The sequence below is a fragment of the Podarcis tiliguerta genome (assembly GCF_965153285.1).
Source record: "Podarcis tiliguerta genome assembly, chromosome: 10".
NCBI classification, from domain to species: domain Eukaryota; kingdom Metazoa; phylum Chordata; class Lepidosauria; order Squamata; family Lacertidae; genus Podarcis; species Podarcis tiliguerta.
Window position 1 is genome coordinate 26,121,822 of NC_139543.1, and position 242,135 is coordinate 26,363,956.

Here is a 242,135-nt window from a genome sequence, read left to right on the forward strand (position 1 = left end):
TACCTCGTTAATCTTGATCTGTCGAAGTTCTTCTTCGGCTGCGGTCAGAGGGGCAGGTGAGGACTGAGTTACCAAGTACTTTCGGTAACCGTTCAGTGAAACATCCTCCTGCGAACACAGAAAAACCCAGCCGTTTCCCCCAAGTTTCCAAATTCTCCTTTGAAGCTTCCCAACTTGGGATCTTCTGACCATAATAACAGCTTTATGACAGTGCTATGTGGGCCTTTTGGCTCCTGTGTTAAGAATGTGGGATAAACCTGCTGGATTAGACCAAGGACCCATTGAGTGCAACAGTTACTCCCTTACCTTTCTCGCCCTAATCTGGCCACAGTGATCCATGCGACGGTCACCTCCACGCCTGATTATTGTAACTTGCTCTACATGGGGCTGCCCTTGAAGCTGACCCAGAAACTCCAGTGGGTGTAGAATGCTGCAGCGAGACTCCTTATTGGGTCCTTGCCGCAGGACCACATTCATCCAGTGCTTTACCAACTGCACTGGCTCCCGGTGGAGTACAGGGTCAGGTTTAAGGTGCTGGTTTTGATCTTTAAAGCCCTATACGACCTAGGACCCTCGTACCTACAGGACCACCTCTCCTGGTATGCCCCTAGGACGACCTTAAGGTCCATAAAAAATAACACTTTGGAGGTCCCGAGCCTCAAGGAGGTTAGATTGGTCTCAACTAGGGCCAGGGCCTTTTCAGCACTGGCCCCGACTGGGTGGAACGCTCTATCACAAGAGACCAGGGCCCTGCGGGATTTGACATCTTTCCACAGGGCCTGCAAGACGGAGCTGTTCTGCCTGGCCTTCGGCTTGGACTCACTCTGACCCCTTATATGGGATTTGTTATATAAATTTTCCCTTGGCTTTTTTGCTGGCCCATTTAGGACCAGCATGGATAGCTGGCTCGGGTGAATATCTGATGTTTCCTCCTTTTATGGTCTTGATTTATGGGCTACTACTAAAATAAGGCTGCATTTTAAGATGTATTTTAAGTCGTATTTTAATTAACTGGTTTTTTTATATTACGTTTTATTGTAATTTATATTTGGTGTTAGCCTCCCTGAGCCCAGCCCTGGCCGGGGAGGGCGGTGTATAAAATATTATTATTATTTTTATTATTTTTATCATTATTATTATTATTATTATTATTATTATTATCATTATCATGTTTTCACAGTGGGCAACCAGATGCCTGCAGGAAGCTTAAAGGCTGGACCTGAGTGGAACAGCATTTTGCCCACTGGCGGTTTCTAGAAACTGGCATTCTGACACATAATGAATCTGACCATGGAGGCAGAACATAGTCATCATGGTTATTGATAACTTTGATCTCCATGAATTTATCTAATGCTCTTTTAAAGCTTTCCTGTGGTGAACATAGGAGTGGCACTGCTACGGAGTAGTCCCAACACAACAGACTATTTTCCTGATGTCCTTGCACGCAGCACAGACATCTGTAAGGAGGAGGCTTTGGTGTGACCAGCTAGAGATGCAAAGACCCCTTCCTGATGGATGTCCATGCTGCACACACTGATAGCTCAGTTGGTTAGAGCATAGTGCTGATAACGCCAAGGTTGCAGGTTCAATCCCAGTATGGGGCAGCTGCATATTCCTGCATTGCAGTGGGTTGGACTGGATGATCCTCAGGGTCGCTTCCAATGCTACAATTCTATGATCTATGTCAGGAGGGCGCATGATGATGAGAGCAGAGTTCTGCAGCACAGCCCTGCTGCTTACTCCCTTGTTAAACCAACAAGGGGTCTGTAACGCCTGCACAGGACTTAGTGGACTTCAGTTGCCACATAGAAATGGAAGAGATGTTGCTTCCAAGGTGTCGCTCAGAAGCAAATCCCTCTGCAGAATACGCACCTTGTTGGTTCCAAACACTTCGTCTTTAATATGCCCACCTCCGAATTCTTTCTTCAGGGTTGCCCGGGTAGCTGCATACAACATTTTCTGACGAACCTGCCAAGAGAAGATTGAGTTTTTGCCTTGGAAGCCAGATAAATGGATGTTACAGACAAAAGTGACTCCTCAAAGGCCTAAAACCACTGGGCCTTGCTTTCTGCTATGACAAGCTACAGCCACAGCTCAGAGGTGCTGTGCATGTAGAAGGTTTCAGGTTCAATCCCCGGCATCTCCAGGTATAGCTGGGACTGCTCCACCTGAAACCCTGGAGAACTACTGCCTGCCAGCGCACTGCAGACACTGCTAAGCTGGCTCTGGGTACAACCCAGTGAACCTTCACCAACAAGCTCAGTTCACCATTTGTGACCGAAGTACTGGCCATCTTACTGCTCGTAAAAGCTCTATGAGCACCGAACCCTGTATCACTGGAGGAACCAAACAGTAGATGTTACCAGCTTCATCCCCTAAATGTATTTGTTGTGCTTTAAGATCTCATTCCTTCAACCACTAGCCCAATACAGCAGCCCCACATAGTGGCATAGAAGAAGTCATGGTAATAATAATAATAATAATAATAATAATAATAATAATAATAATGTATTATTTATACCCCGCCCATCTGGCTGGGCTTCCCCAGCCACTCTGGGCAGCTTCCAACAAAATATTAAAATACAGTGGTACCTCTGGTTACGTACTTAATTCGTTCCAGAGGTCCGTTCTTAACCTGAAACTGTTCTTAACCTGAAGCACCACTTTAGCAAATGGGGCCTCCCGCTGCCGCCGCGCCGCCACTGCGCGATTTCTGTTCTCATCCTGAAGCAAACTTCTTAACCTGAGGTACTATTTCTGGGTTAGCGGAGTCTGTAACCTGAAGTGTATGTAACCTGAAGCGTATGTAACCAGAGGTACCACTGTACAGTAATGCATCAAACATTTAAAGCTTCCCTAAACAGGGCTGCCTTCAGATGTCTTCTAAAAGTCTGGTAGTTGTTGTTCTCTTTGACATTTGGTGGGAGGGCGTTCCACAGGGCGGGTGCCACTACCGAGAAGGCCCTCTGCCTGGTTCCCTGTAGCTTGGTACCGGGATGTTATTCCACTGCAAGAGTTGTGGCTGCTACAATCACGTTCAAGGGATCAACTGTGTCCTCCAACCTAATTGGTTGTCTCTTAACCAGGACTCGTAAGTCTGGCTTCATCCATATGGTTAAAGTATTTCCATACTGCCCACAGCCATGTGAGAGAGCACTATGGGGCTACGTGGGTGTGTAGGGGAAGGAGAGGCTCAAACACTTGTGAGAGGAAATAACTGTTACAGATGTTGCCAGACTACAACTCCCATCATCTCTAACCATTTATCATACTGGCTGGGGCTGATGGGAGATGGAAGTCTAACAATATCTGGAGGGGCACACATTGCCCAGCTCTGTATTAATATAATATAGTCATACTTTGGAAGTTGAACAGAATCTGTTCCGGAAGTCCATTCAACTTCAATGTTTGAAAACCAAATTGCAGCTTCTGATTGGCTGCAGGAAGTTCCTGCAGCCAATCAGAAGCTGCGGAAGCCCCGTCAGACATTCGACTTCCAAAAATAGTTCACAAACCGGAACAGTCACTTCCAGGTTTGCGACGTTCAGGAGCCGATTTGTTTGCAAACCAAGGTACAGCTGTACAGAGTTTGGTCAACGTTGCTGGATGACCTTTGATACCAGTTGGGTTTTTTACCGGTAAGTTGCCCATCCCTGGATTAAAAGGAAATCAATAGTTAGCTTAAAAACAAAACAAAAAACCAGTCAATCATGGCTTGGAAGTTCAACTTGTGTTTAAAAGTCACTTGATATTTCATTCCATTACTTACAGGAGAATGGTCTGGTGACCATGCAATAAAGATCCACTCATATCCTTGGGCATTTTGAGAATCTAATCTATAAAGAATATAACATGGCTGCTTTTCTTCAAGGAGTGGGAGAACAAAGGAGTCGTAATCCGCTTCCCAGGATCCAACAGCTTGTCTTGCTGATCCCACAGTCAGCTGTTCTGTGAAGACAAAGTTGGTACATGGCAGGCAAAAACTGATACTGTACTTTGTTTTGAAATCTGCTGAATGTACACTAAGTCAATGCTTAAGTACAAGAGGGTAAAGAAGTCGTACAAAGAGTAATTCACTTATTAACAGAATGGTAGGAAGGCAGAAATTTAATCTTTTCATAAAAAATTACTAGGGCTCGTTTTGCTCTGGAACGTTAGGTGTCTAAAGACAGAAGGCCAAGATTGTATATTTCTCTAATACGTATGAATATTCATCATTTTTTAAAAAAGGGATATTTGAAATGCAATTTTGCATTTAGAAATTGAGAACTGATACAACGGATTGAAGAAGAAATCGAGCATTTATCCTTGGAGATATATTATAAAACTTTTAAAAATAATTATAATAATCATAATCATGGAAGCACTTTAAATTCTGAACCAGGGTTACCCTTCAAAGAAACAAACTTCAGATTGACAGCTGAGGAAAACACAGACCTATAAGGTCTCAATAATATTTTAAATTGCATTTTAACCTGTATTTTAAATTGCTTGTTTTTTCCCCCTCTTATGTTTTTACTGTAATTTTACTGGTGTTAGCTGCCCTGAGCCCGGCTCTGGCCGGGGAGGGTGGGGTATAAATGAAATTTCTTATTATTATTATTAATATGGCTATAGATTATTTATTATGTGGTATTGACCTGAGCAGCTCTGCAGAATTTCAGGTAGGGTTCTTTCCCAACCCTGGACCTGGAGATATTGGGGGGGGGGGGCTGAACCTCAGATCTTCTTCATGCAGAGCAGATGACTACCACTAAGCTACAGACCCTCCTCTTTCAGGTAAGAGGAGTAAGTGGTCCTTAATTAAGGTGGTCCTTAATTTCAGTGGATCTACTCTGAGTAGAACTTGCACTGGATACAACCCAAAACAACCAGTATACCAGGAGACATTGGCCAATGCTGGTTTTTCTTGACTCTGATGGGAAGATCCTACCAGAAAACAATGAATCTTACATGAACCATTGTAAAAAAGTACTCTAAGCCTGCCATCCCATGCTCACTTACTTTGGAGTAAGCCGTACTGAACTCAGGGGGAAGGGAATTGCTTCCGAGTAGGCACGTATAGGTTTACACTGTTAATTATGCTTAGGATTTTATTTAACCGCAAAATTAATATTAAGGTGGCGAACATTTAAGCAAATCTTATTAACAAGCAGTCCTTGGTTCAAGAAATGGTATATTCAAGATGGGAAGCAATGCTTCTTTGTAAATGAAAACCGAAGGTTAGGAAAGCAACCACTTACCATTTTCGATAACTATTTTCAAAAACCTATATTGTCCGTTTCTGGCTCTAGCAAAGGTTTCTTGGACTTCGCCGCTAGCTGCAAAAATACAAAAGGAAAGAAGATTGACCCCATTCACTTTGTACAAAGTGGTACAATAGAGCACAGCTGAACATTATGAAATGTTAAAGTAAGGTCATCATCTATATTCCTCTTTTTTGGCAAACGTTTGAAAGGAAATGCTCTCAGCTGTTCTATGTACCTTTACTGGCATCAGCAGAAGAGTGGGTTATTATAAATATTGACTTTTTTCTCGAGATATGTAAACCTCTTAGGAGATCTCTTGAAGTATAAAGTGGTATACAAATCAAAGAAATGTGGACTTCATTAGGTGTACATCAAGATAGTGATGCAGGCAAGGAATTGTGCCACCTAAATTCCTTTTGGTGTTACTAAATTTCTTTTGCTGCCATGCAACAAAGTTACATTGTTTCATATGATGTTACTCTCAGCCTAAAGCTTTAACCACAATTTCTGATGTGTTTGGACCTTTTTCTGGCGTATTTTTTTTTTAGCGTATTGGCTGTGGACACTGGTAAATCTACAATTCACAGCAGATTGGTGACAGATGAATGCTTTCTATCAAACAGACAAATCAACAAAGGTCACAAGGGGACCTGCACAAATATGAGCAATTTTTACCGATATCCCCAGGATGGTTTTGTGACAGATCCCTGCAAGTAAACTAACTTTCCTGATGAAAAGCTCCATGTAATTAAAAGGTTGCATTTATTTTTAACACCAAGTGGTTTAACCAATAAAATACATTGTTCATTTTTTAAAATAAGCATCCTTTTGATCAACAAACTAAGTGGTATCTGCCTTAAAGTGTTCATCTGAACTTCAAACATTATACTTACAGTACAATCCTTTGCATGCTTACTCAGAAGTAAACCCCACTATCTTCAGTGCAGATTATTCTCTAGTGTGCTGTGGATTGTGTCCAAGTAAGGAAGCACAGAATTGCAGCTGACGAACACTATCTTAACCATGTCTATTCAGAAGTAAATTCCCAGGTAAATAGGGTTAGGATTACAGTCTCAGTTTCTGATGCCACAACCCATCACTTCAAATTTCCTAGGGGTTTTTAAATGTGTGTGTGTGTGTGTGTGTATAATGTGCTTTTAACTGCCCAGCTATGACAATCAATAGATGAGTCATGCATAGCAACGTAAAAACATTTTCCTACAGGAACTAACATACAAAAAGAGTCACGTGAATGTTACTGAGCTACAACTGCTGTAAATTGATCTTTTGCCTCCTTAGGCTAAGGAAAGCAAAAGCACTGAATTGTGTCAGCTCCACAAAGCCACTTTGGGCAGGGATAAGTCCTCCCCTTTTGAATGTTTTGAAGAACATTCTAGGAAGCGAAAGAGTTTTTTCAGAAGACCCATTAAAAACCATGCCTAATCCTAATCACGCAGCCCAAATGACACATCTTAATCTGAACACTGATACACAATAGCCTTTCAAAAGATGCAACTAGTCTCTTTTGCACGTTTATACGGCAGTAATTTCCCCCGGCACTATTTAATTTTCCTATCTAAAAAAGGAGCAAAGCTTAACTGGCAAAGCTTCTCTCCACACTGCAGCAAGACAATACACAGCAATTAATAACCAGCAGTTGCTGATTTTTTCTGCCTGTGCATCCAAACTCCACCTCACCCAGCTATGCTTTGATCTCACCACCACCACCTGGGAACTCCCTGATCCTGTTAGGAATTACGGGATTTCAAGGGGATTTGCATCAGGCTCCTCTTTGGGGGAAGTTAAGTCCCACAGTGGGTTTTCCTTCCAGTTTGACGCATGCATATACTGTACGCTGGACCAGGCTGTGATATATTCCTATACTGTATATGGTATTCTGGAGCGCAAAGCAAGCAGGAGAGAGTTGAAGAACTTTGCAGCACCGTCGCTCCTCGCTTTGCAGCACAGGCTATTGCAACGCCAGTCGCCAAGTCTGCGGGCAGGTGCAGGTCGAAGGAGGCCAGCGGCAGCCTGCTCCGCCCCCTCCGGCTTTAACGGGAAGAGGACATCTGCTCACGTCGCCCGCGCGCCCTCGCCCCAGCATCGCCCCGGGGGCAACTGAGCACGCTGCACTGGGCAAAAACTCCGCTTTGCAGAATAGCTTTTGTGTGTGTGTGTGTGTGTGTGTGTGTGTGTGTGTGTTGACTTGTGATTTTCTAGCTCAAGAGGCCGCCTTAGATTTGGATCAAACTATCAGACTCAGTCGCCCGGACCTTGGACTTGAGTCCGCAGCAAACAAACAATTAAAACAAAACAAAACTAAGGTGAATCAGGGATGCCAACTTAAATCTGATAAATTGGGTGGGCTGCGTAATGCATCACAAGACGCGGCGCATTTGAATGGCAATGCCCATCCACTTATGGGGGGGCAGCCCCTTCAAATATTTTATGGGGGGGCAAAGCAACACCAGCCCCAGGAGTTGCTCCCATGCGGTGAGTATCTTAAAAGAGGGAACGTGTGCATGCACAAGCCGGGGTTCAAATTTGACCGTCTGAAATCCACACCCACTGACTTGGACCCTCTTCCCCTAGTGGGTGGGTGGAGGGTGAATCACGGCTGTGGCTCAGGGTCGCGGGTTCGAATCCCACGTTGGGTAGGATTCCCGCAGTGCTGGGGGTTGGGCTAGATGACCCTCGGGCCCTCTTGCCGAACTACAATTCTGGAGACGGTGAAAGGCATTCTGCGCGCGCTCAGAGGCTAAGCCGCCGCCGCCGCCCTTCCCCTTTCGGAACCGGCTTTAGGATGCCATGAAGTTGAGGGTGGAAAGGGAGAACCGGCTCCTTCCAAGTTACTTTTGCATTCAGACGCCGGAAGTTTGGCCCGATCTCCGTGCAGGGCAGAGAGAGAGAGAGGGAGAGGCGGGGAGCCATTCATTGGGAAGGATCCAGCGGCAAGGGAGGGGCGCCGGGGGAAGCCGCGGGTGCTGCTGCCCGAGAAGGGGGTCGGTACCTTGGATGCCGGTCTGGTGGGACATGACGCCGAGCAGCCGCCGCCGGGAACCGCCGCCTCTCGGGCCGGGGGCAAAAGCAAGAGGCGGCGCCGGGGAAAGAGAGCCAGCAGACCGGCCCGGGACGCGCACGTGACGCGCCGCCGCCACTCAGCGCCCAGCTCGCCTGGGCCCCGACGGAGGCTCCTTCCGGCGAGGCGGCAGCGCCGGGACTCGGGCTGGAGGCGCCGGGGAAGCGGCGGAGGCGCCGCCGCCGCCATGTGCTCTTCCTGCGCCCCGGAGCGGCTGGAATGGAAACCGGCAGCCCCCGGTCCCTGTGCAAGTTGCACCGCCAGCTGACGTATAGAAACCCACGTCGGATGTCTAGATTTTGGCGGATTTCCCTAAAAGTAGCTCGAAAACTTTAGATTTTGCATTAAAAAGCTCCACAACTTTGCCCCCCCCCCCCAATTCACTTTTTGAATAATGGCAACCCTAGCTCCTCCAACTTTTCTCCGATGAAAATAGGCACGTTCTTTTCCATAATAATCATCACCAGTGGGGGTTTTGCTGTTTGAAAAAGGTGGAGAAACTCACCACGAAGTTTGTTTGTTGCGGACTAGTCACAGTGCCGCCAACCCCCCCCCCCCCAACTAAATGTAAAATGTGATTAATAAACTCAAGCAGACAATCACCATCATTTTATTTGTATGCCGCCTTTCCACAGTTAAAAACCATGCTCAAGGCGGCTTACAATATGACAAGGTTTCAAAAAAATACACAACCAAATGGAAAACAATTTCCACATAAAATCTAAAACTAAGAATACAGCATTAATATCACAGTTTAAAACGACATAGTTAAAAAAAGCATTTTTTTCAAGGAGCCCTCTCTGCCCAGCAGCAGCGGCGGCAGCAGTCCTTTATGGAGTCTGTCAGCCCTGCCCTAGGCCAGGTAGTGAGTGGCAGGACTGGGGCACAGGGGAGTCCTCCTGGGTTAGGAATGACCACGACTTTATTGATTACAGATATAGGGGATTTTTTTGGCTCAAGCATTGGGTGTATATCCATTCCAGCCCCCCATGACAAAAAACTTATTATTATTTTAAAAAGAGTTCCTGCTACAACAACAACAACAACAACAACTAATAAGAATAAGAATAAATTATAATTTTACTCTGTCCATCTGACTGGGTTGCCTCAGCCACTCTGGGCAGCTTTCAACATATATACAACATAATAAAATATTACACATTCAGAAACTGCCCTACACAGGGCTGCCTTCAGGTGTCTTCTAATGGTTGCACAGTTACTTATCTCCTTGGTTCAGGCGTCACATAACTCCATATCCTCCAACATTCCTCTGATGAAAATGGACGTCCTAAGGGAAAGTGGGACATTCCAGGATCAAATCAGAACTGAGATGACTTCTGTAAATCCGGGATTGTCCCTGGAAAATAGGGACACTTGGAGGGTCTGCTTTTGTACAGGAGGCTAGTTTCTCCACAGCAGTGGTCCTCAAGCTTTTTTCTCTGGGCCACACTGTAAAAATAAAAATTTGCTTGCTCCACACTGAATTTTTTTATTGGTGAGAAATGCATTGGGAAACAAAAAGAAACAACTCCAAACAGTGCTTGATTTATAACATAGAACAAGATGACTTTATAATATGATCACGGGGCATCCAGAAAGTAAAACAATGCAACTACATAAGAAGTTGAATGATTCCCAAAATATAATAATAAACAAGCCTCTTACATATGTACCTTAAGTATGTACTGTATATACAAACTCAGTGAGAGTCGTGAGCTTGCTTTTGCCAGGTACTCTCATTTATATTAACTCTAAATTGAGACAGACAGATTAGATTGAAAAGAGCTATCCATATTCTGCAAATTAAAAAAATAATAATTATGCTGTACTACACTGAAATGTTAAGATGCTTCTTTGATTGTCCTGCCACACTTGCCACCCTCTTCTGCCACACAAGTGTGGTGCACCCATACCCTTTGAGAACCCACTCCACAGGCTTACTCGCCCTTCTTCTGCATCCAGACATGCAAGAGGATTGGTTGAGGGCACATTTCAGGCTGACAAAAATGTTCAAGGACATAGGAAGGGGTTAATAGATCCAGCCAGCAGCCCATCTAGTCTAGCATCCTGCTTTTGCAGTGGCCAGGCAGGAGATTCCAACTAAAGGACTAAACAGAGTACTACAGGACCATACTTGGCTGAGGTTCCCCACCCTTGCACTACAGATTTACTCAGAAATAAGCCCTGTTGAATCAATGGGAATTACCCCCTGGTATTTTCTTGGGAGAACAGCAATGACAAACCTAGACAGCATCTTAAAAAGCAGAGACATCACCTTGCCAACAAAGGTCCGTATAGTTAAAGCTATGGTTTTCCCAGTAGTGATGTATGGAAGTGAGAGCTGGACCACAAAGAAGGCTGATCGCCGAAGAATTGATGCTTTTGAATTATGGTGCTGGAGGAGAGTCTTGAGAGTCCCATGGACTGCATGAAGATCAAATCTATCCATTCTTAAGGAAATCAGCCCTGAGTGCTCACTGGAAGGACAGATGGTGAAGCTGAGGCTCCAATACTTTGGCCACCTCATGAGAAGAAAAGACTCCCTGGAAAAGACCCTGATGTTGGGAAAGATGGAGGGCACAAGGAGAAGGGGACGACAGAGGACGAGATGGATGGATAGTGTTCTCGAAGCTACCAGCATGAGTTTGACCAAACTGCGGGAAGCAGTGGAAGACAGGAGTGCCTGGCGTGCTCTGGTCCATGGGGTCACAAAGAGTCAGACACGACTAAATGACTAAACAACAACAAAGTGTTTGGTATAGGATTGCAGCCTTGATTTGAAAAGGGGCTTTTTGTTTTTGCCAGTCCACTATAGTTTTAAGTCACTTACTAGGAGTAAGACACATTTATTTCAACATGATTCGAAATGCTCTCCTACTGGCTTTTCTTTGTTGTTGTTTCTCATGTCAAATTTGTGTTCTTTTATTCATTTGCATGCAGAACGGCCTGTTTGCCTTGTGGCGCATTGTTGGCTGGTTGCATTGGAAATGAGCAGGCAAATGAACTCCTGAGCATGTGGCTGAGGACATTAGGTCCTGCTCAGCCTCCCAGGACACTCTGTAGCTGACCTTCAGGTGGCCATCCATTGAACAAAACTTTAAAGGGAGATTGCAATGCGAATCCACTGAATTCCAATACATCACGAGGTTCAGTACTGCCACTTGTAACTTGAATTGGCATAATCCGGTTTTATCGTACCCCCAGAGCAATCCAAATCTACCTTGTATGATGAGTGTGTGGAATTGGATTGAGGTGTCCCTCTGCCTAGCTGTGCTAGCTAAACTGACTTCTTCCTGGCACAGAGCATCCTCTTCTGACTTCTGAAGGGATGCCCACTGGCAACAGCTGGCAGAAGACCCTGAAACAGGACATTTTGGAGGCAGGGAGCGCCTAAGCTGATCCAGAATCTGGTCTGGCTCCAGCCATGGTGCATTGTAAAGCCTCACTGGTCCTACCAGTCAGTGACCAAGACATTATCTCCTACATGTTCAGCTTACCAGTGTCAGAATGGGTGTGAACAGTCACTGTTAATAAAGCAATAATCTGCGCCTGTACTTCTTTGCATTGCCTTTCCTTCTGACCTTATTGTATGCAATCCCCACCCCAAACCATGTATATATGCACCTGCAACTCAGGATCACACCTCAGGCACCGGATGAAGTGCCCACGAAAGCTGAGCTATAAGAAATAGATTTGTCTTTAAGGTACCAGGCTACTCTTTGTTGATTTTGCTGCAAGAGGCTAACACAGCTACCTCTCTGGAAATTAAAGCTCACCATTAAAACATCCCCATTTATATTTGGTGCCTAGGAGCCATCAAGCTACAAAGTGGAAAAAGGTAGTTTCACAGAAAAGATGCCCCGCTACTAAGAAAGCTATTTAGTCACCTGTCTCACCCGTAAAGTTATGGAGAGGGGTGCAGATGCAGAATAATAATTTAGTAACTAAACTGGTTGATGTAAGAGTAGGTGGCATTCCACCTAATCAGAGTTTGTTTTGAGGTGGTGGTTTGGAAAATCCACTGCACTACCTATTTCCTGACGGAACTCCACAATGCTGCTCTGTTGAAAATGGAAAATCAGGGCCTAAGGCATGTTCTGACTTGTCCATTGATTTCAAGAAGTCTATTCTGTGTACGCCTTGGTTGGATGCCATCCCACAGTCCTTCAGTAGGACTACTCAGCTGTGACAGTGTTTGCTCATCTGTTCAAGTGCCAGCAGAATCAACTTTGTTGCCCGAGGCAGTAGTATTCCAGGTGATGTGTCTGTCTTAGGCTTGTAAAGGTTGAGTATCACATCTTTATTAACCTTGTTTTCATGATTATAGGGGTCAGCCCAACAGCTTTGCTCTTTCAGCTCTGGATCCCGGAAGCACGCAGCTAATCCATAAAACCACATCTTTATTACAGTGACTGAGATGCCTAGGCAAAACCACATGTATACAAAGGTTTTGCCCAATAGAAGAGAGCAGCGGCTGCCTAAATGTCTCAGAAGGAGTTCTATATCCCATGTGGAAGCACATAAAAGGACCGGCCTCCGGTAATCAGCTCCTGCCTAATCTCTAGAGGGATCTGCAATGGGGGATGCCCAATGACAACTTCAGGAAATGGTCAGGCTTATGTGGAGATACCTAGGTTAAGATGGGCAGGACCTAAGCTGCTTACAGGGTTTTATAGGTCAACACAACCATGAAATTGTATCCAGAAACAAACCGGAAACCAGTGAGGACAATTAAGCCCCCTTATAAAATGCTCAATATAATTAGTCCTAGCTAATAATAATAATAATAATAATAATAATAATAATAATAATAATTTATAACCTGCCCATCTGGCTGGGTTTCTCCAGCCACTCTGGGTAGCTTCCATCAAAAGATTAAAATACAATAATTCATCAAATACTAAAAACTTCCCTAAACAGGGCTGCCTTCAGATGTCTTCTAAAAATCAAATAGTTGTTTATTTCTTTTACATCTGATGGGAGGGTGTTCCACAGGGCGGGTGCCACTACCGAGAAGGCCTTCTGCCTGGTTCCCTGTAACTTCACTTCTCACAATGAGGGAACCACCAGAAGGCCCTCGGAGCTGGACCTCAGTGTCCAGGCTGAACAATGGGAGTGGAGATGCTGCTACAGGTATACTGGGCAAGGAAGTCTTGCTGCTATGTTTTGAACAAAATGAAGACCTTTCAGAGGCAGGCTAACATCACAGTAACAAGGCATGGATCACTGTAGCAGCAGCATCTTTTGCCAGGAGTGGACTAACCAGAGTTGGTGAAAGGTGTTTCTGGTCACAGATGCTGTTTTGCCATCACTTTCCAGGCCATGTCTAACAGCACCTCCAAGTTGTGAAGCTGATCTTTGAGGCAGGGGATGGGGAACCCGATTGGGTTGGCTGGAACCTGGGTTCCCCTCTCTAAAGGGCACCACCCACCTGTCAATCATTTTGATGCTCCATCGGGAACTCTGCAGTTCAGCCAATCCCAGCAGGCTTGCTCTTGTTGCCGGTGAACTGAATGTTGGTGACCACAAGCCTCCCTTGCCCAGGGAGAATTGTGTGAACACTTTAAGGCTCACAGTTGTGCATGGGGAACTGCATCCCCACCTGCCCCACACCTGAGATATGATGTCAAGTGGTGAGGCAGGTGGTCATGATTTAGGGGATACAACCTCACAGGCAAATTGGACCATGACAGGACAAATTAAACTTCTGGGTCAGAGGTTCCCCATGCCTGCTTAAGGGGATACAGCAGCTGAATACCAACTTCTCTGTAAGCTGGCATTAGCGTCTTTATATTGTTTGGGCTGAGTTATTAGCCCAGTCTAGCTCATTACTGACTCAGGACACCTGTCAAGGGCATCCACCTGCAAATTTGGATTAGATGAAAAGGAGAAGGCTGGGTGTCCTCAGCATGCTGATGGTATATTTTCTGGATCTCTTATCAGTTGGGCTTTGGTGAGGATAAATGAAATGTCAAAGGTAACCTGTCATCACTTTTAAGGTGATCTAAATGTGATGTTTTTATATGCCTCTTGTCTTTGTCCAATGGAGTCCATAGGTGCTGGAGGAGACTCTTGAGAGTCCCATGGACTGCAAGAAGATCAAACCTATCCATTCTTAAATCAGCCCTGAGTGCTCACTGGAAGGACAGATCCTGAAGCTGAGACTCCAATACTTTGGCCACCTCATGAGAAGAGAAGACTCCCTGGAAAAGACCCAGATGTTGGGAAAGATGGAGGGCAGAAGGAGAAGGGGACGACAGAGGACGAGATGGTCAGATTGTGTTCTTGAAGCCACAAACATGAGTTTGACCAAACTGCGAGAGGCAATGGAAGACAGGAGTGCCTGGCGTGCTCTGGTCCATGGGGTCACGAAGAGTCAGACACGACTAAACAACAACAAATGTGATGTTTACCTGTATTTGTCAGGCTTCAGGGAATCCGATCCGTCCCACGGTGGCAGCCAAGAAGCAGATAAACAAGAAGAATGCTCACCAAGTAATTTATTCAATATTCACAGAGAGAGATGAAGGAATGCAGTTGCTCTGAGTAAAGTCCCACCCCCTCCATCTCTTCTAGTCACCCCTGAACCAGCTACTCTAAGCTTTCTGCCTCTGAGCTCCCTCTTCTACTACTCTCAATGCTCGCCTGGTCCTGGGAGGGGGTGATGGTGGTGGTCAGGAATGCTTTCCAAAGACACTGAGTCTGCCAGCTATCTCTCCCCTGGTACTTCTTCCTGCTGTTCCTCTCCCAATATTTCCCAGCTTCTCCCCTCTGCAGCCTCTGAACTGTGACCTTCTGCAAACCACTGTTCTAAATCTATACTGTTCTCCTGTTCTCAGGAAGGTTGAGACGAAGGGGGGGGGGCAGCGGTCCTCACCATTCCTCCTCAGTACAGCCTCTGACAGCATTTCACATTAAAAAACCCTACACAGATTTTTAATAGATTTTAATGCAAGGATATATATATATATATATATATATATATATATATATATATATAACCTTGGCTAGCATTGACTGATAAAGTGGGTTACTTTGCTACTCCAGAAAACTGTGGCTTGTGAAGTGAATACATATCATGGACTTTTCCTTTCTGAATAGAACACTATGTCCTAAAGCTATTGTGCAGCAATTCCCTTTTCTCTTCTCTGTCCTGTAAATGACACCATAGTGGTTCAGTTGAATTGACAAATTTAGAAGCTGGCGATAAAGCCAGGATGCAGGAATGAATAGAAGACTCTGCTCATGGTGTTAAATTACAACGTTATTCAAGGCTGGGCGGAGAGCTGGTGCAGAACTCAGCGGCCAGGTTTCTCACCTGAGTTTGAGCATATAACACCAATCCTGACCCAACTGCACTGACTGCCAATTAGTATCTGGGCCCAATTCAGTGTGGAAAGTCTAAGCTGTAGTTTATTCTAGAACTGAAAACAAAATTCTGAGCTCAGTGTACGCCTTTTGCAACAGCCTCTATTCCGTGGAGATCAGCGTTCTAGTAAGAGCCGGCCCTACTGTTAGACAGATTGAGGCAGCTTTCTCTGACGGCAGATGCTGGAGCTACAGGGAGCAGCAGCAAGGTGAGATGAGGACACACTGGCATGTGCCACACAGTCTGCCTTGCATTCTTTAATAAGCTGTCCTGCTGCCTTTATGTACTGGAAGATGCTGCCTCATCAGCCATGTTAAATTAAGTAGGATATTGATTTGACAGTCCATTCATCTTCTGTACATGGAATGGGAAAAGGTGCCATTTTGTCCTTTGCCATAGGCAGCAAAATATCTTCTGCCAGCCATGTTTCTTGTGAAAACCATCAGTCCCGGAAGTCCTGTCATAGCCAAGGTAGTTGATGCCTGCCTATAGTTGTTATACAGTAGTACTTCAGGTTAAGTACTTAATTCATTCTGGAGGTCCGTTCTTAACCTGAAACTGTTCTTAACCTGAAACACCACTATAGCTAATGGGGCCTCCTGCTGCTGCGCCGCCGCTGAGCGATTTCTGTTCTCATCCTGAAGCAAAGTTCTTAACCCAAGGTACTATTTCTGGGTTAGTGAAGTCTGTAACCTGAAGCGTATGTAACCTGAAGCATATGTAACCCGAGGTACCACTGTATATGTAAACATTTTACCAGAGTATTGTCAGATTAGAAGAAACTGTTCTTTCTGGTAGAGATTTGGTATTTTGCTTAGCAAGCAATAACTTGGGTCTCCATTGGAGTCCTCAAAAACTTTCTTTTTTAATAATAAAAAAGAGCATGATTTCAGTGAAGCTTCCTAAAGCCCCAATCCTAACCCTGTTTACTCAGAAGTCCTACTGAATTCAATTAGACTTAGTTCTACGAAAGTAGGTAGGGTTGCAGTAAAAGTTACATAAATAGAAATTGAGATGGTTCGGCTGGCACACATAGCAAGAAGTATAGTCACTGAAAACAAGCAAACATAAAATATGTACCTCAAAGGGCAGATGCATTTTGTAGTGCCAGAGAACTCTTTTCCTTGAAGGCAAAGTCAAGAAACCAATTACTGTGTCTTTATGGGACAAGCATAAGGAACCATTTCCATTATACAAACAATTGTATGGTATTATGGCGTATTGTATGGTACGCCATAAACAAAGGTGTGATGCGCGAGTTTGTCCTAGTGGCGTGTCTCACAGGCTTGTTGCAAAGGCCATCCATTCCAAGATAAGAAATGCAAATCAGTTTGCATCTTCAAAAGTCAATACAAAGAACCTACAGGAAAAAGGGTTACTAGAGATGTTGCTGAAATTTCAGATTATATGCTTCGCTACATGAACCTATCCACTTCTATTACAAATTAGGAACATAGGAAGCGGTTAGTTGGTACGTATATTTATTTTGGTCAAGGACCAGTAGAGAAGGTAGAAAGAAAACAGAATGCATAAAACACAATATAATAAACACATTAAATATGAAATTTAAAACAATGTAGAACATAAAACAGTAAGAAACATGAAATGATATGCTTAAATGAAGAAGAGTGGTGCAAGGTGTTAATAATTTTAAAATTAAGGCAAGATCCTGAGCCAACTCCTCAAGGCCGAGGTCCCCCCCCAAAAAAAATATTTTAGGGGGGCAGGCCCATCCAGAGTGTATGTATAGTGGCACTGCCATTGAAATAGTGTGTGTGTGTTGCATATTGTGATCGATTTTGCCAGGCAGGGCTTATCTGGGCAATATTTTATTCAAGTTGGAACCCTTGTTGCAGATAAAAATACTGGCAGGATTATTGTAATAACCTGCAGTTACGTTAAGAGTATATATTTAAAGGAGACTAAAAAATAATGTCAATTTGGATATGCAGAAGAGATTAAAAATAAATTTAAGGAACCGCAGAAGGAAGTCAAGTTTTAAAATGTGAGAATGACTGTAAAATCAATGAAATGTCTAGATCTGAAAAATATAAATATTTCTTTTTTAAACAAGTTGGCACCCTTGTCAACTGAGAGGAGGAGGAGAAAGCTGATACTGTTGCGGACCCACAGGTCAGATGCTCACTCAGAGCAGTTCCACTGCTACAGCTGTCCTACCCTGCAGGGTTTATGCTACCCCAGGAACCTTCCACGTGGGAAGAGCTGGAGGAGATGCCAGACGCAGAAGCCCATCTCTGGGCTTCTGGGCTCTGGGTGACTTACAGCCAGCTCCGGCGTGCGACGAGCGGGAGGCGGGCGACCTTGGGAGGGGAGCAGAGCAGCCTCTCTCCTCCTCCGGCCGGGCCTCTCGTGCGCCCTCGTTCCCTCGGCGCGCCCAGCTCTCCAAATCCGAGATGCCCCCGGCGGATGCGCGCTAGTTTCTTCCAGCGAGGCCTGGAAAGGGAAGGCGAGAAAGAGAGGAGGGAGAGAGGCGAGGGAGCCCGGATTGCAGCCGCAGCCGGCCTTGTCGCAGCGAGCCACGGATCCGGCGTCCGCGGGCTCCTCCTGGCCAAGCGATCCTTTGGAGACGTCCTCCGGGAAAGCCCGCTAAGGGCAGCGGCCCGAGGGGCGGCCCCAGGGCGTGGGCTGCCGGCGGGCTGCGCTCCCCCGCGTCCGCCCGCGGGATATTTATAGCCGGCCGAGGAGGCGACTGTCTCGCGTGGCGCCGGAGCCGCGCAGGGAAGGAGAAAGGCCGGTCGTGGAGGGCAGCGTGCCTGCGCCGGACGCGGTGAGTCAAGTGCGCGCTGCCTCCGCGGGCGCCCGCCCCTTCCCCACCCTCCCACTCCGCGATCGCGCGTGTTAAAAGGGAGCCGGGGGGGGGGGAGAGAGCCGCGGCTCGGCCCTGCTCGGAGCGGCATTGGGCTCAGACGGGAGCCCCACACTTTCCCACGCGAGAGGGGCCGGGGCTTAAGACTGCGAGGGAGCCCGGGGCGAAAAGGTTTGGGGTTATGTAGCCGTGGGAAAGGCACTCTGCACGTGCTCGCTCCGAGGGTCCGGCGCTGAAGATCGGAGTGAGCCTTAGGGGTGGCTTTTTATTATTATTTGCGGGGTGGGTTATCGTCAAGAAGGTGATACCGCAGAAGGTAATTGTCGCTGGTATATTTTTATCCCACCTCTTGTGTGAGAATGGTGTTTGTGCGTGTGTGGAGTGGGGGGGGGGGGTGTTGCTGCACTTTTTCTAAAAATATGCGTTTGGTAGGAGAGCGGACACCCCCCCTCAACCCTGTGACTGGAAGTAGTATTCCTGGAATAAATTCAAAAGAAACCTACGTTCCGGTGCTTGCGTGTTGATGAGTCCCTCGCCATTGGCTTTGAACGTCCACTTTACAGTGCAGCCCGCCCCCTACATCTGGGGTTGCTCGCTTCCGTGTTCCGTGCTCTAGCCCCTTAGCAGGTTTGTTTTTAAAGCCCCATCGTTGAGAGGCTTCTCTGTCTCGCGCAATGTTTCTTTTCCAAAATGCATCCCTAGCCCTGAAAACACTTATCCCTAATCCCTGATGCCTGTGATGGACGGGTCCTCTGTTATTAGCCTTGCATGACCCAGAACTGAGAACAGGCTTGGGGGCAAGTTCTTGTTGCAATCAAGCCCTGTTTTTCCTTTACCCCTTTAAAGTGCGAATAGGTATATGGTTAATATACTGCTCGGACTTGTGTCAGGTCCATTAGCTCTGCCTCCTCTTCTGTTTAACGTGCCTTTTCTGGTGTGTCCTATTGTAAAACCCTGGCGTATAAACCTGGCTTAATGCTGACTAAGAAACACAGTTGGTTTGCATTTGCTTATTTTTGTAGTGTTGTAGAAACAGGAATAGAGATGATGTCTCATAGTGGCAAACGAAATGGCTCCCAGTTCAAATCTAACAATACTTGACATCTGATCTTCCTTTCAGTCCCTCGTTTGAAACATGGGGATATCATTGTCCTACTTTACAGTCCGGCTGTATGTATTGCTGGTATGAGGTATATGAAATCAACTATATGAAGGATAAAGTGTGCTATATATCAGGGGCGGCTAATATATGGCCTTCTAGATATTGCTGGATGGGCATCAGTCAGCATGCCCAATGGTTAGGGATGATGGGAGCAGTAATCCAACATCTGTAGAGATGAAATTCTTCCACCGCTGGGCTGCATAGTTATCTTTCTCCTCACTAGTGCTTTGAGATCTAAAACCCCACAAAAGTATCTTGAGACTGTATTTGTTAAAAAGTTCTTTTAGAGATCAAAATGATGGTTTTAAAATTATGGCTTTCTTGTTTTGATCTTAGTCCCATGAGTTTACTTCCCTTGCTCATATACACACTGAATAAACTCATTTATTGCCCTCACAGTAACTTTTTTCACAACATCTAGGTGGCTTTCTGAATTATTTAGATAAGATTTGGTTATATAGTTGCCTGAAACATCACCAATTGCCCATGTTAAAAACCACTAGTGTTGTTTAAATGATGCCAAGTACTGGATCCAGTGATTTATAAAGAGTGCTGTTTGCTTTCACACTTGTCACCAAACAAATGTTGCAATTATCTCTGGCATTTCTTAAATCTTGCTTTTCTAGTTCCTGTGACTTTGACACAATTGCATTGTTGCCAGTTACATTCTTTAAGAAAGATCTATGGGTCTATTTACTGGAACACCGTTCTGGAAAAACACACAATAGATGCTTTGTTATCTTTATCAATGCAAAATGAAGCTGCAGAATGAACTGGCTGTGTGTTTTTTGATGGAACAAACAGTATGCTCAGTTTTAAATTCCTTTACTGAAGTTCAGATTTCGCAGACCTTTATTTTTAAATCAGAATCCTAAAGAACAGTACAGTGGAATGCATGTCTGTGGAATGTATTCTTTGCAATCAGTTTAGGTTTGGATACAATAAATTGATTGGTACACTTCAGCATTGAAGTGTATGAAAGCCTCCATAGTTTGGCTGCAGAGATCGTCCTCTTGCTAACATTGAGCCACAGTTTCTGTTAAGCAATCTGTCAGACCATTGATCCTGTCAACTGTCTACTACAGAGAGAAGGGCTCTCTGGATATTGTTTGATTCCAGTTCTCATCAGGCAATGGGGGTGAAGGAAGTAGCCATCCACTAACATCTAATGGGCCGTGACTTTGGCTTACCCCATGCATACAACTCATGACAGTTGTATATTCATGTTGTGTATATATTTTTGTATTTATATCGCTGTTGTTTTTGTATTTTATTTGAATTGTGAATTTAAATTGCAAATGGCCTGTGTGCCCATTTACAACCCAGAGGAGCTATTGTGGGCCCCACAACCACCCAGCAACCGAGTACACACAGATGAATGTAAAATGAGACTGCAGGATCCGGCCAATGGCCTATTGAATCCAGCACCTTGCTCTCACAGTGGCCGACCTGATCCTCCAGGGGGAAACCTGCAAGCAGGATTTGAGCCCAAGAGCACTCTTGCCCTCCTGTGGTTTCCAGCAACTGGTATTCAGAAGCATTACTGCCTCTAGCCATGGAGGAAGAGCATAGCACACCACGACCTTTGATCTTGGCAACAGCAGGATGATTTTTTTCAAGCCACATTTCAGTGGCTGGGAGGGACAGAGAGACCCCAGGAGTGCCAAGAAAGCCCTCTGAAGGCACTGATGCTGCCCTGGCGGATGCCCCCTTAAGCTGTCTGACGTGATGCATGAACAGTACTAGACGGGAGGAACAGAAATTATATATTGCTGCATGTGTAGCTGTCGTGCATGGTGCTCAGTGTATATCTTTATTTTTTAAAAAAACCACACCATCCCTTTCCACTCTAAAGCGGAACTAAAGGCAGCTAACAACCTTAGGAGAAGTGTAGGGATTGTTAAAGCAATGCACAGCACAGTCCTATACCTGCCTAAGGGTGCAAACCAACAGGGGTTAGGGCTGGATTGGGTAGAGGCATCCCTCCATCCATCCCTGCTGGTCTTTACTTGCAAAGTGAAACCCCTCTTGGGCTTGCCGATTGGAAGGTTGGCAGTTTGAATCCCCACAACGGAGTGAGCTCCTGTTGCTCTGTCCCAGCTCCTGCCAACCCAGCAGTTCGAAAGCATGCCAGTGCAAGTAGATAAATAGGTACTGTTGTGGCGGGAAGGTAAATGGCATTTCTATGCATTCTGATTTCCATCAGGGTGTTCCGTTGTGCCAGTAGCGGTTTAGTCCTACTGGCCACATGACCTGGAAAGCTGTTTGTGGACAAATGCCAGCTCCCTCAGCCTGAAAGTGAGATGAGTGCCGCAACTCCATAGTTGCCTTTGACTGGACTTAACCTTCCAGGGGTCCTTTACCTTTACCTTGCAGAGCTCCACAATGTGCAGCCAGAGGAAAGCCCTGAAATTCTGGGGTGTTCCAGGGTGTTCTGTTGTTCCAAACAGTCGCCCCATAGTTACAAGGAGGTCCCAGCTTCCTCTGTCTTGATGGGCCACTTCTGTGTAGACAGTGCTCTCTGAGTGGCAAAAGTCAGACTGCATACACACACACGCACGACACATTCCGTTAAACTTTCTTGAAAACTGAGCTTGCCCCTTTCTTTTAATTTGGGATGGAGCTGTTGCTCTGTCTTTGCATTTTCTTTTATGAGTTGCTTTTTGATGGTTTTATGGTCTGTTATTATTTTATGGTAAGCTGTTATGAGGGCCCTTGTGGCTTAAAAGCCACCTATAAATTTAAATGTGTGCCTTTTCTAAGGAGGAAAAGCCTCCTTGGCATAAGGCATATCCTTTATCCCAATTCAAGCATTATACCCATGAGTAAATAAAAGAAAGGAGAAGGGGGAGCTGGAAGCTTGCTCAGCTCACAGAGGCTGTGTACACACATAACATCTGAAATACACAAGTGGTTTGTACCCAGGGTTTCGCATTGGTACACACCCATCATGCGATGACATCATTTAAAGCTGCAGCTATGTTTTCAAACCAGTGCACAGCAATGTTCTCTATTCCCCTGTAACTAGTGCTATTTTTCTAGAAAAAGAGGTGCCAGAGCTCGCCATGAGCACCTCCCTCTTTCTCTTAGAATGGCAGTGGTGCACACCTAAGAGTTGCCAGAAAGTACCTGAGAGGTGCTAGAACTCAGTTCTGATGATTTCCAGCTGAAAAACAGCCCTGCCTGTAAGCCTTGGGTCAGCTTTCAGGGTTGGATTCAGTGCCGTGAATATTCTTCTTATATTACTTTCTGGCTCAAGCCCCCATCCAGGAAAGCTGAGACTCCAGTTTGGATGTCTGAGGAGCAGCCTTCCCACAAAATGCCCCCTACTCCTAAGCTACATGCAAGCAGTGTTATTTCTTCAACTAAGAACAATGGATCAAGAAGAGGTTAACAATAGAGGGAGAAGTACACAAATGGGTGGGAACCTCCATGTACTCAGCTGCAGATTGCCCCCCACCCTGTCAACTTGTGGAGGGCATGTGGGACAGTGATTTGGGGAGTGGACAAAGAACTAGCACTCTGATTCCCATGATCTCCACTCAGATATTTCTTGTAATTCATTCTTAACATCATCTTTTAAATTCTTAGCCAACAATTTGGTTTTATTCTTGTTGATTTTGAGACCCACTACTTCTCCAAAATTATTTATTTCATCGAGTCCCTTTGAGGTCGATTCTATTGGATCTTCTTCTGATATCATCACATCATCTCAAAATACCTTTAGTTTGTATTCTCTTTGTCCCACTTTTATTCCTTTAATTTGTTGATTAGTTCTTATTCTTTGTGCCAATACTTCTAAAACTACTATGAACAATAAGAGTGATAGCTGGCAGCCTTGTCTTGTTCCCTTGGTTATTTTACAATTTTCCGTCAATAAATTACTCACCATCAGTTTTGTTGATTGATCTGTATATAACACCTTCACTCCCCTTATACAAGTGTCCCCACATCCCATTACTTTAAGCATAAAATTCCAGGAGACGTTATCAAATGCTTTCTCAGCATCCAAAAACATTGTAAATTCTGCTCACTTGTGAGTATAACCTTTAATAGGGCTGTCCAGAATGGTTCTATCTGGAGTATTCCTAATATTGTCACCTTAGCTCCTGGCATTCATTTAAAGTGAATGTTACTAAGGAATGCAGATGCCAACAGTCTTAAGGTCTATCTCAGTTGAGTCATTCATTTACTGGTATACTGTGCAGCTATTAAGAGAAGTCCAAGGTGATTTGCAGGAAAACCTGTTCTTAGACTATAGTGAGATGCTTGCTTCTAGGTAAGTCTGCAACATGCAATTGAGGATAGCTTTTTAAACCACTCAATTACAGGGATTAGTCAGGAGATATATAGATAGGTTGGATCTTATCACCTTCAACTTGCACACCTTTGAATCCAACCCATTATTTTTAATACAAGTAACTATAAATCCTGTTGATGATTAGCGCTCCATCTATGACACATGCATCAATTAAAATCAATAGGGTGGGGACCCTATGGTCACCATTTTACACATTAGTATGGTTGGATGTGTTTTCAAGTTTCCTTCTGTCTGTCTGCACCAGTGGATGGAGAGGGGGCATGGATGACTTCATGTATGTCCTATGTTTTCAAATTGAATCAAAGCTGTTTTAGGGAAGACACAGCATTTCTCAAGAAACTACAGGATAGGTGTGGGTTGTGGCTAACACTGTGTGTTCACAGCTTCACAAACCTGTGGTGGGAGCACACTGGATGCGAAGCACACAGGAGGGTGTGCACGGCTGAGGTGTTGCCGGACTTCATCAGACCAAATCAGTAAGGCCAGAGGTTAAGGATGATGAGGGTTGTTGTATCTTTGGAGGGCCACAGGTTCTAAAACCAAAGGAAGTCTGCTGTTTGCTTCAGACCCATTGCTTTTATTCATATGCAAATTTAATTGACAAATGCATCAGTTAATTAAAATATTTGTGATTCACTGTATTCAATTACGCTCACTCCCAGCCTAAATAAACACCCTGGAGCAAGTTATGTGATCTCAGCAGGACTTTGTTCTGAGTAGACATGCAAGATGTCTTGACTTGGGTGAAAATCCTGCTTCTGTGTGCTCATCGGAACTTTTCTATTAGTTGAATATTGAAGCATTTGCATGCATGAGGCTTACAATGCCTTGGAGCCTCTCCCACCCTATTTATGTAAACATGGGCCCCAAATCCAGAGTAGGTTAGTTGTGTTTAAGTCCCATTGAAATCAATAGAACTGGTTAGTTGTGACTCATTTTACGACCCATTGATTCCAGTGGAACTATAGTCCTGCTGACTTCCTTTGGACTTCCACCATTAATCCAGAAAAGACGTGAAAGAGCTAGAATAACAGAATTGTGGAGTTGGAAGATTTCATCTAGTCCAGCCCTCTGCAATGAAATGAGAATGAAAATTCTGGCTTCTGTGCATTCCATATCCATCTTCCCTATCAATTGAAGCAAAAGCTGCTCTTTGCCTAAATCAGTGTTTCCCAAACTTGGGTCTGTTTTTGGACTACAAATCCCATCATCCCTGATCACTGGTCCTGCTAGCTAGGGATGATGGGAAACAGCTGGAGACCCAAGTTTGGGAAGCTGCTGGCCTAAGTGAATGAAAGTGCCTTTAGTTAAGGGGTTCCATTCACTCTTGTCAGCATTCGCCACTGTGCCCCCACTGGAGTTGGTGAACAGGGTCACACAAACAGGCAGCCAGTCCCAGAGCCTGTTTAAAGAGGATAGAAGCTGGGGTGGCAGGGGGAAGTGATGTATAGTGGGAAGGGTCATAGCTCTGTGGTAGAGCATCTGTTTTGCATGCGGAAGGTCTTGGGTTCAATCTCTGGTATTTCCAGGTAGGGCTGGAAAAGACTTCCTGTCTGAAACCTTGCATGGTCACTGCCAGCCAGTGTTGAACGAATTGGCCTAGATGGGCCAATAGTCTGACTTCTAACGTTCTGTTATAGCCCTTGTAAGACTATAACATAGTGCAACATCCAGTAACACAATAGAACAAATGCCTTTTTTGCTTTTTGCATGCAGGGGCTGAAGGTCTGAGGATGGCCAAAGACTTCCGCTACTACTTCCAGCATCCGTGGTCCCGCTTGATAGTGGCCTACCTGGTGATCTTCTGTAACTTCTTGATATTTGCCGAGGATCCGGTCTCTCACAGCCAAACCGAAGCAAATGTCATTGTCGTGGGGAACTGCTTTTCTTTTGTAGCCAACAAATACCCCGAGGGAGGAGGCTGGAGGTTTTTAAAAGTGTTCCTGTGGCTGCTTGCCATCCTTACCGGACTGATAGTTGGCAAGTTCTTCTTCCATCAACGCTTGTTTGGTAAGTTCCACGATGTGCTAAAAGCCTGTGTTTTCTCTCTCCCTCTCTGTGAGATGTTCCCGTTTTACACCTTTCAGGTTGAAAAGGCAGCAAAGCAAAGTGAAAGATGATGGCTGAATAGGATGTGTTGCGCAGCAGTGATGAGTCAGTCAGATCATCAATCTTGATGACTATAAGCAAAATAATCTTTCAAAGAGTGAAGGCACATCTGTTTGGTCTAATGAAGAGGGCATTAACTTTCCTCACCAAAGACATGCTTCAGGGCACTTTCCTCACTGTCTTGATGTATTTGTGAAACACAGCCTGGATATTATGATAAGAGCATGGCTTTGTTTAATGTGCTTTTTTGCATTTGTTGTAAGCATGCATTCTGTACCTGGGAGCCTTTGTTGTCCATTCCGTCCAATCCATGGAGTTGTGATCTGACCTAGATTTTCCAGATAGGACTGACTCTTTGCGGTGAGATCATTCTTATGAGGATGACTTAAGAGCTGGGGTAGAGCATGAGACTCTTAATCTCAGGGTTGTGGGTTGGAGCCCCACATTGGGCAAAAAGGGGGTTGGACTAGTTGACCCTCGTGGTCCCTTCCAACTCTATGATTTTGCAATTCTATGACTTGTTCTCAGGAATACAATCTAAGCCAGTGTTACACAACAACCATTATGTTATTCCAATAAGCATTAATTAAAACATTAAAAAATGAAGACTCAGGGGAGATGGCTAATGAAACCACAAGTGTGATTAGCAATGATGATGATGATGATGATGATGATAATAATAATAATAATAATAATAATAATAATAATAATAATAATAATTTATTTGTACCCCACCCATCTGGCTGGGCTTCCCCAGCCACTCTGGGCGGCTTCCAACAAAATATTAAAATACAGTAATGCATCAAACATTAAAAGCTTCCCTAAACAGGGCTGCCTTCAGATGTCTTCTAAAAGTCTGGTAGTTGACATCTGGTGGGAGGGCGTTCCACAGGGCGGGTGCCACTACCGAGAAGGCCCTCTGCCTGGTTCCCTGTAGGTTTCAACCAGATTACATTTGCTTCATGTAGACGTCTGGACAAAATGTCCCTGGAAAAAGTTGAAACCACCCCGCTTCCTTTTGTTGGGATACTGCCAGGGAGATAAAGTCCATCTTGACTCCACGTCGTCTCCGGACATCCATCAATCTCCCGTAGACACGCAGTATCAGCAATTAGCGACAGGAGCTCCAGAAATAGCTTTCCACACCCTAGAGCTCTTGCACACTCTATCAGCAGAGTTCACACAGCAAAAGTTGCACCCAGGAGAGCATTATATTGAAGTTTATTCAGCGTTGATCAGAACAAAGAAAAGCCATGACTGCCTGCTAGAGTTTCCGGCAGTGAGAGGAAAACGAAAGCAAAAGACACAACAGAAACATCCTGTGAGACAGGAAATACGCAGGCTGTGACACAAACATCCTGCTCCCTTTTAAGGTGGAACGGAAATATCCCAACATCCTCCCCCTTTCCGTGTAACCTGTAGTACCTGTGGTTCAACCCAATTGCAACCTCTGTACATAAACCTTAAGTTGTTCTCTGTTAACAACCTTCAACAACAGATCAGCAGGAATTTCATTTCCTGCCATGTAGGACACCCGAATAAGTCCTTTCTGAATACACTCTCATGCACAATGTAACTTAATCTGCAATTAATTAAATTAAATTACCTGCTCGGTCCCTCTCCACCTGCAGAGAAAGATAGTTGGATACCTCACCAAGATCCTTCATGTCAAAGTGCTCCTTCAGCTGAGCTAGGGTGCTTTGGTACAAAGCCTGATTCTTCCAGAACATCAGAAGATCATCAACAAAACATAAACAATACAGTTTGTTTTGCCCCTCCTCCTTGACAAACACACACGGATCAGCCTTGCCCTGGTGAAAACCTAGAGAAAGCAACGTCTCTGTGAGTTTTGTGTTCCAACACCTGGCACTCTGCTTGAGACCATACAAGGATTTCCGCAGTTTACAGACCATTCCCTTCTGTATCTGCATTCCATCAGGTGGAAGCATATACAGCTCCTCCCCCAAAATGCCGTACAAAAAAGCTGTATTAATGTCATGATGGGAAACATGCAGCTTCTCCTCTGCAGCAATCTTGAGCATCAGTCGAATGCTCTCATATTTGACGGTGGGTGAGTAGGTCTCGTGGTAATCCTGCCCTGGTACCTGTGAAAAACCTCTGGCAACCAATCTGGCTTTGTGTCTGACAACCTTGCCATTCTGGTCTGTCTTGGCCTTAAAGACCCATTTGCTGCCAACCAGTCTCATTCCTGGGACTACCGGTACCAATTCCCAAGTTTGGTTCCTGTTCAAGGAATCAACTTCAGCCTTCATGGCATCAAGCCAAGGCTCAGCATCTTTAGAGGTTAACTCCTGAACCTCTTTGAAGCTTGAAGGTTCCCACACCTTCTCTGAGCTACTAAGAACAGCAGTTGCTGACTTAGCAAACTCATCAGCAAATCTCTTTGGAGGTCTGCCCTTCGTCGCCCTTTCAGATCTGCGTACTAGACGCAAGTCTTCTGGACTCATCTCCTCCTTCTTGGGAGAAAAACGACCAATGGTGAACAGTGGTTCTTCCAGTTCATTGTCAGACGCATCAGATGGTCTGACTGAGGCCTTTGCGCTCTTGTAGTCTGCTGTGTCATCACTGTCACTGACACCAGCAGCAGCGCCGCCCACTGAACTGGAATCCGAACTCTGATCATCATCATCATCATCATCATCATCATCAGCTTCCTCAGCTTCCTTAGCATCATCTGCTTTTTTCACATCACCTTCATCCTCCTCTGGGTAACTCTGGAAAATTCCCACATTTTCCCCCCACTTAGGATTGTACTCAACACTCCTTGTGAACTTAATGGACTTAGAGTCAGTCATCCATACCCTGTATGCTCCTTTTTCGTACCCCATGAACAAACCATGTGCCCCACGCTTCCCAAGCTTGTTGCTCTGTGGGGTGTGTACCCACATGTCAGAACCAAAGATTCTCATGTGCTTGACATTTGTTTTTTTACCAAACATTTTCTCATAGGGAGTGCAACCAATAGGTGATGACAGTCTGCGATTAAACGTGTAAACATACGTCGACAGAGACTCCCCCCAAAATTTCTCAGGGAGATTGGCATCATGCAACAAGGTTTTCATGCCTTGAAGCAATGTTTGCTTTGCTTGCTCACAAACCTCCCATGGGGATCCAGGACTTGAGAGGCTATGCTGAATTCCCTTCTCAGTCAGGAAAGCTTCAAACTGCTGAGAAGTGAATTGCCCGCCTCGATCAGTAAACAAACAGCCGATACGTTTACTGTGAACATTCTCCAACCAAGCACAGAATGCCTTGAACCTAGGAAACGCTTGCGATTTCTGCTCAAGCATAAACACATGAATGTACCTGGAAAAAGAATCAATTAGAACCATGAAGTACCTTGCTCCACCCAAAGAGGGCGCAAGTGGACCAACCAGGTCTGCGTAGACTAGCTGGTAGGGTTTGGAAGCCTGCCTGCTAGACTCCTTGCCTTTTGGAGCAACCTTCACCTTGTTCTCTGCACAAGATACACATTTCATGTGAAACCTACAGGGTTTAATGTTCAAACCCTCAACCAGTCCCGGCATCTTGGCCAGCGCCTGCCAAGACATGTGACAAAATCTTCTGTGTGCTTCATGAACACAACCTGCATGAAGAACCTTGTTAGTTTGTGCAACACAACAAGAATCAACATTAGACACAGCAACAGCATTGTAATCATAAGTTATACAGAACAAGCCATCCATAAACTTAGCATGCAAAATGTCCTCTTTGCCTTTCCTGATGACACAGCCGCTCCTCTTGAAGGAAACCTGAAAACCACACCCAATCAGCTGTGGGACACTGAGCAAATTGTTCACGGCACCTGGAACATAAAGTACATTTTTGATGGTCGTGTGCAGACTTGCAAGTTTCACAGTCCCTTCTCCTGCGATCCGCAACGTCCTTCCGTCAGCCAGGTGGACCTCACCATCTTGAGGTTTGAAGGAGATAAAGAGATGCTTATCTTTCGTGAGATGGCAGGTAGCAGCAGAATCAACAATAAATCGGGACTTGGCCTTTGGAGCAGCTTTTCTGGCAAGCAAAACCTTGTTTTCCAGCGGCGTGGGCTTAAACTGCTTGCCCCCCTGCTCCTGGCCAAGAGACTTGCCTTTAGCCTTTGGTGAGGCTGTGCCAGCAAACAAAGCCTTGTTTTCCACTGGCGTGGGCTCTTCACCCCCCTTCTGCTTCTGGCCATCTGCAGGCACCTGTCTCTGTTTACCTCTGGCCTTCCGGCCTCTGCAAAGGCAATGACCTTGGTTCCCACGAGAAACAGAGCTCTCATCTGCCGAGTCCTTGGCTCCCCCTGGAGGCTGGAATGCTGCTTGGGATGACATCACAGTCAGCTCCCCCTGCAGCTTGCAACCGGTGCCCACGGCATCCCTGCATTCACTTGCATTCCGGGAAACAGCCAGGACCTCCGATGCAGTCAAACTCTGGGCTGGGTTGACTGGTAGATGGGCCAGCTTCAAAGCATTCCACATCCCACGAGCACTGGTGTTGCCAGCTAGTGTGGCAATTTCCTCTAGAGAGACGGACAAGACTATTATGTCAATGGCCCTTGAATCTTGGGTCTTCCATCTCTCTGTCAGAGGAACTGGAGGGGCCTCACTCACAGTATGCCACACTCCAAACTCTCACACCACTCTGCCCAGGCCTGATAATTTCGCCCATTTAGCTTTGGGCACTCAGCAGCTTCAGAAGCATCTTGAGAAGCTTGAAAAGACTCCATCCCAGCTTTTCACTTTAGCCGAGCCCCTTTTCAACTTCAGAGGCTTCTTATCTTGGCTGCCCATAAATCACGAAGCCTTTGGCTTGACTCCCAGGCCAATTAAGCCAGCCGGACATCAAAGGCACTTTGCCGCGGCAACAAAAAGCCTTATTTGCTTTCGCTTTTCCCCACATACCTCAGCAGTATGTCGCAGTCTTACTCTCCTGTAAGTGCTGTTTATCTGGGCCCGAAACCTGTTGTTGGGATACTGCCAGGGAGATAAAGTCCATCTTGACTCCACGTCGTCTCCGGACATCCATCAATCTCCCGTAGCCACGCAGTATCAGCAATTAGCGACAGGAGCTCCAGAAATAGCTTTCCACACCCTAGAGCTCTTGCACACTCTATCAGCAGAGTTCACACAGCAAAAGTTGCACCCAGGAGAGCATTATATTGAAGTTTATTCAGCGCTGATCAGAACAAAGAAAAGCCATGACTGCCTGCTAGAGTTTCCGGCAGTGAGAGGAAAACGAAAGCAAAAGACACAACAGAAACATCCTGTGAGACAGGAAATACGCAGGCTGTGACACAAACATCCTGCTCCCTTTTAAGGTGGAACGGAAATATCCCAACACCTTTCACCATCAGAAAAACTCTGCTCTGAGATCAGGAAGCTTGCTTGGCAGTCTGGGAAGGCCCAGGTTCAAATCTCTTACCTTCACTCAAATATAAAGCCCACTGCCTGACTTTGGTCTGGTCACCCTGTCTCAACCTATCTTAAATATTTGAATTGTTGTGAGAATAAAATGTGGGGATGACATGGGACTGTATATGGTACCTTGATCTCTGTATGTATGTCTGTCAGATGGGCACCCCATTGGATTATTTACTGTGTGGCACCAAAACATATGTTCACCTTAGCAAGTGGTGATGCATAACATCCTATCTTGTGGTGACAAAGACTTCTACTTTTAATAGGTGATTGGGCATTGGTGTATGGCAAAAGTTTGTTCATCACTTGAGAGACTGGCTTATGGCAGACTTTGCCAATCTGGTACCCTCCAAACGTTTTAGATGAGCATTGTTGTGGCTGATGGGAGTTGTAGTCCAAAACATCTGGAGAGTATCAGGTTGTTCAAGGCTGGCTTATGGAGTAGTTTATATGCAGAACATCATAAGGTGTCCTTGACAATAATAATCTCTTTCAGTCCACAAATGTGCCTAAATCAGAGTGTCAGCATCTGACATTCCTGTTGTGTGACACAGGGTGTGGTCTTTTTTCAAGTTCATCTGATTCCCCTTCAACCCAGATATCCAACACACATGTGTATCCTTTGTGAAATCAGTGGGAGCAGCCCCTGAATTGGCTTCCAGGTTCTCTGTACAGTGGTACCTCGGGTTACATATGCTTCAGGTTACAGACGCTTCAGGTTACAGCCTCCATTAACCCAGAAATAGTACCTCGGGTTAAGAACTTTGCTTCAGGATGAGAACAGAAATTGTGCTGCGGCAGCAGCAGGAGGCCCCATTAGCTAAAGTGGTGCTTCAGGTTAAGAACAGTTTCAGGTTAAGAACAGACCTCCGGAACGATTTAAGTACTTAACCCGAGGTACCACTGTATATACATTGGCAAAAGAGGATTTCGGCCGTGCTAACTCTCGTAATCTTTAGCAAACAAACATGGGTCAAATCCTGCTTTTAATATTTTAAAGGTAAGGGGCACAGAAATGCCTCTCAGATTACACGTGTATCCGAGTGCATAGCTTGTGTTCGTGACCTATTCCTAGGCAAAGCTGAAGTCAGATCTGGTTCAGGTGGTGAATCAGTCTATATTTATATTCTGCTCAGTCTGATTTCCCAGACCCCACAGCTATTCGGTTTCATTGTTGACATCAAGAGGGAGAGGTCACCTGAAGCAACTGGTGGTTGCACAGAGGGAAGCACATTCCACAGAGCAGGGGCAACAGAAAAAAAAAATTCCCATTTCTGGGCCAGATTTGGGGTGCTGGTAGGGGAAAGAGAGGAAGGGGAAGTTCAATTTTGTAAGTGGAAGTTTTGTGCAAATGGGAGAACGGTGTTGGATAGAACTCCTCATTCTGCCTGTGGGACTCAAGCTGTATCTGCATATTTTACTCCCTTGTTACCCTCCCCTTGTCTTACTCATTGTGCAAATTAGATTGGAATTTCCTTGGGGGTGGAAACCTATCTTTCTTTGCTTATATTCTTTTGTAAAGTGACACATACCCACTTGAAATATCTAGTAATAGGTTTTTTTTTGATATTTTGTTGGGTGGCATATTGTAATTATAATTATTATGGAATATGGAAAATAAATATTATATTTATTTACTTTTCCATAGCTCTCTTTACAATTGAAACAAAACATCTATAATTTCAGATTTTCTATTGCTCAGTCTTCTGGTTCATGGGGATTCTCTAGTGCCAGAAATTTATGAGAGAGAGAGCCACAGCCTTGCAAATGCTGACTTAACACCATTTTTGCTGAAGCACTATCAAATCCCTGGGAAGATGTAAACATGCGTAAAGGTGGAAAAAAGCTTAAGTAAGCTTTTCCTCACCTTTGCTGACTAATTTGCCTTAATGTACTACTGTGTGTGTGTGTGTGTGTGTGTGTGTAGAGACACACCTGAGCCAAAAAAGATTTCTGTTGCACTTTTTAATATATTTAAAACTACTAATATCCCATCAGTAAATAGAATGTTTTTAGATTCAGAAGGTGACCAAGCTAACCGGAATCACCATGAAACATAATTTGGCCTCTGGAATAGGGGGGGGAAAGCCTTGGGTCAAAGAGGCAGCTGGTGAGCAGCAGACTTTTAAGACTTGAAAGTAAATAACTTTTGTTTAAGGCTTTTAGTAGAAATTCTCATTGACACAGGAACTGGTGGGATTTCCATTCGCTGAGCTTATTTTCCCACCTGTTTATGAAACTGTGCCATTGGCTGCACTGAGACAAGGCAGGTCTAAAATGCTGTACACATTTTTGCAAGCAGTTTCCCTGGATGCAATGCATGCTAGTGTGTTATTTTCACTAAGGTGGAATCTACACGTATATAAAAAAAGCTGTGAAAATGCTTAATTTTTAAATATATATATATTGAATTTGTCATTAGCCCACCATCGCCATCTAGTGTCACATTTATATTTGCAGCTGTATCCTAATATATTCCTTTTTATGCACACTTGGGCCTAACATATGCATTTTTGTATGAACTTGGAGAAGTGTATTATGAAACTTGGAGAAGTGTGAATTTCAAAGGAAGGCTGAGTTTTGGTTCTCATGATACCATGAAAAGTGCAAATTCAATAAGTTCGCTTTTAGCTGTTAACTGAATTGATTTTCTCCCCCATCGCTATCCGAGGGCACCACATTGGTCAGCCCTGCTCTGGTGTTATAAAGGCTGCCAGTTTGCAATAAAGCCTTGATCACGTTGATCAGATGCTGAAGAAAGAGAAGGAGGCAAGATTGCAACCGTAATCATTAAAGTATACAAATGCAGAGCTATTACAGATATTCTATCTGAGAGTAGAGGTCGAGGTATTGGAATCAAAATTGGAAGTTGCTCAAGAATCGATTCTAACCATTAACAATCAGGGCTTAAGAAAACTCTGCAGTACGACTTCCATCCAGCAACTTCTTAAAAAGAGTCATTAAAAAAGGATGCACATATTTAAGTCTGCTCTTTTTCTTTGCCACATTGCCAAGGGGAGAGTCAGATGTGTTCAGCAGTGCCTTGAAAGCAAATTTAAAAATTAAAAATGTAACTTTGAGGAGAGTGACCCCTTTGTTTTAAGAGAAGATACAGAACATTGGGAGAGATGTTCTTTTCTTCATGAATGCCATCAAGTGAGTTATGTATGAACTCACTTTACATTTGATACTTTTTTAAAAGAAAAAGCAACAGATGGATACATCAGGTTTTCATGTTCTATAAATCACCTTGAACTTAAAATGTATCTGTCAATTTTGGTTTTCTCATTTTCCCCCAGCCTTAAGGTCAGTTCACCACATTTGTGCATTAGTTAAAAAATAAAATAAAATAAGGTTCCCATGAAAATTAATCAGCATTTTAGCATGCTTTTCTCCTGAATTTCACTTTTTTCTTATCTGGCTTCCCAATTACTTTTTTATTTTATAAACGGGTATTGTGCCTGCAACTAAATTGTGTTACCCCCAGGTGAAATGTGGCGTTTATTTGAAAGGCATTATGAGACTGCATAATAAGAGCTTGGGAAATAAATGTCAGAGAATATTGAATGTAATAGATGCCTTGCTAGGTAGGCAGAGGGCAATTAAGCCAAGACAGCAAAGCTCTGGACGCTGACAGTACTTTCTTGCAGCTGACCGCAGAGCAGATCGAAGCAGGATGAATTGATGCCCCCAACAGTGTTGATAGCAACCCCTTTTTCTGTTTGCCTCCCCTCCGCCCCCAGCCCCCAAGAAACAACTAGGCATAAAAAGCAATGGAGCCAATTGATGGGTGTTTTCAAGGCTTGTTTCTGCATGGGGACAAGAAATGCTTTTTTTCAAATCTAATTACTCTCTGTGTGTGAGATATATAGATAGATAGAGAAATAAAGTGTGTGTGTGTGTGTGTGTGTGTGTGTGTGTTAGATGTGAAAATAGATGTGTATGAATTCATGTGTCTGTATATTTATTTGCGTGTATGTGTGTGTATGTATAAGAGAAATGTCCAGGGAAGTTTTTTTATGTTTAATACTCTATTTTGTTTTTATATGTATCGGAAGCCACCCAGAGTGGTGGGTACAGATTGTCAGGGTACAAATAATACATGGGTAGGCCAACTAAGGCCCGGGGCCCAGATCTGGCCCAATTGCTTTCTAAATCTGGCCCGTGTATGGTCCAGGAATCAACGTGCTTTTACATGAGTAGAATGTGTCCTTTTATTTAAAATGTATCTCTGGGTTATTTGTGGGGCATATGAATTCGTTCATTTTCTCTCTCCAAAATATAGTCTGGCCCCCCACATGGTCTGAGGGACAGTTGACCGGCCGCCTGCTGAAAAAGTTTGCTGACCCCTGAAATAATAAAATTGTTGTAGTTGTTGTTGCTATCAGCACAATTTTTCTAGAAAAAGAGATGCTGGAACTTACTATGAATGGATCCCTTGTTCTCTTGGAATGGGAATGGTACCCACCTAAGAGGTACCGGAACTGAGTTCCAGCAAGTTCTGGCTGAAAAAAAAAAAAAAAAGCCCTGACTATTGTTGTTGTTGTTGTTGTTGTTGTTGTTGTTGTCGTCGTTACACAAGCCCTTTTTTGCATTTGCCCTGTCTACCACTGAGTCTCAGACTGGAATAAAATCCCCACCTTTGTCTGGAGTAAAACTGGTCCAGAATTTAATGTCAGTGAAAAACTTGTGGTTTTAGCTTGTAGTCCTATACAAACCTATCTACCCGAGAGTAAGCCCATTGAATACAATGGAACTTGGTACCAAGAAACCATGTATAGGATCTCTCTGCCGATGTGCCTTCAATAGTTCAAAATTAGTAGCATGTTATATTGTTCCTTTTGGCTCTAAATTCAACTGTTTCCTAATAATAGCAATCATTTCTGAAGAATGCATGTGACTGGAGGCTTTAAATAGTGGCCTAATCATAAATACCTGAATTGACAATCAGCGGCTGCATGTGGATTCAGGCTCATCAGTTTCCAGCTGTGGTTTATAGCCAGTTTATTGAAAGTTGCCTTGTAAATAAAACTTGGCACCATGGACCACTAATGATGCACATGTAGGCATCTAAAAATAGAGAAGTAAGCAGCCCTTCCATAAGTTCCTTTGATGCTTTCCCATTTTTGTTAACAACAGAATAATGTAGACATGCTGATACTTCCTTTACTGAGTCCAGGATTTTTTTGGCAGGTCCATATTGCATATTTTGCCAACTGGGAAAGATTTCTGTGTTTTCCATTCACATGGAGATGGGCAGCTCCGTTAAACATTTTGAACTGTCTTACAAGAGAAAAAGCCCTGCCACAAAATTAAATCTTGACTCCAACAGTCCCATTGATAGCAGTGTGGTAGAAGTGTCAACTCGTAAAATCTGGCTTAGCACTTGCAGACAGCCAGTCAGAATTGCAACCAAAATAGATTCTTAGTTCCAAACCTGGAGAAGGGCCCCCCATTACATTTTGAGCTTCAGGGCCCCCAAAATGTAGGTCTACCACTGGCTGAAGGGATGGGTTTAGCTGGGTTTGTTCTAGAAAGCTCCTGTGGTACCAAATGCTTGAACAGGATTCCTATGAAAACTGAATCCTCGTAGACCTCTTCGATTCCATCAGCTTCCTCTCTTCCAGGTTCACATTAATTATCATCATCATCATCATTTTATTATTTATACCCCACCCATCTGGCTGGGCTCCCAACAGAATTAAAAGCACAAGAAAACATAGAACATTAAAAACTTCCCTAAACAGGGCTGCCTTCAGGTGTCTTCTAAAAGTCAATTGTTTATTTCCTTGACATCTGATGGGAGGGCGTTCCACAGGGTGGGTGCCACCACCAAGAAGGCCCTCTGCCTGGTAAATAAGGATGTGTGTGTGGAGGAGGTGTCAAATGACATGTTACATGGGAAATCCATAATTAGATCACCCGGTGACATTTTCTTCATCTTCCACAAGCAGCAGAGCAGGATCCTGATTTAATTTAGGGCTGCGATACGGGGGAGGAAGCAGCCTAATCATTTCCCCTATTTCCAGGGCCCTGATCTAAATCAAGTGGATAGCTTGTTGGTTAGAGTTTGGACACTTCTGTCCATGACTTGAGTCCAAATTGTCCCTCGCAAGTATTGCTGCTAACACTGCTTCTGTTACTTTGGGAAAAACTCAAGTTGCAGATTGATGGAACTTAATTGGACCCTTAAAGAAGGCAGTTAACAGAACTGCCCACCAGAGGTCACTGAATACACAGTGTGAATCCAATGCAGCCCTCACTTGAGGGGTTTTGTTTTTCTAACTTGGAAATAATCTCTGAACGTTGAAATAATAAACGTCTAAAAAACAGTCCCTAGGTGGGCCTTGATTCTCTTGCCTCTCCTAAAGAGTTGGAATTGAATTTCATGGAGAAAAAATAGGCGAAAAGGAGTCTTTTCACCTAAATGTGAAAATGGTCAGGACTTCAGTTGTGGATCATATTGTAAAAGTTTGCAGTCATCTGTGGGAGTAAGTCCCATTATTTCTGAGTCAATATGTGGCTGGATTGTACTATAAGATTGTTGAGAGATACAGTTCCCTGAGTCACTTAGATTTATGTTTCTTATACTCTGCTCTTTATCCTGCCTTCTCAAGGTGGGTTACATGCAACTTAAAATAGTGAGGAAGTCACATGGTGCATCGCAGCACTAAGCCTGCAGTTAGAGCATCAGACACGGGTGGTGCGGTGGTTTAAACCACTGAGCCTCTTAGACTTGCTGATCGGAAGGTCAGTGGTTTGAATCCCCGCAACGGAATGAGCTCTTGTTGCTCTGTCTCAGATCCTGCCAACCTAGCAGTTCGAAAGCACACCAGTGCATATAGATAAATAGGTACCACTGCGGCGGGAAGGTAAACGGCGTTTCCGTGCACGGTGTTCCATTGCACCAGAAGCGGTTTAGTCATCCTGGCCACACGACCCGGAAAGCTGTCTGTGGACAAACGCCGGCTCCCTCAGCCTGAAAGCGAGATGAGTGCTGCAACCCCATAGTTGCCTTTGACTGGACTTAATCATCCAGGGGTCCTTTAGCCCCCCCCCCACTTTTAGAGCATCAGACGGCAAGCAAAACCAACAGCAAAACTGTACCAGAAGTGATATTCTGAATTCATTTCCCACCTGTAAATGCCTGTGCAAAAAGATGCACCGTGGCCTCCTGGTGAGATGCATACAGGCCAGACACACCTTGAAGCGTTCCACAAGTGGGTGGTGGGCACCACAGAAAAGACCATCTCCTTCACTGCTGCCCCTCGAACCTTGAAGAGCAATGGATCTTCCAAAAGGGCCTCCCTTGCAGCTCATAACAGCCAGCCATAACAGTCAGCTATTTAATAATAATAATAATAATAATAATAATAATAATAATAATAATAATTTATACCCCACCCATCTGGCTGAGTTTCCTCAGCCACTCTGGGCGTCTTCCAATCAAGTGTTAAAAACAATACAGCATTCAATATTAAAAACTTTCCTAAACAGTGCTGCCTTCAGTTGTCTTTTAAAACTAAAATAGTTGTTTATTGCCTTGACATCTGCTGGGAGGGTGTTCCACAGGGCAGGCGCCACTACCAAGAAGGCCCTCTGTCTGGTTCCCTGTAACCTTACTTCTCGCAATGAGGGAACCGCCAGAAGGCCCTCGCGCTGGACCTCAGTGTCCAGGCTGAACGATGGGGGTGGAGACGCTCCTTCAGGTATACAGGAGCGAGGCCATTTAGGGCTTTAAAGGTCAGCACCAACACTTTGAATTGTGCTCAGAAACGTACTGGGAGCCAAAGAAGATCTTTCAGGACCGGTGTTATATGGTCTTGGCGGCCACTCCCAGTCACCAGTCTAGCTGCCGCATTCTGGATTAATTGCAGTTTCCAGGTCACCTTCAAAGGTAGCCCCACGTAGAGCGCATTGCAGTAGTCCAAGCGGAAGATAGCTAGAGCATGCACCACTCTGGGACTCAAGCCATTAAGGGTTCTATGTGTCAGTGTGCATGCCGTATCTACCATGCATAACCTAAATCTTTTTGTTTAAGCTCTTTCTCCTCCAGAATACATCGGGACCTTCAACCCTCCTCTCCTCTGAAATTAAAATGGCATTCCTTGCTAATGGTCAGGCTGTGTGCGGAACTGCAGTCCTATGGCAACATTCTCTGTTTTGCTTCCTGAGATTGCTGTGGTGCTGCCAGAGATTCCTTTCTCTTCCCATATTCCGCCCACCCCGTGTTTCTGTGCCAGCCTTTTTTCTTCTGCAGGAAGCCATAAGGATCAGGCATGTGTTAAAACTGCACTACACATCTAGTTTGGGTTGTTGGCAGTTGTCAAATTAAAGGGAAACAGCTTGGCTACCCTTTGATGTAAAAGAGGATTTGTGACATTCTGTTTAGATATTTTGCAAGCTCTCAGCTGTTGCTTAATTTTTTTTAAGAATGAGGGGTGTGGGCAAACCAGAATGTGAAAATATTTTTTTAATGCATGTATGAAATAAGGATGCCCAAAATCTGGTTGCGAACCTGTTTTTAAGTGAAGTAGAAATTGCAATGTTATGGAATAGCATTGGTATTATAACTCCTGTTATGAGTGCTTGGCTGGTGACAGATTTGGGTCCCATAAAGACATCTCAGTGCTTCACTTTCATGTTCAGATTGCAGGAGAAGAAAGTGAAGAAATAATGTCGCCTTTGCAAAAACTTGGGATTTCCCTCCCCACAAAATCACCAAGGGGAATGAATCTTTGGCGCCTCTTTCCATGAATTCAAAGGAAGGAGAAGCATCAGGAGAGGGAAGAAGTCACAGCTCAGAGGCATAGGGTCTGCTTTTCCTGCAGAAGGTCCCAAGTTTAGTCTGTCTGAAATCTACAGGTACATAAAAAGTCAATCCTTTATTAGGCATAGCAAACCACACATTATCAAACAAACACCGTATACAAATTGTGCAAAATACGAATTCAGCATAACAAGGTTTGTCCCAGTCAGATCTTTAACACCAGAGAAGATCAATTTGCATAAATAATAAGATATAACACTACCACATCACCGATCAATTAAGAACCACTAAATCTCTTTATAATGGCCCAGTCTTTCTACATGGGCATCACTCAAAAATTCAGCCGCTATTAAAGTAATTTGATCATTCCTGTCCGAGGCCAGGTCCTGAACCGTTGGTGGCATGGAATTGAGCCTGTTAAGTTGTAAGGCCTCTAATGTCTTCTGGCATAAATGCCAAAATCACAATAAAAGAAAATATGCTCCAAAGTATCAGGTTCCTGTTTACTACATTTGCAGAGATGCTCTGCTTCTGGGAGAGCTAAATATCTTCCTCTTACTATCATCTACAGATACATCTGGGAAGGACTTCCTGTCTGAAACCCTGGAGAGTCTCTGCCAGATTTCTCTCCCCAAACACAAGATATCTTTCTGGACAGATGTGTGCCCACAACATGACATAGTAGTTAAAGTGTCAGACTAGAACCTGGGAGACAGCCATGAAGCTCACTGGGTGACTTTTGCCAGTCACTGCCTCTCAGCTTCACCAACCTCACAGGGTTGTTGTGGAGATTGAGTGAGGAGGAGGAGCTCCTTGGAGAAAACTGTGGGATATAAATAAAACAAATAACAACAGCGACTGAGGGAGGGATACTTGGTTCCATAGTCATTATTGTTTGAAGGTGATTGTTAGCATAAAGACACCGTATTCCATATAATATTTAGATTTTTCTTTTCTTTAAAAAATTGTGGTTGATTACTGGGTTTTGCAAAGTTCAGGCTGTAATAAAAACATTCTAAAACAAATACCGGCAAAAAGTTATTGAAGTGATTCAGTTGCCTGGCACACCCCAAAGGAAGCACTGTGGAATTAATGTCCGCCTCTTTGACTTCCTCTGAAAAATGCTAATAGATTCTGGATTAAAATGGTTGATTTGATTGAAAGGTTTATGTTGCCTATATAAACAATTCCAGTTGCTTTCCCTAAACTAAAATGGCAGCACATTCATTCGGAAGTAAATCTCCTTGGGTTGCATTCAGCGCTTTGCGAGCTGCGTCCCTTCTTCCCATGCAGCAGGAGGTTCCCTTTCCTTGCTGCTCCCCATATGTGTAGGATTGCTCTACAAATTAATTTAATGCATGGTATGTGGGTCTCCTTGGGACGCGGGTGGTGCTGTGGGTAAAACCTCAGTGCCTAGGGCTTGCCGATCGCATGGTCAGCGGTTCGAATCCCCGCGGCGGGGTGAGCTCCCGTCGTCCTGCCCACCTAGCAGTTCGAAAGCACCTTTAAGTGCAAGTAGATAAATAGGTACCGCTTTATAGCGGGAAGGTAAATGGCGTTTCCGTGTGCTGCGCTGGTGCCGGCTCGCCAGATGCGGCTTTGTCACGCTGGCCACGTGACCCGGAAGTGTCTCTGGACAGCGCTGGCTCCCGGCCTCTTAAGTGAGATGGGCGCACAACCCTAGAGTCGGACACGACTGGCCCGTACGGGCAGGGGTACCTATGTGGGTCTCCTTGGCATCACTCCGAAAAAGAACTCGGTATTAGTTAATTAGAGCATTTTAGCTAATAGTGAGATCCAGAAACATTTAACTAGCGCCTGCCAACTTTGTAAGACAATCCTGGCGATCTCTACAGTTGCCATATTCTGCAAAGTCATGCGAACAATGGCAGGAGCTGTGGAACACATCTCTTATTTGGAGACTGTGTTGACACTGCCTCTCGACGACATCCGCTAATTGTTCTTTTCTTGCAGGGAAATGGGAAGGAGCTCGTTTCACACTATTTGGATGTGTCAAATCAAACAGAAATGAGTAATATTATAATGAAGCACTTAAAAAGCCCCCTGTTTGCAGATTAAAATATGGCTAGGTAAATATGAACAGATGTCGGGTGCCTTTGGTTTACAGGGAAACAAGTTAATCAGGGTGACATCAGAAATAGTTGTGTGCCGCTGAGTAAATGTACATTTTTAACTCCTCCAAATATTGTCTGTGGGGTTGCGAGAGAGGCCACAGTTTGCCAGTTATCTTTGGATATCATCCTGTCTGACCATGTAGCTGCTCACTCAAGTGCCTCATGTTAGCTGGGAAATCATTAGGCTTTTGTTTGTGGATGAATGAGTCTTTACCATTGTTAGGGTTTTGATCTTGTTTTATATATATATATATAGAGAGAGAGAGAGAGAGAGAGTTTTAAACTATCTTATGTATAAATCACTATGAAACGGTGGTTAAGAAGATGATTAATTGTAATATTATTAATAATGAATAATAGTAATTCTTCTGAAACAGGCATGGACATTGCTGATGTAAACGAAGGTAGCCATTTGTGGGCCACATAGCAGTGATTAGGAAGATCTGTTTATATCTATCTATCATCTATCTCTCTATCTCTCTATCTATCTATCTATCATCTATCTATCATCTATCTATCTATCTATCATCTATCTATCTATCTATCTATCTATCTATCTATCTATCTATCATCTATATCTATCTATATCTATCTATCATCTATCTATCTATCATCTATCTATCATCTATCTATCTATCTATCTATCTATCTATCTATCTCTCTATCTATCATCTATCTCTATCTATCTATCATCTATATCTATCATCATCTATCATCTATCTTATCTATCTATCTATCTATCTATCATCTATCATCATCTATCTATCTATCATCTATCATCTATCTATCTCTATCTATCTATCTATCTATCATCTATCTATCTATCTATCATCAAGCTATCTATCTATATCATCTATCTCTCTATCTCTCTATCATCTATCTATCTCTATCTATCATCTATTTGGTGTTTTTGTGCCCTCTTTCTTTGGTACAGAGTGGCTTCACATAACGAATCATTAAAACAAACATCTGAAATAAACATGACCAAACAAGTTGCTTATTTTTCAAATGTTAATTTATTAAACAAAGGTAGCCATTTGCGGGCTACAAAGCAGTGATCAGGAAGATCTATCATCTATCTATCTATCTATCTATCTATCTATCTATCTATCATCATGTATTTGGTGTTTTGTGCCCCCCCCTTTCTTGGGTACAGAGTGGTTTCACATAACAAATCATTAAAACAAACATCTGAAATAAACATGACCATAAAACCACTATATCACACACACACACACACACACACACACACACACACACACACAGCACAGAAGTTAAAAGAGCTAAAGGGGGAAACTGATGAGAACTGATATTTATATATGTCAACTGTGGGGGCGGACCAGAATCCTCTGGGAAGGAGTTCCATACTTGGGGACACCACTGGGAATGCCCTGTCTCATGTCAACCACCATCTTCTGATGATGACGGGATCAGGGTACCTCCTACTGATGGTAACAAACTGGGTTGGCTGGTAATGGGGGAAAATCTCCACCAGGCAGGTCCCAAGTAGGGATAAGGGAGAAATTTGATTCAGTCAATGTCGAAAGGTGAACCTACAGAACCATGCTTTCTGAAACAAAGCATAAACTGAAACAGAGCCACCCTTCACTATTTACACTTCTTGCAATTCTTCGGCTGTGTACTGAATACAAAAATGCATATAGAAGGGTAAATATGGGCATATAAATACACTCATCAGTGAAAATAACATACAGAAATGCATTATTTTGGGGGAAATGACTTTGCAAAAATGTGCACATTACACAAAAATGCATATACTAAAATACTGATACATTTTCATGAACACTTAATAAAATCTTTTGCAAATGGATGCAGAAATATGGATAACTGAATTTAAGATTAGGACAATGAGAAACCAAAATGGGCATATTTATATGCTAATAGCATGCTGACAGCTGACTTTTGTTTTGACTTGGAGAGTCCTAAGTATCTGTGGTGCACAACCATATTGTAATAACACTGACTGCTCACTAGCTCTTCAAGTCTGATGCCTTTTGTAAAGATCTGTGATCTCTCTTCTCTTTAAATTATCCATTCTCTTTCATTTAAGATGTCAAAGTCATCTCAAGTCAAAGTCACCAAAGCAAGGTTTTTCTGTAGTTAGCTTGGTCCCCCCCGCCCCAGAAAATACATGTTAAAAACACCTCTCTTTGCTGAGTAAGTATCTAAAAATAGTCTAAACAACAGTGGCTGTGTTTGCACAGTAGAGTGAATATGGTTCTAGAAAAGCAGTGACCTTTTTGTTATTTCTTTTTTTTTTTTTAAAAAGTGAACCATGGAGTAGCTATGTAAATCCTGTGTTAGCTAAACTGTAAAAATATAAAGCCATTTTATCAACAAGATCACTAGCTATTTATGAAAGTAATTACTGATCTGAAATGTGTGACTCATTAGCAAAGGCCGGGATCTATAGAGCCACATGGGGGACTTTTGCACGTGCAGTGAAGCTCAAGCTTGCTTTCTGAAAATGGCGGCATATTCTACCTTTTAAAGGTTGCTTTGAAGCCCAGAAGAACTTTGGGATGTTCTCTGGTGCTCCTCAAGGAACTGGCTCACAATGCACAAAAGCACCCACCTAGTTAAATCAACGAAATCAGCTTCAGAAAAATACCGGTCCAGCTTCATAAGTCAAGATATGAACAAGACTCATGCAGTTGCTTCACTCTTCCCTTCACAAGAGCCAAGGAGTCTCAAGTTAAGCATAGCTCCCTGCTGTGTCAGGTTGATGTCCTCCAGAGAACTGGTTGATGTCCTCCAAACAAGTGAGCATATGAAACCATGGTTGGTTTCATATCCAGGCTTCTTTATAAGTTGCTCGCCATAGTTTCCTGGTTTAGACATAACAAGAAACCATACTAACTGCGATTTTGCTTGTTTACATGAGGGAAACAGCCAAGAGGCTGTGTTGAGGTGGAGATGAGGTTCATTAATCTCTTGGCTTATTTAGCTGAGATACTGTTGTCCAAGCATGGCCAGTGCATCCAAAATAAAGACATTCTGTGTGCATGTGATAAATCTGAGGAACACTGGAAGTTGAGACAGACCATTGGTCCTTCTAGCTCTCCAGAGTTTCAGGCAGGAGTCTTCCCAGCCCTGCCTGGAGATACCAGGGGTTGAACTTTGGAACTTCTTCACGCCAAGCAAATGTTCTCCCACTGAATTGTGGCTGTGAATCATTTGCAAGTGATGACTTCCCTTTCCCAGTTTTCCCATTGACTGAGATACAAAATACTTTGGGCACACAGAGCTACACATGAGCAGGGAAAAGAAAGTAATAACTGCATGAATGGAACAGCTCCTCCCACCAAATATGGAAATAAATAGGGTAGTGGATGGACTTGGTGGGAAGCTCCTGAATACTCATAAAACGCACTGGATTAAGAATATTCTGTCGTCTTTAATATGAACCTGTCTGCTCACTCTAGATCACCAAGCAGAGTTCTGCTTCTGGTTTCTAAGCTATTGAAGCCTAGCTGTCAGTTGGATAGAGCGTAACATCCAGTCTATCCAAATGTTTTCTGAAGAAGAATTATCAAGCTAGCTCTCCACTGGCTGTTATAGGATCTGTAAAGATTTGATGGCTCTATAGGGCATTTGAAGCTCGTTAGGAGATCTTGGGTTTGATCTGTTTCTTCCTGGTGCTTCTAATGTTCTTTCTTTCTTTCTTTCTTTCTTTCTTTCTTTCTTTCTTTCTGTTTTACTTAGCTACTTAATGACATTTTTATTGTGGAGTTGGTAGCGACAGTGTGTTTATATTGCGAACCATCTTAAGAGGCCCTTAAAGTGTGGGATTTAAAGTTTTAACATTTAGTGGCAACATACATAATAATAAATTATTATTTGTCGGCGGATGGGGATATAAACACATTACATATAAGATCTTACATATAAGATCTGTATGTATTCCTTAACAGCCTGTACAACATTCCATTGTACAACATGGAGTCCACTGTGCTGGGGACACCTATGCTAAAATTTACCTTGATGCTGTTTGTATTCCTGTAGTGTTGTCATCACCAAAGATCTTTAGCAAATAAATTAGACTCATTCTGGGGTAAAACAAGAATCTTCATCCATTTTTGTATTTTAATTGCCCATTGCTCTTTATAGGTGAGCTAAATTCAAGGCTTTGCTAAATTCTATCAGGGATTTTATGTTTGAGGCACTGTACCATAAAACAGGAATTAAATTTACCTGCTTACCAGCTGTTGAATATAGGGACAGATGGAGCCCTAGAAACATTGCACTAGCCGCATGGGAGTTGCTTTCATCTGCACGGCTGGGATGACATTTGGCCAGGAGCCAATCATGCAGGTCTTTCCCAAACAGCTCCCAGCAGAGTGTCAGGTCCATGTTTGGAGCCTATGGGATCAGCCCTTGTCTGCACAATCGGGACATTTAACCATTCATCAAGGCCAGTGAATCCCAACCCCGCCCCCCATGGACCACTTGAAAATTGCTGTGGCCCTAACAGAACCCTTAATGACTTGCTGCTGCTTGTTGTAGCAATTGTTTTGCACTGTGCTAAACACTGTATGATTTATTTGTTTATTTTTTGTATTTGTATTTCTTATTTTTTATTGCCATTTGAATTCCATAGACTTCTATAAAATTCAAAGTGGAAGTGTTATTCAAAGACATGCCATGAATGGTGCTCAGACCACAGTTTGGGTGCCTAGACATCTGGAAGGCAATCAGGCCAGAGGGGATACCCCATGACTTAGGTAATGCTTAAGAAGCCCCAATGGAGAAAACTTCCTGCACATAAGCAATGGTTAAATCTGGAAATACCAGGCCGTGGCTTTTAAGACTTGAAGGGCTGTCATTCCCTTTCAATATGGAATGGTAAATGTGAACTCATTATATTACTGAGATCTGTTTCATTAGTGAATATCTGTCACACATCCTTCTCTGATGATATCGGTGAGATTCCAACGTATGGCTTGATCCAAGATCAATCCAGTGAAAGTGGTTGGGATGGAACTTTTCTGCAGTGTGTGAGCAGCTATCGAGCTGCGTAGAACCCTTAGCCCAGTTCACTTAAGGCATAGCCCTTTCCAGACATTACAATTTGGGGAAAATAAACACACGAGGAGGCAGGGGAGAGGAATCCACTTGCCCCAAGCCTTTCAGGTTGTGAAGGAAGCAGCAGTCTCCTTCTGAAGAGTCACTCTACATTCTAGAACACTGGTTTTCCAGGGTTCCAAAATGTGTGTGTAACCTCCATGAGTGCAGAAGGTTCCCAGCTTCAGATGTTACCATCTATGAGCTGGAAGGGCAATGGGATTGAAGCTGGAGGAACCTGGAGCCAGTATGCTCATCCCTACCACCTGTCCTTATGGGTTTACTTTACTCTAACGGTAATGCTCGAAGAAAGACTCAATGACCTTGAAAAGCTTGCTGATATGCCAGCAGAGCTTGATTTAACAAAAGGTGCCACTTGTCTCAAAACTATTATCAGAGCAGAGGTTGAAAATGACGAAGCATCTAACCTATCCAAGTGCAGCTGCAGCATCCTCAATTTTATGTGATCGACAGCAATGACATCTGTGTTTAGGAGAACACTGCATGCTTTTGAACTTATCTTGGAATTTCTTGCTTGCAAGCACGAAAATGATGGGGTTTAGGGAGCTGCTCAAAACACAGATGACTTCGGTGAACTTATAAATGACAACTATCAGGTGTATATTGTCAGAGTTGAGCTGGTAATTCATTCTGTAAATTATCACTGCCGTCATGGTGGCATGATAAGGAATGAAGGCCACCGCAAAAACAACCATTGCAGCTAAAACCAATATCAAGGACTTTCCAATTCGGTGTCTTCCCTGTTGGCGGTTTTTCATCTTCTGTAATGCTTTCACAGTCAACGTGTAGCATGTAAAGATGACTATGACTGGAATAAGGAATCCAAAGAGAACTCTGAAAATGGTAAAAGGCACCGCAAAGTGCAGAGGGTCTCCCACTTTATCCAGGCAAGCGGCAGATTCCCTTTTCCTCTGGACCATGAATGTGTAGTAAAAATCAGGAATGGACTCTATGAAAATGAGGACCCATATGGCGATGGTGCAATACGTAGCTCTGCTTTTATCCCACCACTTTAAGGAACGAATTGGGTGGACGGCACCTAGAAATCGGTCAAAACTGATCAGTGTGAGAAAATAGATGCTTCCATAGACGTTAATGTTGAAGAACGTTCGTTTCACCTGGCAGAATATCTGGGTAGAATATGCTGTGTGATTAAGCAGAAGGTAGTAGGCTGAAAAGGGAATCAGGAAAATCCAGGTGAAGTCGCACAGTGCCAAATTGAATAAAAATACAGTACTACTGGTCCACGATTTCACAGTGTATATATAATAGAGCAGCGTGAACGTGTTCCCAAGAAATCCTATTAGCACAAGTAAGAAGCAAAGTATAAACACAAAGTAGCAGTACCACTCCAGCCTGCTGAAGCTGCTGCAGAAGAAGGTAATGCAAGTAGTATTTGACATCCTTCCATGGATTTTACCTGAAAACAAAAGAAAAAGTCAAGGTGTTGCTTCAAAACACTTAAAAGGATCTCGGTGAGCGTATGGGACTTCAGTGGTAAATAAATTCTCTGTGGCCCACTCACTTGGCACTGGCTTGGACCAAATGATAGTATGGTACAATAAAATTGGAAAGTGGGCATTTCTGCACAGCAGAAGATTCATGCACATTTTGTGCAGTGTCTGTGTAGCCAGCGTGGTGTAGTGGTTAAGAGCAGTGCACTTGTAATTTGGTGAACTGGGTTTGCTTCCCCGCTCCTCCACATGCAGCTGCTGGGTGACCTTGGGCCAGTCACACTTCTCTGAAGTCTCTCAGCCCCACTCACCTCACAGAGTGTTTGTTGTGGGGGAGGAAGGGAAAGGAGAATGTTAGCCTCTTTGAGACTTCTTAGGGTAGTAATAAAGCGGGATATCAGATCCAAACTCTTCTGTATGACATTGCCTTCACCCAAATGCCATCCCCCTATTGTTTTCCCATGTAATTTGGATTTACTGTTTCAGTGGAAAAATATGGCAAATAAGGATGCTTCTTGATGGTCCTTTCCCTTCTCTTATTTGCCATATTTTTTTTGCATGCAGAAGGTCCCAGGTTATCCCTGGCATTGGAGAGACCACAGACTGAGAGAGTTGCTGCCAGCTAGCGGAGTTACTCTGAGATAGATAGACCTTTGGTCTAACTTGATATAAGACAGCTTCCTAGCCTTGCCATGACTTTTCTTTAGCCAATTGGTACCTTGGTTCTCAAACTTAATCCATTCCAGGAGTCCGTTCGACTCCTGAAACCGCTCAAAAATCAAGGCGTGGCTTCTAATTGGCTGCAGGAGCTTCCTGCACTCAAGCGGAAGCCGCGTCTGATGTTCAGCTTCTGAAAAACATTCACAAAGCGGAACACTTACTTCTGGGTTTGCGGCATTTGGGAGCCGATTTGTTCGACAACTAAGCTGCATGAGAACCGAGATACCACTGTATGTAAAGCTTTCTTCTCACGGTGAATAGCAAGTCCATTTGGGGATTGTGGGGATGGATTCTGATCAGGACTGTGGTGGTGGGGTTCCAAAGGGTTAAACCCCCTCATCATGGTCCCAATCCAGCTCCCCTTCCCCTGCTCCATCCTACAAAGCAAGGCCCCACGATGAGAATAATGCCACATTTAATTTGTCATTGAGTCTCTCCAGGCAATGTTTGCAAAACGCCTATTCCACAAAACCCTAGTTTTCTGTACCTAAGACTGCTATTTTATGTGTTCTTAGACTGCTCATTTCCACAATCCTGCTGTTCCTGTTTGGAGGATACCTTGCATTCCAGCAGGGTAATGCAACTCATTTTGTAGTTATAAGTATCTATTGGTAATTACTTCTTACTGCTTAATCTCTGGACTACTGTAAAGACTCCCGTAATTACAAGCACAAAATGATAAGGAGACATTATCCAGGCTAAGATGATAATATTTAATTACTTCCTGCTAAACAAAGGTACTATGAAGGCAACAATCCCATAATGTGCGTTAATGCTGCTTTCTGTGTCTAAAATTACCAAATGAAACCAAATGAGGACCAAGTGAAACATAAGAATGTATGGGGCGGGTATATTAGCTTCATCATGTGTGAATGGGTCATGGATCTATGTGCTGTTGACAGATGTGAAGACTGCCCATTATTTATTTTTCTAATCAATTTATATTCCACCATTCCTTTGGCATCAATGACAAGCATCCTACAAACAATTAAATTGTCTCAGTCCAGAGTTGGCACAGCTATTAGGCAGGATGAGGCCATCACCCCCGCTGGGTGCCCCACCACTGTCAGAGAAGCAGTGCTGATTTTGTGTGTTGCTGGAATCACAAGCCTGCAAGAGCTCGTGTGATTTCTTGCACGATCTCACCTGAAATCAGCCTTGATGCCAGCACATTGAAAATGCATGCACTACGGTAAAGTGTGTAAACAATGCATATATCAGTGACTACAGCACACACCAGTGTGTTACATTAGGGAAAAGTGCTTTGCAAATGTGTGCATGAACATAAATTTATTGTGGAATGCTGATGAATTTTCATGTAGACTTGAAAAAAAAAATCCACAAATTGATGTGGATGTAGACAGTTGGAAAAATGAGAGACTGAGAGAAACTGAAACTGTCACATTCACCCATTCCTAGTCATGTATATCCTATATTATGGGATACAATGCAAACAATGGTTCATAATTATAGCCTTTCACGCTTTGCAGCATTAGGCATTAGTAAAAACAGAAACAGATATTGGTCTTTAATGGAACAGTAGCTAATATGACATCCAGTACTGAAAATTAATGCTTTACCTTTTGGTTATTAATTGTGAAGCAAATTCCTCTTTTATGCTCAATTAACACTCCAGTAAAGTGTAATGAGCTATGCCAATAGAAATTTAACGTTTCATTTTAATTCTTAATGCAGTCAAGGTAAAATGAATTGTCAAGATCTGTATTTATTAGAATTAAAGAAGAACTGCTTGAAAATCATTTCAGAATAAGAATTCGTGGAATATTCAGCTGCAGGCTCTGTATTCCATGGTTATGTATAACTTAAAACTCAAGTTAGTTCTTACATTTCTTTCTCGAGACAGACAGATGCCAAGAACAACACTAAATGCTGTATCCCATTCAAACAAATACTTGAAAATAGGTCTTTTACTATTTTCTTACCTGGTTTAAAAATGGTTGCATTCTCCATTGTGCAGGGCTGGGAGTCCCAAGTCATCTCGGAATTTCCCCATTAATCTCCAGTTTTGTCAGAATCCCATTAACATCTATGTTCTCATCTGTGTTTGTTAATAATCCACATATTGTGTATAATGGAAATGGAAACATACGGGCCACTTCTTTCAGCCTCTAGACTCCTCCCCTTCGCAGAGAAAGGCTAAGTCACACTTTTCTGCTTGCCCACACTTTTACAATGATACCGCATATTATCTCGGGAAAACAATTTGCCGCCTGTGTTTTCACTGCTTATCATAAAAATACGCCGCACAAAATCCAAACCGATCAGGTTTTGTTTTGTGTAGATGCTTTTAAGGAATCCTAGGAAACCAATCCAAAGTACACAACAGCAGCTAGCTAGCTAGCTAGCTACCTTTGTGGATCTTTTTGCTCACAGCACTGGCACCTCCGTTTGCCATTGTAGTGCACAGGTTAGTGTGTTGGACTGGGGCCTCAGGGAGCAGGGTTCAAATCTCCACTAAGCCATACAACTCACTGGGTGACCTTGGGCCAGTTGCTGTCGGTCAACCTAACCTACCTCACTAGGTTGTTGTGAGGTTATAATGGGGAGGGGCAGAACCATGCATGCCACCTTGAGGTCCTTGGAAGAAGAAGAAGAAGAAGAAGAAGAAGAAGAAGAAGAAGAAGAAGAAGAAGAAGAAGGAGGAGGAGGAGGAGGAGGAGAGTTTGGATTTGATATCCCGCTTTATCACTACCTGAAGGAATCTCAAAGCGGCTAACATTCTCCTTTCCCTTCCTCCCCCACAACAAACACTGTGAGGTGAGTGGGGCTGAGAGACTTCAGAGAAGTGTGACTGCCCCAAGGTCACCCAGCGGCTGCATGTGGAGGAGTGGGGAAGCGAACCCGGTTCACCAGATTACGAGTCTACCACTCTTAACCACTACACCACACTGGCTCGCTAGAGGAAAGCCAGAGTTCAATGTAACAAGGAAGGGAGGATCTTCCCTTTGTTGGTGGCCCATTTTGAGAAGGACGTAGTAGTCTTAGTGAATAGGTGGTATATAAATGATTTAAATAAACAAAAACAATAGTCTTCCCAAGCTGACAAATGTTTGCCATCAAATCCCATGACCGTTGCTTGTCCAGGCTTCCCCTCTTTAGCCTGCTGGTGTGGTTATTGGTGTGCAGGTGGCATCACTCGGACAGTCCTATCTTAAGGAAGAGCTGCTGGTGGCCGGCCTTTATTTTAAGAACATAAAAAGAGCCTACTGGACCAGGACAGTGGCCCTTTCAGTCCAGCATCCTGTTCTCACAGTGGCCAACCAGATGTTCCCGCATTCAGGAGGGCTTGTCTTATGTTCTTATGAAGAATTTGTTTCCATCACAAAGTGGCATTGCAAAGGTTTACTCGTTCCAACTTCTCTTGTGGTCGCTTTTAGTATTTAATCTCTGTGGTTTCACATTTTAAAAAATGGTAAAAGGTAAAGGACCTCTGGATGGTTAAGTCCAGTCAAAGGCGACTATGGGATTGTGGCGCTCATCTCACTTTCAGGCCAAGGGAGCCGGCGTTTGTCCACAGACAGCTTTCTGGGTCATGTGGCCAGCATGACTAAACCGCTTCTGGCACAACAGAACACCGTGACAGAAACCAGAGAACACGGAAGCGCTGTTTACCTTCCCGCCACAGTGGTACCTGTTTATCTACTTGCACTGGCATGCTTTCAAACTGCTAGGTTGGCAGGAACTGGGACAGAGCAACAGGAGCTCACTCCATTGTGGAGATTCGAACCACCGACCTTCTGATTGGCAAGCTCAAGAGGCTCAGTGGTTTAGACCACAGCACCACCCATGTTCCTGATTGATATTCATATAATTGCCATATTCACATAAGCGGTCTCATCCTTTGAAATACTAACTTTTTGGATTTTAACTCACCATGCTCAATTGTACACATGTAGCAGAATACTGGGAATTGTGACGTAGCAAGAATGGATTTTGTACCACTTTCAACAGCAGGCTTTGAGTGTGCATGTCATTTTTTAAAAAATGGTCCCTTCCTTTTTAAAAACAAAGAAACAAATAAACAGCTTCCATCTAGACAATTAGCACAGCAGACTGTAATAGAAATTCTCTTCCTGGTGTGTTAGCTTGCTACTTGCAGGGAGGTGTTGCTTCTGTATATGAGAAGGTTTTCAAAAAGGGCGTCTCAACCTGCTGTCTGACATGGCACAACCCAGCTTGCTGTCCCAGGACCCTTCCACCTCATTGGACTGCCACACATGTCAATCTGGCCTTAGTCCTACTAAAATCAATTAAAATTCAAGTACCACAGGTCATGGTTTGAACCACCTGCTTTTTTGTGTTAACCAATTAGCTTCCTGAAATAGAAGCATTTCAACGAAAGCCATTAGCATAAGCTGCTTTGTAGCCCCTTTAAGTATTTTTCATTGTGAGAAATGATTCTATTTTAGATGCTCGTTCTCCCTGACTTGCCTCCTGAAGCCTCGCTCATGGCACTTAGCCATCACTTATACATTGCCTCATTAGGAAGAAGTGGTATGTTAACATTTCAGCATTAAATAATGTCAGCACTCAGCCTACTTTCCCCCCTTTTTTTTGGTTAACGCTGCTCTCTAAGTAGGGTAATCACATTGCAGGAAGAGACTTCTACCATGGCCATATCTGAAACCAAAAGGGCTAGAATTTATCTCAGACCTGGGCTGGGGCTTGGGGAGAAATTGTTAAGATGGGTATACAGTATAACCGTAGCTCTAACTCAGTAAAAGAAGCCTTTAGCTTTTTCACAGAGAATAAAATATGCTGTAGATATCCAGTTAGGATGGAGATTAATGACTTTATTCTTAGCATACCACCAAGCTAAATGCTGTCAGAAGGTCTAATTACTCTTCTGTATGGCTGAGTTGCCACAATAAACATTCTTTTGTTGTGTTTCCCATCCAATACATTCTCCGCTAACAGGACTCTTAAAGCCAGTTCAAACTGAGTTGAAGTAGTTCTCTTGGGTTGCAGTTCTAAACTTGCTCGCACAGGAGTAAGCGCCATATCATTCAATGTGGCTTACCTCTGAATAGGTACGGATGAGATTGCACTGTTGCAAGTCTGGGGGTGGGGCAAGGTGGGCGGCCAATGGCATTTTATCTCTCTCATTTGACCAACTTGAATCAACCCAGGGCCTATATGCTAGCGAGACTGAATGTGCTACCCTGAGCAACACAACAGAGGAGAGTCCAGGAAAGGCACTTCCGAGCTTGGGAGGAGGTGGGGTTGTGGGCCCACCCCCTCCCAATCCTGCGGGGGCTGGCCTAGCCAATCGGCAGGCTGGGGAGGCATGGCCTACCCCATTTAAGGCCAGGCACGCCCGGGGACTGCCCTCTTTGCCCTGTTCCAGCTGGAACTTCATCGGTATTGGCGGTTAGGCATTGGCAGGGGTAATTGTTATGCAAATGAAGGGGGGAAGGAAATGCCATCACCTTTCCCCAATGAAAAAGGGTAGTCCGGCAAAGGACTCCGGGGGGTGTTGCCTTGTCCGAAACCTAGGGAGGTGAGGGCCTCTGGCACGCCCCCGAGCGGTGACAGCCGTGGGATCCTAGTTGGCGTACTTCAACAGGACTCCCACGGCTTGTGGATAACCCTTCCCGGTCTCCATGCCGGGTGGTCGATAGGATAGGAGCCAATGCCTAAGGCCAATACCTTCTAATTCCTGTAATCAATAAAGTTGTGGCCTTTTACGCCCATTAACCTTAAATAATGTGTCTGGTGTTTTCATTTCACATCGGGGGGGGGGGGGATTTGCCATGCAAATATTACTTGTAGAGAGACTATGCCCTTGTGGACAGAGACAAATAGAATCCATCACACATGTTATTTTGCACTGTCCCTGGTATCAGATAATACAATCCAAGTTTATTAATCAGTTATCAGTTGGTTGTTAGCAGGGAGTGGCATTCAGGCGAATGGTAGCCTTCCTTATGCTTACTCACGATGGAGAAAGCAATCAGGTTTCTGCAACACGCACAGAGGATTCCTAAATGTTATACAACACTAATCTAAGTGTTAAAAAGGTAAAGGTAAAGGGACCCCTGACCATTAGGTCCAGTCATGACCGACTCTGGGGTTGCGGTGCTTATCTCGCTTTATTGGCCAAGGGAGCTGGCGTACAGCTTCCAGGTCATGTGGCCAGCATGACTAAGCTGCTTCTGGCGAACCAGAGCAGTGCACGGAAATGCCGTTTACCTTCCCGGAGCGGTACCTGTTTATCTACTTGTACTTTGATGTGCTATCAAACTGCTAGGTGGGCAGAAGCTGGGACAGAGCAACGGGAGCTCACCCCATCACGGGGATTCGAACTGCCGGCCTTCTGATCGGCAAGTCCTAGGCTCTGTGGTTTAACCCACAGCGCCACTTGCATCCCAAATCTAAGCGTTAGATGCAGGTTTTTGTTTAGCTGGTGATATATAATGATGCTGAAAACCAGATACTGTATTGCCCAGCCCTAGTCATGGGGGGGATGGCAGAGCTGAAGGACACACCCCAGCCAAGCGAAAACACTCAAAGTAGGGCCAGAAGCAGGTGTGACTAGGGAGGGCTTGTGCCCTGAGGGGAGACGTGGAAGGGCCACTTTCAGCCCCCAACCCAGTGGCGTAGCGTGGGTTGTCAGCACCCGGGGCAAGGCAAGTAATTTGCGCCCCCTAACCCAGGGCAAGGCAAGTAATTTGCGCCCCCCCGCTGCACTGTCCCTCCCCCAGATAGTCCCTCGCTCTCTCTCCGCTCCACACCGCACCGCACCGCACGCCTGGCACCCTCCCCTCCACAGTGGGCGGCGACACGGCGGCTCGGATCGGATTCGCACAGCCAGCACTGCAGTGAGAGTGAGTGAGTGAGCCAGGCAGGGGCAGAGAGCTGCGAGTGCGAGCGCCCCCCCCGATGTTGCGCCCGGTGCGGCCGGCCCCCCTGCACCCCCCAAGCTATGCCACTGCCCCAACCCCAGGCCATATCCAGTAAACTTGCACATTTACTGAAATACCCATGAGCACATGTATACTAGCTTGAGGAACTTTGGCCAAGGGAGCAGCAGAACCTTGGAATCCAAATTATTCCTTTGGGAGTCAGCAGTCCAAATTATCCAAGCAACCCAGAAGCTGCCTCACCCACACCCCCCACACCCACTTGTTCTTCCTAGTATCAACAGGCCCAACAAGAAAATACTATGATGTGGGAAGGAGTGTGTGCCAGGCCACAGCAGGAGCTTTGGAGTCAACGTTCTGCGTGTCTCGTTCTGTGGGAGCCACAAGCCAATTCTTTCATTCACACAGAATCAACAAAAACTGCACCGTTCCAAAAACACTTTGCAGTCAAATGTATGCATGAATGTGACACGAGTTTTCAAAGCCACATCACAACCGCCGGGAAGGGGTATCTCTGTTTACCGTGTAAACAGATGCCTTACAATGGAGCCGCCGACCATATTATTCGTCAAACCTGTGCATTTGCATGTTTATTGGAGTTTGATTCAATCATTGAACGTCCTAGGCAAATATAGACCTGCCACCTGTGTTTTCTCCCTCCCGTATTAGAGCAGTGGAAAACCTGTTGGGCGAACATTTGTTTTAACATGTTTCTAACCATCTTCTCATTGCAGGCCAATTACTCCGACTGAAAATGTTCCGAGAGGACCACGGGTCTTGGATGACAATGTTCTTCAGCACCATCCTCTTCCTCTTTATTTTTTCTCACATATACAATCTGTGTCTCCTTATGGCAGGTTACATGAGGTAAGCTGTGTTTCCCTAAACCATATCCTCTTAATTAGCTCTTTTGGGTGCCGTAACAGATTGGTCACTGCGTAGCTGACAGAGAGCCTATGGTCCTCCAAATGTTCTGGGACTCCAACTCCCACCAGTCCCAGCCAGCATGACCAATAGTTAGGGATTATGGGAGCTGCAGTCCAGAAAACATACTGGGTGTGACAGGTCTGCATTGCGGAGTGAATCAGAGTCATTCCTATCCTTGAATATGGCACAAATATTTTCATACCTGAAAATTGCAACTTGAGTGGTGAATACAACTTGAGTTCCTGGAGGTGTGTATGTGGTTGTTGTTGTTGTTTTAATGCTCATCAGTTTCTGGCATATGGCTAGAAAAGAAGTGAAGGACACGGGCCTGCTGATTTCAGGCTATCATGTCTTTTAAATTTTACTAGGGGGTGGCACCCACCTGCATTCCCCCACCTCCTGCTCCACATTTTCTCCCTCTTTCTATGTTTCACAAACACACACATAACCTGCATCACAACCCTCCCAGACACTGCAATTGGGGGACACCAGGGCAGTAAAGGGCTACCCAGGGCAGCCCCAGAAGACACCTCACTTGGGGTCACCTCAAACATAGCAGTGCCTCTGTGCAGGTGACCTATTTTATTCCATGAGCCCACCAGTCAAGTATGGCAGCTCATCAGGAACTTGTTACATTCCCTTGTTTTTGCTTATTAGCTGGGACAATGAAATGGGGAGCAGTGGGGGAAGGAGTAAACGGAACGTGTCAAGAAAATGGCATGGATTTTGTTGAGGTTACTTCTGGTCAAACATGGTGTGTGCTGCTTTTGGGGAAGCTGTCTTTCCTTTTTCCTAGTGCTCTTTTCTGAAGGGGGATTATATTTAAAGCATCCCTGCTGCTGAATGGGGGAGATTTCCCCCTTCAAAAGCACAGAAACAAGCCAATAAACCAAACCAAACATGGTGTTTTATAAACAATGGAAGGAAACACACATTTTTTTGAGGATTCGAAATACCAGAGAAGCCATTATATGCAGTGGCGCACAGGAGGGACCAGGGGCTGGGTGTGAAGAGTGCACAAAAGCTGCCACACCAGCCAAACCCTTGCCACTGGGTGGGCATGGGGCACAGAGGGTTCATGGGCCACACTGTGCTGCGTACCTGTGCAGGGGGGAGCCAATCTGGCCTTGGCAGACAGGCAGGGTGGGGATCCCGATGGGGTCGTGTACCCTCAAAACCATGTGCCTGGGGCTACAGCCCTGCTAGCTCTCCCCACGCTAAGGCCCTGGTTATATGTTAGCATCTCAACAGACTCTCTCTAAGGACACATCACCCTGGCTGAAACTTAGCAGGTCTTGGCTTTCTCACTGTCTGCCACAAGTGAGGGCTGTCTGCCACAAGGGGGCTGGCTGCCTAAGTGCCTCTGTCCCCATCGTTCTGCCAGGACACTGAGGTCAAGCTCCGAGGGACTTCTGGCGGTTTCCTCACTGCAAGAAGTGGGGTTACAGGGAACCAGGCAGAGGGCCTTCTCGGTAGTGGAACACCCTCCCATCATATGTCAAGGAAATAACCAACTCTCTGACTTTTAGAAGACATCTGAAGGCAGCCCTGTTTAGGGAAGATTTTAATGTTTGATGTTTTATCCTGTTTTCAATATTCTGTTGGGAGCCGCCCAGAGTGGCTGGGGAAACCCAGCCAGATGGGTGGGAAACAAACAAACAAATGTGCAGGGCTCACAAGGTGGTCCCTATGACACATACCCTTTGGTGCTCACCAATACCCCTTGCCCCTTCTGGATTTTAATTTTAAAAACCCCAGAGTTTTACAAAACTCTTTGCTTCTCTGATTGGGAAGCATTGCCTGTTTCCCCCCCTTTTTTTGTGGTGTGGTGGAGTGGTGTAGCCTGTTTTTTGTTTAAATAATAATAATAATAATAATAATAATAATAATAATAATAATAATAATTTATTTATACCCCACCCTCCCCAGCCAAGACGCCTAACAACCAATAATAAAAACAAGTTGATTAAAATACAATTTAAAAAACAACATTAAAATACAACATTAAAACATCAGGATGCAGCCTCTTCATAGGAGGAGAAAGGAAAAAGAAAGAGGGGGAGGGAATCCAAAACCTTTCTGCCTTGCAAAACACTGGGATGAAATCCAAACTGCCTTCTAAAATCAGCTCACAAAATCCTTTCCCACATCATATGGGTGTGTTATCATTCACCAGCATATTTCTGGGAAGAACCACAAGAGGGCAGCAAAAGGCTTTCAAAATCAGAAGAGCGGACGTATATTTTGGGACTTCAAAAGGGTTCAACATTTAGAAAGCTGTGAATGGTGATCAGTGTTGCTTACCATTCATAGAGGCGCGTACTGTGAAGAGTCAGAAATCCAGTAATACGATCCTATAGAGAACTTCTCCCAAATTATAATGTTCTTTGTGGTTTCCTATATTTTTTATCTTTATTTTTTTTTAAAGAATTTAATTAGAATGGAGTTACTCTTGAAGTATTACGGTATTCAAGACAGGCTGGTAATGTGGCTTGTTATTTCAGTTATGGTTCTGAGTCATTGCTTTTCTTCTTCTTCTAAAAAAGTATCACTAATTGCCTCTATGTGGTGGGGTTGGGCCAGAATTCATCATGTCTGCCAGAAAAGAAAGGAGATGGTTATAGGTCTAGCTGAAAAGAACTGGGTGACATCTCACCCCTTCTAAGCTCACTTTGAGCAATAAGCTGTTAGCCACCCAGAAAACACGGGGTGGGGGATATATCAATCCCAGAGGATATTTAGGGAAGCTTTTAATGTTTGATGTATTACTGTATTTTAATATTTGGTTGGAAGCTGCCCAGAGTGGCTGGGGAAGCCCAGCCAGATGGGCTGGGTATAAATAATAAATTATTATTATTATTATTATTATTATTATTATTATTATGCTCTGTAGCAGACCTTAGCTAACAATGAAAAGTTTCAAAGAGTAAAGTCATCCAACTGGAATCCATTAGCACATTTAGAACCCATTAACATATTTGCCAGGGGGAAATTTATTTATACTGTTGATCTTGCCACGTCGGTCGGTTCATTACCAGCAGCTACTGGTTGCCAGCCTGCTTGGATCATATCCGTCAGATCGAATCGGAAATTTGCACTTGGAAATTGTAATGTGATGAATCTCTGTTTGCCTCCTGTGCTGCTTCATGTTTTGGGCTCTCTTTATTAAAAGAACACACATCTCGAATATTTCTTCTACTCTTTCTACCCCTACCCCCTCTCTTGTGTGTGTATTTGATAAAAGCCTGTTAAAGCTTATAAAGGTAAAGGGACCCCTGACCATTAGGTCCAGTTGTGACCGACTCTGGGGTTGCGGCGCTCATCTTGCTTTATTGGCCGAGGGAGCTGGCGTACAGCTTCTGGGTTATGTGGCCAGCATGACTAAGCCACTTCTGGCGAACCAGAGCAGCGCACGGAAACACCGTTTACCTTCCCACTGCAGCAGTACGTGCTTTTGAACTGTTAGGTTGGCAGGAGCAGGGACTGAGCAACAGGAGCTCACCCCATCGCAGGGATTTGAACCGCCAACCTTCTGATAGGCAAGTCCTAGGCTCTGTGGTTTAACGCACAGCGCCACCCATATACAGTGGTGCCTCGCAAGACGAAATTAATTCGTTCTGCGAGTTTTTTCGTTCTACGAGTTTTTTCGTCTTGCGAAGCACCAATGTGTATTGACGGTTTCCCATAGGAATGCATTGGCGGTTTTAAAAAAAAAGGCGCAAGACGTTTTGTCTTGTGAAGCAAGCCCATAGGGAAATCCGTCTTGCGAAGCAACTCAGAAAACGAAAAACTCTTTCGTCTTGCGAGTTTTTCGTCTTCCGAGGCATTCGTCTTGCGAGGGACCACTGTATAAAGCTTATACACCATGATAAATTTCTTAGGAGGAGTCGCTAACCAAGTGCTCCCTCTCCAGAACAAAACCCACTGAAATTAGTGGACCTTAGTTAGGCATGCTTATTGACTTCACTGGCTCTGCTTTAAGTCGGACTAACATTGGGCACATATTTTAAGATGCCCCAAGGCTCTGTTTTGGTTCCTTCCCTTCCTTTTGGGGTTATGCAGAAAGGAGCAAACCATTAAGGAAATTATGACTCTAGAGCAGTAGTACCCAGTTAGCTAAGGATTGTAGACCCGTTGTTTTTCAAAAGCCAAGCCACGGACACCTACTTTTGAAAATTTTGAGATCTCTGTGGTAGTATTTTTTTATGTGAATGGTGCCATGGACCACCTGGGGTCTTTGGACCGCCAATTGGAAAACATCGCTCTAGAGGAGGAGCAGGGAATCAAGACTCACCATTACCAGTAAAAGAAAACGGGGTGTCCAGGCCACTTCATAGGCCTCTGCCTCAAATTTACATCAAGGCGTTGCCTGTGGTTACCATGGCAACACCTCACGTTTCTTTTAGAATGTACTTGGATTGTATGGACAGCATTTTCAAGGTTTTGCTCCTTTTTATGAAAGCAATAATACAACATTCCCCACAGGTGATTTTTTCACCCCTTTTCCTGAGGAAATTTACAGTTTCTCAAACTCGAGAGCCTATAGATGATACACTGCAGCTGCCTGAAAGCGTTTACACTCTCATTCAGTCAAGCTTTCCTTTGTGCAGAGAGAGACCAGAGAAACTGATTCCCTCGCATGTCAGAGCCCAGCTGAAGCCAGCAGATGATGCCACCTAGTCCTGTTGCTTTAGCCATTGTTCTATGCAGCACGCAAGATAAGAGCAGGCAAATCTAATTGTATATACACATTTTTAAAAAATCAATAAGATTCTTAATTAACTACAAAAATCCCTTGCAACCTTGAGGTCCCCCCTCAAAAATAATATGATATTCAAGATTGCCGAAAGAGAAATAATGTGAAGCTTTCATAATGTGACTATGCTCAAATTGGATATTCAAGGTTGAAATTATTGTTCTTATTTTAAAATTGTAGCAAGAGGTTTCAGCCAAGATTAACTGGGTTATTATGAACATCTCCCCATTTTTATTGATTTGTTTGTTTTACTTACCACATTTAGACATCGATTAATGATTCGGGTTTCTAAGCAGTGTACATAAAAACAGGCTGCAGAAAATGAGGCAATAGAACCATCAAAAGTTATCACAGACTGACCACTTCCTGAAAATGTCTGCTGGAACAAGTCTTAGTGCAAGTCTCATACACTTGAAGTTCAGCAAGAAGATGCCTGTCTAATATCAGCTGTGAGGGAGACCAACAGGTTACAAACTGTGCATCTGAACCATGGGGAACGACCAACAGATCTCAGTGACAGGGCCTCAATATATATTGGACCCATGTTGGTAAGGCCTTGCAGATCAATGAAGGATCTTGAATCTGACTCAATAATATAGGGACAATTTTTAAGCATCAAAGTTATGTGGTGCTGGTAGTCTGTCTGGCCACAGTATTTTGCCCTAGCTGAAGCTTCCAGAACAGACGCAAGGGTAGCCCCATGTGGCGTACATTGCAGAAATCAAGTCTTGAGGTTAGAAATGCATGAATCACCATCGCCAGACTATCCTTGTCCTTGGGGATTTTACCCCATTTTCCTTATGTGGATCTGCACATACTAGTTAACTCTGAGTCCAGTGATCTGATTTAACTGGGCGTTGACATTTATTTATATATGTCTGTCTGTCTATCTATCCCACCTCTTCCCCAGAACTCAAGGCAGCTCACATAAATTAAAACAAATGCACATAAAACACACATAGCTTACACACACACAAAGCTACAGTTAAAAAACCAGTTAAACTACCCGAAGGAGCGTCTCCACCCCCATTGTTCTGCCCAGACACTGAGGTCCAGTGCCGAGGGCCTTCTGGCGGTTCCCTCACTGTGAGAAGCCAAGTTGCAGGGAACCAGGCAGAGGGCCTTCTCGGTAGTGGCACCCGCCATGTGGGACGCCCTCCTGCCAGATGTCAAAGAGAAAAACAACTATCAGACTTTTAGAAGACACCTGAAGGCAGCCCTGTTTAGGGAAGCTTTTAATGTTTAATAGGTTATTGTATTTTAATATTCTGTTGGAAGCGGCCCAGAGTGGCTGGGGAAACCCAGTCAGGTGGGCAGAGTATAAATAAATTATTATTATTATTATATCTACAGAATTACAATAATGTGAAAAAACCATATATGTTAAAATGCAGTGAGTAGTGTTAAGATATGCCATCCTGTGCAGTCAATGAAATGCAGTCAATAATGCAATGGGTATAGAATATGTCAAAACACTTGTGAGGAACAAGCTAGCTGTGTCCTGAAAGTTGGGAAATGTGTCTCTGGAAAGCTGAGAGAAAGGGGAAGAGAACAGACTGGGTTTGGATACATTTGATTTTGGTGATGGCTTCTAAATGTCTTGTGCCCTTAGGAGCAACCCATATGCAAAAAGTTTCTCTTAATGTACAGTTCTGGGTCCTTGTGACAGAGGCACCTAGAGAACTATTCTTTTCCTCCTGCTCCCAGGCTGCATGTGACAACAAGCTGGGCCATGCTACAGATTTCAAAATGGCGCCTAATTAGCAGAGCCACTGGCTGGACAGACAAATGGCTGTCAGGTATATATTCTGAGGTGGCAAATTCACACTATCCAGGTATATTTGTGACAGCTCCCCCCCCCCATACACACATACATACATGCACACACACATGTGCACATGTGTTCAAATTTTAATACACATTCCTAATGTTTGATACTCGTTAGGTATAAAAATATTGCACAGATTCTTTGCTAAGGTTGCAGAACAGATGCTTTATCCATGACAGACAAAAAAAAAGGAGGTTATAGAAATAGATGGGGCAAATGAATAGGAAGCAGGAGCTGCTGTCGATGCTCTTGGGAACTAGCAAATGTCACCTTGACCATTGTTCTAGCTGATTGCTGCTATAGCCTCTGCCCCATTGCCGCAAGTGGAAGCAAAAACGAAAATTACAGTGTTGGAACCTATTAAAATTGAAGTAACCTAGTGGGAGGGGGGAAGGAGAATTATGTGGTCCATTTGAAAATATTTTTATCAGACTAGAGGAAGGAAGGGAGAGAGGGAGGGAGGAACAATGGCATTGGGTAAATCATTGTAATGCTGCCTTTACTTCCTTTGTGCTGCTTAAATGGGAATAAATTAGAACAAAATTTTCAGCTGTTGGAAAGTTTTTAGCAGCCTGAATAAGTGCTATATTGATTGATAAGTGGTGGTGGACTCCAGTGAGGGTTTTAGCAGTAAAAATGCTCATGAAGCATTGGTACCTAATTATCCGCAGTAATGGAGAAGCTGCTCTTAAATTTGTTGTGAAATAGATGGAGTAGGGTTTCGGGGCTGCATCCGCATTGCCTTTTTAGAGATGTCTGGTGATAGGGCTAGGCTGCCCAACTTGTGGCTTGCCAAGTCAAATTATGTAAGATCTGTTAAGAGGTGGGAAGAGCTCCCGTGTTTTTTCTTGCTGCCTGCCACAGTGGGAAGCTGTCAAGCATCTGATACACCCACAATACATGACTGGCAGTCAGGGGTTCAGTTTGATGGGTCACATGTCAGTGTCTTGTGAGCATTTGCACCAGGGCTGCTCATGTGGCTGAGCACCCCTGCTCAAATTCGTGTCACCATGATTACAGTGGTACCTCTGGTTGTGAACGGGATCCGTTCCGGTGACCCATTCGCAACATGAAAGGAATGCAATCCGCAGTGGCGCGTCTGCGCACGCGCGGGTTGCGATTTGTTGCTTCTGCGCATGTGCGTGACGTCATTTTGCGCTCATGCGTGAGCGGCGAAACCTGGAAGTAACCCTTTCTGGTACTTCCAGGTCACCGCAGGATGCAACCTGAAAAAATGTAACATGAAGCAAAGTAACACGAGGTATGACTGTACTCTCTGGGCCTGATTTTGCTGCCCCTTTCCCTTTCCTTGTGGCAACCCCCCCAACCCCCCCCCCCCGTTGCTAAATGACACAAGGAGCATAAATGTTCCCTAGAGGGGAAAATACACACAGATATAGGCATCGCCCTGCTATATCAAGCAAATGGCCCATTGAGTCCGCCATCTTGTTTTCACAGTTAGCACTCCTGCACATCCAACTCCACCACCCTCTTGGAGTTTTTCTAACTAGGAAAGAGATGGGACCATGCACTGAGAAGTGTGGGGTAAGATTTCCCGATGCAGAGTTGTAAAACCTCGCCACAACCAGATCAGAATGAAATGTTCAATAAACAAGTTGTCTGGAGGTAGCCACAGCTGCTGCGATCCGAAAGTGGCTTGTGCTGAAGTAACAGGGGTGGCAAAGTCCTGCGATTAGACGTGACACAAGCTTGTCATGTTAAGCTTCCTTTCCATGACAGTCCCTTTATGAAGAGATTTACTGTGTCAGAAATGCATGTCTGATCTGTTTCATTTTTTGTATGCACGGAATTAAGGTATTCCGTTTTTGGTCAAGAAGGCGCATTGCACCGAAGCATAGCTTGCACCGCACAGAGCTGGCAGAAAGTGAACCAGATGATGAATACTGGGCTGTGTGTGTGTGTGTGTGTGTGACATAAGAACTCATTTGTGTAGCCATTTTCTGATTTTCCAGATGCTTCCCGAAGAAACCTCTTCAGCAAAGGGCTCAATTAGAAAGAGAGGGGGACGTTGTTGCAGCTTCCATCTCTCTTTAATTCAGAGATATTAATGGACTACAACTCCCATTAACCTTGACCATTGGCCATGTCTGCTGGGCCGAATGGGAGTTGTAGTCTAACAACATCTGGAGGATACCATGTGGGCAACCCCTATGTCAGGGCTAATGCAGCTGCTGAACCTTCTGCATGTACTCAGAAGCACTACCACTGAACAATGGCCCTTCCCCTATGTCAGGGTTTCCCAAACTTGGATCTCCAGCAATTTTTGAAGTACAACTCCCATTGTCCCTAGCTAGCGGGACCAGTGGTCAGGGATGATGGGAACTGTAGTCCAAAACCAGCTGGGGAACCCCAAGTTTGGGAAACCCTGCCCTATACCATGCTTAGTGGAAAGGTGTTCTGCCACACAATTTTTCCCGAAACAACAACAACAAACCTATGGTTATGTGAAACATACTCAATAAACACCCAAGACATAACCGGCTGTACTTTTGAATGAATAAGGTATACTATTCATTGTATCAAATTGTAGATTTCAACAGAAGTCTCATAAAGTTTGATGGAAAAAGCAGAAAACCCAGTGGATCAGTTTATGCATAAGGTCCATACATGTATAAGTATCTATTCCACCTGTCTGTTGCAACCACTACAATGCTATAAGATCCACTATCCTGTAATATTACATATGAGCCTGTTCTACTGATGAAGCCTAGGATGGTGAAACAAGGCTAATATTCTGCAAATCCTTGTATTAGACTATTTGAAAGGATTCTGTGGAACTGTGACAACCCTTCATGTGGATTATTGGACTCTATGAACAGACAGGTGGAATAGATACTTATAGATGTATGACTAGAGAATAACTGATCCACTGGGTCTTCTGCTTTTTTCATTGAACTTTCATAGAATCATAGAGTTGGAAGAGACCACAAGGGCCACCGAGTCCAACCCCCTGCCAAGCAGGAAACACCATCAGAGCACTCCTGACATATGGTTGTCAAGCCTCTGCTTAAAGACCTCCAAAGAAGGAGTCTCCACCACACTCCTTGGCAGCAAATTCCACTGTCGAACAGCTCTTACTGTCAGGAAGTTCTTCCTAATGTTTAGGTGGAATCTTCTTTCTTGTAGTTTGGATCCATTGCTCCGTGTCCGCTTTATGAGACTTCTGTTGAAATCTACAATTTGATACAATGAATACTATACCTTATTTACTCAAAAGTACAGCCGGTAACATCTTGTGTGTTTATACACTTTTTCCCTTCTGAAAATTAGCACCCTAAAGGCAGTCAAGGCACAATGTATGTGGCTTCCTTAAAGCCTTTGTCCTTTCTGCATAGCCAGCTCGGTGTCAACAAGAACTTTATTCAGCAAAGTTCCAATGCACAGGGCAAGGGGCGGGGATGCGTGGCTGGTGGAGCAGTGGTAGCTGCAACATTGCAACCCTGGCACCACAAAAGCTGTGCATGCTAGTGTCGTCCTGCCATAGCCGCCACTCTATAGCACCCTCAGCCATTTTACTTGCTGGCCCCATTAATTTGCCACACAGCTGCTCTTAGGATCAGGCCATTAGTTCCACCGACATCAGTGAGTTGAGCTTAATTAGGCACTCGCTTACATTTAATCTTGTAGTCATTAATTCTTATTATCCATGCACTTACTTCCTAAATGCTTTGGCTGGGATCCAAAGAGCTCTTTTAGGTGGGCCCAAGGGTCTGGGCATGCCCAGTGGGATATTTTGGCTTTTGTCGTTGAACAGTTAAATGCCCTTATTTGTCTGCATTTGCTTGTATAGTTTTTATCCTGCACCTTCAGCAATCCTATTAGGTTTCTAGAAGGGCTAGCAAATCCAGGAAAGATGGCAAAAATAAATGAGCCCTCTTCAGGTGTCACGAGTCAGGAGAACATAAGAAAAATTTGCTGCATCAGACCTGTCGAGCCCAGCCCAGTAGCCCCTCTAGAGACCACTGAGATGCCTGTGGGAAACTTGCAACCAGGATTCAAGCATAGGGGGTATCACGTTCACTCAAAAGTGTGTCCCAATGAGATGAGTCTGATTTGCTTCTGATGAGAGCCCAGTTCAGTCACTGATCTCCTATGCAATTAGAAGGCATTTATTATTTTATTTATTTATTTATTAAACGTATATACCACCATTCATGCAAGGGTCACAGGGCGGTTCACAATATAAAAACACAAAAATACACGGCATAGTAACAAACAAAAGCAATACTCCCCAGGCCAAGTTTAAAAAGGCTGTAGATTGTTTTATTTAGGGTTTCCGTATTCCCAAAAGTGAAAATCTGGACAGTTGTGGGTCTTTTTGGTCAAAAACATCTCCCCGAAAACATTCATTTGGGGGCTTTTCTTAGATTTCTTTTTTGATTTTTTAAAAAATAAAAACAGCCCAACTTGCCATACGTTGGGATTTTCCTGGACATTTTGCCGATTCAGCACAAATCCGCCCAGATGCCATTTTCCTGAGCAATTTGGGGACGTATCTGGGAAAACCCGGACATATAGCAGTCCTATTTAATTAGCCAAAGGCCTGGGAGAAGTGGAAGGTTCTTGCTTGGCACCTAAAGATATGTAATGAAGGCACCCAGCAAGCCAGTTTAGGTGTGTGTTTCTGTTGCTGATGAGAAAAAGCAATAGGAAACTAATAATCAAGTGAAAACTGTGAATTCAAGTTAGACAAATTTGATTCAGTTCACATTTAAAGGCGAATCTACCTAAATTGCAATTTCTGAAACAACCTGAGAACCAAAACACAGCCATCCATCAAGATTTGCAGAGCAGTTCTCCAGCCAAGTACAGTGGTACCTCGGGTTAAGTACTTAATTTGTTCCGGAGGTCCGTACTTAACCTGAAACTGTTCTCAACCTGAAGCACCACTTTAGCTAATGACGCCTCCTGCTGCTGCCGCTCCACTGGAGCACAATTTCTGTTCTTATCCTGAAGCAAAGTTCTTAACCTGAAGCACTATTTCTGGGTTAGCGGAGTCTGTAACCTGAAGCGTATGTAACCCGAGGTACCACTGTAATGTGGACAACCCCAAAGAGGCATCTGTTTGGGTTAAAGCATGAAGTATATATATATATTGGTGAAAATGACTTAGAAAAGTGCAATGTATTTAGGTAAATTACATGCAATTCACACTAAATTGCTAGCGAATTTTTATGAGGACCGTGTCTGTGTGTGCGCGTGGAAACTAATGTGAAAATGTGAAGAAGCAAGACTGGAAAAATGAAAAACCGAGAGAAGCCAGAATTGACAGGTTGACCCCTCCCTATTGGTCAGCCATCTCCATATAAATCTGCTTATCTTTCTATATTATTAGATTGCCTTCTGTTGGCTTTGTATTGGGAACTACAAAAAGAAGGAGCTGTTGGGAAGAAATATTGGGTTGACTTTATATGACACATAAAAAGGTAAAGGTACCCCTGCCCGTATGGGCCAGTCTTGACAGACTCTAGGGTTGTGCGCCCATCTCACTCAAGAGGCCGGGGGCCAGCACTGTCCGGAGACACTTCCGGATCACGTGGCCAGCGTGACATCGCTGCTCTGGCGAGCCAGAGCCGCACACGGAAATGCCATTTGCCTTCCCGCTAGTAAGCAGTCCCTATTTATCTACTTGCACCCAGGAGTGCTTTCGAACTGCTAGGTTGGCAGGCGCTGGGACCGAACAACGGGAGCGCACCCTGCCGCGGGAATTTGAACCACTGACCTTTCGATCGGCAAGCCCTAGGCACTGAGGCTTTTACCCACAGCGCCACCCGCGTCCCTTATATGACACATACATGGAGGCTATTGGGAAGGTCTGCATTACTATAGGTTAAATAATTTTTTTCTGTGTTCTTTTGGTCGCTTCACAGCTTGATTTCCATAAAAGAATTTACATGAGAACTGAATATTCTGAAATCAGGCTGGAGACTGCTAGAGGGCACTGTGGCCAAGCATTTTGGAGTCTCTTATTTAACACTCCCATTCTGGCCAGAATTTTTCAGCAAGTTGGAATCAGCCCTAGTGTGAAACTGTATTTGTTAAGTTTGAACCATCTGATCTTTTGTTACCATGGGGGTGGGGGTGGATAATGATGAGGAAGCCAAAAATTTAACTAGCCTTTTCTCTCTCTCTCTGTCTCTTTCTCTCTCTCTATGAAAAGGAGATTCAAAAATCATACATGGAACGCTATTTTTCTACCTACCCAAAGAAGCCTCTGCAACAAATGAATATTTAGTTCTGCTATCTGCAAGTGCTCGATGCTCCCATCCATTAATCATATTTGTCTAATTATTTTTCCATATATAATAAATAATTGATCAGAAACAACGGCACCCATATGGTTTGAGCAGGCGTTTTGGAAATGTTAAGTGTGGGAAACAGATGGGATTTCTTGATTGCATCTGCCAAAAAGTTGAAGGCAGTTTCTCAGGACAACCAAAGGGTGTGAAATCTAAACATTTTTCAGCTTTCTATCCCAGTGCCTCGTGACTTGTAGACATTTATGCATTTTTTAAAGAGATGATTTCTGAGAAATATAGATGAGCTGTCAACAGTTAGGGGTTGGGAGATTGGTTCTTCCATGGCTTTTGAGAGTCTCTCTGGTTCCCTTGAAAGTAAACAATGTGTTAAAAGGGTTTTAAATAATTGTACGTGAACAGTTAAGAATGAAAGAATCTCATGGTGGAGTATCTAAACCTTCCAGCTGATTGGCAGTCCATACTCTTCACTTTTCCAATCTATCTGAAAGAGGAAGTGGGAGAGAATGTCACATTCCTCCTTCAAGTCTTTGCACTTTTCAAGGGAGAAAATGATAACCACACTTGCCACCCTGTGACCAAAGGGAAAATGGGTGGGGGAGGTGAATGAAAGACTTGCTGGGTACCCACAGAAGCCCTCAAGGGTCCTGTTATACCTATGGATATCATGTTGACAACCCCTGTCATATATTATGTAAACGTATGTGAAATATATGGGGTGAGATCCAACATAGAGAGAGTGGTTTTCTGCTCATGCAGCAGGGCTTCCACTTTCTTCCCTTCTTCCTGCAGCTCCCTGCATGCCCCCCCCATCTGTTTTGGAGGCTTGGGAGACAGATTTTAGGGGCACACAGAGAACCGAAGGCAGGAGAGGGGAAACCCAAAGTCCCGTTGTGCAAGTGGACTTCCACTGCAAATGGGGGCGGGCATCGTTGAGTGTCACCCCTAGGCCCTAATCAAAATGTCAAAAAAGTTTTGTTTACAGCAATGCCCCATGCATTCTCCATCATTTTCCTGCTAGTTAGGTAATCCGGGAGAAGTGTTTGGCTTGATGTATCATGGAAGAAAGCCATGCAAATAGAAATGGGGGGTTGGGGATTGGGGAGAGGACCCATCTATAATACATTTACCATTTACCTGACCAGTGAAAGCCCTTGTACAGCGGAGGCATGATCCCTCACACACATAACATCATCTGATGTGACATGAAGCTCTAATACAGTGCTACCTCAGGTTAAGTAGGGGTTTGGACTCGATGGCCCTTGTGGTCTATTCCAACTCTATGATTCTATGATAAGTACTTAATTCATTCCGGAGCTCCGTTCTTAACCTGAAACTGTTCTTAACCTGAAGCACCACTTTAGCTAATGGGGCCTCCTGCTGCCGCTGCACCACCGCTGCATGATTTCTGTTCTCATCCTGAAGCAAAGTTCTTAACCCGAGGTACTATTTCTGGGTTAGCGGAGTCTGTAACCTGAAGCATATGTAACCTGAAGCATATGTAACCCGAGGCACCACTGTATATATTAGTGTATAAAATGGTGGATTAAGTGGAGAAAGAACATTTTTTTCTCCCTATCTCATAACACTAGACTTGGGGCCAGCCAATGCAGCTGAACTCTGCAAGATTTAAGACTGACAAAAGAATGTACAGTGGTACCTCGGGTTAAGAACTTAATTTGTTCCAGAGGTCTGTTCTTAACCTGAAGATCACTTTAGCTAATGGGACCTCCCGCTGCCACCACTGCATGATTTCTGTTCTCATCCTGAAGCAAAGTTCTTAACACGAGGTACTATTTCTGGGTTAGCGGAGTCTGTAACCTGAAGCATCTGTAACCCGAGGTACCGCTGTAAACATAAAACGGGCCTCTTTTAATGGCAAGATTTACATCTGATGTGTCTAAATGCTTTTATCTGCCTAAATCGTGTGCTAATTACTAATTAGTCACTGTTATTTAATTAGGCCATCTATTTGGCGAATCCTTCATTAATCACACTCAATTTGGTGGTTGCCGGCTGTTGGTGAAGATTGTGCAGCTCAGCTGGGAACATCGGCCCGCTGCGTTCTGCAGCTGTACCCTGGGTCCAACAGCTCTGCCTGCCATTTGTCTCTATGCAGGATTGTAGCAATCTCATTAATGGTTATCAATTTGGTGATGGACCAAACTCCCGAGCAGGAGGGAGATAAAATGCTTTCTGTGTTAAGCAGGTGGGGATTTGCCTGCCCAGCATACTCCAGGGACGTTGCTTTGATGTACTTATTTTCTAACCTAATTGAAAAAACGCGCACAGGCTTTTCGAATCACCGCAAAAGCATTTGCTGTAAAGCGACTGTGTGTGCAAGGTTTGCACACGGTCATTGTTGGATTCTCATTGCCTGCCATTTTCGGGCCTTTTTTCCAGTTAGGAATCTGTAAGGTACATTTTTAAAGACCGTTAATTGGAAACCCATCGCAGGGCTTTAAAACGAATTGCCATTTTCAAAGCTTTTTCAGCTTCCTGGTTTTTTTTTTAGAGATTTGTTACCCGCTCAACCTCCAGTGCTTTTAATTAAAGCAGTCGATTTTATCAGTTAAGTTCTCCTTAGCTTTCAAGGAGACTTAACAGTACAATAAGTATATTAAACAAGGCATTACAAAACTTTAGTGAGTAGCAGAGCCCTGTTCATCGACCCTTGATTCAGCTCACCTAATTGCACACCCCTTTGATGTGAGTACAGGCTTATTCCCATTGTCCATTTATGCTCCTTTGCACTATACAGTTCTAGACATCTGAGTCAGCCTATCATACAACAGATTCTAATTTTAACTCTTTTTTAAATCTTGCCTTCTTTCATTCTAGGGATGGACAAATCAGTTTTCTTCTTTCCGGTCAGAGCAACTTCTGAATGTGCTCAACACAAAATCTGTTCTGTTCTCTTTCTGCATTAATCTGTGATTATAACCCTCCCATCAAAAATCAAATCAAATTTGTGGGTTTTTTAAAATAAAAAATATTATTTTTAAACACATTGCCTCTTAAAAATAAACTCTCCAAATCTTTTTTTTTTTCAAAATGCACATTTCTGAATGCAATCCATTTTTTCCATTTAGATTTTTATTGCATTTCAAAAGCATTTACATAGAAACATAGAATAGAATCATAGAATCATACAGTTGGAAGAGACCACAAGGGCCATTGAGTCCAACCCCCTGCCAAGCAGGAAACACCATCAGAGCACTCCTGACATATGGTTGTCAAGCCTCTGCTTAAAGACCTCCAAAGAAGGAGACTCCACCACACTCCTTGGCAGCAAATTCCACTGTCGAACAGCTCTTACTGTCAGGAAGTTCTTCCTAATGTTTAGGTGGAATCTTCTTTCTTGTTAACTTCAACTTTGATGTTAATTCCCGGTGACATTTTGACTTCCCACCCTTACTTCTATGGTGTTTTTGTCCCCCCCCCCTTATTCCTGCTGCATTATACATCATACATTTATCCAATGTGCATTTATTATGCATTTATTATCTATGCATTTATTATCTATGCATTTTTAATCATTTTGTCTCCGCTGCTCAATCTTCAAATTCTGCTTGCGATTCCATTTGACTGTGATGTTTTCTCAAATGGTCCAAAATGGGTCTCCACTCTTCAATAAAAAGTTCATCACTTTGATCTCTTATTGTTGCTGTCAGATTTACCATTTCTGCATACTCCATTAATTTTAATATCCATTCTTCTTTGGTTGCAATTTCTCTTCCTTTCCATTTCTGCGCATATAGAATTCTAGCCCAAAACTGTTCCGGATGCTTTTTGTAAATAAATGCAAAAATGGCTATGTTCTAACCTGTATGTTAGTTAGGCCAGATCTCCACTATGCATTTAAAGCAATATCATATCACTTTAAAGAGTCATGGCTTCCCCCAAAGAATCATGGGAACTGTAGTTTGTTATGGGTACTAAGAGTTGTTAGGGGCCCCCAGTCCCCTCATGGAGCTACAACGTCCCTCTTCTTGTGGAACTCTGGGAAGCTCTGTGAGGGGAATTACAAATTAAAGTTCCCAGGATCCTTTAGGGGGAACCCACGAGTGTTTAAAGTGGTCTAATACTGCATCAGTGACTATTGTGTGTTTGGACCCAGAAACTTCCCCCCTAAACCTCCCCCCTAAATTCACACTTGACTCAAATTTTTGGTTTGGTTTTTGGCAGAATTTAGGCCGCAACTTTATTGATTACAGAAAGTGACTGGTTGCATAGGCTCTGGTTCGACTAGCTCCCTGCACCGTTGCAGGTAGCACTGACCCAGGGCAACAGCATAGGTCAGCCAAAGGTGAACACCTGGATAAGCGGAAAGCCAGGAACGGGCTAACTCTGCCACCCAAATGTCCCCCTGGACACAGGCACAGGTACAACCCCCTCTCAGGCGTTGACTGAACCATCGAGTCCCTGGATTCCTTTAACGGAATACCCTTCACATAAGGATGGTGAGAGCGGTCTCCCATCCCTATCACCTGAACCAGAGCCTAGCCGCAACCTTACAAGTTGTGACGATTTGCTACATGGCAGGCGAAACCCAAATGGCAACAGCCAAGTGGGAAAAATTCCTGCCATGCCCCTGTCCCAACGACAGACGACACACAACAGCACAGCAAGGTCAAGCGCAACAAGCCCTAAAAGTAGGGAGAAGTGGGCGGATGTTCCGAATGTACGTGCCAAAAGAGGAAGCTCTGGGTCACTTGCATGGGCATAAATAGGTCCCTCGAACCATTTGGACTGCATCCCATTGGCCAGATTGTACCCAGCTTCAAGGGACCTACCAATAGGGTGTTGTGGCTGACCAAATGTACCCACCCACAACACAGGGTGTCAGTTGTCCAGGTCTCACCACAATGCATGCCCTCTTTAAGGGAGGACCCAATCTAGCAACAATGGCTGTTCTTGGGCTGCATGGTGAGAAGCAGCAATTCTTCTGAATACCAGTTGTTAGAAACCACAAGAGGGGAGAGTGCTCTTGAATTTGGTTGCCGCTTGCAGGTTTCCCTCAGGCATCCGGTTGGTCACTGTGAGAACAGGATTCTGGACTAAATGGGCCATTGGGCTGATCCAGCCGGCACTTCTTATGCATTAGTCTTTCGTCTGAGAGGTGTAAATCAGATCAGTTCATACTGGAATTCTCAAAGATTGAATTCCTCAGACCTACCAACTTCATTCTCTTGGGAGAGTTGTTTGAGTACTTTTTTAGTCATTGTGTTATACATCAAATTTGTGCTATACCTGCTTGGCAGCCAAGGAATCTACGGAGTGTACCGAACATTAAACATTTTAAACAGAAAATGGTGTATTAATAGGGGTAAATGCAATTTTCTATAATCTCGGAGGTCTGTGGAGAATAGAGTTTCATTTATTATTCAAGGAAGACTGATGTAACGCTGTAGAAGTTCTGCTCTGCACCAGTCTTTTGTAGCATGCTGAAGCTAAGTGCATCATGTACATTTCTAATGGAACCTGACAGCTACTTCTATTTTCATCAGTTGATAATCCCTTATGTACAAAAGTCAAACTTGATTCCCATAATAATATTGACACTCTACTGCAGATTTGGCTGTTTGTTAACAGCAGGGACGCAGAAGTAACTCTCTATTCCATTTGTTCATATGCTTTCAACAACAACCACAACCACAACAAGAGGTACTGATGCTGATGGACTCTAATGAGACGCATTATAACTGAGAATAGTATTGGACCCCAATCTGCCCCCTCATCTGCTGTAAACTATGCTAGCAATAGTAAACCAACCACCTGGGAATAAATTAGTAGCAAACCTGATCTGCAAATAAATGTTTTAGTCTGGAGTGCTCCTTGTTCAGGATTTCAGCCATTCTGTCCCCTCCTCAGTTTCCCAGTTCTCCACCCTCTAAAGGTCAGCATTCTGTGACCATTCACCATGCTTGGTCATCAATGGGGAAGGGAGGTTTCATTCCCCCCCCCCAAAACAAACAACAAAAAAGTGATCTTCTGCAATCTCGTGATCTTCTGCAATCTGAGCCAGTGTGCTGTAGTGGTTAAGAGTGGTAGACTTGTAATCTGGTTAACTAGGTTTGCTTCCCCACTCCTCCACATGCAGCTGTTGGGTGACCTTGGGCCAGTCACACTTCTCTGAAGTCTCTCAGCCTCACTCACCTTACGGAGTGTTTGTTGTGGGGGAGGAAGGGAAAGGAGATTGTTAGCCGCTTTGAGACTCCTTAGGGTAGTGATAAAGCAGGATATCAAATCCAAACTCCTCCTTCTCCTCCTCCTCCTCCTCCTCTTCTTCTCCTTCTTTCCCCCAACCCTACTGAGACATTTCTCTTGTGATTGGGGATGGTGTTGTTTTGCCTACACAAAGACCAACGCTTGGTGAGATGTGGTCGCTGTTCCTAGGCATGATGTGCCTTATAGGTATTGCTTGTATGAACATTACGTATATTAAATTGGCCTAAAGCCATTGAAAGGGCTATTCATCTTCCATTGGAAAGCTGCTAAGAATTTAAAGATGAATAAGAAAAAAAGGGGTAGAAGGTTTTGCTACGGGTTGGATATTGAAGAGGAAGAACAGGTTGAGGTATGCTCAATAGAATCATAGAACTGTAGAATTGAAAGGGACTCCAAGTGTCATCAAGTCCATCCTCCTGAAATGCAGGAATCCCAACATGCAGTCCCCCCATCCAGCTTGAAACCATACGGGACCCTGCTTAGCTTTGGAATGTGCTAGCACGTGAACCCATCATAGCCCAGTGAATATTCTGCCGGAGGTTTATAGTAAATGCTATAGGCATCTCATTATTTTGTTCATAGCAAATAAATTTATTTGGGGGAGTTGGTATATTTTTTGTATGTCTTAATTTGTGTACTTTCAAATTATATTATTGCGTTTTGAAATGGTGTGAGCTGCTCTGGGATTTCTAAGGGCTGGGCATGAATCCCTCAAACAAATGTTACCATCATAAATTCAACAAGGACTGTAGGTTTCCTCCCGGAAGCTACTTAGTGTAATTAAGCACCCTGCTGGCTAAGTCCCAAGGCCCATCTAGTCCAACATCCTATTTTCACAGCAGCCAAACAAACTGACATCTGTCAAAGTTCCTTGTTGCAGTTGGCTGTTGGGCACCAGAGAACTGCTCCGCTCTAGAGGCACCAAGCACAGGGCTTGCATTTTTGCTTTCTAGTCACCTGGCAAACAACTGGCTGCTGGCCATTCGGGAAATGCTGCTCAATGTGCTTTGCAAGCCCCTGTGTTCAGTACCTCCTAAGCATCGATTATTGTGCAGCAGCTCCAAATCACCCAACAGCCAAGCTGGTTTGTCAGGCGCTTGGGAACTTCTGCACAAGGGTCAAAGGCAGAATACAGTTTAACTACTGTGAATTTTCTCGCACATGCCACATTTGCATGTAGTTTTCCTTCCCAAACTGAATGTGTTATTCTCCTCTATATATAGCTTGTTTGGAATGTCGCACCATGTCATTGTGTTCCATTGTGTGGGTGCACAGTTCCGTCCTTTTCTTTTTGCCGGCATGATGGTAGATGACAGGAACCTACAGCATGTGTGAAGCAATACCTTGTAACAGGCTGCAGATCCATTTCAGAACTGGCAGTGCACTCATTAAAATTACAGATGACAAATAGCTAGAATAAATTGCTGCCAAGCATTTATCTATGGCACTTATATGTGTTTTGTCTCGAGGCACCCATAGGCAAGCCACTGTAAATTGTCCATAACTATCAAAGTGATGCTGTTTTATGGGCATCCATTAGATGACTGGTTTGCTACCATCGTCTATCTACTCATCATAATGGTGGCATTACAGGGTCATGAATAGAATGAGGATGTGAGTACCTTGCTTTTCTTCAAGTGACTTTGTAGATTCCCAGTCACGGGACTCTGAACCATGAGAACATTTCAAAACCCTTCTCAGCAATCGGTATACCCTGTGCCCTTTCAAATTTCCATGATGATTGTATTACCCATATACATCAATTGTGCCACTATATGAATAAGGCAACAGAGATCTGTCCACCACCCCAATTTTTGAGAATGGGGAAAGTCTTAGTGTATATGGAAGTGTCTATACATGCAAGAAGTCTCTGGATGGAGCTTACACCTCTGTATTATGCCCAGTTAGAAGTAAAATACTGGGAACTTAAGGTTTAATAGAGGAGCCGGACTACCCCTGAGCTTCTCTGACCAACCTTGGCTGATCTTACCAAGCTAGTTAAAAAAACGATCTGTTAACCCAGGCTTTTTATGAAATTGGATGGAGAGCTTGTAGCCTGCCCATGCTGGCCTTATTTATAGCTGTGTATAAAGTGTAGTTTAAGGTAATTTGGTTTTGTTGATATTGACTTCATTGTGTGTTGCCAACTGTATCCAACTAAGTTCTGCTCTGAGTAGACCCATTCATGTTAATGGACATGACTAACTTCAGACCATTGCCATCGGTGGATCTACTCTGTTTTCTCCCGCTCTGGAGGGTAGGACTCGAACCAATGGCTTCAAGTTGCAAGAAAGGAGATTCTGACTAAACATTTGGAAAAAACTTTCTGACAGTAAGAGCTGTTCAGCAGTGGAACAGACTCCCACGAGATGTGGTGGACTCTCCTTCCTTAAGCAGAGGTTGGATGGCCATCTGTCATGGATGCTTTAGCTGAGATTCCTGCATCGCAGGGGTTGGACTGGATGGTCCTTGGTGTCCCCTCCAACTCTAAGATTCTATGATTCCATGAATGGAGTTGGAGACACCCCTATATGCTTTTTACAGGAGGGCTGTATAGTCTTGAAAGGTAGTATCCAAATAAATTAAACCAGAAGGGCTATAATTCAGTGGCAAAGCATCTGCTTTTCATATACAAAGTCCCAGATTCAACTCCCAGCATCTCCAGCTAGGACTGGGACATACAGATGCTTCAGGTTGTGTTTTTTCAGGTTACGGACCACCGAAACCCAGAAGTACCAGAACAGGTTCCTTCCGGGTTTCGGCGGTCACACATGCACAGAAGCGCTAAATCGTGCTTTGCACTTGCACAGAAGCACCGAATCACAACCCACGCATGTGCAGACGTGAAGCTGCAGGTTGCGAACGCTGCGGGTTGCGAACATGCATCCTGCACGGATCACGTTCGCAACCCGAACATCCACTGTACTTCAGCATGAAACCCTGAAAAGCCACTGCCAAGTCAGTAGAGGCAATACTGAACTGGATGGACCTGATTTAACATGAGGCAATGTTCTTATGTAGCCAGATTTCCTTTTATATAACCCTTCCTCCTGTCCTGTTCCTGCCTCGCAGCCCTGCTGCAGTCACATGCGGAGGGAGGGGGCTTACACCAAAAAGACACTGCCCAAATATTAGCTCCATTGGGGGGTGGGTGGGGGGGATTTGCACAGCTTCATTTCTCCCAGGACCCAATAGATGCCCTGAGCTGTGTCCTGTTGGTTTAGCTCAATACCCCAGTGCCTGAAAACCCAGCCTCTGGGGACTTTTTTTCCACAGCTTTGTCTGAACTGTGATTAGCATCTGACTTGAATGAAAAACAAAGGGAAAGTTTGGGGTATTCACATGATTTGCTTAGCAGTTTGACGAATGGTTCTTTCCGCCACCCAACATGTACATTTCAACGTGGTAATGGAAACTCATTGAAACTTGTCCCGGCTCTAGTAAAACTAATAATTTTTAAAAACCAAGCAGGCTTTAGTTAATCAAAGTCCATTATGCTGTTTATATGTAGTTTCCTCTTCACAAAGAGGCATGATGAGAATTTAATTTGTAATCCTCGGATAATGTAGTAGGTGGTTGCTGTCAGTTAATTGAGAGCAATTAGCTCATTTCATAGCGTGCAGGCACAAAGAGGTGAGAGCAGGAATTTTAAGTGTTACCCAACTGGGGTTTTTTATTGTTGATTGATTCAGTCAGGCTATGAATATTTCAGGACCATCCACCTCCCAGGAGTTAGGGCTCATGCCTCCAGCACAAGGCATAATGGGAAGGCAAACTCATAGCTGTCAATGTTTCCCTTTTTTTAACGGAAATTCCCTTATTCCGAATAGGATTCCTTGCTAGAAAAGGGAAAAGTTGACAGCTATGCAAACTTAAGGAACTTCAGGTCCAAAAATCCTCTCGTGCAAGATTGCTGAACTGGATGCAAATTGTGCAGAGGAATTTGAAAGCACTGTTAGATGCTATTGGGTTGTCAGGGATATGATGGGGTAAAGCAGCCCTATCTTGGAGAAGGGGGTCAGGGGCGGAGGAAGGGGGGTGCGGTGGGTGTGGGCCTCCCTGGGTGTCACCACTGCAGGAGTGCCAGTGCCAGGCGGCACTCACCGCGGGGCCTGCAGCGCGCCCCAGCCACACGTCTCTCCTGGGAGAGATGTGGTAGCTTGGGCACGCACAGGCTCTGCGCTGCCCAAACGGTCCACCTGCTGCCCCCTCCCCAGCTGTAGGTGCACCCTGCCCCTATGGGTGGCTCCCCCCCTTCACCCCGCCCCATGGACAGCTTGCTCTGTTCCTGGGCATTCCGCCCCAGGCACCTGAGCGGCTTCCTCTGCCACTGAAGGGGGCATATTTTGTGATTAAATCCAGTTCTTCTGTATGCTGCTGCCAGGTCAGAGGTCTTACGTTCTGTGTGGATTATTGCTCAGACAGTGTGGTGTAGTGGTTAAGAGCGGTAGACTCGTAATCTGGTGAACCGGGTTCATGTCTCCGCTCCTCCACATGCAGCTACTGGGTGACCTTGGGCTAGTCACACTTCTCTGAAGTCTCTCAGCCTCACTCACCTCACAGAGTGTTTGTTGTGGGGGAGGAAGGGAAAGGAGAACGTTAGCCACTTTGAGACTCCTTCGGGTAGTGAGAAAGCGGGATATCAAATCCAAACTCCTCCTCTTCTCAGCGACTCTGGGGCAAATCCAGGGTACCAACTCTTCTGACAGCATGGAAGTGTAATCTGCAGTCGTGGATGGAGTTGTGGGAGTTGTGGGACAGCACGGGCGCATTTGCTCCCCATCAACCTCGCCCCTCCTAATAAGCCCTTCCCACCATGCTGCCCTCTACTAGTAACCTGGATCAAAAGAACCTAGATTCTGCAAACTGAACAAATATCAACTGAACACACACACAAGCAAAGCCCACTAGCCGGCCCCCTTGCATCACAGTTTTAGTTTGCCTAGCCTGGCATTTCCCGTACTCAACATTTTATGAATCCCAGACTTTTTTTCTGTCAATTTCATTTTTAATTATCTCCCCTTCATCATTTTTTAAAAGTATCTGTTTTGCAGTAAGTGAAAAAATGGAGTTTATCTCACCGATAAGTCAGTGAAGCTCTGTAAATCTGCCTGAAGGAAGAGGATCCCTGGTGAATTTCAGCAGTTTTGGAGATGCTGTTCTTTTCAGTGAAGGATTGTCTAGAAACATTTGATGGGTAGAAATGAAAGTTCCATTCCGTTCTTGTATCTTGAAGTCAAAGAAAATGAAGAATGCATTACTTCAGAGGCACTGGGCTATCTGTAATTGCCCTTGTTGTGTGCAAAGGATACCTCCAGCTAACGAATTTTAATAAAATCTTTTGTAGGGTATTTTATTTTTTTATGTGGCTATTTCAGTGTCTTAAACTGTGATTCATTGGGCACCTGTTTTTGGGTTGTGCATATGGAGAGAATTGGGAGAAACTGCTGCTCCTAAATAGGACTCTATCTAAGGCTGACTGTTGCTGAAGCAACACCAGAGTTCGGCTCTCCCATAATATTCAGCCTGTGCCTTGCAGATGACAGTTTAGTCTTGCCTTGCCATAGGGTGAGCTCAATCAATTAGAAAGTCGCTTCTGCCTTCTGTTTTGGCTGTTGGAAGTGTTTTGGAGTAGTCGGCAAACCTTTAATTCTGTGTATCAGAGTTGTGTTTTTAAACAGTAGACATCAATTGGAAGCCCAAGGAATCCTCTTTCCCACATGCCCATAGGAATAATTCTAAAGCTGCATTTCAGGGGTGTGGGATAGAAACAATTGCATTCTGTCTAACTACCTGTGGGCACAAAATCCTGATCATCTCCTATTTCCAGACAACAGGTGGAAGAGCTTTGCATGCACAAAAGCTGGGTTTAAGAGAGCCATGTTATCGTTTCCATCTGTCCTAGCCGCATCCCAAGTTTTCTAGGTAAGATTCATGCCACAATTTCTGAATCAAGGGTGGTGAAGTTTCTCAGGCAGAGGTCCGCTTCCCCTTCTGGGCAGTCTTCTGAGAACCACATGTCAGTGGTGTGTGGGACCAGTGTCAAAAGTGGGAGTAGCAATGAATGTAAATTTTACCATTGTATAGTAGGTTAAACCAGACGAGGGTCTAAAAATCTCGACTTCCCCCGCATGTGAAGAGAGGCTCTGGCAGATTGAGCAGACAAGACCAATAGTGAGTCCAACGGTGAAGAAGGCTGTTATTCCACATGCTGAAGAAGAAAGTGAGGGGCAGATGGGGTTCATTAGCCTGGGAAAGTAGCCCATCTAGAAGAAGGAAAGCTCTGATCCTAAACCTTCGCTGCCCTGTGGGATATCTTCAGGAGAAGAAGAAAAGCATAAGGAGTCAACCTGACACAAATCCAGAGTAGAGTCCCTAAGACGGAGTGGATGGCTCCTTGAACATCTTCTGGCAACTCCTGCTGCCAACATGGTGCCAAACATATTGCTCTGCTTTCCTTTGGACCACATCAGCTAGTCTTGCCATGTGGGCAGCCTGGGACCTCCATACAGTGCCCAGGATTACACCCTAGTGACATCACTTTGGTGCTGGTAAAGCAGCAGTTTGACTTCACCCCTGGAGGCACACTACATTTTCTCTTGAGAAAACAGCAAAAAACAAAAAAAATAGGCTAGTTTCTACACACCCTCCCCCTCCCCCTGCTCCATCCTCCATCTGGACAAGCAAGAGGTATTGGCAGAGCTCAAAGGCACGTTCAAACCAAGTGGGAATGCTTGGGACAGGAGCCAGAGCCAATGAGGAGTCTGGCGAGAGTTCTGAGGGCCAAGCATAGAGGCCTAGGAGGCCACATTCAGTCTCTGGGAGCAAAGGTTCCCCATCCCTGATCTGAATCCTCATATCAGACCAGTATAAAACTGATGGTGTTAGCTGGCTTTCTTTATGACTGCCTGTTAAATGTGACAACTGCCATAGGAGGCTTCAAAAAGTAGTGATCATGATCACCTACCAATGTCAACATGGGGGACCCATCTTGCTTAAATTGGCTCCAGGGCTATCCTTTATTTCTAGCCTAGCTTATGGAGCTGTTTAGCAGGTTCCAGTATCAGCGAAGCATCTGACAAATCCATTCTTCCATTCTCCTTTTAGTTGGTGAAAGAGATGGAATGTTGAGTTTGTATTTGGGGGGTCCAGAGTCAACGCAGAGCCGAGTGATGGTTCTCACGGGAGTTGCCTTGGGCAAACCACTCACAGGCTGCCTAACAGATCTCTCCGGGTTGCTGTGAGGATAAATGAGCTAAAACATTACACAGCACAACAAAGTACTGTAGAAATAATAGTAAGATTTTCCAGACAGATCGTCATTTGCTCCTTTATCACCTTGAGCTTAGAGGAAGGGATTGTAAATGCAACTCTTCGCTGAGTTTGTCGCTCGATCTATTTCTTATAAGAGCATTTATTATTCCAGCTAGGTAAGAAGCAAGGAAATATTACGCTGCGTTGCCATTTCTTTTTAACAACGGGGGGGGGGGGAGAGATTTTGTCCATCTGTATCTGTCATCACTTAAAAGGATGCTTTGAAAGCCAACAGGCCAACATGTGAACTCGAGACTGTGTTATTGTGGAGTCATGAACTAAAAAAAACTCCCCCCCTCTCTGCTTGTCTCTTTGCATGATAGTCTAGTAGAAATTCAGTCTTGCTACCTGCTGTTTGAGGCAGCTGGAGATGGGCAGAACTTGATGGGTGAGTGACCTGTATAGCAGTGCTGCAAATTCATTGGGCCTCTGCAAAACTCAAGGGCATAATTTCCACAGCCATTGTTATGCTGCTCCAGCTGCTGTGACCTTGCTGAACAAGGAAATGCTTCAAAGCGGTGTTGTGTCAAGGCCCAGTGCGTTCCTGCTCTTGCAGATGATTGGCTCAGGCATTTGAGATGACCAATTTGCTGAAAAACCCATGGCCTTGGTGAGGATTTTCAACAACATTTGTACTCCACACAATGTAGCATCATGAATTAAGAGAAGGGAAGGAAATACATAGGGACTGGCAACGAAGGACACATATTCACCCACAACACTTCAGATTCCTTAGTGCTACTCTTTACTTCTAGAGAAGAGAGGCTTTTTTTTTTCAGGCGTGAGGGGTGGGTTGGAAATCAATGTTCCATTTGCTACCGTAGATTTTATACGTGCACTTCAGACTAAGGAAAACAAAAAACACTTTGGGGGCTGCAGGAAAAAGTTAAAGGTAATGAACCCCTGGACGGTTGAGTCCAGTCAAAGGCGACTATGGGGTTGTGGCACTCATCTCACTTCAGGCCAAGGGAGCTGGCGTTTGTCCACAGACAGCTTTCCAGGTCATGTGGCCAGCATGACTAAACTGCTTCTGGTGCAACGGAACACCGTGACAGAACCCAGAGTGCACGGAAACGCCTTTTACCTTCCCGTCGCAGTGGTATCTATTTATCTAATCTCACTGGTGTGCTTTTGAACTGCTAGGTTGGCAGAAGCTGGGACAGAGCAACGGGAACTCACCCCATCGTGCAGATTCGAACTGCCAACCTTCCGATCGGCAACCCCAAGAGGCTCAGTGGTTTAGACCAAAGCACCACCCACTGCAGTGCTATCCTATGCCCTCTTTCCTGGAAGTAAGACCCACAGAACAGTATGCAATTTACTGCTGAGTAAGCATGCACTGTAACACACCATGTTTATCCTCCAGATAGTTAATTAGCTAAAGAACAACTTTTAATAATTTCCTTTGGAAATTTAATCAGTCTTTGCCCTAAAGGGCAGGGAGCATGGTAAAAATAAAAGAAAACACCCCTAAGTATTAGAAACATATGTTTAAAGATGAACACTTGATTAAATGTAATCTGTGATCAACCACTAAACTCCAGCTTGTGTTTAAGCACTAGGCTTTAACCTTACTTGACTAGGAATTGCATATAGGTTGAGTGAGCAGCCTTGGGATTTATTTGCTTTGTTGCCCCTCTGCACCCAGCAAAGAAATTCCACAGATTTCTGAAAGAGGCGCGGAGCTCTCCATGCCTTCTCCGTCAGCCACCAACAGTAAACATTTTGCAGGCTAGCGACTTACCGTATTTTTTGCCCTATAGGGTGCACCGGCCCATAGGGCGCACCTAGTTTTTTTTTGGGGGGGGGAATAAAGAAAAAAAATTATTTCCCTGAGCTTACCCTGGCCCCAGCCCACAGAACAGGCTGCTGTCCACAAGCCTTGGGAGCCAGCGGGAAGTCGCACCGGGCTCCCAAGGCTTGCGGAGAGCTGCCCGAAGCCCGGGGCGAGCTCTGCTGCACTCCCTGGGTTTTGGGCTGTAGGCTGCTGTCCGCAAGCCTTGGGAGCCCAGCGGGAAGTCACGCCGGGCTCCCAAGGCTTGCGGAGAGCTTCCTGAAGCCTGGAGAGTGAGAGGGGCCGGTGCGCACCGACCGCTCTCACTCTCCAGGCTTCAGCGAAAGCCTGCATTCGCCCCATAGGACGCACACACATTTCCCCTTCATTTTTGGAGGGGGAAAAGTGCGTCCTATAGGGCAAAAAATATGGTATATGGGCTTATTTGCAAGGCTGCACTAAGATTTTCAAACAACATTCCATAAATTGGTGTCCCAGAATTTCAGTTTTGAGGTTCTACCTAGGTGATTCCACCTTTTCCTTTCTGGACTGAGTGCACTTTGAATGCTAGAAGGGAAGCAGAATGCCACACTACCCCCCAGCCAGCAGGGTGTCACAACATGAGGAGGCAGAAATCACGGTCCCTTTGCTACTTCAGAGTTACAAATGTTTCATCTTCACATCCCGTGTAAGGCAAACCGTGGAAAGTCCAGTTGAGTAAAACTGGAGATATGTGAGTGACTCACTCTCAGTAGCATTTGCAGTTCTCAAATGCAAAAAACCAGAAACAAAGGAAATGTAATCTCAAGATGCCGATATTATTTTCATAATGTTTCAAGGCCTTCTTCGGTGGCTGTAAAAACAAAGGTAAAGTGATACCTCGGGTAACAGTCGTTTCAGGCTACAGACTCTGCGAACCCAGAAATAGTACCTCGGGTTAAGAACTTCACTTCAAGATGAGAACAGAAATTGTGTGGCGGCGGCACAGCAACAGCAGGAGGCTCCGTTAGCTAAAGTAGTACCTCAGGTTAAGAGCAGTTTCAGGTTAAGAACAGACCTCCAGAACAAATTAAGTTCTTAACCTGAGATACCACTGTAATCTCCTGCCAACCTAGCAGTTTGAAAGCATGTCAAAGTGCAAGTAGATAAATAGGTACCACTCCGGCAGGAAGGTAAACGGTGTTTCCGTGCGCTGCTCTGGTTCGCCAGAAGCGGCTTATTCCTGCTGGCCACATGACCTGGAAGCTGTACACCGGCTCCCTCGCCCAATAAAGCAAGATGAGCACCGCAACCCCAGAGTCGGCCACGACTGGACCTAATGGTCAGGGGTCCCTTTACCTTTACCACTGTAATATGTTACATGAATATTCACCTTTTTTAAAATAATAATAATAATAACAAGAATAATGTTATACAAACAAGCATACCAAGTTTTCTTGTGTCATTTGTATATCACAAAAATAGCATAATAAATGTGGGGAAATATCTACATGTTTCATTAGTAGTGGTCAATGTATAAGTTCTTGGTTTAAGAACTTGTTTAAACAATTAGGAAGAAGAAGAAAAGAAAAAAGAAAGGAAAGGGGGGAAAGGGGGGAGTGCAGAGGTGGAGCTAGCTGATCTGGCACCCGGAGCGGGGCCATGGGACGGGCGAGCATCCCAGGAGGCTCCACCTGGGGGGGGGGGTGTGGAGCGAGCTGCCCATGGCAGGCTGTTTCCAGGGCAGGGGAGGGAGGGAGGTGCACCGCTTTGTCAGCAGCCTTCCTCCCTTCCCTCTTTCATTTGACGGCTTGGGGGAAGCAGCCCAGGAGCGGGGGCAAGGGCGCAGCGCCCACCTGCGACTCCCAAGCCTCCCTGGAGCTGTCAAAATGAAGGGGGAAGGCCGCCAGCAAGGTGGCACAGCTCTGCCCCTTCCCCTGAAGGCTCGGGGTAGGCTTTGAAGCTGCGGACGGGCGGCGTGCCAAATGTCACCCCCCCCAGTGATGACATCCAGGGCGGACCGCCCCACCGCCCCCTTCCTCTGCCCCAGGGGAGTGGCGAGTGGGGTGGGTTTGGGGAATATTCAACTTTTAAAAACAAACTAACTTGATTATATACAAGTGGTCCTTATTCATTATTAGGGGATGGAGATCTATCTAACTTCAGTGGTACCTCGGGTTAAGTACTTAATTTGTTCCCTAGGTCCGTTCTTAACCTGAAACTGTTCTTAACCTGAAGCACCACTTTAGCTAATGGGGCCTCCCACTGCTGCCACGCCGCCGGAGCACAATTTCTGTTCTCATCCTGAAGCAAAGGTACTATTTCTGGGTTAGCGGAGTCTGTAACCTGAAGCGTATGTAACCTGAAGCATATGTAACCTGAGGTAGCACTGTATTTATAATATAATTTTGACATGGTCATTTTTAATTTATTACTTTATCATTTTCTCAAAAGAGCTTTTTTTTTTTTAATAGAAGGAAATGATGAAGAAGGGAGAACTCTGCATATAAGTTGCAGAGCAATACCCTGGGTCTGTTTGTGAGCGCAGGTGTATCTGGAAGTCCTGCTCTGAGCATGGGAAGCCTCTCTAAGAACTGCTCATCTGAAACGGCCTCATTTCTTGAAGCAAAGATAATACTGGAGTCTCTTTTTCAAAGCTGTCAGGGGCAGCAGATAGAGATGAGATATATAATCTGCTGGGGACCTCACTCAGGTGTTTTCCCTCTTACCAGCTGGTTGGTTTGGAACACGGCGGCGTCTTACCGTCATTGGGAGACAGTACAGGAAATTCCACGGGAGGCAAAAATTAGTAGCTTTTCTCCAGGCTCAGCAGGAGCCAGGCTTAATATTCTAAACCTGCAGTGGGAGCTGTCCATCGAAACAGCTACTTCACATCTGTATTGTGTTCCTTGTGCTGAGCCCCTTTGGTTTTCTGAGAAGTGGACTAGTACTGGTATTTATACAAGTGAAGCTGCATAAAATCTTGTCTTTTCCAGATGTTTGTTGCTGGAAACCACAGGAAGGTAGAGTGCTCTTGGGCTCGGGTCTGTCTTGAGGGTTTCTCAGGTGGCTTCTGTGAGGACATTGACTAGATGGGCTGCTGGCCTGATCCTGCAGCCCCTTCTTATGTTCCTACCTTGTTCTGTTCCATGTTGAATGATTTCACTTGCTCTAGAATGGCAATGGTTTTAATGGCTTTTGCAGTTGTGTGTTTTATTGTTGTAACCTGCTCTGGGAGCTTATGGTCAGGGGCTTGGAATAACTCCAATCAATCAATCAATCAATCAATCAATCAAATAAATAAGGATTGGCACCTACCCCTGAACATCAGAGGTAAAAGGAATAACGAACTATTTTTACGTGGCAGGTATACGAAGAAGGGTACTACCAAGAAGCAAACAGCCAAGGGAATATTTGAAAAGTTTTCCTCAGGATTCTTGATGGCTATGTAGGAAGCCAATGGACCACATTTGGGTAGACTGTAGGTTTTGACGAGCACACAGCCCCTTTTCGTTAATCTGAAGGGATTTGTATATTTTTGCAGCTCTAACTCTGATTTAAAGTGCCATCTGTTAAATTGCTTGACTATGCACTCTATTTTGTGCAATGGATGTTTCCTGTCTACTAGGAATTATTTTATAGTCATAAAGTTAATTTGATTTAAGAGCCTAACCTTGAACTATATGTTGAAATGTCAGTATCTGTGATTTTCAGAAAGCCAGGGTTGGATTTAGCCTCACTTCACAAGTGAGTCTATGAACTTTTTTGTTTTGTTTTACTATGATTGGATAAAGATGCTTTCAATATCCTTCTTTCTTTTTCTTTCTTCAGTTTCTCTTTCAACTTGTAATTATCGCTCATGTGGCTATGTAATGTGGCAAACTGCTATTTTAATTCTATTGATAGTTTCCAGATCTTTAGATTTCGTGACCTTTGGTTTTTCATTTTCTCTGAATGAAGGACGGGGAAGAAATTGGTTTGCTCCACAGTTTGGAGTGAGCTGTCCTTGATCACGCCTCCTAGGTCGCTGTGAGAATTGGGACATATTTTCCTGAAACACACAGTAGTCTGTGAAGCACAACTTATGTTACAAGGGGGTCGGAGGCCTGCCTTGTAATTCCCCCTCCTTCCTTTTGAAAGCTGGTTCTAACCCCACAGATGCTGCAGCAATTTACAGAGAAATTAGTGCCAATCCCTACACTGGTGTGCATAGTATTAGTGGCTACTAACTCTTATGTTTATGTTTTATTCCCACTTTATCTTCCATGTTATCTCACCCTCTTGACCAAGTTTTCTTTTGCAGTATTTGTAGTCTCACAAAGAGTCAGGCTGTGTACATGCCATGTATTTAAAGCACTTTAAAAGCCCATGGCCTCCCCAAAATAAACCCAGGAACTATAGCTTACCCCTCACAGAGCTAAAGTTCCCATCACCCTTGAGGGAAAGCTACATGCTTTAAATGTGTGTTGTGAAGCCTCACATTACATTACCGTTCCATCAGTCCACTGCATGCCTCCCTGGGTATTATCACCACGGCTGGATGGATGATTTGATCAGAATCGTCACTGCTCACACGACATCTTTCCTATTGTGTCTGAAGCAGCCTTGACAATCACACTAAAACCTTGGCATTTGCTTAAGCATTTTGCTGGCTAAAAGACTGAGTGTGAAGAAATTTCATCTCCTTCTCCAATATAGAATGCCTTTGGCACCAGGTTCTCTGGCACTGCTGAACATGTTCTGTGGCAATTTTGCTTGTTTAGTGTAAGCTTAACTAAATGCCGTAGATATTTATGTTTGATTTGGGGAGGATAGATTTAAATAAATAGCCTAAGATAAAAGCACATGACAATTAATCTGCATGGAAATTGGAAATGGTCTTTTTTTCTTACCTAGAAAGTCACTATCAATATCATTCATGCATTCAGGAAGACAGGGATTGGCATCCTATAAGATTACACGAGACATATTTTGCTGTTTACCATATGGTCACCAGAACCTAGACACAGAAGAATAAATTAATAATATGGAGGCCTCTCTTCATCTGGTATACATTAATGTACCTTTGTTGCTTGCGAACCTGTCAGTATGTACAAGCAGAAGGGCTGGCATATTCACGCTCATTACTGGGGGGGGGGGGAAGCTGCTTGCTTTTAATTGGATTAAATCAGGCCCTTAATACTGCCTTGGAGTCATATATTTTAATCAGCACAAGAAAACCTGTATTCTTCTAATCCTGAATGAAGTCAAACTCTGCACCAAAGAAGGGCAAATCCCTGAAGATGTGCAGTTATCCCTTCCCCCCTCTATTAAATTATTTATTGGGCATCTGGTTTTCTATGGTGAAAAGATTGAAGACCTGTCGTACTTATTACACCTTGACTTTTCCCTCCCCTCCCCCCAGTTCTTTGGAATATTTATTTCCAAGAGGGCACCCAACCAGATGTTCATGATGTCAAAGCATGGTGGATTCTTAATACTATGTATATGGACGACAGAGCAGATTATCAAAAGGCTGTTTGAAACGGCAGCAAAGAGACCTTGCGGCATGAGCCAGTGTGTGCCATGGGAAGTTGTCATTCAGCGCTGTGTGGTGTTCAGTTTCTATTTTATATCAAAACGTGTGATGTTTATGGAAGTTGTCTTGCCAAACATGACATGCCCTGATGTAACATCTGTGAACACCTTGGAACCCACCACAGATGCCCACCAAGGTGTATTGCCCCTCCCAGTTTGCAATTCCGTTAAAAATAAAATTGTTGTTTGAGGTGGTTTGTTTGGACGGGGTGGTCTTTTCGAAGGGGAGGGAACTTTCTGCTTTTTGGCCTGTATTCTGTTTTGGGTAGAGTGTTGGAACGACACAAAACATATGGCACTGCCTATTTCTCCTCTAAAAGCAGTAGATTTTCCAATTACTTACTGTACTCGAGAATAAGTACAGTACTTTAGGGGCAAACAGCACAATCCTAACCATGCCTTCTCAGTATTTTTCAGTGTATAAGACGCCCCTGTGTATAATACTTTTGGGGACTCCAATTTAAGAAAATGGGGGGAGATGGCCCAGAGTGGTTGAGCATTTTTTGGAGGTGAATGCCGAAAATCACTCGCCCAACTAAAAAAAGCTGCCAATCGCACGCATCACAGAACAAGCATCTGCCCACTCGCCACCACCAGCAGGCAATCACAAGCACAATTGCCGCAGCGGCAGCCAATCCACAGACAAAAATCGCCCACCCAGTCGCCACTGAAAAGCTCCTGTTCGCAGCTGCAGCCAATCGCCCGTCCCACATATGAACTATCTGTGTATAAGATGCCCCCCCCAATTTCTAAGCTTATTTTAAAGTAAAAAAACCTTGTCTTACACACGGAAAAGTACGGTAAATCTTACTGAATTTTATTGGGCTTTCTACCAGGCAAGTGGGGTTATGGCCACAGCCTAAAGCATCAAGAACAGAAAAAGCACAAAGAAAATGTGTACATGCCGATGTTGTAGTATGCTCAGGCCTCCAAAGTCCAGTGCGGTTTCAGGCAGGCATTCTTTTTCTCCTCTTCCCTGTGAGCATTCTTCCTGGAAGTTAGGCTAAGAATCTTAAAGAAGCACATCCGAAAATTCAGCAAGCTTTGGGCATTAATCCCTTTTTCATGTTGGAAGCTGTAAATCTCAGCGAAGAAACGATTCTGCCCCGCCAGTATTAAAGGCTGCAGTGAAGCTGAGCTAAGGGTGGAAGTCAGAATCTTTCTCAGTTTTGCGAATCTGTTTTCAGAAGGAGTGTGTACATTTTGTAGACTAATAGAATTGGAAGGGATCCTGAGGGTCATCTAGTCCAACCCCCTGCAATGCAGGAATATGCAGCTGCCCCTTATGGGGATCAAACCTGCAACCTTGACATTATTAGAACCACACTCTAACCGACTGAGCTATCCATGCAATTAAGATATGTAGTGTGCATATAAAATTGAGAGAGTGGATAACTTTGTTGATTGCGTTTTGTTTCTCCGAACAGCCACAACTCACAAGAAGTGCTTAATTTCTAAAACGAGAGATGCCTTCAAGTCTTCTGACACCCTTTGACCTAAAATCCTAATTTCCGCATTGGGATTGGCTAGCCAGTGTTACTCAGCATTACTCAAAGGTCAGTCTCTGAGGAGGGTCTTTTCAGTGGCTGCACCTCACTTCTTGAGCAAGTTCAGCAGGCCCTAACAGTTGGAGGAGCGTCTTATTTTTCCAGGCTACAAAGCTGCTTTTCAAAAGTGGGGTAGAAAGGAAGGAAGGAAGGAAGGAAGGAAGGAAGGAAGGAAGGAAATAAATGTTAACCAAAATGAAAAGTGTTATGTACTGAAGTTCCCACCCTGGGCCAGCAGGGGGGTACTGTAGATAGTCTTCACTCAGGTCCACATATGCAAATAAGGACTTGAAAGTAACGTTCAGTGATTGGATAGTTACAGAAAGTTGTTACTGTTGCCTTGTAGTTGAGCTGTATATAAACAGGTTGGCTAAACCCTTCAGCTCAGTTCTGTTTGAAGAATCGTTGTGTCGTCTGATATGTTCACCCACAACTTAACAAAAAGCTTTTAAACGGATGATTGACGGATGCTGCGTTTAGTTTGATTTGATTGCTTCTCACTGGTGCTGCTGTGGGAATTTGTTCTCTTGTGTTTTTATTAGGAGATAAAAAATTTAGACCTGTTTTGAATATTTTAATGGAAAAACAGTACATGCTGTTTTTGAAACAAAAAGGAATACAGTTCCATGAGTTCAAAATATTGTGCACATGGAAGTTCCCTTATATTATGTTTGAGGGATGGCATCTGCTTTCGCACTACTGCTCTCCCCATATATATACCCTGACCCTGGATATGTCAGCTGAACAGTATTTATATATTGTAGAAGATATATTAAAGGATGTGAAGTTTGAAACCTGCATAAGTGTTTTTAAAATTCAGGATCTCTGGTTTGGACAGTCCTGTGACTATGCCCCCCTGTAGTTAGTCCCATTGCCTCAGCTGCTTTTTCTGCAAAGAAAACTGGCAAAGGAAAATAGCAGGTTCAAGTATGGAATACAGAATATTCTGCCGCTGAGTCTGTAAGAAATCTCATGTGAAGCACAAAACGGGCATGTTTGGCTGGCTGTTTAATTACTGTAGCAAAGTACACATCGTTAGTAGTCATTTAGACATGCAAAGTTTCCTTGTAAAAGCCTTGAGAAATTAGAACTTGGCATGTGGTTTATATCTGAATCCTGCAACACAACGTTTTCTGTATTTAAAAATGTCTCTTGGCGCTTGACCCATCTGTTAGATTAAGTTGGCCTGAAGCAGCACAACAGGGGGGTAGTGAAATTATTGATTATAATTAGTATGAAAGTAAATAACTCCCCCCTGAGACCTCTCTCGGGATGCCATAGCAAGTCCAAGATAAAGTTTGCCGACGGTGAGTGCGCACGTAAATCCCTAATCTCATCAAATAGGTTATTTTAGGGAAACGGACCAGATTAGTAATGTGATGCCTCACAATTCCATTAATGAAATCCTGCTGGAATGAATTAATGAACCACAGTGGATGCTTTATGGCTTTTAGAGACCAAACACACAAAAATGTAGATGTTTACCAGCTTGTTGTCTAAATCTGTGCAAGTTTTTCTCATGATTAAAATTATTCAGTATGCTTCGTTACTTCCTAACACACATTCCATTTGAACTGCATTGTGATGCAGCCCAGTTTGGGCTGCATGTTTTATAGGACATTAACTGGGCAGAAAGACTAAAGTATATTTATTTGGGAGTAGGTCTCGCTGATTTCAGTGGATCCTAGTGATATAATAAATAATACTTTAGCACTGAAACTGAAAATAAAAAGATGAATTTGTTCTGATGGAAAGAGAGGCTTCAAGTTTGTTTCTCAAAAATCTATTCTCATTATCCCAAAGCTGTGCGATTGATAACAAAATAGTCACACAGTTCCAGGCAGGCCAGTAGAAAATATATGTTAAATTGGAGCACGTGTGGCATAACTCTCAAGTAAGTTCCACTTAGTTCAATGGGTTTGCTCCCAGGTAAGTGACCTGAGAGCTATACCTCAGTGTTGGTTCATCTCTTCCAAAAAGGGATACTGTCTTCTTTCTGGCTTCCTGAAACTTCACTGATGGGCTTCACAAATACTGATAAAAGCCCTGGACCATGTTCCTCTCTTCTACATCAGGATATCCACCCCACCCCCAATTTTAATCTGAAATGGCAAGTGAATTCTGATTTGCTGAACGAGCCAGTCACCCTCCCTGCTTCAGGGCCATGGCAATCTTTGAGCTTTTGATTTCGTGAAAGAAAACGGGCTCCTGAGCAGCTTGCTAGCATTTTAACACCCATTGCTCTATACTGCTGCAGGGGGGGGGGGAATCTTTGAGATAAAATTCTAATCTGAAGCTGGAGACAATTGATCTGGTGAAAGATGCATGATTTGCTCTGCCCAGGTGCTTCTGATATTTGCTATCTAGAAGTTTGGGATTCTCTCTCTGTCTTTGTGTGTGTGTTAGAGAGAGAGAGAGTTTATGGCAAAGCCACTACCAAAATCCAGTCCTAACAAAAGGTGAGTAAATCCTAAATCTGTTTTATATGAAACCTTGAGGAACAGCCAACTTATAATAATAAGAGAAGGCATCATTATTACTTCTTCTTCTTCTTCTTCTTCTTCTTCTTCTTCTTCTTCTTCTTCTTCTTCTTTACTATTTATATCCCATCCATCGGACTGGGTTGTCCCAGCCACTCTAGGTAGCTTCCAACATATATAAAACCATAGTAAAATATTTAGCATTTAAAATCTTCCCTATACAAGGCTGCCTTCAAATGGCTCGAGGCTCAGTAACTCTAGACCCTCCAACATTTCTCCAATGAAAATAGGAGCATCCAGGGAAAAGCAGGACATTCGGGGATGAAATCAGAAACCAGGACAGCTTCTGTAAATCCAGGACTGTCCCTGGAAAATAGGGACACTTGGAGGGACTCACCTACGTTAGTAAAGAAACAGCGAACTGAATGCGCTATAAACATGCAACACCACATGGCAGGGAATTTTAAAATTCAGTTGTCCATAGAATTTGTTGTTCTTCTTGTTAAAACTGTAATAAATAAATCATTTCTGACTTATTTATAGCGGGTTTCCCCCCCTGTGTTTAGCTCCACCTTGGGTGTCTACTACCAGCTATTTTACACAGACAGGAAATGTTTAAGGGGAGATCACATATTCCTCTTTCAGCCATTTGAGCGGTAAACACACAGTGATGAAAACAGCATTCGAGACCAGGACGCTATGGTGTGATGTTGTGTGACCTGACCTGAGGTCGGTTCTTAATCTTTGTAAAACAGCACCATTCTTATTCAGCTCACTGCAAGGCCCATGAGAAGAACACCAGTAGATGCTCAGCATGTCTGATATGGATTTCAGGAATCAAACACACCAAAGGATCACATTTTTACACCCACCATCAAATTCTCGTCTCCCACTGATACCAGCCATTGCGCAAACCAAACAACAATCACAGGGCTTTGGCTGTGTGTCTATGTGTTTAAAGCCTCCGGATATCTAACAGAATGGAAAGAAGGCAAATGTAATTATATTAATTAGGGTTAAGCTATGCAATTAGATTAATTAGACATGGGGGTTAGCCACTTTACTGAGTAACGGCCAATTAGATGCACACACTGAGTTAAGCAACTCTTTTTGCCTGGCAAAAACCCGAAAGCAAAACCGTGGGTTAAAGAGACCGATGAGATTTACAAAGCACCACTGTAATGTTGACACTTACTGAACACTTCCGCACCATGACATAACTGTATGCCCTGATGCAATGGGATCTCTATATAATAACAGTGAACATATTATCTGGGTACTGATACTTATGTATGCCACATGGGGCAGCCCATAGGGAGATAGCAGCAGGATCTGCATAGTCCTAGGGTTCAAAAAGCCGACCTTCCAAGTGTCCCTATTTTCCAGGGACAGTTCCAGATTTACAGAAGCTGTCCTGGTTTCTGATTTGAGCCCAAAATGTTCTGCTTTTTCCTGGATGCCCCTATTTTCATTAGAGAAATGTTGGAGGGTCTGGAGTTACTGAGCCTCGAGCCATCTGAAGGCAGCCTTGTATAGGGAAGATTTTAAATGCTAAATATTTTACTATGGCTTTATATATGTTGGAAGCTACCTAGAGTGGCTGGGACAACCCAGTCAGATGGATGGGATATAAATAGTAAATAATAATAATACAGTGGATGCTCGGGTTGCGAACGTGATCCATGCGGGAGGCACGTTTGCAATCTGCAGCGCCGCGTTATGACTCAGTGCTTCTGCACATGAACAAAGCGCAATTTAGCGCTTCTGCGTATGCGCGAGCGCCAAAACCCGGAAGTCACCCGTTCTGCTACTTCCGGGTTCAGCACAGTGTGCAACCCAAAAATGCACAACCTGAAGCGTCTGTAACCCGAGGTATGACTGTAATAATTAATAATAATAATAATAATAGAATAGGACATCCCTATTTTCATCTGAGAAATGTTGGAGGGCATGGATACCCAGTATAAGCTACTAAAAAGATACAACAACAGGTTTGGCTTCTGCATGGAGGTGGGATAACCTACATAGCTGAGGCAGCCATCCCAGCTTGAATAATGCCTCCAGCCAGTATTAATGTAGAACGTTAGAGAAGGATTTTAGCTCAGTGGTCCCATGCAGAAAGTCCCAAGTAAAGTGGCTGAGAATGTCCCCCCCCCCCCCGAAACACCAGGCAGCTGCTGCCACTCAGTAGGGACAATGATGAGTGAGATAGACCAATGATTTAAGAGGAAAAGCCTGTCAGGTCAGGCCAATGGCCCATCTGGTCCGCCTCCTGTTTGGCCAACCAGGTGTCTGCAGGAAACGTGCAAGCAGAATTCAAGCACAAGAGCCCTCTTGCCTCCTGAAGCTCCTTACGTTCCTAACATTTATTGGGAATTATATTTTGGCTGCTGGTCCCTTATGTTCAAATCTGTAAGTCTATTAAACATTAAAAGCTTCCATAAACAGGGCTGCCTTCAGATGTCTTCTAAAAGTCTGGTAGTTGTTTTTCTCTTTGACATCTGGTGGGAGGGTGTTCCACAGGGCTGGTGCCACTACCAAGAAGGCCCTCTGCCTGGTTCCCTGTAACTTGGCTTGCCGCAGCGAGGGAACCACCAGAAGGCCCTTGGCACTGGACCTCAGTGTCCGGGCAGAACGATAGGGGTGGAGATGCTCCTTCAGGTATACGGGACCGAGGCCGTATACCTGCAGAGTGTCCCCGAACCCCCCAGAGCTGATTTTGAGAGGAAGTGGGGCTGGAGTGGAAAGGAGAGGAAACAAAAGTTTCTATGCCCTTGCACCAGCAGAGCCCCAAGCCAGACTATAATGAATGTGAGTATGTGAATTGTCCCATAAGTGGAAAGGAATGATTTCCATTTTTTTTGTAATGCCACAGGTTTACCATTAATAAGCGCCAATGAACTCAATAGGACTTATTTCTGCGTAGTACCAGCTGTTAGTTAATTTTCTTGGGTTAGCATCATTTTGCAGCTGTCCCTTAGTGCTGCACAGACCTGGTGACTTTGCATATGGGCTGATGGTTAGGAATGCTCTTGTGCCTCCCTTCCTTCTTCATTATTCACAGTCTTGCACAATGGCGTTGTCTTCTTGTAAAGTGTGAAATTACAATGCACTCAATTAGGTAGCCTGACAAAATGGCAGTCCTGAAGCGTTTCAACAATGCATCTTGAGATACTAAGCAGAGTTAGCATTCCCTTTGTCTAGCCCACCCTGCAGTTTCCCCCTCAGTTGCAGTTAATACAGGAAAGAAATTGACAGGGCATTTTTCCAAATGCTGAAATGACCTAATGTTGGCGATTTGACTGTGTTAAAAAGAGGTGCTGCTGTGCCCGAATCATAGCATTTATGGAGTGATCAGCCTCCCATATCCTGGATCTTTTGGTTAGAAAGAGACTTTGCCTCTCCCCAAACACCTTGTTTAGCAGCTCCTTGTTTAAAGAGTAGGCTTAAGGAAAAAAAAAAAAATTAAACTTTTTGTACAGCATGTTAAAGTTAAGGATATAAGCAAAAACTAAACAACAGTTTGCTTCCACTGCCTCAGGAGACTGGGATTTAGAATATCCTTTGGTGCTCTTTGAAATTCCTGCGTCTGAACTGGTTCACAGGATTGTTTTTGGGTTGTTTTGTGTACTTAGATGGAGAAATGTATCTGGCTAATTAACACCTTGGGGACTTAATGTGGACAGCAAACACAATTCTAAGCCTATATAACCAAAGGGGGGAAATGCACCCTAGCTGTGATTTCACACATCAAACAAACAAGGAAACTTTGTCTGTTTTGTATTTATTTTAAATACATATAATTTTAAGCCTGTCCTGAAGGCTTTTTAAAAGCTGCTCTTATAGACCTGGCAGCAAGCTAATCCATGGAATTATGAGTTCTGCGCCACTGATGTTTCCTCTTGTAAATCACTTCATCTGTTCTGTAGTTAAGGGTATTCCTTTAATAAAAGCACATTGTATGTGTCATAACTGGCTATACCATGTAGGCACAGGAAAGAGAATGGTGCAGGATGTGAGCTGTCACATATACTGGAATGGAAGCAACATTCAGTAACCCATTCCTTGTGAGGCTTTACCTTTTTGTTGTGTTTATTTATAAAGAGCTACAGGAGTTAGACTATAAACTGAATCAAAGCAGACTGAACTGCTGAAATGATTTAAATTGTTCACGTCTGTGGTTCATTCATTTAATCTTGTGATCTCTCAAATAGAAAATGTCTCTGATTTGATAACTCTGTGGTTCTGGTACGATATCTCTTTATTTTGTTCTCTCCAGTCCACGGCTGTATCCTTTCTCAAATTGTCTTGCATTTGCTGTCATATGCGTACTGCAAGCTAAACGAAGATCAGGTTAAAATGATCCGATTGTGGGTCAGAGTGGGTGGCAGACAGCTTGTTGAATGCGGATGGAGGAGAGACTGGTTCATAGCTTCTGTTTAGCAGGAGCATGTGGCCTCATGCAAAAGCCTGGTTACTATATAAAGGTGGAGGGAAACTGACAGTTGTTCTGGGCTGTGGCAAATGTGTCATTTGTGTGTGTGTGAGCTGGTCCCTCCATTTTGGTGGTTTATACACAGTGCTCTGATGTCAGTAGCAGTACTTTCTCGAACCATGCTATCCCGGGAATTAATGAGTCTAACATGGAGAAGCCAAGCAGCACATCAAAATGAGTTTATACGGGGGCAGTTTTCTGAGGTGAGCCTGGAGCCTGAAACTAGAAACTATGGGACAAATCAGTAGGGCTGGGCGATGTATCAATACATCATCCAAAATCAGTTTGAAGTCCACATCTTGGCAAGAGTTTCATAATATTCAACATGGTGATATATCATGAATTGTGGTGTGTGTGTGTGTTAAAGAAAAAATCATGATGTGGGAAAAACTATGGGGCCAGACATCATTTCTCTCATGATTCCTGCTGCCCCTGTTGCTCTGAACTATAAAGTAATAGTTGTAACAATATGTTAAAGGTAAGTAAAAATGTATCCGTTTTAGACCCCTAAGTAGTAGCAGTTGCCAGGACCTTACCTGTTATATCCGTATTACTTGAGAATAATGAAATGGGGGGAGAGATTTCCAAAGCAGCAGCAAAGGAAGGCATGTCTATAAGTAGCCATGCAAAAAGATGAGCTTAAGGACTTTTTCAGATAGGAGGTGTGAACCCCCGTCCACCGCCCAACTCTTCTTCTGATCCAAAAAGTCTAGAGAACACTTGAGTTCAGCTGTAGTGTTTTGTCTTAAATGTACTGTTAGTAAGGGGAGGAAAGCATTTTCTGTCTAACCAAAATACACTGAATTTAGCAGCAAGTAAACCTGTTAATAGCATGTCTTATAACAGAGGTTCCTAATGCTCTGTAAGTGGCGAGGGCATATAAATAGAGTAGCATCTATGCCCATTATATTTCCAGAAAAGAAACAAACCTTACTTGGGGTGCCTTTTTTGTTCAAAAGCAGCTGGTGTGAAAGAACTTGTAGCTAAAAAACGAATGCTATTAAAGATTAGATAAAAATGTGAAAAAGTTGCATGTTTTCCAAAGCAGCGTTTCAAGTTAATTTGGCAACCTATATATTGCCAAGGCAGCTAAATAATCCCCTCTTTTATATTTTTTATTTTGGAATGGATCAAAATGAAAGCTTTGCAGTCGACTTTTTCCCTTCCCACACACCCAGTGACTTGACTAGGCAAAATATGCTGTTAAATAATGAGTATAGCAGCTAGATATACTGGGAAGGTGGAAGATGACCTAAGGTATGGTTAGGGCAAATTAAAAAGAAAAAAAGAAAACAAATTGTAAATGTGTTAGCATTACGAATAAATTAGTTAGTTAAAATGTGAATCTTTGTAACGCAATCTTGCCCTAAGGCTACAATATTTCTATGTCTACAGTTGACTTTACATTAGCCAAAGATAGGAGTAATTTGTCTCAGAGGTAAGAAACTGAATCTAGTGAACAAGCTGGATCCTTATCTCTCTTACACAGATATAATTACCGGAATGGTTTAACCTCCAATCCCTCTTCATGGAGAACTTCAATGTAACTCTGTTGGGAGAATAGGGGTCTCTTAACAACTATCAGCATCCTCACCACACATCTCCCAGAATTCTTTGGGGAAGCCACAACTGTCTAAAGTGGTGTCATAGAACTTTCAGTGACTGACTCTGGCCCAAGCACAGCAGTACTTCATGGGTTTTCCATAAACAGTTTCCAGGGACCCAGCTGTGGGGAATGTCTGTCTTGTGGGCTGAAGCCTGATAGCCTCACTTTTTGACCAGCAAGACATATTTTACCAATCTGTACCCACAAAGCCCTATGTCTTTCAAACCACTTTGAAAAAGGAAAATGGGTCACCTAACATCATTGTCCTTGTGGCATCAGGTGATTGACAGACCAACTCCAGTCCAAATTGTGCAATACAAAATATGATAGGTGATTCAGTCACTTTGATCCCATTTTAGCTTTTAGCTGCAAAAGTAGCCCTCAAAATTTGCAAAAAAATTCCTGCAAAATTTGGTTCATAAGTTAAAAGCAGTTTATATAGATTTGGGAAACTCATATGTTCCCTGGGTGACTCTCATTTCATTTGTTGGAAACTGTAGAAACATAGTTGGAAAGGACCTTGAAAAGAACCTCCAGGTATTGTCAGGCTACAGTTTCCATCATTTCTGTTATAGGCCATGCATGCAGGGGGAACAGTAGTTGGAAGGGCCGTAGGTTTCCCATCCCGATCTAATTCAAACCCCTGCTCAGTGCAGGAATCTTTCAGGTACAGCTCTCCTTTGGCAAAATACCTCTAACACAGTTGTGCATCTTTTTCCATTAAGAAGCTCCTTACTGTTAGGAAGAACCAAGTGGGTTGGGAAATAAATGTGATTTCTTCTCCTGCTAGGTTTTGGGGTGATTCTAATGCAAGAAGAAATCATGCCATTCATTCACCTAGGCTACCAGAATGATTCGGGACACAGCTCAAACGTGACTCCACCCTCAACTGGTTAACACATTTCACCTCACATGTAGTTTAACAATATATCACATTTTTAACTGAATCTGCTCAGGTGCAGATATAACCAACCCTTTGTTAATAGTTACAAAGCTCTTGAAATCAGGGTACCTAAGAAACCCCCTTCTGACCTGTATGATTATTGAGTTCTTCAGATTGGAACCTCTGCATGTTCCACATATTCAGTGGTTCCTTGGAGTAGAGCTTAGTGTTTTTGGTACCTGCTCTGCCTCTTGAAGGATGCAGGTGGTGCTATGGGTTAAACCACAGAGCCTAGGACTTGCCAATCAGAAGGTCGGCAGTTCGAATCCCTGCAAAGGGTGAACTCCCGTTGCTCAGTCCCTGCTCCTGCCAACCTAGCAGTTCGAAAGCATGTCAAAGTGCAAGTAGATAAATAGGTACTGCTCTGGCGGGAAGGTAAACGGCGTTTCCATGCGCTGCTCTGGTTCGCCAGAAGTGGCTTAGTCATGCTGGCCACGTGACCTGGAAGCTGTACGCCAGCTCCCTCAGCCAATAAAGCGAGATGAGCACAGCAACCCCAGAGTCGGCCACGACTGGACCTAATGGTCAGGGGTCCCTTTACCTTTACCTGCCTCTTGAAATTAGACAAGTGCTAACTGTTCTGTGTTTTTGATGCCAGCTCAAAACTTTTCTGTTACATAGGCAATTCCAGAATATTGATGATGGGTAACGTTGCTACTGACCTTTGTTTAGATTCATTCTATTGTGTTTTATATAGTACAGTATATAGTATATGTGTTTATATATATATATTCATTTTGTGAATACCACTTCTAGTTTTTTTCTGAATATGAACCTCTGCTTTTCAACATTCAAAACTGTGTTCCATTGACTTCAATGGGACTTGAAGGTAGGTGCACATGGAACCGCTTGTATGCTAGCATGAAGTAAGAAAGGCTATGAAGGCAAATGAGGAAACAAATATCTAGACTGCAAAACAAAGCACTTTTTGATAGGCAAATTATTTTCCTTTCTTCTTTGTGCCAGCAAAGCCAAATCATCCATAATTCTGCTGTGCCTGAATGTTTGTAACGTAACGGTATATGTGCTTGCATTTACAGGCCATACGTGGTAACAGACTTCATGGGCATCAGGAACGAAAGTTTTATGAAGGTAGCAGCCGTGGGGACCTGGATGGGAGACTTTGTCACAGCTTGGATGGTAAGCGGGGGGAAAGGGAAAGTTGAACCAGAAAAGTGTAATTGGTGATTGAAATCCAGAACAGTCAGAAGGCCTTTAAAAGCACAATTCGAAGCAAATAAGCCCCAAGGTCACAGTGGCATGATGAATAACAGCTGGATGTTTTTGTGCATTGGAAATACAAAGACGCTATAGTCAGGATGACTTAGGTGCTGAATTGTTCCCTTGATGTCAATATGAGTCGTGGCTAGGAATGCAGAAGCCGATTTCATTGTTGTTGTGAAATGGAATAATGGAATAAATATTAACTGTTGTCAGTGACTGGGTATTTTTTATATATATTTGATGGGTGAAAGGGAGGTAATGCAATCTTCCACCTGAAAATAAAAGTCTCATTTCCTTACTTGCCTCTAGAAAGTGTTGATATTTTTACTTGGCTTAACTTTTGAGTGGCAGGCTAGGCACTTGTTGAGACTTGTATCCAAGGCAGTGCTAAGGAACTTGTCCGTCACTGCAAGGGTAATGGGGCTTTCGCCACTCTCCTCCTGCTGTACACTCCCTACAACTGTTCTGGGTTTGTCCCCAATCCTCCAGAACAGATTTGGGAAGGGCACAGGGTGCATTTTGGCAGGGGTGGGGAGAGATGGGGAAAGTCCCACTGTACAAGTAGAAATTCTTGTACTGATCGGAGAGCTACTCACTGCTGCATTGGATAGAAACCTAGATTGTTCGGATTCAATAGGTAATTCAGTGCAGCTGTTTTGTATCTGTTTCTTTTATTTATTTCCATGATATTTTTTAAAAGTAATATATCTTTTTGGCCTTTATAATATACTTATTTTGCTGTAGAAATGCATCACAATAAAATGATGACTAAAGACCCCAACTCCTATCAGACGCATAGAGCATGGCCAGCTGTCAAGAACGATGGGAGTTGTAGTCCTAAAATATCTGCAGGTTTCCCAGCCCTGATCCAAACCTTTAGAAACCGATTGTCTGAGCAGGCCGAACATGCACATCAACCACTTAGCTTGCAAGCCATATGACTGCAAAAGATAAGCAAGGAGGAAAAACCAATGCTGGAATGTTTATCTAGCAATCCTTGGGCCTTGTGATAGACATTATTCACATAAATGGACGCGGATGGTGCTGTGGTCTAAACCACTGAGCCCCTTGCTGATCAGAAGGCTAGTGGTTCAAATCCCTGTGATGGGATGAGTTCCTGTTGTTCTGTCCCAGCTCCTGCCAAACTAGCAGTTGAAAGCATGCCAGTGCATGTAGATAAATAGGTACCGCTGCAGCGGGAAGGTAAACGGTGTTTCCGTGCGCTCTGGTTTCTGTTGTGCCTGAAGCGGTTTAGTCATGCTGGCCACATGACTCAGAAAGCTGTCTGTGGACAAACACCATCTCCCTTGGCCTGAAAGCGAGATGAGCGGCGCAACCCCATATTCGCCTTTGACTGGACTTAACCATCCAGGGGTCCTTTACCTTTATGGTTACCTAAATGCTGACATTTTTTTGGGACTGGCTGGACACTAATGAGTGTTCACCAGAGGAAGTGGAGCTGGAGTCTGATTTGGGAGAGGGGGGCAGGGGTCTGTGGCGAACTGTACAAGCCAGCAAGCAAGAATCAAAGAGGGGAAAGCTTCAGAGCTGGAGAAAGAGGCAGGCAAGGCCAGGCAAGGGAAGGGCTTGGTGCTTTCCCACCCTCTCCTGGACCATTGTCTCCCAGAACCAGGAGAGAACTGAAGTGGATAGAGCGGAAGCTTCCATGCAGGTGTAGTCTCCGGCTACATGCACACAGCCCATTGGGCTAAGGTAGATTACCTGGTGGAGGGGGAGTGGTTCCCAGGTGCTGCAACTGCTCCATAGAATGTGGACCTTTGAATAGCTTCCTGGGCATTAGATTGGTGTGCATAAGTCTCCAGAGCTGCAGAAGCCACTTTGTTATCTTTCAGAATCAAGAGTTCTCTCCTGTGTGCATTTCTTTGACCAGGAAGCACCCTTGACAGGAATGATGTAAGAATTAAAAGCAAGCAGCAGCAGATTTGTTGTTTTCCATGTCTGCAGGGAAATCATCTAAATTTTCCTCATTTATCTTCTATCTATCTGGAGCAAATCAAAACTGGGGGTGGGGGTGGGGAAACAGGATCAAGGATATATTTGCTTTCAGACACTGTGGTCTGCAGCAGTATCCAAAACAAATTACAGTATTTTGATTTGGTGACCATGAAAAACAAGCACACAACAAATCATCGCCTGGGACTGATTTAGAAGAAGAGGAACAGAGTTGCTGCAGGGATGGATGTTGGCACCTCAGAGTTTCCAGAAAACCATTTATCATTCCACTGACTATGAGCGTGGTCTTTTCCTATCCTGTCCTCTCTGTGCTAATTTTTTTATTTTATTTTTTTGGAAGAAAGATATTGCATGATTTAGTGGTTAACAGACATTGTTTGATCATGGTTGTCTTTCAAGAAGCTCGGTTTTCAACCAAAGTGCAACAGGCAGTGTACCCACGCTGGTGATTAGGAAACAGCTAATAAAAAGTCTGCGACAAACAGCACTACACAATCATTATAGCTAATTAACCTAATCCAGAACCCAGTTTCTGTTGGCACCTGTCAACAGACAATGGAGTGCACCTCTGAGAGTGAAGTCAAACTGCTGTGTTAACAAGTGTTGAAGTGACCTCCATGGGGCACAAGTCTGGACAGTGTGTATGGAGGTCCCAGACTGTCCTCAAACTGAGCCTCTGTCTTTTTTCTAACCCATCTGCACATGCACGGGTTGCGATTCGGCGCTTCTGCACATGTGCAAAGCGCGATTTAGCGCTTCTGCGCATGCGCGACCACCGAAACCCGGAAGTAACCCATTCCGGTACGTCCGGGTTTCGGCGGTCCGCAACCCGCAAAAAACGCAACCCGAAGCGGCTGTAACCCGAGGTATGACTGCATTCTTATGAAATAGTAAATTCCTGGATGTTTGGCTTCACTTTTACAAATGGTGCATTTCTCATTTCTTATTTACACATCTCTTTTAAAGAAATTTGTCTCTGGGGAGTATTTACTGGATCTGTGCTGATATAGGCTCAGAGACCAAGATAATTGAACAGAAGAATGATTTGGGACAATGTACCTGTCCTTTAGAAGTCCCATGACACTACCCCTTGTTCAAGAGGGCCCCAACCCCCTTGGAGAGGTTTTTCAGAGGGCACATGGGGAAAAGAAGGAGTGGAACACTTTCCTTTCACTTACTTCCATTCACTTAGTTTGGAATCCAAACCTTTGTGCTTTTATTTACCTTCAGTAATTGGGCGAATCTCTATGTGGAGAAAGAAGGTGTCTGTAAGTTGCATAGTCAGGTAGTAAAATGGAGTTAAATCTGATCAAAGGATTGTATGTGTTTTTGAATGAAGGTTACCATGAGTGCATAGATGTCTTTGAAGAAAGGTGTTCATGAAACTTTGGCTCATTAATCTCCGCAACCTTATCTGTCTGGCCTCTTAGCCCTCCAACCTCCTGTCGCTCTCTAGCAAACCATTTTAGCAGTTTACTGGTGCCAGGCCTCACTTTCCAGTGGCTTGTCAACAATTTTGTGGGTGGTAACCGCAGTAATGAAGATCTATTGAGGTGGTGCTTTATATTCTGTGATGTCCTCCAATCAAGGTGACGCTACACAGGAGACAATTAAGTACCTTTGTTGCTGCAATAGGTTTCGTTTATTGCAGGGCGTTTTGTCAAAGTTTCTGAAGCAAGTTAACTCTTCAGATGTCTGTGGTATAAAATGAAGCAAAGCCATAATAATGGCATTCTTGAATTGCACTTTTTTTTTTGAAGAACACATGAAATATAAACAGAAATTTCCCAAGAAGATGTTCAAAGCACATCTGTATTTACACAAAAGGGCCAAGGCTCACATGGTGTGTTTAACAGCTTGAATACACGTTGATTTGTGTTGATCCTTTTTGTTTTGTTCATTTATTGCTAGAAAGAAATTGATTGGAGAACCTGTAGTAAGGGAATCAGGTGGCTTATTTGGCATTATTCTAGGGCCATGTCTAAATGAAGTCACTGGCTAGGGATAATGAGAAAACATTGGGAAGACAACAGGCTTCTCAACACTTTTTTCATTTGTAAGTTTCTGTTTGTTTGTAATGTGATCTCTGCCTCAAAGACAGATATATCTGGATCAAAGCTGGTGTGTATGTTCAGTGAATCCTCCTGGAAAAAAAATATGGATGGAGAAGGGGTTTGAACATGAAATGAACAATGATGTTCTGAATGTGCACATTGAATTTGATTTCAGTGCCTCCATCTTCAAGTCAGGTACCATATTGTAATAGATTTTGCATTTAATTCTTCATTTGAAAGCAGACCTGAGGCCTGAGTTGATATTTGAACTTGAAATGTATAATTTTTAATGCATTTGTTTACCATACCCCCTTCTTGTATCCACTGGAGTTTCTGCAGTACAAAGAAACAAACCTGCAAACTAATGGAATGCCAAATAATCACATTAAACCAACTATAACAGATTCTTTGTATGTTTCAAGGTGCAATCACGGGCCGTATATCACTGATACCTAAAATTTTTCGCTTTTCTCTGTCATTTCCTTCTTCTTCTTATAATTGTGTTATACAGCCTGCATCCAAGGGCATCAAGGTAGCATCACATATGGGTTGATCTCCTAACTAGTATATACAAGATGGGTTAAGCTGAAATATGTTGACTGGCTCAAGGTCACCGAGAGAGCTTCATGGCAGAGCAGAAATTTGGACCCGACTTCTTAACTGCAGACCCATTGCATTTTATTTAATTGTGTTCTTCTGTGCTATGTGATCCAGCAGAGGCTTCAGTTAGTAGAAAAAGAAGGGCCTGTCCCTCCTGATGCTCCCTTCCTTTTGCTTAATCTGCTTAATGGTTATGTGTCCTTTAGGGACAGAGTGGGAGGTGGTTAGGGGGACTACAGGAAAGTGGGGGGATTTGCAATAATCACCCCCCTCTGCCAATTGCAGAAGCTTCTGCCGGATCAAACAGGCTTCTGTCCATGGAGGGGCACAACTGGATACATATCATTGCCCTAACCACTACATCACACAACGTCTTTAGAACAACTTTTTCCTTAGGGTCCTGAAAGCTAACAACAACTTCATCCAATAATTGCCAGTACCTTCCTGGCTCTTCTGTCCATTCCAGATTTTCTTTTCTCATTAATCTGTTCTGTTAATTTGAGGATGCATGATTAGAATGTGCTCTGAGTTTGGCCTCCATAGTGGGTGAGGTGGGGAACAGAAAACATTTTTCAGCCCCAAGGGTGTATTTCTTCATTGGGAACCTTCCATGAGCCAGACAATGGATGTCAGTCTTTTGTGCAGATAGCTAACATTCCAGCCAGTCAGATGTTTCTAAACTCACACATCACTCCATCCAGGCAAGCAAGCAAGAGGCGTGATTGCAATGCAAAAACACATTTTTTTAAAGCACTCAAAGGATGTGCAGTGCAGGGCAACTGAGCTGTGTGGCCCAGGGAAAGACAGCAGGATCTGGGTTTGAGGGGTGGCCTGGAAGAGTCCCGAGAGACAGGGGCCTAGAGTTCCTAATGGTAGGACCCAATGGATCATGAGCAGAAGGACAATAGCTACTAGCAGTATCATACCAAGTCATGTCAAAATGGAGGAAGATCTCCTCTTATACAGCATGCCATTCCTTTCTTACCATTTAGTAAAGGACAAGTGAAACAATTTATTTTACAACCAGCTTCAAGTTGCCATGTTCGTAGGACAGCATATATATATATATATATATATATATATATATATGAAATTACTACCCATTTCCTGAGAATTTCATGCAGGCTCAGGACTGCAGTTGGGGAAGCCCCAAACTCTCCAACTGACGTCGCCACTGAGTCACTGTTGTGTCAAGAAATTGGGCATGACAATTCCGGTTACGATCAAAGTCCATCTTTCTGATTGTTTTTCTTCCTCTGAGATATAATTGAATTTGCAGCAGCATCTGAAGTACAGTGCAGCTAACAACTCTGTACTTCAGAGGTGGAAATGAAATTAAACTGTGAAGCGTGAAATGGAAAAAATGAAACGGATAAGATATATAACTAAAGTTGCCTGGTGCAAGCATCGCTGCACAGGGATGTAACGAATGACCTCATTAGGGGTAGTAAGGTGCTATTCATAGCAGCAAGCACCTGTTCTTGCGGGTGGGGGTTTCTTATACAGTTTCTCTCTCTCTCTCTCTCTCTCCTTTCTCCGTCTCCAGAGGGATTTCTGCTTAGCCAACTGTTCAATATACAATATACTGACAGTGTTTCCCAAACTCTGTGAAATTACACACTAAACATCACTGGATTGTAAGAACATAAGAAGAGCCTGTTGGATCAGGCAAATGGCCCATGTAGTCCATCATCTCTTCTCTAAGGGGAGTACAACCTCATCCAGGACAGACTGAATTCCTTTCCCATTGTTGGCATTTCTTCTTACAGGGAGCTCTTCTGGCTAGCCAGAGTCCCAGCTGCCTTGTTAGTGCACATCTGGAAACAGAAAGGACCCATGGTTACAACCAGGAAGCCACTTGTGCCAACTAGTCAACCTGTGTGAATCATTCAGCAGTTGTAGTCAAACAAGTGAACAGGTTTCAGCATCAACTGAAACTGAAGTGGCCAGCACATCTGAGTCAAAGAACACAAGTTCTGTATATCCGTAAATAACTCCCTACATTAGTGGCCTGTCAAGGTGCACATTATTCTTAATTCGGGTGCAGAACATCTTGCTGTAGCTCCTGGAAGATGGCAGGCGGTTGTGAAGTATGTATAGGCCAATGAAGAAAAGCAATATACAAATTTGATGAAGAGCGGTATACAAATTTAAGGAGTAATAATAATAATAGTTTTCAATGTGGAGGCTTTGAGAACAGATGTCTAATTTACAATTTCTCTCGGAGGCTATGGCCATTTCACAACTGATGTTTCAACCGACATTTGCTTTTTCTGTGTCTGCAAATCACATCACCAGGAGGCTACACTGACTACTTTGGCCGTTCCATTTCCAAACGCTTTTCTTCTGCCTCATATTCTTCCCAGAATTTATTGTGCCTCACGTTAGTTCATCGGGGATCTGCTTTAGACGCAAACATGTTCCTGAGGCCGTGTATGACGATGCATTATTAATATACTCCTTGATATCAATATCTCCCAGTGACTTACATTCAAAAATTATAAAGACATTATTCTATTAAAAATGCATACAACACATTATCTCACACAAACAGCAACAATTCATATGTTATATATCTATATGTACATATGCAAAAAGCACACACACACCCCATAATAGTCACAGGAAGCTGTGGCTGCCTGCTGTAACAGTGGAGGACAGCTTGTGGGGGTCTCCAAATCCTGTGGACTCCAGCTCCCTCACCATTAGCCACACTAAGTTGAACTGATGGGAGTTAATGGCTTCCAACAATGTCTGGAAGGTTTTGCCTATACCTGCTTTATAACGTGGAGTTGTTTTTTAAAGAACAGGGTAGGCAGATGTGGGGATTTTCCCTGTTTCCTAAAATATTACTTGAAAGAAGTATAACCCTTCAATTCCACCTGGAAAGTATTTTTATCTTCTTGCTCACCAGCCTCCTCAACAAATGTGACAAACGGGGCGTACGGAAGGAGCCTGTGCCCAACATTAGACTAGTGAGGCTGGTTTTATCATCAGAGAAGGATTCAATTGACCATGCAAATTGAGCAGAAGAACTTGAATGGCTTAAATAGATGATCAAACAAAACCCTCTGCATCCCCCAGAGGGAAGGATTAGCAGCAGATGGCAGGGACACACTGCAAAAGGCTCACTTAATCCTTAAATTATGCCTCGGCTTGGTGAGACCTGGGAAAGAGAAAGAATATATGGAGATGTCAAATGGTAAAATTTAATTGTTACAGGGAAAGGAGGGGAGAATATTTCTGGAAATAGAAAGTGTGAAAATGGTGCTTGTAGCTAAGTGCACCATCCTGTTTCATTTCAGTTTTTAATTTCGATGCTGAGATAAGAGTGATTGTTATTTCATTATGATACCACCCTCTTGCAACTTAGCCTATGGCAGGAAGCAGCACTGAATTTGGACAAAATTACCTGCTTTGCCTGGAAACGGGGGGGGGGGGAGGGATATGACTAAACATGCAGGCTTAAGATTGCTGCTTTTATTTGGGGGGAAATAGCCATGGTGCCCTGGTTCAAAATGTGATCCCAGTCCTAACTGGGACAGTACACCATAATTTTTCTCTCCTGGTTGCATTTTGTCTCCAAATACACAGCATTGGGTGCAGGTAGGAGTTGAGTTTCAGCAAAAATATGGCAGAAGCAGCAATCCATATTAGCACTCAGCAACTGCTTTTTCTCTAAAATAAAAGCAGTCAGGGTTTCCCCCCTCCCCCAATCTGTTCTTACAGAGGTACCAAGGGGGAAAACCCTCCATAAATTACTTAATATGACTGAGATGGATGTTGGCAAGTGTAAATGGATTCATACTGAAATTCATTTGAATATTGCATTTGGTAAAACGGTCTCGAAACAGAGCAATCTAATCTTGTCTTTGCTGAGTTTTCTTTATTATTGTTTTACACGGCTTAGAATGGGGATTTCAAACACTTAAACTGATAGAAAGGCTGCAGAGTTGCCTTGCCAGTTTCCCCGAGTACCTTCTGAAATCTCCATTAAAAAGCTATTTGTGCATTTGCTTTACAGCAATCCACCTCTGCAAATCATGAAATGTATTGCTACCCTCCTACACTTGTGGAAATAAAAATGGGTTTGCATTTCATCAGGGATGATATAGAATTGAACTGCGCAACAAGGCTTTGAAATTGGCACAGCTCTTCTTTGAACATTCAGATGGAGAAAACCAAGTCCTGTAACCAGGAGGCATCTGTGGCCTTATAGGTTATTGTTGGTGCAGTCCAATTTTCTTCTTCCCATTCTTAGCTGTTTAGCTTTCCCCGTAATTATTATACCTACACACATGCTTGGTAGAAAAGCTCATTGGGTGGGATGGAGCTGCTGTGCCGGCTTTCTGGTAGGTGGGTCAGTGTTGCTTGCCAGTGCGGTGTGTGTGCTTTAATGCCTCAATGTGCCAAGGATAAATGTACCAGTGCTGTAAGCATCCTGCCTGTTACATTTTGCGTTTTGTCATTCACAGACAGGCCCCTCCTGAGGTTAGAATCCTCATAGGCCCCAGGTGCCTGTGAGTGTCGCTATCTCATCAGCCCTTCTGGAGCCGCCTTGCGGTCTGCTGGTCTCCTAGTCTAGGCGGCCCAGAGAGATCTGTGTGTCAAAACTGTCAATAAAATTTAAATGGTTGACTAAATTGTATTGAGCTTTACCTCAGAGCCACCCCAAAGAACATAGTGGAGCCTAGCAGAGGCTGAAAGATTGACAGGAAGCACAGCAGGGACATGACCACACTTGCCGCCTAGTCAGTCATGAAGACTATAATTTCGCCAGGCTATTAGAGCAAATTACAAAGTGCATAGTGGGCCAAATCGCTGGCTGCTGTAAGTCCATTAACTTTGACTGAAATTCCCCGGGGGGTGGGGGAACCACTAGCCTGATATTGTGCTTTTGTACATGCTAAATACACATCCAGACATTTTTGTCAAATGAAATGTGAACACTTCCAACTGTCAAAAATGTGCTTATAGTGTGTTCCAGCATTTTTTAATATAGTATTTTGACCTGGATCCCAACTACGTAAAGCTCAGGGTGTTGTTGCCGTTTTAAATGAACAATTCTCTCATAATTATTAAGGTATAATTGGCATGAGAGACTTACCAAACTCAGTGTTGAGATACCCTTTCCAATAGGTGTCATTGGTTTTAATAAAGGTTGCTCGTTTCTCTCTCCATTTTGAGAGTGCTGTTGTTCTTGAATTGCATCATGGTATAGTAATATATGTCTGCAAGATGCAGTGGATGAACAGCCACTAACAGGGCATGCAAAGATCATGTGGCAGTGGCACGGCTGACATTGAAAAGCTTTGAATGGAGACCGAGGAGATAAATGGAATTGGCTTGGTGGTTGTCACAAATATACCGAGAAACCTGGCAGAAGTTGGAGGCAGGGGACTAGTTGAAAGAAGATGATGGTAGACAAATCTCTGCCCAGAAGCAAGATGAAAATGGTAGTAAGAAGTAAGGGAGAAGAAGATTTCAAGGTTGAAGTGTCAGAGAACATCAGAAGCAGGAGTTTGAAAATGCCTGTGTACAGAGGCAAAGGAGCAGAGTGATGAGAGAGAAAATAGGAGTTTACCCAGGGCTATTTTGACTCAACAATCGCAGTACGAAAAGCCAGCGAAAAGGAGGCTCGATGGGACATGAGCGGTGCTTGGAGAAGTGCTTTTATGGAGAGGATACTTCTAAAGATAAAAACAGAAAACACGGGAACAGCTTGCATGTAGGAAGAGAAGCAAAGTGAGGCATGAAACATGACCCCTATCGCTGTAAGTTTCCAAGATGTTGAAAGAGAACCCTATCCCAGGCAGTGACCAAAACAGTGGGAGGCAGGAGGTTCTGAGTGGAAAACATGTTCCTTTTGAGGGACTAATGGGTCACCTAAGATGAAATAGCAGTGAGTCAGAGAGAAGGAATAAGACAGATGGTGTGGAGAAGTCAGGATAATATGGATACCATTGTCCTCTCTTTCCCTGCAGAGTCTAGATACACGGGTTAATCAAGGATGCTAGTTCTGAGATTATGTGGGCATAGGGATGGCGAGATGGCTGTGGAAAAGCTATTCAAGTGAATCTGCCCTGACATTAAAAAGCCCACCCCCTCCCTGTGCAGCAAGAATTTCCCTTTGCGCTTGAGCCGCTTCACTATTGATCTGACGACAACATCCCTTCGTCAAGACTGCCGAAGGAAAGCGGCAAGCCATTTATTTATTGCATATTTAAAAGTTTCAGATATTGCATTGCTCATAAATAATAATAATAATAATAATAATAATTTATTATTTGTACCCCGCCCATCTGGCTGGGTTTCCCCAACCACTCTGGGCGGCTTCCATAGAAACAAAAAATACAATAAAATATCACAGATTAAAAACTTCCCTGAACAGGGCTGCCTTAAGATGTCTTCTGAATGTCAGGTAGTTATTTATCGCTTTGACATCTGCTGGGAGGGCGTTCCACAGGGCGGGCGCCACTACCGAGAAGGCCCTCTGCCTGGTTCCCTGTAGCTTTACTTCTCGCAATGAGGGAACCGCCAGGAGGCCCTCGGAGCTGGACCTCAGTGTCCGGGCAGAACGATGGGGGTGGAGACGCTCCTTCAGGTATACTGGGCCGAGGCCGTTTAGGGCTTTAAAGGTCAAGACCAACACTTTGAATTGTGCTCGGAAACGTACTGGGAGCCAATGTAGGTCTTTCAAGACCGGTGTTATGTGGTCTCGGCGGCCGCCCCCAGTCACCAGTCTAGCTGCCGCATTCTGGATTAGTTGTAGTTTCCGAGTCACCTTCAAAGGTAGCCCCACGTAGAGCGCATTGCAGTAGTCCAAGCGGGAGATAACCAGAGCATGCACCACTCTGGCGAGACAGTCCGCGGGCAGGTAGGGTCTCAGCCTGCGTACCAGGTGGAGTTGGTAGACAGCTGCCCTGGATACAGAATTGACCTGTGCCTCCATGGACAGCTGTGAGTCCAAAATGACTCCCAGGCTGCGCACCTGGTCCTTCAGGGGCACAGTTACCCTATTCAGGACCAGGGAGTCCTCCACACCAGCCCGCCTCCTGTCCCCCAAAAACAGTACTTCTGTCTTGTCAGGATTCAACTTCAATCCATTAGCCACCATCCATCCTCCAACCGCCTCCAGGCACTCACACAGGACCTTCACCGCCTTCACTGGTTCTGATTTGAAAGAGAGGTAGAGCTGGGTATCATCTGCATATTGATGGACACCCAGTCCAAACCCCCTGATGATCTCTCCCAGTGGCTTCATATAGATGTTAAAAAGCATGGGGGAGAGGACGGAACCCTGAGGCACCCCACAAGTGAGAGCCCAGGGGTCTGAACACTCATCCCCCACCACCACTTTCTGAACACGGCCCAGGAGGAAGGAGCGAAACCACTGTATAACAGTGCCCCCAGCTCCCAGCCCCTCTAGACGGTCCAGAAGGATGTTATGGTCGATTGTATCAAAGGCCGCTGAGAGATCCAGCAGAACCAGGAAACAACTCTCACCTTTGTCCCTAGCTCGCCGGAGATCATCAACCAGCGCGACCAAGGCAGTTTCAGTCCCATGGTGAGGCCTGAATCCCGATTGGAAGGGATCCAAATGGTCCGCATCCTCCAGGCGTGCCTGGAGTTGTTCAGCAACCACGCGCTCAATCACCTTGCCCAAGAATGGAAGATTTGAGACTGGGCGATAGTTGGCCATACTGGCCGGGTCTAAAGATGGTTTTTTAAGAAGCGGTTTAATGACCGCCTCTTTCAGCGGATCTGGGAATGTTCCCTCACAGAGGGAAGCATTCACCACCCCGCAGAGCCCATCGCCCAGCCCTTCCCGGCTTGCTTTTATTAGCCAGGATGGGCAAGGATCAAGGAGACAGGTGGTTGGTTTCACGCGTCCAAGCAGCCTGTCCACATCCTCGGGGGTAACGGATTGAAATTGATTCCATGCAACTTGACCAGACAGAGCTCTAGCACTCTCCCGCCCCGGCCCTGCTCCCACGGTGGTGTCTAGCTCCTTCCGAATATGAGTGATTTTATCTGCAAAAAACTTTGCAAAATCGTTGCAGGAGATCTTGGGGTCTTTACAAGGCCCCGGTGGTAAAGGTGGTTCCGTTAAATTGCGAACCACCTGAAAGAGTCTCCTGCTACTATTTTCTGCAGATGCAATAGAGGCGGTGAAGAAAGTCTTCTTCGCCGTCGCTATCGCCACTTGGTAGGCTCGACGTTGAGCTCTAACCTGTGTCCGGTCAGATTCGGAGTGAGTTTTCTGCCACCGACGCTCTAACCGTCTCAACGATTGTTTCATCGCCCTCAGCTCCGAAGAAAACCACGGGGCTGTTCGGGCTCCATGCAATCGGAGAGGGCGCTTCGGAGCCAGACAGTCGATAGCCCTGGTTAACTCCGCATTCCAGCGGGCCACCAGGGAATCAGCTGAAAGGCCATCAACATGGGCTAAAGCATCCCCTACCACTCTCTGGAAACCATTTGGATCCATTAAGTGGCGGGGGCGGACCATCCTAATTGGTCCCACCTCCCTGCAGAGGGGAAGGGTCGCGGAGAAGTCCAGTTGCACCAGGAAGTGATCTGACCATGGCACTTCTTTTGTTTCACTTTTACTTAGTGTCAGATCACCCACGTCACTAGAGGTGAACACCAGGTCTAAGGCATGTCCATGACTATGAGTTGGGCCAAACTTATTCAGGGACAGCCCCATGGAGGCCATGCTTTCCACGAAGTCCCGAGCAGCCCCTTGTAAGGTCGTGTCGGCATGGATGTTAAAATCCCCTAGGACAACCAAACTAGGTGTCTCCAGGAGAAAATCCGCCACGACCTGAAGCAGCTCGGACAGGGAATCCTTGGTGCAGCGGGGAGGTCGGTACACCAAAAGGAATCCTGTACTGCCCCTATTGCCCAACTTCCAGAACATGCACTCAGAGAGCTGGATCTTCCCAGTAGGACGCCTGGTGCAAGCTAGTGACTTCCTAAAAATCACTGCAACCCCCCCTCCCCGCCCACATGACCTGGGTTGCTGTGCGTAAGAGAAACCTGGTGGGCAAGCAGCGGCAAGGACAGGCCCATCTGCTTCCTCCAGCCAGGTCTCCGTCACACATGCCAGGTCAAATCCTCCATCCACAATCAAGTCGTGGATGGCAGTGGTTTTATTCATCATTGACCTGGCATTGCACAGCAACACTTTCAGGTCATGTGGGTTTCCCCTGTTGATTCCAGTATCCATCCGGTCAAGGCCAGACCCGGAGGCAGGGATAGTCCTCAGACAACGACTAAACCTGCCTCCTCGGTAATGACATGGTCTGGTCTTAGCGTAACTCCGCCTCCTGCCCATGATCACCGAGATCGGATGTCCCAGTGCTTTCCCCCCTGTGAAACTTGTCCCAGCCATTATGTTGGCTGGGGAGCCACTCCCAGGCAGCCCTGATCCCACCCCTTAAAAACAAAACACAAACTATACAAAACCAATAAAACAACAACAAAAGGAACAGAACAATTGTACTAAAATTAATCCCCAACCAACTATCCATCCCACCCACCCACCCCCAACAAAGGAAAAAAGAAAAAAAGGAATAAAAACCTAAATTGCCACCGACTGCTTGAGGACATTTTAAAGCACGATGACCACCTGGAACAGGGAAGCAATGGCAGAACACTTCCCACACTTCCCCAAAAGTTTGTTCCAGATAAGGGCCTGGGCCACGCCCCCTGGGCCAGTTGGAAAAGGCCCTGGAAGGGAGCAGGCCCTGCAGTCCTCACCCAGCCGATGGTCCGAGGCTTTCCTGCAGCAGGAGTCCCTTTATAGCCGGGAGAGAGGGCCTGGGCCACGCCCCCTGGGCCAGTTGGAAAAGGCCCTGGAAGGGAGCAGGCCCTGCAGTCCTCACCCAGCCGATGGTCCAAGGATTCCCCGCAGCAGGAGTCCCTTTATAGCCGGGAGAGAGGGCCTGGGCCACGCCCCTGGGCCACGCCCCCTGGGCCAGTTGGAGAAGGCCCTGAAAGGGAGCAGGCCCTGCAGTCCTCACCCAGCCGATGGTCCAAGGATTCCCCGCAGCAGGAGTCCCTTTATAGCCAGGAGAGAGGGCCTGGGCCACGCCCCCTGGGCCAGTTGGAAAAGGCCCTGGAAGGGAGCAGGCCCTGCAGTCCTCACCCAGCCGATGGTCCGAGGCTTTCCTGCAGCAGGAGTCCCTTTATAGCCGGGAGAGAGGGCCTGGGCCACGCCCCCTGGGCCAGTTGGAGAAGGCCCTGAAAGGGAGCAGGCCCTGCAGTCCTCACCCAGCCGATGGTCCGAGGCTTTCCTGCAGCAGGAGTCCCTTTATAGCCGGGAGAGAGGGCCTGGGCCACGCCCCCTGGGCCAGTTGGAAAAGGCCCTGGAAGGGAGCAGGCCCTGCAGTCCTCACCCAGCCGATGGCCCATTTAGAAGATTAATAGTTCAGGGGGCGGAATTCTTTCATTTTTCCATTTGCATTCTGCTGCTGCTCATTCAAAAGCTAACCATTTGGTGTATAGTTTATTTTCATTTACTCCTGGACACCCATTATAGTACAATTTGAACAGTAACTGATGTTTTGGTTTGAAAGCCCTTTGTCCTAAAATGTTCCATCACAGCCTACAGAAGTGTCTCGGGCTTTTAATTTTTGATGGTATAAAGAATGATGAGAGAAGTATTAAGGCTCCAATCCCCTCCATCGATTTCAGACTCATAAAGATAAAACTCTGCCGCACCAGGTTCCGATACCTAGGAGTACAACCTCAACAAACCATACCACCACAATTACAAACCCCTATGGTGAGAAATCAACAAAGACCTGAAGAGATGGAGTAATACTAACTTCACTCTCTCCGAAAAAATAGCCACGATCAAAATGATCACCCTTCCAAAATTAACCTACTTATTCCAAACCCTTCCAATCTGGATTCCACCAACCCAACTCCACAAATGGCAGGAAAAGAATGCACTTATCTTCTCACACAAAAAACCAAGAATAAACCCCAAATACCTACACCTCCCCTCCTCAGTAGGAGGGTGGGGAATCCCCAACACAGAACTATACTACATTGCCAACCAAGTGCGCCACATAATCCCACACGGATTCCCACACGGATGAGACAAAACAGTGGGTACACTTCAACATGGCCTACCATGTCCTAGCCTTGTCATCCTCTGGAGCCAGGCCTCAGGTGAGTTCACAAGAAATGAGCTCCTGTGTGGCTGTGACTGTATCAGAAATGCACCTGTGTGGCGATATGAAAAAGGGCAACAGAACCACCATTCGGCTGTGCTGCATAACTATGAAGACCAGGGTGGGAATGCAGCACATCAGAAGAACGTTTCAGAAGGATAGGGGGTGAAATGTCCGCCTTCCTCCCTTCACTCCCTTTTTCAGTCCTGAATAGCAGTACAAGTTTCTTTTTCCTGCCTGTCTGAAGCATCCCTATTACATGCCAGGGATGACCTGCAACATTTTGTTGTAGGATCACACTTGTCATTTTATAATACACACTAGCCCATTGAGGAATATCAAATGCAGCAACTGGGTAGTTTAAATTAAATGTTAGCATAAGACAGCACTGGGGTGATATATTCCAGCTGACCTGCATTGCTAAGCAAAGCTAGCCTCTGCGATTTTGTCAGTTCCCTTTCCCTAAATATCAGGTTTTGCTTCATAATCTGCCTGCCCCACGCAGACACACACCATCTAGCAGCATGCCATGAATGTATCCGATCACCATGGGTAACCTGCTAAGAACTTGCAGCATATGGAAGTGGGTGTCTTGGCTGGGCAGTTCTCTGTGATTAAGCTTTACAGCTTGGCAGAGTCCCGAGTTATGAGGCAGGCAGAATGCTCGTTTTCCATATTGCCTTGCAGATGGAGTGTGTGTTGTTTTCTTCCCCAAAGTGAAAAGGAAATGGATGGACCAAGATAAGAACTTGTTGTGTCCAGCTCCCATGAGTGTTTGAAAGTTGTGGTTGGATCTGAGCTCTCTTCAACAATGTTTTGATAGAAAACAGTTGATATGGGCATAATTGGATAATGTGATGGGCTAGGGAATTTTGCCATATTTGCCTTTCGAGGAAATCGGATGAGCTAGTTCAATGCTACAATATAAAACAGATGTTTTATTTATTTATTTATTTGCCTATAGGTAAACGTAAAGGGACCCCTGACGATTAGGTCCAGTCGTGACCGACTCTGGGGTTGCGGTGCTCATCTCGCTTTATCAGCCAAGGGAGCCGGCGTGCAGCTTCCGGGTCATGTGGCCAGCATGACTAAGCCGCTTCTGGCGAACCAGAGCAGCACACGGAAACGCCGTTTACCTTCCCGCTGGAGCGGTACCTATTTATCTACTTGCACTTTGCGGTGCTTTCGAACTGCTAGGTTGGCAGGAGCAGGGACCGAGCAACAGGAGCTCACCCTGTTGTGTGGATTCGAACCGCTGACCTTCTGATCGGCAAGTCCTAGGCTCTGTGGTTTAACCCACAGCGCCACCCACATCCCTTTTTATTTGCCTATAGTCTATTTACATATCACATTTTCCTCCAAGAAGCTCAAGGCGGTGTACATCCTTTCCCCCTCCCTGTGAGGTACGTTAGGCTGAGAGACAGTGACTGGCCCAAGGTCACCCAGTGAGCTTCAAGGCCAAGTGGGGACTCTAACCCTGGTCTCCCAGGTTGTGTTTCATTACACCAGACTGGCCATATTTTGTACCATTGGCAATGCTAGCTGGGGCTGAGGGGAGTCCAACAACATCTGGAGGGTACAAGGTTGGCTGCCCCTGTTTTAACATATCATACACCTCAGTGCATGTCCCGACATTCCTTGAGATAAATCTGACTGGGACCAGTGAGAAGAGGCCTTCGTGGTTGTGTGCCCTTCCTCAATGACTTTCTACCATATATATTTAAGGGATTTCTTCTTAGGAAGACTTAGGGCCATAGATTTTTAAAACCAAATTGTATTTAACTTAGCTGGAAGTTCAGTGGATTTGTTAACAGCTTTTACTCTCCATTAAAAAACCAAAACAAAACCTACTTATCTTTTTAGTGTTTTGTTTTTATTATATTAATGCTTTTATTTTGTTTGTTGGACATCTCTAGTTCTGCTGCTGAAAGGCAGAACATCCATGTTTACAATAAGGAAGTAAGGCTGCAGACCTTATCCTCACTTACCTGGGAGTAAGCCCTATGAAATTCAATCGGACTTAAGTCAGAGTAGACATATTTAGGATTGCATCCTGAGTAAACCTTCAGTCCTAACTAGAGATGGGAAGGCCTGGAAAACCCCCCGGAAAACTTGGAAAAAACCAGTCGTCCCCCCCCCCAAAAGAGCTTTAGAAAAAAACGGAGGGAAATGGATTTCCCCCCTCCAATTTTTCCGTTTTTTTCCAGGCCTTCCCATCTCTAGTCCTAACTTCACTTACCGGGGAGCAGAGATCAAGCAGAAAGTCAATTCAGTTCACCTTTTAAGGCGAATCCACCTAATTTTCACTGTTTGAATCACACATGCAAGCTAAAACACAGCCACCCCAAGAAATTCGCACATCTCTGAATTTTGCAATGCAACCCTTCAGTACAAAAATGCAGACAATAGGATCAAGTGTGCATACAATGCATGTATTGGTGAAAATAATGGCAGCAGCTTTCTTCTCACACATTTCCCATGCAAACCCCTCAAACTGTTTTCTGAACCCAGGAATATTTTAAAGTGGTTTGCTGATTTCCGCAGAGCAAGCACACCCTTGGTTTCTGTATAATCTTCTGTGGTTCCATAGGTATGAATGCGGTTTTGAATCCTGCAACGGGTTTTGCTTTAGCATTCTTTGGAAATGTAATTATGTGTGCCTAACTGTGTGTGTGTGTGTGTGTGTGTGTGTGTGTGTGGTATAAGTATATGTCAAAGTCCTACATTTCCTCTCAGAGAGGGTTGGCACTGCCCACCCCCACATAATGCACAGTGTTTCCAGAAGGGCATTTGTCTTTCTGCCCCTCCTCCTAGACAGAGCTGAGATGGAAAGCCCACAATTTACCTCCTATTGTTCAGCTTTGTAAAATCCAGAGTAATGACCCTATGGTAACATGGTTGTTATGCATTCTGTTCTAGCTAATGGGCGCATTGCTGCCAGGTCAGACAATAGATTATTCTCTCTCTCTCTTTTTTTTTTACTTAGTATAAAATGTAAAATTACTTAGAAGCAGAAGGTGTCATCTTGGCAAGATCTTTTCTTCAAACAAAATCAAATAATCCATGCTTTAAAAAGAGAGAGAGAAAGGGAACGGAAAAGGGAGAGGTTGACTTCCCTCCTTTCCTCCTTCCACATGCTAAATAGCAAGTTTTTTTGTACTCATTAGAATGACTGACGTTTTGTCTGAAAACTCATATTTCCAATTGTATGCTTCCCCCGTAAAACATTTCCTGCAACGTGGGTAACAAAATATTTCTAGTAAAAAATAAAATAAAAAATGAAATGAAATATCCCATTGCTATATAAATGCTTGCCTTGTGAAGGAAAGCTGGAGTTTCCTTAAAAAAAACAACCACACAACTGGTTTTAATATATACTGAACATTTGCAATTGCACTTAATTTCCCAACATTTACAAAAAAAAATCTAATAATAATAATAATGGTTAAGAATAGTTTCAGTTTTTACATTTCAGTTCGCTTTTGCAAGAGCAACATAGCTCCGGATCCCCTATCTAGGAATGCTTCGATCTCTTTACTGTAGAGCTGGAAAAGGTTCAGGAAAGGGCAGACAAAATGATCAAGGGAATCAAGTGGAATTTACAGAATTTGGGGTGTTTTAGTTTAGTGGAAAAGCCAGTAGAGGTGATATGATAGAAGTTGATAAAATTATTCACAGAATGCAAAAAAAAAGCAGATAGAGAAAAGTTTCTTGCTCACCCATAACACTAGAAATTGCAGATTTCCGGTGAAGGTGAATGTTGGAAGATTCAGAACAGATAAGAGAAATGACTCATTCACATAGCATATAGATGGCTAAACTACAGAACTCATTTCCACAGGAGGCAGTGATGGATAAATTAATGGAGGACAAGGCTATTTCAGTGGCTACTCTTCATGATGACTGCTGTTGTTGTTTAGTCATTTAGTCATGTCCGACTCTTCATGACTCCATAGACCAGAGCACGCCAGGCACTCCTGTCTTCCACTGCCTCCCACAGTTTGGTCAAACTCATGTTAGTAGCTTCGAGAACACTGTCCAACCATCTCGTCCTCTGTCGTCCCCTTCTCCTTGTGCCCTCCATCTTTCCCAACATCAGGGTCTTTTCCAGGGAGTCTTCTCGTCTCATGAGGTGGCCAAAGTATTGGAGCCTCAGCTTTAGGATCTGCCCTTCCAGTGAGCACTCATTTCCTGATTTCCTTAAGAATGGGTAGGTCTGATCTTCTTGCAGTCCATGGGACTCTCAAGAGTCTACTCCAGCACCATAATTCAAAAGCATCAATTCTTTGGTGATCAGCCTTCTTTATGGTCCAGCTCTCACTTCCATATATCACTACCGGGAAAACCAGAGCTCTAGCCTCTGCATTTGCAGCTGGAGGCAGTAATAAGAGGTATGTGTCACCACTCCTCCTCACCAGTCACTTCTGTACAAGACTCTGGTAGGGTTAAGATGGTTTGGCATTATGTACATAAGCAAGTGAGCTGGTGCAGTTCTCTCCTGCCCTCCCCTTGGGTATGCAAGTCAGGGGTGGCTCCAGGTTTGAGGGGCCCTCACCTATGATGGATGCTTGCCTCTGTCAGCTGGCCCTAGCAGGCTTACCTGGCTGAAGTGGCAGTACTTTAGTAGGTCTAGGCACCCATTAATTTTCCCACAATGCCTCAGTGTTACTAAGTATGTGAAAGAGACAGAGGGATAGCTTTTTTTATATTAAAAAAAAATGAAATGGGGGAAGAGGAGGAATCTTAATTAGGAGTCAACAAGGGGAGGGGCTTTGTTAAAAATAATCACTTGACCCTCAGGTGTCTCATACCAGTCCTTATTTTATGAGTAGGCACTGTTTTTTCCCTTTTGCTTTTAAAGCGACCAGGTCATGGACCTTATAAAGGTGTAATTCACAAGGCCAAAAGCGATCTCCAGCCCACGAAGAATTCTGTGAACTAACCATCTGATTGATTTGGCAGCAGGGGGAAGCAATTTCTAGCGATTGACAGGGATCCATCTATCCCCCCCCCCAGTTCACTTTAGTGCACACATGAAAATAGGCCTGCAATAAAGGAGTAATCGGATGATGCCTTCATTGTACTGCCAGATGTAGCTTCCTTTGAATTTTCTCTTTGTTGCAGGCTGATCTTTAGTCCTTTGAATTAGCAGAATTGGTTGCTTTTAAGCGTAGTGACTGCCATATGCTGGAAGGAAAGCATAGCCGTAAATTGAAGGGACTGCGTGAGCTTTTCTCCCACAATTCAACCAGTAACTATATCAGGAAGGCAAATGGCAGAATTAACTTTGACTAGTGCATCACAATTAACCCAGTTGAAAGGCTGATGACCTATCAATTGAAGAGTTTGAATCAGTTGCCAGGTATACAATATAAACCTACGCACTCCATGTAAGTCATAAATGGTTATAAAAGTATTTTAGAGAATAGCAGCAAGCAGTCAAGTGTGCAAGTACATTTGTGGCAATACATTTGTGTTCAGCCTTCCGCTTTCCAACTATGCAATGAGCAGATCTGTAGGTAGTTTGTTTAGCATATAATAAAAGTCTTCAAAAATGGAAATTCTGAGGGGGGTTATTTTGAGGCAATTTTCACTCAAAATTGAGAGATTACGAAAGGCTTTAAACCATTTTTTTTTTAAAAAAAGCTCTAAATAACTGGGAATGTCTGCAATTGAATTTAATAGCACACAATGTATAATCCTGATTTGTTCTGCACTATTTTTGGTTTGAGGGGGGGAAATAATAAAGATGGAAGAGCGTTTGCATTCTGTGTGATGAAAATAGTGCCACCAAAATCCACAGTGAGTTAAATTTAGCATTACAACCTATTAAGGTGGTATTTACAATTCTGCTGCTAATGTAGGTACTATAGTTTGAAGAATTTTATTGTTTGTTGTTGTATATGCTGAACTAAAATGAATCAATGGGAAGTAGGCACAACCTTTGTTGACCAAGGGGTGGTTATGAGTGAACCATCCCGAAGCCCCAGTGTTACCTGTACCAAGATAAGTGTGGCTTCCTAACCCATAGTACGTGCATTTAGAACAGGGATGTTGAATCTGGTGGGCTCTACATGTTGCTGGACTTCATCTGCCCCTGTCAGTGGTCAGGGATGATGGGAGTTGTAGTTCAACCATAACTAGAGGGCCACCCTTCCAAAATTAACATATTCCAAACCCTGCCAATCTGGATTCCACCAATCCAACTCTGCAAATGGCAGAAAAAACAACATTCGTTTATCTTCTCACACGAAAAGCCAAGAATAAGTCCTCAAGCCCCACCCCACCTCAGTCGTAGGATGGGGAACCCCCAACATAGAACGATACTACATTGCCAACCAAGTGCACCACATAATCACGGCCTAGAATCTACAAATGTGTAAAATCCAATTGCTACATGGAAACAAATGCACTAACTTTGTATACATTTTGTAATGCATGGGATAAGCCCTCAGTCTAGATTCCTGAGAGGGCCCAAGGCTCCTGCCCATTCCATTGCTGTTGACCAGTAAATACCGTATTTTTCCATGTACATGACTAGGGTTTTTTGGGGTTTTTTAACCAAAAAATAAGGTTTTAAATTGGGGCTCATCTTATACATGGGTGTTTTCTTAATACCCAAAATAGGGGGCATCTTATACATGGGGGTGTCTTATACACAGAAAAATACAGTAGGTTGTTTCACTTCTTATTATGGCAAGTATTTTGCAGCCTGCTTTCATTGGGATTATTTAGTTCACCTACAGTCAAACTCCTGCTCTTGTTTCTGAACTGGAATGATTGCTGTGGGCAGAAGCAGATTTAGGGCAGTATGACTGGTTCTGCTGCACTGGGTGCTGAGCCTGGGGGGTGCTGCCGGGCATTGCAACTATGGTGTAGTGAATTGAGCAGAGTGCAAGGCAAGAGGCAGGAGGGCACCAAATTTTGCCTTTGCACAGAGCGCTGCTGAAATTTGAAAGTCTGCTCCTGCTGTAGGGTTAAAGAGTCAACCTCTTGTTTGGGATGCAGAATCCTCTGCAAGTTTATTTGGTTGTTTCTTCCTTCCTACTAATTTGGGCTGAAATTTAGGTTCCAGAGGGGCTATCTGCTGGGGAAGAAGATAAATACTCTTGTGACACCTTAACTAGTGCATTTCCTGTGCTATAAGTGTTCATAGGCCAGAGTCTGCTGGGGTTCTGACCTGTGATAGCTTGTGTGACAAGCAATTGGATTGTCCTTAATTGGTGCTAGAAGAGTCAAACTTAACTGTAAGACTCAGACATATCTTAGATAGTTTTAAAGGGGGAGTCGATAAATGCATATCAGTGGCTATTAGTAACTATAGTTACATTCTACTTGCAGTTACTGGGTGTCAACAGTGAAAGAGGGCTATTATCTTCATGTTCGTCTTGTGAGCTTCCTGAAAGCATTTAGTTGGCCACTTTGGGATGCAGGATTAGATCGGCCTTTGGTCTTATCAAAAATGATGGTTCTTCTGTTCTCAACTATCTCTGCTGTAGTCTTTAAATTGCATTTCCACAATATTCGTTGGCTTGTTTATAAGAGTAAAACCTGAGACAATTAAGGTTCAGCTACTGCGGGGATCAATATAAACCCAGTAGAATAAACATTAAAAAAACCCAAAACCTCATGATAGAAGGAACAGCTGTGTAGGAACAGAGGCTTTGAAGCACTGTGAGAGAAGCTCAGCTCCCCGAGATTTCTGCTCTTTCATTTGCCAACATAAATAAAAAGCAAAGTGGTGGGGGCTTTAGTAGATTCCATGGCTAAAAATATAGTTTTGACACTGTGTGTGTGTGTGTGTGCATTTGACAACATAAATAATATATTTGTGTGTTTTTTAATCAGCTATTAAAAATATTTGTAAGAGAGAGTTTGAATCTAATCTGTGCTGCAGTAGTACCTTCAAAAAAATATTTAATTAGGTGTTAGTTCCTCTGTTGTTGGTTTTTTGTTGTTGTTGGGCTTTTTGGTTCTTTGTAGGCACAGATGGCAACAGGAAATCTGCTGATGAATATTACTGATACAGAGAAAAGTAACTCATGACAAGTTTCCCCCCTTAATATTTGATTGTTTCCTAGCCATTATAAAACAAACTTTCTGTTGTCAGTTAATACCAAATTAAAGTGTGACGGTCTTGTTATATACCAGTAGTGCTTTTTAATATTTCAGGCTGGCACTGAAATATGAAGTATTTCTACTTTGAAGTAAATTCCATGGAAAATAAGTAAACAGTTTCAGGCAATTTATTGTTATGTATTGGTTTTTTAAGAATATATAAGATGCTGCAACCAGTATATGGGCATCTGTGGTTTGAAAGAGCTTTGATTTTTGCTTGTAGACACAGTCTTTGATGATTTACTGTTGGATTGTGTGAATGCCAACTGTAGATGTAGTCAGGCAAAGCAATCCCAGGCCCTCCAAGTGTCCCTGTTTGCCAGGGACAGTCCCGGATTTACAGAAGCCATCCCAGTTTCTGATTTGATCCTGGAATGTCCCACTTTTTCTTAGGATGTCCCTATTTTCATCAGAGAAATGTTGGAGGGTTTGGTAGGATGCCCCTATTTTCACTGGAGAAATGTTGGAAGGTATGGAGTTATGCGATCCCTGAGCCAACCTTTAGAAGACATCTAAAAGCAGCCCTGTATAGGGAAGTTTTTCAGTGTTTTATTATGTTTTTATATATAAAACATATATGTGGCTGAGGCAAGCCAGACAGATGAGTAGGGTATAAATAAAATAATAGTAATAGTGATAATAGTAATAGTAATAGTAATAGTTATAATGCAATAGGATGTCCCTATTTTCATTATTTGGGACACGGGTGCGCTGTGGGTAAAACCTCAGTGCCTCGAACTTGCCGATCGTATGGTTGGCGGTTCGAATCCCCGCAGCAGGGTGAGCTCCCGTCGTTCGGTCCCAGCTCCTGCCCACCTAGCAGTTCGAAAGCACCCCTAAGTGCAAGTAGATAAATAGGTATCGCTTTATAGCGGGAAGGTAAACAGCGTTTCTGTGCGCTGTGCTGGTGCTGGCTCGCCAGAGCAGCTTCGTCACGCTGCCCATGTGACCCAGAAGTGTCTTCGAACAGCACTGGCTCCCGGCCTCTTAAGCGAGATGAGCACGCAACCCCAGAGTCGGACACGACTGGCCTGGACGGGCAGGGGTACCTTTACCTTTATTTTCATTAGAGAAACGTTGGAAGGTATGCAATCCTAAACCAGGGCCTGGAAAGATTGGTGGTTGGAGCCACTGTAATTTTATCTGCTTAGTTGTTTATGCATGTTTGTATTTTATAGTCAAATTGCAAAAGCTGGTGGCTGATGCAAATATCTATCTATCTAAGTATGAAGTTCTATCCGCTCATGCTAGCCAGGACAATAATGGGGAGAAGGAGGGGCAGAGGGTTAATTATTTATGTATTTATTTTATTAAATATGATATAAAAAATCTCCAAGATGTTTACATAAAAATAAAAATACAACAGCAACATTCAGGAAAATGTCCTGAAAAACTAGATAAAAACAAGATAAAACCCTAAAGCAGCTGTGTAGCACAAATAAAACCGTGCAGTGTACAAAACAAAAACATTAAAAATTAAGACCCAAAGCCCAGGAAAGCTTGGGTATACATAAAAGTTTCAAGGGGCCATTTAAAGGTCATAGCATCTCTGCCTCATGAATTTCCTGAAGGAAGGCAGTGGCTGCAAGGGAACCTGAGAACGCACTTAAATGCCAGTGTTTATTCTTGGAAAAAAAGAAGCGGCTCAAAAGCTTCATGCCTCTGACCCTACAGATAGGAGTGACCGTGACAGAACAGAGTGTCGCACCAGTGAGGGGAATCTATGCCCCAAACTGCCCAATAGCTGTGGTTTCACTTTAAAACTTTTGTGATACATATTAGACATGTAGGACTGCATAGATGTAATTGGCTGTGCTGTTTTCGGAATCCTTATCTGATAGATAGGTTGTCCCCCATTCCTTCCCTCTTATCCTCTAATTCTCATAGCAGCCACTTTTGCTGAATCAGGTGTTGGGATCCAATTTGCTTTGGTCTTGACTTCCAGGTGTGTTGCGATCCCCTGCTCTCCAACATTTGTTGGTTTTAAATCTAGGTTGGTTTGGGCACACTACTGTTTGTGGTTTTATATGAAGTGTAGTTCCCCAACGAGCCCCTTCCAAGACTTTTTAAAAAATTGCATAGATACATTTATGGATTGCTTCTATAACTCTCCTACCATGGTGCCACTGGGTTTTTTGTGACTCACGAAGCTTCGCTGATGAGATTTGGTGATTCCAAAAAGGTTTTGTGCCTCCAAGAGCCCTCAATTATCCTTTGGGAGGTGGGAATAACATTTTGGCCACATCCACTTTTGCGCTCTGGCCATGAGTAGGGCTGGGTGATATCAGGTTTTCAACACTGTGATTCAGCATCAGCTAAACACTGCAATATAGTGATACATTATTATTATTATTATTATTATTATTATTAGAATTTATATACCGCCCTATACTCGGAGGTCTCAGGGCACTTCACAGAACAAAATCTAAAACCACTACTCTCTCTCTCTCTCTCTCTCTCACACACACACACACACAGTATATAATCAAAATAAAAACAACAACTCAATAACATCTAAAAGCCTGGCTAAAATGGAACGTTTTTGCCTGTCGCCTAAAGGTGTTGAAAAGGAAGGAGCACTGGCTCTGGCCCCACGAGGCACCAGGGTGAAGCCGCCCCTGCAGCCACCAGTGCCTGGTGCAGGGAGGAAGGAAGCAGCCTGCTGCTAAGGTGCGGCTGGCCAGCAAGCCCCACCTATGATGCCATTGCAATCTTACCCTCAAACTGATCCTGGACGATGTATTGATACATTGCTGTCAGGGACTGGGCAAAGGAGGAATGGTGGAGACCGCCTCCCCAGCCTGACCCTTCCAGAGAAGAAGGAGACAGTTCAGAATTACAGCAGGGGGTTGAGGGAGGTCACAGCTCAGAGGCAGATGAGGAGAAAAGCTGGGAAATAATGGGAGAGGAGGAGGAGGAGGAGGAGAAGAAGAAGAAGGGGGAAAGACAGCTGACAGACTCAGTGTCTTTAGAAAGCATTCCAGACCCCCCCTCCCAGAATATGGCGGGCATTGAAAATAGGAGAGCAGAGATCTCAAAGGCAAAAGGCATGTTTCAACACCTATAGCGATGACTCATGAGGAAGTGAGAGATGGGGTTTCACTCAGAGCAACACCTTTGCTACAAGAGACTGCATTTCTAAGCCTCTCTCTGTGAATATTGAATAAAAAGCATTGGTGAGAACTTTCCTTGTCTTATCCATTCCTGGCAACCTGCCATGGGAAGTTGGATCCGCTGACCCCTGACAATTGCCCAGTCCTAGCCATGAACACTTTTCTATTTCCACCACAAACACTTAGATGTGTGAAGCTCGGATGTTGCTATGGGACAATCTGTCCACAAAAGGTTATTCACTCCTGTGTTATTATTGTTGTTGTTGTTTGTTTATTAAATTAAGTTTGAACCATCTTTTAGATTTAGGGGAGCTAGTCTCAAGCCCAACGACACATTCTCAAGATGGAGGGGGAGGGAACAGCTGCAGTCGCCTGCGGTTCCTGCGCAATGTTTGCCATCTTGCCAAAGGTTGCAGGCAGCTTTACGTGCAGCAATTGCATGTTGATTGCCCTCCTAAAAGACAAAGTCCAGCAACTGGAGGAACGTGTAGCTACGCTCCAAAGAATTAGAGAGCTGGAGCTCTTCTTGGAAGCAACAGAGCACACCGTCTCCACCAAGGAGGAGACAGGGGACTCCCCTGAGAAGGAGGCTAGTTCACCAACACAGGAGCCCGATATGTGGAGAAACGTGACTCAAAGAAGTAGGAGGCCCAGGGTTCGCTCTGATTGTCTAGAAATACACAATCGCTTTGAGGTCCTCTCCCCTAGCATGGAAGACGAAGAGCAGACTCCATTTGAGGATCTCTCCCTCATTACAGTCGATCACGTATATGAAGATGAGCAGCAAAGTCAGTCCTCAGGGAATGTGCAGGCGACCTTGGAAAGGACCGCTCACGGAAGAACCCTGACCAAACCTCAGAGAAGGCGTGTAGTGGTGATAGGGGATTCCCTACTGAGGGGAACAGAAGCAGTGATCTGTGGGCCTGACAAGATGTCTCGGGAAGTGTGCTGTCTCCCCGGGGCTAAGATCCAAGATGTAACTGAACGACTGCAAGGAATCATAAAACCCACTGACAAATACCCCTTCCTCTTGGTTCATGTGGGAACCAATGACACTGCAAGCAATAGCCTCCAGAAGATCAAAAGAGACTACGAGGCTCTGGGCAGGAAATTGAAGCAATTAAATGCACAAATCGTCATCTCATCTGTCCTCCCAGTTGAACGACGTGGCCCAGGGAGAGAGAGGAAAATAGTGGAAGTAAACAGCTGGCTTCGCAAATGGTGTAAACAGGAACGGTTTGGATTCTTAGATCACGGACTGCAGTTTCTTGAGGATGGACTTCTGGCAAGCGATGGGCTGCACCTCACAACGGTTGGGAGGAATGTTTTTGCCAAAAAACTAAGAAACCTCATCAGGAGGGCTTTAAACTGACTAATGTGGGGGAGGGAGACAGTGCTCCTGAAGGTAGGAGTCTATTAATTGATGAAGATGATCATCCAAATGTCATAGACCAAATGGAGCAAACAGGAAGCAGACCTAGTGGTGGGAGGAAAAAATCCTTAAATAAGAGACACGGGGGAATGACTAATGGACTTCAATGTCTGTACACTAATGCACAAAGCATGGGAAATAAACAAGATGAGCTTGAGCTCTTGGTACAGCAAACTAAATATGACATAATAGGCATCACTGAAACCTGGTGGGATAAGTCCCACGATTGGAATGTAAAAATGGAGGGATACAATCTATTTCAGAGAAACAGACCAGACAAGAAAGGAGGAGGAGTGGCGTTATATGTCAGGGATGTGTATACCTGTGAAGAGATCCAAGATTTAGAACCTCAAAGCCAAAGTGAGAGCATTTGGGTCAAAATTAAGGGAGAGAAGAATAATAGTGACCTCATTGTGGGAGTTTACTATAGATCCCCAAGCCAAACGGAGGACATAGATGATGCCTTCCTGGAACAGATGGCCAAGCATGCAAAAGGAAGGGAGATAGTAGTAATGGGGGACTTCAATTACCCAGATATTTGTTGGATGTCAAACTCAGCCAAGAGCATAAGGTGAAACAGATTCCTCACTGGCCTTGCAGACAACTTCATTGTCCAGAAAGTGGGAGAAGCAACAAGAGGAACAGCCATTTTAGATCTGGTCCTAACCAATGTCGATGACCTGGTTAATGGGGTAGAAGTGGAAGGATCATTAGGTGCAAGTGATCATGCTCTTCTGAAGTTTACTATACAACGGAAAGGAGCAGCCAAGCATACTAGGACTCAATTTCTTGACTTTAAGAAAGCCGACTTCATAAAACTTAGGGAAGTGCTGGGTGAGATCCCATGGACAGTAATACTAAAAGGAAAGGGAGTTCATGATGGCTGGGAGTTTGTTAAGAGGGAGATAGTAAAAGCACAACTTCAGGCAATACCAATGAGACGGAAACATGGAAGGTGCCTAAAGAAGCCAGGGTGGCTATCTAAAGAACTTTTAACTGAGTTAAGATTAAAAAAGGATGTGTACAAAAAATGGAAAAGGGGGGAAACCACCAAAGAGGAATTCAAACAAATAGCCAGCACGTGTAGACACAAAGTCAGAAAAGCTAAAGCACAGAATGAACTCAGGCTTGCTAGAGAGGTTAAAAGCAACAAAAAAGGCTTCTATGGGTATGTTCGTAGCAAAAGGAAGAACAAAGAAACAGTGGGGTCACTCAGAGGAGAAGATGGTGAAATGCAAACAGGGGACACAGAAAGGGCTGAACTCCTCAATGCCTTCTTTGCCTCGGTCTTCTCCAATAAAGAAAACAATGCCCGACCTGAAGAATTTGGAGGAAATGATTCAGCAGAGGAAACACAGCCCAGAATAACTAAGGAGATAGTACAAGAATACTTGGCTAGTTTAGATGTATTCAAGTCTCCAGGGCCAGATGAACTGCATCCAAGAGTATTAAAAGAACTGGCAGATGTGATCTCAGAACCACTGGCAGTCATCTTTGAGAATTCCTGGAGAACAGGCGAAGTCCCGGCAGACTGGAGGAGGGCAAATGTTGTCCCTATTTTCAAAAAGGGGAAAAGAGAGGACCCAAATAATTACCGCCCAGTCAGTCTAACATCAATACCAGGGAAGATTCTGGAGCAGATCATTAAGCAGACAATCTGTGAGCACCTAGAAAGGAATGCTGTGATCACCAATAGTCAGCATGGATTTCTGAAAAATAAGTCATGTCAGACTAACCTGATCTCATTTTTTGACAGAATTACAAGCCTGGTAGATGAAGGGAACGCAGTGGATGTAGTCTACCTTGATTTCAGCAAGGCATTTGACAAGGTGCCCCATGATATTCTTGTAAAGAAGCTGGTAAAATGCGGTCTTGACTATGCTACCACTCAGTGGATTTGTAACTGGCTGACTGACCGGACCCAAAGGGTGCTCATCAATGGTTCCTCTTCATCCTGGAGAAGAGTGACTAGTGGGGTGCCACAGGGTTCTGTCTTGGGCCCGGTCTTATTCAACATCTTTATCAACGACTTGGATGATGGACTCAAGGGCATCCTGATCAAATTTGCAGATGACACCAAACTGGGAGGGGTGGCTAACACCCCAGAAGACAGGATCACACTTCAAAACGACCTTGACAGATTAGAGAACTGGGCCAAAACAAACAAGATGAATTTTAACAGGGAGAAATGTAAAGTATTGCACTTGGGCAAAAAAAATGAGAGGCACAAATACAAGATGGGTGACACCTGGCTTGAGAGCAGTACATGTGAAAAGGATCTAGGAGTCTTGGTTGACCACAAACTTAACATGAGCCAACAGTGTGACGCAGCAGCTAAAAAAGCCAATGCAATTCTGGGCTGCATCAATAGGAGTATAGCATCTAGATCAAGGGAAGTTATAGTGCCACTGTATTCTGCTCTGGTCAGACCTCACCTGGAGTACTGTGTCCAGTTCTGGGCACCACAGTTCAAGAAGGACACTGACAAACTAGAACGTGTACAGAGGAGGGCAACCAAAATGGTCAAAGGCCTGGAAACAATGCCTTATGAGGATCGGCTAAGGGAGCTGGGCATGTTTAGCCTGGAGAAGAGGAGGTTAAGGGGTGATATGATAGCCATGTTCAAATATATAAAAGGATGTCACATAGAGGAGGGAGAAAGGTTGTTTTCTGCTGCTCCAGAGAAGCGGACACGGAGCAATGGATACAAACTACAAGAAAGAAGATTCCACCTAAACATTAGGAAGAACTTCCTGACAGTAAGAGCTGTTCGACAGTGGAATTTGCTGCCAAGGAGTGTGGTGAAGTCTCCTTCTTTGGAGGTCTTTAAGCAGAGGCTTGACAACCATATGTCAGGAGTGCTCTGATGGTGTTTCCTGCTTGGCAGGGGGTTGGACTCGATGACCCTTGTGGTCTCTTCCAACTCTATGATTCTATGATTCTATGATTCTATGAAATTTATATACCACCCTATATCTGGGGGTCTCAGGGCGGTTCACAGAATATTGTATGTGTTACATTGTATGTGATTGTAATGTTGTTACACACCACCCTGCAATGATAAATGAAGGGCACTTGGAAAATATCTGCAGTAATATTTTCCCTCTAGGTAACAGTGTTGTGTGCTACCACACACTGAACATGAGAGCACCATTGCATAGTGCTGTGCCATCATAATGTCCCAACATTATAATGGCAATGCAGTGCCACACGTGACTTTGCCTTGCATCGCAGGCAATGTTCTACCCGAACCTAAATATCCCTGCGCTCATTGAATCAGGCTGAAAGACAAGTTTTTAAAAAGGCAGTCAAATCCTGCAATTCTCTAAGGCATTAAGCTAAATGCTCGATGTAAACAGCTTAATGGCATCATCAGGAGCTGCTTACCAACATCATTATGGAAAGATTTAAAAATGACTGTCAGGTCTATATTATAGCACAGTAAATAAGGAAAAGTCAGTGTTAAAGACTGTTGATTCTAAGAGGTAGGATCAGGAAAGGGCATGCCTAGATAAAACATCAGTCAATTGCTTTTACTAAATACCAGCCAAGCATGATTTCCAACAGAAGGTGCACAATCCTATGCAAAACACTGATTAAAAAAGCTTAATCAAGTAAGCTGAGATGACAAACAAGAGCAGCTGTAAAGCAAAGATTGTACATATCTGCTATGAACACAGGAATAGTAATAACTGTCTAGAAATTACAAGCAGCAAATCTAATAAAAATCTGACTGTGTGGCAGTGTGGGGGGAAAAACCCGTTTCTTTTTATGAGAAGCTGGACTTCTTTAAATACATAGCTTAATTGTGGGTCATTCTGTGAATATGTAAGGCAAAGGTACATTTTAATGAGTAGCCAGCAACTTAATTCATGTAAGCAGGCAACAAAAAGGCATTGTGTCTAACATTGTAGGCAAGAACTTTGTAGGAATGTTTACAACGCAACTCAGATGAAGTGGATTTTAATCCAGTGTTTCCCATGTTGAAATCTAACATTCTTCCCATCAGACCAGATTGGTTCTCAACCTGAACAGCTTAGGCTGATATCATAACAGGGGGGTGCTCAATAAAGAGTGACCTTTGGACGGGCAATATAAGTTGACTTTGGGAATATAGTTCTTCGCCATCTGACATCCAATTTGCTGTGTGGTTACAGAATTCCCACTTCCTGAAATCCATCACAAGTGGGAATTCAGGGAATCGTATATGGTACAGTGGTACATAGAACATGGTGGCTCTCTGCTGTTAAAAACCTATTTGATCCCATGGAGGGTTCCACCACTAGAATAATAAGAGAGACCAGTTTCCTTATCGCTAGCAGATCCTGTGAACTTCCCATACTGTTCTGAAGGGCTTCCTAACCCTCTGTTTGGGGAGTCCTCAGAGAGAAGGGGGGATTTCTGGAATTTTCTCCCTCGCTGTTCCACTGAGAGATGCTGGGTCAAAGAGACTTGTGTCGACTCAGTGTATGACTTTTGTCATACAACCTATGATCAGCCACTGCAAAAACAGCTTCATAATATTATGGTGTCATCCTATGATATCTCTTATAATCCTACAAAGCTGTAGCATTTGATAATACATACGCCATCATAACCATGGAGAGAATACTCTATAATGTATACTAGAATCCACTTCCTAGAAAATAGTTGATTTTGTGGGAGCTCCTACAAAACCTGTACTGATAATAAATTACTGTATTTTAAGCTTTTCCTAATGAGAAAGAGCAATGACCTGCTGAAGAATTTTAGATTGCCTTTGTAGAGTGTGTTTTGAAAAATAGATGTTGTGGTCCTTCGTGGAAGTGCATGAAATGCTAATTTTCTATTTTCACTGAGTACAGATTTGACTGTGCCCTTTGTGCCTTTCAAGAACAACAAACATGAATCAACGTGCGCTGTGTAATTTTGAAGTACTCTGCTTCCTCTGATAGATCATAGTTATGCACAAAGGGAGCCTAAGTTTTGTTTTTGTTTTTTTGCATTCAGCCATTACAGTGGTACCTCAGCTTACAGATGCTTCAAGTTACAGACTGCGCTAACCCAGAAATAGTACCTCAGGTTAAGAACTTTGCTTCAGGATGAGAACAGAAATCACACGGCGGCAGCGGGAGGCCCCATTAGCTAAAGTGGTACCTCAGGTTAAGAACAGTTTCAGGGACCTCTAGAATGAATTAAGTTCTTAACCCGAGGTACCACTGTATAAGCTAACACAATTAGTACAGTGACATTTCCAAGCTTTACGAGAAAACAATATATGATCTCCTCTTTTCTCTCTCTCTCATTATCTTGTACATCAGATTGCACACCTCCGGCATTATAGGCTCCACCGTTTCCTAGTCCGATCAAACACAGAAGACTGCTTACTAAACAGATCACTGGATTTCTGAGATATACAACTGGGGTACATCTGAACCAGCAATCTTGTCCCAGTTCATTCACCCTGTGCTGTGTCTCTCACTGCTTTGGAGCTAATTTCCACATTTCCTGCATTATATATCTGCTTTTTACCTTTCCCTGCCACTAAGGATTTTTTAATGTTATTTTTAAAAACCATCAAGTACTGCTCTTGCACAATCACACCTACTGTACTGTAAAAAGAATAGGTTCATTGTGCTGCAAAAGTGGGTAAGGGATTTGATGATGAAATTGATCCTGGTATGGTGAGGTTGTTTTACATTTGTCTTCTAAAATAAATTAGCGCAAACACACACACACACAAGTGTCTCTAGATTAATGGGTGCAATTGAACAAATTCACATTAAAAAACAAAACAGAATCTGATTACTTTTTTGATCATGAAAGCCGAGCAGGACAAAGGCCAAGAAGAGGTCCAATGAAATGCTAGCTTTTGGCTTGTATTCAAGGTAGTGTTAAGTAATTGTCTCATCTCTACAATGGCGATAATGGTCCCATCTCTACAATGGCGATATTGGGAGGGCATGGGGAGAGAAGATGGGGGGAAGTCCCATTGCACAAGCAAAAATCCTTGTGCTGACAGGACAAGAGAGTTGGATACTGTCCAATGCACTGCAAGGGAACCTGAACAAGCAGAATGAGAAGAGTAAAGGATAATATATTTCATTAGGAAGGAATATCATGATGAAGAATATCATGCCAATAGCAGTTGTAGGTTGAACAAAAAGTTGCTGTTATAGGTGCCTACTTATTGCTAATTAACTAAATTACCACGTTAAAAAGTGTGGTTTCACTCGCCCCCCAACACACACACACACACACAGTGGTAGAAGCCAGAACAAATTGTTGGAATGACAATGATCACATTCTTTTTGTCCAAACAAGACCACCATGTTATTGTTTGGTATGTTGTGACAATGTCAAGTACTTTCTTTGATGTACCAGCATCCGCAAATGACTGTCCTTCATGAGCATCAGAAAATGAATTTGATTCCTCTAATGCAAAAGGTAATTGGATTTTTTTCTTTATTGAATGCATCTCTTTAATGACTACGACTGTGTCGGCCAATTTAACTGCAAGTGACCTGACACTGATCTGATGATAGGACTTAAAATAAATGCTTCAGCTACGAGATGAAAAAGATCAGCTGTTTGATAGTTTGGGTGTGTGGGCAGAATATTTCCTATCTTTTTACCACTCTTGAATAATATCCCCTACTTGAATATCATTCTTTTAAAGCATACAATTGAAATAATTGATCATTCAGTAGCAGATTGCATCCTTCTAGCATGTATAATAAGTAATTTCCAGAAAGTGCCTTGGAGACAACACTTTGAAAATTGAATAAAATTCAACCAGCAATAAACTTGCTTCTTGCAAGTGCTTATTACGATTCAGTGTATTCCTGGAACTGAAGGCACAATCCACCAAGCCCTGCTGCTTTTGTAGTCTGTAATTATATCAGCGGAGCTTGCATGGGGATCAATAATACTAAGTGGAATGAGTTAATTTTTTAAAGGCTACACCTCTGTTGTTAAGTGTTGTGTCCCCCCCCCCCAATATATGTTAACAATAGACCCAGTGCCAAACAACTTGAGAACAACCTTAAATATTTCAGTATATAATGTCATATGTCCCACTAAGGCTATGGGTCAGATTTTATTTTTTAAAAAAAATTCAGGACCTGCCTGCTTATATAAACTTTTCATCCAGAAATGGAATGCCTTTAGCATCAATTCACAGCCTTGTTTTTATGAGAGTACAATCGCCAGTGACTTGTGTCTAAAAATGTCTCATGGTGAGATTTGCTCATTTGTAAGAGTATTACACTTATGCCAGTGTACCATAGACTGAGCTGGGTAGTGCCAATGGAAAATATCAACGTCTTCGCTGCTGTACCACAGGATTATGTTCAAGGCAATTCACTACTGTCATCTTTTGGGACATCAGTGGGGAATTTATAGCTCTCCAGGTGTTATTGGACTCTAGTTCTTATTAGCCTCAGCCACCATGATCAAGGACCAAGGACAATAGCCATTGTACTACAACTGTTAAGATTCCTGCTCCGTGATTGCAGTCATGAGATTGTTGTCCATCACATGACAACATTCCACAGTGTGGGAAGTGACAGAGACAGGATGTTTGTGTTACTGTTTTCCGTGAAGCGGGACTATTGTCATTTGTTCTTTCCTCTGCTGTCTGATGAGAAAGAGGAAGGAGCTAAGTCAGAATGCTCCGAGTGTATTATATGTAAATAAACGTAGGTTAGCCAAAATGCTGTGCTACTGAGTTTTGTTACACAAACTGAGAATACTCTGCAGATCCCTAAGCGTGCTAATGCCTTTTGGCATCAGTCGCTGTGATGTTCGGGCTGAAGAAAGCTTTTGAAGCTCCCAAACGATCAACCAAAAGGGAGAGATGCTCCTAACAACAACAACCTTTGGAGGACCACAGGTGTTTTGGATAGCTAAGGCATCTAATCCACCTTGTTCCATGAACCTCAAAGCAGTTTACAAGGGTTCTATATTAGGAACACCCTGTGTGTGGGACCAACTCAGAACTACATCTATGCAACCTTGGGTTCCTTGATCTAGGTAGGATCTAAATATAAATTGGTAAGTATGTTTAATCTGTAAGCTGCCTTGAGTCCTATCAGGGGAAAAGGCTGGGTATAATTAAATATATAACAATAACAACAAAAAACGCAAGTAAATTCCTGAGAATTCAGGTTTACTTCTGGGTGGTTGTTCCACCGTGCAAGTTCTCTTCAACTACTTCAGTCACCACATTCTATATGCACAATGTCATGAATGTTTGTAGACCACACATTCTCTAGGGCAGTAACTGGGGAAACTCCTGGCCATATGGAGTGGACCATTCCCACCAGTCCCACGCCTGACATTATAAGACATCAGCTCTGGGAAAGTTCAGGATGCTTGCAAAGGAAAAATCAGGAACGCACTGATTCTTTCTTTGCAGCCAAAATTTAACATTTTTAAAAAATTGGGCACCTTTTTCTGTTGCTCTGCATGGCTACAGTAAGATGCATTAAATTTAGAAAGCACCAGCTGCGAGGGGAAGAAATGTTTCCCTTGCAGCTGCGGCTTGGATTCAATCAATTCAGGCTGGGGTTGCAAAGGAAGAATGACTTGAATTCAAGCTGTGCATGCAAAGGAAGCCTTTTTCTATTTGAACGCTAAACCACGTCAGGAGATTGAGGGGCAGGTGAGCCCACAAAGGGTTAGGCACTTCTGGATCCAGCCCTCTGGTCAGATCCAGCCTGCCACCTCAGCTCCAGGTTGTACTCCTCAGCTTGCCAGTTGTAGCTGGTTTTATAATGCTACACTCATTGAATCAAAGCATTAATTTATTTCTTCCCAAAGAGATAAACATCAAATGTCCAGGCAATTTCAAAGCAAAACATTTCTGACCTGTAGTTCATCATTGATGGAAGTAGGCCGAAGCTGTTCTAAAAATTAAAAAGCACTTTGGAATACCGACACTTGCCACGTTTTACACGCACGTGGGTTTCTTCTCCACAGGTCACGACATCAGCACCATAGACAGCGCTTCCCTTCTCTGTGAATCCCTAATACTGCAAGGGAGTGCAATTTTGAGAGAGAACCTGGTGGCTGAAGAGGGAGAGAGGGTGTCAAGTTAGGAAGTCTTGGACAGTCACATGTCTCTATCCGAGAGAGCAACATTGCCTTGTTGGATTTTAAACATTGGCTATTCCTGGTAAACCACTGAGCCTAGGGCTTGCCGATCAGAAGGTTGGCGGTTTAGTCATGCTGGCCAAATGGCCCAGAAGCTGTATGCTGGCTCCCTCGGCCCGTAAAGCAAGATGAGTTCCGCAACCCCAGAGTCGTCCGTGACTGGACCTAATGGTCCAGTCCTTTACCTTTATTCCTGTGATTTTCAGTTGCTAAATGCAGTGGTACCTCAGTTTTCGAACGTATCCGTTGATGAACATTTCAGAACTCACACGCTGTGAACCCAGAAGTAAATGATTCCGTTTTTGAATGCGCCTCAGAAGTTGAACGGCTTCCGCTGAGTGTATATGTTATCTTTCTCAATTGTCTCTATTATATTTGCAGACCACACTTTGCGCCTTGGTTTTCGAACGTTTCAGAACTCTAACAGTCTTCCGGAACAGATTATGTTTGAAAACCAAGGTACCACTGTAGAAGTAGAAATTACATTCCGCTGATTTTTGGAGAGGTATTTTCTGTGATCTGGCTGTTTTATTATCTGAATCTATCTGTAGCCTTTTCTGTGAGCTCTCTCTCTCTCTCTCTCTCTCTCTCTCTCTCTCCAACTCCATCTCTCTCTGTCCCAGAGTGAACTATATCATTAACTGCCTGGGCCCAGAGGACTTTGCAAAAGGGTCTGCAGATCAAGGGATGCTTCTGTGTGGCTGTCAACTAGAGCTGTGTTCTCAAGAGCTATTTAATGCTATAAATACTTCTTCTTAGGCCAGAAATATTTACTTTCAAAGCATGGTATAGAAGAATAAGAAATTTGGCTAACTGATTGCTGTTGAATGGTCTAGCCATCCAGCTGATACTAAGTGTTCTTAGAACAAAGGAAAAGTACAGAGACATTCCTACTTGTTCTCAGCGCACACAGTTCTATATTTGACATTTATTAGTCATGCCTTCACTGTAGAAATAAGTCATGCTCTCAAGGACTCCTTCAGGTCTGCGCAAGGACTTGCCAGCATGCACCAGAACTTGGGCTTTGTTTTCTGTCAGCTATTGCTCATTCTGCAGCACTGGTTGGTGCTTCTGAAGTTGCTCCAAGTTGTGGAGGTATCTCCTCAGGCAGCACAATGGGGTGCTTTTGAAACGAGGGAGCTTAATAATCTTGCGGTCTACCGAAAGTTTGCTGCGTGAACTTCCCATGTAGCCACCCAGTAATAAGCGCTAATAGCTTCAGTTAACTTTGCAGGCTTTGTGCAAGCAAATATTCCTCATTAATTTCAACAGGGCAAATTAGTGTAGTTTTCTGAGAGTACATGTGGATGGGAATACATCATAGCCTAACAGAGAAAACATGTTTTACATGCAAAAAGACCTAGGTTAAATCCCTCCCATTCCCTTGTAGGGCTGGGAAAGATTCCAGTCTGGAGAGGCACTGCCAGTGAGTGTTGACAGCACTGGGGTAGATGGACTAATGGTCCCTGAGGCAGCTTCCTATGTTCATATGCTGCTATGGATGGAGGGGATATTCAAATAGGTTTGTACTTAATGCCAAACCTCCCTAATTTGCATTTTCCAAAACACTATGTGAACCAAAACAGCCGTTCTTAGAAATTTCCACTTCTTCCATTTTTGCAGGGCAGTTTGCCAGCCATGTGTACAAGAATGCATATATTAGGGGGAAGGGTGCATAGCAAATGCATGCATTGACATACAAAAAGGCAGCGCATTAGAGATAAGCACTTTGCAAAAAGGCGTATAGTTGAAAAATGGCGCGTGCACACGCACGTACACACACAAAGGTGCATATTCGAAATCTGCTCGTGATTTTTTTGAAATACATTTTTAAAATTGCAATGTGATGTGGAAGTGTGAAGAACAGAAATTGAGACTGGGGGGGGGGGGTGAGAAACCCAGAGAAACCAAAACTGAGAGATTGACCATCCCTGTATGCCGCTGAATATTTCTGGGAGATGGTGAGCTAGAAGATATATCATAGCTACCAAGTACATGCAACCATGGTTAGCTTCAACTTTCAGGCATGGTAGTAGCCTTACTCTTCATCTACATGGTTTGCCCGCCTTCATTAACTCAGTTTTCTTCCCCTGCCATGTTTTATAATTAATTTCAGTCAGCAATGATAGTGCCATTGCGCTTGCCTGTCAGCATTGTTCTTAGTGGGGAAGATTCAAGTGGGCATTGCTTTGGGTGGCAGACAGTTATGGTGGAAACCTATCCCCAAACTGTTCTTTAAGCTTAAGGGCAGCGGGAGACTACAGGAGAATCAAGGCAGTGTAAATTGTTTAAGGTTCACTGTCAGCTGAAGTTAGACTCAGATAGTCTGAGATAAAAGCAGACGTGCCTCTTTAGATCTCATAACACAGCGAGTGCTTTATGAGCTACAGATGCCTGATTCATTACATTATTAATATATGCTTAAATGCTACAGATACTTGAACACGTTTTCCCCACGTCCAACAGAACATGGAGTCCTTAGAATCATCCAGCAGCTAGAATTTCAAAACTGAAAAGGTGAATGTATTTATCTGCAAGTTAACTCCACTTTTTTTCTTTTTGCAAAAGGAGTTGCTTTCATCATTTTACACTTAAGAATGCAATCCTATGCGTGTCAACTCAGAAACAAGTCTCACTGAGCTCAATAGGATTTACTCCCAGGAAGTATATAGCAGATTGCAGACAGAGTCTCATGTTTATAACCCTGAACTCTGGCCCAGAAGAGTGGGCTATTTCATGCTCATTAATTTACAATGTCAAAACAAGTTGTCTCTCATCTTATGGCTTTTGAGCATTCTAAGGATGAGGCAATCAAATAGGATTGGCTAATATTGATTCTTGTTTCTAATTCCTCTCCCCTTTTTTCTTAAATAACCATAAATTGGGAGCTGATTAACAGATGGTCTGTTGAAATATACAGATTAAAAATTAATACTAGCTTTTTCATCCCCCACATTTTTTTTTAAAGGAGAAAACATTGTGTGGGTTTCTTTCTTTTTTGCTCTGCTTAATTTTCACTGGCATTAATAATGGAAAGCAGATCACAGGTGGCATATGGTCTTCTTTATGGAGGACTCTCAGGCTTCACTTGCTTGGACTACAGTGTTGTGTACCAAGCCAGAATTTCTTTAGATGCCACTTCCTAGTTAGATTGGAACAGAATTGTGTGTGTCTTCATGGTCATATGTGGCAAATCAGTCATCTTGAATTTAGATGGCCTTCCAACAGTCTGAAGTAATGCAAACTCCAATTGTGGCATTTCTGCTGCAGTCTGTAGTTGGGAATCAAAGCCCACTTTGATGTTTTGAGTTACTAGAACCTTGCTTGTACATAGCACATTGATTGTAAGAGGGCTATTCTCTTCCGAAATGATGGACCCAGAATCTGGATTTCTTAGGCTTCTTTTCCATAGTAACTGCCTAGAATTGTCGTATCATAGATCTTGATATTTTTAGATGGGTTTTTATGAATATTTTAGATCACTTGAATCAATCTTTAACATCCTTCTCTGCCTTCTTTGTTCATGCAATTAAGGAGAAGAACAATAGAACTATAGTCACCATGACATCCAAAGAATTTTGCCATTCCTTAGGGCCTGTTGCAGCAAACTTTTAAAGTCACATATCATTCTGCATTCACCATAGAACTGTAGAGTTGGAAGTCTGGCCCCCTGCAATCCAGGAAACTAAAGTATGGCAAAGGATTTTTTTAAAGCATTCAAAACTCCATTTTCTTGCTATGCAGAAACATGTCCTCAAACAGCCCCATAATTTCCTGCGTGTCAAAGGCACTTTAAAATGCTTTTTGAAAACCTGTCCTTAGAGATAGAGACCTGGTTCATACAGTAGGAGCAATGGCATATAACCTCCATGGCAAGACTTAGCGGGCCCTGAAATATTTTGGTGGAACCAAATAACACAGCTGCGGAAATGTCGAGGCAGCGGCAGTTGCTCATTCTCTAAGCTGGATGGCAGGCTTTATAGTTTCTCTGCGAAAGCAAATGTGGCCAAAGTTTTCTTGTGAAAGAGGCTCAGGGATTATTCTCTCAGTGGTGGGAAAATTCAAAGGACTGCAGAACAGGGAACTTAAAAGGTCCTCTCTCCACAGAGAAGCATTCACAGAGAATTACAACAGTGGACCCATGTTGATCTCTACAGAGATCAAAAGAAAGGGAATCGATAGGTGCGCCATGAAAGGAAACCCCACGCTTTCAATGAATTCCATTTTTCAGCCATTGCTTCTATTCTTTTTGATCTCGGTTGATTAGGTGCTACCCCTCCGCTGTGCCGCTGTGCTTGGTGACACAGTTAGTCAAATGGTAATCAAGCCTTCTCACTCTGCCAGTTCATTGGTTGGGGGCCAGTAACCCTTTCTCTAGTGGTCATCCATTCAAAATTGGACAACAGCACCAGGTCACAACAAGCGCAGGTTTCATTGCTGCTTCGGCCCATCTTCTAGGAACCACTTCACAGGCCGCTTACTTCCACTCCACATGCCAAATGGGATATCATTTGTTCACTTATAGTGCCAGCAGCAATAGCAACAACTCGTGGCCAAGTTTTGCTTCATTCAAATCCAAATGGATCCTGGTTAAACAACCATGGAATTGCAGAGTTGGAAGGGATCCTGAGGATCATCTAGTCCTGGCATTGGCAAACTCGGCCCTCCAGATGTTTTGGGACTAATTCTCCCATCACCCCTAGCTAACAGAACCAATGGTCAGGGATGATGGGAGTTGTAGTCCCAAAACATCTGAAGGGCCGAGTTTGCCTATTCCTGATCTAGTGCAACCCCCTGCAATGCAGGAATATGCAGCTGTCCCATACAGGGATCAAACCTGCAACCTTGGCATTATCAGCACCATGCTCTAGCCCACTGAGCTATCCAGACGGTTGTAACCTATAGAAGCATGTAGCTAAAGATAAATCATAATCAGTGTAGCTCTCCTATTCAGATTTTCAAAGAACAGGGAATCTCCAGTTTCAAGGAGCAGAAAGCATGGGATGACTGGAGAAAGAGAGAAAGTGTGTGTGGGGGGGGGGTTACACCCTTTGAAAGGACAACAACAACAACAACAACAACAACAACAATTTATTACTTATACCCCGCCCATCTGGCTGGGTTTCCCCAGCCACTCTGGGCTGCTTCCAACAGGAGATTAAAAATACATTAAAATATCAGTCATTAAAAAAAAACTTCCCTAAACAGGGCTGACTTCAGATGTATTCTAAACGTCAGGTTGTTTATTCCTTTGACATCCCATGGGAGGGCGTTCCACAGGTCAGGAGCCACTACTGAGAAGGCCCTCTGCCTGGTTACCTGTAACTTTGCTTCTCGGAGTGAAGAAACTGCCAGAAGGCCCTTGGTGCTGGACCTCAGTGTCTGGGCCAAACAATGGGGGTGGAGACGCTTTTTCAGTTATACTGGGCCGAGGCCATTTAGGGCTTTAAAGGTCAGCACCAACACTTCGAATTGTGCTCGGAAACATACTGGGAGCCAATGTAGGTTTTTCAAGACCAGTGTTATGTGGTCTCGGTGGCTACTCCCAGTCATCAGGCTAGCTGCCGCATTCTGGATTAATTGAAGTTTCCAGGTCACCTTCAAAGGTAGCCCCGCATAGAGCTCATTGCAGTAGTCCAAGCGGGAGATAACTAGAGCATGCACCACTCTGGCGACACAGTCCGCAGGCAGGTAGGCAGCTGCCCTAGACACAGAATTGACCTGTACCTCCATGGACAGCTGTGAGTCCAAACTGACTCCCACCTGCACAGTTGCCCCATTCAGGACCAGGGAGTCCTCCACACCTGCCCGCCCCCTGTACCCCCCAAAACAGTACTTCTGTCTTGTCAGGATTCAACCTCCATCTGTCAGCTGCCATCCATCCTCCAATCGCCTCCAGGCACTCACACAGGACCTTCACCACCTTCACTGGTTCTAATTTGAAAGAGAGGTAGAGCTGGGTATCATCTGCATACTGATGAACATCCAGCCCAAACCCCCTGATGATCTCTCCTAGCGGCTTCATATAGATTTTGGAATATAGAACAAAACCACCCCCACTCTCCGTTATTTTCAAAGGAATGTGAAGGAGACTGAGACAATTTGGAATGTAATCTAACTAGAAAGTTAACTGATTATAAATTTTCAGCTGAAAGGAGGAAAGATATCTGCCAGCTTCAAGGTCAGAGGTTTTCCTATTAATCATTGGCAGTTTGGAATCAGACCGTTCTTCCTAGGTTGGAAAAAAAAATGGTGAGGACAGTTTATTTGTTGGAACAGAGGGGTCTCTAACAAGCTCTTCAATCATGGAACGAAGTGACGCAGAGGTTTTTGGAAAACTGTGACACAACCACTTCCCCCGAGTCATGATGGGAAATATCATCATGGAGAAAAAATTATCACGCACAGGAAAGAACAATGATTACAGACTAAGTGCCTTACTTGAAACTTTGTACATTCCTTAATATATTAACATGAATTGAAACCATAAGATTGTAGCCATTGTACAAAGTATTATTATCTCGAAGGGAATGTAATTGAAATTATTAAGATTTTGAAATGCAGAAAATAAAAACAAAAACAAAGAGGGAGCCATCAAATCTAGCACGTGAGGAGGCCACTTTAGCTAAATTGTATAATTTGGTATATTAATAATTGGTTTTAATAATTGGATAAAATTAATTGGAATAGTTATAATGAGGCTGTTATTGGAACGATATTGGAAAGTCAATAATTTTTTTTTTTTTAATGGAAGTGTGGGATGGCAGCAATTGGAGGAGAATGGTGCGTAGACAAGGAGGGATTAAAGGAGACACAAGGGTTTCACAGCACACATTAAGCTGAGATATGGGCAGGTCCTCATTCGTGAGTAAGCCCCATTTACCTCTCTGGGACTTATTTATGAGTGAATCCACATAGCATTGGCCTGCTTAATTGCATGTGCAACATTGTCCCCTGGCTTGGGTCATTTTTGATGAATCGTTTGGAATCACTGGAATACATTACAGTGGTACTTCAGATTAAGTACTTCATTCATTCCAGAGGTCCGTACTTAACCTAGTGGGCATGAGCCAGGACAGCACACAAGTCAAACAACAGACTCCAGGCCAGAGTTACCCAAACTGTGTGTCGTGACACATTACAGTGGTACCTCGGGTTAAGTACTTAATTCGTTCCGGAGGTCCGTACTTAACCTGAAACTGTTCTTGACCTGAAGCACCACTTTAGCTAATGGGACCTCCCGCTGCCACCACTGCATGATTTCTGTTCTCATCCTGAAGCAAAGTTCTTAACCTGAAGCACTATTTCTGGGTTAGCGGATTCTTTAACCTGGAGCATATGTAACCTGAAGCATATGTAACCTGAGGTACCACTGTACAAACTCTTTCTCTCCCTCTCCCTCTCCCTCTCTCTCTCTGTGTATGACTGTAACTGAACTACCTCAGGTTGAACTAGTCTCTTTGTCTCTTTCTTCACTCCAGGTCACAGATATGATGCTTCAAGACAAGCCTTATCCATACTGGGGAAAGTCTGCCAGAGCTTTCTGGAAAAGGGGGAACATCAGGATCATTTTATTCTGGTAGGAAATAACCACAGTTCAATTATTGCAAATGGTTGTCTGTGTGCTTGTACAGAACATACCATGTAAATATATAATTCTGAACCACTTCCAAGGGTTGTAGCGCAAAACATCTGGAGGGTATCAGGTTGAGGGAAGCTGAGATAGATCCTTGGTCTGATCCTGCGTGTCTTTTCTTATCAGAATCAAATCAATAAATGTTCTGCTGTGTTTTACCATGACATAAAGTTTCCTTAATCTATTTTTACCTTGAAATAATTTGCCACAAATGTCTTGAATGTTAAATTGGATTAAGTGTAAGCAAGGCATCATTTCATCTTCAAAAATAAGCTGATCTAATGGGGATTTTTAAAATATAAAGGGTGACATAAGTGCCTTCATTTTTTGCTGTGGGCAATGAAATAAAATTGCCTTAGGCAACACCGCTCATTAAATAAAGACATTATTTATGGGATACATGCCAGGCATTCAATAACAGAGTTCTTAATAAGCAGAGTGAAAAAGAAAGATAGGCAAATAAGTAACGTTCAAAATTATAACAAAGTATTGTGACCACTTAAAGACACGTGGTTGTAGAGGGGGATATATAAACAGGAAATGGAAAAAATACAGACTGTGACAATTATATTATAGTTTAACCATATATAAAATAGCTACAGTGACCATTCACAAAGCAGTGTTGATGAGAACACAAATATCTTGGTAAGCTATTTAGCTCTTATACTGGGGTAATAACTCATTGGGTGATGCCTAATGTTAGATATACTTGGCGTAGACTCACTAAGATGACTAAATGACTGAACAGAAGTGACGTTATTTATTAGTTATTATGTTCATGTCCCAACGTTCCTCTAAGAAGCTCCGGGTGGTATGCACACTTCTCCATCCCATTTTACCCTCACAATAACACTGAGAGATGACAATTGGCCCAAGGTCACCCAGAGAGTTTTACAACTAAGCAGGGACAATAATAATAATAATAATAATAATAATAATAATAATAATATTTCTTTCTTTCTTTCTTTCTTTCTTTCTTTCTTTCTTTCTTTCTTTCTTTCTACCCTGCCAAGCTGACTGGGTTTCCTCAGCCACTCTGGGTGGCTTCCAACAAAATATTAAAATACAATAGTCCTTCAGATATTAAAAGCTTCCCTAAACAGGGCTGCCTTCAGATGTCTTCTAAAAGTCTGGTAGTTGTTTTTTCCTTTGACATCTGGTGGGAGGGTGTTGCACAGGGCGGGTGCCACTACCAAAAAGGCCCTCTGTCTGGTTCCCTGTAACTTCGCGTCTCACAGTGAGGGAACTGCCAGAAGGCCCTCCGCGCTGGACCCCAGTGTCCGGGCAGAACAATGGGGGTGGAGACCCTCCGTTAGGTATACTGGACCGAGGATTTGAACTTTAGATTCCCGGGTCCTATTCTAGCACCCCAATCATTATTCCACCCTAGCTTTCTTAAGCCCATTGATTTAAATGGGTCTGCAGTAATGGGAAATAGGTCCAAACTGGGAATTAACCATAACCTAGACAGAACCATCCTTTCCATTGGTGAAGATTAAACCCACTATGCAAATGCCTTTGGGAAATTTATTGAAGTTTTCACAATGCAATAAACGAAACAAACTAATCTACAGGAAATGAAGAAAAGAAAGAACCTACAAGATCCTCTTTCATCACTATATCTTATCTTCCATCCTCTACAGAGGAAGGTGTGTCCTTCCATTTCTGACCTAGGCTCATGCCTCTCTTCTCACAGCCTCTCACCCTGTGATATCTCCCAGGGCCACCTCTCAATTGATGGGCGCAAATGAAATATTTCCCACCCCCATCCCAGCTGCTTAAAGCATTAATTTGAAAAAGCTAGGTGTGAAGAATCATTAAGGTACCGAATCTTTAAGGTGCAAATTTGCAGAACACGTTCCGAATTTACATCTTCCGTATGCTTCTAGCAAGAATTTGCTTCCAACTTCCATTTTGGCAAATTTAATCTACTTCAGCTAGAGTTGCATATTGCTCAAAGAAGAAGGGGAAGTGAATATGGCTTATTCCAAACCATTGATCAACGTTAGCTTAGAAGATCACATGGTTTACATATTTTATATTTATGCAACTTTTGTTCGACATGCCTCACTGCGTTACCTCTTATTTAAAAGCACCGTTTTGCACACAGTGTAAAGGAGAAGATTTCTGTTGAGATAGCTTTAGATCTGAAAAAAATGGAAATCAAACTTTGGAATCTAAAGCATTTTAAAAAATATGCTTAATTAAGCAACTCCATATGTTGAATGGGAAGGGACATAAAATGAAATTATATGAATTGCACACATGTGCCGCCGCCCCCAGCAAGATCACAGATTGATGATGGACAATTTGCTATAACATTTGGGATTATACTGGCAGAATGATTGTCATAGGCAATATCTTGCTTCAACACTTACCATCTCAAATGACCATATCTCTCCTCTGAACTGAGCTTGCAAACTGGCTGTGGTTGCCTTTATAATTTGTATAATGCCTATTCTAAAGCAGCTGCATTGGCTGCCAGTTAATTTCTAGGCTCAGTTTAAGGTGCTCATGCTAGTGTTTAAAGCCCTAAACAACTTGGTCCCAAATATCTAAAAGAATATCTCCTTTTTTACAGTCCCCGCTGGGTGTTAAAATCAGCAAAGGGTCCCTTCTTTGTAGCTCCACCTTGAGAAGTTCAGAATGCTGGTGGGGATGGCCTAGGAGAGGGCATTTCCTGTGGCAGCCACTGGCGGATGACGAGGGGGGCGGGGGGAGCACACCGCCCCCAGCACCACGATCCCGGTGGGGTGCCATCGTGGCTGCCCTCCCGCGCTGGGCACCCCCAGGACACCCCCAGGACACCACCACCAGCCACGCCCCCACCTGCTCTCCACCTCCCAGTGCTGGAGCACGAAGCTCTGCCACTGGTGGTAGCCCCTAAGCTGTGGAATGCCCTCTTCACACAGGTGCATCTGCTGCTTTCCTTATACAGTTGTACCTTGGTTGCTGAACGTCTTAGAATTCGTACGTTTCAGCTCCCGAACAATCAAAAACTGGAAGTGAGTGTTCCGGTTTTCAAACAAATTTTGGCAGCTGGACGTCCGGCCCAGCTTCCGATTGGCTGCAGGATGCTCCAGCTGCCAATCAGAAGCCATGCCTTGGTTTTTGAATGGTTCTGGAAGTTGAACGGGCTCCCAGAACACATTCTGTTCAAGAACTAAGGTACGACTGTACAGCTTTCAGCGACTGCTAAAAGTGTACCTCTTTTACTTGACCTTTGGCACCCTAGATGTGTGTTTTCAAATCCCAACTCATTCCTGTTATATATTTAAACTGTTTTTAATTCTGGATTTCTACATTGCTGTAACCAACCCTGGGGCCTGCTGGTGAAAGGCAGTTAATAAAATTAATAACAAAATTAATACTAATAAAATTAAGAGTAAGAATAAGAAGCATACCTGTGTAAGGCTTTTGCAAAATCCTTAGGAGTAGAAGACACACACACTTTGCATCTATGTCTACTTTAACTGACTCATTTCTGCTCAGGTAACTCATATCATGCTACAAAAGATAACCTAAGATGTTTTATTGAAAAAAATCAATATAGCTTTCTTTTGCCGTAGAAGAATGAGCTGATAGCTGAGCAATATTGAGTCATCCAGTTTTACTTTGTACATGAGATGAAATAATAAGAACAAGGTGCTCAGATTTTGGCGCTCCATAATTACATGTTGTCTACCTCCAACAGGAAAAGCAATAGGTAGAACTTCAGATAGATTAAAATATCAGTAAATCACAAAATGTTAACAGCAGCTGCTGCATAGGTCTCCTTGTTGTCTAATGCACCTCCTTTTTATTCTCTTTGTCCTCTCCCGCCCCCATTTTGCTTTAAAACCCCATCACACAAAGATATCTTTGAATGGATGCCCAAAAATTATTAGAACAACAAATATGATGCAAACCTTTCACATCCATAGATTTGAGCTACCTTGCTCATACCGCGTCTTTATGCTGAAGATTATACAATCTATTTATTGTACTGACGAATGCACTCAAAGGCCTAGCTTAAAGAGCCTTTAAAATAATGGTGTTGTCAGGAGCCTGGTAAGTGCCTCTCATCCTTTTGTGCTAAGGCGCATTCACAGCCCTCTCCTCTGGAATTGGATTAGCTTGCCTTGCGATGAACCTTGACTCTAATTTACAGCAGTGCTTCCCGCGACACAAGTGTAAGCCTTTCTCGTTGCTAATGGGCAAATCCCCATGTGTTTCCGCAGAGTGACCCCTGACTTTTAGAAGGGAGCGAGGGAAAGATGGAAGGGGGGGTGTGCTTTCAAAAGACAAACCCCACATCTGAAGACAGAAAAATATTTTTGAGTATTCCTACTTCCTATCAGCATCCACTTTCCCCTGCCACAACGTAACATAAATTTGATTGCATTAACGACAAAGGCAGTCAGGGAAGAGGGGTTGCCCGAAGACGGCATTAAAATGGATCTGGCGTACATTTAAATTGCATTAGTTGCTCGAGCCGCATTAGCTTAGCCGAATACATGTGGCTGAGGTGGAGAATATCACTAAAGCTTCCCCTCCTTCCTTTTGATTAAACTTTCTCCTTGAAATAATTCTAATTGGTTGACCTCCAGAGTCCGCCTCTTTTCCTGGCTTTTAAGAAACAAGTTTTTTTTGATGTGTGTTTGTTTTTCTGTTGCTTAGTAGGATTGCTTTGCCCTTAGGTGGATTGAACTGAGCTACTCATTTGAATTCTCAGCGCATCTGAAATAAATAGAATGAGAGATGCCTTTGATAAACGGCACTTTTTTTACTGAGACGTTTTTGATACTAGGTTAATGGATTAGCCCGGAGGGAGCTTCTGTGGGTGCCAAGGGTCTCTTGAATGCGAGTGACTATACTGGCCATCACCTCCAGATCTCAAGAGATTTTCATGAGCGGTTTGATGACTGGCAGTTAGTACAGGATAGATGTCAAGGCCTGGTTGGAGGAGGAGAAGAGCTGGGAGCCACCAGCCCAAGAGTTCTCCAGTGAGGGCTCAAACTGGCTGGGTGGCGGCCTGCCTCCCAAGAGTCCCTCAGGGAACGCTCCGAAGGTAACACCTTTGAGCCTGGGACCCTGAGGAGCGGTCAACAGAAGGTAGATGATAGAAGCAGGAGACTTGAGACTTGTGTGTGTGTGTGTGTGTGTGTGTGTGTGTGTGTCAGGAGAAGGAGGGAGAAGCTCCTGCTGGCTCTTCTCCACCTCTGACACCCTGCGCGAGGAGAGTACTGCACATTGCTGAGCAATGTGTCATACATGCCCAGAGGAGGAGCTCCCCCTCTCAATCTGCCTGATAGGGATTCAGAGTGAGAGACCAGAGGAGAAAGGCTGTGCCCACAGCTTAGTTTCAGCAACACTTCCATTGAGATGCCTTGGACCTTCAGGGCTGCACGGCTGCGGTAAACAACCCCCCTCTTGAGTTGGCCATGCTGTAAGATCTGGACTCCCTCCGTCCAAAGTCAGGTGTAAATATGTGAATGAAGCATATTTCTTAAAGCTATGTCATTCAGCGGGTCTTGATTCTCAAAGGAATACAGACCCTGAGTGAGTGGCGGGAACCCTCCCGGGATCTTGCCACAGCTCAGCAAAGACTGGGGTGGTGCCCAACTTTTGTAACAAAGCCAACATCTCTTTGCATGGATGCTACATGTATGACTGGGATGGCATGGCCAGCAGGCTTGCTAGCATGGAAGGAACAAGGCCTGCTGTTGTGTCCCTTGACATAGTGATGGTGTTCCCCCAACACGGCATCCTGTGTGAGGCAAAGAATGCCTCATGACCTGGGGAAAGGGGGTTTGAGTTCCAAGGTAATCTGAAACATTTTATTTATTTAAAATATGGTGAAGGGCAGCTCAGAAATCCTCCTCATGCTACTATTACTGCCATGATTATCATCAGAGGTGCCGACTTGGGCCCTCATCATGACATCATGTTACATTGTGAGGGCCGCAGTTGTGCCTGGGTGGCCTCCAATGCACTTCTGAGGCCTCATAGGGCCTCAGAGGTTGCGTCCGAGGCCTCACAAGGCCCTCGATGCGACTTCTGGTTTCTTGTGGGAGCTTTCTTAAGGAGAAATTTCAATCTCTTGACACTGCACAAGATCTTGATGACACAATTTCTTCTTTGTTTTGCAGACTTCTGGATGGCTAAATCTGATCTGATTTAAAGTAGTACATACTGCAATACCTTTATTGCACCTACTAATTAATTCTTGCACCTAGTAATTTTGCCCTGTTCTTGTTCCGTTGGACTAGCATGGCTGCTAAATTCTGGTCTACAAAGTTATCAGAGTAGTCAGTGGAGTTGCAGAGAATCTCTGCCTTACTACTCTCTCAGTGACCCATGAATGCTGTCCTGTCACCGGAGCTCAATACAAGCATATATAGCTTTCCAGATTGTCTTTAAACTATGCTGGCATGATGTCATCAGAAGCCAATTCCTGTCTTGTGTCCTTGAGTCAAAACAAATGCTATACATCACAAGTGATTCCTTTCTTTCCTTAAGAAAGAAACTGTGTGTGAAACAAACATTTTTCTCTGATTGAGGAAAGAAAGAAAGAAAGAAAGAAAGAAAGAAAGAAAGAAAGAAAGAAAAACTCTTGGAACTACTACGATATAATCGCTGGCTTAAAAAATCCTTGCAATATTTCATGGGTTGGTTTTGGGTTTGTGTTTTCTTGGAGATTTATTTTTCATAGTTCTAAAAGGACACTGCTCCTCTGACCTGGCTCTGGAGGAATTCTTGTTCCAGGCAAGCCATCTGACTGTTGGCAGATATCTACAGCTTCTTCCTCTACCAGTCTAATCCCTTTGCTCCAGACGACGGTATTCCTACACCAAGGCAGATGGTGCTGCTGCAGCCAGCATTCCTTAGTGGGCAAGAATTGGTAGGAAGCAGCTGTACATACAGGTCATCTCCAGACTATCAGTATTTTGAGGGTGGGGGATCCAGAGCACACCAGAAATCTAGGTTTGCACAGTTAAAATGGATTAAAAATGCTCTGTTGCTCTGGCACAATAAATCCAGTGTTTTTAAAAAGCTGGCTTTCTGAGGTTAGGAAAGTGACAGGGAAATGCATAGAAAAGTGTGGGGAGAGTGAATGATTAACTGGAATATGTCTAACCACTGCACAAGCAAATCAGCATGAATGCTCACTGCTGTATAATCTCACTGCAAACTACGGTAATAATAATGAATGCTCATTGCAAACTGGACATAGTCTAACCTCCTCGTAAACTTTGTGCAAGCAAATCAAAATCGATGTGCAATAAGCAGGGCACCTGGAGGAGCCCAGAGACAGGGGAGATTCAATCAGTCAAGGTAACACAGCAAAATCACATCCAAAAATGACATCTAAAGGGAGACAAAATATAGAGGTACTCATATGTAGTTCTAGAAATCTCAAAGCCAAGGAAAATGAGCTTGATATTGGAAGAGAATATTCATAACAGGAAAATCTGGTAGAACGATGGCAAGCAGTAGAATATATTTCTGTCTAAAGACGACATACAGAAGAAGACAGAATGACCGCTCCTCACTTTAAATGAGGGGTGTCCTTTGCATGGTTGCGCACAGCCCCTGGACCCTATACGGCAACATTAGCACAGGCCTGGCTTTGCCTCCCTCCCAGGTGGGATACCTGGAGGTCTCCGCCTACCTCAGTCAGTTGCCCAATCCCGCCTGGGGAAGCGTTGCCAAGGTGATCAGGCCAGGTAGGGGGAGGGTCTACTTGCCCACACAATAGAGGGAGGATCTTACCTGGGAATTGTCAGTTGGCTCCAGAGCTTCTCCCACCTTACCCACCCTCAGTTAAGACTTCTTTTGCAGATTAACCTTTTCTCCACAGGTTCGCAGGCGCTGCTATGTCAGGGTCGCTGTTGAAGGGCCGGAAAGGAATTCCCCTGCATAGGCAGGTTTGCCTTTCCCGTAGCAAAACGTCACAACTTTGACAGTATCAGGCCTTGGGCGGAATCCTTTAGTCTATCTTCCCTGAATGGGGGGGGCGTGCAACGGTGACCCCCCTCCTCTTTGCGGTGGCGATACTAGGGTTCCCCGTTAAAGGGCTTGTTTGAGGGGAGGCGTTGGCCATACGCCTAGAGGTCGTCATTGCTCTCCCGTGCAACAGCGGCATAATGGGGGTGGGCTCTCTCTGCTTGAACATATGTTCTCCAGAGCCAGCCCTTACCCCCCCCCACACACACTGGATAACCCTGATGTTCCCCAGATCCCCGGCGGGGGACTGGGAGGGATAAACGTCCAATGCCTGAGCCAAGGTCTACCCACATCTGAAACATAATAAAGTTGTGGCCAATTTTAATCCCATAGCACATTGTCTTGAGTCGTCACTCCACACAGGGGCTGCCCAGGGTTTGGGGGACTCCGCCTGTCCACGCAAGGATGGGATACACTGGCGTTTATTCATTCATCATTGAGAAGAATTCATTAGAAATCATGGGAAGAACAAATCCAGCCACATAATAATTATAGGTAGAGAGATCAGGCCAACAAGAAAGGGAATATACATGGCAGCTTTATAATCACTTTTTTGGAAAAATGAAGCATGGTTATAATGTATTGGTGCAATAAAGTGCAGAAAAATATGATCCTGTATTTACTCCTAGGGACATTGTAAGCTAGATATCTGAGGCTTAGAACAGCTGATCATAAAGCTGGCAAGAGGAGACAACCCTTGATTATTTGACAGGAATTCTACGTTGTCCATGGTGAAGCCTGAGGGCAAGGGAAGGTTGCTGGAGGCATGGAGAGAAGCAGCTGCTTCTTTCCGAAGAAAAGGCTGTGGGGTTATGCCAAAGGTCCTTCTGATACACCACCTTGTGCCCTGCAGTAGCCAAGCCTCTGGAAAGCCCACAAGCAGAATGTGAGGAGAATGCCTGTCTCCTGTTGTTGCCCTCCAGCAACTGACATTCAAAGGTGGTTGCCTCTGATCCTGGAGGTAATATGTCGCCCTCATGATGAGCAGCTATTGAAAGCCACATTCGCCTTTTGAGTCACTAGTGGCCATCACAGCCTTATGGTAGCAAATGCTGTACTTTAATTACTCCCTGTGTAAAAAAAGAAAAGAAAAAGAGCTTCTTGTTTTCTGACCTGAATCTCATCCCAACTGGATTCAGGATTGGCAAGTGTAACAGGGAGAAAACCTCTCTCCTTTCCCTCCATTTTGTCTGCCGTTTACATGGTGTAACGAACTTCTACTATGACCCTCATTATGGGACGCAGGTGGCACTGTAGTCTAAACCACCGAGCCTCTTGGGCTTGCTGATTGGAAAGTCGGCGGTTCAAATCCCCGTGACAGAAGGAGCTCCCGTTGAGGAAGGTAAATGGTGTTTCCATGCGCTCTGGTATTCCATGGCACCAGAAGCGGTTTAGTCATGCTGGCCACATGACCCGGAAAGCTGTCTGAGGACAAACGCTGGCTCCCTCAGCCTGAAAGCTAGATGAGAGCAGCAACCCCATAGTCGCTTTTGACTGGACTTAACCAGTCCAGGAGTCCTTTACCATTACATTTAACAGTGGTACCTTGGGTTAAGTACTTCGTTCCAGAGGTCCGTTCTTAACCTGAAACTGTTCTTAACCTGAAGCACCACCTTAGCTAATAGGGTCTCCTGCTGCTGCTGCGCTGCCGGAGCATGATTTCTGTTCTCATCCTGAAGCAAAGTTCTTAACCCGAGGTACTATTTCTGGGTTAGCGGAGTCTGTAGCCTGAAGCGTCTATAACCCGAGGTACCACTGTACTTATGACCCCCATTAGTTGCTTTTTTTTTAAAAAAAAGAAAAGCCCCAATCATTGTAGCCTTTCCTAAGTGAAGGTGCTTCAACCACTTGAGAAGGGTTGCTCCCTCTTCAGTTCTGCACATCCTTCTTGGGATATGCTTCCCAGAACCGTACCTTAGTATAACAGTATTACAATACCACAAGTTTTCCGTACTCTTATTTTCATACTGATCTATGGTATTGAATATGATTCCTCCCCCCGCCCCCGCTTTCTCGCCCTGGATAGGCATTTTCACTGAGCCATATCCACAACAATCTCTTTCCTGGCTAGCCACCACAAGTTCAACTGCCATGAGTGGATATTTGAAGTTAATATCCTTTGCCATGTATGCAACCCTGTACCCTTCTTACACCCCTTTTCTCTCCCATCAGCAGTGGATGCTTAGCACAGCACAGGGGTGCCAATTTGAATAAAATATTGAGGGACCCCAGGTAATCCCTGCCCTGCATAATCGATCACAAGTCAGGGTGCACAACACCATTTGAATGCCAATGCCCATAACTTGGGGGGTGGGGCTCAGCCCCTAGAATTTGGCACAGCATGAGTTTGAAGGGAGAAAAATGATTTCCCCTCTCTTCCAGCCTGCCATGCAAACTACACCTAGCATCTATTTTTTTTCTAGGAAGCAAAATATGTTTATTGTGTTTTTATGGAATTTTGAAGTTTCCTTTAAAAACAACAAACAAAAACAACAATACTAGCCTATTCAGGAATCCTTGAATTCTATTGTGATGTGGGCTGTCCATTCTGCCTCTGTCACTTCCCATGTTGTGTTGAATATTCTGAAGTGAGGTTTAATCATGTCTGAACACACAGTGCTCCCCATGGTTGGAACTGGGTTCCTAATCTCAGGGGTGCCTGTAGAAATGCTCAACTGCGTGCATTTACAACCCTCGCTCCTACTCAACACAGGAAAGGTCAAGGGTGGAGGAAGTGGGGCTGACATGTGACCCTATCAGGCACCGTCCACGGACTGAATTTAAGAATGAATGCTTTGAAGTCCTGATCTCTGACTGGAATTCTTCTAGAAGAGAATCAAAGGAATGATAGACCCTCAGAACAGTTACGAAATGAAGGGAATCCATTCATCCCTAAAAATAACCAGCAGCATGACTCAGATTTTTATAGGGCACCTGAAATCCTCTAAAAAGAGAAGTTGGCAGCAGAAAGTAACTTTACAAACTGTCGTCAGGGCATGCTGAAATCTGAATCTGAATCACCTTACCAGCTTCTCACAACCAGATCTCTGTAGGGTTTTTAGACATTTCTCATCTGACTGCCAAATGCCCATAGATCAGCTACTGCAGATTGACATGCAGTCGTATCAAATAGATATTATAGAAAGAAGTAACCTTGCATAAGTCAGCTTAGCTGCAAAAGCTGTTAAAGGAATCAAAGGTGTGTGCTTTTTTATTTATCATTTCTACTTATAGCCAAATGGTTCTTCACCAAATGGTCCAAAGGTGGGTTGCAAAAAGGTCATAATGAAAACAAGAGTAATTTACGTTGATATAATAACATAAAACCACCATGTATTTTAGTTTAGCAATATCTTCAGCATATATTTATATTTCTGTGTGAGATTGGGTGTAATTTGTTAATATGGGGGTCAGGACTTTGCCAGTGGTGGTGCCCACATTGTGGAACAGCTTCCCCCAAAATCTCTTCCAAGTTACAGTTTTGTATACATTTTTCCGGGAAGCAAAATCCTCTGTGGTGATGGGGGTTATATTAGTAGTGTACAGCATGTTGTGGCAGCAATGCTTACATGACCTCCTGGCAGCTGAGTCTTGCTGCTTACTAAGAGGTAGAGGGATAAGGTGCTAGGGACTTCCCTAATGGGACAAATGCATTGGCTGGATTGTACTTTGCTGGTATGTTTCCACTGCAATGACCTTCCCACTTTCTCACCCTTCCCATTCTCCCTGCCAGTGTAAGCAGCAGTCACAGCTGCCAGGAGATCTGCACCACCACCTCACAATGCTGTGCGCTTCTGGCTTGTGTGTAGTTTTGTTCGTATTTTCTGTTATTCTTCTAGTGCATTCATTTTAGTTAGTCAAGTGAAGTCAGTTTGTGAGACTGGAGTCCAACCAAGGTTGGAACAGAGTTGGCATCACTCTCATTCTTCTCAGAATTCTTTTTCTTTTAGCTTAGTGCTAAAATAATTTATACATTTCGTGCACTCTCTGTTTAAACAGAACCTTAGTAAATAGTGCTTTGCATGCTTGTTTGAATGAACCCTAGACGATAAACTTATCTCCAATTATTTAGTTTCATTTTCAGGTGAAGAATGCATAGGATTTTCCAAAACAAAGTAATTGAGAAGATCCAAGTGCAGATGAAAGAATATGTAACGTGATATTAATGTTTCAAAGAAGGGTGAGCTATGCCTTTCCCTTTCAACTTCTGATTATGAAAGGGATGTGAGTGGGTTATTCCTTTGCAACCCATCACTTTAGTTTGAGCAGTTATTTCTTGAAAAGCTTTCTTCATAGACAGGAAGCATGTGTGTGTGTGTTTGAGACACTATAGAAATTCCACTTTTGTCATCTGCCACACAGCATTCCAGAGATTACAACATATTTTGGCTGGCTTCAGAAAAAACAAAACCATACACTTTGTTTTAATCTATACACAACTTCAATTAGTGTTCAGGTCAGTAAGTGGCAAGACGTTTATGGAATCAATCATTTTGGGTTAAGGAGTATGCAGGCTACAGGCTTACTAATGGAATGGAAATAATGCCTGGAACTTCTCCAGAACCGTCAAAGTCTCAATGGAACAATTAAATATGTATGAATAATGTTTGCAGTGAAGTTCAAACACATCAGCCTGAGGCTTTTATTTTGGGTTTTAATTTATTCACCATCCCCGCCCCCGCCCCCTTGCAACTACTGGAAGATCCAAAAACATTTTGGAGATCTGTGCCAGCTACATCACATACAGTATATATGTACAAATTCTGACTGACTCATAAAGCTGCAGTTATTTTTTTCTACATCATTATTTCAGGAAACAGAAATAGATCCTGAAATTGGTAAAGCTTCCCTGCAAGATCCTTATCTTCCTTTCGCACACCATTGACTCTCTTGTCATCCAAGGGTTCTGCTACTAATGTCTTGAATATTTCATTGTTGTTGGCCTTCATGTTTTTGTCAATGTTTTTAGCAATTATTGCACCAATGAGTTGTTGTTGAATACACTTGAATACAGCTGCATGAAGGAGGAAGACTTACATTTCAAATAAAGGAAGTACACTGGTACCTCGGGTTACATACGCTTCAGGTTACAGACTCCATTAACCCAGAAATAGTACCTCGGGTTAAGAACTTTGCCTCAGGATGAGAACAGAAATCATGCTCTGGCAGCGCGGCAGCAGCAGGAGGCCCCATTAGCTAAAGTGGTGCTTCAGGTTAAGTACAGTTTCAGGTTAAGAACGGAGCTCCAGAACGAATTAAGTACTTAACCCAAGGTACCACTGTAAAGTAAAGGAGGCCAGTCATCTGTTGATGAAACATTTAAACTCAGAGTTGGTTAATCCCCCCTTCCCTTTCTCAAACACCCCCATACCATACTCTTATCTCTCATCTGTAAAGAGAGCAGTGCAAGTGTTGTACATATACAGGCACTGACTGGATCATGTCCTATGCTGTTGTTTTTTTAGCCCTTATGCTTATGTAACATGGATCAGAAATTTATTTATATGGTTAGCTATTCATTGATTGATTTAAAAATTATTAAAATATTTGCATTTTGCCCTTTTGGTGAAAAAATCACAATGCCACAAAACAAGAATGCAACACAATCAGCATCAACAAGTAACAATAATATCCCACTTTACTGATACTTTTTTGATGGGTTTGGCGCATGGAATAGAACCACTCAAGTGATAGCTTTCAGGTGTATGGAATGATAGAGAAGAAACATATCACAAGCTGGTCATATCCCATCCGCCCCCTTTCAAGTAAGAAGTGAATTAAGCAGAGTCAAAATAATACCTGCCTGGAGTTGAAGAGCTGCTTGAATGAATGCCATCAGTTTGTTTGTCTCACATTAGTTTATGCAACTGATGTGTTAGATAATGGAGTGAAACTGAAGGAGAAGGAGGGGAAATCCCTAGAATAATCGGGGCCTTCTGATTTGACTTTGTTTTGGAATGACTGCAAAAAGCAACAGCTTGGACAGCTGGTACACAAAATTGGATGAATTTCATAAATCAGTTCAGGCATAAGAAGACAAGAAGAACCCTGCTGGATCAGAAAAAGGGCTCATCTAGTTCCCCGTCCTACTCCTAACAGTGGCAAACCCCGGACCCATCAGCTGCCCTGTGAAAAAAAGGGACAGCCTGTTTTTTCTTGCGAGGGGACAGCAGCCCAAATGGCTACCGTGATCTCACGTGAATTCAGGCTGCACTTTTTAAGGGCATGGCACCCAAAACCACACTTTTTTGGGAGTCATATCTCAAGTGGGTCATATGTCTTATTCTTCCAGAAGACTGTGAGCTCATCCAGCAAAGGCAATGCCACAGTCCCGAACTAGGATTGGTCCTAAAAGCTCAGTAGTGTAGAGCACATTTGTTATATGAACAAGGGCCCTTGTTTGATCCCCATCATCTTCAGGTAGGTCTGGAAAGCCAGTGTGGTGTAGTGGTTAAGAGCAGTAGATTCGTAATCTGGGTTTGCTTCCCCGCTCCTCCACCTGCAGCTGCTGGGTGACCTTGGGCCAGTCATACTTCTCTGAAGCCTCTCAGCCCCACTCACCTCACAGAGTGTTTGTTGTGGGGGAGGAAGGGAAAGGAGAATGTTAGCCGCTTTGAGACTCCTTCAGGTAGTGATAAAGTGGGATATCAAATCCAAACTACTCCTCCTCCTCCTCCTCCTCCTCCTCCTCCTCTTCTTCTTCTTCTTCTTCTTTTTGCCTGAGGCCCTGGAGAATCACTGCCGATCAATATAGACAACACAGGACTCGATGGTGTAATGTACTGATTCAGTATAAGGCAGCTTCTTATGTTAGCCAGTGACAGTATAAACCTTTGCCTGAGAGCCTGAAGCTGATACTGTTGAGGTGATCAAATAGTCCATCTATCTGGTCGAAGGCAGCACCCTCTCTCATTTCTGGGTGACCTACCATCAATGTGTCTTTTCTGAGTTAAGCTTCTTTGATTGACCTGCATGCATCTCATAAACATGCTCAGACACACTGTGGATTCTCCACCAGAAGATTCAGAAATAACCTTTGGTACTGCCGTCAGTGGTAAGGCAAACAAGCCTTCATTCTGCTTGATGTCCTGGGCCATCAGCATAGAACTGCATATGATTTCCAGAGCGCTGCATTTATGATTCACAAAGCAGCATTTGTACCAGCATCCAGTTCAGAGGCTCCAATAGAAAAAGACCTCGGAAATGAAACGAGTTCTTCAGAACTTTAGTGATAATATTTCCAGATAATTGCCATTCTTTGCAGAGCAATATAATAGGGTCAGCTATTATTCTGAAGGTCAGCAGTTCCTTTTCTGCACCTTTCATTTCAGATGTTAAAGATACTTGAAATAGATTTTTGGTTTAGAACACTGTGGCTCCAGCACGTCACCGATATCAGATAATAGTTCCAAATGTTACTAAGGGAACTCGCCCACAGACTTTTTCCTTTATTAGAAATCACTTATTGTTCTCCCTACCTTACAACCCTTTCCTGTCCATGGCTGAAGACTCCCAACCATTAGGCAGTGGCGTAGCGTGGGTTGTCAGCACCCGGGGCAAGGCAAGTAATTTGCGCCCCCTAACCCGTGGATTTGCGCCCCCTAACCCTAACCCCCAGATGTTGCGCCCGGTGCGGCCGGGCCCCCCCTGCACCCCCCACGCTACGCGACTGCCATTAGGAATTTTCGCCACTTGGAAATAACACTTTCAGGCACCCCTGTTAGTTCCGATGGTTCCTTTGTTGTTGATTCATACACCTCGAGTAATGGGATTTTCCAATAATTAGACTTCGTTCTACTGGCAAAGCATCTGAGCAAAACCAATAGTTTAAGAGGATTGCTGGTAATGTAATTACTTGTGGGAGATGTATGGATATCCCCCATATGAAAACAATATCATCCTAATGTGTTATTTTAGTGATACCATTAGCAGAATGACAGTTTCTGCTCCAGTAATGACATGCACCACTGACTGATAGTGGCACGGGGAAGCAAAGGCAATTTATCTAAAGTAAACAGTAAAGCAAAGCCAAGTGTGGTTGAAAACTCCGTTTCAGGCTCCTATTAAAGCAAAACCCAAACGCTAGCAATCCTGGAGTAGATTTAACGTTCTGTTATTGCCAGTGGTTTCATTCGTTTCTTTCTTGTAAATGGCTTCAAACGATTCCTTCTCTTGTGTCTACAATGGGTAAAAGCATTTATGCTCTGCTTGCACCGAGGTCCTAAACACACCCTATGTACAAAATAATGATCCTTGTTGTTGTTATATTAAAACCTGTACCTTGCATGTCATGATAAAGGGCTGAGAGTCCAACTCTGAAGGGTCTGTCCCTGAGAAAAAAGATGGGGGAGGAAGCTCGCCAATATGATTTAAACTCCTGGGTCCAATTTTGTAAAGGCTGTTTTGCCTTCATAGCTCCGTCCCAATGATGATTGATGATGGTTAGGTCCCCTACAGCAAAAGCTGAAACTCAAAATTTGCTGGCGCAGCAGGTCTCTGTGTTCTGCAGTCCTTGGCCAGTTGGAGAGGGAGACAATACACTTGACCCTTTGCATCTAGAGAGGGTTTCCTCACTGCATTCGGTTGTTTCACTGAAAAGTGACTCACCTTTCTCAGGTGTGGTCAAACTCTTGATAACCTAGACTTTTGTTTCTTGCAGGGAACATTCTGTTGTCGTAAGATCACCATTTGGTGCTAAGAGTGGCTCCCAACATGAAAAAATACATAAATGTACTTTATAAAATATAACAAAATAACCAATAAGTTAAGGGACGTGGGTGGCGCTGTGGATTAAACCACAGAGCCTAGGACTTGCCGATCAGAAGGTCAGCGGTTCGAATCCCCGTGATAGGGTGAGCGCCCGTTGCTCCGTCCCTGCTCCTGCCAACCTAGCAGTTCGAAAGCACATCAAAGTGCAAGCAGATAAATAGGTACCGCTCCGGCGGGAAGGTAAACGGCGTTTCCGTGCGCTGCTCTGGTTCGCCAGAAGCGGCTTAGTCATGCTGGCCACATGACCCAGAAGCTGTACGCCCGCTCCCTCGGCCAATAAAGTGAGATGAGTGCCACAACCCCAGAGTCGGTCACGACTGGACCTAAAGGTCAGGGGTCCCTTTATCTTTACCTAACCAATAAGTTAATGAAAGCGTATCTTTAAGGAATATTCAATAAAATGTAACACTCCCCTTACAATTCACAATAAATTCCAGACACTATATATAGAAAAACATAACCACAAAATATTGCTTCACCAATACCAAATCTTGGCCCCAACAGAAGCCCGTAAACCCCCCCCCAACCCCCGCTGATTGTTTCTAAAAAGGGTGCTTTGAATTTAATATTGTAAAGCATTACATCCCATGAGGGACCTTCTGGTATTATATGGACCTGCCCACCCATGATGATGATGATGATGATGATGATGATGATGATGATGATGATAGCAATAATATTCCAGGCAATTCTATTTTCTCCAAAGTTCAGAAAAGACAAAAAAAAGACCTCAAAACTAATCACACAAATTCTAAATCCAGCCTCCAGTTTCTTAATGTTTCTGTTTGTTGTTTTTGAGAATACAATGAATCCCATCCATTTTGCGACTGATATGCCCAAAACGACAAACACACTCTAATATCTTTTAAAAAGTATTTTTTATTTTCACTTATATACATTTCAATAGTTTTACAGCCATTTTAACATTTTAAAACTCGACTTCCTTCCTCCTCTTTCTGAGGTTCCTTAAATTTATTTTTATCGTTTTCCTGCATATTCTAAATTAACTTATTCTTTTATTCTTCTACTTTAATTATATACTCTTATGAAACTGCAGGTTATTGCAATAATCCTGCTAATGTCCTTATCTGTTTACAATTTGTTTGTAAATATTCAATAAACCATTTCCATCATTTTATTAAAAAAGTTTGTTATCTTGATTTCTTATTTTTGCAGTAAGTTTCACCATTTCTGCACAGTCCATAGGTTTTTGTTTTATAAAATTTATTTAATTTTCAGATTTTGAAATTTAGAAACACTTATCAAACAACCAAAACGAAAACAGAATTCCATAAATTCCCATGGACTTCCTCATTCCCTTTATGGGTCCTTAAGGACAAAAGTCCATAAGTTTTTGTATCCATTCTTCTTTCGTTGGGACTTCTTTCCATTTTGGTGCAAATAACATTATCACCACTGTAGTCGCATACATGAATAAATTTCTATATTGTTTAGGTAGTTCTACCCCTATAAATCCCAGAAGAAAAGCTTCTGGGTTTTTTTGTTTACAAATGTTATTTTAAACATCTTTTCAATTCATCATATATCACTCCCAGCAAGATTTGCCAAGACCAACACATATGATTAAAGTACCTTCTTTCTCTTTGCATTCCCTACACTTATTCGATTTTGATTTATACATTTTCCCCCAGTTTACTTGGTGTTAGATACCATCTACATAACATTTTCACATAGCTTTCTCTTAAACCATAGCATGCTGTAAATTTTATATCTGTATTCCACAATCATTCTCACGCTTCCATATCTATATTATAACCAATATCTATTGCCCAGTGTATCATTGAAGATTTTACTTGCTCATCCTTTGTCCCCCATTCCAGAAATATCTTGTACATTTTAGACAGCACTTTACATTCCAACACATCTCTCTCCCATTGGAGAAGAAACTCTAATATCTTGTCTGTAGCCAACAGGTTTACACTATACTGGCTGTAGAAAAGAGGCCATAATCCAGAGTTTAAATTAAACTAGTTTTGGAAGCACATTAAGCATAATGGGACATCTGTGCAATCAGTTCATTAGAGATTGTTATTGGCAAGTGGGAGTGGAACTTTTACAAGGCATTCCTATCAGAGCTCATTGGACTCAGATCTTTCTTGCAGGCTGTGACCCAGAAGGCAATGTCAGCTGCTGCCATTAATATATCATGAAATATATTTGAATGTGAAAAGCTCTTTAATTAACTGTGTTTTATTAAAACTTTCAGAAAATTAGCAATAAAAACCTAGTAAGTTTTTTGGCAGGTTTTGGAGTATTGCACAGGAAAGGATTTCCACTGTTTCATTTGACTATACAATGGTACTTCGGGTTAAGAACTTAATTCGTTCCGGAGGTCCATTCTTATCCTGAAACTGTTCTTAACCTGAAGCACCACTTTAGCTAATGGGGCCTCCCACTGCTGCTGCACCGCCGGAGCACAATTTCTGTTCTCATCCTGAAACAATGTTCTTAACCCAAGGTACTATTTCTGGGTTAGCGGAGTCTGTAACCTGAAGTGTCTGTAACCTGAAGCGTATGTAATCCAAGGTACCACCGCGGTATTTTTAAAAACAGTCCACAAAAGGCCTCTATTCTCCTATAAAAAGTTCATTTTGATCTCTTAATTTCGCTGCCATCTTTGCAATTTCTGTGTAGCCCATTACTTTCCAAAAGCCACTCTTCCTTCGCTGAGACCTGCGCTTTCCATTTCTGTGTATATAATATTCTAGCTGCTGTTGTCATGTGCATAAACAGTTTAGTCATCTTCTTTGGAACCTCTGTCCTTATTATGCCTGCAAGGGAGAGATTTTCAACCTTTTTGAGTCCATGGCTCTCTTGACCAACTACATTCTTTCTGCAGCAGCCTTGTGGGAATCAGGAGTCCAGTTATGTCAGTCCTTGCCTGCAGAGCTGGGAGCCTCTTGCCCTTTTTCAAACACCCTTCCTTGTGGAGTGTTCCCTCAGCCTCTTCTCCTCTTCCCTCTCCTTGGGAGTCCTCCGGACAGCCACTGCTGCTGCCCCTGGTCTCTGAGCTGCCCCCTGCCCCAAAGAAAAGTGTTCCCTCACACTGCCCCACAGGGGGCTGGGAAGCGCCCCCTGGCCTGCCCTAGAGGCACCATTTGCCTGGGGAGCTTATAGCCAGGGCTGCTGCAACAAACAGCTGTGCAAGCCTTTGGGAGGCAGAGATGCAAGAGGACACCAGAGGAGGGAGGGAAGGAAGAGGGACAGAGGCCAGTGTTGCCTACAGCTCCCATGACCACCATTCAAGGCACCCCAGGGTGCCATGGCACACTGGTTAAAAACCACTGCTGTAAGGAAAGCTTCTGATATTTGGCGAATAGTCCATTTGAACATTTTCTTCATCAAATATAGCCATTTCTGGAGGTGAGGCTATAAGCAAGAAACAGAACGGGGCTAAAAGATGTGGGTCCCAGTTGCGCCCAAATACATGCTGAAGCTGACCCCACCCACAACAGATTGCTTGGTCATTTGAGCAGGATAGTGACTTCCTTTTGACACAACCCGGAATCCTGTTTTTCAACTTTGTGGCCTCTAAGTAGAGCTCCTCCTCAGAACATACGACCTCAGCTTACAGATGTTGCATTTTGTCCCAGTGAGATGGTCTGGATCAAGGAAACAATCATTTCAGCCTCTCCAGGTATAATTAAGAAAACACAGCAGAACAAATTTGGACAGTTTGCTTGGTGATGTTCGTTCTTTTCGTTAAAGGGGAAGAGAAAGAAAAAACAAACTGTTTTTAAGAACTTAGAGGGCCACTCTTCTGAGGCAAATGGCTGTAAAAATTAAAAATCAGCTCCACCATTTCCTGCAGTTGATGCTGAACAAAGTGGTAGAACTCACGTCTTATTGTATTACACTGATTAGAAAGAAACAGTATTTTCTGCAAACGATAGACAGTGTAGGATGGGTCAAATTATCCCACAGTTCCTCAGTGTAATGTTCACCACGCCTTCCTAGGGTGAACTGCTCCACACTTTCGAGTCATCATTCATCTAGGCTACTAAAATATAATCTGAATATTTCTCTCTGTGAATCATTTTTCAAATTGCTTTCTGCTGGAGTTTCGTCATTAAGTTTCATTTTGGCAGCTGAACAGGGGAAAGAGTTCTAGAAAGCCTATAATTCACAGAAAGCTCAGGTTATCATTCCGCACATGCTAGGGTAAGGACAGAGAATATTTTTCACAAGGAGAACCATGAACTTTTCATAGGCTGTTTCTCTATGTCACAGATAGGAAATGCTGGTATTTGCAAGTTAAAGCTTAAGGCTGAGGAGTTTAATTTAAATCAGCTGGTGTTTGAAATAGATAAACACTTTTCATTTGGGCAAATGATGACCAATGCAAGGTCAAGGACACTTAAAAAAATACGGTGCTCTCTAAAATCTAATGGTTCACCGTGTAATGTATTTACCTAATCTGATTTTTCCCCCTGCATAAACCTATGTTTTATGCATACTCTAAGTGTTTCTCCACTGAATTAACATAAATATCATTTTTAGAATTTAATATGAATATTAATGAAAATAAGATCAAGTGACATTTGGCATTTTGAGTAATAACTAACAGCACCAAAAACCCAGTGCTCTAGTTCGGTTGCTTATAATTTTAATCTCAAGTGACATGCAACTTAGTACTTCATAGTACCTGATGATATAAAATGTGTTACTTTATGCCTCATTACCTACTCATTTCATTTTTTTGTAAGCTTTGAAGGCCTTTTGAAATCCGCAGCAAAACTTTTAATTTCAGTAACTATGCAGCAGACCTCAAAGATTCACTGGAATGTCATTTAGTGCCAAAGTGATTTTCAAGTTCAATTAACAAATAAAAATGAAAATGAAATGAATTCACACATATTAGGATTCATAAAAGGGGAGAAGAACACAAGTAAAGATCTAATCTTTCTACCAGTGTATTCGACTATTGACTCTGAATTAATGGACTCTGTCCATCTTAAATGTATGAACCTTAGGAAATGAAATCTGTCACACAGAACATGGGTCATTAGTTGGGCTCCAGCGTTTGATTTCTTCCCTGAAAGCAGATGGAAGAGGGGAGAAAATGCAATAAATGTATATCAGGTGCAAATATATGTACAGTGGTAACTTGCTTCTCAAACTTAATCCATTCTGGGAGTCCATTTGACTCCCAGGATGGTTCAGAAACCAAGGCGTGGCTTCCAATTTGCTGCAGGACCTTCCTGCACTCCATTGGAAGCCACAGAAGCTGCGTCAGAAGTTCAGGTTCCAAAAAACGTTAGCAAACTGGAACACTCACTTCCGGGTTTGCAATGTTCAGGAGCCTATTTGTTTGGGAGCCAAGCTCTTCGAGTACCAAGGTACCACTGTATATGAAAGCTACTGCTTCTCAGCCTAACCTACTTCACAGGGGATTAAATGAGGAAGGAGAAGAACAATGAAAGGTGAGAAATAAGTGCAACAATTAAAATAAATAACTAAATGGATTGTTTTTGAGGCGCGGGTGGCGCTGTGGTCTAAACCACTGAGCCTAAGTCTGGCCGATTGGAAGGTCGGCCGTTCAAATCCCCGCAATGGGGTGAGCTCCCGTTGCTCAGTCCCTGCTCCTGTCCACCTAGCAGTCTGAAAGCACGTCAAAGTGCAAGTAGATAAATAGGTAGCGCTCCAGTGGGAAGGTAAACGGCGTTTCCGTGCGCTGCTGTCTGCGGACAAACGCCGGCTCCCTCAGCCTATAGAGCGAGATGAGCGCTACAACCCCAGAGTTGTCTGTGACTGGACCTAACAGTCAGGGCTACCTTTACCTTTACCTATGGTTTTAAAATTAAAACATAATGCATCAGTCTGCAGTAGCCTCTGCTCTTTTTATTTTTATTTACATTTTATTCAGCAGTTCTCGTGAGAGACTTTTTCCACCATCACACCATCATTTACAAAAACTGCACCAAATTATATTGTGTTTTCAGGATTTAAGATGTAATTTGCCACGCAGATGCAATTTTCTTAGTGAGTATCAAAGCTGGGCAATGAGACGTTTAGATGTGCATCTATGTGAATGAACGAGTGGTTTGTTTATGGAGCAGATTCATATGTTGGATTTCAAGGACAGTCCTCAAAGTGGCTGACAACATTTACGAAATTAAAAGAGAGCCCCTAAAAACTGCACACTTGAAACAAAAGCAACCAGCTTTGCTGAAGCAGGAGTTTGCTCCTGATGTTCTTCCCCACGGACAGAGGATGTGGCCCTGAGTTGGGGGTTGGGGGCTGTCCAACTTGAACAGTCTTCACCTGCGCCGCTTTACAGAGTGCAATGTGACAGGTCCCTGTCCTCCTGAGGGTCTTACAATCTGAAAGTCAACCTCAGGGAAAGAACATAAGAAAGGAAATGGAAACAAGAATAAACAGAAAAAGTATGTTGCATATGCTTATGCTTAGTTACAGGCATTGGTGTTTGCCCTTGAAGAAATAATATTTTTGTTTGTTTTTCTAATTTGCTGTACATTGCACAGAGGTGATTTATATACTGAGCATGAAGGAATGGTGTGAAAAGTAAAGTAAGGACAAAAAACACTCTGCACCACCTCAAGAAGCCATTGTCAGGGAGCCGACAAAGAGGGCAGGTCATTGGCAGATCAGAGAAAGAGAGTCAACCGCTTGCCTCTTGAGGCCCCAAGCCACCACCCATTAAATAACTACACACGGACCCAGAATTAAGGTTGATTAAGGTTGACATTAAGGCCACAACTTTACTGATTGCAAATTAAATGTGACATAGGCATTGACTCTAACTGACTACTGCCCCAGTTGACAGAGTCTATGTAGGTAAACCCATCGGGGCAGCAACATCGGGGTTTTGCCCGACGAAAGCTTACCGTGAGGTTCCGCGAGGGAGCTGGTGTGGTGTAGTGGTTAAGAGCAGTAGATTCATAATCTGGGGAACCGGGTTCGTGTCACCGTTCCTCCAGATGCAGCTGCTGGGTGACCTTGGGCTAGTCACACTTCTCTGAAGTCTCTCAGCCTCACTCACCTCACAGAGTGTTTGTTGTGGGGGAGGAAGGGAAAAGGAGATTGTTAGCCGCTTTGAGACTCCTTCAGGTAGTGATAAAGCGGGATATCAAATCCAAACTCCTCCTCCTCCTCCTCCTCCTCCTCCTCCTCCTCCTCCTCCTCTTCTTCTTCTTCTTCTTCTTCTTCTTCTTCTTCTTCTTCCTGTGATCCTGGCATGGCCCTAGCCCATCAAGCAGACTTCGGACGAGATCCGGGACCCCCAGAAGGGGGTAGGCAAAAACCAAGTGGCCAGTGCCAATTTGCCAAATGGATAAACATTCCTACACGGCCCCTGTTCCAAGACAAGCGACTCAAACATTGTCCAAAGCAAGGCCGAGAACCTACACTAAGGGTGGGAGGGTGGGTGTTCAGCAGCGCCAATCAGGTGCCTAGGGCACTTTTGCGCTGATGCTTATATAATTCCTTAACCATCCCCACCCTTTTCCTGATTGGCTGTGACCCGTGATGCCTATTTAGAGAAATGAAACTTAGACCTAGAAACGAAACCTATTTAGTCAGGGGTGTGTCCAGGGGCCCAGTCGGACCGCCTTCTGAGAACGATCCCATTTGGCTAACATAAAATTGGTTTATTAAGGAAGCGGAACAGAGGACACACAGAGACTTCTAAGGGCTGCTCCTGTCTAGATGAAGCAGTTGTCTGGACTGGCTTGTAACTCTCTCTTCAATCCCTAGCTCTCTATATCAGGCCCCTCCCTCTGTCTACAGCAAGCCTCAAGGGACCCTCTCTGTGTCTGCCTGGCTCTCTGCTCAGCAATTTACAATAGATGCCTTGTTCTGGGAGCGGGTCGGCAGGCTGTCTTGCAGGCTGTTGACAGAGATGTTGTCAGGGTGGCTCTGTGGTAGAACTCCCAAGTCTGATTCCCTGTGTTGGGGCACCTGCCAGTTTCCTCCTCTTCATCATCCTTCAAGCTCCCAGCCTCCAGTATTTCCCAGCTCTTCCCCTCCTCTGGGGTGTGGCCAGTTTCCCACCACCAGAAGCAAGAATCGAAATCCTCTCACTCTGGGCTTACCTGGGAGGCTTTTGGTTAAGCACCTTCCAGCATTTCTCATCCAGCCAGTCCCTGAAAGCCATTCAATATTACCCTGTTCCACCATCCCTCTCTGCTTTTAGACTAGCTATCCGATTAGAGATCTCTACAGAACATGTGTGTCTTAGATGACCAAGAGTATGAGAATAAATGAAAATAATAAATAATTTTTGAAAGCTGGCACCACTACACTGGCCTCTGCATTCCCCACCCGCTTCCGATTTAAGGTGGCATTCCTGACAATGTCTTTCTTCATTCTGCTCCACATTATTAGAATACTTGGGAGAATTTCTTTAATTATTGTAGTAAAGGCTCTGTTCTAGGAGCAATGAATTAGATTACATTTCCAAATAATTAAAATTGAAGTATTTATTGTGAGCTCATTTGATGCAAAGTTCCTTCAATTATTGGGTTACATAAAGAGGTAAGAATAAAGGATAATTATTTTTTATGGGTAATTTATAATAAGGATAGTAAATGGGTATATGTGATTAAGATGAATAGATTATAATTGAATGGTGGTGCGTTGGATGGGGTATTTATATATGCAATTTATACAAGTCTGAAATTAATTCATTAATTGATTAATTAATTAATTAAAATGCATTCCCCTCAATCTAGCAGAAGAGAAAGGAATGAGTTGTTGCTGCCATGGATACAGAATGCTTGCGAAAAGTTAATGGAGAAACTATTCATTGGAATGGGCAACACTAATCATTGTCTTTCTTTAAGACCATCTAATCTAAGATGGCAATTAAAACCTGCCGCCTTACAGCAGAATGCCTGTGGCTAAGGGAGTCCCAGATAGATTTTTCGAAGGGTTTTTTTCCTTTTTCATTCTGTTTTTTATTTTCATTGCTTCTGAGCAGAGGGGGGGGGAGTGGGGGGAAAGAGATGTGCCTTTGTGACCATCATAAGGACCAACCCATTTCTCGCTCGGCACAGCCAATTTCAACAGGGGACAGGAAGAAGTGGTTGTTACTGAGCCTAGTTCTCTGTACATCTAACATGATGCCATCCAGATGCTTAGGTCCACAACTCCCATCATCCCCTGGCATTGGCCATGCAGGCAGGCTAAGGTGGACGGGTCCTGTAGCAACATTTAAGAGCATAAGAACAGAAGAAGAACCTACTAGATCAGGCCAATGGCCATCTAGCCTAGCATCCTGCACTCACATCCTGTACCAATGGTCCATTTACTCCAGCATCCTGTACCAACCAGATGTGTGTGAGAAGCATCCAATATGTAGGGCACCAGGTTGAGGAAGAATGAACTCTGACCAAAGACTACAAGTGGAGATCCGCTATAAGGCTTTCTGCTCAAAATATTGTATCTGTTCACAGCCCCCAATCCACGTTGTAATTTGATATATGTGTGTACTCAGGTGTAAGTCCCATTGGATGCAGGTAAGTGAACATAGAATTGCAGCCTCCTAAACACATTTAACCAAGTCATACTGAACTCAGTGGGACTCGTGTTCTGAGCAAATATGCTCAGGCTTCCTCTGTACAGTCAGTAGTTTTGCTGCCGAGCAAACAGTGTAATCCAGAAATCAATGTGCGCCTGCAGGGGTCCCCTTTCATTCCAATGAAGGGAGCCAACCCACGCATGCAGATAAATGTGCGCACCTTGGCTCTTTTAATTGAAAAGAAGCCACTCTGATCAGGAGAGCTTTGTATGCATCGGAGTTTTCACCAAGAGAACAGATCATCAAATGAAGGTGAAAAATGTGTCAAAGGAACGAGGGATAAAACGGACAAAAGAAAAGACGGTGGCATTTGGACACGACACATTATAGCACATTGTGCTCAGTGGTTATTGTTTGCTGCAAAATTGTTCAGCGGAGTTGGTTCTAGTTCTGGAATGAAAACATGAAGGGCAAAAGTTCTTTTCTCCGGCTTGCAAAACGTTTTCTAAGTATCGAGAACAGCAACATCAAACCTGGCCTTACGCAAGCTTTTATTTCCACAGTGCACTATTTAAAGCTTCCAACGTGGTTATGAAGGACTGTGCATGATAAATTGCTACCATGCAGATATTGTATTCAACATGAATGTATAATATATATTTTTTTCCAGTGAGACAGAAGTGTGATATATTAATTTGGGGGCTGTTGACTTTAATGGATTTAATTGGTTGGTGAATTGACTTTGATTAATTGATGGGGATGAGCTTGAAGGGCACATTTGTTTATCTTCAAAAGCTGTTTGGGCTGTGGTGTGTTAGTGTCATAGGGAATGAAACAGAAATTATTTTTAAAATGGCTTTGCTTTGTGGGCTAAGCAGTCCTAAGAGGGTCTAGGGAGGCATGAAGGGAGGCATGAAGTACGAGATTCTCCACCACATCAGCAGTCCTGCTGGCTCTTTCTAGCCTCTCGCCAGAATCAAAGGTGAGAAGAAGAAGAAGAAGAAGAAGAAGAAGAAGAAGAAGAAGAAGAGTTTGGATTTGATATCCCGCCTTATCACTACCCGAAGGAGTCTCAAAGCAGCTAACAATTTCCTTTCCCTTCCTCCCCCACAACAAACACTCTGTGAGGTGAGTGGAGCTGAGAGACTTCAGAGAAGTGTGACTGGGCCCAAGGTCACCCAGCAGCTGCATGTGGAGGAGCAGGGAAATGAACCCGGTTCCCCAGATTACAAGTCTATCGCTCTTAACCACTACACCACACTGGTGTAGGGCAATCCTTCTTCTTCTTCTTCTTTTTTGCTGCAGCAGCTCAACAGACCTGGATTTGGCTCCTTTCCTGGGAATGGAGTGCCCTTGTAGCCAGTAATGCCATAGCCAACTCTGCTCCTCCTCTCTATTGCTCCATTTGTAATGGTCGGACATTTCCATTACATTCCTCCTTCCATGCTTCCCCTCTTGGAAGCATAGGCCTCTGCAGTGACAGAACCCCATGCCAATGGAGATAAGCAGTGGCTGGTGGGTGGGGATGCCTGCTTAATCCTGAACCCTCCAGCAGTATGAATTGGGGATTAGGATTGCAGCCTGATTAGATGAATTCTTTTTATCCTTACTTCAATGTTATCCAGAAAAGGCACCTATATTGCTAAGCATGGCTCTAAATTCAAGTACAGTGGTTATGAACTTAATTTGTTCCGGCACTGGCGGAGGAAGAGGAGTGCAGGGGGGAGCGCACCGTCCCTAGCAGCGCAATCCCAGTGGGGTCCCATTGCAGCTGCCTGCCCACCTTCACTGGGCGCCACACCCCCAGGACGCGTGGCAGCCGTGCCCCAACCTGCTCTCCACCACTGCATTCCGGAGGTCTGTTCTTAACCCGAACTGTTCTTAACCTGAGGTGCGCTTTTGCTAATGGGGCCTCCCACTGCCACCGCACGACTTCCGCTCACATCCTGGGACAGTTGCTACTTCCGGGTTAGTGGAGCTCGTTACCTGAAGTGTTCATAAGAAGGACTGTACGTAACCCAAGGTTCCACTGTAGTCCACACTCTGGGCATACTTAGCTGTCCTTCTGCTGCTCAGTCCTTTGATAGCATCCTTCAACTGTTTCAGAAACATGGGGGAAACTAGACTGAAGTCCCTTCTTCCTCTACTCCTCCCAACAGAGAAGAAGTAAGGCTGGATAAGCTCCTCAGTTCCCCAGCAGGTAATTGATGTCAGAGGAGATGACAGAAGGAGCTAACAGTTGAACTCTGTGTACCCCTTTCCTAACCCAGGGCCTGGCAAATGGTTCCATGAAGGGTAAGCAAAGATCCCACAATAGGAAAGAGTGTACAGCAACCCACTGTGTGCTTGGGTTCTGGTTTAGAAAAAGGAAGTATGTGACAAAGTTTGCTTCACTGAACATCACCTTTGCTTGATAGTTAATCCAATGAAAAATATTTAATCAAGTGCACAGCCCTACACTAATTCTATAGTTTTCATATTAAAATTCTCAGTGGCATTGTACACTTATTCCCTATGTTTCCTTATTAATCCATAAACACGTACCATATTTTTCGCACCATAGGGTGCACCTAGTTTTTAGATGGGGAAATCAATAAAAAATAGAGTGAAAAATACGGTAATTCTTTGGAGCTTGTTTCCATGGGTGACCACGTTTGCACATATTTCTAAGTCAAGCCATAGTTTAGTGTGAACGCACAAATTCTCCTGGGTCTTTGTAGCTGTGATGTGGCAGCTAAACTAAAGTTAGTTTTAGCTTGTAAACCTAACCCAGGCTCATGGTTAAGCTGTCTCCTCCTTAACCATGAACCAAGCCAAGGTTTGCTCTTGGTTAGAACTTGTGCTTAAGGAGAAGAGATTTTCCCAGATTTTCACTTTTTGTAATAACCCTAATTATGTTTCTCTGTTTTAAATGTGATATATGTGTGGTTAGCAGAGCAATTACTTTGATTTTCTTATATGAATAAGTATACATAGCTCAATAAGGTCAAATACATGTGGGCATTGTGCAGACAACAACAAGAAAACCTGTGTATAGACACATCTATTTTTGGATTAGATGGCCATTTCTGCTCCTTCAATTTTTTCGAATAATAAAGTTTAGCCACCATACTTAGAGGGGGAAACGTACATTTCCAAGTTTTGGGGGGTATGAAAAACATAATGCAGCATACACTCTGTTCCTATGGCTAAAAACAAAACTGAGACGTCATACTTAAAACGAGGAAACTAGTCAAACTGGGGCTTTCATCTTGTCTCTTGATTTGAACAGATCATCAAAGCTCTAGTACGAAGATTTTGGCAGAGACAGGAGGGTTGCATTAGGCTTTGGAGAAAATGCTAAATTTAGCTGGATAAAAATTCTTGTAAGCAGGAGATAGGATGATATCTGCCTTCTTCAAAGGTCTTTCAATGACATCTGTGCTGTTTGCTAGCTCCTCCAGATGGCAACAAGAGTGCTCAAATGATAAGAGGATATTGCACCAATTATGTTCTATTTACATTGGCTGCCAATTTGTTGTTGAGCCCAGTTTAAAGTGCTGGACTTCACCTTCAAATCAAGTGGTTTGGGACCATGTTACTTGGAGGTCCTCCTGTACCTGTCTGAGCCTGAGGGAGCTTTATAATCAGCCTGGGAGACCCAGCTCTCTGGCCCATCAATAAGACTCCTGTCACTAGGAATCAAAGGAGAACATACTAGTGATAGCCTCCGCTGCCATTTATGCCAAAACTGAAATGTGGAGAGCATAAATGGATTATGGTTGTTTTTTTTTGGGTTTTTTAAAGAAAAGAAGTAGGTGTATCTTCAACTGGTAAAGACCACAGGGTTCTTATTCAACACTAGATGCTCTATTTTAATTGAGTACCTTTTAGCATCCCAGATAATATTGCGTAATTGGCAAGGCTGAAATGCATCATGGTACATGTCAATATTTGGGAGTCTCCAGCCTCCTTTATCCAGTTTTCTAGACAAAATTATCAGAGCCAATCTCAATCTCTTTTCATTCTTTGAAAAACAGAGAAATTGCCTTTCAACAACACAGTGACATTTTTATATATTCAATGAAATATCTACATGGTGGCATTATTTGCATAAGTGCTATATTGTTTGTCTCCTACTGCAACCCTTCCCTGTACGTTTTTGCTGGATAATTTCTATTTCTATTTTAAATTTCAAAAGACAGTTCAAGCAACAACATTATTGACTCTGTGTATATCATGCATTCATATCAGAACAGTAACTGGAGAATCTCCAAAGATTTAAGTGAGATGCACATAAAAGAATGAATAGTTCTGCATGGATGATTTGCCAGCAACCTTCCTTCAAACATGGCATATATGTTTTGCATGAAAAGCAACAAAGTGGTCAGAGTGACCCCAGGTGAGTAGAGCTTACAGGTGTTACTAGAAAACATGCATATCATGACTCAAAGATAGAAAGCAGAATCCAACCAAGTACTTCTGCTGGTGCAAGGATTTTTGGCTGCACAGTGAAAATTCCCCTCCCTTTCCTCTCCTTGTGTGTCATGGTCAAATTTGTGGAGGACATGGAGGTGCACCAGAAGAAGAAAGGAAGAGGTTCCGTTGCACAAGTGCAAATCCTGTGCTAGCAGAAGCACTTCATTGGATACTGCCCATAGCAATTTGCCTTAGACCAAGTGAGCTTAGCATTGTGTACATTAACTGTCGTCTCCAAGTTTTCAGTTTCCATTCCTACCGCAAGCTGCCAGGAATTTAACCTGGGTGACTTTTCGCAGGCAAGTAGACCCTCCAAGTTTGCCTATTCTCCAACGACAGTCCCAGATTTACAGAAGCAGTCCCGGTTTCCGATTTTATCCTGGAATGTTCTGCTTTTCCTTAAAGGGTAAAGGGGACCCCTGACCATTAGGTCCAGTCATGGCCAACTCTGGGGTTGTGGCACTCATCTTGCTTTATTGGCTGAGGGAGCCGGCGTACAGCTTCCAGGTCATGTGGCCAGCATGACTAAGCCCCTTCTGGCAAACCAGAGCAGCGCACAGAAACGCCGTTTACCTTCCCGCCGGAGCGGAACCTATTTATCTATTTGCACTTTGACGTGCTTTCAAACTGCTAGGTTGGCAGGAGCAGGGACCGAGCAACAGGAGCTCACCCCGTTGCGGGGATTCGAACCGCTGACCTTCTGATTGGCAAGTCCTAGGCTCTGTGGTTTAACCCACAGCACCACCCGCGTACCTATTAGGACGTACCTATTTCCACAGGAGAAATGTTAGAGGATATAACACATGCTGTAGCGGTGCTTTATATAATTCTGCTTTGTTTTGTATTTGATTCCTGCACACAGTCAAAACGTAGTCTCTAGGCATACATGACCATATTGCTGTTTGCTTTGTTTAGCCTCTGTCAGCATCTGCACTTGCGTGGGTTCTTTGGCACATTGATTTTCAGGAGCACTGAGCACTGGTCATCTGTGCAAACATCGAAGAAAGCATTCTCAGTGTTTTCTCCTTTTCCCCTCTCAGAGAAAGAAATTAATGAGGGGGGAAACGCCTTAGAACAATTGTGAGAGCGCCAATTGGAAGCAGAAGCAAATATTGCCTTGCTGACATGCTATTTATGCATATGCCCGGGCATTTATCTGCTCTGTAATAGCACATGTGCATTGACATCCAGGATTATTGTTTTCTCTTCCACTGTCTCAAACATTCTAAAGTGCATTGTGAAGAGGGATTCACAGCTATTATGCAGAGACAGCCCAAAGCAAGCCATTGTGTGGCAAAATGATGCGAACTGCGTAAATAATGTTGTCCCCCCCCCCCAATAACCCTGGGTTTCATTTGTTAAATCAAGTATCTCTGTAATTTCATTTTTTGAAATGAATATGTTTACAACTGATTAATAGTGTGGAGGAGATAATAGCGCAGTGGTTTTAGCCTTTAATGCCTATAACTTTTTAAGTTTTTTTGGACTTCGTAAATAGCTGAAGCTCCAAAGGGTTGTGGCATACTTTCCAGCTTTTGTTCGAGGAAAGTTGGTGATCTTCACATGCACACAGTACTTTGAAAGCGCATGTCAGCACAGTGGTACCTCGGGTTAAGTACTTAATTTGTTCCGGAGGTCCGTTCTTAACCTGAAACTGTTCTTAACCTGAAGCACCACTTTAGCTAATGGGGCCTCCTGCTGCCACCACGCCGCCGGAGCACGATTTTTGTTCTCATCCTGAAGCAAAGTTCTTAATCTGAAGTACTATTTCTGGGTTAGCAGAGCCTGTATCCTGAAGCGTATGTAACCCGAGGTACCACTGTATGCTTTTCATTCTGTTTTATCATTGACATTCTGTAATGTGTTTTAAATGTTTTATACCATCCAGGGATCTTTTGAGAAAGGGTGGGGATATAAATTGAAACAGCAGCAGCAGCAGCAGCAGCAGCAGCAACAAAAACCTTCCCCCAAAGAATCATGGAAACTGTAGTTAGTTGAGGGTGCTGAGAATTGTAGCTCTGTGGGGGTAAACTACAGCTCCCAAGATTCCCAGGATAGTGGATTTGAAGGGTTGATAGTATGAGGTTGATAGAGGGAGTGTGGCTTGGACACAGTTCCAAGGGCCAGACAGAGATGCCTGGAGGGCCACATTTGACCCACAGGCTTGTGATTCCTCACCCTTTTCTTTCATATGTGGTGGACCTGTAAATGGGTAAAAGGGTATTGGGAAATAATCCATAATGAATTGAAAAAAATGTTTAAAAGTACTTTAAAGAAAACCAGAGTCCTTTTTGTTGGGGATAATTCAGACGGAAATTTCCAGGTGTCAAAAAAGGTTATTTATGTATGCCACCACTGCAGCCCATGTTTTGTTAGCCCCAAAATAGGAAACAAGCCAGATCCCAACTAAAGAAGAATGGCAACTTAAACTGATGGAATATGTGCCGCTTGCGGACCTAATATATAGAATAAGAGAACAAGAATAACATACGTTTAAAGAAGATTGGGAAATGTTTATTGAATATATGGGGGGGGGGTTGCATACACTTGAAAACAATGGCAGCATTAAGATAAATTCAACAGTGTAAATAAGATTTGATGGATGTAACAATGGAATAGCGAATGGTTTAGTTTATGTAAAATATGCAGGGATTTATATTATGCAAAATGAACCATGGAAAGAGAAGAAGGGAAGTCATTGACATTTTAAGGATGTTTAAATGAATAATTGTAAAACAGAAAATTTAATTTGAAAAATGTGTGTGTGTAGATATGAGAGATTCCCTGCCCCTGTTTTAAAAGAAGATCATCCAGCAATTTCAAGTGGATAAAAACATCATCCTTTAAAAGCATTTGCAAGATAGATAAAAGCAACCTTATAATTCTACCCATCCTCTGCAGGCACGCACACACTCTGTGATTTGATGACCTCTTTTCTGCTTTCCCCATTCAGGACAGTTCTGTTTACTTTGACCTCAGTGGTTGTGCTCATCATCACAACTGACTGGATCAGCTGGGACAAGTTGAACCGTGGATTCCTGCCAAGCGACGAGGTTTCGCGGGCCTTCTTGGCTTCCTTCATCTTAGTGTTTGACCTTCTGATTGTTATGCAGGTACATTGTCTCAATATTTCTTCCAGGGAGTGCTGATGTTGCTTTCCTGCTAGAGTCTCCCCACTCCAGCCTCTGCTGTTCTGCCAAGGCTTTATAAAGTCAAATAAATGTTTGTTTCACAGCCGCTATTAATAGGTTTGCATTACATCAGTGTTCTAGGGCGGGGGGGGGGGGAGGTTTTAAAAGCTACTTGTTTTTTATATATATATATAAATCTGATTATTGCCAGCTTTGTTTTGCCAGGGTTTTGTGACTGTAGAAATGGGCAGTTGCCGTTTGCCAAAATGGAATGGAAGCAAAGGAGGAAATAAAAGGGAAGTTGTTTTGTGATAAAAGGCCTCCATTGTGAGGATGCAATAACATACCGAGGCAAGGTTTACAAAACTATCAATGTACAATCTGTGGTTATGTGGAATTAACAACCGTTCTCAACAGGCAGTCTTTTCCCCCTTTGTGCCAGCAAATTCTCACCCAGTCTAGCGGCAGCTTGTTGTGTCAGATTTCTTCCTACCAACCAGTGTTTCTAAGGAGATAGTTTTTTGTAGACCATCCAGGCTTTGCTCTTTCAAATTCCACTGCTACATTGGGAGTCCTGCACAAGAGAAGAGCAAAAATGTCTTCAGGTGGCCTTTCAACTCTGCCACCATTTCAATATTCACACATACACACACAGGGCTCTGGCAGACAAAGTAAGAATTTTCTTTGATTTCGATTGACTTTTTTGTCACTATTTAGAGCAGGGGATGCAGGTGGTGCTGTGGGTTAAACCACAGAGCCTAGGACTTGCCGATCAGAAGGTTAGTGATTCAAATCCCCGCGACGGGGTGAGCTCCCGTTGCTCGGTCCCTGCTTCTGCCAACCTAGTAGTTCGAAAGCATGTCAAAGTGCAAGTAGATAAATAGATACCACTCCAGCGGGAAGGTAAATGGCATTTCCATGTGCCATTTCACCAGAAGCAGCTTAGTCATGTTGGCCACATGACCCAGAAGCTGTACACCGGCTCCCTCAACCAATACAACGAGATGAGCACCACAACCCCAGAGTCGTCCGCGACTGGACCTAATAGTCAGGGGTCCCTTTACCTTTACCTTTGCCAATGTAGTGCCCTCAATATGTTTTTGGACAACATCTCCCACCATCCCTGATCATTGGCCATTCTGACTGGTATTTGTGGGGGATGGAGTCAACCACATGAGGAGGCCCATGGTATGTTTACCACTTAGCTTCTAACCATGGTGGCCTTAGAGTCAATGTAGTTGGCAGAGATTGGTGGGTTGGTGAAGGAAGGGTTGTGTTGGTCACTTGGCTTCCTGATGGTGAGCATTGCTGCCAAGGGGAGAAGTGGCAAGGCATAGGGAGCTTAGCACAGTGTGGGTGTGGCAGCTGTGGCTGGCAGTGTATCAGAACAATTGTCAGCCATGAGGTCTTCTCTCATTAACCTCGGGAACTTGTAGCCAGGAAAACTGGTGGGGAAACTGTATCTTCCTTGTGTTTCTTCATAGTAGAATATGTCTAAGCCATCTCCAATCTCTTTCTACTCACCATTTGTGGTCTGGATTGAGTAGGTTGTTCTGTAGGTGGCAGCTGTGTGGATGGTTCAGAGGGTTAGACCCAGTGGCATAATATGTTGCCAGTGCCCAGGACCATGTGGAGGAGATTGAGAGGGAGGGGAATGGATAGAGTACTCATGTGCATTCAACTGCCCAGCAATCTCCACATCACCCAAGAGATCGTAGCCACAGAGATAAGAAAAGAGTTGTTTGGTTGTTTGGAGATGTCACTTCCTAGTTCACATGGAGAAGCCATGTTCAATGGAGCCCAGCTCTGTGCTCCCAATACACCACCAGTTAGACCAGCCCTTGCCAATGTGGTTTCCCTTCAAATGTTTTGAACTACAACTCCCAGCACTTGCTGGCTGGCCCGAGACACCTGGAGAGCAAAGACTGAGCTGGTCTTGCTGGCCTTTTTTCTCCCAACCATCCTGTGCTTCTATCCTTCAGTGCAGTTCTACTGAGAATGCCAAAGCAATATGTGATGTAATGGTTGGTTCCAGTAGGCAGAAACCTGGCTTAATAATAGTTTGCCTCTGAACTTTGGTTTAATGGGGGAAACTATGAAAGTGTGACCGTCTCTTTTACAACGTGATGCAGTTTTCCTTCCACTTTTGTTTTGCTTCCCCAACCCACTCTTCTTCACATTGTGTTTAATAAGATGCAAGAGAGCTTCTAACAAATGGATCCACTTTGTGTGGCCGCAATGAGAAACATGAATATGAATAGCCCCTACATTATCCTATGCAACACTGAATATCATTATACTGAAGGCACAGGATGCTGCCACCATTATTACTAAATCATTCCTTTGACTATGAAAAATGAAGTCACCACAATATGACCTTGAGGGTATCGAGCTAAGAGGGAAACTTCATTTGAAAATCCTTGGCTTCAGTGCTCCTCCATATATATATATTTTACTGTGCAGAGTAAGTCTTAAGTTTAATTGCATTTTTGAATGATGTTTGCACAGCAGAGTTGTTATTTATTTAAAGATATTTATCCAGGATGCACACAACGGAGGTGACTCTTCTTATTTACAAGGTGGCTCCGCTACCTGCAAATTGCCATTGCAATAAAGTTAGGCCGACTCAGGCTGGTATTAAATTACAGGTTGAAATAATAATAATTGCAGTAAAGGCCTTCTAACCAAACTAGGGACCAACCAGAAGTGCCCTAAATGCTCATATAAATTTGGTTCAGTTGTACTGAGAACGTTACTTTCCACTTGTGGATTATTTATATAACAGGAGAAGCCAATGTGGTGGCTATCATATGGACTACAACTCCCATCATCCCTGAATAATCAGCATCCCGCCAGGGCTGATGGGAGTTGTAGTCCAGCATCTGGAGGGCACCGTATTGGCTACTCTTGCTGCACACCATTTCCTGTGATTTCCTCCAAATTGTTACTACTTTATCTGCAACTAACTTTAGTAATAGAAACAGAACAGGACTGAGCCACAGTTTCTCAGTAAATAATTTCCGAACAGGTTTGTTTTTTTGAAAAGCAATATTTTTGAACACCTGAATGAAGCTGTGGATCCAGTCTTAATATTGCTTAATATTAGTTTAATATTACTAACGGAAGCCATGAGCTTGGTCCCTATTCCTCTCAGTCCTCTGCTTCCTTAATCCGCCAACATGAACTAATAATCATAGAGGGTGATATCCAGCATTAGCCACCCTCAGAATACAGTCACTTAAGGCAATTAAGTAACAGAATCAAATTATTTAAGTCAATTGATTTCAGTGGGTTTCCTTGGCAATAAGTGTTGGCTGTCACCCAGAGTTTAATTCAACATTAAAGTGAGCCATATCCTGTAAAAAAAATTTTTTATTGAAAATTTCCTTTGTTAAGCTGTTCCTAAACTATTGGACAATTTCAGTTCTCCCCTGGATAATGTTTGGCGAATTGTCCTCAACCCAATTTCACTGCCCAAAATAGCATGGGGAATTCTGGGAGGCCATTTTCACTCAACTGTAACTACCAGTCATCTAGAATTGGGTCCAGATTTAAGTCAGTGGGTCTACTCTAAGGATGACTAAGTTTGAATCCAACCCCTAGTGTGCAAAAGTCATTCTCAGCATTGGGGGGGGGGGGGGATTGTTATATTGAATCCCTGCTGAAATGGTTAGGATTTGGTGTTTATTTCAGCCCAATATTCATGTCCCTTTTTAACTCAATGCAATGCAACTGTGGCAGTTGCCATCGCAGCAACATTTTTGAAATGCATCATATCCCATCATGCAAGGCAATGGACCCAAAGTTGGGGGGTGAGGTTTTGGAGGCCAGGATGATACCGACCCCCCCAGCATATACACACGTATAGGACCTGTTTTGCACTCGTGCAATATCACTTCACCAGGCAGTGTATGTGAATATTGCATCCACATGAGGGTTCAACTGTATGAATCTTTCCAAATTCGTCAGCACCCTCCTGTATAGTTGTGATATTCTCATACTTTCCTCTGTGCCATGGGGCCACACCAGACAGTGAAGTACTTCTCATGATGCTAAACAAATGTATGTACAGTTTGCGAAGAAGGCGTAACAGATTTTTGTAACTGCGCTTATATTTTTAACTGTTGTTTGCTCATCTCACTTTACAAGAATTATTGGCCTCAAGCTGATGGAGCCAATTTAAGTGCAAATATGTTGTTGTAGTCATTTAGTCGTGTCCGACTCTTCGTGACCCCATGGACCAGAGCATGCCAGGAACTCCTGTCTTCCACTGCCTCCCGCAGTTTGGTCAGACTCATGTTTGTAGCTTCAAGAACACTGTCCAAACCATCTCGTCCTCTGTTGTCCGCTTCTCCTTGTGCCCTCCATCTTTCCCAACATCAGGGTCTTTTCCAGGGAGTCTTCTCTTCTCATGAAGTGGCCAAAGTATTGGAGCCTCAGCTTCACGATCTGTCCTTCCAGTGAGCACTCAGGGCTGATTTCCTTAAGAATGGATAGGTTTGATCTTCTTGCAGTCCATGGGACTCTCAAGAGTCTCCTCCAGCACCATAATCCATAATTCTTTATGGTCCAGCTCTCACTTCCATACATCACTACTGCGAAAACCATGGCTTTAACTATAGGGACTTTTGTTGGCAAGGTGATGTCTCTGCTTTTTAAGATGCTGTCTAGGTTTGCCATCGCCTTTCTCCCAAGGAGCAGGCGTCTTTTAATTTCGTGGCTGCTGTCACCATCTGCAGTGATCATGGAGCCCAAGAAAGTAAAATCTCTCACTGCCTCCATTTCTTCCCCTTCTATTTGCATACAACCCATAGTTTTTAATGATGCATCTAGTGCCATTTTTTGACCCTGAGGCTTTGGCAAGCCCAGGTGCTTGATAACCTTTTTTTTTTAATGTAAGACGGCGTTCTGTGTAACTTCTTCAGAAAACAGGGCACAGATATGGATGCCCAGTAATAATGAGCACAACAACAAATCAATGAAACCCTCAGCGCCTTCTTTATGAGATACCCTTATGGGCTGATACACTCAGCCTTCCATTCACTGCTTCAAAATTTATTTCTTTGACTACCTCCAAGGACGACATTCTCTTTGACCTATCCTGACACGCATTAGTCTATCTGACCCACCTCATCAAATTTATCAGACTTTTCCCATCTGGATTTAATTAATTTGGTAGAGGGAATCAAGGTTAATTGTTGACCTCATATCAATCAGATTTGTGTTTCCTAGGCCTTTTCACTTCCCCACTTGCTTTCATATGTACCTTGACCTTCCTATCAAGGTTTCACATGATTTATGGCATCTATCAAGTCCATGTGCACCTTACACTTCCATCTTTGCTTCCTTCATCATTCTGAGAATACAACAAAGAATTGATGTGTAGCTCTCTTTCCAGTAACACTGGCGTTTACTTGTAACTTAAGTGTAGCAAAATTGGGCTAAAGTATCTTGAAAACAGTTTTCTTCAAATTGGGATGTGTCCATCAGATCACACTTTCCTGCTAAGCATGTATTGATGGTTTATTGGTAAAGGTAACAATATCGGTAATGAAAGTAATTGTAATGCCATGGGGGAAAGTCTTAGTTTCTGTTCCGTTTCTAACATCTGCATCAACATTTCTGTGAAACAGAGAACAATCTAAAGTTAGATCATTTCAAGCACACATTAGAAGTAAGTGGGATTCTGGACTGAGAGAAATACAGGGATTTATGACCTGTATTGTAATTGGGATCTTAACTCTGAACAGTTTCAGTAAGTCCATTCCATTAATCAGGCACTGTGACATGTCTGACCTTACTGTAATAGCAGATCAGTTAGAGGTATAACTGAAGTTATCTTGTAGAGAAATAATTCATTATTGCTTAAGCCCTCGGAACAATTGCGCCAGAAGAAGCACATTAAATTCAAGGGCTCGGAATATTTTCAAGTTTGGACATTGCCAGACTTGCAACAAAAAGTGAAAGCGATGCCTTTCTGCTTTAGATTGGAGCTCATTTTACAAAGGGGGCACATAGAGGAGACAGAAAAACAATGCCATATCTTGAATCTGCTATCCAAAGCATCTGTTTCATGCTGGGGGGGGGGGGGGGTTAAGCAGGTATACCTTGCTCATAGCCCATGCATCTCCCAAGCATCAGGTCAACATTCTCCAAACTCAACTCACAACTTCTGAAACAGATCTGAACCTGTCCCTGGAATTGCTGCCTCTGTTGCCTTGCCAAGGCAGTTTTGGCTTTCTGCACCATCAGTATGAAGCATGTGGTCTCTAAAGTTATATCCCAAAACTCCTAGGGTGACTACCCTGTGGACCTCCAGCTGGACTCCAACTTCCATCAGCCCTTGCTAGTATGGCCAGTGGTCAGGGAGAAGTTGTAGTTCAATAACAGCTGGAGGCCTACAGCTTTACCACTCTTGCTATACCCACATACTCGCGTGCACTGAAATAGCAAACAAGAGAATGCATTGAAATGGCAGCTACTTACATTTTTGTTGGGATTGAGCATCACTGTAATGAAGGTTAGCAGCCATGTTGTTTTCAGAACATAGTTGAATCTGTGGCTCACAGTACAGCTTTATGAAGAGTGATGGGGACTTAACAGCTAGTGAAGCATAATATCTTTGAAAGATGAGATAACAAGCATCTGGGCAAACATCAAATGGTGGACCCGGTCATTATAGGAACTGACTCAGACCCTGAAATCATCATCTGAAGATGTTCTTTGTGTGCCTCCTCCATGAGATGTCAGGAGGGGGGGGAACATGAGAACGAGCCTTTTCAGCGATGGCTCCTCATTTGTGGAGTGCTCTCCCCAAGGAGGGGAGAGGGGGGTTCTCTCCTTCTGGCCATTGGTCAGCAGTCATGGCTATTTAATGCTTTTCATTAAAGCATTAATGAATGCTTTAATGAAGCATTCCCACCAGTCATTGTTACACAGTCACATTATTTGCCGCTCGGGAGGGGATGGATATTTCAAGGTTGAAAACGCAACTGTGTCGAAATAATAGAAAGCTTGAAATGGCAAAAACTGCTTGCTTTCTGTCTTCCCCTCCCTGTTTTCTCACAGCTATTCTGGTACAGTGATTGGCCTCTGCAGAGAATATCCATCTGCTGTAATTTTTCTCTGATTGACTCCATTGTTCTAAGATGTGCCTTCCGTGCTTCATGCTTCCTCATTGTTGCCTGTATTACAATGACAGTAGGTGGATTGGTTGTCAAGAGTTTCATTCTCAAGAACCAATGCTCAGAAATGTCTTAATTTGCCCGTGAATATATACTAGAATTTGTTATGCTTTAACAGCTATAAAGGTTAGTGTTACCTTTTTAGGAAGCAAACTGCAGGTACTAAGATTTCTGCGTCTCCCCTTTGTTATCTAATTCAGGGGTGGAGAACATTTTTCAGCTTGAAGGCTGCAGTTCGAGGGGCCACAGACCACCAGGATGAGGGGGGAGAGAGCCAAAAACAGGCAGAGAAATGGATGTTACTCCTAGCTTTGTGCGAAAGGTTACATTCCAGCCAAGCAACATACATCCTCCATCCTCCATCCTCCATCCACCCAAACCGCTTGAATCTGGACCACTACAGAATGCATATCAAATCAGTCATGTTTATTGGTTTGAACGCTCTCCTTCCTATCAAAATTCCCTACAGAAAAGTGCATATCACTGAAAGGGTTTTAGCTTCCCTATCTTCCTGATATGCTCATTTTCTGGCACGATGAAATTTCAACATTCAAATATGTAATTCGTCACCCGCAGTCTGAAAGAGCATAATTTTGCAGGAGGCCTGAATGACGTACGTTGGGGTTCAAAAAGTGGATTGTAAGCATTCACTTCTCTTTGTCTAGCTCATGTCACACTGTTGCATTCATCTTCCAAACTGCCCTGCTACTCCATTGATTCCCATTCTCTGAACGCTACCTTAAAATAATTACATGTTAAGCTCTTGTTTGAAATGCACCTTTTAGGCTTGTCTCAGGGACCATGGGATCTCACAAACATAATCCTCCTTGGGCACACTGATGCATATTAGCAACTGCATGCATAGTGCACACCAGAGTAAAGAAATTGTTTGCTGTTAGCGCTAGCATATACAGAAACAGCAGGAGAAAATATGAGTAATGTTGTGTGTCTGATTGCTTCTTTTCTGCATAGCCGATTAAATGGCAGTTGTTTGTGCTTCCTCAGGAAGTTTGATGGCTACTGGAGAGTACCTTAGTTGAAAGGCACACTTATTTTTATTGCCTTTGAGCGCCTGCAATGTACCATAAAGCTATTGCCATTTTTGCATAACAAAAGGGATATGCATGCTTAATCACTAGGTGCCTTGCAATAATGACTACGTTAGGTATATTAGCATCTGTTATAATAATACTTTATTGTGGCCATTAATGGGTAATTTTGCTTCTCTTCGCCATACAGAGGTAGGGATTTTTAAAATTTGTTTTTTTGCCCGCTTTGTTTACATAGCAATTGAATGTTACAGTTCTTTCCCAAGAATGCTTGAACTCTTCCAAAACTGCACATTTAATTTTTTTAAAAAGGAGAATGCATTTTCAACTTGTTTTAAAATAATAAACATGAACAATAACAGTTTTAACACAAGCCAGGCTTCTGGCATCCCACTGGTCAGAATCAAAACATGTTTGTAAAGTTTCCACCTTAGCTATTACTGCGTTCTCACTGGATTGTGTTACAATTGTATTATGGAATTTGGCTTGCGTGGTAATGGATTAATCTTAGCTAAGTAAGCATGCCAAACAACATTTGTCTTATAAAGCCACAGGAGCTATGGCAATATTTTATCTTCTGCTAGCACATTTGCAAAGCTAAGCAGCGTCCGGTATGGTTTCAAACTGGATGGGAGACCGCATGTTGAGATTACCTGCATTGCAGGGGGTTGAACTAGAGAATTCTATGATTCTAAGGTGCAAATGGACAAGAGATGTCTCCTTGTGGTAATGTCAACACACACAATCACTTACTTATTGTTGAAGATACAGTGGTACCTCGGGTTAAGTACTTAATTCGTTCCAGAGGTCCATTCTTAACCTGAAGCTGTTCTTAATCTGAAGCACCACTTTAGCTAATGGGGCCTCCCACTGCCGCCACGCCACCAGAGCACAATTTCCGTTCTCATCCTGAAGCAAAGTTCTTAACCCGAGGTACTATTTCTGGATTAGGGGAGTCTGTAACCTGAAGCGTATGTAACCTGAGGTACCACTGTACTACAGAATTGATCCAGCCTCTATGGCTTCCGAAAGGCATGATCACGTTTGAAGTTTGCATAGCATTAGAACAAAAACACCTTGAAATGATCTGTAATGACACTAGAGAGAGAAAACAGACTTTGCCTTCCTCGTTCTGTACATAAATTTATGTTCGCAAAATTAATCTGTTCTCAAAGTTCTATTTGCTTGTGCTGCTTATATCTTATTTATGGGTTTGTGCACAGCATTTTACATCTCTTCCACTGCTACGCTGCTCTTCTGCTGAACAGACTGGAATAAAGGTCTCAATAATGAGTCAGTCTCTGCCCTTGGATTTGACATGGCACAAAAGGAAAGGGGATTGGGAAGGAGAAGGAAAAAGGCAAACACGGGCATTCATTGTTAGCTGCAGAGTTCTTGTTATGATCAGCTGGAGCAAAAATAGTCCAAAGAGAGAAGTCAAAAGTTCCTGGTCTCTCTGCATGCCCCCCTACACCCCAAAATTGGCACATGTGGTCAGGTAAGCCCCCAGAACAGCATATGGGGAATGGATAGGATAGATCATTCCAACAAGCAAGCGGATATGGGTGCAGTAGCAGAATGTTTCTAACAGTGCAATTCCTCCCTTAGTAATACCTCCAAGTAATACCACAAATACCTTTTCTGATTAGAAGAGTAAAATTCGATTAAATGTATTTTTGGAGCAGATTTCTATCTGTCACATCCATTGGAAGACTTTGACCTCAGGTGCTGTCAAGTATGAGGCAGATTTAATTTTACATGTGTGGGTGTGGGTGGGGGTGGTGTGGTGTGGGTGTAACAGTGTCTTGAGAAACGTAGACTGAAAACTGTATATAATTACAGTTGGAGACTGAACTCCACTGAAGCCTAATTAGATAAAAAGGGGAGGCATAAATAATAGCTAATGTATCGCTCCCACCAAATTAATTTCTGTTCTGATGGCTGATATTGGTCGCTGTAAGCAGGATGAGTTTTAGTGTTGCCTTCTGTGGGAGTAGCAACCCATTTGCTTGTTTGAGGAAGTAGAAACCCTGACTGCTTTTATATTAGAGGAAAGACAAGGTAGGGAACCTAAGACCCTCAGGATGTGCCTGGATTCCAACTCCATCAGTCCCAGCCAGCATGAGCAGTGGCCAGGGATGATGAGACCTGCAGGACAGCCAAGGTAGGACTGTATAGGAGACTGTGCTTCATGTTTTTGCCTTGCCTCAACTTTCTCTGCAGTGATAAAGCTGCTGCCCTTCACCTGCAGAGCCCCCAATTGTGGATAAAAAGGTAAAGGTAAAGGGACCCCTGACCATTAGGTCCAGTCGTGGCCAACTCTGGGGTTGCAGCGCTCATCTCGCTTTATTGGCCGAGGGAGCCGGCGTACAGCTCAGGGTCATGTGGCCAGCATGACAAAGCCGCTTCTGGCAAACCAGAGCAGCACACAGAAACGCTGTTTACCTTCCCGCCGGAGCGGTACCTATTTATCTACTTGCACTGGCGTGCTTTCAAACTGCTGGGTTGGCAGGAGCAGGGACCGAGCAATGAGAGCTCACCCCGTCGCGGTGATTCGAACCACCGACCTTCTGATCGGCAAGTCCTAGGCTCTGTGGTTTAACCCACAGCGCCACCCTTTTCCCTCAATTGTGGATCGTGGAGGACAAATAAAAAGGTGGTTAAATGCACTAGCAAGAGCTTCAGCAAGAGCTGCATTTCTACCCCAGCAGAGGCAGCAGGCCAGGATTAGAGATGTGGAGATGTGGAGAGAAATTTGACTCAGTGCACCTTTAAAGGTGGATACAGAGAGCCAGTGTGGTGTAGTGGTTAAGAGCGGTAGTCTCATAATCTGGGTAACCGGGTTCGCGTCTCCGCTCCTCCACATGCAGCTGCTGGGTGACCTTGGGCCAGTCACACTTCTCTGAAGTCTCTCAGCCCCACTCACCTCACAGAGTGTTTGTTGTGGGGGAGGAAGGGAAAGGAGAATGTTAGCCGCTTTGAGACTCCTGAAGGGGAGTGAAAGGTGGGATATCAAATCCAAACTCCTCTTCTTCTTCTTCTTCTTCTTCTTCTTCTTCTTCTTCTTCTTCTTCTTCTTCTTCTTCTTTTATCCTCTTAAATTTAACTTGTATCACTGATGTGTGCTGGCTGTGTCATCAGAGTAATGCATATTTAAATGCAGGTATTTTGTGTTCTTAAAAGCACATTTCCTTCACAGACCCTCCAAGTGTCTATTTTCCAGGGGCAGTCCTGGATTTACAGAAACTGTCCTGGTTGCTGATTTGATTTCAGAATGTCCCACTTTTCCTTAGGACATCCCTATTTTCATCAGATAAATGTTGACGGGCATGGGGTTATGCAAGCCAATGAGATAACTAACTATACAACCTTCAGAAAAAATATGAAGGCAGGCCTATATAGGGATGTATTCTAAATGTTTTATTATGTTTATATAACATATTTTTCGCTCTATAGAACACACTTTTCCCCCTCCAAAAATGAAGGGGAAATATATCTGCATCCTATGGAGCGAATGCAGGCTTTCGCTGAAGCCTGGAGAGCGAGAGGGGTTGGTGCGCACCAACCCCTCTCGCTCTCCAGGCTTCAGGCAGCTATCCGCAAGCCTTCTGAGCGTGGTGGGGAGTTTCCGCCGGGCTCCAAAGGCTTGCGGATAGCAGCCTGTTCTGGGGGCTGGGGGGGGAAGCTTGGGCTTCCCCCGCCCCAGCCCCGCGGCTAAAAACGAAGCCAAGACAGCGAGCGGGATCCATCCCGCTCGCTGTCTTGGCTTCTGCCAAAGCCGTGCGCAGCCTCTCTCGGCTGGAGAGGTTGCGCGTGGCTAAAGAGGAAGTTCGCTGTCTTGGCTTCTTTGCTCTTTGGGGCTGGGAGGGGGGAAATATTTTTTTTTCTTTATTTCCCCCCCCCCATGGTCCGGTGCGCCCTATGGATCAAAAAATACGGTATATGTGTTGGAAGCTGCTCAGAGCAGCTGAGGCAACCTAGTCAGATGGGTGGGGTATGAATAATAAAATTGTTGTTGATGGTTGTTATGGAATAGGGCATCACTATTTTCATTGGAGAATGTTGGAGGCTATGTCTTCCATCTTCTAGTGTGTGAGAGCTGATGGCCCATAGAACACCCCATATGCATAATGTTTGCATACTTGAGTTGATACCCAGTGACTAAATAAATAAAAATAAAAAGAATCATTACAGCTATGCCTATCCACAGAAGCAGGGAAGTTCCAGATCATTTTGTTGTTTATTCAGTTGTAAAAGCTGCCCACTATGACTGGAATTAAACGTGTTTGCTTTATTTGCTACATTTTTTTATCAATCCATTTCCGAGTTCAAAAAAGAAAGTTAAGAGGTTAAAAAGTCATGTTTTATTGTCAGTTTTTGAAAGCGGCAATTTCTGAGCTTTATTCCCCATGGTGTTAGCTAATACAAATGACATAATGCAGGGAACACAACAACTTCAGTTAGCAACGTTCATTCTGCAGACATGACAGAAAGGTTATAGCTCAGACCTTTGTGTCAAAGAATAAAAAATAGGTGGATGTCAAAATAAACTGTGTAAAATATATGATCCGCACTGTGATTGACTTTTTATAAATGGTTCAGATGGAGTAATCATATCATTTGGCATAATGTCTCCACTAGGAACACAATGATACAAGGGCTCATTCATTATTCTGACTTGGGGAATTGCTCCTCCAATGAGACAATTGATTTATCATTTGTGCAGAGCTCTGAAGCAGATGATCCCTTCTTTCCCAGAGATGTTTTGCTAACTAGAGTACCCATTTTAAATGGCTTAGTTTTGGTAAAATGAGTTTAACTGTAACACACGCACAAACAAATAAACACAAACACCCTTGCATGGGAAAAGGAATAAATGAACAGGTATCAATTGGTAGGTTTTAATAGACCACAAGTTTATTAAAAGATATCAGAATAGCACACTCCTTGCAGGAGTCGCTTGCCAGCTTCCTGTCCCATTGTGATTCCCAGGGAGATTGACATAGCTAGCTGTGCCCCAGTAGATCAACGTGAATTGACCTCCGATTGAAGTTTCACTTGATGTTTTCCATTTGCCTCTTGCTGGGAGAGATGTGGGTGTGGTGGTTCTCCACTTGTCCAAGCCTACTGATAAAAAGGTAAAGGACCCTGGACGGTTAAGTCCAGTCAAAGGCAACTATGGGGTTGCAGCGCTCATCTTGCTTTAGGCTGAGGGATCCAGTGTTTGTCCATAGACAGCTTTACGGGTCATGTGGCCAGCAGGACTAAACCGCTTCTGGCACAACGGGACACCGTGATGAGAAATGCCGTTTACCTTCCCACCACAGCGGAACCTATTTATCTATTTGCACTGCTTTCAAACTGCTAGGTTGGCAGGAGCTGGGGCAGAGCAACGGGAGCTCACTCTGTTGAGGGGATTCGAATTGCCAACCTTCTGATCGGCAAGCTCAAGAAGCTCAGTGGTTTAGACCACAGTCATGCCTTCACTGCTGCTAGACAACAGATATGTAGCCATATTTGTGGGCTACTTGACCTAGAGAATGCTTTATCGCCCGCCATCTCAGCTTTGATGGCTCTACACCTTCTTAAATTCCTCTTGCTGATCATGTTATTTCTATGTCCATATAAATGTTTTTATGTCCATAGAGAAGACATGTCTATCATGTCTTCTCTCATAGCAAACGGTCTTCCTTTCCTTGGCTCCCACCCCTTTTTGCCAACGCTTTGTACCAGCCTTTGGGGACCCTTTTCAGCCTAAAAAAGGTCTTTTGGTGACCACATCCCAATGGTGGGCAGGGCTAGAGGGGAAAGTGGGAAGGCCAGTGAAAGTGACACTTAATTTTTACAGCCGGTTTTCATTTCAACTACACAAGAGTGAGAGGTCTCTACGAGAGCCAGTGTGGTGTAGTGGTTAAGAGCGGTAGACTTGTAATCTAGTGAGCCAGGTTTGCGTCTCTGCTCCTCCACATGCAGCTGCTGGGTGACCTTGGGCTAGTCACACTTCTCTGAAGTCTCTCAGCCCCACTCACCTCACAGTGTTTGTTGTGGGGGAGGAAGGGAAAGGAGAATGTTAGCCGCTTTGAGACTCCTTCGGGTAGTGATAAAGCGGGATATCAAATCCAAACTCTTCTTCTTCTTCTATGTGCAGACACAAACACACACACCGCTTTCTCTGTCATCGATCCAGACAGACAATAGGCGTTTTCATAGTTCGACGGCATATTCCTAACAACAGCCCATCCAGCCCAGCCTCCTGTTCTTATGGTGGCCAGTCAGATGCCTATGGGAAGCTCACAAGCAGGACCTGAGTGCAACAGCACTCTATCTATTTGTGACTCCTGGCAACTGGTATTCAGGGGCATATTGCCTTTGACAGTGGAGGTAGAACATAGCCATTGTGATTGGTAGCTGTTGATGACACCCTTCTCCATGAATTTGTCTCAACCTTTAAAGCCATCCAAGGTGGTCTGATCACTACTTCTTGGGGGAGGGGAAATTCCATACTTTAACTATGTGCTGAGTGCACTCTTTTTATGAAGTTGTATGTTCTATTTGGGGATGCGGGCGGCGCTGCGGGTTAAACCACATAGCCTAGGACTTGCCAATCAGAAGGTCGGTGGTTCAAATCCCTGTGATGGGGTGAGCTCCCATTGCTCGGTCCCTGCTCCTGCCAAACTAGCAGTTCGAAAGCACATCAAATGCAAGTAGATAAATAGGCACCGCTCCGTCGGGAAGGTAAACAGCGTTTCCGTGTGCTTCTCTGGTTCGCCAGAAGCAGCTTTGTCATGCTGGCCACATGACCTGGAAGTTGTACACCGGCTCCCTTGGCCAATGAAGCAAGATGAGCGCCACAACCCCAGAGTCAGTCACGACTGGACCTAATGGTCAGGGGTCCCTTTACCTTTATATTCTATTTGCATACATTGGTGTACGCACCACCTCAGTATTTTATATGAGTCAGCTGTTTATATCTATCTGTCTATCTATCTATCTATCTATCTATCTATCTATCTATCCAAATGTATGTATGTATGTGTGTATGTATGTATGTATGTATGTATGTATGTCATGGTATCCCCCTTTTCTAAAAAGAAGTCAGCTTCATATCTAGTGTATACAGGAGAGAAGCTGTGGAATGAGCTGGAAAAAGATTCTACAATTCTATGATTCTATAAGAGGGAGAGAGATCTCAGAAATAGAAGACTGTCAATGGGAGTTTCCCCAAGAATTCTTTTAATAAGGTGCTGCATCAGCAACCAAGCAGGACAGGGATCTAGCCGATGAGGAAGGAGGGGTCACAAGAAGTCATCCATCAAAAGCTTGGCTGTGCTTCAGGAATGCATTTAAAGGATGAATCCTTATCTAAACCAAATTACTGAACCCTCTGAAGGTTTGCCCATCATCCCTCTCACGTCATTTTCTAAAATTATACCGGAGTCGTTGCTTTTGAGAGCTATAAATAGGCTTTCATCTGACTGGCAGGAGGCCTTTAATTCATTCAAGGCTCGCAACCGGATTCCAATGCCATCTCTCAGATGTGTACTCCCCACCAGCCTGCCAAAGGAGTAGTTAATTTGTGCTTTTCCTTATGACTGGAACATTCTGAGAAGAAAAGTTTTGATATTCAAACTACATTGCTTTGTTTGTCAAAACCAGCTTGAGTTACTGCAATTAGAACCAGGATGGCTATGTGTTCTTGTTGGGCCTTGTGTGTGTGATTTTTAAACACAGAAAGCCTTTTAGGATGAAATCTATGTTTTCTGCATGGATTTGGCAGAGGCAGATATATTGTGCTGGTATCAAAACAGCTGAAATTGCATTTCTCTGCTCTCCTGTTCAGCAAGGAAGCTTCAGTGCTAGGGTCAGAGGGAATAATGTTGAACAGATTTATTCTCCCCTCCCTTTTGGATTTTTAAACTCCCATTTGAAGCCCTATATTTGCTTTTATGATCCCGTTCATTGGTTAAGGAGGTTGATTTATGTGTGCAGTATAAATCCTGGCTACGCCTGAAACATTTTGCTTCGGAATAAAAGGGGGAGAAGAATGACCTGTTTGTTTTTATTTGGAAAATAAGCTTCCCAGGCTTTCAGTAAAAGGAGCTTATTTCATTTCCTTGAATTGCCATGAATGAGCAATGTAATAGTTGTGCGGAAGGTACAGTGTAATAATCCAGGCAGTGCTGGTTTTATGAAGCTGCGTGTTATTGCTAGAAACAATAAAACTGGTAGACCCTGCATTAACGGTGGGAGGCTACTGTGTCCTTATTGCTCTCACGACAAAACTTTGAGTAAATGACGCACAATAAATTGAAAAGTGTTCCTTATCGCAGATGTCGAAGGATACCCCCGTGGTGGAGATACAAGAACTATGGTTGTGTTGGGCATTGAGATCTGTTTTATTTGAATCAGCTAAGCCATGGACAGCTTGGCTGGAGGTATCCAAATTGCCAGCTCCGCTTGGCATTAATGAGGGCCTGAGGTTGCAGGCTGCTGATCTAAGATGTATGTTCACATAAACACCCATTGCTTCCCTTCTCTTTGATCCGGCAGATTCGGCCAATCCGACAGCTAAGCAGAATGTCCTTGGGTGGGTTGATTCAAATGCCCTAATTGTTCCCAAGTTGTCGGTGTGCAGGTGGAACCAGTGGTTAACTAGGATGCCCAAAAAAGCATCCCCGTCTGAAATTCTAAAATCATTCTGGATTTCAGCATCTCAATGTAATGAAAGATTGTGGTACCAGTACCAGTAGAACTGGCAAATTGCCATTAACTGGAGCCCAGACCTCTTGTAAAGGATCAATGATCAGAAGAAGAGGCTATGGTGAAATTGAGGGTGGTACAGAGCAAGGGTTGTAGCCTGTGCTAGTTCTACTCTGAGTAAACTCATTGAAATGGAGATGACTAATTTGGATCCATTGTTTTCAGGGGGTCTACTCTGAATAGGATGTAGAGTCAGCTTAACCCATTGGCCTTCTTCTGTCAGGAACTGGAGACAGGCATACGTCAGCAATAAAATAATAAAGCACTCAATGTTCTAGTGGTCACAGCAACTCATCCCAGTAGCTCTTGCCCCAGTGAGGCATTTGCGACGGCTAAGTCTCTGCCTTCCCACCGCTCTCTAAGGCTCCATTGTCTTGTCGTTCCACCCTCTTCATTTTTCTGTGTTCTTGGAGACCAGAAGGGAGGGAAGCTAGTTGCAGCAGGAGGGGGAGACTCCCTTGATTCTTCAGCAGCCTCCCGCCACTCCTCTCCAGCCTCTGCTTTGGCCTCTGATTCTGGGCTGCTCTCTGCCACGGCCTCTTCCTGCCCAATAAACCCTGTTGCCTCTTCAGCTTCCGACACCTCCTCCCCCCAAACGCTTTCCTCTGACCACTTATCATCATCACATGCCAATCCCCTGGCTCTGAACCTTCTTTCTTGGGGGTTCCCCCACCTGATGCCTCTCACCACCCTTCTGCATCCAGCTAGTCCATGACATCTTCCTACCCAAAATATTATGGATTAATTTATTAAATCTGTATTTATTAAAACCAATTTAACCTGCCCTACACAATCTGTACCAGCGATGGGTTATACCATCATTGAGGCACCACCTACAGAAAATGCCCTTTCCTTTCTTGCCAATAGCAGCCAGCAAGGTGGGGTAGCATTGCTTACCTGGCTTCCCAATGCAAAGCTTTCTACCAGCTAACCAACAAGGAGAGGGGCAAGGCAGCAGGGAGGTCAGCACAGTGTGGGCACAGTAACGGTCACATCGGCTTGGCCCCTGGGTTTCAGGTAACTGTACCCCTGAGCTACATATTTGCTTTTGTAGGGAGACGGCAACCCCACCTCAAACAGTTTGCAGACCCAGTTCCTGAACATAGGAACCACAATCTTTATGTGGTTCCACAAAATCCTATGTGGAACCACAAAAGGAGGGAGCTGTGGACTCCTTTCCTTTACCACACAGGTAGAAAAATAGCTTTGGATCCATGACAATCCTAGGGATTGCGGATTTCAAACTAAATACCCCCTACCTTTATCCAGAATATAATGATCGAGGGCTCAAGAAAAGTGATTGCTAGCTATATGTCATTCTCTTTCTTAGGGCCTAATTATGTTACATTAAGAACATAATTAGCAATCAAGTTGTTGTTTTTTAAAAATACCAGGTGTATGTGTGGATGATTGGCATTTGGCATGGATGGCAACATCTGGGGAGGATTAAGCCTTCCTTTCTGAGATGTGATCTTAATTTTAAAACAACCTACCCCAACGCCAATGAGTGGCGGGGATGGGACTGCTCATTGGTGCCAATGGGAGGGCTTTTCTCAATGGCCCACTGGAAGAAGAGGAAGAAGCTGCCTTGTACCATGGCAGGCACCAGTGCTGTCTGCACATTGCAGTGATTCGTCCAGGTTTCAGACAAGAGATTTCCCCAGTCGTAAAGGTAAAGGGACCCCTGACCATTAGGTCCAGTCGCACTCATCTCGCTTTATTGGTTGAAGGAGCCGGCGTACAGCTTCCAGGTCACGTGGCCATCATGACTAAGCCGCTTCTGGCAAACCAGAGCAGCGCACGGAAATGCCGTTTACCTTCCTGCCGGAGCTGTACCTATTTATCTACTTGCACTTTGACGTGCTTTAGAACTGCTAGGTTGGAAGGAGCAGGGACCGAGCAATGGGAGCTCACCCCGTCGTGGGGATTCGAACCACTGACCTTCTGATCGGCAAGCCCTAGGCTCTGTGGTTTAGACCACAGCGCCACCTGTGTCCCATAGCACCACCCGTGTCCTACTTGGGACTTAATCTGGGAGCAAGCTCCACTGAAAGCAATGGGACTTACTTCTGGGTAAATCTGTACTGTGTTGTGCTGTCTAGGGGAAACATTTAGGAGATAACTCTTGCTTGTTTTTTGAGTGAAATGATGCAGGATAAATATAATCCTAAAAATGAATTAGGCAGCGAGCCTTGTTGTAATTAATAAAATGACGCTAGTGCATTGCAGTGCTCTGAAAACTGACACAACTACACATTCTTTGCCTTGATCTTGTAATATTCTGTAGTGAACTTTGACTGTCATATCTTTTAACTCACATAGAGGGGCCTATGGAGGAAAAACCTATAACCTTTAGTTGAGTGTAAAACGTGGGCCAGAGGCTAATTGCTGCCAAATGATTAAAGACTGTTCGTCAGTAAGCCCATAACATTTATGGCACCAATCAATGGCCTGCCAATGTATTCAGTCTTTGATATGAACAAAGAAAATATTTTGCTTGTGGGGAAGAGTTTATGAAAGGAATTTTCCCACTGAGATATTGTGGGGAAGATCTTTCTCATGGTTGTTATGAACTACAAAAGCTGTGCCTTAAAGCTAGATCGACTGTAGTTCCACTTACTGAAAAATTCTATGCATTTGGCTGTTAAAAGAGATCTTTGTGGAATACCGCCTCCCCTCCTCTGCATAGCGCTAAGTAAATAATAAGGCTGATTAGTAACTATATTGAATTTGGCAATCCCTGATCACCATTCTGATGTTCTAGCAAACATCCAGAAGAGGTCCAGAGGGTGGCCACACAAGAAAGGGCTGCTGTTAATGGGCTGCTGAAGCTTCCTGCTGATGTAATGGCCATGGCTATTTTTCTGAGTCATGCAAAGTGATGCAGCGGTTTCACCATCGAAGCCCTTGCGATGAAGCAGACTCCACACACGACTTTGAAAATGACTCTTTACTTTCAGGATGGCAACTATTACAAGCAGTATTATTTATGCATATCAAGTCAAATGCAGCGTGTTTCACTCTCTTGAGCCCAAGAGAGGGTCTTCGTGCTTCTAAAATTCCTTTGAAGCAGTCCATAAATTACAGCTTGTCTGTCCTCACCAACTCCTCTGGACAGCATCTGCTTGAAGTTTCCATGCTCAGCAAAACAACAGTGAAGCAGCCAGCCAATCTCCAACCACCACACACACACACGCTCACTTTTAAAGGAAGTTATCAAATTGGCAAGGCAATGGTTCAGCATTTTTGTGACCTTAATTGGAGTCACAAGATTTTGCAGCTGTTACATTACATTACAATGGTACCTCCGGTTGTGGACAGGATCCATTCCAGAGGTCCGGTCAGATCCTGAGGTTTCCGCAACCTGAGGACCGCTGAGGGAGCCAGTGTGATGTAGTGGTTAATAGTGGTAGTCTCATAATCTGCTGAACCGGGTTTGGGTCTCCGCTCCTCCACATGCAACTGCTGGGTGACCTTGGGCTAGTCACACGTCTCTGAAGTCTCACAGCCCCACTCACCTCACAGAGTGTTTGTTGTGGGGGAGGAAGGGAAAGGAGATTGTTAGCCGCTTTGAGACTCTGTAGATAAAGCAGGATATCAAATCCAAACTCTTCTTCTCTTCTTTTCTTCTGCGCATGTGCACACGGCAAAACCCAGTAAAATACTTACAGGTTTGCCACACGGGTATCCCGAAGTTTACAATCTATTTTTTGTAATTTATATTTTCTAACAAATACAGTACAATGGTACCTCGGGTTAAGAACTTAATTCATTCTTGAGGTCCATTCTTAATCTGAAACTTTTTCTTAACCTGAAGCACCACTTTAGCTAATGGGGCCTCCTGCTGCCGCCGCGCCACCAATATGCAATTTCTGTTCTCATCCTGAAGCAAAGTTTTAACCCGAGGTACTATTTCTGGGTTAGCAGAGTCTGTAACCTGAAGCATTTGTAACCCGAGATACCACTGTACAAATACAAACAGGTGGGGCTGGCTTTGTGGGGGTTTTCATGAATTTCAGATGGGATTTTTGTGGATATGGGTTGGTTTGTTTTTGGTAATATTATTATGCATTTCTGCTTATGCTTTTAAATAAGTTATAAGTTGCTTGGAGACCTTTCTGTGCAACAAGTGACTAATTTATTAGTAGTAGTTGTAGTAGTAATAGTAACAATTCACAGGGGCCCTCTAAATATCCTCTTTTGTAACTTATTTCTTTTGCAAGAGGCTTTCGTTTAAGAGAATTGGCAACCGCACATAACAGCATGGGGATGTCCATGAAAAGTTCCCAAGCTCCATAATAACACAATCTGCTAAAGTAATTAATTCCCCCCACAAAATAGCAAAGGAAAAACAAAATGTGTGTTACAGTTGGCGGTGACTTATGGGAAAGCCTAATGGACATGACAGGACTGAGTTATTTCCCGAGTGCAAAATAATATAGCATTACATCTCATTGGGTTCTCTAACTCCAGAATTAACTGCAAAAAAAAAGCAAAAAAAAAACAACTGTCCGTAAACTGAAGAAAGAATCTGCCGAGTGCTCAGCTCAGTTGAGGCTGGAGGTAAAAAAATAGGAAGCCAAAATTAGTCCCAAGAAACAACCGGGCGATCCTGTTCTATTTTATATTAAAATATGTTAAAGGAACACAACTAAATGAAGAGGGGTTTATCTGAGGTTTTTTGAATAGCAGCAGATTTTCAACAGATTTGGAAGGAAGTGGGAATAAAACTCTTATTCAGGTGTTCAGACCCAATACAATGACAATCTTGTGGTGGAAAATAGGAATCTGTCTTATACTAAGTCAGACCATTGATTTACCTAGCTAAGTATAGCCTTCACGGACCGACACCAGCACACTGCACACCAACGTTTCAGACTGGGGCCATTTCCAGTCCTACTTGGAAATGCTGTGAACCTGGGAACTTTTTCATGGCAAGCAGAAGCTCTACACTGAGCTATGGTGGCACTTGCTAGTCCTGCCCCCATCACCATCGTCCTTCCGCAGCATACTTTTCTTTACCGGTCCCCCATATCGCCAACCACCATCCCAGATCACATCTGTCTCCAGTGACCAAACTATAAAACCATGAACAAAGTGGTTTCCAGCATTGGAATTTGAGGCAGAGATCCTTATGGGTCATCACAGTTTTTACAAGGGGTACCCTCCAAGCCTCCAGCAGACTTGTCAACTCTGTGTTCCCAGATGTGCTCTGTAATTGTAGAGTATTATTGTTATCCTATGTAAAAAATGATGAAGATCCTTGAGGATCCAGGCCTTGTATCAATGTGTCTGTGGTGCTGTAGTTATTATTTTTTTTATTACCGTCAAACCTTGGCTCCTGAACACCTCTGTTATTGTATGTTTCAGCTCCCGAATACTGAAAACCCAGAAGTAACTGCTCTGGTTTTCAAACACTTTTTGGAAGTCAGACTGCTTCCGGGGAGTTTTTTAATTTTTTCTTCGTTGACTTTACCAACCACCCTTTGATCCTTGGTTGTTGTTTTGGACGTCGAACGGTCTTCCAGAACAGATTATGTTTGACAACCAAGGTTTGACTGTATAGATACAATCTATCACCACAAACTTTAATTTGATAGTGCTTTTGGGAAGTTATGACTCCATATGAAATCAGATTTGTTTTTACCCAGCTGGATCTGACTTTTACCCTTGGAAATCCAATGTCTGTGTGTCTTCATGTGCAAGTGCAAACATGTGCTTTCTCTCTTTCTGTTTGTTTGGTGGAAAGGGAGGGAGAAGCTTGTAGAGGAGGTGGTGACTGTGGTACTCGTTCAACATTCCAGAGGTGCCCATGGGCCAAAAGGGATTTATAATCTTGGAGTTGGTTTATTCCAAGACGATCCTAGTCAAATCAATCCCCACCATGCTCTCAGTGATAGGTTTGACTCCTTCCCAGCTGCTCCAGCCCTATGCCCTTCCTCCTCTTTGCAAGCTCCTCTTTCCTTACATGTTCGTCCTTCAACCCTCTCCATACTGCAACAAGTGGAGCTTCTGATGGGAGGGAGCTTCTGATGAGGGTAGGAAGGATAAACTGAGTTCTTCTCCGCTCTTGTTTGAAATCTGAGACAGAGAAGAACTTCGTGTTGTGGTCATAAGGATTCCCTCCCGTCTGAGACAAAAATTATAAGTTACAAGGTTCATACTCTAAGCCAAAGAATATGAACTGCAGCTGACATTAAAATAGAAATGTCTTTTTTGAGGGGCGGGGGCACATTTGCAGGTGAAAATTGGTTTGGGGACAAAACAGTTCCCTGGGAACATCTAGTTGCTCTATGATCAGGTACTCTTACTGGTTTTGTTATTTCTACCCTTTCAAAATTTCTTTATTGATTTGTTTAATTTAGTTGTGTCAAAGTTGATAATGTTTATATATCTATAACTTGAAAATTTCCCCAAAGGGACCCAATACATCTCAAAATGAAAAATACATAACTTTTGAACGTGTCCTCTTATTATTTATGTAGAAGTTATGAATGTATTCTTCCTCTAAGTCTTAATTGGGATCTGTTGCTACATGACACAATCAGACGGAATCAAATTTTGACTATTAGTGAATTCAAATGAATGGTTCGTGTGCGCGTTTTCAGAGGGACAAATGTGACCCGTTGGTGTGTCTGTGCACATTTATTTGTACAATTACAGAACCTTATGTGCAATCTAGCTTAGGAATTCAGTGCCCAGTAGCTAATGTGAAGCTATGCATTGCACAGCATGCTCTCTAACCTAGAGAATGGCCATGCAGCTCCACAAAAGTCGACATAATTACACACTGGAGTATTCAAGAATACAGGAACGTCACATATCATATTTAACCTTTGCTGTCTGAATAGTAATCACGTAGTGTAAACTGAAGGGTGTGAGTTACAATGTACTGGGTATAAAATGATGGCTATCAGACAACAACCCTGGTCTTTAATTGGACTTGTGAGGAACCTACATTTATAAGAGTTGCCCTTTGAAACTTCGTGAATCTCAGGGTGATAATGAGAATAATTTCAGACATGGATATAAGTTTTTAAAAAAGTTGTGCTTGTTTTTTTAATCTCAATAATTGAACAGACTATTCTAAAAGAAAAGACACATTTCTTTCTCATTTATGTTTTGTGTGATGCATTTTTGTATTAGATTAGGGTTGTGTTTTTTGATGTTTCTATGCATGATGTATCTTCATTACCCTGCATCTTTTGATTTGTATCCTGGCTTGTTAATGATTGTTGTGTGACAGGGGGCTTGCTGGTGCTAGAATTGTGCATCTCGATTAATGATTCCTGTCACGGCTAAGATGGCCGCTGTTTCTTTAATGCGAATAAAGCTGGTGTGTATAGTTTTTACAAACACTGACAATTCCTTGGAGTTTCCCCCCTTTATCCTTCAGAATAGGATGGTGCCTTTTCATATTGAGGAACTTGTCAAAAATGGTGTTGGTTTTAATCAGACTTTAGAAATTCTTCCCCTCTTTTTTCAAAATAGGGATAAAATGTGGTTAGTCTGCAATCTTACGGACAATTTTCAGGGAGTAAAATTTCCATTGAACTCATTGGACCTTCTGAGTCCATGCTCCTTGGATGCCACACCTGAATTCTCTTCCTTCTTTGGTCAAAGCAGTTTCAACTTCAGTTTTAAAATGGATGCCCCCAAATAATGGACTTCACTAATCTCTCGGCACACTTTAAAATATAGGGAGGAGAAAACTAGAGGCTGCATCCACAACATCTTTTTTAAAAAAAAAGTCGCAACAGCTAGTTTGGGGGAAAAACCTCTCTGTCCTTCTGTGATACCCTCCATGACAGGATTTGTGGTAGATATAAATATATATCTGTGTCCATTGTCATTTATTCTATATCAATTTCTGCTTCATTTTGCTTTTACAAAAAATCCTCATCATATACACATTTTGTATGCAATTTCCCCTAATACAGACATTTTCGCAAAGCAGTTTCCCCTAATATTATAGACCCATTGCTGTTCTATATGCATTTTGGGTTTTCAATGCCATAATGAAAACTCTTTAGCATTTTAGTGCAATTTCTTCTAATATACTCATTCCAGTATAAACATTTTTGCAAAGCCATCCCAACAATGTAATGCGTGTTTTTTGTGTTATTTTTTACTAATATATGCAGTTTTATGCACATTACTTCACTGGAAAACGGCATTGCAAAATTCGGAGAAATGTGAATTTTGAAGGATAGCTGTGTTTTGTTTCGTTGATTGTTTTAGAAAGTGCAAATTAGATACGTTTGCCTTTAAATGTGAACTGAATCAAATTTCTCCCCCATCCTTGCTCCAGGCCATAAAGATCAATACACAGAGAAGGCGGGGCATGCACACCGACACACCCACCCAGACCCCAATGTAAAATGTAATCATGATGGCAGTTTGCAGGGTCACTGATTGTGTTGTTAGTGAAGATTCCCTGTTAAATCTATCCATGGAGAGTGGAAGCAGTGAAGGAGTGGAAGGATGGGGCAGCTGGAATTGTGTGGGGTGAGGTGAGGTGAAGAGCTGGCAGGGGGCCTTATCAAGTGGGTATGCAGGGTTGGCCAGAGGCGGAGATAGCTGCTCTGGCACCCAGAGTGGCACACATGTTGTGCACCCAGGGGCAGGGGCGTGAGGGTGGGGCGAGCTTTTCAGGGGGACGCCGCCCGCAGAGAGCGTCCCAGAGGGTGAGCTGCCCATGGCAGGCTGCTTCCTGGGACGGAGCCACACCACTTTGCCCCATTGTGTATTGGGGGGGGGGCTGTGTGGAGAGAGTCTCTTCCTTTAAATTCCTGGGGGTTTACCTTAGTGAAAGACCTCACTTGGAAAATCAACACAACCCAGGTGGTTAGGAAGGCCCAACAGAGACTCCATTTCCTCAGGGTCTTGCGAAAGAACAATGTCAAACAAAAACTGATGATCTCCTTCTACCGGTCCACAATAGAAAGTGTTCTTTCATACTGTGAATTACAGTGTGGTATGCTGGTTTGACAGCCACGGACAGGAAGTCCCTACAGAGAGTGATGAACACAGCACATGATATTATGGGCTGTCCCCTGAGTTCACTAGATGACATCGCAGGAGACTGCTGCCTCAGGAGAGTGAGGAAAATTCTTAGGGACGACTCACACCCCGGCCAGCACCTCTTTAATCTCTTACCTTCCGGGCAGTAGATACAGAGGTATAGTCAGCTGCACCCACAGGTTAAAGAACAGTTTTTATCCATGGGCTGTTGGACTGCTGAATGAAAAAAAAAAAATAGTGGTGCAATTGACTTCCAACAAGCACACAGAGTGTGAACAAGACTGAGTGTATGGGGGGGGGCTCATTTAATTTCACTGCACACAGGTGGTGTAGTGACAATAAAGGATTATTATTATTATTATTATTATTATTTGCCTTTTGACAGCTTGGGGGAGGCTTCCCCCCTCCAGGAAGCCTCCCCTGAGCTGTCAAAACTAAGGAGGAAGGCCGCCGGCAAGGTGGCACAGCTCTGCCCTTTCCCCCAATGGCTCGGGGTAGGCTTGGGAGTCAAGGGTGGGTGGCACGCCGAATGTCACCCCCCTCAGTGATGACACCTGGGGTGGACTGCCCCCCCCTTCCTCTGCCTCTGGAGTTGGCAAGTGGCGTGTGCAGGAGCTGAGCCAGATGGATGGATGCATGGATAGATAAACAGAGAAACAGATGAGAGAGAGAGAGAGAATGCTCTCCCCTGTTATTGGACTAGCGACTGTTTGCAGAAAAGAAAGTGTACAGCATTTTGCTCCATGTTGCTTTTGTGATCCAAAAAATGTGTGCACAAAGGGTGGCAAAACTGACAAGGCTCTCACCTCTGCAGGGAGTGAGAAGCCACTTCCCCTGACGAGAGGTTGTCAATTTTATTTCTGTTGTAAAATGCCTTTGGACTTTCTGCAGAGCTAAGGGTTGAAAGTCTTGTCAGTTTCATTTCCCTGCTCTTGGAAAACAATTCTCGGGAGTTTAACTAAGATGCTCGTTTCATTTTATTCATTTTAAAAGCTTACAACCCAAATGAACTCAAAATGACTCACAATGTAAACACCTTTTTTATTTTTTTAGAAAAGTGGACAAAGGAGGGGGGGGAGTTCAAATAACCATATAAAATAAGGATGTAGCAAGGGCCAACCAAAATAGTGAGCTCCAGATATTTTGGACTACAACTCCCATCATCCCTGGGTGTTGGCTATGCAGAATGGGACTGATGAACACTGTATTTCACAACATCTGAGGTCGCCAAGTTGGCTACACCTTACAAATAAAAACATGTCAAAAAAACCCAGTTACAGGCAACTCCCCATTTATGTGCATTCAATATGCATGTGACTGTGTATATGTGCATTGCGCCAAACAGGGAAGTGACCCGAAAATGGGGTGTTTGCTGGATTTTTCAATGGTGTTTCAAATATACACAATTTTACTGACACACGTGGTGCCTTGGAACATAACCCCCACGTAAATAGGGGGTTGTCTGTATAAGAAAGTCATAGAAGAGAAAAGTATTAAATGTGCAATGCCTCAGCCCAGTATACAAGGAGCCCCATCGTTCAGCCTGGACACTGAGGTCCAGCACCAAGGGCCTTCTGGCTGTTCCCTCCCTGTGAGAAGTGAGGTTACAGGTAACCAGGCAGAGGGCCTTATTGGTAGTGGCACCCGCCCTGTGGAACACCCTCCCATCAGATGTCAAGGAAATAAACAACTATCTGACCTTTAGAAGACATCTGAAGGCAGCCCTGCAGAGTCTCGTGGTGAATCATCTTCACTGTAGGTGGTGTGTATGAGAAAATCTTGGCCAGTTTCACCTCTGCATCGCAGGGACTCCATTATACAGCCTGTTGCAGAAACATTAAAGTGACTTTCCATAAAGCTATTGCAACATGATAGGGCAGCTGCAGGACTTCAGGAGCTGATGCCATCATGCTACTGGCAGAAACTACAGCAGGATATTAGGGAAGCAGTCTGTCTTAAGGGGCATTGGGATGTGCTGACCAGTAGGAAGTAGGAACAGAGAAAAGCCCCTTGCAATTTACTGGAAACAAGGTAGGGATAGTATGACCCAATCCTTTGAGGAAGCAAATGGAGAACACATTATTATAACTGCATCAGAAGGATTGGCATGATTCACTGGCCATGATATGGGAGAATATTTGTTATGCATCCCAGCATCTAGGCAACAACGACACACACAGAGATTCTGTTGATGTTCTTCTGTGGAAGTTAAGCTTATCGATGCTTCTTAGCCAAATCAGGAAGAAATGGAGGGGTGGGCTGTAGTTCTGTGGTACAGGATTTCCTTTGTATGCAGGAAATGCTGGGTTGAATCCCTGGCATCTCCCAGGTAGAGCTGGGAAATGCTTTCTTGTCTGAACCCCTTAAGAGCTGCTTCCAATCAGTATATAAACCTACTGAACTAGATGGGTTGTTGGTCCAACTCAGCAGAAGACAGCCTCCCTGTTCAAATCTAAGACTGATATTATGTGGCATTCTGGAATACTGTGGCCACACTCCCATGACTTCCTAGCAGCCCTGCCAGGTTCAAAAGGCACCAGCCACCCTGGCAAAATAAATGGAATCCTCATAGAAGGCATTATATGAATGTGACTAGGAAGAGACCAATCCGATGTCTAGGGGTGTGATCTTGGACTCACAGTGTCTCTGTATTGACTATGAATCTGTATTGCCTTTAGCAGCAGCTACGCTTGTCTGTGAATTCTGCTGTCAGGTGCTTGCTTGCTAAATTATCTATCCATGATCTGACAGCTTAATTATGGCAGCAAGACCTATTACTGGAAATGAAAAGAATCAATTTCTGATTATGGTTTGTAATGAAGCTCAGCAGGGGCCCAATTTTGCTCCTTTCTTATCTTTTCTTTTTTTCTCATAACAATTGAAGAAATCTGCCTGTATTAATTCTGTACCGCCAGCTGCTGCTCAAGGTTTGAAAGTTAATGGACTGCAAGGCACTCAAAGGTACTCTCAGGTCACTGACCAAAGACTATTCCTGTTTGGCATGAAGAGATAAACAAGGTATACTGGGTGAATTTAAAGTGAATGAATTCTCTCACAAAAATTGAATTGGGACCTATTAGATTTCCCTTTGATGATACTTGTGGTTGAATCTTCAACAGACACATGCATGATTGTGATTCCCTGCCATCAGGTTCTTAGACCAGATGGTACATACCCCAGCCAAAGAGTCTGTTCAGCAGCCCCAGCTTTTGTAGCTGGAGTCAGTCCGGGCTCTGCCTTCCCAGACCAGGTGGGAGAAGGCAAAGAGCTCTTCCAGGACTCACAGCCAAGATGGTACAAATACATATACAAGTACATATAATTTAAAGGAATATTTCAGAGGATAAATAATTGGGTGATTTCTTTTCTTTTCTGTTCTTTGTCACCAGGACTGGGAGTTTCCACATTTTATGGGTGATGTTGATGTCAATCTACCTGGCTTGCCTGCTGCGCACTTTCAGTTTAGATTGCCTTATTTCAAGAAGATTTTAAAGGAGGAGTATCATATACATATAACAGGTATGTAACATTCTTTGCTATCCACTTCTTGGTATTTAGCTAGGCTGGAAATGCAGCCCCCCCCCCCGCAGTGATTCTGAAGTGGTATAGTCCAGAATCCAACCTTATTCTGCTTTGCTTGAGCTTAATCTCCGTCAACAGTCATGGAAAAGCTCCTTCAGGACTGTACCACTTCAGAGTTGAAGTCTTGCATGTCTAGTTTGACGTGGATGATGGAACAAGCTTGTTTTCTCCTGCTCATGAGGGTAGGACCCAAACCAATGGATTCAAGTTTCAAAAAAGAAGATTTCAACTAAACATCAGGAAGAACTTTCTGACAGTAAGAGATGTTCAGCAGTGGGACAGAGGTGATGGACCCTCCTTCCTTGGAGGTTTTTAAGCAGAGGTGGGATGGCTGCCTGTCATTTAGTTGAGATTCCTGCATTTCAGGAAGTTGAACTAGATGAGCCTTAGGTTCCCTTCCAACATGACAGTCCTATGATTCTACGTAGATGGCACTTCTGGGGATTGTGGGAAAGGACTCAGCCGCGCAGCCCCGCACCTGTAGCCTGAAATAGTGCAGGCCTGAAACAGTTTCACTAAAACCACCTGCTGTTTCGTGCAGACCAGGCCTTTCAAAACAGCTCTAGGATGTGTGTCTTTAGGAATCACAGGTTGCACCATGTCATTGCAGATTAGTTCAGCTTTCATCTGTTGTCTGCTTGGATCTTTTTCTGGCCTCTCTTTTGTTCTCATTTTGGAAAGGCTTCCTGAAACGTACAGCAATGCTTTAACTAGAAGCGGAATGACAGCTGTAGATCAGGGCTTCCCAAAATTGGGGCTTTAGCAGTTTTTGGACCACAATTCCCATCATCCCTGACCACTGTTCCTGCTAGCTAGGGATGATGGGAGTTGTAGTCCAAAAGCAGTTGGAGATCTGAGTTTGGAAAACCCTGTTGTAGGTGTTCCGGGCACTCAAAGGGAAGGAGAGGGAGAGGAATTTCTGATAGCAGAAACAGTCTCTAACATTAAGAGGAATCTGAATTTCCAAATGGTTCTGCTTTAGGATGGCAAAATGGCACTTAGATGACATAATATTCATCAATGAATGTGCACATTCTTTGTTATGTATTAGCAACCGTCATGAGGAAGCCTGATCAGTGTTGTTGCTTTTAGAATTTATACACCCCCTCTCATTTTGAGAAAAATATCGAGGTGGTTCACAAATGAGTAAAAGCCAAGTATAAATCAGATTATAAAACTATAGCTACCCATTATTAAAAGACCTAATAAATCCAATCGTATTAATGTAAAAACCTCAGTGGTAACTCCATATTAAAAACTAATCTTTCCTGGTTATAAACAAGTGGTCATGAAGTTGGCACCAGGGAGATTTCAGGACAGCTGAAATGTACATAGTGCATAGCTAGACAGGAGAAGGAAATATGCCCAAAGGCCTGGGGTAAAGAAGCAGGTCTTGACCAATCATTGAAAAGCATACAGAGATGGTGCATGTCATTTCATGACAGTGAATGCCCTCTCACATGCCACTGCCCCTGAAACCACAGTCGGCAGTGTCACTGCCATCAGGGCCACCCCCACGGATCTTACCCAAGGCAGGTCAATGTAGGAGCAGGTGTTCCTTCAGATATTTGGGAGCCAAGTTGTATGTGAGTTTTACATGCGAATCTTAACAACTTAATCTGAGCTTGGTAGCAAATTGGCAACCAGTGCAGATCTTTTAAGAGCAGAGTAATATGCGTCAGATTTCAGAGGGGTGTGTTTTTGGTAGGGCTTGTCCTATATCTGTAAGAAAGGAATGAAAACATAGATATCCATGTCAAGAAACTGACAACCATCTTGGACTCCATTCTCTTTAAGTATTTCTGACCATGGGACCATTTCTGGCCATTTCTGACCCTTAAGCTTTTGAAATCAGCTTTCTTAAAGTACATGTCTGACTACACTCAGTTTTCCCTTGCCTGTGTCTAATGAAACCCAAGAGGACATAATCACTTCCTCCCAAGGTTATCCTGTGCATTTGCTTCATCGATCAGTTTCTCCCTGTTGGTGAGCCCCAGGTCCAAGAGAGATTACTCCCTTGTTGCTTCTTCCATCTTCTGGGAAATGAAATTGTCAGTTGAGGAAATTGAGGAATTTGTTGGACCTACTACTGCTGCTACTCCTCCCTTTCTGTTTGATCTGTTCCATTTGAGCAGGTTGTACCCCTCAGTTTCTACATTCCAGTCATCCCATCAGGTTTCAGTGATGCCTATTAGGCCATATTTACCATCCTGTATTTAGAGCTCAAGTTTTTCTTGCTTGTTTCACATACTCTGTGTATTCTTGTAGAGACAACTGAAACCATGAGTCATTCCTCCACACACTGCTGCCTCTATACCCCTCCATAGGGAGTCACCTGCCAGTATGTTTAGCGGGAGAAGGTGTAGAAGATCCAAACCATAACTAAAAAAAATATAGTGCAGGCTGTGGCATTTAAAGATCTACTGTTGGTCGAAAGAGCAAAGATAATTAAACATTTTCTGGTGAATGCAGCAATCAAGAGGAAACAGGAGGTGCTGTTGGGGTATTGATTATTTGGGAATTAAGGAAATGCCACTGACAATGAGATACCTTAATATGGCAGTTGGAATTTGATGTTCTTTGTTTTCATTCTAGTGCTCTTTAAAAGTAGGCTGTTTGTGGTTAGCCAATGTCTCTTCCCTCTCCCAGCCTCTATAAACTAATGGGGATTTTTTTTGTGTGAAGGGCATAATTTAATTGGAGAATGAGCACATGAATAGGGATTGTAGAATGGGTTTTTTTCTTCCAGCTCAGAATTAATAAGTTCTATTTATTAGATTTCCTAGACAAATCAGTCTATTTGAATTCATGTCACATCGTTTGAGTTGCAAGAGCCTGCTTTATCTCAGCTCTGTGCCATTTTTTAGGAGAATCATAAAGCACATCAACTCGGCATGAGAAAATCCCTTTGGGTGGGCTTTGCTAGGCCCATCTGTTGTTAAATGAATGCTGGGGTTTGAGCTCAGTTCTCAAACTTTGGAACTTTCTAAGCTTTCTGTGTTGCTTGCAGACACGCTGTGATTTCCCTGTCCAAATCTAGATGAATATATACAACACCTGAAAATATTTCAGGTGATGTGAATTACTGATCAAACAGGTTCTTTGGAAATGATGCACTCTGTATATGAAGTGGCTATGTTTGTTATTCAGTCCATTTGGTGCAAAATGAATGCCGTAGCTATGAAATCTGCTGAGGCCATGCATAGATCACAGAAGCTGGCAACAAGAAATGGGTATTTTTTCAGTGGATTAAAATAAAAACAGGAACAAAACATGACAGCAACAAAATTTACCCATGATTCTTCCATCCCCCCTCCCTTTCTCCAAGGGAGAAGTTCATGACACACATGGACCAGCCAGTAGGCTTTACATCATGCCTTCTCTGATGTATTTTGTTGTCATAGAAGAACAGTCAAATGGAAATGGCATCTCTCTCTCTCTTTAAAAAAACTTTGAAAAGAAGCATTTGGGAGGACATCCCTGCCTGTTACCCAGTATTCTGGCACTGCCAGGAATGTGTCCTCCAATTGTGCAGCAATAACTCACTGGAGGAATTGGAAATGGTTCTGTGCTTGTAGTTGGCAGGACATCTAAATAATTGGTGGCACTTGGAAGATGAAGTGGCCTGGAACTGGCTAGTTAAAGGTTTCCAGCAGTGATTCAGCAGAGGTCTATGAAAAGCCAGAAGTTGCTTGTGATGTATTTTTCAGATCATTGGCATAAGATTAGCATGCAGAACACAAAGAGAGCACTTCTAATAGATCTAGGGAGCTAGCATGGTTCCCTTCAGATGATGCTCAGTTGCAGCTTCCATCATCCCTGTCCATGGTGGCTGGAACGGATGGCGGTTGGAGTCCTACAACATCTGAAGGGCATCACATGGACTTTATCCTGCATTAGAACATTCCTGTCCAGGATAAATACAGAATTCCCAGCAAACTCAGATTTTAAGTCACATTTCAGGAGCTATTTTAGAGTTTGTTTTGGTCCAGACTTTGGATTTTCTGGAATCCTGACTGAGAGCCAGTGTGGTGTAGTGGTTAATTCGTAATCTGGTGAACCAGGTTCGCTTCCCCGCTCCTCCACATGCAGCTGCTGGGTGACCTTGGGCCAGTCACACTTCTTTGAAGTCTCTCAGCCCCACTCACCTCACAGAGTGTTTGTTGTGGGGGAGGAAGGGAAAGGAGAATGTTAGCCGCTTTGAGACTCCTTCGGGTAGTGATAAAGCGGGCTATCAAATCCAAACTCTTCTTCTTCTTCTTCTGAATTTGAAATGGCTCCTCACCCTGGTGTGGGGCAATGATATTAGGCCCTCACACCAGATACTCAAAGACATGATTTGTCCCCAAACCCAGATCAACAATGTCAAAGGACATTCATCTCTCAACTTCATTTTCTGAGTAATATTTAGAAATGTGTCTTTTTAGTATTTACACTCCCCTCCTCCCACCAAACACCCTTTGTCACTTGAAATTTTACCTTTAGACACCCTTTCCTGTTGTACTTCAGAATCTCTAAGAATTGTCTTGGTTTCAGCAGCTTTCTTTCGATCCTTCCAGACCATATGAGATCCACCCATTTCTTATGGGTTTGGGTTTGGTTTTATGGGACGAGGGTTATTTTGCTTTTGTTTTACCTTTAGCACACAGGCTGAGTATAATTAGTTTGTGAAAGGAATGCCAAATTTGCATTTTCAGCTACCAGGCATTCTGTAAAAATCAGGTTGATAAATGTGATACCTGATTGGCTGTGAGTGTGTGACCAGATAAATGTGAATTGCCTGTAATGTGCTGGGGGGGGGGTTGGGGACGGTGTCTGAAGCCCGTTTCATTCTATTCAAGTTGTCGTTCTTGTTAGATTGGCTCCATTAATGGACATCAAATCAATGTGTTCAGAACAAAATCTATCACCTCAACCATGTGGTCTATAAACAAGAAAAAATATCTTGAAATCCCTGAGCATGACATATGTTAATTGTGCATGGTGCAGCCAGTGTATCACAGAATGGAACACCTCTTTTAACTAATTGTCCCCTTAATCCTCAAATTGAACTCTGAAGTGAGGGAGCCACAAGACTGGAGAAGGTCAGTGCCAATTACTCTCCAACATTGCTCATCAGGTCTCTGTCAAGACCAGCACAATGGAAACATCAACAATACCGATGTCTGTGCCCTAATGTGCACCATTATTATTTTATGCTCCAGTAACATCCCCCACACTATGACTTCTCCTTAAATCCCTTTGTAGCGAGGAGTTCCGAATGTGTGTTTTAGTCCATGTTAAATATTTTTCGGTCTTGCTTCCATTCTTTCTTCTTTCTGTGTGCATAGAGAGATCTTGCGTTTTTGCATCTGCTTAACTCATCTGGATTTCCCTTGACAGATGGCTCATTGCAAACGCATGTGCTTTCTTTCCTAGGCAGCAGTTTATGTAAATACACAGCATAGCCTAGTTTCCATGGTACCCTGGGAGATTTGTAGGACTTAGAAGTGAGTTTGGTTATCCACTCTCCTTGTTAAAATAGATTCAGGGGCTAGACTAGTTCCTTTATTTAAAAAAAGTCTATTTATTATCCAGCCACGCTGGATGCATAGTTTGGATCTATAAAGGTCCAGGTAATTCAGATTCAAATATATAAACACTTGCAATATTGAGCAAGGGGATGTTATTTCAGTCTCTTTAATGAGCATCTCCATGATTTCGGCCAAGATCTCACCAAAACCATACGAGAACTTGCAGAGTGCACAAGATCTTGCATGATTTCAGCCGAGAGCTCGCCTTAAATCAGCAGCAGTGCCAGAATCGCTTCTCTGCCAGTGCAGACGTGGCAGTGGGTGGTACATGTGGCAGTGGCAGGACTAGTTATGGCGGTGCTGGTGCTGGCGGCAGCAGCAACAGGGCAGAGTGGCACTTTCCATTTTGCTTGAAGCGGCAAAGTGGGATGAACCGTCCAGGAAAATACATTGCATGTAGAAAGTCCCAGGTTAAAACCCTGGCATTGTCAGAGTCCATTCTGAGGAGGGCTGCACTGAGAAGGAATGGTGGGAACCTCCCCCTCCCCCATATCCATATCTGTATCCTGAATCTTCCCAGGAGCAGGAGGACGGTATAGATTTGGAAAAGCGGTTTGCAGAGGGACATAGTTCAAAAGGCAGAAGCTGGGAAATACTGGATGGGGAACAGCTAGGAGATGAAACAGTGAGGGGAAGAGGGTTAACAAATTCACTGTCTCTGGAAAGCATTGCTCCACTCTCCCCAAGGTCAAGAAGAGCTAAGAAAGTGGCAGAACAGAAAGCACACAAAGCACAGAGGGTACATACTCAGATCACAAGATGTAGAAGTGATGTAGATTAATAGGGATGTAAGGGGGCAGGATCCTTAATTGGAAGCACTGCCATTCCTAGGAGATGAATCCTTTGTTCTCTCGCTGTGATTATTAAAATTTCTAACTGGTAAGAAGACTCCTTTTCCTTTATTCTGCTTATCTACTGCCACGAGGAAGGAAGTCAATTCCCTGAAGCCTGACAGACATGTACAGTTAAGAAAGAATCTTGTAGAAGTCAATGGGAAAGGTATTTGCTCCCTGAGACTGTGGGCTGCAGATCCAAGTCCAAGATAGTCAAAACCACACCCTCCAGAAGTTGTTGGATTCCAGTTTCCAGCAGCCCCAGCCAGCACGGCCAATCATCAGGAATGATGGAGACATTAGCTACCCCTGAAAGAGAAAACAGGGGGCTTGGTGGATGAGTAATCTGAGCTGGTATAAGACAGCTTCTGAGTTTCCCTTATGGTATAAAGATTGACAATACGCTTACAGTCATTCCAACTGAAATAGATATGCTGGAGATCAATATGTACTATGCTAGAAAGTGCCCGCAGATTTAGAAATAAAGGTCAGCGAAGGAAACCCAGTGTTTTAAGCAACCAAGTTGTCTCCGCCAGACTCTGAAAGAATCTCGCTGCTGGTTGTCATCAGAATAGGGAGGCTGGTGGTTACAGCGAAGGCGGAGGATGCGTGTCTGGACTGACTGCAGGCACTCCAGACACAGAGCTGCCTCAGGGACCCTGTGGGCAAAAATAGAAAGGTCAGAGGTCAAAGTGAAGCAATCCAAGCAGAGCGGTTGTTCCAGAAGGTCTCTGAGGGATTCCTGTTTTGTTCATCTGTGTACAGTATGTGTGTCTGCAAACATCCTCGCAAGGCACTCAATAGCAGCAAAGTGCTTTCTGGAGATACAGACAGAAGCATTTGATGCTCCTTGCGATGGCTGTAACTGAGATGAGAGAGCTCAACAAATAGCAGCATTTTGAAACGTTAGCTACTGGAAATCCACACAGACAAAGAGCTGATCCTTAATTTGCTCTTTTTGCTCCATTCCCGGAATGGGAAACAGAAGGCCTGAATGGCTTTGACACCCGAAAAAAATCCCTCCTGAAATGCAGCCACACAGGGTTTATGCTGACCAGGTAGGAGGAGAGAACCCTCATAAGATAGAAGCAATAGATCCATGGAAGCCGGCTATTATTAGGAGAGATGGATGGCTTGTTGTAGGACAGAGGGATAAAGGCAGAGCAATTTGTGTGTTCACATGTTCCGGCAATTCCCAGGACATCTGACCAGTGAGCATCCAGACAGCAGTTCACATAGATACAGCAGTTTGGAGCACCTGAAGGGCAGCTAATTGAACACATTTATGAGGAGGTCGTTTCCTTCGTAGCTGGAGATCAGGCACTGTGATTGTGTGGTTGCCACCTTTGGGGAGTAAAGAGGGAGTTTTTGTGGTGACATGGTAAGCAACAAAGAAGCTCTTTGCTTCATCTGCGAAGGCTGCCCTGCTGAAGAACACAATAACTTTAAGGCGGGCAAGAGCAGTCAGAGCAGATTTGATCAGGAAACTGTAACACTAAGCTTTGACATTACTGTCCAATTTGTAAGTTCAGAGAAGACAAATACAGGGTTCTTAAAATTTCTTCTCTAACCTTTTCCCCTGCACCTTAAAGATATGTCTCATGTTCCTGTCAGGGCTCTCCTCACCTGGTGGAATGATGAGATGAGCAGAGCCATGGACACAATTGTTCCTTCTTCCCCTTCATGGTTGCTATGCAGCATGTAGGTCACATCGGTAGTCTAATGACCTATATGCAATGTAATGGGAGTGTCAGTGACTAGTGCTGGTGGGGCAAATCTCAGTCTGAACCTGACCAAACGTGGTGAAGCCACATTATCATCAAGGGCATAGGAAGGGGGGCGGTGGGGACGGACTGCCCTGGGTGTCATCCCTGAGGGGGGTGACAAAATCTCCCCAGACACAATTGCTGCCACACCAGATCATACCCCTGGTGCGAGCACGGCCACGCTGGATGGCACCTCCTGGCACGATCACCGCTGCGCCCGATCGCACCCCCCAGCACAAATGCTGCCATGCCGGATTGTGCCCCCCAGTGTGACCACTGCCATGCTGGATGGCACCCCCAGCACAATCGTCGGCACACCAGATCACCCTCCCAGCATGAACACCGCCGTGCCGGATCACACACCCCGGACGCAATCACCCCGTCCCCTGGGCAGATCACCCCGCCCCGGGTGCGCGGCATGTGCGACACTCTAGGAGCTGGAGCGGCTAGCTCGGCCACTGATTATCTCACCTACCATGTGGCACTGGTGGCGAGGAATCTTTCCCCACAGTCCTTCTTGGTAGTTCCACCATGCTCAGAACTTGAGGGTGGTGGCCCAGGAGAAAGCATTTCTGTGGCAGCTCTTAAATTGTGGCACTCCTTCCACAAACAGGTGTGCTTGGCACCTTTATTATAGCGTTTCTGCTGTATATTGAAGATGCACCTCTTTGCAATAACCCATTGATATATATTGTAGGACCCATCCCCCCCCCTTGCATAATTTCATTAATCTAGATTTTTAAAATAGCTTTTCAAGACCCATCCTCTTCTCTTGATCATAATATCTTGTAAACAATTTTTAATATTGTGTTTTTAAATTGCCGTAGCCTTTCCAGGATCTGATCATTAAGGGCAGGAAAGAGTTGTTGTTGTTGTTGTTGTTGTTGTTGTTACCTAATAAGAAGGAAGCATCAGATACAACAGTAGTGTTAGGCAAGCATGACATAGACCAGTTGCTACAAATCTCTAGCCTTGAATGCTTGACTACTGGAATTTTCTGCTGCATAAATGCCTGAGGCCTTTGCCTTCTGCCCTCCTTGAAGTGAGTTGCAGAGAATCTAGCATTCACCACTGTAGCAGCAGCACTAATTCTGAACAAATGAGTGATCACTCCTAATGACACTTTAGTAACCTGCAAAATGGTCCTTTAGATGTGGCCTTTATTTTTCTGGAAGAATTTTTGTGTCCCGAAACAGCTGCTCTTTAGGTTTATTGATCTACACTGCATCTCCTAGTATTTTAAACCCACAGGTCACCTACAGATGAATTCAATTTGTTGTACTTTTGGGTTTCCGTTCCCAAATGATTTATTATAAAGCAAGGCATTATTCTGAAACAGTAAAACTTTTTCAGTCACCAATCTGACTCTACTGCGTGTTTAATTCAAACCTCATTGTACAAATTAACTGAAAATGCTCTCTTCATATTCTTCTGAGTGACTTTGCCTGTACCTTTTGCTGTCCAGGTAAAGATGGACTCATCATATGCTTTCCTTATTTTTCTTTCTGCTACAGGCAAGTGGTTTAACTATGGAATCATATTCCTTGTTTTGATCTTGGATCTGAACATGTGGAAGAATCAGATATTTTACAAGCCCCATGAATATGGTCAATATATTGGTCCTGGGCAGAAGATTTACACAGTAGAAGACTCAGAAAGCTTGAAGGACCTCAACAGAACCAAACTGTCTTGGGAATGGAGGTCAAACAACACTAACCCTTTGACCAACAGGACCTATGCCGAAGGCGACATGTTTCTGCATAGCCGGTACATTGGTGCGAGCCTAGATGTCAAATGTCTGGCCTTCATTCCATGTCTACTGGCTTTCGCACTGTTTGGCTTCTTCATCTGGTTCTTTGGCCGATTTCAGAAAACCGACCAAGGCATGGAAAATCTTGACAAATCGTATACACGCATGAAAAGGAAATCACCGTCCGATGTGGCGATGACGCGAGAGAACACCCAGGTTTTAGCAGAGGAGCCCTTAAGCTGCGAAGATCCACATTTTATATCCATCAAGTCAGACTTGAGCGAAATCGTCTTTAATTCTTCCCTTCTGACGTCAGAAAACCTTAGCGCACATTTAAATGAACAGCCAAGCCCCCTGCAACCGATAAGAGAGCCTCCCGTACCTAAGAATAACTCTTTAACCTAATAACATCTCTTTTGGAAAGAGCGAAACAAGCAATTGTGGTCAGATTTCATTGTTAACTTTTTTGTAAAGTGACAGTTTACGTAGTCTAAAGAACAAGAGATACAACCTATACCCCAACGGTGCTCAACATGCTTTTTTTCTATGGCTTTGTTTTCTACTTGTATTATAATGACTTGTGCCTATTGTATTATATCAAACATTCCTTTATAGATTGCTTCTTTCAAAAGTGCAATAGTGTACTAGATGACAACCTGCAGGTTTAAAATGCTGCTTTGGTGGTGCCTTGAAACTTTAAATGGTCCTTCTAACTCCAGCATGTGGAAGAGAGCTGAAGTTGTCCTTTGCAACTATTTTGAAAGGGCACTTTGGTTTATAGAACTTGGCCAGAGAATGTGTTGTCCACTAGCTGAACATGGTAAGTCTTACTCCAGAACATCCTCCTCCGCCCCTTCTAAGACTTGGATGATAGTAGACTCTGTGGAGCAGCAAAGGAATCCCTCTGTTTGCAGACTGGTGTGGGAAACCATTGAGAATCTGCTACAACCTACAGACCACCAATGCGGTTAGCCAATGCGGTGCCCTTCAGATAATATGAACTACAATTCCATTCCTCCCTTGCCACTGGCATGCTGACTACGGGTGATGGGAATTGGAGTCTACAACATCTGGAGGGTAGTGTATTATACATGGTCTACCCACAATTTGGAACCTCAACTGATGAGTGTTGTCAACAACACAGGCCTGATGTCAACGGTCAATGTATTTGTGAAAAGGTTCCTCATAAGCAATGGCAATGAAAGCCCGGCTTTTATTTACGGATGCATAGAGCCAATGACTTCGACAGCTGGACTTCAAAGAAGCATGTTGATTCCCTTTTAATTTTGCTGGCTAGCTTCCAGAGACAAACGCCGATTCATAACATCAGACTGATAATGTAGCATGGGTCACTGCTTAGGGACATGTGACTTTCTCCACAAGTAATTGCAGTTAGGTGATAATACCTAATTACCTTTTCCATAATTAGAGATGAATTGCCACTCGATTAAAAATCCTGCCCTTCTCCTTTAGGAACAAAAAGGTTAAAATGCAGTGTTGGTGGGACAAGTCAGGATCATTGCCAAAACCAAAGCGATGCCAAAGAACCAATATTGGGAATGCGCTTAAAGCTAGCAGGGTGCAGCATTTGCAGTGCTGATGAACTCTGATGTAAACATGCACTGGGGCAGGCATGGGCAGAAAGTAACTCAGCATCTGCTGGTAGATCTCAGGGTGATTTGCAGTAGATCGGCAAGAGTTCATCTTTCTCAAAAAGACTTCCCACCTCCTAAAATCAGGTTGCTGAAACATAAAAAGCTTGGGGAGGTGGGGAACCAGGGATTGACTGATGTTTGAAAGGACTGTGAAAGCTATTCCGGTCCTGAACACAAATCCTTGGGCTGAACAGGTGCTTAATATTAAGTATACAGAAGCCCAACCCTCATCCCCTGGAGCCATCGTTTTGCATCCAGCTCTGATTGGTGGATATCAAAGTCCAAGCAGAAAGCAAAATAGATCCATCAAGCCTGATATCTGGCTGCCCCTGCATTTGGGTCTACCAGCAGGCAGCTTGGGCAATGCCACCAAGGGAATAGACTTTGTTGGCTGGTTGTGGTACGAGGACTGAATGCATGAAATAGAATAGCAAATTCTGTGTTGTTTTGTTACTCTGAGGAATTAACACTGTGTCCGCTAATAAAAAAGAAAACTGAGAAACAAAATCAAGGTGTAATTGTGTTTATCTTCTCTTTTGCCTTGTTAGATAACTTGTTAGATAACTAAATTCCTAGTTATTTTATTTAATGCTTTTTTCCTCCAAGGAGCTCAAGGGAGTTCTACTTGGCTCTCCCCCTCCACATTTAATCCCTCACAACAACCCTGTGAAGTAGGCTAGACTGAGAGGCAGTGGTCGACTCAAGATCACCCAGTGAGCTTCCTGGCCAAATGGGAATTTGAACCTGGGTCCTTCCTAGTCCAACACACTTCTTCTTCTTTGGCAATCACTCATAGCCAAGTAAGATTGTCTTCCATAAACACAGTTTTAAGAATGAGTCCGTAAGTGACTGTGGAGGCCAATTCTGGATCCACATGTCCTTCCACAGTGGGGACATTGGTTTCCGGGTGGGAGTTGATCACGATGTGGATTTGCCAAGTGTGCCTTACTCTTAGCACATTTCTCCCTTGTGTCCTAAGTTCTTTAAACCTCTTTTGTTGACCACCAGCATTACACTTTCCATTTTTAAATTCGGAATAGAGTACTTGCTTTGGAAAATGATAATCAGGCATCTGCACAACATAACGAGTCCAATGAAGTTGATGTTGAAGAATCATCGCTTCGACACTGGTGATCTTTGCTTCTTCCAGTACACTTGCCTGTCTTCCAAGTGATGTGTAAATTTTTTCAGAGACACCGTTGATGGAATCTTTTGAGGAACTGGAGATGGCGTTTATAAGTGGTCCATGTTTCACAAGCATACAGTAAGGTTAGTAGTACAATAGCTTTGTAAACAAGCATTTTGGTTTCCCGGTCCTCAAACACTCTGCATTTCAATCGGGAGAAAGCTGCACTCGCAGAGCTGAGGCGATGCTGTATTCCGACACACTAACCGCTACACCACACTGCCTCTCATTAGGTTGATCCGGTTGGTCAGTTGCCTTTTTCCAAATGGGCTTCTCCATCCCGATCCTCCCAAGCACTTAAACTGCCTCAGATGTAGACCCAAATCCTGCTGTAACAATCCTTGTTTCTCAGCTGTCTCCCGATGCTGGCGCATTTTGTTTTGATCTGCCTGCTTTTCAAATTGGCTGCCTGCTAAAATTAGCATGCATAATTGAACTATGCATTTATTACCCATCTTTTGAGAGCTAAGTTTAATAAACACTCAGCAACTGATCAGCATATGGCTGGAGCCTATCCTTGCTGAAGTATGTGTCTTTTACTTCTCATCTGTACTCTGAAACCCCACAGCACTACACGAGCTTGAATTGCTGCCATGATGGCCTTGCTGAAAATGATGCATTGGTGCTCCACTTTAACACTTCTTTGCTTGGCACCTATGTGTGGGCATCCGGGTGCTGGAAATTCCACAGATTTTATTGGTTCTTGGAAGGGTTTTAAAAAACACAGACATCAGGATCACACCCGCCCCCCCCCTTTGCCTACAGAATATTTAATATTTTATCTGCAGAAACTTTTAATCACCACTGAATTTGTATCCCTTGGAAATTGTAGCTCTCATTAGTGTTTGGTAAGTGGAAACTTGTTCAAGCTGTAGAAAAATAGAATTTACATTTTACAGGGAGCCCACTGCTTGGAAGCTTATTAAAATGCAAAGACTTTGATTTTGCTGCATAGATGATTAGCTTTGTTTAGTTTTTCAGCTAAATTTTATTTTGGAGTGCATTTGGACGAGAGGCACACAAATGGCTGATTGGGTTTGCCAGCACTCATCCTTCTGTGCTGAGCACGAAAATATCAAAATCTTGTTTGTGTGTGTGGTGTGTGTGGGTGTGTGTGTTCCACTTCCTTTGCTTAGTGTATGAGGGAAAATCATTAATTTAATTAAAGTGCAAAGAAAAATGAAAGAGCGCTTTGAGCCTGGCTGCCTCCACAATTACATGACCCTAAGCAATGGTTATTAAGCAGCAGGCTCACCGTTAGAATAAATTCTTTGACCTTACATCACACTAATACTTCCAAAGCCACCATGAATTACCTAAAAGTCTAGCAGTAATCAGAGTGTCTAATAATCCTGGGACTTTATTGGGGTCTGCAAAAGCAAACAAACAGAAACTTCATTATATTGAAGAAGACTTCCAGAAATTACCTACAGCAGCCACAAAGAAGATATTGGGGCTATTCCAGGTGACCATAGAATGTCTTAGATCTTCCCTTCCAAGGGCAGAGTGAAAGGTCTGAGAAGGGAAGATCTGATCTTGGTGTGCCCTCCTTACCACTGCTGTCAAGGAGCATGCTAGGAGTGGATCAACAGTAAACACACTAACCATGACAACACACTGGCTGTGCAAATGTGTTACATAACTTTTTAAAAGAAAAGCATAACAGATACAATTGAAAACTTCCTACCATACCCGTTTTTCCCAGTGAGGACTACAAAGGACTTCACAGCTTGCATACTGCTAGGCTGATGCAGCAGGAGATACCACGTCTCCTTTTTATGGGGAAATCCCTGGGATCCACAGAACAACAACCTGTTCTGTTCATATTCCAAGATAACCCTCCTCCGTTGTTAGCTTTGTGCTGGAGACCCATATAGGAAAGACATCCCTTTTCAGAAAGCTTCTAAACACACAGAGACTCAGGGGGCCTGTTCTGTACCTCTGAACAGAGAAGGGGGCAGCAAATGAAAGGTCACTTATCAGATTCCTGCAGGCAGCCTCCTCACTTGGCTCTGCTTCATGAGGAGGTTTCTTGGCATCTGAATAGCTTCTCTGCTGCCGACATTCAACCTCCATTTCTTCCCACTTGTCCTTTTAATTTTTACCCCTCTTGAGATCTCGTTGGAACCTGACTTGTCTCCCTGTAATTGTTTGATTTCAGTGTCGTCTATGACAAAACAGCTACTGCTTAAAACACACTGGAATTGCTCTAATGAGTAAATTGGCACTCTTCAACCCAACTGATGCAGATGATCTTTTTCTTTTTTTTCCAATGCCGTTCTGGCCTAAAAATTTACAGAGGCTCTTTCGGAAGCTGAGAGCCGACACTGGGGGACTCCGCAGCCTTCCAGATATCATTGGAGTCCAGTGGGTTTGTTGGCTTATGTTCTTAATTCCCATCCTTCCCAGTCAGCCTGGCCAATGTCCCAGTCCAGTCTAGACTAGCAGAGGGTGGGCTGAAAAGGGTGGGCTTAAATAAATGTCCACGCTCCCTGCAGGATTTCCCAGATTTTTCAAAGGGGCTTGTGCAGGTCCAAAGGCTAAAGAACTACAGTGGTACCTTGGTTCTCAAACGACTTGGTTCTCAGTGCTTTTGTTCTCAAACTCCGAAAACCCAGAAGTAGGTGTTCAGTTTTCAAACATTTTTTCAGAAGCCAAACATCTGATGTGGCTGTCAGCTATTGTTTCTGGGGCACCTGCACCAATCAGAAGCTGTGCCTTGGTTTTTGAACATTTTGGAACTCAAATGGACTTCTGGAATGGATTAAGTTTGGCGCTTTTGTTTTTGCTCTTTATTTTTCGTTTTTGTTTTTGAAGCTTTTTCAATTAATTTGTTTTTGTGACTGTGTGGAACCCAGTTCAGCTACTGATTGATTGATTGATTGATTGATTGATTGTGTGACTGTGGAAGTGGATAAAAGCCCCCCATCCAAACTATGACTATCATCAGTGCAGGTAAGAAAAAAAAATTTTTTTTATTTTTATCATCTACAATACTGTCTTATTTATTTTATAGTCCAGTACATTGACTATGGCTTTCATTTTATGGATCAGTGGTCTCGTTAGATAGTAAAATTCATGTTAAATTGCTGTTTTAGGGGTTGTTTTTAAAAGTCTGGAAAGGATTAATCCATTTTGCATTACTTTCTATGGGAAAGCGCACCTTGGTTTTGGAATGCTTTGGTTTTGGAACGGACTTCTGGAACGGATTAAGTTTGAGAACCAAGGTACCACTGTAACTTTGATTTTGTGATACACAGGAAAGGGCTACCTTGATTGCTAGTAGCAGCTACCCATGATTGGGGCAGCAGCACATCTGAAAAGCAAAACAAAAAGATTCTATCTATTCTCAATAAAGCTTTGTTGTCATCTAATCTCTCCGCAAACTTTATATCAAACAAATCAGGGTCATTCATCACCGAACGAATCACCTGGAAATGACCATAGTCAACCTTTTAGCTTAGCAAGAATGCCTGATAATTCCAGGCCCCTGATCTGAGGATTTGTACATTTTATTTGACAAATGGGCCCACGACTCTTGTCAATCAGATCCAGCCCTTTCCCTTGTTAGAGTGAGAACTGCTCTCGGGGAAAAGGTGCAGATGCAAATTTGGATTTGAATCTACATAGTAATGAGCATGCCACCAACAAGAGCGGGAAGTATTACGGTATATGCAATCCCCATTCAGGCTGCCGCGTATGTCCCATCCATCTTACATGGCAATCTGCATCTCCATCAACTCTCTCCTTGGGCCGTTCATCACTCACCGCAACTTTCTTGTGCTCAAGCCCAGCTGGACTGGGGCTCTTTGTGTTAGGGCTGTATGGCAGGGTTAAATTCTGCAGCATACCTGACAGTAGACTATGGCGTTTCAGCAGAAATGTATATCAGGTAGATTGTCTGTGACACTGGAGTTAATTGCAATTATTGTTTTGCACTGATATGCACCAGTGTGTGTTTATTGCCTTGTATTGTATTTGCATACTGAAGAAGTCATTTATCTCTCCAATTCATAACCCCTGCAATCAATCACCTGGAGTCACTCTTTGGAATTATTCATGAAAGAGTTATCTTTGTTGTTGGAACTAGGCATGCTAGTGACATCCATTAACTTGATGAGTTTGTGGTTGTTGGAGTGGGGGTGGGTGGAATCAATATGAAGGTGGATCCCTAGGGCATAATTTCAGAAATCACTAATCCATATTCAGTCCATGCATAAATTCTTCTTAATCAAAAAGGAATTCTTAAGTTATTGCAACAGTTCTCATTTATGACTGCACACCGTGTAATAACTTGAATCAACAAACCTATATGCATTAATTATTTTAAAGGGGATATGTTTAAACCACAATCCATCACAGATTTTGGCCTGCGTAAATCAATGGAAGCCTAGCTACGTTGAATTAGATCTACCATACAATCTTCTCAGACATAAGCCCCATTAAGCTCAATGGGACTTATTCTCAGGTGCATCCATAATTGTCTCATTTATCTCAACCAGGATAAAACGCAGAGATAGAGATATGGGCTGCAATTCATGATGACTGATGGAGGTGGGGCTTTATTCATCCTTTGCGCTTGGCTGCGATGTGCATATTTATGAATATGTAGCCTTTGTAAATCATACGAGAAATGTAATTTTTTTAAAAAAATGTTTTGGTGGAGCCATTTCTAAAACACCTTAACAAAACCTATTCATTTGAGCCACATTGCCTATTGCATTAGGGCAGTTGGAGCGCACGACATTCATGTGCACGTGCACTGAGATTTTGTTGAATGTTGACATATGCTGAAAGCTTTGTCAAACTGCACCAACCTGGTACACATTGTGGAAAAACTCATCTGTGCAATTACCACACAAGAGAGGCAGTTCAGCTGAGCATTTACTTAAAAAAGAAGGAACAACCATTGTGTCTTGCTTGTCTGTTTGGTACCTAATTCAGGCTGCAATCCTATGGCCACTATCCTGCAAACAAGTCCCACAGAAGTCAATGGGCTTTTTGTGAAGACAAGTACAGGAGTGTGCTACTAAGTCTAACATCTTCCTCAATCCGTGTTAAGACTGGAAATGGACCAAACTGTATGTTAAATGAAACACGTAGTTTGGTGGTGTGTGTATTTAGCCGTTGTAGGTAGGTGGGCTGATAACTATTGAGTCCATTGCACATGTGAAGACTTAATCCTTCCACTCTTGAGCTGCCATCCTGGTGAACACTCTCCCCAAAGCTGCAGCTTTCTTCCAGAGGAAGTTGCCATTGACACCATCTAGCATGGAAAGGAGAATTGGCGCCAATGACTGGTTTCCAAGTGAATTAAGACTTGGGTAGCAGGAGCAATTTTTATCAGGACCATGGAACAGAGAGATCAACCCCGTTCTGCACACCTAGGGAGGGGGGAGAAATTAGATGGAGTTTTCATTCAAAGACAGAGCTACCTAATTGAAGCAGTGTGTGCATCGAAACACAGCTATCCTTTGAAATGCACATCTCTGAATTTTGCCTCGCAGTTCTCCAGCCAAGCGATGTGTGCGAAAAGACACGTACTGGAACAATGAAGGATGAGGGTGATTCTACATACATGATGACCTTATATATAAGGATGCTTGTTGTTTCCTGTGTCAAGTGTTTTGGCATAGGGTTGGCAGGTGCTTTGGGCATTTTTGTAAATTGCTTAGTGGTATATTCAAGTGGAATATAAATGTTGTGAAATAAATAGTGTGTGTGTGTACATGCATGCACAAAGTGGCCCTTTGATTAATTGATTGATTGATTGATTCTTTTTTAAAATTTAATTGGGATAATAGAGAGTATCCTAACCTGGATCCGCAGAGTGACAACAATATGTTAAATAAATTTTGTTCAGTACTAATGCTCCTTGGAGACTAGGAGCCAAACTTCACCACTTCAAAAGCGGTAAGAAATAAAGCTGTTCTAGACGATAAAAGATGCCAGTGACTGTCATTACTGCTTGATCACATCCACTTTGCCAGATAGTGCAGCTCAGAACTCAAGGGCTCTTTATCTTCTCTGTCATCTAGAATAGTTCCTGTAATTGCAAATCACTTCCAATAATTGCAAATCACTTCCAATAATCTTTGATTCTGTGTTTCCACACTTACCATAAAGTATACTTTCCATACTTACCATAAGGGGCCAACTATTTTAAATGTATTTTCTTATTTATGTGACATTTTATGAAAATTGAAACATGGCCAAGTATTGTAAAATATTCTATTATTTTGTTTTATCTCGTCCCTGTTTCGTGAAAAGTGATTTATTAGTGTGTTGCAATCAACCAGAAGCTTATATTCTGCACATGTCACTGAAATAAATCAGAGTCAGTATGAAATTTACCATAGCATACCAGTATATTGGTGAAAAAGCCACCGTTACATAACACAACAATTGGCCTCTGCTTCAATGAGAGAGGTAGCGTTCAATATACTGCAAAAATGTCATCTTATGAATACGGTTAGCCCATATTAGTGCCCAGTGTTATTTTTCTAGAAAAAAAGGTGCCAGAACTCACCATGAACACTTCCCTCATTCTCTTAGAATGTCAATGGCACCCACCTGAGAGGTGCCAGAATTGAGTTTTGGCAAGTTCTGCTTTAAAAAAGTTCTGTTAGTGCCCCCTATTGATCAAACTGTTGGACAGGATGCTAAATGTTAGGCTCTTACTGACACATGTGGTGGAGGGAGGAAGTATTTGTCCAAATAAAAGCAACTACTAGACAAAATGTATCTCAATGTCCAGAGCTGGTGCTTCTCAATCTTTTCGTGGGAGAGAATATTAACTTTCAGCTCAGACTTCTAGCATGTTCTCTGCTACTAGCAACCAAGGTCAAACTAATGAGCGACCGGAAGAACTTAGCAGAAGCGGAATTAGGGAAGCACAACCGGTTTGGCTGCACTGAGCGTGGAGACTTGGGGATGAGACAACTATTGTTTCAAATGGAGAGTGAGAAGTGGGTGGTGCCAAATGTTGGCACTGCATGGTGTAATGAGCGCTGTGAGGGTTTGCAAGAGTCAGGAGGCCCTGGCTGTGCTGACCTTAAATGAATGAGAAGCAGGCCAGCAAGCACGAGATGCACTATGGCTGGGAGCAAGCCCAGGAGGACTACAAAAGGCTAGCATTTCGCCCTTGGACTTTGCCACAGCAATGAGGTCTTCTGCTGAGCTGCAGCCTGTTCCTATGATCATGCATCGTGACCTCACCCAGCTGGACTTTTCAACTGCATTGACTCTGGTACGTTTCTGGATCTCCTCTCGTCTCTGACCCTGGTTGGACTTGTTGCTGCTTCCCAACTGTGAACCTGCCAGTTGGACTGCCTCTTCTACCCCACCCCTTTCCCATGTTGGATCTTGCATCGGCTACTCGGGCTGCCTCTGCTCCCAGTGCCACTGCCTGTACCCTGGCCCCAGCGTTCCTGCCCATGCCCCTTGCCAATCATGCCCCGGATCGTGACACATGGCATGCCGCTGAAATTTGAGAGGCCAAAGTCTGCCGCTGAACTTAGTGGGCGTGTCTCTGACAAACTGGGTACCACAAAGTGTGGCAAAGAGCACCTGTGGGAAAATTAAATAATGAAACAAAATTGCCACTGGGTTTAAAGCACAAAGATTCTTTTGTAATTGATTGGCAGAGTTTTATTATGTAAAGGTAAAGGGACCCCTGACCATTAGGTCCAGTCGTGACCTACTCTGGGGTTGTGGCACTCATCTCGCTTTACTGGCTGAGGGAGCCAGCATTTGTCCGCAGACAGCTTCCGGGTCATGTGGCCAGCATGACTAAGCTGCTTCTGGCAAACCAGAGCTGAGTACGGAAACACCATTTACCTTCCCGCTGAAGCGGTACCTATTTATCTACTTGCACTTTGACGTGCTTTTGAACTGCTAGGTTGGCAGGAACTGCGACCGAGCAACGGGAGCTCACCCCGTCACAGGGATTCGAACCGCCGGCCTTCTGATCGGCAAGTCCTAGGCTCTGTGGTTTAACCCACAGCGCCACCCGCGTATCTGGCTAAAAATTACGTATCTGGCTAAAAATGAAAATAGAGGGCTCCCCTCACATTAGAAGTCCGCTTGCAAATCTCATTGTAAATGCAAGGACCCAAGGCCAGCAATTGATGCAAGGATAGGCACAGGGGCAAGGCCTGTGGTACAGCCCTACTCGTCTTTATGTTCATGGCTGCACTCCAGATGAGTAGCACATGAGAGAGATGGCTGGAAGTAAAAACCAACAAGGCTGGTTATGAGGCTGCAAGCACCGAACATCCTTCTGCGCTTGTCTCTAATCCTGGCTGCACCGGCTCACTATTGATTTATTCTGTCATTATTCCGTTTGTTTATGCAATTTACATGCTGCCCTATAACAGAATTTCCCTGGGTAGCTTAGAAGATAAACAGGAGGGGGATCACCATAACACACACACACACAAATGCAGCAAGTACCAGCAACCATGAAAAGAATATTCCTTTTAAATCAGAGAGCAAGAGAATATCTTGAAGGGTAGTTTACTTTAGCAACAGCACACATACATCACATTTAGGGGTATGTTGGTATATAGGTTGACTGACTATATAAAGACGTAACCTGCCAGGGAATGTTAAGCAGGAAATCAAGTTGGTGGTGGCAAAACCTCCTTTCACACAGCCATGACTCTTCAGCCAGATCCATTCCACACATTGAGAGCACATTCAGCACACATTTAAAACACATGGCTCTCCCCAAAAATCCTGGAAACTAGTCTGCTAATTGTAGTTCTGTGAGGGAGAAACTACTGTTCTTGGGATTCTTGAGTGGGGCGAGTCTTGTATTTTAAATGTATGGTATGGAATTGACCTTCAGATGAGGTCACTCTCACCTTCCTGGTTTTGATACAACAACTTAAAAGTATTTCTCCTTTTCTTGACCACTCACTTAGTCCCACAATATAAAATATTATTCATTTTATTTTACACTTAGATCCTCTACATTCCAAGTGTACCCAAGAAGTGTGGAGAAGTCTACTACAGTGGTACCTCAGGTTACAGATGCTTCAGGGTACAGACACGTCAGGATACAGACTCCGCTAACCCAGAAATAGTACCTCGGGTTAAGAACTTTACCTCAGGATGAGAACAGAAATCACGCACCAGCAGTGTGGCGGCAGAGGGAGGCCCCATTAGCTAAAGTGGTACCTCAGGTTAAGAACACTTTCAGGTTAAGAACAGACCTCCAGAACGAATTAAGTTCTTAACCCAAGGTACCACTGTACACTATTTTTGGTTCCAGAGATGGAGTGGCAGTCTTTGTTGATGTTTGTATGCCAGGCACCATTTTGAATCCAGATGGTGGACCAGAACATGGCTTTGAATTGACTTCACCTGATTTTAAGTTTGATGTTTCTAAAAAAAATTCCACATAGTGTCAAGCACTCACCAGTAACAAACTACAAAGCATAAAACCAATAATAAAACAGTATGAAAGCAAGAAAGCCAGTAAGAGTTAAAACTGTAGCGGCGAAGTAGACTAATTTGGGAAGGCTTAGGAAAAAAAATAAAAATAAAACATGATAATGTTGGGATTTACTTCACTTGGACTGGATCTACCTTGATCTGTAAAAACGTTATTAAATATAACATTATGTAACTCTCAATGCAGTTTCCCATTCTCAAAGACTCGCTGCTCTACAGCGCCCTCTGGTATCACATTTTAATAACGCATTTTTAACATTACAGTGGTACCTTGGTTCTCGAACTTAATCAATTCCGGGAGTCTGTTCGATTCCTGAAACTGTTTGAAAACCAAGGCACAACTTCCAATTGGCTGCAGGAGCTTCCTGCTCTCAAGCGGAAGCCACAGAAGACGCATCGGACGTTTGGCTTCCAAAAAACGTTCTCAATCTGGAACACTCACTTCTGGGTTTGCAGTGTTCAGGAGCCGATTTGTTTGACAACTAAGCCATTTGAGAACCAAGGAACCACTGCATAAATGACAAGTTTAGATTGGTCTGTAATGGAAGAGCACAGGAGGCACCCAATTTTTATTGGAACTTATTACTCATCTAAAACCACTCAATGTTTAGAAGCCCACTGGTGATAGTGCATGGCATGCATTAAGCACAACTTTTAGTTTCTTAGGCCCAGAGCTCTAGGAACATGACTCAACCTGGGAAGAATCTATGCCTTGAGGTAGCCCCCCCCCCCATACTCTTTTCCTCTTGTGGGGGAAGAGGAGATGCAACCTGACAAAATGGCAGATGATCTTGGGCTGTTATCTATTCAGTGCTTACTACTGAAATGTATTAGGACCAAGGGAAATAAAACTCTGGATTTTAAAACATTTTTTACACCCAGTCCTTGGGCAGTTTATTAAAATTCACTTTTATTCTCTTCAGATGTAAAGACCCCCATCACACTCTGTCACTGAATAATCCTGAAACCCAAATTACTTCTGAGAAATGATGGTGTCATTTCTAAAGCTTTATATATGACTCCTCCCAGAGGTTGTTTATTATAGCATCAAGAAAAATCTTATATTCTGGCATCACAAGATAAGAAAATAAAAACCGATGAGCAAATAACCCTTCGAGTTGTTCATTATTTCTTTGTGACTAGATAAAAAAAACATACCCCTTAGCAGAACAGAAAATCTGGTATTCACATAAATCAAAGCTGGCCATATCAAAGCACTCTTAACTCATCCGCAAATGGCCAGATATTATTAACTGAAAGTCTGCTATGTATATGCTGAAATCCTGCTTTGTATTTGTTGAATTCCAGCAATTCAGTGTGCTTTCTTTAGAGTTGTGCCTCAGGAATCCTCTGCCTATTCCATTTACCATATATTATGGCAGCAATTTTAAGCTTGCAAAAAGGCACTCCATGCTTTCCATGATTTACATGATAAAAAGGTAAAGGCCCCCTGACAATTAAGTCCAGTTGCGGATGACTCTGGGGTTGCTGCACTCATCTCGCTTTACTGGCTGAGGGAGCCAACATTTGTCCGCAGACAGTTTTTCCGGGTCATGTGGCCAGCATGACTAAGCTGCTTTTGGCGAAACCAGAGCAGCACACAGAAACGCCGTTTACCTTCCTGCCGCAGCGGTACCTATTTATCAACTTGCACTTTGACGTGCTTTCGAACTGCTAGGTTGGCAGGAGCAGGGACCGAGCAATGGGAGCTCACCCCGTCACAGGGATTCGAACCACCAACCTTCCGATCCCAAGGTTCAGTGGTTTACACCATAGTACCACCCACGCTTCAGATTTACATTTTAGTGAAACTTATTTTAGGATGTGTATCAAGCTTATTGGTTGGTTAGACAACACTGGTCATTTTATTTTATTTTTTAATATAGCACAGCATTTCAACCATTCACTTTGAATCTTTAGTAAACATTTAAAATTAGAACATTAAATAAATAAATAAATAAATAGCCCTGCCCAATGCTACTTAATTACTATGGGGAAAGCTGATGATGCTGGTCTGTCTTTTTCTTCTTCTTCTTCCTCATTGAATTATATACTGCCCTATACCCAGAGTTCTCAGAGTGGTTCACAGAATAAAATCGAAATATAAAACCACAAAATGCATAATCAAAATAAAAACAATAACACCCCCCCCCCAAAAAAACCCCACATTTTAAAAGGGCATGGAATGTACTGCGAGTTTGAATTTCCACATGTTTAGATGGGTGGTTGTGGCAATACTCATGTATGCCATTTTGTTCCACTTAGAACAGTTTTACTTGTTTTATCATTGTAATCATTTTATCTGTTTTTGTAGTGATATGTTATATTGTTTAAAACCATCCTGGGAACTCACTGTGAAGGGGGTGGGGAGGAGACAGTAAACATAAGGACTAAATAAAACCACACAGATTGCTCAGCAGTCCTTACCTTGCAAGGAAGGCGGAACCTGGTTGCTGCAAACCCTGTGATTCAAAACCCTATGTTATCACGAAACCGGGGTAATTCCCAGGGCAAGCCCTATCAGACATTCCCTTCAGCTTGTTCCTATCCTGTACAGCCTGGCTGCCAGAAATACAGAAATACAATGGTACCTTGTTTCTCAAACTTAATCCGTTCCGGAAGTCTGTTCCAAAGCCAAAGCGTTCCAAAACCAAGGTGCGCTTTCCCATTGAAATGCAAATGCAAAACGGATCAATCTGTTCCAGACTTTAAAAAACAACCCCTAAAACAGAAATTTAACATGAATTTTACTAGTATTGTAAACAATTTTACTAGTATTGTAAAGACAGTATTGTAGACGATAAAAATAAATTATTATTTTTTCTTACCTTTCTTAGTCATTATTTGGATGGTGTGCTTTTATCCATTTCCACAGTCACACAATAAATCAGTCAGTAGCTGAACTGGGTTCCACACAGTCACAATAACAAATTAACTGGAAAAACCTCAAAAACGCAAAGTAGATAGCAAAAAGAAAAGCGCCAAACTTATTCCATTACAGAAGTCCTTTTGACTTCCAAAATGTTCAAAAACCAAGGCACAGCTTCTGATTGGCTGCAGGAGCCTCCTGTACTCAAGTGGAAGTTGCTTCGGCTTCCAAAAAACGTTCACAAACCGGAACACTTCCAGGTTATTGGTGTTTGAGAACCAAGGTACCACTGTAAATCTAAGATGATGCCACATAGGTAAAAAGATCCTGTGTGGATGTTCCGGATTCTTCTTTTTCTTTTGGTAGGTGTGCAGAGCCTGTTTCTGTGTCAGCCTAGTAAATCCTATTTTTAGCGACACTACAAGCCCGCTAGGGATAGGAGTCAGCAGCAGAACGGCGGCAAGAGCTTCACTGTTCCTCTGATTGCTTGCAGGTGGGATGCTGAGATGTGTCAATCAAACCCCGTGTGCATAATAAATTGGGAGACACAGTGTGTGACATGAGAGGAGTATTGAAGCCTGTCACTAAGCACCGCTGATTCGGGGGTGGGGGCGGGGGCTGAGAAATAATGGTATGCCCACATACTGAGAGTGTGAATGGGTGAGGGAGAAATTGCTGCTTTTTGCATTGCTTCCTGTTTCATTTCACAGGATTTATATACCACTTAATCATCAAAAACCGCCAAGCAATTTACTTAAAATATACATTCCTATTACCAATAAAAATACGATGCTGAAAACAAAACTAAATTTCAAAATGTAATAAAATCAAGAGTTTTAATCAAATATTCATTATAAAAGAAAATTACATTTTTAAGCACCTGTCAAGTTTCTGGGTAGGCTAGCTTCAACAGGTGCTAAAAACAATGAAGCTATTATATTTATTTAACATGGAACCAGCACGTGGAACCAGCACATTACACACACACACACACACACACACAAACACTATATATATATATATATATATATATATATATATATATATAAACACTTCAAATATGGGCTCCATATGCCTGGGTTTTCCTGGACATTTTAACTGGCTCCTGGAAACTCTGCCAGGACACCATTTTTGACAGATGAATCCCGGCTTTGTCCAGGAAATTCTGGACTTATGGCAGCCTTATGTTAGCTCATTTGCTGGAAAACAAGGGTGGTGGCTGAATCAGTGGCGGAGGAAAAGGGGTGTGGTCTAACCCAGGTGTCATCACTGGGGGGGGGTGACAAAATGAGTTTTTTTAAAAAATTGGGCTCACAAAACGTTTTAGGAGTGACGTGGTGGCTTAGGTTTCACAATGCCTTAAACGGCAGTGTGGGACTTGCGTCTGCCCTCCACCTCTCTCTCTGCCACCCTACAGCTGAGGGGGAGGCAGCAGAGAGGCTCCAAGTGGCAGAGAGGCTCGCCCCGCCCCCATGGGCAGATCACCACGCCCCCGGCTGCAGGACACGCCCCCGCACCAGGTACCCAAGCGGCTAGCTACACCGCTGGGCTGAATACTTTCTGTTCATTTAATGGTTACCCAAGCTATCTGGAGTGACAAATGAATGACTTCTAATTTGTTACGCTGAAAGGTGTTTCGCCTCCAACAACAACCACAAAGATACCCTGTAAAGTTGGACAACGGAAAAGGTAAAATATCTCACTTTTGGAAGTGGGTGTTTTAAAATAGCACACCTGACCTGTTCTTTGGTGAGAAGAATGAGAAGATCAGCTTGTCCTCACAGAGGCCAAAGGTCTCAGAATCAATGTTTACGCAATTCATTTTCAGCCAGCCTCACTCCAAGCCATAATCAGGCCGGAGAGACATGCATTTTGGTTCTTGGAAGAAGGACTTTTACATAATGGTAGCCTGTAGAATGGAACTGCGTATAAAGGGCTCGGAGGAATGGGCAGAAGGAGAGAAGATTGCCTCACAAAAGTGATCACTTGAAGAGTACAGTTTAATTTTTTTTCAGCAAGCCTTGCTTGACATTGACAAGACCAGCTCCTTTACTTAATAATGTGTAGAGTTGTCAACAAGATACTCTACCTTCTAGGCAAAAAAGGAGAGACAAGACTAGAGCATGGGTTGGTGTGGCTCGGTCAGACCTGTGACTAGGGGTAACACTGGTGTTTTGCTTTTATTTACTACATTTTTAGACTGTTTTCTACTCCAACAAAAATGCCACCCTTTCTCCTTTTTGGCAATAATGCAGTTTACAACACATAACCGTATGTGTTGTAACACCTAACATTTCCAGTTCTATCCAAAATGCCCAAACCAAACAAATCAGAAATGTGATGAGCTGTGTATGCCTAAGAATTCCTCATGTAACTTGAGCAAATTGACCTGATCAGTCTCTTGCTGGCTTAAATCAGCAAATAAAATGGAGATGTGAAGTGAAGAGATTCCATCTTAGTACTCAGAAAGAAAAAGAGTGCGACTGAAAAATAAAATTACTTGGAATTTATAATGCTGGAATTGTATAGGTGGAAAGATAGCGACGGGCCCAAGGTCACTTATCCAATAATGTACGCAGAATACAATCCCATGAAGAAAGGTGAATATGACCCCAATTTAAATTTGCAGATCACAGGTTTTACCAAACAGAGCTCATAATTATGGTGGTCATCCAGAAAAACATTAGAGCTCTTCCTAATCCTGTGGAAATAATGCACAGTGCTCAGTCACACCCTTAACTATACAGTGGTACCTCGGATTATGAACAGTCTAGCCAATGAACTTTTTTGGATTACGAACACTTCAAAACCAGAAATGAGTGTTCCAGCTTGCGTTGTTGTTGTTTTTTTTTAAAAAAACCCATATTATGATGATGATGATGATGATGATGATGATGAACGTACTCCATTTGGGGATGGACTTCCATTTTGTTGGCACAGCCTTCCCTTCCTCAGCATCACCCAGAAATGGAAAAGGGGTTTTTTGATGCTGCAGTTATGTGTGTGACAGAGGACACCCATATTGTTCAAGTGGTAATAAATACTGGGCTGTGTGAAAATGCATCTGGTTTCTGGGACTTCTCTGTGTGCAAGGGGAAAACAGAGAAACACTTTTATTGTTGTGCTTCCCCTGCAGAGTGAGAGACAGCCGTCTTTGCGCTTGTGTACCTGTGGCAACTGGGCAAATGGCAGCGGGGCTAGCTGCCCAGCATCTCTGCAATGGGTTGTTGGCGGCACAATTCATAACGGTCGGCAAGGAAGGCACCTCGCCACCTGCTCCCATTCGCCTTCAGTTCTCTGCAACTCCCCCAAACTCCAGCCCTGGTGTGCCCTCCCCATGGAAGGAGACCCGTGAGGTATCCTCGAGTCCAGCCTGCTCTTCCCCATTCTCTCCCAGTGTGGTGTAGTGGTTAAGAGTGGCGGACTCGTAATCTGGGGGACCGGGTTCGCGTCTCCGCTCCTCCACATGCAGCTGCTGGGTGACCTTGGGCTAGTCACACTTCTCTGAAGTCTCTCAGCCCCACTCACCTCACAGAGTGTTTGTTGTGGGGGAGGAAGGGAAAGGAGAATGTTAGCTGCTTTGAGACTTCTTAGGGTAGTGATAAAGCGGGATATCAAATCCAAACTCTTGTTCTTCTTCCCAACCTTGCTCCATGGCTCTCTTTTCCTTCGCTCTCCCGGGGATCAGGAGTCAGGGGGTGGCCCTGGGGGCTGCAGGAAATCTGCGTGCTCTCCCCTGCATGCTTTCCCCTGTAGGCCTGCTGCATTTCTGTTACCAAGTAATTTGAAGTAATGTTCTGTAAGTAGTTTAAATGGCTATATGAAAAAGATGTACAGTGGTACCTCGGGTTAAGTACTTAATTCGTTCTGGAGGTCCGTTCTTAACCTGAAACTGTTCTTAACCTGAAGCACCACTTTAGCTAATGGGGCCTCCCACTGCCACCGCTGCATGATTTCTGTTCTCATCCTGAAGCAAAGTTCTTAACCCGAGGTACTATTTCTGGGTTAGCAGAGTCTGTAACCTGAAGCGTATTGTAACCTGAAGTGTATGTAACCAGAGGTACCACTGTATGTGAAGATTCCTTTTCTCAGAATGCACAAATATAGCATTGGCTAATTTTTATCCTACCAGCAATACAATCTTAAACATGTCTACCCAGAAGTAAGCCACTCAGCATTCAATGGGACCTACTCTCAGGAAAGGTTGTATAGAATTGCAGCCTAAATCCACATTTCTGTAAGGATCAATAGAGTCATGCTGGCTATACCTTATAAGCTGCCAGAGAAGAGTTTTGTTTCCTCTAGCTTAAGGTTACCAGATTTTTTTCAATGAATCCGGGGACACTGTTCAACTTCAATTGATTTTGTATGGGGAGTGATTTGTAAATCCAGGGACTGTCCCTGGGAAACGGGGACGTCTGGTAACCTTACTCTAGCTGGGATCTTAGGAAATAGTGTTTGGAAATATAATTGTGGGCTACACCTCTCGAGGTGATTCAGGGTATCTCAACAGATTCCTGGCAAGGCTTTGCAGTTTATTGAATCACATCTAAGGGTAGGAACCACTTAGTGAATTTATAATTGCATTTGGCAGGTCACGCTGGGAAACAAACTTTTACCACACATGCAGAAAAGCTTCTTACTCCGCCATGATGGATCAGACCTGGAAGAAAGTACTTCAAAGCTGTCAATAGCTGCTTGTAAAGTGTAGAGTTTGAAACAGGGAAAACATGATCCCCCCCCCCCCCCGCCCTGCGTCTGAATGCACAAGGCTTCGTTCG

General features: G+C 43.6%; 3 protein-coding genes across 4 annotated transcripts in view; 1 reads left to right on the forward strand and 2 right to left on the reverse strand.

Annotated features, from left to right (window-relative positions):
- Positions 1 to 8,387, reverse strand: part of TWF1 (twinfilin actin binding protein 1) — a 13,838-nt gene extending 5,451 nt beyond the window's left edge. The window contains exons 1-5 of one of the 2 annotated variants that reach the window (XM_083400046.1): positions 8,260 to 8,387; positions 5,244 to 5,321; positions 3,770 to 3,948; positions 1,873 to 1,968; positions 4 to 108 (exon numbers count right to left, since the gene is read on the reverse strand). In XM_083400046.1, the coding sequence (XP_083256172.1) occupies positions 4 to 108; positions 1,873 to 1,968; positions 3,770 to 3,948; positions 5,244 to 5,321; positions 8,260 to 8,284 (483 nt within the window). In that variant the 5' untranslated portion in view covers positions 8,285 to 8,387. The remainder of the gene's footprint in view (positions 1 to 3; positions 109 to 1,872; positions 1,969 to 3,769; positions 3,949 to 5,243; positions 5,322 to 8,259) is intronic. The other variant, XM_083400045.1, reaches the window with a different exon arrangement.
- A 9,237-nt stretch (positions 8,388 to 17,624) lies between these two features.
- TMEM117 (transmembrane protein 117) lies at positions 17,625 to 224,347 on the forward strand. The gene is made up of 8 exons (XM_083399846.1): positions 17,625 to 18,485; positions 25,724 to 26,017; positions 57,343 to 57,475; positions 103,384 to 103,483; positions 148,661 to 148,758; positions 182,487 to 182,646; positions 212,071 to 212,200; positions 221,950 to 224,347. The coding sequence occupies exons 2-8, from the start codon at positions 25,741 to 25,743 to the stop codon at positions 222,588 to 222,590; spliced, it is 1,539 nt and encodes a 512-aa protein (XP_083255972.1). The 5' UTR covers positions 17,625 to 18,485; positions 25,724 to 25,740; the 3' UTR covers positions 222,591 to 224,347.
- LOC310658820 (P2Y purinoceptor 1-like) lies at positions 47,754 to 51,722 on the reverse strand (the record flags this gene model as incomplete). Its single annotated transcript, XM_083401191.1, has 2 exons — positions 47,754 to 48,970; positions 51,668 to 51,722. 2 exons carry the CDS (start codon positions 51,720 to 51,722, stop codon positions 47,958 to 47,960), a joined length of 1,068 nt encoding a protein of 355 aa, XP_083257317.1. The 3' UTR covers positions 47,754 to 47,957.
- Positions 224,348 to 242,135: the final 17,788 nt, after the last annotated feature.

Excerpts from the sequence above, each read along its gene's own strand:
- TMEM117 (XM_083399846.1), top strand. The coding sequence starts at position 25,741 with ATGGCCAAAGACTTCCGCTACTACTTCCAGCATCCGTGGTCCCGCTTG. Across the intron at positions 26,018-57,342 it reads CTTCCATCAACGCTTGTTTG|GCCAATTACTCCGACTGAAA; the intron begins GTAAGTTCCACG and ends TTCTCATTGCAG. Across the intron at positions 182,647-212,070 it reads ACCTTCTGATTGTTATGCAG|GACTGGGAGTTTCCACATTT; the intron begins GTACATTGTCTC and ends CTTTGTCACCAG.